Below are 288,358 nucleotides of genomic sequence, written 5' to 3' on the forward strand. Positions count from 1 at the left end.
TTCTCTTAATAAGAGTTTCTCTTCCAACTCTTTAACGGTATATTAGATGTGAAAATAAAGATCACTGTGGATTGCTGCTGTGAACTTGTCTGAGTTTTTTAGATGCACAGATAGAGGATAGTTTATGCAGAGGCTCAGAGCCACAGGAGCAACTTCAACTCACCTAAGGAAGTGCATATAACAGCTGGGTAGTGTATGTGTGGGTCACAATTCACATCAAAGGTAAGTTTATATTGACTCAGACTGTTAGACATCACTGGGTTATCTTGTTTTTAAAAAGGTTTATGTTTTATCGATGAAATGAGTTCATTTACAATGAATTTGTAGGAAGAAAACCATTAAAAATACCCACTGTCTGTTCTAAGATAAAATTTGTGTCAGCCCATAATATTCTTCTGAGATAGGTTCATGGTATGAAACATATAATCTTTCAAAATGAATATATGCCCACTTACTCTCTTTTGTGGGATTGGCATGAGAGAAAAAATAATGAACAAAAGCAGTTAGACTCATGTGGTAGCTAGATTGGCTTTCAGCACATACTTTTCTTGTGCATAGAGGTTAAAAATGGCACTGATAGACACTAGGAACCCTACTCACCGCCCTGCCTCCCCACCACCAACTTCCTCAGTCTTTCAAAGTCTCTGTATACTGTGTAAGATTAAAAAATATGGTACTGTTAGAACACAGAGTGGGTAAACAGAAGTGGAGGTTTTGGGGTGTTTTTCTTCTCTCCATTTGAAAAATGAAAGCAAGTGTATCTGCTGTCTGGATATGGTGTTATAATATGTGATATAACTTTATCCTTGAAGTCTAGCTTGAGGCTGAAGCTAAATCTGCTGATGTAGCAGGTCCTGCCAAGAGCTAAGAGTTAGGAACGAGATGCATCAGGTTGGGACAGACCATGGAAGATGTGTTCAGGAGAGACTGAGGGGTATGGTATGGGAAGAAGAAGGAAATGGAAAGAAAATTTTTGTTGTAGGTGATAATCATGAATTCTGAGCACAATCATTTCTTTCTAGTAGGGAAAGGATGTCTAGTGTTTTTTGAATATCTTTGTAACTGCTAAACGTATGCAAACTGAACTCTTGATAACTATCAACAACCTTCAGTTCTGCTGCATTTTAAGGAAATGTAAAATCTAAGCATTGCTGCATTGCTACGTAATGGCTGTAGTGTTACTTACTGTTGTAGTCTCCTTTATCATCTAAAATAGAATATACTGTAATAGATAGCTGCTTTTTAATTAAAGACAAGTGTGGCTGTAGTTTAAATTCTATTCAGCACATCAGCAGTTACCAAAAATTTGCTTATTAAAAGAAGAAATGCTGCCTTCTGACAGTGTGATTGGCTGTTTTAAAAACCTGATTAATGGTGATCCTACTGGGCTAGAGGGAGGCTGGGTTGACACTGTTCCTACTGTGCAGAAGAAAAGTGTGCTACTCTTCCTCTGCAGTCGAATAGATGCCTTCTTGCTTAACTATTGCTGCCATAAGAGTTTGCATTTGTCTTAATAAATTGGTCAATTTCATTGTTCTCATGACTCCTGGGATAGGGTATGGGTGTGTGTTGGGGGGGGGGGTAAGGGGTGTGTGTGTGTGTGTGGTAAGGGGGGTGTGTGTGTGTGTGGGTGTGTGTGTGATGTATCATTGCTCTGTGCCCAAGACTAGAGCAGTATTAATTGGTGTGGTCCTTCAGCAGGCCATTATGTTCTTTTTTTTTTTTTTTTTTTTTTTTTTTTTTTTTTTTATTTATTTTGTTTTATTAGTTGGAGGCTAATTACTTCACAACATTTCAGTGGGTTTTGTCATACATTGACATGAATCAGCCATAGAGTTACACGTATTCCCCATCCTGATCCCCCCTCCCACCTCCCTCTCCACCCGACTCCTCTGGGTCCTCCCAGTGCACCAGGCCTGAGCACTCGTCTCATGCATCTCACCTGGGCTGGTGATCTGTTTCACCATAGATAATATACATGCTGTTCTTTCAAAACATCCCACCCTCACCTTCTCAAACAGAGTTCAAAAGTCTGTTCTGTACTTCTGTGTCTCTTTTTCTGTTTTGCATATAGGGTTATCGTTACCATCTTTCTAAAGTCCATATATATGTGTTAGTATACTGTAATGTTCTTTATCTTTCTGGCTTACTTCACTCTGTATAATGGGCTCCAGTTTCATCCATCTCATTAGAACTGATTCAAATGAATTCTTTTTAACGGCTGAGTAATATTCCATGGTGTATATGTACCACAGCTTCCTTATCCATTCATCTGTTGATGGGCATCTGGGTTGCTTCCATGTCCTGGCTATTATAAACAGTGCTGCGATGAACATTGGGGTGCACGTGTCTCTTTCAGATCTGGATTCCTCAGTGTGTATGCCTAGAAGTGGTATTGCTGGGTCATATGGCAGTTCTATTTCCAGTTTTTTAAGAAATCTCCACACTGTTTTCCATAGTGGCTGTACTAGTTTGCATTCCCACCAACAGTGTAAGAGGGTTCCCTTTTCTCCACACCCTCTCCAGCATTTATTGCTTGTAGACTTTTGGATAGCAGCCATCCTGACTGGCGTGTAATGGTACCTCATTGTGGTTTTGATTTGCATTTCTCTGATGATGAGTGATGTTGAGCATCTTTTCATGTGTTTGTTAGCCATCTGTATGTCTTCTTTGGAGAAATGTCTGTTTAGTTCTTTGGCCCATTTTTTGATTGGGTCGTTTATTTTTCTGGAATTGAGCTTCAGGAGTTGCTTGTATATTTTTGAGATTAATCCTTTGTCTGTTTCCTCATTTGTTATTATTTTCTCCCAATCTGAGGGCTGTCTTTTCACCTTACTTATAGTTTCCTTTGTTGTGCAAAAGCTTTTAATTTTCATTAGGTCCCATTTGTTTATTTTTGCTTTTATTTCCAATATTCTGGGAGGTGGGTCATAGAGGATCTTGCTGTGATTTATGTCAGAGAGTGTTTTGCCTATGTTCTCCTCTAGGAGTTTTATAGTTTCTGGTCTTACATTTAGATCTTTAATCCATTTTGAGTTTATTTTTGTGTATGGTGTTAGAAAGTGTTCTAGTTTCATTCTTTTACAAGTGGTTGACCAGTTTTCCCAGCACCACTTGTTAAAGAGATTGTCTTTTTTCCATTGTATATCCTTGCCTCCTTTGTCAAAGATGAGGTGACCATAGGTTCGTGGATTTATCTCTGGGCTTTCTATTCTGTTCCATTGATCTATATTTCTGTCTTTGTGCCAGTACCATACTGTCTTGATGACTGTGGCTTTGTAGTAGAGTCTGAAGTCAGGCAGGTTGATTCCTCCAGTTCCATTCTTCTTTCTCAAGATTACTTTGGCTATTCGAGGTTTTTTGTATTTCCATACAAATTGTGAAATTATTTGTTCTAGTTCTGTGAAAAATACCGTTGGTAGCTTGATAGGGATTGCATTGAATCTATAGATTGCTTTGGGTAGAATAGCCATTTTGACAATATTGATTCTTCCAATCCATGAACACGGTATGTTTCTCCATCTGTTTGTGTCCTCTTTGATTTCTTTCATCAGTGTTTTATAGTTTTCTATGTATAGGTCTTTTGTTTCTTTAGGTAGATATACTCCTAAGTATTTTATTCTTTTTGTTGCAATGGTGAATGGTATTGTTTCCTTAATTTCTCTTTCTGTTTTTTCATTGTTAGTGTATAGGAATGCAAGGGATTTCTGTGTGTTAATTTTATATCCTGCAACTTTACTATATTCATTGATTAGCTCTAGTAATTTTCTGGAAGAGTCTTTAGGGTTTTCTATGTAGAGGATCATGTCATCTGCAAACAGCGAGAGTTTCACTTCTTCTTTTCCTATCTGGATTCCTTTTATGTCTTTTTCTGCTCTGATTGCTGTGGCCAAAACTTCCAACACTATGTTGAATAGTAGTGGTGAGAGTGGGCATCCTTGTCTTGTTCCTGATTTCAGGCCATTATGTTCTATGCACATTGTTTCGTTTGCTTCAGCTGAAGTTTTTTCATTCCCAGCAAGACCACCTCAGTGAACGAAGCAGCATGTTGGTCTCCACGGCAGGCCCGGTCCTTCCCTAGTTTTGGACTAGCACTGTGAGTAGTGCTGTTCTTGAGGCCAGGTGCGCAGCATTATTTGAGTCAAGCTGCTACGTGGCTTGGAGATAACACTTCACCTCCTCCTTTTTTTTGGTTTTTACTTCACCTCCTACATCACCCTGTTGCTGAATGTCTTTCTACCACACCATCTTTTATGGTGCTGTGCTTTGGGTCAGTACACAACTTTCCTTTACATTCTCTTGCTCAGTCTTAAAAATAGCTTTGTGAGCTTTGTGAATTGTGAATATCACTGAGTAGGCCAGCAGTCAAAATTTGAAATATGCCTAGGGGTCTCGTGTCCAGTAACAATCTGAATTTAGGTTCCAGTGTTCTGAATTTGCTGTTGCAAGGCTCACATTAGGGGTCCTTAACCATCCCGGTACCATGGATTCCTCAGGCAGCATGGTGAACATGTGAACCCCTCCTCAGAAACAAGTCTTCTAATACATCAAGGAGATATGATTACAAGGAAATAGGTTACAATGTTTTTCAGAGATGTCTGATTTCATATTTCTGCTTCAATGACGTGTTACAAAGCTGGATCTAGTAGTGGGTCACATAATGAGCATAAATAGAAGATCTGTGGCAACTGAAATGTGCAAGGAACGCATCTGACTTGTTGACAAAGTCATAGGTACTGTCAGTGCTAACATGTCACCTGTGCTCACCCGTGCTCATGCTTAAAGGAAATGCTCGATTTCAGTAGGAGGTTAGTGAAAATAGAGATAGGTTTTTCCACCAAGTTTAGAGCTGCAAAGAATTCCATCCATAAATGCCTGGTTAAGAACCCCTGACCCATAGTTTTGGCTTCTACTGTTTGACTGTGTTTAGGCAGTGGGGAAAGGTAGCTGGGTCCCTTCACCCTGCTGTCCCAACCTCAGATCAACAGTGGCAGATCAGTTGTCCTCAGCTAGAACCATTTACAATCTCAATTACCCAGGGCAATCATTCCACTGATTTCTGCTTTACTGATTATTTAAAAAATGAGAAATACACATCAATGTATGACAAAACCCACTGAAAAATAAAAAAATTAAAAAAAAATAAATAAAAGCACATACCTACCAAAAATTGCTTTAAATGTAACTGAACTAAATTTTCTAAAAAGACCCAGAGTGGCGGCTGAATGAATAAAAAAACAAGACTTAACTATATGCTGCCTATAAGAGATATTCACTTCAACTTTAAGGACAGTAGAGCTTGAAAGTGAAGAGATGGAAAAAGATATTCTATGCAAATGGAAACCAAAAGAAAGCTAAAAGAAAAAGTTCCATCGATGGTTGCACAGCACAACAATGTGAACGTACTTAATGCCACTGAGTCATATACTTAAAAACGGTAATCAATTTTGTTATGTAAATATATTTTATCACAAGTTTCTTAAAAACCAACAAAAATATTGTTATTAAAATTTTATTTGACTAAAAAAAAAATAAAAAATAAAAAAAATAAAAAATGAGAAATAGAACATGGGCAAGAAATAGCGCGGTGCTCTTGGAAGGCTATTTGAGTACTCTTGATGGGATCACCCTGGGAAATAAGATGATAAATGTGACTGGACAGGGAAGCTTATCTCCTGGATCTGGGGGTCCCAGCAATGCCCTGGCCAGTTTGTTAATGTACAGCGCATCCCTGGGGAACAACCAGTCACGTGGCGGTCATTTCGACAAGTGATTCCTTTCAGATGACATACTGGGGAGCAGGGAATGTAACAATAAATGAGTCACGGGGTCTCCTGTTTGGACAGGAGCCCTCCAACATCCAGAGGGAGGCCTGGGGGGGTTGCCCCACCTCACAGCCTAGAGATGAAGGCCCAAGATTATAAAGATGGGCAAGGGGCAGTTGTCTGTAGATGTGGGCTTTGACAATGGACTTGTGAGAGATCATTCCTGGCTCTGCCTATGAGGAAATCCTTTTCTTGTTTTGGGCTTCCCATGTGGCTCAGCTGGTAAAGAATCTGCCTGCAATGTGGGAGACCTGGGTTCAGTCCCTGGGTTGGGAAGATCCCCTGGACAAGGGAAAGGCTACCCACTTCAGTACTCTGCCCTGAAGGATTCCATGGACTATATAGTCCATGGGATCGCAAAGAGTCAAACAACTGAGTGACTCTTTTTTTCTTGTTTTAGGGCTAAAATAGTCTTACATACTGGTTGATGATTACCTGGTAACTCAGGTTCTCAGTAAGGGATTCTGACAGCCCTGAGTTCACTGCAGAGGGATGGAAATGCTCCTGGGATGATATTCCATGTGCTCTCTTTTCTAGACAAGTCCACCTTTGCCTGCTTTCAGATGTCTGAGTTCAATTTGATGCAGGAAATTACCCTTTGTCCTTCCTCTCAGCATTAAGGGGAGCTTCTGTCAACATATCCTGCGTCCACTGCATGGTCCCTTCACACTCAGTATTTCTACTTTTTTCTGCTCAGTCTTATTTAAGTCTTCATCCCTTATCTATTGTCCACGTACATTTAAATGTTTAACGTCTGAAGGGACGGTGAGTCCCGCTGGGAAAGAACACAGCTGAGCAGTGGTTTCTGACTCTGTCAGGTGAGAGCTGGAGGCGTGGAACTGAAATGCAGTGGGGACAGGGGATGCGAGGCCTTCAGCCCAAGTCCAGGTGACAGATGGCTACAGTATAAGCTCCCAAGGCCGTCACCCGGTACCTCTTGCTCAGCTTGTCTAATGCTTCGTGCATGTGGTTACAGTGCACTGTGAAGGGAGCTCTTAGAAGTGCATTTTCCCAGGGGAGCATAGAAGACGCCGTGTGAAGAAGTTGCACAGGTGGGCGTGTTCAGGAAGAGCAGCCGTGATGATAGAGGGAGAACGCTCTGCACCTTCATGCGTAGCAGGAGCCATGGCCAGTCTGCTCCGGCAGGGTGTGGTCTCAGCGTGGGTGCAGGTGCTGTGTGGGTGAAGGGTCCTTTCACCAGGGCTTGTGTCTTCGGGGTTCCTTCTTGGCGCTCCCACAGACTGAAGACAAACAGGACTCGGAAAGGCATAGGGCACTCAGACCCGGAAACCAGAACACTGCATACATAGGACCTGCGGCTTTGCTGTGAGTCTCTTATTTCCTGTCTGTCCTCCACCGTCAACTCTGTCCCTCTTGACCATCTCTACCCTTGGTGACTCCCTACCCAGCGGGTGGAATTCTTACTCCAGCCCTCCACTTTGGTCCCGGTCAGCCTATAGGGGGCTGTGGCCTGGGTTCCAGGGCCCCAGTCAGCCAGACCACTAGACTCTGATCCTGGCTGCTTATGCGTAGTTTGAATCTGAACTTTGGCTCCCACTGGATAAATCCAGAAGGGTTTGTGCCCTAAAATAATTAAGCAGAATGATAAATTATGAACTGTCAGAAAAAACTGAAAGTCACGAAGGGTATATGGAAAATAAATATTCAAGTAAGTGGAGGTCACAAATATACTAACCGATGAGGCACTTACCATAGAAAGCTGGGAGTCAGCTAGTTAAGGGAGAGGGAATGCTGGAATCGAAAAGAGCGTTTTGTAATCGTCACAGTGAAGACTGGGCTAGGCAAGAACCATCCCCCAATGTAAAGTCTGGGGGCAGATTTTGACAAGGAGCAGATTTATGTGGCTCTGTCTCCCCCAGACTGTTTATGAGTTGTGGATCAGTGTCCTGTTACCCCCTGAACAAATTACCCTGAATTTAGTTCCTTAAACTAACAAATGTATCAGATCACAAGTGTGCAAGGAGTCTTACTGGGCTCAGATCTGGGCGCTGGCAGGACTTGGTTTCCTTGGGAGGCTCCAGGGGAGAATGTTTCCTGTCTTTGCTAGTTTCTAGAGGGCACCTACATTCTTTGGCTTCTGCGCCCTTCGGTGTCAAAGTCAGAGGTATAGTGTCCTCAAATCTCTCTGCTTCCGTCGTCATGTTACCTTCTCTGACTCCTGGCCGGTTGCATCCCCGTAATAAAGCCCTATTGGGATTCCATTGGATGATCTATGAATCTCTTCCCCAGTTCAAGCTAAACCACAGCTGTGAAGTCCCTTTTGCGATATAAGGTAACATCTAAGATTCTCGGATTAGGATGTTGACATCCATAGGCAGTAATTTTTCAGCTTTACTACACATGGCCAGAGGAAACTTTTCAGTAGAGACACTGGACCCTTTGACGAGGTGATCAAAATTAACAAGGGGCAGGTGAGAAGGCTAATCAGTACCTATGCAGTATTAGGTAAGAATGCTTCTAATGCTCCTGAATCTAATCATAATGAAACATTAGCTCCCAAATGAGAAATGTTCTCTTGTCAGAAGGTCTGTATCCTTTAAAAGTATCAATGTCAAAAGAGCAAAAAGGCTGTGAAAAGGTTTCCAGATTAAAGGAGGCTAAAGAGACAAGGCAACTGAATGCAGTATTTGACCTGACGCTGGATCCTGTATTGGAGGAAAAATCATGTAGAGAACATTATTGCATCGATTGGCAAATTGGTATAGGAATGGTACTTTTGATCAAGTAGTGTTATGCCAGTATTAAATTGACAAGGTTTTTTTTTTTTTTTTTCAACTTTCCTCTATGGTTTGAAATGATTTCCAAGTAAAACATTATGTTAAATCTATGTTAAAAAAAAGGAAAATTTCGATACAGTTGGTCTCCTGCCTGCTTGAAGGACATGACAGCAAGATTTCTGGACACAGTACCAGAAACCTAAGAGGACTGAGTCTCAAGGGCCCTGCATAGCACCCAAGTAAAGCAGGCTGTTAAGATCTAGCACAGAAGACAGTAAAATGTGATGTTCGTGAGGCAGCAGAAGTGCTAGTGGCTATATTAGATCTTTCAGGCTGTCTGACGGCTACAGAAAGATGTAACTGTACCTGCCAGGGCTCCTGCAGGAGGCTGGAGGGAGAGTGGAGCTCTGGCTGGGAGGTCTGCTGCGGTGGGCTCCCCGTCTGCGCTCGGGTTCTGGTGGCTCCCGCTGGCTTACAGACAAAAGGTCCCTGGCAGAGATCTTGCTTCAAAGACCCCACTGTTTCTTTGTTAGATGTTTGTTCCTGAGCTTCTGCTAAGACATGAAGGGTCTGGAAGGCATGAAGTATTTTTTTTTTCTTTATCCATGTATGTGGCAGAAACAGGAATAGAGATTGAGAGTGGGTCTGAAGCCTTCTTTTTACTTAAGGCAAAAAGTCTGATTTTTTAAAAATTTGGAAATAGGGTCACATCAGGAAAAGCTATTCAGGGACTTCCCTTAGGACTCTCTGCTGCCACTGCAGGGGGCACGCATGTGTTCAGTCACTGATCAGGGATCTAGATCCCTCATACCACATAGTCAGACAAAAAAAAAAAAAAAAAAAAAAAAAACAGGCTCTAGTTAGTTCGTTTCATGAGAAAACTGGTTGAGGACTTTAAAAAGTTCAGCTGGAACTGTAGTTGCCTGCTATTTGCATGTGTTCGTCTTAAGTCGTTTCAGTCGTGTCCCTCTTTGTGACCCTATGGACTGTAACCCACCAGGTTCCTCTGTTCATGGACTTCTCCAGGCAAGAATACGGGAGTCGGTTGCCATGCCTTCCTCCAGGGGATCTTCCCGACCCAGGGATCAAACCTGTGTCTCCTGTGGCTCCTGCATTGCAGGCAGATTCTTTTCCTCAGAGTCCCTGGGCAAGCCCACCCTGCCATTTAGAAACAGGGATAGAAAAACGAGGGCACTGCTTAGCAAACTTGAGTGTGGATAAGTACCCAGGGATCTCCTTAAAATACAGTTTAGTTCTGGAAGTCTGGGGCAGGGTCCGGGAGCCTGCATTTCTCACAATCTAATCAGCTGATGCTGCCAATCTGTGGACCACACTGAGTGATACTGATGTCGAGAGCTGGGAAGTGGTTAATCAGCAAGGTGAGTGTCCTTGCAGAAAAACTCACAGAATGCATAAACCACTGTTGAATTGAAATATTTTATATCAACATTGTTACACGTGGCCTCCGAAGCAATAGATATTGCCATGGTAATTGCTAAGATGAATTCCTGCTTGATTTCCAAGGGTTAGGAATGTTCTCATGGGCTGTGTTAAAAAGGCAGTTGGATAAAGCATTAATCTAGGGCTCAAGTTTAACTTCCCAGTATTCCGCAAAGGGCATTTATGCCCCCCAGCATTTGAAAAGTTACAAAACTGGCAGTGAATGGAGGCCAATTAGTGGAGTTTGAAGCAATGACCAGTGCAGATATTTTCAAGTTCTCCCTGCAGTTTCCACCCCCCACAACCTGGGCTCCCCGCAGTTTTGAAGAGATGTGGAGACCCTGTTCAGCGTGCAGACATTGTCCTATCAGCTAGAAGGTTCGAAACACAAAGATAAGGGATTATACTTTCTATTCAACTAAACATGCTACTTACTGAAGCCTAGATTGTGCTCTGATTTCTTGGGCTTACTATTTCTGTGGAGAGTAAAACCAGAACAAATTTTAATTCGCACTTGGGTCTTTTGCAAGTTTCTTGAAAATAGAATGGAGAATATGGGGAAGGATGAAAGGTTCCACGATTCAGTTTTGACGTTGTACTTGAACAGCCTTCCGTGGAGGGACTCCTAGAAGGCAGTGTTTGGGATGTATATTCAGAGCAGTGTATAGAGGAAAGAACATGGGGCAGCCCCTTAGGTAGCAGAGAAAAATAAGCAGAAAACACCAGCCGAAAGCTACAGGGCACTATGAGGGCTGCTGGAAGTAGATGGATGAAGGAGTGAGTGTAAACCGAAGGCTGTGAAGAAAGCACATGTGTTCCAGGTAAGGGATGAGTAGGGATAGAGCTGATTTACTGCATGGGCTTTATAAAGTACCAAACATTTACAAAAAGACAGTGAAACAATACAGTTGACCCTTAAATAATGCAGATGTTAGGGCCATCAGGCCCTTCCTTCCAGTCTTAATTCTCCACCCCCCCCCCAAAGAAAGATACCTGGAATGGTGTTATGGCTTGAGTCATGTCTCCCCGAAAGACATGGAAGTCCTAACCTTCAGTACCTGTGAATGTGACCTTATATGGAAATAGGGTCATTGCAGAGGACCAAATTAAGATGAGATCACTAGGGTGGGCCCTTATCCTGTGACTAGTATCCTTATAAAAAGGGGAAATTTGGACCCAAAAACACATATGATGTGAAGACACAGGGAGAACACCATTCTATGGGCCTAAGGAAAAAAGCAAGTACCTACCTGATTCCCTCTCAAAGCCAACACCTTGGTTTCTTTCATTTCGAATTGAAGTATATTTACGCTACAATCCTATATGTTACAGGTGTGCAATATAGTGGTTCACAACTTTTAAAGGTTATACTCCATTTATAGTTATTATAGTAGCTCTATTCCTCATGTTGTACAACACACACACACACACACCCACATATACACCACACTTAGGTTGCTTCCATATCTTGGCAATAATAAGTAATACCACTATGAACACTGCAGTGTGTGTATTTTTGGAATCAGAGTTTTTGTTCTTTTTGGATATATACCCAGGAGTGGAATTGCTAGGTCACATGGTAGTTCTATTTTTAATTTTTTGAGGAAACTCCATACTGTTTTCCACAGTGGCTGCACAAATTTACATTCCTACCAACAGCATAAAACATTTCCCTTTTCTCCACATCCTCACCAACATTGGTTATTTCCAACATCTTGCTTTTTTAAAAAAATTTTAACTATAGTTGACTTACAATGTTGTGTTAATTCTGTACAGCAAAATGACTCATTTATACATATATATATTCTTTTCATATTCTTTTCCATTATGGTTTGTCATAGAATATTGAGTATAATTCCCTGTGTTATACAGTATGACCTTGTTTTTTCTCCATTCTATATGTAATAGTTTGCCTCTGCTAATCCCAAATCCCCATTCCTTCCCTCCCCTACCCATCCCACTTTGCAACCACAATTCAGTCGTTGCCTATCTTTAGTAGATAAGTTGCTGACATGTATCATGTTTTAGATTCCACATATAAATGATATCATATGGTATTTGTCTTTCTCTTTCTGACTTGTTTCACTTAGTGTGATAATCTCTAGGTCCACCCATGTTGCTGCAAATGGCATTATTTCATTCTTTGTGGCTGAGTAATATTCCATTGTGTGTGTGTGTGTATATATATATATATATATATATATACACACACACATATAAAATCTTCTGTATCCGTCAATGAAAATTTAGATTATTTCCATGTCTTGGCTATTGTACATACTGCTGCTATGAGAATAGGGGTGCATGTATCTTTTTGATTTATAGTTTTGTCTGAGTATATTGAGTGGGATTGTTGAATCATGTGGCAACTCTCTTTTTAGGGTTTTATTATTATAACTTCTATTCTGAACTATTTAAGGGTAACTTGCATGCATGATGTCCCTTAACTCCTAAATACTTCACTAACTATTGTGTAAGAACAAGAGCACTCACTTTCTTTTTTTTTTTCCCTGTTTTATTTATTTATTTATTTATTTTTTAATTTTTTATTTTTCAGTGGGTTTTGTCATACATTGATATGAATCAGCCATAGAGTTACACGTATTCCCCATCCTGGTCCCCCATCCGACCTCCCTCTCCACCCGATTCCTCTGGGTCTTCCCAGCCCACCAGGCCTGAGCACTTGACTCATGCATCCCACCTGGGCTGGTGGTCTGTTTCACCACAGATAATATACATGCTGTTCTTTCAAAACATCCCACCCTCACCTTCTCCCACAGAGTTCAAAAGTCTGTTCTGTACTTCTGCGTCTCTTCTTCTGCCCTGCATATAGGGCCATCGTTACCATCTTTCTAAATTCCGTATATATGAAGAGCACTCACTTTCATAACCAGGATACAATGATAAAAACCAAGAAACTTAAACTTGTTACAATCTAATGTAATGTATGGATTTATTCAAATTCTGTCAATGGTCTGTCTCAATAATGGCAGTTTTCATATTTTTTTTTCTTATTTAGTCAAGAGATGACATCCTATTAGCAAAGTCTAATAACGCAAGTCTTTGAGGCAAATAATCAAAGGCACTAACAGGTACCTCATAAGCAAAATAATGCTGTGAATTTCCCAGACACCCTACATTGGGATGAGATGTCAGAGTCTGTGGCTTCCTGGAATGAACATTGTTCTAGAAACTTAGGCAAAGTGCCATTTGGAGAACATACTCTCCTGGTAATTAGGGAGCCAGAAAACACAAGAGTGAACTCTCTTTGCTCCTTGAACATGGAAGTCAAACGTTAGAAGCATTCTTCCTTCTCTCCTTGATTTTAATTTATTATCAAGGTTGACTTGGGAAACCATACTAATTTTCCAGACATAAAGTTGGTAGTGCTTCACACCTGCTTAGTGATGTTACAGTTTACTCATCGCATCCAGGACAAGCCATGCCAACTCCTGCAAATGCTATTTACTCATGGGATGCAGGATGTAAAACTGGGCCCAGACCACTGGATTCACACCCTAGCTCTGTCATGTCTAGGCTCTGGGACCTTGGTCCTCTGTACATCTGTAAAATAGTGATAATAATGACTCTTTTGTCTTTTTCCATTTGTGCTGGTATGATAATACCATAAACTGGGTGGCATATAAACAACAGAAATTTATTTCTCACACTTCTTTTTTCCTTTCATTTTTTATTCTTTAATCCTTTTTTTTAAAGAACTTTTTATTTTGTATTGGAGTATAACTGATTAACAATGTTGTCATAGTTTCAGGAGGACAGCAAAGGGACTGTCATACATATACATGGATGAATGGATATATGTATTCATTCTCCCCGAAATCCCTCTCCCATTCAGGCTGCCACATAACATTGAGCAGAGTTCCGTGTGCTACCGTAGGCCCTGTTGGTATTTTTCACACTGCTGGAATCTGGGAAGCCTAGATGTTGTGCCAGCAGGTTTGGCATCTGGTGAAGACCCTCTTCTTTATTGACTGTCTTCATCCTGTGCCTTCATGTGGCAGATGGGTTAAGGGAACTCTCCAGAGTCTGTTTTATAAGGGCACTAATCCTATTCATGGGGGCTTTACCCTTGTGACCTAGTCACCTCCCAAGGGCCTCACCTCCTCATACCATCTCACTGAGGATTAGGATTTCAACATGGACTCGGTGGGGGGCAGGTGCATGTAAACTTTCAGTCTACAGCAACCTTTTTCTGGATCTTTAGGAGGATCAAATGAAAGAATTCATGCTCAGAGTGGTGCCTGGTACAGACTAAGTGCTCAAATGTTAGCTTTTATTATTTACTAGCAAGTATCAGGTTTCAGAAATGAATTCTGCAAAATCAGAATTTATGCTAATACAACCAAACTGCCCACTACATTAAGCTTCCGCTGCTTTTTAAAAAATCAGATGATAGAACATTCCCATGTTTGGTTCTCCAGGCTTCAACTTTATTATATGCTGCCAAACTGTGGTCCCTGTTTACACTCTCACAACCGGGCATGGGAGTTGAAGTTGCTTCATTGCCAGGACTTGGCTGTATTAGACTTTTAAGTTTTTGCCAGTCTGGAGGTGTGAACTGGTAATTTACTGTGATTTATATTTTCATTCACCTGATTAGGAATGAGGTTGGGCACATTTTTATAAGTTAATTGACCAGCCAATGTTCCCTCTTTAGAAAAATGTCTCTCTTCTGCCCATTGGCTATTGGGTTTTTATTTTCTTATTGATGTATTATGCTTACATCTTTGAGATAATAATCCTGTATTGTTTATATTATTATAAGCATCTACTGTCAGTCTGCCCTTGTCAAATCTTTTAAAGTGCCCTTTGATTTTAATTACATTTTATAATCATCAGGAGACTAGCTTTGGCTATGCTTGGTCTTTTTGTTTATTAATGGTATTTTCTGATGCACATTTTTTATTTGAGTACAGTAAAATTTGTCAGTCTGTTTCCTTTATGGTTTGTGTTTATTGTGGTTTTTAAAAGAAACCTTTCCCTAATTTGATTTTCTCGTATATATACATATTTTTTCCAGTGTTTTAAACTTTTGGTTTTCATAATTAGGTCTTTCATTCATCTGGCATTCCCCACCCCCCTTTTTTTGTAGGATGTGAGGAGGGCTTTTTGTTTTTGATTTGTGTTTTTGGTATGCTATGAATTGTGAAGCTATTTTTTTCCACTGTGGTCACCACTTGTCCCAGTACCCTTGATTAAATTGTCTATTCATTCCCCAGTGATTTGAAATGCATTAAGTTATTCATTTATTCATAAGCCTGTCTCTTGGTCGAACAGTTTTTTTGGACTTTGAGATAGTGATAGTTGGTGGGGCTATGCCAGAAATGTACTTTAAAAAGATATACAGATGGCCACAGAATGCCAGTGGGTTGTATTTCATTCTAGAATATTGCCAAAAGGAAAAATATGTTGAGCACAGTCTAGATGAATTTTTTTATGATGGCCCACTATGCAATTTATTTTTAAATGTTAAACATTTAATTGAACAGGTAAGTTATGCAGGGCTGGTTATAAGCTAAATAACTGGATTATAACAAATTACCAACGTTGCTCTGAATAAAGTATTTTATCAAATGTGATAGTTATATCTGAGATTAAGTTTGTGGAGAGAACAAACTTAATAATGAAATCCAGCAAAAAAAAAAAAAAGCTGCATCTTGGGAAGAATTCAAATGCTAGTAAATGTGTTAAGGCCTTTATTCATACTTGATAACCTCTTTATTCCCAAAAGAGATCAGAGGCTGCTGACAGTTTTAAAACGCATTCAAAAGAGGATAGCTGCGGGAATTCCCTGGCGCTCCAATGCTTAGAACTCTGCACTTCCACTGCAGGGGGCACAGGCTCCACCCTTGGTGGAGAACTAAGATCTCACAAACCAAAAGAAAAAAAAAAACAAAAGAGGATAGCTGAAAGTACTGGAGATGAAAGGCGTCAGCTGCCAGATTGCGTTGACCAGTTACTGCAATTCCACTCAGAATGATTCCCTTCTAAGCATTTGCAGGATCTAATGTATTTTCAATTTTGCCTCTGAAAAATAAGCTTGGATTAAGTGCAGTGTTCTTAAAGCATAGCCAAAGCTAGTCTCCTGATGATTATAAAATATAATTGAAACAAAGTACACTTGAAAAAGATTTCACAAGGGCATGCTGCATCAGTCTCTGTCTTTGCCACTAAGTTCTGAGAGTTATCTGTATATCATTCCCTACCTGGTGGGATTTGAATGAACTCATCCAGGATCTTATAGCGAGACTTTCTAATGTTCAAATTCTAAACTTTATAGTGGTGATGCACTGGGTTAACTCACTTCTGTGGGGAACTGATTCTGATACTTTTTATGCCAGAATAACTCTCAATACCATGTAGTTCAGGAGGGCAACAGGGTGATCGTTTATGTTTATTCAGTAACATTAGGGTACTTCCATGGATCAGGCCCTCGTGGGGTACTGAGCAAACCAAGATGATTGAAGACCCTCAAAGCTGTCTCCCAGTCTGCTTGGGGCGACTAACTCACAGACATAAAATAATGGGCTGGTGTCTCTGGACCTTGCGAGTGTCCCTTGGATTTTGAAACAATGCAAGTAACAATCTAAAATGGTCAGAAAGGGACAGAGGAAGGAGGGAGGGAGTGTTTTTTAGCACCGGAACGGAAACTCTGATGGTTAGGTGGACGATACAGTGAAGGGATAGCTGTATATTTTCCAGGTTTCTTTTTTTTTTTTCTTTTTTTATTCATCATCATTTCAGATAGAAATGTTTAAGGGAAACAGCAGGGAAGGGCTGCCAGGAACCTAGCAATTTGGTTTACCAAGATCATTATATTTAGTACTTTAATGTCTAGCTTTTGAGGTGGGGGTGAGGGGTGTTGAATTTAAGAAAAAGTAAACAGTTGTTCTTAATTATACCATACCACGGGACTTGGTGTGCTAGCGTCAAACAAAAATAATCCAGCATTTCACCATTACAGGAACATCAGTGATTAAACTGAATCGATCGTCTGACTGGTTACGATTGAGAGTTATTACAGTTAAATAATGCTAAGCCTTTGAGATGAGTAGTAAATTCCAAATGGAATTCATGGCTAATAATACCAGCAAGGCAGTCTACTGTGTAATGTCGTATTTATCACCTCCTTAGGAAGACAAATGATCTTTCCTCTTGGTATAATGTATTACACTTTTGGAATTCATACATCACCTGATGAATTTTATACAATACTGACACAATAAAATGTTCCTAGAATTTGACACGTTGAAAAACACTGTCTACTTAAACAAATGAACTTGCATACATTATTTACGAACATCTAACTGAGGTCTTTTCCTTTTGGCTTTAGCTGTCAAAGCCCTCAGTTGCAGTAGGTAGATCATCCCCAACACCTGAGGTCTATATTTCTCTTCTTTACAAAAAAACATTCTTGTAGTTTAAATCTATTGGGATAGGTTGTATGTGAAAGGATTTAAATTGTAAGCTGTGTGATAAGGGTGATGTTTTTGCCCTGAGAACTGGTAAAGAGGGGACCTGCCCTGGGTCAAGCTTTCAAGAGAGGGTTTCCCTCCGGCTCTCCTTCAGCTGTGCCCCTCGCCACCAGAGACAGGCCCAAAGTGCCAGGGCCTGCACCTCTGTTCTCTTCTAGAACACAGTTTGTATCCCTGAGACTTGAAAGCTCCTGTCCAAACTGCTCAGCATCCACTTCCAGGGCCCGTGGGAGTCTCCTCGGTTTATCATCCCAGAGCCTGATGGATAATGCAAGACTGCCTGCACTCAGGGGGCTGCTGGGCTGGGGGAAGGGAGCAGAGAAAAGCGGGAGCCAACACGGCTTTACGTGGAACATCACAGAACTTGTGGATCTTGAATTGGAACACAAAACTTGTGGATCTTGAATTGGAACATGGATTTCTAGGTCGGTAAGAGTTATATTTACAAGTTAGGAGTGTAGACAGAGGATGAGATGGTTGGATGGCATCACCGACTTGATGGACATGAGTTTGAGCAAGCTCCAGGCATTGGTGATGGACAGGGAAGCCTGGCATGCTGCAGTCCATGGGGTTGCAAAGAGTCGGACATGACTGAGCAGCTGAACTGAACTAAGAGTCCAGAATGTAAATACTAGATTCAACAGTTTGCAGCCTGGTTTCTGGCTTTAAATGACATGTGCATAGGCCTGCATTTGTGCTCTTGTCTCACAATTTAATGTAGAAACGAACTTGAGGATCTGTATTATAACTTTTTAAAAATATGGACAGTGAGTACTCATTATGTTTGGGAATAATGGCAAATATTCTGTCAGGTGAGCTCTTTTTAGAGTAAAAGACTTTCAAATGCATTACAAAGCCAGAAATCAGTTGAAATGTCAAAATCTCATCTTAGTTCCTTTTCTCCATTTGTACAGGATGTGTGCACCCAACCTTTTTTTTCCCCCCACTGAGAATTCTATTGACAGAAAGTTCTAGAGAACAGGGATATGTCTTCATCTGATAAAAAACCAGGCTTAGTGCACCCAGAGAGCAATTGACCTTAAGGAATCCAATGGTGAGTTATAGCAGAGGAGAGGTGAACAGATATGTCGGCCACTGTCTTGAAAGAAATGGTTTCCCTCTTGTCCTTGATTGTTTCTAGTAACTTCAGAGAACAGCTCTGCTATTTCTCCTCTCAAGTCCGTTTTCTTCATCCAGCTGCAAAATCATATTCTGAACCTGGTCTTTTCATGCTGACTTCTGTCATCTCATTGGGATTTCAGTTGTGTTCAACCTGCAATGTTTATTGCTTCCTCCCTCTGGTCCTGGGGTGAAAAGATGTCCAGATCATGATCTCAGCCCTCAAGCAGCTCACAGAGGAAGCAGACGGGTGTATGTTCTCACCTGGATGCTCTAACTACCAATGGGAATAGGACTGGAGGACCACCAGGGTCTGTGGTGGAGAGATGAGACCAGAGAAGAGGGACATTGTTGTGGTTTTAATTTGCATTTCCTTCAGGACTTACGAAGCTGAGCCCCTTTTCATGTATTTATCAGTTCCTTGGATAACCTCCTTTTGGGTGATCTGTCTTATTGCTTCATGCATTTTCTATATGTATTTGTATGTGAAGGACAAGTGCCATTTTGACATAGCTTCCAGGCAGAGATAAAATCATTAGCACTGCCTTTGGCAGATTTATTTGTATATCTTGTGTTGGGGAAGAGCAGGAGTTGGTGTGACTCTGAGATCATGGATGAGGAAGAGAGCCAGGCGGATGGTCTGCTGGTAAACAAATAATTCTATGCCTCTTGGGAAGTAGCTGCCACCCTGAGCCCTCACTGCCTTCCCTGCATCGGTCCTCTCCCTTTCTACCCCTCCCCTTCTCTTTCCTCCCCTCCCCACTCTGGTTCCATTCCCTTTCCTTTTCCTTCTTGTATTTTCCATTCCATTCTTTCATCCTTCCTCCTTCCCTCCTCGAACAAACCTGTTTGAATAGGCATAGATAGTCCTGAATAAGAATTGAAAAAAGAATAGGAAGCATCTACAGGTATATCTATGGGTGACAAAACATACAGAATACTGAGAAGCACAGCAATAATAATGCCTAACATTTCTTCAGACACTGTTTTTTTTTTTTCTTTTTTTTTCAGGCACTGTTTTAAGCACTTCATCTTAAAAAAACAACACAAAAAACCAAAAAACCCTATACGAGATAGACTATTATTATCTCCATTTGTCAGATGGCAAAATTGAGACCCTGAGAGATGAGGCACTTTCCTCCACTCTGGGTATTTCAAAGAGAGTGTATTTAATGCTGGGAATTGGTTCCAAAGGTATTGGAACCAACTGGCAGAAGGAGTGAAGAGGGGGTGATGCTACCCAGACTTCAGTAACTGCAGAAAGCTGCTGCTGCTGCTGCCACTAAGAGGGGAAGGAGCCAACCCTCAGCCTCGTGAGCCAACACTCACGCCGTGGTGGCTGCTACTAAGTGGAACTCCAGGATCCACAGTCCCACACTCCTGCTGCTGTCACCTCTGGCCCTGCTCCTGCTGGAGCCACGGGCAGAACCAGGGACAGCAAGCAAAAACCACATGAGGCTTCTACCTGCCTGCTGCCCGCCAATGGCCCATGGATGCCCCGGCTGGCAAGGGAGCTTGGAAAGTGAGCTGGCGGGCCTCACATTAAACATGCCAGAAGGTCTGAGTGGGGCCGAGAGTCAAAGCATATCCTCCATGCACAGTATTGCATGGTTTGTGGATATGGAGAGGAGAAAAGCTTATTTCATTGAATCTAAAATACAGTTGATTGAAGATGTACCACAATACTATGCACCATTAAGAAAGACAAACTCTGTCAACTTACAGCACACCACCAGTTGTAAGGTACACTCTACTTCTAGAGACATTAAAGCCCCTCTTAAAACTGATGTGATATGGTAAATGCCTGCATTCACAATATTGTTGTTTAGTTGCTCAGTCATGTCTGACTCTTTGTGACCACATGGACTAGAGCCCACCAGGCTCCTCTGTCCATGGAATTCCCCAGGCAAGAATACTGGAGTGAGCTGCCATTTCCTCCTCCAGGGAATCTTCCCAACCCAGGATCAAACCTGCATCTCCCACTTGGCAGGTGGATTTTTTACCACTGAGCCACCTGGGAAGCCTACCTTCACCTTACGTGTCACCTAATGTGGTGAATTCCTCTAGAGATGATTGTAATAGAATCTCAGTGATATGATAGGTTGCCTGTGACCTTGAGAGGAAGAGGGGTCTAGGAGGACTTCCCCGAGGAGGCAAAGTTTGAGCTGAGTCTTGGAAGATGAATTTGAGTTTCCTGAGGAAATGATTTTCCAGGCAAAAGGAGAAATCTTTTCTAAGACATAAAGGCTAGGTGAAGTTTGGCGTGTTTGGGAATTTGAAGAGGTTTAGAATGATTGGTGTGTAGGATGTAAAATGAGGAGCTGTCGGTCCAATGAGGATGGCATGGGTTCAATCACGTAGGGCCTCCACATGAAGTATTTTGACATTTTCCTAAAAGCCACTGGCAGCCACTGAAGGGTTTTAAGTATCATCAGAAGTCCACTTGAAATTTGACTCAGGACTGCAATTCAGTTGGTTCATAGCCTTGTGGCTGCAGCTGTTGTTAAATATTGAAGCCCCTCCTTACTTCGCTGTGGCTGGCTGCAGCTCTGGGCCCCCTGCAGCCTTGTCTACCCCACCCAGCTCCTGGGACCCTCGAGATCCAGCAACTAGATGTTGTGCCTGCTAAGCTGCTTACTCCCTGGTGTAGCTGCCTCGGCATCCATTTTGTTTGGCTAAGCGGCCTATGGGGGCCTTGAACTGAAACTCACCTCTCTTACGAGTGCATGTCTTAGATCAGGGGTCCCCCACCTCCAGGCCATGGTCCGGTACCTCCTGTCAGATCAGCGGTGGCATTAGATTAGAGCTAAAGTGCACAGTCAATGTAATGCACTTGAATCCTCACCAAACCATCCCCTCACCCCCAGTCTGTGGAAAAACTGTCTTCCACAAAATCCATCCTTGATGCCAGAAAGGTTGGGGATTGCTGTCCTAGAAAATAGCCCACAGCAGCCCTTGTGACTGTTTCCCCACCTCCCAGAGTCAGCCCTCTTGGGTGACTCTTAGGTAAGATCCCTGTGGAGCTGGCCGCAGTCCTCTTTTTGCTTTGAATTGTTCCGTCTGGCCTTACTCGAGAACCCCAAGCACTCCACCTGTGCCCCAGGTCCCGCCTCTTTTTGTCTGCACCCTGCCTTCACCGTCCAGTGTGGTGTGCCCCGTACTTCCTCTTGTGGTCTTTTGTTGAAAAAGGATCACCATCCGGTACCCTGTGCTCCACTTCACAATTGTTCATTTAATGAAATGGTAACAGCTTGCCACAGCGGGGGCCAGTGAGACTGGCCCCAGACCCTGGTCAGCGCCATGCCATACTGGTTGTTAGATATTCTGAATGTCATCCTTGGTTTCAGTACATAAGTTTAATGTTTAGTTTTGCTAGTTCTTGAGTTTACCTTACTACACTGTAGAGATTCAGTGGTTACTCTAAGCCACTGGTTCTCAAAATGTGGTCCTCAGACCAGCAGTAGTAGCATAACTTAGGAGCTTGTTCCCTGGAGGAGGGTACAGCAACCCACACCAGTATTCTTGACTTGTGAATCACATGGACAGAGGAGCCTGGTGGGCAATAGTCCATAGGGTCACAAAGAGTCAGACACGACTGAGGCAACTTAGCATGCATACACGCAGGAGCTTGTTAGAAATGCAAATTTCCAACCTACTGGATGAGATATCCTAGGGGTAGAGCCTAGCCCTCTAGAAGATTCTGGTGCCTTGCTTCTCTATATGCCTCTTGCCTTCAGAGACAGATCTGAACAGTTGGCTATATTTAAAGATGTTAATAGTCTAACTGAGGGATCCGGGTGGGCCTGATCAATTTGAGGATGTAGTAGGTAAGTACTAGTTGGATGAATAGTCACTATGTTTTAATAGAAGTTTTACGCAGTGGAGTGCTCTGGGGAAAAAAAATCTCATGGGTTTTGTAGGTATTATTCATGTTCTTTTCTATATTTCACGATTTTTGACATCTTCAGACCTTTTGGATGCAGTGGGGTGCCCTCTCGAAGGTTTAGCTAATAGTGAGTGACTTGCTTTATACCTTGCCTCTGAAATGCAAAGCAACCAATCCCAAGTCCATGCCCCCACCCGCCTCTTTTGATAAGGCTTGTGCAGTGTCCAGGACCGTATCCCCTGGACACTGATCACCCCAGGGCTAGGTACTGGGCAACTAGAGACCACTCTGGTCTGCTGAAATTATTCACATTCTAAACCTGTTCAGTTGCTTACCCAGGCTTGCCCATTTCCTCCTTTTTGCTCATACTTTCCCCTCTCCCCTCCTGCAGTTTGATCAATCCTGGTGCTTCCCCATGACCCTTTGTCAACTAAAAAAGATGCACAACTTGAGATTTGTGAGTTGTTTTATTTGGGGCAACATGAGGACCGCAGCCCGGGAGGCAGCATCTCAGATAGCTCTGAGAGACTGCTCCAAAGCAGCAATGGGAGAAGGTCAATATATAAGATTTTGATGATGGGGGAGTTCAATACCATTAAATATTTATTTTACAAAAGCTTTCTTGTTAGTCATGAGGATGTGATGTCACCATGAAGGGATTTAGTGCTTCTCTAGATGCAAGGATTGAGATAATAAAATCTGTTCCTAAAAACATCCAACTATCTAAAGACCTGTCCTACCAGATTCCCTGGAGCAGAGTGCCTCACTCCACCCTGAACTCCCTCAGGGGTTGTTGAAGGTCAACAGCTATAGCAGTTATAGCAGGGTTCAATCTTTAGAGGTAGATGGAGAATGTCTTTGTTGTTCAGTTGTTGGCAAAGCTCTTGTTAAGTGCCAATTTGTAGCTGACACCTTCCTCTCAAAAACTGTAATACTCTTCTTCTTTTGAAGCCTGTCTCTGTGTCTGTCATTTTGTCATGCCTATTTAGAATGAATCCTGGGTACCTCTCAAAACAGGAGCCACATAGATATGAGTTCCAACTGGGCCCTGTCGTTTACCCACCAAGGTGACCTTGGGAATATTACTTATCCTCTGCCAGCTTCAGTGTCCTTTTCTGTAAAACCTGGGGAAAGATTCCTATATCCTGGAACTGCTGGAAGGACCAATGATAATATGCATAAAGTGGGGGCATCCTGAAGAAATAGAAGATGTGTGGCCCAGGAGGTGAGAAAGTGAAAGTGAAGTCGCTCAGTCATGTCCCACTCTTTGGGATCCCATGGACTGCAGCCTCCCAGGTTCCTCCATCCATGGGATTTTCCAGGCAAGAGTACTGGAGTGGGTTGCCATTTCCTTCTCCAGGGTAATCTTCCCAACTCAGGGATTGAATCTGGGTCTCTTGCATTGCAGGTGGACGCTTTACCCTCTAAGCCACCAGGGAAGGGAATAAAAGCTCCCTTTAGGCTCAGAAGTAAAAAAAGTACAATTCATGGCTAGATACCTTTCAAATTTATATATCTTTCCTAATGTTCAGTTGCTAGCAGCAGGAAATCAGGGGATATTTTATGTATTGTTATTTTTGTTCCCCAACTCAAAAGCTTTTTTCCCCATGTTAAATTATGGCTGCTGTTCCTATTAAGGAAATAAAACCTCATGTCTTTTAAACAAGAGAATTAGAGGAAGCATAGTTTATGGCTTTTCCTCAGCTCAAGAGTCATTTTGACATGCTACAGCTAACTGTGCTAATTACCTGAGGTAGATGAACAAATTTATCAAGTACCATGGCACAGAGTAAAGAGGCTGGAATTTGAAACCCCTCAGGCCTAAGATAAATATCTGCTATGTGACCTTGGCAAATTACTTACTAGCTCCAAACTTCAGTTTCCTCATCTGTAAAAGGAGACAGAACACCTAGCTAAGAAAGATGTTGTAAAAGATCAGATATAATATAAGTAGAGTCTCATTAGTGGAAGGCCTGGATCTTGAACCCTCCGTAATCTGATGGACCTGCCAACAAATAACAGAGCCCTGACACAGCTCCCAGCTTCGAGTTTTGTGTTTAGTTTCTCTCTCCCTCTTTTCCCTTCACTCACTCCCTCCTGCTTCCAGGGAATGGATGAGTACATTTTTCAGAATTTGAATCATTTCCTTCCCTCTCACTGAAATTGTGGCCCACATGGGATTTTACTGCCAGAAACAGAAGACCCTGAACATCCAAGTGATGACCAGATGCACTCATGTCTAGCATAAAGACTTGCCTCCAGTTGTCTTCAGGCCACTGGGATTGGGCTGAGATTGCCAGATTCATGTCTCTGGATAGTCTCACCTGTGAGTTCTGCAGGCAGAGATGTGAATGCCCAGGCAAGTCCCCTCTTGGGGTGGGGTTTGGCCTATTTGAAAGCCTTCCTTTTTTGCCTAAGCTGTCCAGTCTTGCAGGTCCTCCTTCTGGAAGTCTTCCCAACAAATCTACTGCTCAGGGAGTTCTATCTCTCTAGATACTTGCTGGTCTGTAGTGTTCTGTAATTAAGTTGCCATGCATTTTGCGTATTTTCCTGCCCAAGCTCAGTTTCCCAGTCTGGAATCTCTGGCGTACCTTCTTTGTCTTCCCTCACAGGCCTTGCAGAGGGCCAGGCACCTGAGAAATGCTCAAGAAACTTCTGTTGATTCATTAATTGATTCCGGTTAAGGTTCCTGATAGTCTTGGAGCTTCTTCTTCTTTTTAAAAATATTTATTTGGCTACACCAGATCTTAGTTGTGTCATGCTGGATCTAGTTCCCTGACCAGCGTTTGAACATGGACCCCTGCATTGGGAGTGTAGTCTTAGCCACTGGACCACCAGGGAAGTCACTTGGAGCTTCTTAACTGAAACAACTGGGTTGGTACAGACCCAACTATTAATAGACTCATTTGCACACTGACTTTTTGCTTTACTAATTTTTACAGCTATTGAGAAATTATAAATTTTTTTTGACAAAGCCCACTTATTTTAATAGCAGAATACTGACTTTTCACCTCAAAACACACTAAACAATATGCTGCAACTTCAATATTACAATTTCAGGCACAGACACACTGGCCAATTTCCTTGACACAACAGCTTGTATTTACAGAATATCAAGTAGAACGATTTTCAGGAGTGGGTCAAGTGTGGTCAGTGACAATTTTGCTTTGTTTATGTGTGCCATGTAGGTGAGGTGAAGAGGCAGCAGTTAGTTCAGGGATTGGTAAACTTTAGAGGGTCAGAGTATTCTAAGCCTCACATACCATCTGTGTCACAAAAGTACTCAACTTTGACCTCACTGCATGAAAGCAATCGTAGATGATACCTTGACAAATGGGCATGCCCTTGTTCCAATAAAACTTTATTTACAAAAACAGGCAGTGGGCCTTGTGCCCTAGTTTGCAGATTCCTGCTTTTGTGTCCTGTGAGTACACCGTGCTTTGAATTTATTTTGCTCTAAAGGTTTTTTTCTGTACTACAACTTTAAGTGCAAAATAATCATCTCTGAAAAGGTTGAAAAATTAGTGCAGACAATGGCACAGAATGAAGAATGCACCTGATGATGAATGATTAACCTTTCTGCTACCAATCCCCACCTACTCTCGTCTTCCTTTAGTCCTTTGGTGGGTAAAATAAACCTTCATTACATTGTATGAACTATTTATTTTCGACATTTTGAACAGACCTATTTCATTGTTCAATTAATACATTTTTCTATCTGTATTTGCATATCTTCATTTGGGATGGAATGTGCCATAATTTTCCTGTTACAAGTAATGGAGCTAATTTTGGGTTTAAAGGCTTTTCACTGTGCAGTCAAGTGTTCAGGAATGAATCCATGTGGTTATGTGATGGACAGGTGTGCTTCAGACTAAGTCCCAATCACCCTCATCTTTGGGGAAACTACCAGTCCAAGGTTTCCAGTTGTCAACTCACAATCACCAGCCTGGACCTGGAAAGGCGTGAGGAGATTGGAAGGAAGGAGAAAGGGAAGGCGTGGTCCTGGTGTCATGCTTCTGGGTCTGTCCTCTTCCCTGTGCATAGGAGATGGTAGTGATCCCCTTGCTATCTTTCCACTTCCAGCTTTTCCTGTGTCACCAGAGGCCAGTCCTTGGACCTCAGCATTCTTGGGGGCAAAACAGAGAGAAAAATACCTTTGCTAGCAAGTATAAAGGTTTGTTGTTAATGTTTTGTCACTCAGTCATGTCCAACTCTTTTGCAGCCCTGTGGACTGTAGCCCACCAGGCTCCTCCGTCCATGTGATTCTGCAGGCAAGAATACTAGAATGGGTTGCCATTTCCTTCTCTAGGGGATGTTCCCAACCCAGGGATCGAACCCAGGTCTCCTGCATTGGCAGGTGGATTCTTTATTGCTGAGTCACCAGGGAAGCCCCATATATAGGTTTACCATGGGGATAAAATGTGATATGAAACTACTATACCCATGTGAAGTATTATTACCATCTGAGCATCTAGAAGGAATCAGGAGGTTGAAAGACACTAGTGTCTGGGGTTCCTGAAGCTGTTTTTTAAGAGTAAGTGGCTGGAGCTGACTGGTATAATTTTCATTGCTTGTATTTCTCCCTTCACTGTTGCAGGTCACAGACTGTGGCTGATGGGGCTGCAGCACTGAATTTGACAGATATGATCCCTGACCTCATTCATGAAGCTTGCAGTCTAAGAAGCATTATGGAGTCAAGTCCCAAAACTCTTGGGAGGATCCTATCCTAGAAGTCAAAGGCCTGCTAGGATGTGTTATTGGAACAATAACACCAAAATAAACCAGCAGTTGATGAGCACATAGTGTCCACAACATACCATGATGTCATAATTTGGATAAAAGCTTGTGTTTTTCTGGCTTGGGCGGGGGGGCAATGCAATGAGCAGAAAGTAAGGCAACAGGTGTTACAGGACTGTCTGCAGAGCTTTCGTATGAACCCCTAAGGCAGTGGGCAGAAGTTTTGTATAAGAAAAGCATTCTCCTGGTTTCCAGATGTAACTGAATTAAGTGCCACTCCCAACTGTTGTATGACCTCCAGCAAAACTTAATCAGGTGTTATAATAACATTGAAATATCAGTTGTCCTGCCCCGTGAAGAAAGCAGATTTTTATCACTTAAATTGTTAGTATAATCCAAGAAATCAAAGAACCAGTTATTAATCAGTCTTTCCAGGCAAATCAATAACCTCTGAGTTCATCCTGGGGAACCTGCTGAGACGGGGGCTTGATGAAAACACAAGAACGTACTAACCGGTGGTGGGGCTGGAGGGCAAAATGCATGGGTGTACTTTTCATCAAAACACACAAGGAAAAACCCTCTTGTCATATCTTGTGTGCTTGCTAACAAGCTTAATTTGAACACTTATTCACCTTTTTACAATTCTTAGCACCACAGAAAGGAAGTGCTTCTCCTTCTTCCTTAAAAACAAGTTCCAGTCCAAACCATCAGCCTCTGTAGGTTGTCTTAATTGCTACTTTGCACCGCACTGGGCTATGACTCTGATTTTTGGCACATGCTGTCATACACAAAGTTCCGAAAATAAAGTGCTCCAGGATATCCCCGGAACTCTTAGAAGGCTTTAAAAGGGGACTTGCACGCTGCAAGAATATCTTTGATGAAGACAATTCAGGCGAGCAGAATGCTTATGGCAAAAGAATTATATGATTCTTTGAGATCTTGAAGTGGGTCCGAAGAATCCTTGCCACCTAACTTATCATGGTTTGGGGGAGTTTGACGAGAATCCAGTTTTGATAAAGACAATTGTGTTTTCTTCCCCAAGTGACTATACATTTAAATAGCTAAAACATCTGTTCAGCAACATAGTAAAACATGTACACTCGGAACGCCTGAGAGAAGAGCCTGCCAAACGGTCGGTTGAGAGGGACTTTGCTGGGGGAGAGCACCAAGATAAAGCAACCACTGTTTGTTTTGTCTGGTCAGGGGGAAAGGCAAGGCAACCAATATTTTGGGTTTCATTTCATTTGTGAAGAATTATTTGAGAAAGGGTGGCGAGAGGACATTTCCTGACGGGATTTTTTTTTTAACCTGTCCATTAGTAGAAGAGCATGAGAACCTTGGATGTCAACGCCTAACAGACTCTTGAGACCAGCCACCAAACCACAAAAAGCGACTTTCTTCTTGACTGGCCTCTCTGTCTCTCCCGATGGAGGCAGAAACAGGGAGCAGCATGGAGATCGGAAAGACAGCCAACAGAGGCACTCGAATCGCCCTGGTCGTGTTCATTGGTGGCACCCTGGTGCTGGGCATAGTCCTCTTTCTAGGTAAGTGGGGCGCTGGAGGCCAGCGAACTGGGTGAGTGTGCAGTGGTTTCCTTGTGCTTAATTCTGGCAAACCTTGTCAGGATGCAGGTGGAAAGCTGTTTGCTGGTGTTAGTAGGTGGTGCGTCCTTAGCTTCTATTAAATATGCAAATGAAAGGAAGCTTTTTCTTTAGGAAGGTAAATAAATATGAATGCCCAACTACCAAACACATAATCCAAAATGTGAAGTAGGTATAAAGTAGTTTCGAGTGGCTGGAGGACTTGGTTGCCTCAGGCAAACATTTTATTATGCATTTACATTTAGCAAAATGAGTGTTGACGAATTCATAGTCAGATACTTTCATTTATTTTGTGAGGAAAGACTTTACATTGTGATCAAACCATGCTGGAATTTCTTTCCATTTGATTTTTGTCAATGTTTGCCTGAATGACTCATGAAATTTAACTCACAAAATACAAATCAGTCCTTAAAAATGCACCTTTAGTGGCATTCTTCAATTCCATTCCAATCTAGTAATTCTGGTGGAATAAAATTTTAACTCTTTCTATTAGATTTAAAAGTTAATATGAAGGAAAACAGAGGTTTTCCTCCCAAGATTTGAAAGGTATTGTGATTCATTGATTTTAATGACTGTTGGTGAGAATGATGTTCCCAGAGAGTATATATGATGATAAAAACATATTCTTATGAGAAAGAATGAAATATCTTAGAAAGGGGAGAGCGATGTTCTAAGATTTTAGGCATTCTGAATCTTTGACTGTTCTCCTTTGTATTTTTCTCCTGCGGCCTATACTATTTCATTAGCTTGAAAATTAGGTAGGTCCAAGCCCTTTCCTGAGGAGAGCCTAGGTGCTGTTTGAAATGTAGCAAGCCTGGAAACAGACCTTGGCATATGCAGGATGCAGGCGGCCATGTTTATCTTGGCAAGGGAAAGCCAGTAATTAAACATTAAAAAGTTAGGGTTGTGTGGTTGAAAACTGATAAAATGAGCAAACCATCTTTCCATGTTTTCTGTGGCTGAAGATTTAGGAAATTAGATGGGTTTATTGCTGAATCTCCTATTCCTGCAACTGAACTTGAGGCTTTTGAAAACTGTTGTGAGATTTCTTGGCACTTTGGGTTTAGGCAAGTGTCCTATCCTGAAATTCACAACTGGGGGAAAAATGATAATGTCAAGGACTATGCACTATGTCAGAAGTGACTACAAAGTTAGGCTCTCGGTGTTTTGCAAACACTCTCAAACTTAAAAATCCAAGTGATTATTGTTTATGTAAAGATATGTGCTCTTTTTTAATGATGTTACTGCTGCTTGAAGCCTCTTTGAAATTCCTCCCACTCTTATGGGAGTTCTGAGGCTGTAGCATATTATTAGAATATTCTTGATGGCAGCATTTTTTTTGCCACACCATTCAGGTTGTGAACTCAGGCCCTCTACCGTGTGGAGTCCTAACCATTAGAATTAGGGGATTCCAAATCTTTGTTCTTTAGGAGAAGATGATCCTTTGGGATCAGCTCTAAAGTTTTTCAAGCACAGTAAAATTCATCAAGTCAGCTGATGCTATTATGGGTAAGGAGGCCTACATAAATAGAAAAAAATAACTTTCCGATGTGTCTGATAACTTGGCTCTCTCTCACTTAGAATCTTTAAGAGAAGGTGTAATGATGTTAGAGAATAATTCTCCCTCAGCCTTCGCTACTCCTAAGTGTGGTCTGTGGACCAGCAGCATCTGCATCACTTGGGAGCCTGAGCCCCACCCAAGACCTACTGATTCAGAATCTGCATTTTTCACAAGATCCCCAGGTGATTCATTTGCAAATTGAAGTTTGAGAAGTATTGCTTCAGGTGGCCATGTCCATTTGGATGTATACATTCAGAGACATTTGCTTTTAAATAGTTGTGCGCTCTCAAATTAAAAAAGAAATGGTATTTTTGTCAAATGATATTTTTTCTTGTGGTGAGAACTTTTAAGATGTACTCTCTTATCAACTTCCAGATATATAATACAGTGTTACTAACTATGGTCACCAGGTTGTATGTTACATCCACATGACCTATTTATTTTATAACTGGAAGTTTGTATCTTGAAAGGAATAAATTTTTAACAATTATCTTTTTTCTAAAATAAAATAAGGTTAGTATCAAGAAGGTATTGTCCAGAATGATAAAATATTATTATTTGCAATAAGCTTTCTTTTTCCACATTAAAAAAAAGACATGCTCATTAAAGAACATTTGGTAAACATATAGTAATAGACTGAAGGGAAAATTTATGGTTCAATCACCAAGGCATATTGAAATGTTTCATGCTAATTGTTACGCTCCACATACATATTTTTGCTTTTTTTGCTTTCTAAAGAAATCAAAATATAACTTTAAGATACTTCTTTTCTTAAAAATAGGCCTGAGATGTTTGTTTCATAGGCAGTTTTCTTGAATGTTTAATGTAACACAGGTAAAAAGACTGGAGGATGGCAGCAGAGAAAAGAACAAAGAAAAAGCAGGCTCCTCTTGGAATGTGGGTTAATAAATAATACAAATCGCCACACTGGCAAGTGATGTGCAGAAACATAAGGATACTGTTTCTCTGCTGAGGATGCCATGAAAGGCCTTGGCCTCCGTTCACCCTCTACCTTCAATCTCCCCACGGCCACATCTCCAAATGATTCCTTATTTCTGCTCACAGAGTACAGCAATAATGAATTCCCCACAATTTCCTTGGCTACCACAAATGTTTTCAAAGTCTAAACTCATATCTGCTAACGTCTAGGTGCTACCTGAAGTTTACGAACAGGGCACCCATACATTTGCAGAAAGTTGCCAGCCAGGCAGGGAAATGAAGCCATTGGTGAAAAGCTACTTAGGTCTTGTAGGGTTTCTGTTTGGTTTGGTTTCGGTGGAAGTAGTTGGCAGCTTGGTCCCCCAAGCTGTGTCTGTGTGGTAGCTGGGCTGGGCCTGGTGGGAGGTGGGTGTGAGTACAGGACAGGCAGATAATGATTCTTTTGACAGAAAAAAAATCAGTTACTTTTCCTCCTTTTATGGGCTGTATCTGTATGAATGGTTTAGATAAGATGCAGGACTTTAAGTGCCACATATGCTAGCTTTCTCCTTCCACTCTGGATTTAGTCCAAATGACACAGTCTATAACTTTCAATTTTCTCATCACTAAAATGAGAATGCAGTTGTAAACAGAAAGTGAAATAATTAGACTTAAACCACAGATAATCGGAGATAAAAGACTTTAGGGATTATTTAACCAAATGGTTCTCAAACTTGAGTATGCATCAGAATAACATGGAGGGCTTGTTAAAATGCAAATGGGACTTCCCTGGTGGACCAGAGGTTAAGAGTCTGCCTGCCAATGCAGGGGACATGGGTTTGATCCCTGGTCCAGAAAGATCCCACATGCTGTGAGGCAACTAAGTCCCTGTGCCACAACTATTGAAGCCCACGAGCTCTGCAACAAGAGAAGCCACTGCAATGAGAAGACCATGCACCACAACTAGAGTAGCCCCCACTCACCGCAACTCTCTAGAGAAAGCCCATGCAAAGCAGTGAAGACCTGGTCAAGCCATAAACAAATAAATAAATTAAAATTAAATAAATAAAATGAGGATGGTTGGGCCCCCACCCCAGAGTTTGTGAGTCTGAAGGTCAGGGTAGGACTTGGTCATCTGCATTTCTCATTAGCTTCCAGGTGATGTTGCTGTGCTGCCTTTGCCCCTGGGCCCCCACTCTAAGAAGTGCTGGTCTAGTTGTGCCTATTTGTCTTCAAGTTCAAGCAAACCAAGTTTGGAGCAACCAAGAGTCTCACCAAGGTTGCTTAGCTAGTGACCAGATTCTGGTTCTGTGACACTGAGCCAAGTGGATTTTTGAATGTGGTGTCAATACAGGGAAGGATGAATAGATATCAAACGTCTCACAAGTGTGCCTGACAGTGGGTTACCTGTTGGTGGTCTGCTGCAAGCCAGTCATTTATTTTGGTCTGTTTTTTCAGTGAGTCAAGGTTTCTTAAGTCTCCATGCTAAACCAGAGTACTGCCTGAAGCCAGAATGCATCGAAGCTGGTAAGTCAGTTTTCCACCCTGTGTTAAGTTATATTTATGGTACCTTGGGGAGTGGAAGAGAAAACAGGTGGTATTTTTAGTATTTTGCTTGTTTGAGGTTTACCAAGTATGAAATGCAATTCTGATGAAATTTTAACTTTACTTTCAAGTCTTGGTGTGAAGTTGTGGAACATAGGTTTCCTGTTCTTTTTTTTTTTTCCTTGTAATAAAACAGCTATGCAGTATTCCAAGTCATTATAAGGAAATCAGAAAGGGGTGTGGAAGGCTGAATGGTCTTTCTTAAAACCTGAAGACAGAGGCCATCGACATTCCTATCACCTTAGCTGGATGTGTGCTGTAAAAAAAATACAGAGAATCAAGGAAATACTTAGATTTTTGGCGGTGGCATTGATTAAAGTGGAAAAGACATAGGTAAAAGGGTTTTTGAATTCTGAGGCTTTATACAAAGATACTAGGTTAGATAGTTGTCTTATTAGAGTTCTTTTTAAAAACTTTTAAAGTTGAAGTATAGTTGAATTGCAATGTGTTAACTACTGCTGTACAGCAATCTCAGTTATATTACATATACACACTATATATAGTATATATTTATACTACATTATATACACACACACACACACACACTATATATAAACATTCTTTTCCATCATAGTTTATCACAGGCTTCCCTGGTGGTTCAACTGGAAAAGAATCCTCCTGTAATGCAGGAGACCACCTGCAATGCAGGAGACCTGAGTTGGATCCTTGGGTTGGTAAGATCCCCCAGAGAAGGAAATGGCAAGCACTCTAGCATCCTTACCTAGGAAATCCCAGGGACAGAGGAGCCTGGCAGGTTACAGCCCATGGGGTCAAAGAGTCGGACACGATTTAGCAACTAAACCACCACCATCACTGAATTTAGTTCCCTGTGCTATACAGTAGGACCCTATTAACCCTCCTATATGTAAAATAGTTTACATCTGCTAATCCCACACTCCTTGACAACCACCAGTCTATGCTATTTTTGTGTGTGGGGGGGTCTCATTCTTAAATTACACACACACACACACACACACACACACACACTTTTAACCAGGCAATATGTTCAGTGACTTACATGTGTCATCTCATAAAATCTTCATAAGAACTCATGAAGTTGGTACTATCACGTGGCCCAACTGCAGATGAGGAAATGTAGGCTTCCAAAAGCTAAATAGCTTGCTAAGGGTCACAACCTGAGTCAGCGGCAGGGCTGGGCTTCAAGTTCATGTCTGGCTTCTGCCCATCTGTGCCCGTGCACCAGAGGCCATGCCAGGTAACTTTCTTGGATCCTAGTCCTGTCTTGCTCTATTTTTTCATAACATTAGACCTACTGGAGTCTAGTGACTAGACAACTGTTGCAGCTTTTTGATCTTGTCCCAGAAAGCGTGAAAAAGAAGTGCAAATTCCTAGGTCCTTTCTTGTTCCCAGCAGAACAGATGACCCAGGGTTTTCTCCAGTGGAGCGAGGGTGACCTGGAGTAGGGTGAAGGACCAGGTAGGATTATCAGAGGACAACTTCTAGACCCGAAGTCCCTTTGTGCTTTGGCTATGGAACGGTTCTCACAGATGTGTGAAATTTACATTTTTGAACTCAAACTTTTGAGTTTACTTGAGTTTTTGTATTGAGAACGACTTATTTCATGAGTTTTGTCTCTACTACGAACCACAATAATGAAAAAGTAAAGCCTGAAGAATGACACTGATCCTGTCGCTTCCTGCCAGCTTGTTTCCCTTGCTAGCTGTTTTTAGTGAAAGCCTTGCTGTGTGCGCGTGAGTGCCTGCCTCGGCGGCGCGTGCGTGACGTGCCTGCCTCGGCGCCGCGTTCGTCGCGTGCGTGCCTGCCTCGGCGGCGCGTGCGTGACGTGCCTGCCTCGGCGCCGCGTGCGTGACGTGCCTGCCTCGGCGCCGGGTTCGTCTCGTGCGTGCCTGCCTCGGCGCCGCGTGCATGATGTGCCTGCCTCGGCGCCGCGTTCGTCGCGTGCGTGCCTGCCTCGGCGCCGCGTGCGTGACGTGCCTGCCTCGGCGCCGCGTGCGTGACGTGCCTGCCTCGGCGCCGCGTTCGTCGCGTGCGTGCCTGCCTCGGCGCCGCGTGCGTGACGTGCCTGCCTCGGCGCCGCGTTCGTCGCGTGCGTGCCTGCCTCGGCGCCGCGTGCGTGATGTGCCTGCCTCGGCGCCGCGTTCGTCGCGTGCGTGCCTGCCTCGGCGCCTCGTGCGTGACGTGTCTGCCTCGGCGCCGCGTGCGTGACGTGCCTGCCTCGGCGCTGCGTTCGTCGCGTGCGTGCCTGCCTCGGCGCCGCGTGCGTGACGTGCCTGCCTCGGCGCCACGTGCGTGACGTGCTTGCCTCGGCGCTGTGTTCGTCGCGTGTGTGTCTGCCTCGGCGCCGCGTGCGTGACGTGCCTGCCTCGGCGCCGCGTTCGTCTCGTGCGTGCCTGCCTCGGCGCCGCGTGCGTGACGTGCCTGCCTCGGCGCGCGTGCGTGACGTGCCTGCCTCGGCGCCGCGTTCGTCGCGTGAGTGCCTGCCTCGGCGGCGCGTGCGTGACGTGCCTGCCTCGGCGCCGGGTTCGTCTCGTGCGTGCCTGCCTCGGCGCCGCGTGCATGATGTGCCTGCCTCGGCGCCGCGTTCGTCGCGTGCGTGCCTGCCTCGGCGCCGCGTGCGTGACGTGCCTGCCTCGGCGCCGCGTTCGTCGCGTGCGTGCCTGCCTCGGCGCCGCGTTCGTCGCGTGCATGCCTGCCTCGGCGCCGCGTTCGTCGCGTGCGTGCCTGCCTCGGCGCCGCGTGCGTGACGTGCCTGCCTCGGCGCCTCGTGCGTGACGTGCCTGCCTCGGCGCCACGTTCGTCGCCGCGTGCGTGACGTGCCTGCCTCGGCGCCGCGTTCGTCGCGTGCGTGCCTGCCTCGGCGCCGCGTTCGTCGCGTGCGTGCCTGCCTCGGCGCCGCGTGCGTGACGTGCCTGCCTCGGCGCCTCGTGCGTGACGTGCCTGCCTCGGCGCCACGTTCGTCGCCGCGTGCGTGACGTGCCTGCCTCGGCGCCGCGTTCGTCGCGTGCGTGCCTGCCTCGGCGGCGCGTGCGTGACGTGCCTGCCTCGGCGCCGGGTTCGTCTCGTGCGTGCCTGCCTCGGCGCCGCGTGCATGATGTGCCTGCCTCGGCGCCGCGTTCGTCGCGTGCGTGCCTGCCTCGGCGCCGCGTGCGTGACGTGCCTGCCTCGGCGCCGCGTTCGTCGCGTGCGTGCCTGCCTCGGCGCCGCGTTCGTCGCGTGCATGCCTGCCTCGGCGCCGCGTTCGTCACGTGCGTGCCTGCCTCGGCGCCGCGTGCGTGACGTGCCTGCCTCGGCGCCTCGTGCGTGACGTGCCTGCCTCGGCGCCACGTTCGTCGCCGCGTGCGTGACGTGCCTGCCTCGGCGCCGCGTTCGTCGCGTGCATGCCTGCCTCGGCGCCGCGTTCGTCGCGTGCGTGCCTGCCTCGGCGCCGCGTGCGTGACGTGCCTGCCTCGGCGCCTCGTGCGTGACGTGCCTGCCTCGGCGCCACGTTCGTCGCCGCGTGCGTGACGTGCCTGCCTCGGCGCCGCGTTCGTCGCGTGCGTGCCTGCCTCGGCGCCTCGTGCGTGACGTGTCTGCCTCGGCGCCGCGTTCGTTGCGTGCGTGCCTCGGCGCCTCGTGAGTGACGTGCCTGCCTCGGCGCCGCGTTCGTCGTGTGCGTGCGTGCCTGCCTCGGCGCCGCGTGCGTGACGTGCCTGCCTCGGCGCCGTGTTCGTCGCGTGCGTGCCTGCCTCGGCGCCGCGTGCGTGACGTGTGTGTCTCGGCGCCGCGTTCGTCGCGTGCGTGCCTGCCTCGGCGCCTCGTGCGTGACGTGCCTGCCTCGGCGCCGCGTTCGTCTCGTGCGTGCCTGCCTCGGCGCCGCATGCGTGACGTGCCTGCCTCGGCGCCGCGATCGTCGCGTGCGTGCCTGCCTCGGCGCCTCGTGCGTGACGTGCCTGCCTCGGCGCCGCGTTCGTCTCGTGCATGCCTGCCTCGGCGCCGCATGCGTGACGTGCCTGCCTCGGCGCCGCGTTCGTCGCGTGCGTGTCTGCCTCGGCGCCGCGTGCGTGATGTGACTGCCTCGGCGCCATGTTCGTCGCGTGCGTGTCTGCCTCGGCGCCTCGTGCGTGACGTGCCTGCCTCGGCGCCGCGTTCGTCGCGTGCGTGCCTGCCTCGGCGCCGCGTGAGTGACGTGCCTGCCTCGGCGCCGCGTTCGTCTCGTGCGTGCCTGCCTCGGCGCCTCGTGAGTGACGTGCCTGCCTGCCTCGGGGCTACATGCGTCACATGCGTGCGTGTCTCTGAACCACGTGCATCATGTGTGTGCCTGCCTCGGTGCCACGTGCTTCCCGTGCATGCCTGCCTCGGTGCCGCATGCATCATGTGCGTGTCTTTGCACCACGTGCGTTGCGTGCGTGCCTGCCTCAGTGCTGCGTGCACATCGCGTGCGTGTGTGTATGCCTTGACGCTGCGTGCACGCGTGCCTCAGTGCCACATGCGTGTCTGCATGCCTCGGCGTCACGTGCCTCGGCATCACGTGCCTCGGCATCACGTGCTTGTGTGTGTCTCGGTGCCGTGTGCGTCACGTGCGTGCGTGCCTGCTTTGGCGTGGCGTGCGTCACGTGCGTGTGTGTCTCAGCGCCACGTGCGTGCGTGCCTCAGCGCCGCATATGTCATGTGCGTGTGTGCCTCAGTGCTGCGTGCGTGCGTGTCTTTTTGCCACGTGCATCACGTGCGTGCTTGCCTTGGCACCATGTGCGTTGCGTGCGTGCATGCCTTAGCTCTGCGTGTGTGCGTGCCTCGGTGCAGTGTGCATCTCGTGCATGCCTGCCTCAGCGCCAGGTGCATTGCGTGCATGCCTGCTTCGGCACAGCATGCATCGTGTGTGTGTCTGCCTTGGCGCCGCGTGCTTGTGTTGCCTGTAGGATGATGTTTGGGAGAAGGGCATTCTGGGCATTTTGCGAGCAGGTGCCATCTTGTCTGAGGTGCCTTCTTTCCTTACTGTTCCTTTTCTTCTCTTTTCTAGGCACATCCTAATCCCTCTTTCAGGGTAACAGATGGAGAAAGAATACAAAGAAGTGAGGAGACAAGGAAAGGGCTTGTTAATGACAGTGGTGGTGATGGATAAGAGCAGGGAGGCTGACTTGAGTTTGAAAGCTGATCTGGCCACATACAGGCTGTGTGAGCTGGGCTAAATACATAAACCCACCTGTGACTCAGTTTCACAATCTGTAAAATGGGGAAGAGATTTTTTTTTTCTGCACTGGGCCTTTGTTGCTTCCCATGGACTTTCTCTAGTTGTGGAGAGCAGAGGGTACTTTCTAGTTGTGGTGAGTGAACTTACTGTGGTGGCTTCTCTTGTTACAGAGCACGGGGCTTAATTGTTGTGGTCCATAGGGCTTAATTGCTTTGCAGCATGTGAGATGTTACCGATCAGGGATTGAACCCAGTTCTCCTGCATTGTCAGGCAGAGTCTTCACTACTGAGACACCAGGGAAGAGCTTTTAATTTATCATACTGGTTATGAGAATAGAAGAAAATAATGATGGTGGTAGTACTAGAAGTTGAGGTCCATGATGTCTTATCCTTTACCCCTTACTGAGAGAGCATTGTAACTCAGTTGGCAAGACTGGACCTGGCGTCAATTCTTGTGATGGCAAAACTGTATCTTAACTCATGTGAGGCTGTTTTAGGCTTTGTTCATCCCTGTTCAGAGAATGCACTCTATTCCCTGTAGAATTATTAATGTGTTTGCTTCAGGAGTGCTACTTAAGACATTGCTGGCAGTATTATATCATCTGTGGTTTATGCATTGCATTGCTTTTCTAGACTCTTGAGCTCTGAAACATCTGGCCTCAAGAGTTTAGCATGAGTGTTTGTGAAATTGTAATAGCAAATTTGTATGTATGGTTGCCAGATTTAGCTACATGCATACATTCAGGATGCCCAGTTAAATTTGAATTGCAGATATACAATGACAACTTTTTTTTGGTACAAGTATGTCCCATGAAATATTTGGTAGTACTTGCACTATGAAAGTAGTCATTTATATGAAATGCAAATTTCAGTAGGTATTCTGTACTTTATCTGGCAACTGTATTTATTTGGCAGTCTGCCTGACACTGTTCTAAGTGCTTTACACATACTCATTTAATTCTTATGAAAATCCTATGTGGTGCTTTTATTACCCCATTTTACAGATGAGGAAACTAAAATACAGAGAGGCTAAGTAACCTACCTAAGGTTGCATAGTTATTGCATGGTGTTGTTGGCATTCAAAACCAGGTGGTCTGGGTCTGGAGTATGTGATGAGGCCACACTGCCTGAGAAGGGCTTAGCATGGTTCCTGGCGCAGAGGGAAACTGCTCAGTATTAGTGATTTTATTGTTACCACCCATCATACCCCTTTTAGCTCTGGTTAAACTTTAAAAAGTCAGGCTGGTATAAGGAATAAGGCCTCCACTTCTACTACACAAACGCTAGCTGGAGACCAAATAACAATTTGTCTTGTATGTGATGACTTGAGGGAATACAAAGCCTGGCGTTTCACAGAGTTTCTTTGTCGTCGTATTTCTTTTATTAAAACAAGACTCTTTGAGTTTTATCCATGAACTGAGTAGGGGGAAAGGAGTTTTGGTGTCTTGACAATTATGGTCCCTTGCAATTTTAAGTCACAGCTCCTCTGCAGAAAGTGCAGCCCTGTGCCCAGCTGTGAACTGTGAATGATGAATTGAGAGGCTGTAGCTGGAGTTTTTCCACTTAGTGGGCTCGGTTCCAAATTCAGTGTGAGTGATGTATTCCCCACTTTCTATCAGGACTGAGGTCAGAGCTGATCTTGCAGTTTAGATACCTGCAAGAATACTGAGGAGATGGGATACATTTGAGGGTTTGGGGCTGGGGGATTTGGGAAGGTAGCCAGAAAACAGTGTGCTTATGTGAATACAAATGTGTGTGCAAGTTCCTCTGTGTGACTCTAAATATTGTGTGGAACTGAAACTTCTATGATCCATGTCCCTGAGGTGTCACACTGCAGATTCATTCTGTGACTGCAGAGCCTGATTAACCATAAATATAAACTAAAATGAAAACTTTGTGCCCTAACATATTTGCATATTGTATATTAGTGATGAAATAGTAGCAGAAACAAAAATTGTAATTGGAGACAACCTAATTAATTTTGAAAGATAAAAATATTGTGCTCGCTTTGGCAGCACATATACTAAAATTGGAATGATACAGAGAAGATTAGCATGGCCCCTGTGCAAGGATAGCACACAGATTTGTGAAGCGTTCCATATTTTTTGGATCAGTTCTAATGAGGTGGATGAAATTGGAGCCTATTATACAGAGTGAAGTAAGTCAGAAAGAAAAACACCAATACAGTATACTAACACATATATATGGAATTTAGAAAGATGGTAATGATGACCCTTTATGTGAGACAGCAAAAGAGACACAGATGTAAAGAACAGACTTTTGGACTCTGGGAGAAGGCAAGGGTAGGATGATTTGAAAGAATAGCATTGAAATGCGTATATTACCATATGTGAAATAGATCGCCAGTTCAGGTTCGATGCATGAGACCTGGTGCACTGGGATGACCCTGAGGGGTGGGATGGGGAAGGAAGTGGGAGGGGGATTCAGGATGGGGAACACATGTACACCCATGGCTGATTCATGTCAATGTATGGTAAAAACCACTACAATATTGTGAAGTAATTAGCCTCCAACTAAAATAAGTAAATTAATTAAAAAAGAAGAAAGATTAAAATATTAAGTTAATTTAAAATTTGTCAAACTTAGATTCTAAACCATTTCTTTTTTTGCTTTTTGGGGGAGTGTGTGGAAGGATTGGAAGTGGTGGGGAATTTGAAGTTCTGTAGCGACTAGGATGCTTGTATATTATTCACTTCATCAAAGACATAAAGCTCTTTGAAATTTTCATAGAATGTCTAGGCTAAGGAAATAAGTAGCCTTACTTTTAAACCTGGAGGAACCACACATAACCAAACTGTAGTATGCATATCTACATTTATGCAGATTATACTTTTTTGGCTAGTCATTCATGTTTAGCTGAAAACTCATTGGGTTGCCATTACTTCAAACATAAATGTATTCTGGCATTAGTTAAGTATAAAAATCACCCAGGATGTAATTTTTCCAGTGTCATTAAAATATTGGCTGCCCTTAAAAAAATCATTTGGTGCATATCTTTAGGTTAGAGTAGTAGCCAGCACTTGAAAGAGAGTTGGAGTTCAGTATTAGGAATTTGGTGACCTTCTCATTTTGTAATGAAAGATTTTTTTTTAAATTCATGGATACATATTTAGGTATGCACAAACTTCCTATTGATTATCTTCCATATGTAATTGAGTGTGGCTTTAAGAAAGGAAAAAATGGCAGATCAGTCTATTGTGTTTTTCTGTTAACTTATACAGATTGCCAGTTCTGCCCCTAGACTTGGGCAAGAGAGGCATCTGCCCTGAGCTCCTCATTTGGAAAATTCCACTTTGCCCTGCTCTGACCATGCCTCTCCCCTGGACAAGGAGTCTGTGGGAATGTCAAGGGGTTCAAGAATCCATACCTGGCTCTCCAGGTCTTTATGAAAGTATTAACATGTTGTAAATAGATATTTTCAACATTTAGATATTGCATGTGGGCCTCTGTTTCAGTTAGTCTTTGTTGTGGAACAAATCACCCCAAACCTTAAAGGCCTGAAATGAGTGATTTAATATTTCTTATGATGACTTGGGTTTGGTGGGGTTCCTCTGTGGAGACTGCCTTAGGCTCGTTCATATAGCTGCATTCAGCTGGAGGCTTGCCTGGCCTGAGAGGTCCATGATAGTCTCAGGCACATGCCTGGCCTTTGGTGGTGGCTTGTTTTTTCTTCATGTGGCCTTACCTCCTCCTCTTCAGAGGGCAGTCTCAGGGCTCCATTCGAAGGGATTTAACGTGGAAGATGAAAGGCCTCTTAAGGCCTAGCTTTGAAACTCATGAAAAGTTGCTCTGCCACTTTCTTCTGGTCAAAGGAAGTTATAAGGCCAGCGCAGATTCAAGGCAGGGGAAATAGATGCTGGTGGAAAGAGTGGCAAAGTCACCTTGCAGAAGAATGAAAGGAATGGAAGGAAATATCACATGCATTCTGGCAGACAACTTACCTGTCCACCCTATTTGTATTGCTGAAACAGAAGTTAGGGGTGGTCCTGCAGAAACCAATAACAATAATACCACCAAACTTTTGTCCACTCAGTCTGATTGTAGTAGTTTAATATGATAAAGTTGATTCAGGGAGTCATTTGAGGGGAAATGTGAAAACCAAGGCTTGGTCACTGGTTGATATTAAATTGTTGTTTAATTTAGAAGAGACCAGTACACAATGTTCAGTGCTTGTCATTAATCATATGATTTTCTTTTTAAATAGCTGCTTCCATCTTAAGTAAAGTAAATCTGTCTGTGGACCCTTGTGATAATTTCTTCCGGTTTGCTTGTGATGGCTGGATACAGAGTAATCCAATTCCTGAAGATATGCCAAGCTATGGGATTTATCCTTGGCTCAGACGTAATGTCGACCTCAAGTTGAAGGGTAAGTTTCTGCTGGGTTTTGGTGATGCACTTTACAGAGAGCAGTATTTGACAAGAAAAACATAGTTTTGGATTTGAAGCATGATTGCTCACTTTTTAACTATACTAAATTCATTTCTAAGATTTTTTAAAAAGGAAGATTGGAAGGAAAGTTATAGAATTCCAGTCTCTCAGATCTCAGTGCAAGCCTGGCATAGCTCATGTACACATTTGATAGTATTAAGTTTTGCTGCTGCTGAAGGATAAATAGCATTTGATTGAGGTTGGGAGCAAAGGAATAGTTAATGAAAATCATGTTATATCAGTATACTCATTTATCTGTTATGTTCAGAGCAAACTTCATCACTTGCTCATTGTGTCCTGGATTTTCATGGTTTACAACATGTACTTAACACTTCATTGTCTTTTGACATAACTTTTGAGAACTCTGGATGACCTTGTATTTGTCATATTGTTCCTGTTAAATGCTAAGTTGGCTCTGGGGAGACTGTCCTTTCTCCCATGGCCTCTCAAACAATGACAGGCTCACACACACATACTCACATATGCCTGCACACACACATACTCTTCAAAAGTTGGAAATGTCTTTTGCTAGAGGATCTTCTGCTCACAATTGATCTCATTTTTATGCTGAGCTGTTGGAGAAAAGCATTTCAGGCTGGAAGTAGGGAGATTTTCAAGGCCAAGTGAGGTGATTGTTTTGAGAAGGCAAAAATGGTATTTTTTTCACTTTCTTATAACTCAATTATGCCATACAGCTAGCATTCAGTAGCACACCTAAAAGAATTCCTGAAAATTTTTTGAAAATAATCATTTTTATTTTTCCTCCATAACATTTTCCCCAAGATTTAAAGAATTAATTTAATCAATTTTAATAAAAAATAAGTATGTATCAATTCATGTATATAACATCCAAAGTCATTGACAGAATAATTAAATACCTATTGTCAGTTATAGAGACTTCCCTATAGCTCAGATGGTAAAGAATCTGCCTGCAATGCAGGAGACCTGGGTTCGATCCCTGGGTCAGGAAGATTCTCTGGAGAAGGAAATGGCAATCCACTCCAGTATTCTTGCCTGGAGAATCCCATGGACAGAGGAGCCTGGTGGGCTACAGTCCAGGGGGTCACAAAGAGTCAGATACAACTAAGCAACTATCACACATTGTAAATTGTAGGGAAAAATGTGCTTACATTTCACAATTAGATATAAACCATATGGACTTATATTTTATACTAGAAGGCTGAACCTTAGTCTTCATAAGTTATAAGTGCAAATTTGGAAGAATGTTAGTGTTTTCCCATAATCCAACAGGTGCTATTTCTGTGCTATGGCACTGTAAATAGGACCTTGAAGAGTGAATTTACTAAGACTTATTTCCCTGTAGGATATTAACTTGTGTTGGTCCTTTACCCACCATTCTTGCCTGTTTCCTATTTCCCTTCTTTGGCTTATTTTCTTCCTAGACAGAAAGATGTGTGCACACACACAATCCAATAAGCAGATGTATCACTGAAGGATAAGAAAAAGTATTTCCAGACAGATGATCATTTCATATTAGTTATAGACCAAAGATTTCTATCTTCAGGGCATGAAGCTGTTATAATTTAAAGAATTTCTGGGAATGTCTTACTGTAAAAACTAAAGTCAGTATCGATGAGTTTTGTTTGAGGAAGATACTGTATGTGGGCTAAAATTAATAAGAATAAGAGTAAATTGTTCAGAGCAGCACAAGTTTTTTTTTCTACTTTTAAAAATGAAAAACTGTTATTTCTAAGCTTAGTTATAAAAATAAAAAGGAGCAAAAATAACATGCAAAAAGTAAAAAGAAATCCACACTTAAATCCACTCCTAGAAATATCTGCTAATAAAGCAGTTGGTTATATATCTTCCCAGGTTTTTCCCCACGTGTGGATACATATACATAATGTCATATGCACGGCCGTATATTTAAAAAAATAAAAATAGCTGATATTATGCATGCTGCTCCGTCAGCTGCTTTAACAAATGATGTATTCCTCATAGATGTGGATTATGTCAGTAGACATCTTTCCTTATTATAAATAACACTATAATAAATACCTAAGTTTGCACATCTTTATGGCCTTATCTAAATGTATTCTTAGGATAAATTCCCAGAAGTAAAATTACTGTGTTGAAAGAGTATTCACGGTTTCATTTTTGTTGCATAAAGCAGAATGGTCCTTTAGAAAGTTGTTTCTAGGTCTTCATATATTTTCTTGCTGCTTTAAATGGCAACTTTTCTCAATCACCTGTTTTTTTGTGGTATAGAGTAGTGGTCAGCCAACTGTGGCCCGTGGGCCAAACCCACGCCACTGCCTGTTTTTGTAAATAAAGTTTCATTGAAAGACAGCCACATCGATCCATTTATGCATTATCAATGGCTGCTTTTGCATCATACCGTCAGAACTGAGTAGTTGCTGTAGAGACCATATGACCTGGAAAGCCCATATGACAGGCAAAGCTTAAAATATTTATTCTCTGACCTTCATGGAGGAAGTTTGCCAACTCCTGATGCCTATTGTAAAGCTTTGCTATATCTATATTGGATCTAATTATAGCTATTTTTATTAACTGATAGCTTTTTGGGGATTTTTTTAAAGGTAATCATGAAATTAAGAAATAATTACAATTTTTGTCTCTTCCTTTCCTTTTACTATAATTGACTAGAATCTCAGAATAATGTTGAATTATAGCAATGATAATGGGTATAATATTCTTAGCTTGAGTTGTAATGCCTCTAGCATTTACTCCCAATGCACTTTTTCTTTGTTTTTAATATTTTTTATTGTGTTCTGTTATTCCTAGTTTGCAAAAAGTATTGCTCAAGAAAAATCTCTTCACTGTTTATCAAGAGACTCACATGGAGTATCTCATTTAACTTCTCTAGATTTCCTCATGCTGAATTAACCTTATAATCTTGAAATAAATCCTGCATATGAATGGTTTATTATTTTCTTTTAAGCCATTGCTAGAATTGAGTTGTTTCTTATATTTGTGTCTGTTTTTATGATTGATGTTGGTCCATGGATTTTTGTGTGCTTGGTTTGTCAAACTCTGTTATCAAGATTGTGTTGGTCTTGTGATACAAAATGGGAGGCTCCCCGTGTATTTCTAGCCTCTGGGAAGGACACAGACAAGTAAATCTCTAGTTTGACATGCACTGTAAAGGATGAATTAAGAAATTAGTCATAGGGCTCTTGCTTCAAGTGCCAAGAAGGAGAGCAAATGGTGGAGTAGGGTCTCTTTTTAAATTAGTATCATCTTATGTCAGATGTATGTGCTTGAAATATAAAATACGTATTCTTTGAACTTTTAAATTCTGAGGTAATTCAGACTTAAAAGTTGAAACAATAGTATAAGGAACTCCTGTATACTCTCTACCCAGATTTCCTGATGCTGTTTTGCTGTATTTTCTTTATCATATTATTCTTTCATTCTCCCTGCAAATGTAGAGATATTATCTCATTCTCTGTCTATATATTTATATTTATACATATAGATAAAATATGTAAATGTTAGATGATACCAACATACAGATTTATAGATATATATCTTTCTGAACTCTGCAAATATGTTGCAGATAATTCGATTTTTTTAAAGGAAGAACTTTATTTTTGGCTCTGCTGAGTCTTCATTGCTGTGTGGGCTTTCCTCTCGTGGTGGTGAGTGGGCGTTTTTCTCTAGTTGTGGTGGGCAGGCTTCTCACTGCAGTGGCCTCTCTTGTTGCAGAGCACAAGCTCTGGGGCGCTCAGGCTTCAGGAGCTATGGCGTGTGGGCTCAGTAGGCGCAGCTCATGGGCTCTAGAGCACCGGCTCGGTAGTTATGGCACCCAGGCTTAGTTACGTTGTGCCAAATCAGGGACTGAACCGGCGTCTCCTGCATTGGCAGGCAGATTCTTTACTACTGAGCCAGCAGGGAAGCCCAGATATTCTTAAAGTATATAAACAGAACTTTTCAGATACCAGATGTGCTGGCCATCTCATTTTTTAAACACTAAATATTCTTTATTTATTTAGCATGCAAGTTGTTTATTTTGGGACGTGATCTCAGGAAATACAGGTGGGGGACTGGAAAGAGTGAAAGATGGAAGGGAGGAAAAGCCAATCCAAGAATTAAACACTTGGTCTTTAAATTCTAACTATTAATATATATTTATCCTATATCCTTTTATGTATCTGTGTATGTCTCAGTCTACTCATCCATCTAACCACCCAGGTGGTACAAGCTCATTGTAGGTCAGCTGTAAATGACTAACAAGAGGAAACATAATTCAGATCCTGATACCCAGTGATAAGTTTTTAAATGCAAATATATGTATACAATTGTATGTGTATATATATAAAAAGGATCATATATTCTATTTTTATAATATTTTTCTGTGACATATTAACATCTTTTCAGGCCATTATAAATAGCTCTATACCATCATTTGCCATGACTGTTTTGTATGGATATACTGCAATTTGTTTCATCAATTCATGTGTTGCCATTTAGGTGGTTTCCAGATTTTATCTTCATTATAAGCTTCTCAGAGCCTGAGTGTTGATGCCACAGAGTTGGATTTGAGTCCTTTCCTTTCATTTCTCCTTTGTGTTACTTTTGGTCAGTTAGCTCACCTAGCTCAGCTTTTTTATCTTTCAAATGGAAATAAGAATACCCATTTCATAGGATTTGTGAGGACTAAAGGGGATGACCTATATAAATTATCCAGTCTAGTTCCTGGCATATTGCAGGCCCTCAATATTTGTCCTTTGCTTTTCCATTTTGTCTCAAAGATAGTTCTGAGGCTCATGAAATAGTGTCTATCAAATGCTTTAAGTTTTATTCTGGTCTTATCCTCTGTAAATATCATGTGCTTTCAAAAATATTAAATACTGTCTAGATATTTTTCCTCACCCTTGATAAAAAGAATATCCAAAAATAAAACCCGATGAGACCAATCAAAAGAATACCATTTTCTTATGACTGACAGAGAACACACAGAAATGGCTGTCCAATTTGTGAAATAAAATGGGTTTGACACACCTGGCTGATGAAAAATTGCCCTCTATTGAAGTCAGCAACCTGGCTTCATGAATTTTTTCTTTAAATGGCATATAAGACTCAGATTTCTACTTGGAAAATAAAATTATTTCTTGTTCTGAGAATTAGGATTTGTTTTTTTAAAAGGTCTGAATATAGTTATGCATTTGAATGTCTTAAAATTTCCTTCCTACAAAGCCTCCCAAATTTTCATGTGACTATGAAATTGACACAGCATGCATTGCTTATGAACGAACAGATGAAAATTTTGCAAATGAGCACTTATGAAACATGAAGCAATGAGTGAACTGGAACACTTGTGTTAAACAGAAGACAGATGACTTAGGCTAGGGCCAGCTCATCTCTATTACAGAATAGTGATCTTGGCCAATGTTTTATAAAGAAAAGCAGTATATTATTATGTTCAAGCACAGACAGCACTAGCAGAACAATAAGATGAAGTGGGGTCTATGCATAATAGGCAGAGAAAGATGACTGTGATTCATAGATTGGTTATTTATTTGTAAATACCTGCTGGCTGAGATTTAAAGGATTCTCATAATTAAATAACCCTCCTATAATCTTGTTTTTCCTGTTAGTGATCCTAGCCAGATCATCTTTTGCAGATCCTAAAAAGTTGAAAACTTGCAGTTCAGCTCCTGTAAAGTCATTTGATAATTAGAAAGTTCAGATCATTGAAGACATAGTTAATTGTGTCATTTTCTTCATGCCATGACCTAGTATCATGATGTGCCAAATTGACCCTTGATGTCATTAAGCTCTTTGAAACATATTATGTCAGACTAGAAAAACAAAATGGGGACGTGACGGGGAAGTGCCAATGAGCAGCCAGTCACTGTAGTGTGCTTTTTATTCCTGGTGAAAACTCAGCCCATGTAAGTCTCATTGAATCTGCTATATAGACCAAGTGTGCCCACTCAGAGCAGATTCCTGTTTTTTCTGACTATTCTGCCTGTTTTTCATGGGGCTCCCCAGGAAGCAACAACTTGCCAAGTTATGTATACACTGTTGTGAGTCCTGTGTGCACAGAGAGATGCTGCATAAAGATCTAGGCCTGTGTCAAAGACTTAAAATGTGAAATGAAATTATTTTACCTGAAGTTTTTTGTTGGTGTGGTTTCCATTTTTCATAATTGCAATACCTCATTTGAGCTTGGGTGGGATGGGAGTGTGAGTTTCTGTAGTGTGTGGAAGGGGAAAGAAGTTGTCAAATTTTAAAAAGTTTAGCAATTTCCTGTTAGGAGACATTTACTTTGAATACAGAAATTAATTTCTTCTTGAAGACTCTGTGAAAATGTGTATTTACCTCTAGGGCATGACCTCTTTCTAAATAGCTTAAGGAAGTAAAGAGGCCCTGAGAATGGCCACCATGTGTAGGAGCCTGTGTTCTGGGAGGTGTGACAGTCAGCATTTTAGATTTTCTTCCTGTGTATCCATTTCCACCCCTAGTGCATATCCTTGTCTTACTTTTTGACTCCTACCTGTTCCAAGCTTTTTATTTTAAGATCTAATTTTTCCCCTGTGGCTTTAATGTAGCTTTTCTTTTGTAGTGGTTAATGTTGCAAACAAGTTGGTTAATGTTGCAAATAATGTTGCGAATAAGAACCACATCTATTCATAATGTTTATTCTGAGTTATATGCTCTTTGATTTGGGGGAAATGTGCTCACTTCAAATAGATTGAAATAGACAGCATTTTGATTGTATTGATTAATCTGTGAACACAGGACTATTTTCTGAGCTTTTACTTTTTTCCTGGTGCCAATTGTTTTTAATCACAAGTAACAGAAACATCAACTCAGACTGGCCTAAGGAATAAAGACAATTTGTTGGCTCATGTAACCAAAATATCTAGTAATCATGCAGACTTCAGGTAAGGGTTGATCTAGCAACTGAAACGAAGCATCACATTTCTTTCTTTGTTTCTACTCTGACATCTATTGTCTCATACTTTCTAAGTCTGCTTGGCTTAGATCGTTGCCAGTAGCAATTTAGACTGAATCCAGAATTTAGACTTCCTCATTTGCATCCAGCAAGAGATATTGTGTTAGGCATAGGAGGATGTAGAAGTTAATGAGCTGCCCCAAGACTACTGTTTAGAAATTAAAAATCTGCACATCACAAAATATTTCAGTAGATACTGTAATCAAGATTCTAGAGGGAATTTTCTGGCTGTCCAGTGGTTAGGACTTGGCATTTTCACTGCCAGGGCCTGAGTTTGCTCTCTGTTCAGGGAACTAAGATCCCACAAGCCATGCAGCATGGCCAAAAGTAATAATAAAAGACTCTAGAGCTACACTATTCAGTATGGTAGCTACTAGCCATATGTGGCTTTTGAGCACTTGAAATATGGCTAGCTGGAATTGAGATGTGCTGTAAGTGTAAAGTATACACCAAATTTCAGAGACTTCATTTAGAAAACATGTAAAAGTATCTCACCAATAAATTGATTTATTTCATAAATTAAAAATTGAAATATTTTAGATACATTGGGTTAAATAAAATATATTATTAAACATAATCTCACCGTTTTTGTTTTACTTATTCAAATATAGCAACAAGGAAATTAACAATTATTTATTTGGCTTGGATAATATTTCTCTCAGACAATGCTGCTGAATTGGCCATTAGAAAGGTGAGCTATCTGTGAATAAATTCAAATTTATTTCACTGATAGAGAAGGATCAAAGAACACCTTTAGTAAAAATAGTTCTCTACTCCCATCTACAGTCCCCCTCTATGCTGTTACTCTATAGGTGTCCTCTGTGGTTCGTATAACCTTCTGAAATTATCTTGCTTGTATACATACTTATTTGTTTTTCTCATCTATGCTTGCCCACCTGTGTAAGAGAGTCAGGTGATCACGTGGGAATGAAAACAATAGGTTAGGATATTTGTGTTTTCCCAACTTTATTGTTGGACCTTGGTCATGACCTCAAACCCTGAAAAGTCTTGGTAATCTAATTGGTCAGACGACACACTCAACGGTGTATATGAGTTTTAAGTCTCTCCTGTAGGGAAAGAGAAGAGGAAAGGGGAATTAGTGAAAGGAAAAGTGTCATCTTAGCTTGCTCTTTGTCTTCTTTGAATTCCATTGTTTTTGTTGTTTTTAGTTATACCCATTTCCATTCTCTCTTTACTTTTCCTCATCCCTTGGGGATCCTTAGTTTGGACTCATGTCACCTCAAGAGAACTGGTGATAGAATTCAGGGACTTGAATAGGAAAACAAAAAAAGCATCTTTATTTGCACTAACCTCTGATGGAACTTCAGCATTTTCTTTTAATTATGACTATAGGTTACAAACTCTGGTTTGTAAGCTGTGACTTGATTACCAATGGGAATCATCATTTTTAAAAATCTTATTACAGATGTTACAGCTATCTTGAAATAGTATCTACCTATATCACCACTTCAAAATCATAGTGGTGGCCAGACTCGATGTGATATCTTATTTAATGAATTAATGAAGTAGTGCATCTATCATGATTTTAAACAACTGTTTTGTTAACTGTGTTTTGAAATAACTGGGTTCCATTATAAACCCATGTTTCTTATGTTCTTGTAGACATTATTTTGAGAATGGCCCATAGGTTTTAAGAGTTTGCCCAGGGGATATATGGCACGAAAAAGATTAAGAACCCCTGCCTATATAAAGATTATTGGAGCATGCCTCAAAAAGGTATAGCTTTATTTTACTTTAGCTTTACAATATGTCCTAATTCAGGTGTTTTGAGTGGAGATGGCTATTACATGGCCCCATGGGTCCATTCATACCCAAATATTTGAACAGTTTGCTGTCTAGAATCCCTGGATAATGGACACATTACTGACAGTTAATAGGTGTTTATAAGGATATTAAGTGAAACCAGAGATACGTGTTTGGAGTTTGTGCCAATGCCAAGCCTTCAAGTGGTTAAGTGCAAGCTTTTATGGGCTTACCTATGCCACAGAACAAATGTATTTATAGATGAAATTACTGTCTATTGCCAAATACCTAATATGAAAGCAGAGAGTTAAAAGGCCAATGCCCAACTAGAGATGATGCAGCTTTTGCCATAGTATAGTTGAAAATATTTCTAAATAGTACAAATGATTGGAAATAGTAATACACAAAGTAGTGTCTTCATTCAGAAGTACATATTATGTGGTGTATGAAAGAGCTTGCATGTCATCTGACCATGAAGATGGGGACTCTTATTTGAATTTGGAATGGCAGGGGATGGAGGGGGGCTGTAAATCTGGAGGTGCTGGAGTGAACTTGGCTCTGTTGGAAGCAATGAGCAGGGCTGTTGGTGAGAGATCACAGGAGTGAGATGGGCAGCTGAAGGATGTCAGAATCCATTTTGAGATTTTTGACTTGGGGCAAGGAAGCTGAGGTTTCTGAAAAGTGGAATGACAGCCTAGAAATGCTCTACATGAAAAAAAGAAGTAGAAAAACCAATGAGGGGGCATGTTTGTAGTATAAATATTGCAACACATAATGAAAAGTTTCCTGCTAGTTAGCTTGAATGTTGTAGGAAGATAAAAAACATTTTACTTTAGAAGATTGCCAACTAAATTTGGGATCCTCTGACTAAATATAAGTTTTTGGCATGACTGATGACACAGGATATTCACATCCTGAGAAAGACATATATACACCTGCAATGATTCTTCCCAACCTGCCCACACCCTTTTTTGCATGGTTGGTGTGTATAATGTGTTTTACTTTGTAGTTGTTCAGAAGGGTTGCGTATTTTTGAAAAGCCACTTCCTGAAAGAAGATGACTGAAAAGGGAAGAAAAGTCCTAAAGTTTGGTGGTAACAATTCAAAGCCTACCTACGTTGAACTTTGGTGGTAACAATTCCTGAAGCTCCTCCAAGTCCCCACGTGTTCCTGCTGTTAGTTGCCAGAAGCAGGAATAACAATGTAGCTGAGAAAAATGGGATTTGGGCAGGAATGTCCAAGGGTCATCTAGATTTCACAACAGAAGCAGATGACTCAGATTTCCTGGGTCTTGAATGTCTTACAGAAGTGGGACAATCACTTACCTTTATTCTACTCCTAATTGGTCAGTGGCAAAACTCAGTCACCAGATAAATTAAAAAGTTGGTTGTGCACAAATGCATGGCCAGATGGAGTTGAACATTTCATCCTCCCATTTCCTAACTCTTTGATTGGATGATTTCAGCTGAGCTCTCATCCTCAATTCTGAGAACTTTTCAACTGCAGCTTGAAGGTGTGGCTTAATTGAGCATCTTTTAAATGTAGAAAAATCCCCATTTCTCCCGTTTTACTACTAATGTGGGTATTTTGACTCATCGCTGTGAAGTGAGCCTTTAACAGATCCCCTCACCTCCCAAATTCATGAGTACATCACACAGAGAAGGGCCTGACAGTCTAGGCACTTTATAGAGGTGATCTTACTTAATAATACACTTGCTACATTTTTTGAAGCCTCTAAACTGAACTCCTCACAAGCCTGTGAGATGGAAGGTTTATCTGCTTTTGGGGCATGAGGAAATAGAAGTAGCCAGGCAGTAAAGTCAATCACCAGCCCAAGATCACAGAGCTAAGAGGCAATGGAGGAAGGATTAGAATTCAGATGTTTGACCCTGAGCACATGGTAAAACCCCTGAAAACCAGGGAGGTGATATTATCCCATTTTACAGTTGTGAAAGTTGAGACTTAGAGTGGTTATATAAGTCTCTCATATTCACACAGCTAGTGACCTGTAAGGCATCTTCCAGAGCAGTGATGTTGAAAAGAAATGTAATGTGTGTCATAGATGCAGCTCATGTAATTTTACATTTTCTAATAGCTAAATTAAAGTAGAAAGGAATCAGGTGAAATTAATGTTTTTATCTAACACAACATATCCAAAATACTGTCATTTCATGAAATCAGTATAAAAAACTTAATGCGTGAGACATTTTACATTTTTTTCTTGCCTACTAAGTCCTTGAAATGCAGGACATGTCTTAAACTTGCAACGTGTCACCTTGTAGACACACATTTCAGGTATTCAATAGCGCCTTGCAACTGCCTGCTTCTGAATTGGACGGGGCAGTTCTAGTCAAGTGCTTCTCAACCCCAGCTGTACACTGAAATCATTTGGGAGCTTAATAGATACAGATGCCTGGGTCCCACCCTCAGAGGTTCTGATGTAGTTGGTCTGGTATGCACCCAGCATTTCCACTCTTTAAGCTATTTAATACCCTGCTTCCGCAGGTAGCTCTAACATGCAGCCAAGTTTGAGAACCTAGACAAGGGTGATGTCTAAACTAACTGAGTAGAGAACTGTAGCCACTGTCTATTGGGAGAAGGTTCTGTGAGTTTTCTGAAATGAGAACCATTCAAAATAACCCTTCCAGCAGTATGCTTTGTTAGTGCACACTAAAGAATGTCAGGCAATGACCTAAAACTAATTTTTTAATTTCTCTCAACTTATATTTCCCAACATTTTGACCAAGTCTTGGAATAATGTAAGAAAAGAGATTTCTCTTTTCCCCCTTGATCTACACCCTGGTCTGGATACATGATCAGTGTGAGTAAAGTAAGACATAAAAGTTCGATTATTTTAATTGAGGTCAAAGGTGTTGGTGTCAGTCTGGAATTCCTGAGCTGCTGGAGAAGAGGAAGTTAGGGTTTGAAAGCTGCAGGTCGCTGCCAGAATGAAACATGTCTAGTGGGGACTGCGTGGGAAGTGCTGGGTGAGGAAGGGAGGCAATTGTGGCTCTGGTTGAGGTCTGCCGGCTGCACAGCCCACGGCATGGCGGGACGCCCACGAAGCTGCTTTTGCCAGAGACCTCACGCCTGCCTTCCCAGTCAGCCAAACTTGTATTTTTGCCCCTGAGACCTAGATGTGAAACCCAATATTCAGGAATTAAAATGTCTCATCTCACCCGGAGGTTCAGTTGTCCTTAAAATGCTTTTGCAGTAATTTGGAATAGTTTTTCTCTTGCCTTCTTTTATTTAAATTAAAACACAGCTTGAATATTCTAGACACATTTATTATTTCTCAGGAGGAAAAATACTGGGTCTTCTGTAGTGGTAATGCTATAGTGACATGCAGTTTTGTTGGTTATATTTATTTGACCTAAAATTAAGCAAGAGAAGACACAAACACTGCTGGGTCTTTCATAACATTAGCTAAAATAATACCACGAATTGTTTTTGATTCATCGAATCAAAAAGACTGCCAACTGTAAGATGCACCTTTATTTCATGTATGCTAAGTAAGACTAAGCTATTACACAATGATTTCTTAGGATTGGGGATTTTTATTTTACGTTTCATCAAAAGTTCTTTTAGGCTTAGACATTAATTTTTATCACATATTTTTCTTTTACATTAATTAAAAAGGAAAATGCAAGCAAAAGAGATGGGGTAAGTTATTCCTAAAACTTCTTCACGGTCTTTTTTATTTCAAACCATCAGTACTTTTATATTCTCACAAAACATTGTCCTATTTCCATCAATAACATCAGTGATTCAGCATTTCTTTAAAATGTGCTCCCAATCATCTTAGGTATTTTCCTCCAAGGCTGTCTTTTTGGATACACAGTAAGTTTTACTTTCATAGCCAAACTCTAGTGAAATCTTTCTGAAGATGCGTTGACAGTTTCCTAGTCAGGCAACCAACCAACTCATTTGAAGTATTGATGATAAAAACTGCTAGATCAAGGTCATATACGGGCACGCAATGGCGTCTACATCGTGACTGTGTCTGGCTGACAGTTTTAAGATGGATTCCAATTTCAGAGATGATCAAATGTTTAAAAAAATGTGCTTCTTAGCTTTCATGAAATATGGTGTGTAAATTGTTTTTCTAATAATCAAGGTTTCCCAGCTGCTTGTCATATCCACCTTGTTTATGTATGTCTGAACAATTTCAGCAAGATTTGCCCTCTGTTCCCTCCTTAGCACACCTAGGCTTTAATAAACAAGAATGTATAAGCAAAACTCCCCCACTTCCTTCTTCTCCAGTTTGCAGCTACAAAACTGTACTTTGATAGCAATCTTCTCAACCTTGAATGTGTACGTGGATCATGTGGGAATCTTGTTAAAATGCAGATTCTGTTTCAGTAAATCTGAGAGGGGCCATGAGATTCTGCATTTCTGGCAAGTTCTCAGGTGATGCCCACTTTGCTGTTTCAGGGACCACATGTTGAGCAGTCAGGCTTTGCTACATCTAAAAACATGTTATGGCATTAAAGAAATTCAGTACCTCTCCAGGGTGCATGGGTGTTTTGTTTTTCCTTCATTAATATTATTATTTTGATGAAAACCTCTTTATTGCAAATGTCATTGTATTTGAGTAAGAACAAATATTTCTTAGGATGAAAAGAAAATGAATTTTATATGTCCTCTCTTATGGTACAGGGAGAGGTATTTCTTTCCCTTAATTTGTTCTATGAAGGATTTGCTCATTTTGTTTTCCCTTGCTTTTCTCCTTGAAAAACTTGGGCAGCTTGAGTTTATTAGGAAATCTGCATGTAATTGCAGATTAATAACCTACCCATTAATACCACATTAGTTCATTGTGATTAATAGCATCTGTGTGAATACTTAATGAATTAGTAATGACAGACTATTTGCTTTAAAGTGTCAAGAGAACATTCCATGTAAAAAGGCACTACCCATAACAGGAAAATTAATTAGAGACTGGTTGGATAATAACTTGTCACAAATAAGATATGTTTGTTTGGAAAGCCTCATTGGTATTGATATTTGCATAGTGAGAGATATCTTTTAAAACTTGCCTGGGCCTTTTAGTTTATAAAATGAGAGGAGAATTTTATTTTCAGCAACAATTAAGATGAGTATGGGAACTTATATTTGTGAGAGAGAGACACACACTCAAATATGTGCTAGTACACTCATGAGTTTGCCTGTGTCACTAACCAGAGCCTTCTCATAGTGACCTTTTCAATTGAGTTCCAAATTGAACTGTTTCTCCTACCTGCTATCTATTCTGAATTCATCAATTCACTTCCCCAAGGCCCAAACTTTTCTTGTTACTAATTTTATTCCTTTAGCACATCATTTGTTTTCTCTATGGCTTCTCATTCTAATTCTGTGATGTTGCCATCATTGTTTATTTCTGTCTTTGCCCTACATCCAAGGAAGCGAAGGTCAAGAAAATTATGTGACTTGCCCAAACCAATCCAGCCATATAATTTGTCCCCCACAGATTATGGGTCTAACATTTCAAATGTCTCCAATTTTAACCCAAGCGGAAAGAGCTGCATTAGCAGAGGCTCTATCCAGCTGGTGCCTTTGAGGAAACTCAAGAAGCCTGGTGTGATTGGAGCTCAGAGTTGGAAGGGAAAGGGACGTAAGACAAAACTGAAGAGAGAGGAGGGACCAGAGCATGTAAGCCTTGTAGGCCATTTAAAGGTTTTAGCTTCTGTCCTCGGGCAGTGGGAAGCCATCTGTAAATGTCATGTCAGGGTGTGCTGATGCACGATGAGTTTTGCCAGAGCATCCTGGCTGCATGGCCTGGAGGAAAGGGTTGATGTATGGAGATCAGTTCAGAAGGCCCCAGCGTGCTGTTTTGTTTTCTAGCTTGGGATCCAGAGTAAGGTAGAGTTTGTCTTCCTTGTTACAGAAAAACCTCAAGCATTATTAGGTATTCTCTTCTCTCTAACTTCAGCATGAAGAGTCATTGTCTCCTCTCTGTATCTCTCCCCCCTTTTTTGGGAAACATTTCCAGGCACCTGGAAGAATCAGCTAGGGGTGTGGGTGTGGAAGTTAACTCTGGTCCGACCAGCCCTTTTGGGTCCTCTGCTTGTGCCAAGGATGCTATTGCTTCCTTTGTTTTACAGGAGAGGATTCTGGGTAGGGAAAGGAAAGAAAGCCCAGCTCCGGATCCCTCACTGTCAGAAACCCAATTTTAGAGGGACAGCCTCCCTCGACCACACACTATGGTTTGAATAGCCATGAATAGAACCTCTGCTGCTCTCACCTCCTCATGGAAGGTGGGAGTGAAAACAGGGGTTAGTTAGGAAGTGGCTTTTTAAACCTATGTTTACAGTGTTTTGATGCTGCTGTCATAGATGAGAGAGGGCTCGTGAAGTCTGGAGCTCAGATTTTTTAGGATTTCAGGGATGCAGTATTTATCCCACTCTTCCTCTCCGTAGGGTGTGGTATAAGCAGAAGTTGAAAATAGCTGTCCTGTGTTGTCTTTTTTGTTTTGAAAGTCTTACTGGTATAGTGCTGCATTTTTTTTTTTCCCTTCTCTTAAACCAGTGAATTGACTCTTACTTCAAACCCATATTGCATTTCATCTTTAAGAAATGGACTTTTCACAGTTGGGTTTTGTGGAACTGAGGACTAACTTAGACCTAAATAGACCAATGCAAGGAGAGTGTTTCCAGGACAAAAAAAAAGTAAAGCTGTCCTTGCAGAATGTTCATGTTGAAATAAAATGGAGCTGCAGAGTGAGGAAATCAGCAAAGAAAGGGTAAAGGTCCTGATCTGACTTTGGGTGAGGTGGGGAATGGGGGAGGAGGAAATCTGGACTGGTGATGTAGGACTACTAACTGTCAATTCTACTTTAGTAAAATTGGAGAGGAGGGATGGTGAGTGCTATTGGTTGAAAGTAGCGGTTCTCGAAGTATGTTCCTCTGCCTCAGCATCAGCATTACCTAGGAATTTGTTTGAAATGAAAATTCCTGGGTCCCACCCCAGACCTATTGAATCAAACACTCTGGCAAAAGGACCCAACTCTATGTATTAACAAGCCCCTTTGAGAGACCCACAGCCAGTATACTACTGAATGGTGAAAAGCTGAAAGCCTTCTTGCTAAAATCTGGAACAAGACAAGGATGCTCACTCTCACCACTTCTATTCAACACAGTATTGAAAGTCCTAGCCACAGCAATCAGAGAAGAAAAGGAATAAAAGGTATGCAAATTGGAAGAGGTAAAATTGTCATTATATGCAGATGACATGATGTTATATGTAGAAAACTCTACAGACTCCACACAAAAACAGCTAAAACTGATAGATGAATTCAGCAAGGGAGAAGGATACAAGATTGACATACAGAAATCTGTTATCTTTTTTATACTAACAATGAAATATCAGAAAGGGAAAGTAAAAAAAAAATCCCTTTTAAAATAATATCAAAAAATAAAACAGGAATAAACCTGATCAGGGAGGTGAAAGACTTATTCTAAGAACTATAAAACATTGATAAAGAAAATTAAAGAATATTCAAAGAAATGGAAATATATCCCATGCTCTTGGATTGAAAGAAATAATATTATTAAAATGGTCATACTACCCAAAGCAATCTACACATTTAATGTTGATCCCTATCAAATTGTTGTTGTTTTGTTGCTAAGTCGTGTCCAACTCTTTGGGACCCCATGGATTGCAGCACTCCAGGCCTTCCTGTCCCTCACCATCTCCCACAGTTTGCCCTAGTTCATGTCCATTGAGTTGATGATGCCATCCAACTATCTTATCTGCTCTGTTGCCCCGTTTTTCTTTTGCTTTCAGTCTTTCCCAGCATCAGGGTCTTTTTCCAGTGAGTCAGCTGTTCACATCATGTGGCCAAAATATTGGAGTTTCAGCTTCAGCATCAGTCTTTCCAATGAATATTCAGAGTTGATTTCCTTTAGTAATGACTGGTTTGATCTTGCTGCCCAAGGGACTCTCAAGAGTCTTCTCCAGCACCACAGTTTGAAAGTATCAATTCTTCAGTGTTCAGCTTTCTTTATGATCCAACTGTCACATCCATACATGACTACTGGAAAAACGATACCTTTGACTAGGTGGACCTTTGTGTCCATCTTTGCTTTTTAATATACTGTCTAGGTTTGTCATAGTTTTCCTTCTGAGAAGCAAGCGTCTTTTAATTTCATGGCTACAGTCACCATCTGCAGTGATTTTGGAGCCCAAGAAAATAAAATTTGTCACTGCTTCCACTTTTCCCCCTTCTATTTGCCATAAAGTGATGGGACCAGATGCCATGATCTTAGTTTTTTGAATGTTGAGTTTTAAGCCAGCTTTTTCACTCTCCTCTTTCACCCTCATCAAGAAGCTCTTTAGTTCCTCTTCACTTTCTGCCATTAGAGTGGTATCATCTATATATTTGAGGTTGTTGATATTTCTCCTGGTAATCTTGACTCTAGTTTGTAACTCATCCAGCTTGGCATTTTGCACGACATACTCTGCATATAAGTTAAATAAGCAGGGTGACAATATACAGCCTTGATATACTCCTTTCTCAATTTGGCACCAGTCCGTTGTTCCATGACTGGTTCTGAATGTTGCTTCTTGACGTGCATATAGGTTTCTCAGAAGGTAGATAAGGTGGTCTGGTATTCACATCTCTTTAAGAACTTTCCACAGTTTGTTGTGATCCACACAGTCAAAGGCTTTCACATAGTCAATGAAACAGAAGTATATGTTTTTCTGGAATTCTCTTGCTTTCTCAATGCTCCAACAAGTGTTGGCAATTTGATATCTGGTTCTTCTGCCTTTTCTAAACTCAGCTTCTACATCTGGAAGTTCTCAATTCAAGTACTGCTGAAGTCTAGCTTGAAGGATTTTGAGCATAACCTTACCAGCATGGGAAATGACATTTTTCATATAACTAGACCAAATTACCCATGACATTTTTCATATAACTAGAACAGGTAATCTTAAAATATATATGGAACCATAAAAAAACCCAGATTTGCCACAGCAATCCTAAGGAAAAAGAAGAAAGCTGGAGGCATAACTTTCCCAGACTTCAGATAATACTACAAAGTAATGGTAATCAAAACTGTGATATTGACACAAACACAGATATGTGGATCAATGGGACAAACTACAGGGTCCAGAAATAAACCTATGCATTTACACTCAATCTTCGACAAAGGAGGCAAAAATGTACAATGGATAAAAGATAGTCTCTTTAGCAAGTGGTGTTGGGAAAGCTGGACAGACACATGTATACCAATAAAGTAAGAACAAAACCTCTCACCATACACAAATAAATTCAAAATGGTTTAAAAACTTAAATATAAGACATGACACCATGGAACTCCTAGAAAAGAAAATAGGCCAATGATGCTCTGACATAAATCATATTTTCTCAGATCTGTCTCCCAAGGCAACAGAAATAAAATAAAAAATAAACAAATGGAACCTAGTCAACTTAACAAGCTTTTGCATATCAAAGAAAACCATAAGCAAAACAAAAAGCAACCTACTGGGAGAAAGTATTTGCAAATGATGTGACAAACAAGGGCTTAATGCAAAATATACAAACAGCTCACACAACTCAATAACAACAACAAAAAAAAACCAATCAAAAAGTGAGAAGACCTAAATAGACATTTCTCTAAAGAAGACATGCAGATGGCGAATAGGCACATGAAAAGATGCTCACTAATTATTAGAGAAATGACATACCCACCTCACACTGTTTAGAATGGCCATGATTAAAAAGTCTACAAATAACAGATGCTGGAGAGGGTGTGGAGAAAAGGGAACCCTCTTACACTTTAATGAGAATGTAAATTGGTGCAGTCACTGTGGAAAGCAGCATGGAGACTTTCAAAAACTAAAAATAGAGTTGCCATATGATCCAGCAATCCTGCTCCTGGGCATATATACAGAGAAAAACTCTAGTTTGAATACATTCATGCACCCAGTGTTCATAGCACTATTTACAGTAGCCAAGACATGGAAATAACCTAAATGTCCATTGACGAATGAATAAAGGAGATGTGGTATATATACACAATGGAATGTACAATCAGCCATGAAAAGAATGAAATAATGTCATTTGCAGCAACATGAGGGGCTTCCCTGATAACTCAGTTGGTAAAGAATCTGCCTGCAATGCAGGAGACCCCAGTTCGATTCCTAGGTTGGGAAGATCCACTGGAGAAGGGCTAGGTTACCCACTCCAGTATTCTTGGTCTTCCCTTGTGGCTTAGTTGGTAAAGAATCCACCGGCAATGTGGGAGACCTGGGTTCAATCCCTGGGTTTGGAAGATCCCCTGGAGAAGGGAAAGGCTACCCATTCCAGTTTTCTGGCCTGGAGAAATAGACCTAGAGATTATCATACCAAGTGAAGTAAGTCAGAAAGAGAAATACAATTGCCATATAATATCACTTATATATGGAATCTAAAATATGACACAAATGAACTTACCTATGAAATAGAAATAGACTCACAGACCTAGAAAAGCATCTTATCGTTACCAAAGGGAAAGAGGTGGGAGGAGGGATAAATTAGGAGGTTAGGATTAGCAGATACAAACTACTATATATAAAATAGGGGGAGGGAGGTAGGAGGGGGGTTCAGGATGGGGAACACATGTAAATCTGTGACTGATTCATGTCAATGTATGGCAAAAACCACTACAATATTGTAAAATAATTAGCCTCCAACTAATAAAAATAAATGAAAAAAACAAACTACTATATATAAAATAGATTAACAACTAGGTGCAACTGTATAACACAAGTAACTATATTCAATATACTATAATAAAACATAAAAATAATATGAAAGAATATATATATATGTATGTGTATATATATATGTATATACATATATATATACCTGAATCACTTTGCTATAGACCATAAACTAACATAATATTGTAAATCAACTATACTCTAATAGAAACAAAAAGAAGCCCTTCTCATGATACTGATGCATGCTCAAGTTTGGAAACCACTGGTTTGTACTAGGACATAATGTGAAGTTAAGCTTTATGGATCAGCTAATTTTGTTTTAATCAAACCTCACCAGGCCTCCTACCTCTGACTAGGAGCTTCAGGAGTGTGTGTCCCTGATCTCAAATAGGGTTACAGGGCAAAGTGGGTAGGTGGCTCAGTACAGACACACTCCACTACCACAAAAACCAGTCTCAGTATAACCTGGGAAGGCATTTCTTTCAGTTATTAATGTGATGAAGAGCTCTGTCAAGAAAGTCTTATGAGGACTGCCTCTGGTTTAGCCACCTGGGGGCTTGTTCTTACATAGGAAAGAAACTTGCAGAATTTTGCTGGGCACCTGCTGGTCAAATGAGCAAAAGTCAAGGACCTGGGTCCAAATCCAAGCTCTAACTTTACCAGCTGAGTTTCCTTGGACAAGTTATTACAGTTTTCTTGCCTGTAGGCTAGGGTTAATGATTCATGCTGTTTAGGGTTGGTGGGGGATTAATTGAGGTCATGTACAATACACCTGGCACAGAGCAGGTGCTTAATAAATGAATGCTATCACCAGGGTCCTTGAATGTCTCAGGACTGCTCAGGAAGGACCACTGTGGGGGGTATGTAACCATACGTGGCCTTTTCCTTGTAATGTTAAGATGGTAAAAATAGGCAGGAAAAGTGTAATTAATACTTGTCCTATAGGAAAAACCTGAAGATGAATTTTAATGACTCTTTAAGTTCAGCACAGGCCTTACATTGAATTATCCGCTAAGATACAAATTATCTAAATAGGAAAGCTATTTTTATGAGTTAAAATATCATGTTGGCAGATTCATTGTAATGCTATGCCATCAAAGAGTGATTTTAGAATTTAATTTGAAGTATTTTGAAGTGTGACCCTGATAAGCGAAATCCTTAAAAATTCACGTACAAGTGAACATAATAAAAGAGTTACCATCTGTTAGACTTTTGTAGTGTCTGGCAGTTGTATAAAATTAATTTCATTCTGGACAAAGAGGTCCTTGATGCTAAAATGGGGGTATTTTTATGTTATTTGGTAACCCATGATTTAGATTGATGAGTTAGATGTTTATAATGCCCCTAAAATAATCTCTGTCCCTTTTTCTTAAGCTAGTGCCAACCAACAATTATCATTTATGAGACGATCATAAAAAATGAACAGAGGAAAGCCTTCTGACAGCTTCTCTTCCTATATTTGGGTGGGAGTTTTCCAGAAGAATGAGAAATATCAGCTCTTATTGTCTTTTCAGTATGTCAAACAGACTCAGTTAATCCCATGCTTGACCGGCTATGGGGCTGAGGAACTGCAAAGTCAAGTGTCACACAATTCGTGTGAAAACATGAGGGTTATGGAATCCACAGACCATGACTTAGTTAACTTGGATTTTATTTTTTTAATGAGAAAAACAACGGGCTTTGCAAGCTGATTTAGAGTCTCCACGTCTAACTGCATAAGAATTTAATATCCATGAAGTGTGAGTTAGAAAAATGAAATTTTTCAGCACGGTAAATAAACTGAGGAGCCTGGAAACCAAATTGAAGTCTGTAGCCTGGAAAATCAACAGAGACTAAAAATAGTAAGATTAGAGGTGACATTCAACCATGGACCAGCCAAAGGTGGTTTTTAAGTACCACCAAAGGAGAAACCAGACCATCATATGATAGGTTTAAAAAATAGATGTGTCTAGAGAATATTCTGTTTATTATGTAGGTGTGGAAGGGCACATTTTCCCTTAAAATGTAGATCTGGTTTTCTAAAGTTTTGAGTTTTCATGTACTTTCTCTCACTAGAATTAAGAGGACACTTCCCCTGATTTTTGAGAGAAATACTTATCTGCATGAAATTGAGAATTCAATTTGACACGGTTTTAGAATGCAGTTGCTGCTTCTATTAAGCAAATCAGGCAAAGAGCTCCAGAGAACTCTTAGCAGGTAGCCAGAGAGTCCCCTTTAGAACTGGCACACAGAAGGATTACAGGGTCTGAGAAAGAACACAGAGGAGCAAGTTTTGAAAGAATCCTTGTGCTCATTACTTCTTGGTCTTTTGGCTAAGATCAAGTGAAGAATCCCTGTGCTCTGAGAGCCATCTTCTTTAATGGCATCAGCTTAACACCAGAGTTCTTGGTAGGTGTTTGCTCACAGGCCTACAACTTTGTGCATGTGGAGTTTTTGAAAACAGTCTTAGTTGGGAAAGTCTTAAATATTGCAGAAACTCCAAATGATTGGCCTGAGCTGAATGTGATTATCCTGAGCTCCCAGCTTACCAGGGGACTGCCAAGTCCTCAGGAGTATCCCTGTTCCTTTGGAATGCTGTCTTATTCCAGAGCTCTCAGTAAAGGCCTGTCTGAGCAGGAGTAGACTGAATGAGTAGAATTGATAGTCATATCTGGCTTCTGCGCTTAAAGGAGGTGCTATGCTATGTGTCCCCCTCCCCCCTCCCTCATAGAAGAGCAGGAAAGTGGAAGTGGATGGTTTACCCACGACGGTTGGTGAAAAAAAGACTTGGGTAGCTTAAAAACCAGTATTCGCCTACCTGCCAATGCAAGGGACACAGGTTAGATCCCTCGTCAGGGAAGATTACACTTGTTGTGATGGGGCAACCAAGCCTGTGTGCTACAGCTACTGAAGCCTGCATGCTCCAGAGCCCATGCTCCACAAGAAGAGAGTAGCCCCCGCTCACTGCAGCTAGAGAAAGCCCAAGCGCAGCAACAAAGACCCAGCACAGCCATAAATAAGTAATTTTTAAAAAACAGTATTCACAAAAAGCAGATGAAATCTTGGATCTCATTGTGTGATATAGGGACTGGAATGTGAGAAAAGGAGATTATGGATGTTAGTATAATCAGGACATTCCTGATTATAAGAAGAAATAATAAGAGAAGTCCAGTTTCTCACATTTCGTTTGCACAAAAAACTCTCTCAGACTTTCCTTGAGAGGAATTTGACTCGGCAGACATTGAACACCAGCCATGCCAATTGCTAAGCTCGAGTGTTCAAAGATGAATGTTACCCAGGTTCCTGCTCCAGAGAGCACTTGATCTAGTGGAGAATAGATACTGTTAATGCCAATTTTATGTTGTGATGATATTTGAGGCCCAATGATCAAAAATACCTTCTTTATGAAAATTCACTCATGATTCATCCCCTGTGAGGCCAAGCCTGTATTACAAAGGTATGGGCAAAACCAATTTTCATATGGACTGTAGATCTAAATGTGAACCAGTAAAGATTCTAGAGGAAATCATTGGACGCTATCTTCATGATCTCAGGGTAGGCAAAGATTTCTTAAGTAAGACACAAAACGTGCTTACCAAGATGGAAAAAATGATCACTGATCACATTGGACTGCATTAATATTTCCACTCGTTACATGATACCATTAGGAAAATGAAGTCTATTAACGGAATGGAAGAAGACTGCAGTACAAATACTCAACAAAGGACTTATGTGTGTAGAATATATAAAGAACTTCTATAAATCAATAAGGAACTGGTTTATAGATTACCAATAGAAATGTGAGAAATGGAGCTGAGTAAGCACTTCAAAAAAGAAGATGTTGATTGTCTTGATTGGAGATAGTGACTGGAAGGGAGTACAACGGGCTCTTGGGGTTCTGGTCAGAATGTTGGTTATGTGGGTATTTACTCCATGAAAATCCTTCAGATTATGATTGGGGTACATTTCTGTAGGTATGTTATAATTTCACTAAAAAAGTTTACATAAAGAAAAGGCCTTGCTGTCGAGGATGAGGAATGCAGGCAGCATATTTTCAGACATCCTCTCTATTGCCTCTACTGTGGAAGCAGAGGAAATGCCGAGGGCATGGACTTTTCCTTGGTTGGTGAAAGTGAAAGTCACTCAGTCATGTCAGATTCTTTGTGACCCCTTTGGAATAGTCCATGGAATTCTCTCAGTCAGAATACTGGAGTGGGGATTCTTCTCCAGGGGATCTTCCCAACCCAGGGATCGAACCCAGGTCTCCCGCATTGCAGGCAGATTCTTTACCAGCTGAGCCACTAAGGAAGCCCTAGGGCAGACGTAGTTTGTACAAGAGTCGTATGCAAGGAGTGCCAGTGTCTTGGGTTAGCAGAAGGCCTTTGGCTACCATATCCTGAGAAGGGAGGAGGAAAAAACATTTATGGAGGAAGCACTAGAAACGAGCTTGATTACTTTACAATTCTGTGTATAGCAAACTCAGCCTGGAAGCCTGTTAAAGCCACTGTTGATTGATCACTTACCATGTGCTGTGGCATTGAGAAGGGACTTTCTGTGCCTTATAGTGTTTGATTGTCACCGCAGCTCCAGGAGATAGGCACTATTATTTGTCCAGATTTACAGATGAAGAAACTGAGGCTTGGAGAGATTAAGTACCTTGCTCAAGTTCCAGCTAAAAGAAGCAGCAAGCTGCAACTGAAACCTGCGTATTTGTGATTGAAAACCCACCCCCTTGACTGTGTCTGTTATTTTGCCTTTTGGGGGACAAAACCAATTTTATTTGACTAAGTGTATTGAGAAGAAAAAATACCCTGTGTACATGCGCACATGTGCATGCGTGCACACACACACATCAAATTTTAATCATCATAGGCACTTTGAAACTGATTTTCAAGTCTGAAGGTTGTTGCACTCTAGGTCACTATGAACAGGAGTTTTCCTTTTCTTTTGTAACATTGTTGGAAATACCTAGATGGAGGTGACAGGAGACTGAGAAATCTTCCAGGAAATAATGCAGACTATGACAGGAATACCCTTATATGGGTGAGCCATGAGTCCTCAGTTCTTTAAGGACATTTTAATAACCCAAATAATTGCCTTTTTTAGGCTTTGTTTTCTACTCGTTAATGACTCTCCAGGCTAGATTTTATACTTCTTACCACTAATTGAAATACAGAGATACATAAAATGGATGCTGCCAGCTGATTGTTCCAACACTGTCTGCATATCAACATTCTTCTGCCTGCTTAGGTTTGAAGAGAAGGGGAGGAAAAGGGAATGGTAGGACAGGAACCTACAGCAGCTGAGTTTGTTTCAAAGGCCAAATTATGGTACAGAAATGAAAATTTTGACACATAAGAATTATTGATATTTGTGCATGGTTAGTGTTTTGGTATTGCCCTACTTAGCATATATGTGTTTTCTTTTCCCCTTCTCGTGATACACAGAGTGCCCTGGGTACATACTCAGGTTGATATGTAATATTTTGAGTTCTTTTGTGTCATGGCTCTTTTTTGGTCCCCAGGGTATTCATGTTTGCAGCCTGTGGAGTGTTTATAACATCAGGATAATATTACATCTCCAAATGAAATTTGATTTGTTTATTTTCAAATATGTCTCTCCAGCAATCCAGTGACTGTGGAAGCAGTGTGGTGGAAAGGCACATGATCTGATTTGAGTGGAAATATATGTAGTTATAGTTTTAGAGATTTCTGTTTATTAAAAAAAAAGAAATCCCCTTCCTTTATCCTTGGGGCTAGTTATCCCACTTTTATTGCTGTGATAATACACAAGAAAGAAACAAGATGGAATAATTGAAAATGCCCATGTTGAACTCAGTTTATTTTATTTGAATATATCTAGTTATCTGGACTTATTTGATGTATCAGTTCAGTTCAGTCGCTCAGTCGTGTCAGACTCTGTGACCCCATGAATCGCAGCACACCAGGCCTCCCTGTCCATCACCAACTCCCAGAGTTTACTCAAACTCATGCCCATCGAGTCGGTGATGTCATCCAGCCATCTCATCCTCTGTCGTCCCCTTCTCCTCCTGCCCCCAATCCCTCCCAGCATCAGGGACTTTTCCAATGAGTCAACTCTTCTCATGAGGTGTCCGAAGTATTGGAGTTTCAGCTTCAGCATCAGTCCTTCCAATGAACACCCAGGACTGATCTCCTTTAGGATGGACTGGTTGGATCTCCTTGCTGTCCAAGGGACTCTCAAGAGTCTTCTCCAACACCACAGTTCAAAAGCATCTGTATAGATGCTTACAGAAAACTAGACAGAAGCTCTAGGTTGCATTTTTTGAAATGTAGAACTTCTAGTTTAGAAGTAGATTTCTGCTGTAGGGAATATATTATTATTTATTCATTTGATTAGCTCCGTACATTGTATCTTGAAGCTATTCAAAGTACTGTAAGAGCATCTGTTGTACCATTTGGAGGCTGCTAGGCTGTGACATAGCTCAGTGTAGGCAGTGCCATGGTGCTGTGTGGGAATTCTTTGTCTTGGCTGCTTGTTGGTAAACTGATACTCTTAAGTACAAGGTGTTATTTTGTGGGCAGGGTAGTTTTTATTGAGTCTTTAGCTTTCCTATTTCCTTATTTAGAGAAACAGTGACAGCTGTCATTTTCTACCTTCCAACAATAGCATCAGTGATTTTATAAATAGAAAATCATTTTCCAGGTGGGCTTGAGTTCATGCTGGCAACCATTTTGTATACATGGCCTCATTTTAAATAGCCAGGACTTTGAATGTGTAAATGGACAAGTTTTCAGGCAATTTGGGTAGGGGCAGTTTCCATTCTTGCTTCTCCATTTCCGTCTAAACAACATCTACCAGGTCCACAGCATGTATAGGCAACATTGAATAAAACTTCTAATGGGAAATTTCTTCCAGATGACCTCCCCGAGAGGCTGGACTGTGAAGAAATCTTAAGAAACCGACCCTGATGAAATTGCCTCTGTTGAGCATATTACTTGGTGCAGAAACAGGGAATAGAATCCAGTTATTTTTGGTTCTTGAAAAAATGAATTCTGTGTGTGTGTGTGTGTGTGTGTGTGTGTGTGTGTGTATAGGTGGCAGAAAACATTAACCACCGTAGAAGGTCAAGTCTCAGTTGGAAGTAGGAGAACCCCGGAGAAGAGAATGTTAAATATTTTTTATTTGAATCTCCAGCAACTTGGAATCGTTTCTGCTGTCTGCATATTTATAGATTTATCTTTTCTAGGGTTGTCTGTCTTTACATTTAATTTTCTGGAGCCTGGCACTGTGATTATCAAATGACCTCCAACTCAGCATCACCTGTGGGTGGATACTAATGAATCCTTTTTTAACCTTTCTAGCACTTTTGGAGAAATCAATCAGTAGAAGACGAGACACTGAAGCCATACAGAAAGCCAAAATTCTTTATTCATCTTGCATGAATGAGAGTGAGTAATAAAATAAAATAACTTAACCACCCTTATTTTCCAGAGCTCTATTAATGTTTAAAGATATTGTTTAAGGAAAAAGAGAACTACTAAGAATTCAACTAAGAATGTTGCTTAAAGAAAGGAGCTATTTTCCAAGGCTGGGTTTTGACTGCCGCTGTCTTAACGGTCTGTTGCTAGCTTATTGGATCAACTATGAAAAGTTTATTCCTGTGGATGGCTTAGATTCTTTGGGTATCAGTTAGTCTGTGAGACATGGGTACGGTCAGAAGGGCAAATTGTACTGCATGTGATACAGAAAGCCGAATCTGGAGGCTAGATCTGGTTTGAGAAGGAGCCTATGAGGGAGGGCACTTGGGAGTGTTACTGTGTCCTTTGGAACCTCCTGGGGCTTAGAGAAATCCAGATTTCCAGGTAGGCCAGGCTCCTTCTGCTTCTTCATCAGCTTGACAGGCATCTTTGTTGGGGACCTTAGGCCTGTCTCAGCATCTTGGGTCTGAATGGAATGAAAAGAGACACTGGACATTCTACTTGGTCCTCCTTCTCAAGGCTATTGCAGAAAGAGGTTTGTGCCTCAGGGAAATGTGTTAACTTGTTTAGGTTTTGGGATGTTATTTGGTGAGCTGGAAGAGGGCAGTAAAAGACAATGAAAGTGTGTGAAGCAGTAATTCATTTTTACTGAGGAATGATTAGTTTTATTGAGCAATTTCCTTTAGTTAGGGTTGTTCCTTAGTCTTGCAGAGTGTTCTCAGCTTAACACTGCTTGTTGGTTTCGGTCAATATAGTAAGCACAACTTCCATAGTTGGGAGTATCAGGCAGGTTCCCCATTAGCTCTCCTGGCAAGAACATCAGGCCTAGACAGTCACATTGAAGTGGGAGTCATAGATAGTTCTATCTCTGTGGTTATGGGCAAACCACTCTACCTCTCCCTAAAAAAATAGGTTGGGGCCCTTCTGGAATTTTCTCTTGAGAAGATACACGTGCTTCCTAGCTTGGTAATACAGTTTGCAAATCTAACTCTCCTTTCCTACTTACTCCCTTTCAGAAGCGATAGAAAAAGCAGATGCCAAGCCATTATTACATATCCTGCGGCACTCACCTTTCCGCTGGCCTGTGCTCGAATCTAATATCGGTCCCGAAGGGATTTGGTCAGAGAGAAAGTTCAGCCTTCTGCAGACCCTTGCAACGTTTCGTGGCCAATACAGCAATTCTGTGTTCATCCGTTTGTATGTGTCCTCTGATGACAAGATGTCCAACGAACACATCTTGAAGGTACAGTGAGGACTCATTCATCATGCTTGTTCGGTCCAAGATTAGCCTTTTGGGTTACCTTCCCAGGGATAAAGACTCATACCACCTTAGTGAAATGATCAAGTTGAAAATTCTGTGAAATCTTAAGATCTGGACTATTCTTTGCCAGGTTTACAGATTGTAAATCATGAACAAACTGGTTATGTCAGCTTTTCAAGAAGTCAGTGAGTGAGTTTCAAGTGATCTGTGATCTGGCCATTAAATATCTACCCTGAGCATGTGTGGGACCCCTTAATTCCAGTGGGGAGAGATGGGCTGAGACTTTCTGAACTCTGCTCTTCCCCTCCCCTCATTCCTCTGACAAAGGAGTGAACACATGCTCTGGTTCCTTATTTTCCTTTCACTAAGATCTTGTGTACATGCCCAAAATTTCATTGTCAAGTTCAGTGTTGAATCTTTTGTCCTTCCTTTCAGAGGATGAGGCAAAACTTGTTCTAAGTGCTTGGTTGCATTTTCTGTTGGGAGAGTAATCTCTTCCATAAAGGAATGGGCCACAAGGGCATACCCTGAGGTATTGAGTATGACACTGGAAAGTCATATTGGAAAGTCAGGAAATCATCAGAAAACTGCCAACACCAGAAGATTCATCAGTCAGAGAACTTGGCAAGAATGCAAACAGCACTTCTTAAAGTGTTTTGTCTTTGGATTCCATTTTTTTTTTTTCGCTTCTACAATTCCTTTAATCATGAAAATTTTGTTGAACCACCGATTTTTCTCCCCCATTCTGTTCTTTGTTAAATCAGGAAATATTAGTGATATATTGATACTTTTTATTGGAGTAGAGCTGTTTTACACTGCCGTGTCAGTTTCTGCCACACAGCAAAGTGAGTCCGTCGGATGTGTACGTATATCCCCCGTTTTCTAGATTTCCTTCCCATTTAGGTCAGCGCAGAGCCCTGAGTAGAGTTCTCTGTGCTGTACAATAGGTTCTCATTTGTTCACGCGTGCTCAGTTGTGTCCGACTCTTTGCAGCCCCATGGACTGTAAGCCAGGCTCCTCTGTCCATGGGAATTCTCTAGGCAAGAACACTAGAGTAGGTTGCCATTTCCTTCTCCAAGGTTCTCATCGGTTACCTACTTTTTACATAATTGAGGATGTATGTCAACCCCAATCTCCCAGTTCACCCCACCCTCCCTCCTTTCCTGGTTATGTTTGTTCTCTACATCTTTGTCTCTATTTCTGCTTTACAAGTAAGATTATACCACTTTTCTAGATTTCATGTATGTGCATTAATATATGATATTTGTTTTTCTGACTTCACTCTGTATAACAGTCTCTAGGTCCATTCACGTCTCTGCAAATGGCACAATTTCTTTCCGTTTTATGGTTGAGTAATATCCCATTGATATATGTACCATAACTTCATGATCCATTCCTCTATTGATGGACATTTAGGTTGCTTCCATGTCCTGGCTGTTGTAGATAGTGCTGAAATGAATGCTGGGGTGCATGTATCTTTTTGAATTACGGTTTTTTTTCTGGGTATATGCCCAGGAGTAGGATTGCTGGGTCATGTGATAGTTCAGTTTGGTATATTAAATCATATAAAAACTTTAGGATATATTATTCTCTCCTGATATAAGTTAACTTTAAAAAATCTATATGCTGGAGTTTATTTTTTTATTAATACCAAGGGACTGGCAAATGTTTTTCTGTAAAGGATCAGATAGGAAATATTTTAGGCTGTGTGGGCTATAATGATCTCTGTCTCAACTGTTCACCTCTGCTGTTATATGTGGTTAAGCAGCCATAGACAGTATGTACATAAATGAGGATGGCTGTATGGTGGGTTGGCCTGTAGACTGTAGTTTGTTCATCTCTGGTTTAGACAACGACCACCTCAATAAAAAATCTTTAGTCATTGAAAGAATTCCCATCTTCTCAAGAGGAAATTGTTAGTTACAGAGACAGCTGTATTTTCGTGTTGGGTGATGGAACAACAGCATGGCACTGAGAATGTTCTGATACTTTCAGCATAAGACGTGCTCTTCACTGCTCTATGATGATGGTGATGGCCCAACTGACCTCTGTCCCACGTTGACAGATTACTCACCTAAAACAAACAAACCAACAAACCATGTTTTAAGACTGTCATTCTTGGTAACTTCCCTGGCAGTCCAGTGGTTAAGACTCCCTGCTCCCAGTGTAGGGAGTTTGCCTGTTTACCTGGCTAGGAAACTAGGATCTTACATGCCATGTGGCCTAAAAAAAAACAAACTTTTGTTCTTAATTTCAGGATATTGTGATATCCTTTGCAAATACATTAAGTGGTGTTTTTTAAAAAATATATATATTTTTCCATTTATTTTTATTAGTTGGTAATTAGAGGATAATTACTTTACAATATCATGATGGTTTTTGCCATGTATCAACATGAATCAATATTAGGTATACATATGTCTCCTCCCTCTTGAACCTCCCTCCCACCTCCCTCCTCATCCCACCCCTCTAGGTTGTCATAGAGCACTGGCTTTGGGTTCCCTGTGTTATACATTGAACTCCCACTGGCTATCTATTTTACATATGGTGATGTATATGTTTCAATGCTATTCTCTCATATCATTCTGCCCTGTCCTTCTCCCACTATGACCAAAATGTCTGTGTCTCCAAAGCAGCAAGGGAAAAGCAACAAGTAACACACAACAGGATCCCCATAAGGCTAACAGCTGATCTTTCAAGAGAAATCTGCAGGCTAGAAGGGAATGGCAGGATATACTTATAGTGATGAGAGGGAAAAACCTACATACAACCAAGATTACTCTATCCAGCAAGGATATCATTCAGATTTGAAGGAGAAATCAAAAGCTTCATAGACACACAAAAGCACTTCCAAACCAGTTCTTCAACAAATGCTAAAGGAACTTCTCTAGACAGGAAGTACAGAAAAGGCCTAGAAAAGCAAACCCCAAATAATAAAGTAAACAGGATCATACTTATCACTAATTACCCTAAGTGGTGTTTTGAAGTAACTTAATTTTCAGTTTTGCTGATTGTCTTCTAAAAAAGTTAACAGTTGGTCTTTGATTCAGGTTCCAAATAAGAATCACATGCACATTTAGTTGATATATCTATTTTAATCTACAGCATACTAAATTTGACTGATTTCAGGGTAACCTCATACCTAATGAGAGAAAATTCTTGTTTATAGGAGAATTGCAGCTTTAAAAGGCAGGAGAAATAATAGAACTTCAAGATTCACTTCAGTTCAGTTGCTCAGTCGTGTCCAACTCTTTGTGACACCATGGACTGCAGCACGCCATGCCTCCCTGTCCATTACCAACTCCCGGAGTTTACTCAAACTCATGTTCATTGAGTCAGTGATGCCATCCAACCATCTCATCCTCTGTGGTCCCTTTCTCCTCCTGCTTTCAATCTTTCCCAGCATCAGGGTCTTTTCAAATGAGTCAGTTCTCCACATCAGTTGGCCAAAGCTTTAGAGTTTCAGCTTCAGCATCAGTCCTTCCAATGAATATTCAGGACTGATTTCATTTAGGATGGACTGATTGGATCTCCTTGCTGTCCAAGGGACTCTCAAGAGTCTTCTCCAACGCCACAGTTTAAAAGTGTCAATTCTTCAGCGCTCAGCTTTCTAGTCGAACTCTCACATCCATACATGACTACTGGAAAACCATAGCCTTGACTAGACGGACCTTTGTTGGCAAAGTAATGTCTTTGCTTTTTAATATGCTGTCCAGGTTGGTCATAACTCTTATTCCAAGGAGCAAGTGTCTTTTAATTTCATGGCTGCAGTCACCATCTGCAGTGATTTTGGAGCCCAAGAAAATAAAGTCTGTCACTGTTTCCATTGCTTCCCCATCTGTTTGCCATGAAGTGATGGGACCAGATGCCATGGTCTTAGTTTTCTGAATGTTGAGCTTTAAGCCAACTTTTTCACTCTCCTCTTTCACCTTTATCAACAGGCTCTTTAGTTTTTCACTTTCTTCCATAAGGGTGGTGTCATCTGCATATCTGAAGTTATTGATATTTCTCCCAGCAATCTTGATTCCAGCTTATGCTTCATCCAGCCCAGTGTTTCTCATGATGTACTCTGCATATAAATTAAATAAGCAGGGTGACAGTATACAGCCTTGACATACTCCTTTCCCGATTTGGAACCAGTCTGTTGTTCCATGTCCAGTTCTAACTGTTTCTTCCTGACCTGCATACAGATTTCTCAGCTTTAAAAGGCAGGAGAAATAATAGAACTTAAAGATTATCATTTTTAAAAATCCCTAATGAATAAAAGGATCAAAGCAACTGTCATCAATGGCTGCTAAAACTATTAGATGAAGGGATGATGGGAAAATTCAGGAGAGAGCAGACTGATATCAGATGAACTCAAATATCAGTGGTAGGCCATTGCTAAAAGTGGGACAACCAGATTTTGTGTGCCTTCTGATACTATGCAGTGGGAAGCATAAGCTATCACCAATGATGCCAAAAGAAAAAGAAAAAAATGAACTTGGGTCTAATCAAGCCTGTAGTTTGAATCCCAGCTTATGGGAAACATGAGTAATAGAGGATCACAATAATCAATTTTTAACAGCTTGCCTTGCTCACTTATTATTCAACTAAACTGATCCTAGAGACACTGAATTGTCAATAATAGAATACTTTCCAAATGGAAGGAGGTACTCATGTGCTTACTACAGCTCTCCTCTGCCAGGGTGGCGGCTTCTTCCAAACTGATTTGTTTGAGCATGGTCTGGTATTTGAGTGCAGTGTGTGTATACTTTAGGCATATCCCTGTTCATACCATTTTGTATGAGGGGCTATTCACACACCTGAATTAACAGGTTAGAGCTACAGTCTTTCTAACCATGACGCAGCTGCTAGAAGTTCAAGCATGTATCTAGGTATTGGTAGGAACAGCTTTCTTCTTAGATCTGCATAAAGTCCAGTGAACCTGATAACAAAAACTAGCGTATCGATGGCTGCCAATGTTGTAAAATTTGTGAGTGTTGCTTTTGTTAGAAGTGGTTAAAACTCTAAAAAAAATCTAACTGAATATTTGGAGACCACGATGCACCTTTTAAGTTTTGTGGAACGTAATTTGAAAACCACTACCATAGTGGGAAAAAGAGTAGGCTTTGGTGTTTAAAGAGATTGAGACTTGGCTTTGTGACCCACTCACTGAATGTCTTTGTGCAGGTTGTTTCACCTCTCTCAGTCTCGTTTTCCCCAGGTGTAATGAAAGGTTGATTTGAATTTACTTTTCACTGTTGCTCTGAGATTTAAATGGGATGAACTTGCTGACAATTCACAGGATAGATACTGGTGCACAGTAGCACGTGGCAAAAGGTACCTTTCTCTTAAATCATGATCAGGCAGCTTGACAGAACCATTTCGGGAATGTTTCTCTTCAATCTTTGTGCCAAACATACATCTCAGATCTCAAGTTCAGATGCACAAGAAACAGGCATTTTCTTTAGCCAGTCTCATCTCTGTCGCTGAACTCCCACCCCACCTTCTAGTTGGAAAGTGAGCCAGTCTAGACCCTTCCTCACTTGGCAGCTACTTCATTTCTCAGCCTTCTCCTAGGGCAGCGATCCCCAACCCTTTTGGCACCAGGGACCAGGTTCTTGGAAGACCGTTTTTCCATGGACCGGGCGTGGGGGATGATTCAAGTCCATTACATTTATTGTCACTTTATTTCTTTTATGATTACATTAGCTCTACCTCAGACATCAGTCATTAGATCCTGGAGGTTGGGGACCCCTGTCCTAGGGGACTGGACATCTGATCATCAGTTATCTATTTCTGAAAAGAAACCTGCCATCCCAGCCCTTGGGGTTGGGTGAACCTGAAGGGGTGCCTCTCTGCTGCTGGGGCCCTGGGCCCCCAACTCCCTCTCAAATCCTACCATTTTCTAGGGGCATTGAGTGGTCCCTCTTCTCACAAGAAACTCTGACTTCTTTAACTGCCTCAAATGTCTTCTTTCTGCTCTGGGAGAACTCTCTCTTACCTCTAAACCCTTCTCCCTCAATGCATTTAGACTTCCTTTTCCATCACATTCTATTGCTATTTTCCTCAATGTTCTAGGCTTTGCTAATCCCACAAGCCCATGGGGATAAGGGAAAAAAAAACTGGTAAGGCACATCACTGTGGGCATACTCTTAGGTGGTATCTTTGGGTGAAGAAAAAAGACACTCTTCCAATGGATATTCCCATCCTGAGGACATGTGGTTTGGCAAGCTGGGGCTGCTCAAAGCTACACGATGGTGGCACGATGACACAGAATTTGCCACAGGCTTAAATGGGAGAAAGGAAAAACAAAAATACACGAGATGGCAGATTAATGCCTCAGAGCATATCTTGCTACATGTGTTTGGCTTCATTTTGTGTAAGGAGATAGCAAGAAGGAGGATTTAAAGGACAATGAAAGACTTTGGAATGTCTGTGGTCCTGAGAGAGTGTTTGGAAGGTCAAGGTTGTGTCAGTATGTGTTACCAGAACAGTGACTTGAAGTGACCATCACCCAGTGGCCTGCATTTGTGCGACTCTTAGTAAAATCTGTAAGAATGATAAGGACAGACTTTCCTGGAGATAAAGTTTTTGTTTTTTGTCCTATAACTACAGCATAATGTGTGAGATGTTTCTTCTTGTATTACTGTTTTCTTTCCTAACCTGTGTGTTGTTTCAGTCAGAGAAAAAAATTTATATTTTAGTTCAGGGTATCAGATTTCCTAAACATGTATTTTGTTTTCTACTTGCAATATTAAGATCAGTTACAAATGCATGGATTAAAAAACCTAAAATAACATAGTATCCTAATATTGGCCTCTTGAGAAAGTCTTTTGCCTCAAGCCTTTGTTTCTAATTTCAGCTGACTAACCTTATTCAATCAGTTTCATATATTTAAGAGGTTCCCTCAGAACTGTAGCAATCTGAAGATTTAAAACAGGTCCGGTAACTTCACTTGAATCGTCTAAACTTTTACAATAAATAAATTTAACTTCATTTCATCAGAGGGAAGCTTTGGCTTTCTTGATATTGTCTACACAGTTTCCTTTCCTTTGAGACTAAAGCTCAAAAAATTCTCCAAGTGGTTCAACTCTAATTGAAAGCCAAATCATCTTAATCATAATATTGTGTTTCATGTTTCTGGCTTACTTAATTTTTGGAAGAAAGGGTGGTGTATTGGGAATTGGAGTATGATGAAGCCAGGCTGGCTTGTGACTTGGTTGTTTGGGGCCAATTAGAGAAGAAGATTGAACACAATAATTTGAGGTTTTTAGCAATACACCCAGGCAAGGTTGATGTTATGAAAACATCTTTTCCCCCCAATTAGCTTAACTTTTTAAATGTGTGGATAAGATTTAAGGTAGAAAATTTGATGTTGGGTTCAGTTTTATTCAGTCTTTGGGCAGTTGTTTATACTCAAGAAAGAACAGCCAGAAATTTAGAGGAAGTTCTAGAACTTTAAAATTTTTATGTATTTAAAATTTTACTTACAGTTAAATTCACTTTTTGTGAAGCTCAAGTCTGTAAGTTTTTACAAATGCATGGAGTCACAGAATCACCACCATAATCAAGACAGACAATAGTCCGTCCCGTCACTTCCCCCAAATTTACCTTGTGTTGCCCTTTTGTAATCATCCACTCTCCCCATCCCCTGTTCTCCATCCCTGTAGTTTTGCCTTTTTGGGGGATGTGATTAAAATATGCCCATATTGTTGCATGTATCAGTAGTTAATTCCTTTTTATGGGTGAGTATCACAGTTTATCCATTTGACAGTTGAAGGACATTTGGGTTGTTTCAGAATTTTGGCAATAATGAATAAAGTTACATGTGGGTTTCTGTGTGAGTATAAGTTTTCATTTATCTTTGGTAAGTGGCTGGGAAATGATATTGCTGGGTCATATGTACATTCAGTTTTGTAAGAAACTATCAGACTGATTTCCAACATGACTCGGTCATGTTGCATTCCCACCAACAGCGTATGAGTGAACTAGTTTTCCCACATCCTCACCAGTACTTGGCATTATCAGTGTTTTGTTTTTTTGGCCATGCCATGAGTCATGTGGGAACTTAGTTACCCAACCAGAGATTGAACCTATACCCCTTGTAGTGGAAGTGAGACATCTTAACCACTGAACTGCCAGAGAAGTCCCTGACATTGTCAGTATTTTTGTTTTTTGTTTTTGCCATCCTAGTAGATGTATAGTGGTATTTTACTGTGGGTATCATATACATTTTCTAATGACTAGTGATTTTAAGCATGCTTTCATAAATTTATTTTCCATTTGAATATTTTCTTGGGTGAAATGTCTGTTCAGATCTTTTGTCCAGTTTTAAATTGGGCAGTTTGTTTTTTTATTGAGTTATGAGGGTTCTTTATATATTCTGGATGCAAGTCCTTTGTCATATATGTGATTTTCAGATATTTTCTTCCTATCTGTAGCTTATCCTTTTTATTCTCTTAACAATGTCTTTCACAGAGCAAAAATGTTTAATGATGATGAGGTCCAATTTATTTTTTCTCTTATGAATCTGATTTTGGTGTCATATCTAAGAACTCTTTGTGTAACCCCAGGTCAAAGATTTTCCCATATGTTTTTTTACTGCAAGTTTTATTTGTTGTTGTTGTTCAGTCTCTAAGTCATGTGCGACTCTTTGCGACCCCATGGACTGCAGCACTCCAGGCTTCCCTGTCTTTGACTATCTCCCAATGTGCTCAAATTCATGTCCATTGAGTCGGTGATGCCATCCAAACATCTCAACCTCTGTCCCCCCTTCTCCTTTTGCCTTTCATCTTTCCCAGCATCAGGGTCTTTTCCAATGAGTCATCTCTTCGTGTCAGGTGGCCAAAGTAATGGAGCTTCAGCTTCAGCATCAGTCCTTCCAGTGAATATTCAGGGTTGATTTCCTTTAGGATTGACTGGTTTGATCTCCTTGCAGTCCAAGGGACTCTCAAGAGTCTTCTCCAGCACCACAATTTAGAAGCATCAGTTCTTTGGCACTCAGCCTTCTTTATGGTCCAACTCTCACATCCATACATGACTACTGGAAAAACCATAGCTTTGACTATACAGACCTTTGTTGGCAAAGTAATGTCTCTGCTTTTTAATATGTCTAAGTTTGTCAAAGCTTTTCTTCCAAGGAGCAAGCTTCTTTTAATTTCATGAGTGCAGTCACCAATCCATAGTGATTTTGGAAGTTTTATATTGTTAGGTTTTCTATGTAGTTCTAGATCCATATCATATTAATTTTTGTGCAGGTTGTGATGTCTAGTTTGAGATTCATTTTTTTTTGGCAAATGGATATCTGATTATTCTAGCACACTTTTGTGGAAAGATTATAATCTTCTCTTTGATTACCTTTAAGGTGCTGAAAGTTTTAATTCAAGAAATTTTGCTATAGTTTTCTCTAATAATAATTATACATATTTAGTTGTCTGCTTATTATTTGTGTTTTCATCACCTATTTCAAATTTTCCAGAGAGGGTTCTAAAGTTTGCAAAGATTTCTCAAAGCAAAATCACCTCTCTGGATTTTGTTTCTCTACCCATCAAATGGGGGGGGAGGTGGGAATCAGATAATCCTATTTCAAAGTCATCTAGCTTTGACACTATTTAGTATTGTTAGAAACTCAAAAGGTTAGAAACCATGAATCAGGGAATCAGGGGCAGGTCTCTGATACTTGATAACTGTCATTGATTGCTGCGGCACCTGTTTGCTTTGAATTGTTTTAGTAATGGTGACACATGCTCAAAATATGGCAGGGATCCTGATTTCATGACTCATTAACATGGTACAGAAGAATTTTCAGTGCCAGCAGAATGCTTTGTTTTTTGTTTCAACAGCTGGACCAAGCGGCGCTCTCCCTAGCCGTGAGGGAAGACTACCTTGATAACAGCACAGAAGCCAAGTCTGTAAGTTTTCCTCAATCAACTCTGCATCTTGTCAGACATTGTGAGGTTCATAAGTTGTTCTAAAATCCCTAACTCTTTACTCGAATGGAGCAGTGTGGGTGTTTGACAACCATATTCCCGATGTAGGAAGCAAAGGCCTTTTCTTTGGGCAGATAAATGGCCCTCCCTGTTTTCTGGAAGTCTGGAAATGAAGGCTGAGCACTCTCTGTGCTCAGTGTCCTTACACGTGAGCGGGGAAGACAGCACACCAAATGTGGTACCCAAAGGAGTGGTCTTGCAGCCAGCCCTCAGAAGTATGGACAGCTCTTAGTATATTGCAGAAGTGTGGGAATGGACACCCAGTTGACCAGCGGGTCCCAAATTGTATTGCTTAAGAATCACCTCAGAAGCTTCTATTATGTTGATTCTTGGGCCTCAGCCATGGAAAGTCAGATTTAGTAGACTTGAAGTGGGGCCTAGGAATCTGTTTTTTTTCAATTGGTGCCCCAGGTTAACATAAGGTTAATGAGAACCAGATGGGATCAATCCGCTCAAACTTCTTGCTTTGGCTTGGAAACCTAGTCATTTCCTGGAGATTGGATTAGAGCTGGTTTATTCCTGACACTTTGAATTCATTTTGGAACCTTTGTTGAACTTCCAAGGGAGCCTCAGGCCTGGGGGACCCTTGACCAGGGAGGCTCGGGTTTCTGGCCTGGCCTGAGAATGCAGGGACTTTGATGGGGGAAGTGCTGGTTCTCATGGAGTCCCTGCTCCTTTGCTGATAGGAAAGCCTGTATTTAGAAGGCTCTGCAGGGCAGGAACCTCAGCGACTTTCTGGCTGAGGACACTCATCAAAAAAGGTTGGCAAGTTTTCCTTCTTGAAATTGGACAGAATGAACTTTTACCAGTCTGGAGGCACTTCTGTTTCTACTTGGGTCACCATCTGATATGCAGCCATGCTTGAAATGTTGTCCCCGCCCTGTAACCAATCAGTCTTGTAGACTCTGCCTTCAAAATATCTCTTCCCCACTGGTGCTTCCTTTGTCTCTCTGCTGCCCTAGGGCAGGTCTTTGTTGAGTCTCCTTTTAACTATTCCCTCCTCCCCTTCATTCCATTAGCTCCTTAGCACCACTTGGCAAGCTCTCAAAGTACATCTCCCAGTGTGCTTTTGCTCACAAGTTAGACTCTGTATTCCTTAGAGGGTGTTCAAGGCCTCTTTACAACCAAGTCCCAAACCACCTTTGCTGTCTCACCTATCTTTATTCTTCCCCCAACAAAGGCAGCTCGCACACCTCTCAGAAGTATGCCCCTGCTCCTGAGTCTGTCCCCTTTAAAAAACTCTTTCCCTGTTTTCTTGAGGCTAGAATTCTCTCGTTCTTGAGTTTCCAAGCACTTAGCTTTATTAAAGACTTTATTTTGGTGTTACTAGTGTTATAGTTAGTAATGACGTGTTTATCTCCCTCACAGGATCACACACTGGGAACTAGACTTAAGCATTATTTAATTTTTCATCTGTACTTCCCCCGTGTGCACAGAAGGCCTAGCAAGACATCTTGCATATGTGTTGGTCGAATAAATATTTTTGGAATTTAACTGCAAATTGCAAAACTTTTCTAATTATGACTATCTGTGAGGCTTGCTTACTGATTCAACAAATATTTATTAAGGGCCTGCTATATGCCAAGGTCTTGGAGTCATAAGCATTATAAGAATAGCTTTGCAGAATCAAGGTGTATATTAGGGAATCTTATTCCCATAGCAAAACTATGAAACAGTTTAATACCTGGTGTATTGAGTTCTTAAAATGTACCTGAAAGGAGAAGGGACCTACCCCAACCCCCTGACACACACACACATGATTCCTCAACTCCCACAAAGTAAGGTCTTCTTCTCCAATAGTGTGTGAATAGTCTGAAAATGGGTTCCTGAACATGCAGCAAGGAACTTCTGCATTTTCTCGGTTTCTCTTCATCATTCTTCTCATCTTTCCTTTCCTTTCTCCCTGAGCTAGTGAGAAGAACGTGGTAAAAACACTGCAAAATGGAAAAAAAAAAAAAAAAACATTCAATTGCTGGTCTTTTTAGTGTGGAGATGGGTAAATTGAGCTGGAAGAAAATAAATCACAGTTCCCGCTAGTCTTCATGGATCATGCCTCCTGCTCTTAGCAACCAGTTCTTTCCCATTATTTTATTAATATTAAAGCCTCACTTGCCTGGAAAGAGGAGTCTGGACTCACTTGTAGATGTTTCATATATCCTTAATATTACTGGTTGCCAGAAAACAAATTCTCTTGATTCTTGGTGGCCGGACATTTCTATCTGTCATGGAAACAGTACCCAAGTAGCCGTCATTCTTCTTTGTCCCAAAATGGTAGATGAGTGGTTGGTATTGCATAATGTTCATACCATACTTTGAGTACAGAGTGAAAATGATGGGCATATATTTCCACCTGCTGTTTCTGCTCCTCTGTGTTCCTCAAACATACTTCCCTAATAGACTCTTGTCATGGTCCCTTGCTTCTTTATCTCTTACAGTATCGGGATGCTCTTTACAAGTTCATGGTGGATACTGCTGTGCTTTTGGGAGCTAATAGCTCCCGAGCAGAGCATGACATGAAGTCGGTGCTTAGGTTGGAAATTAAGATAGCTGAGGTAAGTCTTCATCTAAAATCTTTTTTCTTTTCCTTCTCCTTATTTTAAAGGTGATATATCTTGCATGAGAATATATATAAAAATAAAAATCATTCTGTAGCATTGTCCTTTGGGTCCAAGATAGAACTCATAGCACCCTGCTCTGGGAAGTAGCAGAAAGAAAAACTGTAACAGATAGAAGAGCTCTTCTTCCGCCTCTGCTTGAAGCCCAGTCAGCATCTACATGCTCCTCAGCGGTGGACAAAGAAAGCAGCAGGGAGAGGCTCTCTCTGTTTTCCCAGGGAAATGCCTATTTGGCCTCAAATGAAGAATATGCATTTGATAAATCCGTATGAAATTGGCTTAAGTGGAAGGTTATTTTTAATCTAGTTTACTCTTGACACCATTCCGATGCAGAATCAGTCTCATCTAAGATTGAGACTTTGGGAAGTCTAGCCACATAATTTGATGTAGAAAGTGTATAGGGCAAGCTGGTAAGCATGTATTAGTTCTTAGACCCAACCCTGGCTTTCATACTTTTCTTGCCCCACTTTCATGAATGTCATTGTGTCATATGCTGTGTTCTGTGTAAGTCCCCTTTTAAATTCTTTCAGGCTCATGGTGGAGACAAAAAGACCTCAGAACAAACTTGAGGGAGACTAATGAGAAATCCTACATGGTTAGCTTTGTTCAAAGAATTAACTTTTCTAGAAGAACCAAAGTATAAAATCTTTATACGTCCTCAGGACCGGACGGAACAGATATGATGAAATCTGCTTGGGGAGATACACTGTAGTGAAAAAAAAAATACTTTTATTAAGAAGAGATTGTGTATTTGTTGGTGAAGTGAAGTGAAGTGAACTGAAGTCACTCAGTCGTGTCCTACTCTTTGTGACCCCATGGGCTGTAGCCTACCAGGATCCTCAGTCCATGGGATTTTCCAGTCAAGAATACTGGAGTGGGTTGCCATTTCCTTCTCCAGGGAATCTTCCCAACCCAGGGATCGAACCCAGGTCTCTCGCATTGTAGGCAGACGCTTTACTGTCTGAGCTACCAGGGAATCCCTGTATTTGTTGGTAGTCTTTTATAATAGAAGTTGGTAAAAATCTTGAAGTGCTTAGGAGTCCAAGCACTGTTTGGTTTTGTGTTTGGCGAGATGTGGTGGGGTGGCAAGGTGGGAGCAGGCTGATGGATAGGGTCTGGAGGAGTCAGACTCTTGGCTGGCGAGGTGTACATGTGTGTCTTTCTCCAGACCCCCTAGTCGCAGCACATACAGTTCCTTCCTCTGTGTCACCTTTGAAGACAGCAAAGACTGCTGCAGATGTTCTGGAGTCAGACTGGGCCTCCCCGCCGTGTCTAGAGGCCATCTGGTGCCGGGGTCCAGCCTCGGCAGGATCCAGGGGGTACCCTCAGGATGAACGGCGTCGGCGAGAGAGAGAGACGTGAGACTAGCCTTGATAGGGCCAAGTCTGCGAGGGAGAGAGAGAGAGAGAGGGAATGACCAGATGGGGGTGCAGAGGGTCTGGGAGAGTCTGGCAATGCTTTATTTTTTACCGTGGCTTTTATACCCTACATTAGTACATTTCTAAGGGGAAGATAGTTTAACATTACATCAGCTTGTTCTTCACAAAACCAGGGTGTTTTCTGCATACTTCTTTGTTTATGAGGGTCTTGTACATTATCTTTTGGCCTTGGGGCTTATCAACAGTTTTGCAGGTCAGGTGATTGTAAACCTATTTTCTGTTTCTATGGTGACCTTAACTGAAAGGTAGCAGTCTCATAGGGCAATAGTACAGAGTAGAATTATATTCTTGTTAATACAAAAATTAATCTTTCTGCAAAAGTTGTCAGTTGCGTTTATCTAAGAAGTTTACCCCATACAGACTCTGCGGCTTCAGTTAGGCAACTTCTAACTAGCACTCCTGGCTGACCATTAACAACCATTTCATTGTTACCACACTAGGGCTAAGTTCTTATTTCCCTAGATCTTTAACTATATTAACAATGGTCTCCACAACACAACCTTAGCACATTAAAGGCAAAAATACAGCAAGTAAAACACAGCAAGTAAAACATAGCAAGCAAATCACAACCCAATAACCACCTATAGAATAATTTTCTTATGTTTTCCAATAGGACTCCTTTACCCCTTAAAAGGGCTCTATATCTATTAGGGCTTTTATATAATCAGGTTCTTTATGTTATTTTATGATTAGGATATTATAAGCAATCATGTATATTAGTACCAAGCGCATAAATGCATTTGGCTAACAAAACTACCAGCAAAGGAGTTTGAATTAAAACACTCCTTTCACCCTAAATAATTTCATAAAATACCACCACCTGGGAAACTTATTGATTAAAATTCTAAATTGATTCTTATTTGGGAAGAGATCGGGGAAGGCCTTCCTGCCTGTGTCAGAGAAATTAGGGAGTAGTCCATTGAGGCAGGCATCAGAAAGACAGATATCATCTTTAAGGTGAGAGCCGGGGGCAGCTTTCCGAAATCCCGGAAAACCTGATCTGCCTTGTCTATCAGGCTTTCTCCTCATGACCTTGTCATGGGTGGGATCTCGTGACCTGGTCTTTTCAAAAAACCCCTGATAACCTGATTCGCCTTGCCTGTAAGGTTTTCGCCTTGCCCGTAAGGTTTTTCTCCCCTATGGCCTTTCCAAGGGCGGGGTCCCGTGTGTTGGCTCCCTGCAATCTGGATTCTCTTCCCAGGCAAATCGGAGACCCAGAGACCTCATTTGGACTGAAGCTCCGATACAGCGGGAAAGGCCTTGCCCTAAGCCAGGGATCTGAACCAAAAAGGGAACTCAAAACAGCTGGGCCGAGGCAAGACTGGGAATAGTCAAGAGGCTAAATGAAGTGACAAATCCGTGGGGTGGAGGAAGGAGCTGGCAGAGAGCTGAAAACAGCTCTAAGGCCAAAGGGCTCCAACCTGGGCCCATGAGTCTGAGTAGAGCGAGGAAGACTGTGGACATTCTCTGAAGCAGTGATTGAAATGGAGGCAGGAGGTTGCCTGTGAGCTACAGAAAGTCTCTCCCATGGATGATGAGGAGGGAGAAGCTGAGGGCACTGAAGAGAAGAGGAGGCAGATGTCTGCCACTCAGCCTTCTGTGATTTTAGCTTGACAAATCCATGGCGCTTGGGTTTTTTTGCCAGCTGATAATACTTGTCTCTGTATCTTACATCCCAGGTCACTAGGGACCTTCAGAATTAGTGGGGTACATTATCCCAGGCAGACATCTAAAGCTGGGGAGACAGGACAACTTCACTAACCCCCCCAGAAGTCCTTGTAAACACAGCCATAGAAGTGTGCATTCAGCTAATCACAACTAGAGAGATGTATGCCTAAGGGGAGGTCTTGTTGATGGCATGGCCCTTGGGATTGGAGCCAAGTGGAGTTTAATTGGAAAGACTTGCAACAGAAAATGGATCACAAGCAAAAAGTCTTGACTTATGGCTCAAACCATGAGGGTAGTGATGGTGGACAGGAGTGCAAGGGTAGGAGAGTCCTGTGTGAGTTGGAAGGTGACAAGTTTAATGCAGGGGAATCAGATGATGGAGGACCTTAAGGCAAAATCATGATGTGTTGAGCAGTATGAGGAGCTACTGCCTGTCTGCAGAAGTGATTAAGATGGCCCTTGAGGAAGATGATCATTGCTGCTCCTCTCAGATTAAATATGGCAGCGCCTAGAACCTTCGATTTGACGTTGCCATAACTGCCAGGAGCACAAGTGTTGGGAATGGAAGGAGTGTGAAGGGTCAGGGCTGGAGAAGCAGGTGTGGAAATATGTCTGGGTGGTAACTGATCCCATATGCCTAGCAGTGGGGCCAGGGAAATCTTCAGGCCAGAGAAACCAGAGGGGAGAAGGGAAGTGAGGGATGGAACTGTTGACAGAACGATCACTGGTGGCAGTGCTGTTCAGATAGTCTAGTGCTGTTAGTGAGAACATTCCCCTGGGAATGACGGGGTGGTCTGTAGTTTATGAACTGTAGAAGTTCTTACCTGGATACTACAGGTGGACTGGATGTTTGTCTCAAATCGCCCAATCTTAGCATGGCTATCTACCCCAAGCCAGTAGTAGATTTCGTCCATCCACATGAAAGGTTAGGGAGGGATTCGAGTAGTTATTTTTGTACCAAGTCCAGTGTTTCACACTGAACAGGAAAGGAAAGTTTCTTTTTATTTTCTTAATCCTGCCTAAAGTGATTTTTTTTTCCCTCCCCTCTCTCAGGTTCGGCACCACACCAAAATCTTGAAAAAGTTTATGATACTATACAGATGTTTTGGCACATGTAGGAGGTAGTTATGCAGAAGTTATGTAGAAATGGTTTGTTTGAAAAAAATAACCAAAGTCTCTTTCCACCAGATAATGATTCCGCATGAAAACCGAACCAGTGAGGCCATGTACAACAAAATGAACATCTCCCAGCTGAGTGCTATGATTCCCCAGGTTAGTGAAAGCAACCCAGGAAATTGTATCTCAAGTGGTCATTTGATGAGCAATTCTATCTCACCTGTGTGTAAAATTTTGCCTCATAAAAGCTACCATTGATCTTCTTGCTCATCGCCATCTCTGTCAGTCATCACATAAAATATCCCTTGTCTATGCATTGGGATGCTGTCTGCTCTGTGGAACAGAAAACTTTTCCAAGAGTGGCCTAAAAACTTAAAGCCTATTTCCTTATATAGACAAAAGTCTAGACATAGGTTGCTGTTGCTGTTGGTTTAGCTGTTGCCCAACGTTGTCAAAGATCCAAGTTCTTTCTTTCCACTCCACTCTTTATAGTGTGTTGGCTTTTTGACTGCATATTTGATGACTCAGGGTTGTAAGGTGGCTGCCGTAGCTGCATATGTCACATCTGTCCTCAGAGCAGGAAGAAGGGGCAAGCCCCAGTGTGGGCCATGTTTAACCCTTCTACCAGGAAAAACCAAAGCCTTTCCATGTGTCATCGCTTTATTTCTTACTGAGTAAAACTGGGGCATGCGGGACTCCCTTCTTACAGGGTAGGCTGGGCAAGTGAGTGACTGGCTTCCCATTTCACTAGTGGAGGCAGGCAGGGGAGCAAGGAAAAGGAAAAACCTGGAAAGGACTTTCCAGGTAGCCAGTTCAAGACGCCAAGACAGTGATGCTACGAAGGGGAGACACGTGTTACTCTGTGCTGTTGTTTGTTTCCCTCTGTGTAAGAAAGGCTGTGCCAGAGGGAGAACCGGAAATGTCGCGGGGCATCTATGTCTATGGGGACAGGAGAGTGAATGAGCACGGAATGGGGCCGAGTGCAGGGAGAAGGGAGGTGAGTGCTACTGCAAGAGGGATGGAGAGAGAGAGAGAGCAGGAGCGAAGGTGGGAGGAGGAGAGGGGAGGATGAGAGTGCAGGAAGGGCTAGGGACGTGAGTGCGTGTGCAGCTGGGTGAGTATGTGCGCACATGTGTGGTCCATACAGAGGTGGCACAGAACACATGTTCCATTTATGATTCAGCCAGCAAGTCTGGTCTGGGTGGCAGTGATCAGGCATTTATCTTCTAGATTTGAGCAGTTGCATATTTATTTGGTCTGAGATCACAAGCCATGGATTACATTCTACTGACTCTGGTTGCCTTTTTCCTTGATTGTTCCCCAGCAAAGGTTCTCTCACTGTTTTTTGTTTGTTTTTTTTTTTTTTTTGTCTTTCTCTCCTCAGTTTGACTGGCTGAGCTACATCAAGAAGGTCATCGATGTCAGACTCTACCCTGAACTGAAAGACATTGGCCCCTCAGAGAACGTGGTGGTCCGTGTCCCTCAATACTTTAAGGATTTGTTTAGGATATTAGGCTCTGAGAGGAAGAAGTAAGAGCTTTCTTGTGCATTTTACTGTGACTTTTATTTTTCCTTTGACATTATAAGATAATCCCGCTCGTGTCCTTTGAAAACTGTTTTTTAGAGAAAGTTACATCAAAAAAGTCTTGGGAACATCTTTAAATCTTATCAAATTCAATATGAGTAAAATTGGATTTCATCCTTTCTCCTCAAAACTGTAACTTTCAACAAGTAAATATCAGGAGTTGTTTTATAGCTAATGACTTGATATCTTAAAATCCTAGAACCACCACTGTAGCAAAAGATGGAAAAAATATAAAATATACTGAGTTTTGACATTAAAAAAAAAAGTCTTGGGGAAACGTGTGGTGTCCTTTGTGACAAACGAACCGAGACCATCATCTGGTGTAGTTTATTTACTACAATGACAACAAATATGCAATTATTTTGCCCCTGATTTCCGATCTTTCTCCATATTCCCTCTGATAACCTGAATTGTTTATTAGTTTTGGAAACTAGTTATATAGTGATGTTATTTTTTGAGACTTCTATATGAACATCTTTGTTTTCTCCTAGTTCATTCTTGATCTTTGGCTGTTTTTCCTTCCTTCTTCTCTTAAGCCAATAAGTCACTTTCTGTCAATAAACCAAAGTACCAATACTGAAAAGACTTAAGACCACTCAGAAAGCTGTAGAAAAATTAGACTGGTGAAAGAATGTCAGGGACTGTCGGGTTTTTCTTTTTTTAAACAATATTTTGGAATTTGTTGCTTTGTTCCTTTGGCACTACAAAGCAAGGAAATTCTAAAAATATCCAGGAAAGATAATTTTTTAATTGACATATAGTTGATTTACACTGTTGTGTTAATTGCAGCTGTATACCAAAGTGATTCCGTTCTATCTATATGTACATTTTTTTTAATATTCTTTTTCACTGTTGTTCATCATAGGATATGGACTATAGTTCTCTGTGCTGTATGTAGGACCTTGTTGTTTCTCCATTCCATATATAAAAGCTTACATCTGCTCACTGCAACCTCCGACTCCATCTCTCCCCCAACCCCTTCCCCCTTGACAAACATTAGGCTGTTCTCTATGTCCGTGATTCTATTTTTATTTCATGGATAGCTTCATTTGTGTCATATTTTAGATCAGGAAAGAGAATTTTGCATCCTCATGAAGCCATTCAGATTTGACTACAGAAAATGAAGCACAGGAAGGTCAAATAGTTCACAGTCACAGTTTAATAGGTTAATTGCTGGACCATGATTAAAAATCATATTTTCTTTTAAAAAATATTTGTTTGACTGTGTCAGTTGACTGTGTCAACTGTGTCAGTTTGACTGTGTTAGTTGTAGCATGTGGGATCTAGTTTCCTGACCAGAGATCAAACCCAGACCCCCAACATTCAGAGCATGGCGTCTTAGCCATTGGACCACCAGGGAAGTCCCCCAAATCACACTTACTTATTTGGACTTAGACAAGGTTATGTTGCCAGGAATTATGTGAAAAAAAAGAGGCACCTGGAGAAGTCCTGGGAATAAAATTTATCATCCATCGCTACCTATGAAAACATTTAGACACTTTTGAAGAGCTCTTCTCTTTAAGGTGCTATTTTCTTATAATAAAAACAATGTGTTGTTCATTGAAGAAAGCATACAGAAAAGTAAGCATACAGAAAAGGGAGAGTAGAAATAATAAATTCATTTCAGATTCTGTGTGGGGTGAAACCTTGATATCCCAAGTGTAATCTGTGGATCAATAATACCAACAGCATCACCTTGGGCCTCTGGTAAAAATACAGATTCCAGCAGTCCTCTTCTATAGATCTGGAGCGAGGCCTATAAATCTGTATTTTAACAAGCACCCTAGGAATCTTATGATTAGTTTTTTTGGGAGATTCACTGCTTTAGAAACTTTTTCATGTGTACTTCCTAGCTCTGAAATTTTGTAAAATATGACCCAAATGATTTTGTACTCCTATGCCATTGAGTTACTCAACACTTTTTAAACTGTGGAGGTAATTTCTGTTGAAAGATGGAGTTTCCATGCTATGTATACATTCTCCAGAACTTAGTGAGTTGGTTTTTTCCAGTGTCTTGTGTTATCTTCAGTTGTAAATTAGTAGGTAATTTTTGAAAATTTACTAATTTTATTTCCACAAAAGCCTAATTGACAACCAGGGAATAATAGATTGGGCCTTGGTGTACTGTATTAGATAATCTCTCTGGTGGTGATTATGCTTTAGAAATGCAGGATCTGACATGACAAAAGGAGCCAAGAAAGACCATGACTGAAGGGAGAGTTTAATCTGGTTCTTATCAAAATGATAGCTTAGATGTAAGCATAGTGAACCACAGTGGAAGAAATGTAAACAGAAAAATTAACTGCAGATATTATGTCCATAATAAGATGATCTGCAGATATTTTGAAACTTCCAAATCTCTGTCACATCGTTTACTCTTTAGCAACCGATTCATCAAAAACAACTTGTATGTATGTTTATGAGATTTCAAAACACTGTATGCTTCTTGAGAATTTTGATAACACTTTATTTGCATAGCACAGTAAGTTTTTTTAAAGACCACTTTTATTTATTTTTAAAGTACTTTATTTATCTATTATTTATTTATTTTTGCCTGCGTTAGGGTCTTCATTGTTTTGGATGGGGTTTATTTGCAGCAAGCAGGGGCTACCCTTCGTTGTATTGTGTGATCTTGTTGTGGTGTCTTCTCTTGTTGTGGAGAACTGGCTCTAGAGTGCACGGGCTTCAGTAGTTGTGGCACATGGGCTTAGTTGTTCCACAGCATGTGGGATTTTCCCAGACCAGAGATTGAACCCATGTCCCCTTGTCCCCTGCATTGGCAGGCAGATTCTTATCCACTTCACCACCAGGGAAATCCCCACAGTAAGTTTTTTAGATTGCTAATCATCTTTGATCCTCTCCTTGGGTTGTAGCACAAGAGTGCTCAAGGAAATGTGCCCCTGGGTCCCCATAGTTACTTTATTAGTCAGGACATACCATCACTGTAATAAGCATCTCTGCACTTATTGGTTTGTACCATGATAATTGTACCCTGCGCTCCTGGAATGTCCAACTTGGCTGTCCCTGTCAGGCAGCTTTCCTCCAAGTAGGGACTTGGGAACTCAGACTTCTTCCATCTTGTGGTTCTGCCTTCATCTGGCTTTTTGGAATCTTCTCCGTTCAGCTGATGGATGGGGAAAGAGAGTAGAGGATTGCATAGGCAGTTTTATGGGAAGGCCTTGAGGTGGTATGTGTCCATTCTGTTGACCAGAACTCAGTCACATGACCAATTTAACTGCAAGAGAAGCTGGGAAATATAGTCTAGCATTGTGCCCAAGACCGAAATATCAAAGAAATTATCTAATTTTCTAGTTTGCTCCTCTCCCTCACCCCCATGAAACAGTGAGCATTTGATGGTGGACACTCCTGTAATTGTTTTTATAACATCATGGCCTAGTATGGTACTTCTCACATAGAAGATTCTTCCTAAAAATTTCTAGAAGTTAGCCAGATGGCCCCATGACCACTATCTGGGAGGTGACATAGAAGCAGGACTCCAAAGGATAAGGAGGAGTTTTCCAGGTAGGGCAGAGTGGAAAAGGAGGATGTTGAGCATGTTGGGTGATGGGACTAACATTAACCTGGACGTTGTCTTTGAGGGGTTTCTGGACCTTCCTAGCAGTCCAGTGGTTAAGACTCTGCTCTTCCACTGCAGAAGGCGTGGGCATGATCCCAGGTCAGGGAACTAAGGCTCCACATGCTGTGCAGCATGGCCAAAGAGAGAGAGAGAGAGAAAGAGAGAGAGAGAGAGAGAGAGAGAGAGAGAGAGAGAGAAAAGAGAGGCAACGGTTTCTGATTCAGTAGATCTTGGGGAAGGCCAAGGAATTCTCAGGTGATGCTGATGCTGCATACCTCTGGGCAGCCTCTAGGGTTTAGGAAGATCTCTTCAGCTTTGAGAACCTTTGAGAGGTACCTGTTTGGCTTACCTCAGGTGGTTTGGCTCAGAGAAGCAAATGCAAGCTGTGGACTCTGAAGATCCAAATGTTAGTCCTAGATTTGACACATGCTTAGAAGTCCTTTGACCTTGGATCTTTATTTGTCTGAAAATTGGAATAATAATAACCACCCCATAGCATTGTCATGAGGCTCAGAGAAGATCTTTGTGATCTCTTAAATGCAATACAGTACAAATGTAAGCTGTCACTAATTGACAACAAGGGTCAGAAAAATCTTAAAAAAAAAAAAATCTTCCTCGCCAGAGGCTTTGGGAAGTGATTTCACGTTGCTCTCTTTGTGGTGGATTCTTTCTCTCTCGAGGCTCTGTTTTCCTCTACTTTATTGATTGCCATTTTGGGGAAATTACCACACTGCTGAAAATGCGTTTTGAAAAGAGAAAGATATTATGTGTTATTTTTAAGGACTATTGCTGAATCTTCTTTTTGTTTGGTTTTTTGAGCGTTAAGTGGCAGTCATTCAGTCATTCTGGTCAGATCTGTTCCTGGCGTGGTAATATTAGCACTCCAGAGCGGTGCTCCCCAGTGTTCTGTCAGCTTATTTATAATGCTGGAGCGGCTCATCAGTGCCATTGTCTCCCTGTGCATGCTTCCCTGCTTCTGGCTTCTAGCTGTCAGACGTCTTGTGCTGTGTGGACTTATAATGCCTTGCCTGGAGGCCTCACACACTGTTCTTTCTTCATACCCACAGATTTTTGCAAAGTGCCTTTGTTGGAGGGTTTTGACTGGTCAGGAAATCTTTGTGGAACAAGAGGGGTTAATCTGTCCGTGTGTGGCATGGGGAAAAGCAGAGGCTTTCGAGTCAGACATATCTTAGGCTTGTCTAGCCTTCTTTGCATTCCTCGTGGCATCTGGGAGGATACTTGGCCAACAGTAAGTGCTCAGTGAGCTCTTGGTGTCTTGCTCAGCTTTAGGAATGTGAACTCAAAAGATCCAAAGGAATGACCTGAAACTACATGCTTATTACACCTGTTCTCCAACTTGGTTACACCCTGGACTTAGCTGGGGTGATTTAAAAATAATATTTGTCCTGGGTCTCAACCTAGAGACACTAATTGAATTGGTCTGGAGTGGCCTGGGCATCTGGCGATTCTAAGTTGGAGACTGACTGAGTATGAAAAGATCCTGAGGCATTACTTCATGGTTCTAGGCCTCAAGTTTCTTGTCATGTAAAATGCATATGAGGACATCTCTCCTGTAGCGGTGCTGTGGGAGTTAGAGGTAATACGAGATGCCTTAAGCAGTATGATTTCAAGGGAGCAGAAAAGGCGGAAAAGTCTAATACCCCAACATATTTGCATCATGCTGTGTCTTTTACTGCCACCATCAGGCCCCATCCTAACAGCTTCCCCAGTTAATCTGGTGCATCACAACCACCTTGAGGGAATAACTTTTGAATTCATGTAAGCATATCTGCTCACCACGGATCTCCTTTGAATCTGTACATAGGGATCCAGCACAGCTCTCACACCCCAGAAGCAGTGTTTTAAGGTTGAAGAGCCTACAGACCTTGCATTAGGGCTGGTCTCTGCCCGTTTGATTTTCTAGATATTGGACTCTAGTTGCTGCCTGCATCTTCCCAGCTGTAGCTGGCCTTTCTACCCAGCTCTGTGAGTGATGAACTGGCTCATCATCCCCACCCACACATAAGCTATTCCTCCATTATTTAGCCTCAGAGAGGCTAAATTCTTGCTCCAGAATTTATATTCCCACCCCATACCCTGAAGCCTTCAGGCCCGGGGCCTGTCCCTCTCCTGAGGCCTACTCTCAGCCCTCAGTTTGAGGCAGGCACTCTCCCAGCCAACTCTCTGGCATGCAGTTGTGGGTGCTAGGGTCTGCCACATCATTGCTATGTGCTTGCCTGTTTCCCCTGCTCAGCTGAAAGCTCCAGGAGATGAGGGACTATAGCTTCCTCACCTTTCCATCTGCCAGCACCTAGAACTCTTTGTATGTATTAGGTGTGAGCGAATGAAGGAAGGGTCCCTTATGTACTTACCATGTATCCCATTCAATGGAAAAACCCATTTCTATGAGCAAGCTGAAATCTGAAGTCCCATATCCCCCAGTTAAACTTTTAAATTCTCTGAATGTAGGCGTGAGTTCCTATTTCTTTGCATTCCTCGTGGCATCTGCGAGGATACTTGGGCAACAATAAGGGCTCAGTGAGCACTTGTCTCGCTCAGGATTAGGGAGGTAAGATCTAAAGAAATGACCTGAAACTACATGCTTATTATAGTGCCTCAGAAGAGCAAGGACAAAGGCTAGACCTTGCTGATGAGAGTGGCGGTCTCTGAGGGCAAGTGTGCATATACTTCAACAAGATCCACGGGGTCTGAGAAGAAATGTTTTTTGAATTTTTTGAAAAAAGTTTATTGGTTCTGCTGGCTCTTCATGACTGGACGGGCTTTTCTCTAGTTGCAGCAAGTGAGGGCTACTCTCTAGTTGTGGTGCGCAGTCTTTTCTTTGTGGTGGCTTCTCTTATGGTGGAGCACAGGCTCCAGGGCACACGGGCTTCAGTCGTTGTGGCTCCTGGGCTCTAGAGCATAGGCTCAATGCTTGTGGCACAAGGCGTGGTTGCCCCATGGCATGTGAGATCTTCCCAGATCAGGGATCAAACCTGTGTCTCGTGCATTGGCAGGCAGATTCTTTACCACCGAGCTACTGGGGAACCCCAAGGAGAGAATTTTAGAACTTCTATGTATCATTCTTTCTATTGAAAAAATAACTAGGCTCTACTAGTTTTGCTGTATAGATAGCTATGAACCCTTCATTTGATCTATATGCCACATACAAGAGTGGGCGGTGTTACCTTCACTGATTAGTTTTTATTCCATATATTGAAAATAATCTCAAATCATTTACATATACCTATATATTTATGAATTTTACTATTGGTGTAACCCTCACAAAATGAGCAACTGATTTAAAAAATTCTTGTAGAGAAACCGGAATTGAAACTATTATTAATAATATAAGCACAAAGTGAATGGGAAGAAAATGTCAGAAGTGGCCCTTCTCCCACTCTAGTTATGCCATCTTGGTTGGCCAGATGACAAGATAAAAACAGTGGTGTTCTAACAAGATCTGGGAAGGATATGGTCGCAATATTTTGAAATAGTCAAGATGACTATATGGGATGCTGATTTACATTGACTGTTGCTGTATTAACCTAATCCTATATGGAGAATGTATATTGAAGAATTAACTAAAGGTGTTTGAAGGATTAATTAAGGACTTTGGAAAACATCTTTATTTCATTTTCTCTTTCAAAATTTCTATTTCTATATTTGTTAAAGACATTCCTGATATGTTAGTCCATTAGTATATCTCTATATAAATTAAAATAGCTATACATATGTTGGGTGTATACACTGAAATAGATTTAGTTGCTAAGAGTGAATGTCCACTGAGTTAGGATGCCATGCAAATGAGAGTGTGGGTTATTCTTGATTGGCCAGTTACCATCATCATGTCACATTGCTGTCACATGGCTGGCTGACCCCAAGGGCCATCTCAAGAATGTGTGTTATTAGTCACCATGGTAATGGCACAGCTGGGAAGGGATGGGTCATTAAAAATTCATCATCACTATTGAGTTGGAAATTAACTCAGATCACACATACTTTTGAGGTCAAGGTGCCTTTTGCTTACAGAAAAAGGCAGCAATTAAGGAAATGCAATGGATTTTTTAAAACGTGTATTGTGGATATTATGAGTGTATGGGGTTGTTTATGTGTTTGGAAGTGAACAACAATAAGAAAACCTGAAATTTACTCTGTCAAACATTTTGTTAGTTATTTTAACTTGACAATAACCCTGTAAGGTAGAGGTCATCCTCATTATATGACAAAGAAAGATGAACTTATATTATATTATATGAACATATATATTATATGACAAAGAAAGATGAACTTGACAATAACCCTGTAAGGTAGAGGTCATCCTCATTATATGACAAAGAAAAATGAACTTAAGTGACTTGCCCAAACTCCCACTCTAGTAGGTATCCAACCAGGGTGCATATCTAGATAATTGGCATTAGCCAGTATATTGCATTTTGTTTCCAAAAGGTAAGAATCCATCTGCATTTTGTCAAGTCACCTAATAATTGGAAGGTATTGACAATTTCTAGGCATGAAAGCATGGATAACAGTGGACTCCATATTGTGAGTAGGAAAGCAAAATGTTCATGCTGAGACCTGGGGCGAGAATTTTCATATCATCTGTCTGCGTTAGGTGGTGAAAAGCGAGCTATTTTTGGTTGAGCTTATTGACATTGTATCATCTGATGTCATTTCTCAAGTGAAAGTTCCGCAGTTTTGTATGAGCTAAAGGTCCCTCCATGGAGCTTTGCCAGCAGATTTTCCCAAGGTGTTCTGCAGAGCATCAGATATCAAGCTTAGTACAATAAATGCATTCTCTTTCTGTTAACAGGACCATTGCCAACTATTTGGTGTGGAGGATGGTTTATTCCAGAATTCCAAACTTAAGCAGGCGCTTTCAGTATAGGTGGCTGGAGTTCTCACGGGTAAGTTTTAAGAAGATTGCAGTGTTACATCACTGGATAACTTTACATGCCAGAACAGTCTGTATATTAACTAATCCAATAAAAATCATCTTTAGGGATTGGGCAGAGAGAATTTTACAGCTTAAGTTCTACTTTTTTGGGGCTTTATTTCTTTTTATTGAGGTAAACCTTACATACAGTAAAGTATATTCAAGCTCTTCTTTGATGAAGGTGTGTAAAAATATTTAGGGCAATACTTGAGACCATCACATTTTCACCCTCCCCTTCTTACCAATTTATTCCCTTTTCCCCCAGTGTTTTTAAGTGGGACACTATAATTATAATTTTAGTATTTCTTAGTGATATATTTGTAACTATCTTTCATTTTCAGTATTCTCAGTATTCAAAATATGCATGGTATATGTATTAGATGGTAAAGTTTCATCTTTAATTTAGGGATAGTGTTTTGTCTCTAGTTTGATCTTCAGTCTTTTTTTGCCTTTTATTTCTTTTTCATTAGTGTTAGTCTTCTTAATTCAATCTAATTTATCCTAATTCTACTAGGCCAAAGAGGCCTAAATTTAGTCTCCTCTGAGTTGTGGTTCAACTGCCTAAAACGCTTTTCTTTTCCCCCTCCTCATCCAGCCCTGTGATCTCTGCTCCTCTCCCACACTTGTTCTCTTTAACTTACATAAGTGTCACTCTTAGTTTCAGAGGCTTTTCTGAGTAATTCTCTTACCAATACAGACTTAAGGGTTTTGTGGCTCTTTTTTTTTTTTAACATTTTAGGAATTTTGGGACCTTAACAAATATTTTAACTTAATTTTCTCTTAATTTATAGTTAAGTAATGGAATATTTTGTAAGCTCTAATTTCATTTAATAGGCATTTTAATTATTAGGGAAAAGTGGAGAAGCTCTTGAGTAGTAGCACAATTATTTTGGATACATTTTGGCCCTTGAAGTCACTAGGGTACTGAACCTGATAGAAAATATCATAAAACAACTATATATATTGAGGTCATATCAAAGGGTTAAGCTGTAAAACTAGTAGATTATATATATGTGTGTGTGTATTTTTAACTTCCATGGATCACATAAAAGATGGTCCCCAGCTGCTTTCTACCCCCACTGTGAAGAAAATAAGAGAGAGAGGTGTAAGAAGTAGTGTGTAAAAATTTGAGGTTAGGTATGAAGGGATGTTTCTTAAGCATAAAGTGCTAAATATAATACTGAATTGCCAAAGAAAGTTGTAGGATCTCTTTCTCTAGAAGTTTTAAAAATAGATTCATTCCTTACCTCAGAGAATGGTTATGTTATCAGAAAGTAGAGGAAGAATAGATAAACTTCAGTGTTAATCACATTTGCTCTGTACCTACAACCAGGGTCTAATATCATTCACTGGATGCCTCCAGTCACTGTTCTCAGAGCCTCCCCTTGCTGTCTACCTTTACTTTGCATTTTGAGCACTCCAAACTCCCAACCCACAGGGGCAGCTTAAATGATATTTATTTCTTTGTCTTCAACCCCGAAGAGTAAGCCTTTGAGCCTTCCAAGTCCTGCTTTCGACCTTCCTTACTTGTTTGTAAATGTTTTCTTATAATGGTTTAATTGGGACAGATGAGAAAAACACATCTATTTTTTACTTGGTTACCAGTGTGTTCTGTTACGACACAATGTAAATATGCCTCTTGGGTTGTTCATGGTGGGCATATTTTCCTGGTCTGTCATGTGAGTGTACTTTCCAGAGCAAGGAAGCCTTTGCTGGGAGTGGGGGGACTTTGATCACCCATTGATTTGAAACCTTTCTTGGTAGGACTTTAGTTCTCAGAATGTATTAACTACCATCTGGATACTTGGACAGTATCCTTTCACGTCCCTGCCAACTGCAGAGAAGCTATGCTATTGTCCACATCCTTTGTTCAGTGGAAAAATTGGAAGGAAAGGAGGGATACATTATTATACTCTCTTAAAATATTTTCTCTTAGTTTTATATATAATGAGACAAGCAGAATATTTTTCTTCATTCGATTTTACCTTTGGTTTATTATCTGACACATGTATATGGGTTGCGGCATGTAGTGTTTTGTAGACTGTATCCTTCAGGTTGTTTGACCATTTTTTCAGCCATTGGTTTTATCCAAGTGAAGCTCAATCTGGTTCGATTATCTCCCACAGGTAATCCAGGGAACCACAACTTTGTTGCCTCAGTGGGACAAATGTGTGAACTTTATTGAAAGTACCCTCCCTTATGTTGTTGGAAAAATGTTTGTGGATGTACACTTCCAGGAAGACAAGAAGGAAATGGTAAGTGCTATCCCTCAGCTGATGAAAACAATGGCAATTAACCAGATCTGAGATAGATAATATGGTCAGTAGGCCAATATCAGCCTTCTAGCTCTTAAAGTGATGAATCTAGATAACAGTTTTGCTTCAAAGAGGAATTCTTGCAGTACCATATTAATTCAAAACTCAAATGTAGAATGTTATCATGAAAATTTACAAATGAGAAAACAGCATGAAATCATGCCACATAGAGTCAGAATTTCTCCTGTAGAAATTAAATGTGTTCAGTCAATGCTTAGGAAAAAAGAGGGCCTGGATAATTTTGGGATTAGATATTTGAACCATTGTAATTACAAAAGATAGAGATATTCCATCAGATTTCTTTGTTTTCAAGGTTAGGAAGCTGGAGACCCAGTGATGAAATGATTTGTAATACATTTAACAGCTTTCCTTTTTTGCCAGATATACTTACTTATTTTCTTCAAAATAAACAACTTAAAAAAATTGAAGTATAGTTGATTTACAGTGTTGTGTTACTTTGTGGTATATAGCAAAATGACTTAGTTATGTTTCTAATAGTTGTATATATATTATAATGTAACAATTAGCAATGTCAAGCATCTTTTCATGTGCTTATTGGTCATCTGTGGAGAAATGCATATTTAGGTCTTCTGCCCATTTTTTGATTGGGTTGAAAAGAAACAATTTTTAAAAATCGATTTGTTTTTAATTGAAGGATAATTGCTTTACAGTATTGCATTGGTTTCTACCAAACATCAACATGAATCAGCCATAGGTTTTATCCATGTCCCCTCCCACTTGAACATCCCTCCCCCATCCCTCCCCAACCCACCCCTCTAAACAAACAATTGAAGTAATAGTTGCTTTACAAAGTTGTGTTAGTTTCAGATATACAGCAAAGTGATTGTTATACATACAAATATATCTATTCTTTTTCAGATTCTTTTCCATCACATGTTATTGTAAGATAGTGAGTATAATTCCCTGTGCTATACAGTAAGACCTTGTTGTTTATCTATTTTATATATATAGTAGTATGTGCTTGTTAATCCCAAACTTCTAATTTATCCCTCCCCTCTTCCCCTTTTGGCAAATGTAAGTTTGTTTTCTATGTCTGTGAGTCTATTTCTGTTTTATAAAATAAGTTCATTTGCATCCTTTTTTTTGAGATTCTACGTTTAAGTGATATTGTATGGTATTTGTTTTTCTCTGTCTGACTTACTTCACTTAGTATGATAATCTCTAGGTCCTGTCCATGTTGCTGCAAATGGAATCATTTCACTCATTTTTATGCTTGAGTAATATTCCATTCTGTGTGTCTGTGTGTATGTAATATGTATATATATCACACCTTCTTTATCCATTCATCTGTTGATGGACAGTAAGGTTGCTTCCATGTCTTGGCTATTGTAAATAATGCTGCTGTGAACAATGGGGTGCATGCATGTTTTTGAATTAGAGTTTTTTTTGGATAAATGCCCAGGAGTAGGATTGCTGGATCATATGATAGTTCTATTTTAGTTTTTTAAGAAGCCTCCCTAATGTTTTCCATAGTGGCTGTACTATTTTTTTCCATTCCCACCAACAGTGTAAGAGGGTTCTCTTCTTCACACTCTCTCATGTTTAGCAATTAGTAAGTGGCTTAGAAATAGAAATACAATGCAGGGACTACCCCCCCCACCCCCGCTTTTCCTTTCACTATCATCTAAAAACTAAAGAGATGTGACATTTGTTTCACAGAAAACACTGTCAGGTTTTTTTCATAAGCTTAAAAAGAAATCTTTTTATTTTGTGAATTTCTAAACATATGTGCAAAGAACATTGTAATCAACTTCCACATACCCATGATCTGTGGCTATTTGTTGTAGTGGTGTTAATGACCCATCCAGATGAATCCACTAATAAAGGCTGAGGTTTAATTTCACTCATTTACTGAACAAATATTTGTTGAATATCTGTTATATACCAGGCGTTGTTATAGGCACTTTTTGAGGCAGCAGAGAACAAAGATCCTTGACCTCACTGAGATGACAAAAAAAAAAAAATCAAAACAGTTGTATTCATTATGATAAAGACTCTGGAAAAGAGAAAAATGAGATCTGGGTAAAGACAAATCAGGAGTGCTAGAAGGTGTGAGTGTGTGGGGAGGGTTGTAGGATTAAATGAGATGGTCAAAGAAAGCCTCACTGTGAAGATGACATTTGGTAAAGATTTGAAGGAGGTGAGAGAATCAGATACGGCAGTTATCTGGAGGAAGAGTATTCTAAGCAGATGGAACAACTAGTGCAAAATCCCTTAGGCAGAGATGTGCCTGGAGTGCTCAAGGGAGAGCAGGGAGGTCCCTGTGGCTGGAGCAGGGTGAGTGGGGGTGAGAGAAGCAGATGCTACGGTCAGAGCAATAGCAGGGCTGACGTGGTTTTGGAAGACTTGTAGGACACTGTAAGAGTGTTGGCTTTGATGCTGAGTGGAGTGGGGAGCTATTGCAGGCTTTTTAGCAGAGGCCTGTTGTGACTTGACTTATGTTGAGAGGCTCACCCTGGCGGCTGTGCTGTGAAGAGATTGTAGCAGGTCAAGAATAGAAGCAGGGAGGCCAATTAGGAGACTGTCAGAGGGACCTGGCCAGAGGTGATGGTGGCTTGGACCAGGAGGTAGTCGTGGACATTGTGAGAAGGCATGGTATTCTGAATACATTCTGAAGGGTAGAACCAACACAATTTGCTGATAGATTTATTGAGGGATCTGAGAGCCGGAGCTCTGAGTCTGATTAAGTGGCAATACAGAGTTGCTGTTAACTGAGAAGAGGAGTGCTGGGGGGAAGATCGAGTTTAGAAGGGACGATCAGGGGTTCAGTTTGGGCCCTGTTGAATTTGAGATGTTATCAGACTTCCCGGTAGAGATGTCAGAGGGGCAGTGGAGGAAGTACAATGGAGTTTAGGACAGAGGTTGAGGTGGGAGATTGGAGGAGGGGGAAGGTATGAAATCGTTGTCCAGGGGAGTGGAGCACTGAGTAAACTGAGGAAATGTAGTCCAGGTGCCTGGAGGCTGTAATGGTTTGGGTGAGGTTGGAGGTCATGAATTTTATTTTTATTTTTCGCCATGCCACAAGGCTTGTGGGATCTTTTATCCCTAACCAGGGATCAAACCCAGGTCCTTGGCAGTGAAAATGCAGAGTACTAACAACTGGACCACCAGAGAATTCCCTGGAGGTCATAAATTTTAAAAAGTCTACTCATTTTGGCTGTATGTTTTCCATCGTTTCAACAGCATTGGAGGAGAAGGTCCATTTTGAATTAGAAATGGAAATTTATCTAGTTTTTTTTTTTTTGGTGTGCATTCTCTTTATGAAGAATTATATTTTACAAATGGCATGAAGCAGATTGTCTAGGAATGATTAACTAGGTAGGGGAAGACAAATAACGTTTTCTCTACTCTTCTAGGTTCTTGGCTGAGACTCTCCTGTAATACAAGATTAATAGGAGAAAAACTAACAAGTTTAATAACATGTGTATTTCCTATACTCAGGACAACTGAGTAACTTCCAGAAATGGCTGAAGCTACCACCTTAAATTCCCAGTCGAGCTAAAGATGAAATAAGATGTTGAGCAAAGGGAGAAGCCAATTATAGGTTACCAGACAAAATGCAGTAATTAAGGATGGTTGTTACACAGATTTAAGTCCTTAACTTCTCCATTGGTAAGAGTTTCTAGAGATTTAGTCACCCTCCGTACAGAAACGGAGGCCCCTTTACAATGGTGATTACCCTTATAAAGGTTAACTTCTCTCACAAAAGAGTGACTTCTCTGCTTTCAGGAAAATTCCTGTGTCTGCAGCCTCTCAAAAAATAATCAGCCCCAAATAATCAATATGCCAAAGGGGCATATTTTCTCTCTGTATGCTCAGTCATGTCTGACTCTTTGCAACCCCATGGACTGTAGCCTGCCAAGCTCCTCTGTCCATAGAATTTTCCAGGCAAGAATACTGGAGTGGTTTGCCATTTCCTTTTCCAGGGATCTTCCCGACCCAGGGGTCGAACCCATGTCTTATGCATTAGCAGGCGAATTCTTTACCACTGCGTCACCTGGGAAGCATTTTTGGGATGGTATATTTTGCTCTCCCTCACTAATAACAATTTGTTATGGTCAATCAGATTTGAATATAAGCACCTTGAATGCAAGTGGTCATTAAACACTGGATTTAAAGGCAAAGAAAGTTAAAACTCTTGATAAGTCATGATAATTCAACTAGTTGGTATTACGTGTCGATGTGTATTACAACTCTGTATTATGTGCTGAAGTTTGCTTTGGAATGCCATACATCTAAGTACATTTACTTAGGGTTTTTTTTTTCCTGTCTTTCATACTTGGGAGAATTTAATGCCAAGTTTGAGACTTTATATTTGAACCTGAAAGTACTCTTCTTGCAAATAATTCCACTGAAGAATTAATGTCATTTCAAAATATTCAATATTTCCATTGTGTTTTCTTTCACTCCTTGGTAAGAGTAAATGGATTGAGAATTTATCAGATAATCACAGTGGTAACATTATAAGCCCTGGAAAGGATATAAAAACAATTAAGGGTAGTGGAGGTGTTTTTATATAATAGGATTTTTTTTTTGGCAGTAGAAGAATTTTAAGTAATATGAAAAGTATGTGGATTAATTTGTTTTTCTCAGTTTTGGTGTGAAAGTCCCTTTTCTTGTCAGCATGTGACCTTTTAAAATAAAGTTGATTTTGGCACTCCCCCCGATGTTGTGGTGTACGTGGGATGAGGAGGTAGTGTGATCGTTACACAGATACTCATCTATTTTACATAAAATTATTTGCTGCTCGTAAGCAGAAGCTGTTTGCTTCAGGGAATATTTAAGTTCGGAACTTATAAGAGAAATATCTGGCTCTTTATAGCCATGTTGCAGGGCTCTCATCCAAGAACCACCTGGAACCATTGATTTACTTGAAAAACATTCTTTATTATTAGCTACAGTGCAAAGAGAAAAACAGAAAGATCCCCATTGGGACAAATTCCAGAGACACTAACTCAGAGGGAGGGCTGCCATTGTTTTTTTTTTTTCCCCCAAAAACAATTGTTAAGCAAATGAATGCAGTCAGAAGGGTAAACTTAAGGTGCTTCTCAAACTTTAATGTGTACCAGAATCACTGGAGGATCTTGTGGGTTAAATGCAAAATCTCACTGCATTTTAACTGGGTCTGGGGTAGGATCCAAAAATTTGCATAACCAGCTCCCCAGTGATGTCGATACTGCTGGTCCCGGGGACCACACTTAGAGTAGCAAGGCTTTTGCATTATTTATTTGTTTGCAGACAGCACCAAAAAGCAGCCCTGGTGATTCATGTGAGCAGGGCAGGCATTTGACTCAGGACAGCAGTACATTGGTTACTAAAGCCTGTTACGCTAGCACAAGTAACCACTTTGATTTCAGATCATGGAAAATTTCATTGATTTAAATTGGTTTAAATAGACTGTGCCAAACCCTGTGTGTGGGCCTCCAGGCTGCTTTTTACTTCTGCTTTTGTGGTGGTGGTGGTTGTTTTCCTCTGAGCTGTTTCAGTTTTTATTTGAAAACTGGTACCTGGGTTTCTCTAAGAGACTGTGTGCTTCTCCGCAGTATCTCTGTCTCTACAGCCTCTTAATGGCAGGTTGGCCCAACTGCCATTGGCCCAACTGGTTGGCACACTTTGTTCTAGAGAGGGTGGGAGGAGTAGTTCACTTTGAGGTTTCTTTTGTGGAGGAGAAAGCATCCTTTATCCCTCCCCCAACCCACCTCTCTTCCTTTTAATTGGGGAGAACACACAATTTTATGTTACTGTTTCCTTGTGACTTCCCATATGCATGTACACACAGCCACACACATATAGCGCATATTCATTCACTCACACCTAACTATGGGAGTTTTCAAAATTTAATTAGAAAGGGGAAGGATGGGATGTAGAAAAAGGAGAATCCTTTCACAGAAAGCCTCTTAAAGAGGCCACATGAAACAATCAGATACTATCTGAAAGAGCCTTTCAGATAATGAGACAGGGCCTTAATCCATGTGGGACTGGCTGCAAACGTTACTTAGACCACAGGGACAGGCCAGTGGCGCGAGAGTAGGGAGTTGTGGAACTCTTTGGACAGCGGCTGACTTTGTTACCTAAAGTAGCACTGTCCAATCGAACTTGATATGAGCCACATATGTCATTTTGTATTTTCTACTAGCCTTATTTAAAAAGTAAAAGGAAACAGATGAAATGAATTTTAATAGTATATTTTGTTTAATCAAATATATCCAAAATATTATCATTTCAGCTAGTCATTAATAGAAAATTATTGATAGAGTAGTTTTTATGCTTTATTTTATATTAGGTCTTTGAAACTGCATGCATGCTTCATATTTATAGCACATCTCAATTTGGACTATCCCTGTTTCAAGTGTTCACTTGCTGTATGTGGCTACCACCTTGGACTGTCCTTGTCTGAAGAAATGAAGAGGGATACTTTGAGATCAGCATGGCAGAGCTGAGTCCCTGGGTGAGTGGGTGCTGGTAGCCAGGACTGGGAAGGTAGAGTTGTCAGTGTCTGACCAACTGGGTTTCTCAGAGGGCTCTAATGTTATGAGAGGGGAAGGACTCAAGCAGTCCCCACAAGGGATTCATGGTCTGGGAGTTGAAGTTAGGCTGCTACTTGCTGAGGCTGTTTCAGGTTCTCTGGGATACCAGCAAACAATCAACAAATTCCAAATTCTGCTCTGAAGTAAGCACCTTGGAGGCTTGGTTCTCATTGGCTCAGGGACCAGGTGGTGTCAAGTCTGCAAGTTAAAGGTGTTCAGTGCCCGAAAGTTGTAAAAGACTCAGTCAAGGCAAAAGTCAGGAGTTCCAAGCTCAAATCCCCTCAGAGCCAGTGAGGAACATTAAATAACGTACAGAACTAAAGCTGGCTGAGTGTCAGCAAAGGCTGGCAAGTGCAGTGCGGAGTGGCAATTGCCCCAGGTGAATCTGAGACACAGTACTGACGATCTGCAATGGCTGTGATAGTCAGGATTCACTTCAGGCTCTTTTCATGCAGGATGCCTGCTGAGGGTTGCTCGGCTTCTGGTTTTCTGAGAGAAGTCAGAAATATGGAGTTTTATGTGAAATATCCCACATTTTAAATCTTGGCAATACTTTGGAGGCCAAACTGAATCTGTCCTTGGGATACCATCTTGTGCCTTGTACACTAACAGTTTTTCTCCAGTTTTCAGATCCCAAAGTCATGACCTTGTCTGTCAGAGAACTTCTTTAATTTTTTCATGTTATTTAGAAGAAGATCATGCATAATTTAAAAATACAGCATATTAGCTATACATTTAACAAGTTGCTTTTGTGGAAAGTTATATGCAGAGTATGAAAGTGAAACTCTCTCAGAGAACCCATGATGTATTGTCACTGTCAATAGAGATGATGCTCCTATCTTACCGTGACAAACCCTGATCCGTAGGCTCATGACCTGAGTGACAGGAGAGAAGATTTAGAGGTATGTGTTTTTGTGGGAGGGTGGTCTAAAGTTGTTTGTTGTCTTCCATTTTTTTTTATTATTAATGATAACTTATTTCTATTATGTATGTGTAAATGCCCCAGATAGATATTGAAGCCCATGGCAGGCACACGAAGATCCCAGAGATGGCTATATAATGTTTTAAAAATCTGGTGATGATAAGAAAGTAGCTAACTTTTAACTGAGATGTGGTTGGATATCTAGTATGTGTTCTAAGAGCTTTTGGTGTGTTAACTCATTTAGACCTCACAATAGTCCTATAATTGCTTTTACTGTCCTCATTTTCCAGATTAGGACACCGAAGCTCTGAGTTTAAGTGAATTCCCCAAGGTCATATAGCCTGAAAATGGTTAGGTGGAATTCAAGTTCAAACAATCTAGTTTGAAGTGGGTGTTCTGTTCCCTTGCTTCTCTCTGAAAAACACTTGAATCTTCACCATTTTAATGACTGGAATGAGGAGACCTGTCATAATGAAGAGACTTCTTAGTGGCTTGTCCTATAATTCATTCACTCTTTGTTGTTGTTCAGTTGTTCAGTCGTGTCCGACTCTGTGACCCCATGGACTGCAGCACGCCAGGCTTCCCTGTCCATCACCAACTCCCGGAGCTTGCTCAAAGTCATGTCCATTGAGTCAGTAATGCCATCCAACCATCTCATCCTCTGTCATCCCCTTCTCCTCCTGTCTTCAATCTTTCCCAGCATCAGGGTCTTTTCTAAATGAGTCAACTCTTCGCATCAGGTGGCCAAAGTATTAGAGCTTCAGCTTCAGCATTAGTCCTTCCAATGAATATTCAGGATTGATTTCCTTTAGGACTGACTCTTATCAGGAAATTATTTATTCATATATTAAGATCTTATACAAATAAAAGAGATGTAATTCCTATTTCTTAGCATTTTAGAAGTGGGAATCAGTTGAAGTAAATTTTGCTTCTAGTATTTCAATATTTTAAAGACAAAGAGTGTGAAAGCACTATCAATTCAAATCTAACCAGTTGACATTGCATTTTTTCACATTCATATAATTTTCAGAAGAAAGAGGGACACAGTAAGAAACAAGCTGATTATCAGAGATTTCATCTAAGAGCAACATTTGAGATATCTTTGGCTCAGTGCACATACTGAGCTCAATTTCTGGGATTTTCTACATATATCATTCTGAGGAGTGATCCCTGATGTTTAGAATGATGACCTAAGGCTCTGTAAGATTTCTCATCAAAACAATCTTTAAAGTGTTTACCATTTTTTTTTTGGTTACAAAGGCAGAAATGTAAATATATACCTCAAAGAACAATTTTCTATCATGTTGCTGCAAAGGGAAAAAATAGATCTTTCTACTTTGTGCTTTAAATTATAGTTTCTAAAGAATTCAAGGAAATTGGAGTTTTCATTTGAACATTTTGGCTGAACTAAGTTATTAAACTACCTAATTTTATTTCATTATAGACACTGTGTCCTCAAATTACTTTATTCATGTAACTCAGCTCTGCCAATAGGCATTTTATTGCTGTTCTCTCAAATTTTCTGTTTTTTGTTATAAGGTAAACCCCATTAAAGAAAATTATTCTGATACTTGTTAAAATTTTATAGAGGATTTTATTCAGGACTGTTGCAAAGGGTGTCAAGATTTTCAAAGTAAGAGAGAGAAAGATCAGGCTCAACTCTGAATATAGCTGAGACAGCTGAGAATTTATGGCCAAAGAGTAGGTTGAGGAGTCAGTGAATGGAAAATTACTAAGAGGAAACATTCAAAGGTCAAGGGACATTTTTTCTTCTTCTGTTTTTCGGTTGTGCCATGTATCATGTGGGATCTTCGTTCCTCAACCAGGGATTGAACCCATGTTCCCTGCAGTGGAAGTGTGGTGTTCTAACCATTGTACTGCCAAGGAAGTCCTGGTCAGGGGACTTTTGCTGAAGGCAGGCTAGGTGCTCAGATAGCAAGAGTGGAGGGGATTCTCTCTCAACTGGCTCATCAGGATTCTTGGTAAAACTGGGCTGTGCAGGCCAGGCAAGGACAGGATGGAACCATCATTGAGACCTAGTCAAGAAGAGGGTGTAGAGGAGCCTGGCTAAAATTTGATCAAGGAGAGAGACTTTGTCAACAGTGAAATAAAAGATAAAGTAACTGGTCTCTTCTTGTATATTGACAGTCTGTATACAGAAGGCTAATTTAGTTGAAGAAGAACACATCTTTTATTATACTTTCGATTGAGACTTTATTAGATGCATAATTAAAACTTTACTTACTGTGTCAAACAATTCACTGATTCCTCCTGTATTCCTCCTGTAGCTTATTCCTTTTTCTCTTTAAGGTAAGGACATCATTCATGTCCCCAAGTAATGCCATAGATGACCTACAGTATCTTCCAATTTTCTGAGTGCTCTGCATGAGCAATTCTGGTAGTAATTCTTCTCCCAAGAACAGGTTTCCCCTCCCTCCCCATACTGCTGCAGCTGGTCCTGAAGACTTAAGTACCCACATGGGTCCAATCGCAGTGGTGGAGTTTGAACTTGCAACCTCCATATACTAGGAATTCACCTCATTAGTTAGCCAATAAAATTGAATTGATGAACTGCCATTAATATTCAAGTTCTCTAATTCCCCTGCTCACTGTTTTTCTCAGTGGTTGAGTAAATGAGATGTAACTCTAACGTTAGTGGCAGAAGTCACATGAAAGTCAATGTCATGCACTATAGCAATGCCCTTATATCGAGGGATTCTTCATTCCTTACAGGTGCTACTCCTCAAAAGAGTTGATCTCAGTATAGCCACTGTACTGATAGAGATCAAGCTGCCTTCAACACAGCTCATGCAAAGAAAGGATATTCTATCTGGCTATCAAGTGTCCCTGTTTCTTTTTGCCTAGTCAATGGTATCAGCTATAATATCAGCCAGTCTCTCTGGGTCTTTGCAGAATTAAGTTTTGCAGTTTCTCTGGGTCTGTCTGAATTAAGGCACACCAAAGTGATTTGAGTTTTAAAGGACTTCTAAATATAGTTACAAAACATTGACCTTATAAAGAAGTTACATCTGGTTTTCTGAAAACTGGCATATATATAAATCTCATAGCCCAGTTCTACTCTTATCATTTTGGGCAAATTAACCTCTTCATTTCTCTGTTTTCCTGTTTATGAATGGTACCCAAGTTTTGCTGCTATAGCAATGCTCTGTAACACTCAACTGCCAAACGTCAGTGGCCTAATGTTGATGCATCTGGAGTTAGCTGGTGATCCCCCAGGCAGCTCTGCTTATTTTGGCTTGGTTTGTCAAATGTCTGGGGGCCAGCTGGTCGAGGCTGGCTTCGGCAGAGGTGATCAGGATGACTTGGTTCTACTCCAAGTATTTTCCTTCTGTCACCCAGCCAGCCTGGGCATGCTGTCCTAGTGATGGCAGAGGTGCAAGTGAGAAAGCAGAGACCATGAGGCTTCCTGAGGCCCAGGCTCAGGACTGGCATAATGTCCTGTCTGCATTCTGTTCACCTAAGCCAGCAACGAGGCCAGTCCAGTTTGGCAGAATGGGGCAATGGAATGCATTTTTCATGAAAGGTCCCATAGCAAAAGGCATGGATAGAAGTCTGGAGGTATAGAGTTAAAAGCCATCGTTGCAGTGAATCAGACATAGGGATACAAACAGTACCTACCTCGCTGGTTTGTGATGAGGACTGTGAGATAATCCACATAGAAGGCTTAGCATGATGCCTAGTGCATAGCGAGTGCCCTTGAATGTCAGTTACTGTTATTACTGTGTGTCATGCCTGAGGGTAATCATGAAGAGCAAATGCATGCCATCAAAGAACGATGGCAACCCTCCTGCACTGACAGCTCTTCTTCCTAATTTCTCTTCAACAGAGTGAGTGTGAGTGAGGTACCTGGGCTTTTGCTCTACCTAGTTCTCCATACGTGCCCGGCGTAGTAGCTTTCAGTTGGGTTAAAGATCCTTTTAAGGCCTGTGCCCTGGCCACCTTCCAGAGCCTGCCCTACCGTTTAATGCTAACTCTGGCTCCTAGGAGAGTCTCATGCAACTACTCAAGGAGCCAAATGTAATTTCTATAGCAGATCCAGGTTTCACAACTCTCTGCGGGCTAAATCTTATTACAACAAATGTCATCAGACCCCAATCATGACAACTCTTTTTAAGCAAGCTTGGTAAAATGACATCCAGCAAAACAAGTAATTTAGAAAGCTCATTGGGAATTCTTTGGAAATAAGTGTGGACACTGCTCTTGCCCTCTTGTCCTCGAGTGTGCTGCCACGGTAATGACACATTTGGCCCACCTTGCTTGTTTGTTGATTCTGTCTCTGGATAACATTGGACACTATTGTCTTTGCCACTTATGATTGGCCACAGTCTCATCAAGCAGATCTGATCAGACCTGTGGGCTGCAAAGATCCTGTACTAGAAATTCATTCACTCAAAGAAAGCATTAGGCCCTCCAACAGAGCTGGGTTTTGGAAGTGACCTGGCAGAATTCCTTGCTGGAGGAAGTTTACCCACAGCCAAAGGCTAGACCGTTGTGAGACTGGTGACTTCTAAATATTATTCTGGTTTCTGATCTGTTCTCTCAAAGAGTAGTAAAGTGGAAAACAGGAAAAGATGAGTTAGAAAATTAGAACACAAGTCTATTTATAGTCAGTAAATATGATCCTAGCCTTATGCTTTTTGATGAGAACATGCTGAACTGTTGCACCACCAGACTAACATGCTTTATAGTATATCTGGGACCTAAATAACTTGGTATTTTTTTCTTTCACTACCATTTTGAATAGCTCTACCAAGTTTGTTAATCCTGACAAACTGATATGATTTGTTTTATTAGCTTGCTTGGCTGCCAGAAACAGCGTCTTCTAACTATCTAGCCTTAGTTTTTTTTGCTTTGCTGCTTCTCGCTTAATATAGGTCTCTTCTTTACTTCTTATTTCAATGCCATTATTGTACTTCTATCAGGAGCCAATTCAAAATTGTTTTCATAAATATAGTATAAATAATGAGTCAGTGGATAGTTAACATTTATTAGTGCATTGATTTATTTAATGTCTGTGTTTCTTTCTAGTGAAGTGACGGTTGTCAGAAAGAAACGTTTCAGGAACTTCCCTTACATTACAGCCTATTTTTTCTGTGTTAACTACATGAATTATTGACAATAATTTTTGTTCTTCGCATTCACTAGTCAAGTGGCTACAACTTAAGGAACCATGTCCTGCTCTAGATCAATGGGGAAACTGGAGACTTTTTGATCTTATGTTTTATTAATATATTACTTATAATTTCTGAATATATGAAAAATGAAAATCTCAACATTATGCTTTTGTTTTAAGAACTGCATTATTTTAGGATTAATGAATATAGTCAACCTTGAAGATTCTTTTCTTTAAGAACTCTATCAGCCTATAGCTGTTTGTATCAGATATATAATATATATGTATGTAAACATATATATATATATATATATATATATATAACCATTCTTAGCCATCTGTTCTATACCCCATTGGCATCATCAGCCTCAGAATGGACTGGACTAACTGAGTCATTTGAGTCCTACTAAAGTTTATATTTCAAATAACAGCTGGAATAACTATTACACATTAGCATGTATAAAAGATATTTGATTAAATTTCACTTCTTTGCTAGATACCCACTGGAGTTTAAAAACGTAAATCAACTTCTATTTATTGAACATCTGCTTTATGTATCTAATGAGATGTGAAATTATATCGTGAGAAATCATATCATGTAAGATATGAAATCATAAAACTAAGAAGTTTAAATTTGCAGAACACTGTAGGGGAAGAAAAGAATTTTTTCCCTTTATCCCCCTAGGTTCTTGGCCAAGACCCCTCTGTAATAAAAAGACAGATTAACAAGAGAAAAACAGAAGTTTAACAACATGTGTCCCTTCTGTTTGGAGCTTCCCTGGTAGCTCAGCAGTAAAGGATCCACCTGTAATGCAGGAGATGCAGGTTCAACCCCTGGGTTGGGAAAATACCCTGGAGGAGGGCATGGTAACCCACTCTAGTATTCTTGTCTGGGAGCTCCCATGGACAGAGGAGCCTGGTGGGCTACAGTCCATGGGGTCGCAGAGAGTCACACACGACTTAGTGGCAGACTTGAGACCTTTTAGACTTGGATGCCTCCCGTATGTATGAGCAAGACGCGCGAAAACCGAGTAGCTCCCTGTGCTGTATGCTCAGTTGCTTCATTCGTGTCCAGCTCTGTGCGGCCTTATGGACTGTAGCCCGCCGGGCTCTTCTGTCCGTGGGATTCTCCAGGCAAGAATATTTGAGGGGGTTGCCATGCCCTGCCCGGGGGGGTCTTCCCCAGACAGGAATTGAACCCACGTCTCCTGCACCTCCTGCCTACAGTGGCCCAGTTCATCACCTTAAATACCATTTCCAGTTAAGTCAAAAGATGTTTTGTAAGGGAGGGAAGCCAGTTACGGGAGATTACCAGGCAGAGCACGGTAAAAAAGGGTAAGGTTGTTATATAGGTTTTTGCTTCTCCATTGGTAAGACTTTCTAGAGATTTCAACATGACATCTTCTTGGTACAGAGAGAGAAACACCCTTTCAAATGCAGATTTCTCTTATAAATGTAAATATCCCTTACAAAAGGGTAACTTCTCTGTTTTTTCTCATCTGCTATTTCTTAAAAATAATTAGGCTAAAATGTAAAATAATCCTCATGCCAAAGAGGTAAGTTTTGGGGTGGGAAATTCTGCTCCTCTTCCACACTTTTTCGTTGGCTTACACATCCATGGTCTCAATTGATCTAAATCATGATTCTTGTTTTCAAAGCTTATGGATTTGTTGAGGAAATCAAATAAATATAGGCTGTTAAACCCACAACTACATTGTTCTGATTATAAACCTAATAGGAACTCAGAGAAGGATCTGAAAGTGTGGGTTTAAATGTTTGGGATTCATTGGTATGAGGTGGGATCTGTGTTGGCCGTGTAGGATGTCTTTGTCACCAGAGACAAAGTCTTGAAGGAAACTACAACTGACAGTGGGCTGACTGACCTCTTCTGTTACTGAGCTGAACTCAATGTGCAATCAAGTCAATCTCCAGACACTGAGTTGTGGCGAAGGGAAGTATAGCATTATTTGCAAAGCCAAGCAAGGGGAATGGGCAGCTAATAGTCAGAAGACCTGAACTCCTTGATGGCTTTTGGGCAAGGGTTTTTAAATGCAACATTAGGGGTGAGGATTGCAAGGCGCAAGGTCAGCTTGCAGACATTCTTCTGATTGGTTGTTGGTGAGGTGGCAAGGTGATGTTTTGAGAGTCTTAAGCATCAGTCTTCTGGTTCCTGCCAGTCTGGGGGTTACATGCTTGTGTTTGGCACTTGCCATCTGGTGGGTCCTGTTTCTGTAAACCAGCTCAAAGATATGCACCAGATTGTTATCTATATCCCTTGAGGAGAAACTAGGAGTCTGATTCGGTTTTATGGCTAAACTGTTGTATAAGTGATTATTACTTTTTGCTTGATTGCTTTGCCTTTGTTTCTGCATTCTCTCACTTCTCTTACTATTTAACTGATCAAATCTGCTACTCAGGAAAGGCTGGCAAGACTGAAGTTTTTTTTCCAAATAAGAAGTAGGGGACACAGAGGGATCTGTCACCAGGAAGGCCCTGCAGGGTCTTGCTTGATTTCACCTCTTCTCAAAGCAGTGCTAGCATATAGTTGCAGCATGTGGGGTCTTTTGTTGTGGTCAGTGGACTCTCTCCTTGTGGCTCAGTAGTTGTGGCACATGGGCTCCAGATCACAGGAACTCAGTAGTTGTAGCGTGTGAGCTTAGTTGCTCTGTGGCATGTGGGATCTTAGTTCCCATGTGGGATCTTAGTTCCCTACCCAGAGATTGAACCCATGTCCTCTGCATTACAAGGCAGATTCTCAGCCACTGGACCACCAGGGAAGTCCCTGAGACAATTTTAATGCACTAAGATAGGAGAATCTCATTTTCAAAAACCTTTGCTGGCAGGGTAACAGGTGTATATATATGCATATGGGACGCCCCAGTGTCTGGTGTCTGACGTAAAACACTATGGGAAAAATCTTGGAGTGTACAGAATGAAAAGGGGATCCCACTTTTAAATAACATTGTTTGAGGGAAGGAACTAAAAACTGCTTGGTATACTGACCAAGTAAACTGTATTTTCTCAGTGTGAGTCCATAAAATCTGAAATAAGCAGATGCTTAACAAAATGCTGCTTTCCCGGGAGGGCTCTTATGCTGAATGTAGCCAATTTTAACATGGTAACATTTAATTTTTATATGTTATATTTTGATTTTTAACTCTAATATTTTCTATGGATAAGTTCACCTTATGACTTCTACTTTAAGTGATTACTATTAATGTTATATGCTGGCTGGTTGGGGCATTAGGTCAAGGTTTGGTGAAGAAATACTATTCCTGTCTTTTTTTTCTTATTTAAAAATTACATCAGACGCACATGACTTGACTGAAGGCAATGTTATTATGTGATGCTGTAGAGTAGTCTAAAGTTAAAAATCAGAAGTGTTCAGTGATTTATCTTCCTAGTTCCAGCATACTAAAATCATTATTTTTCTTATTTGCATTGATGTGCCAACCAATGACATTAATAACCTTCAAAGATTTCCCTTGTTCTTAAAGTCTGCTGGGGCAGTTCAGCACCATTTCTTAGAAAACATTGTACAATACATCTGTAGAGTGTGAAAAAGAAAGAATTGCAAACCTATGATGAGACGTCTCAAGACTAGGACAGAGGACAACTGAGGCTTACAGGGAAAGACAAGAGGAAATTGATTACAGTTTCTCTCGGTCTCCACAGGGATTAGTTCCAGGACTCTGGGCAGATACCAAAACCTGTGATGCTCAAGTCCCTTACAGAAAATGGTGTAGTATTTGCATATAACCTATGCATACCCTCCCAGATACTTTAAATCATCTCTAGGTTACTTATAATGCCTAGTACAATATAAATGCTATATAAATAGTTGTTGGCAGGCTGCAGATTCAAGTTTTGCTTCTTGGAACTTTGTGGAATGTTTTTTTCCCCAAATATTTTCAATCTGAGCTTGGTTGAATCCATGGATACAGAACTTGCAGATATAGAGGGCCGACTGTACTTGGGTTTTTACATCTGTAAGAGGACCACAGAAAGATTGAGTCATCAAAGCATGGCTTTAGGGAAGACAGAGGTGGTAAGGGGAGTGGAGGGATACGAGAAGGAAAGGAAGAGGAAGAAGGAAGATGCATAGGTGTCAACTATTTGTCATTCTTCATCCCAGCAATACCTGATATCTTTTTACCACTTTATTTCCATTTGGGATGCCAATCAGCAAGGTACAGAGCTTTGAAAACCTATGCAAAATTCTTAAAATGTTAATGAATATGAAACCTATGTTTAACACCCAGGAATGGCCAGGGAGGGTCCTAAGAAACCAAGGTGGTTAAAGAGAAGTATTTGAAAGCACTCAGCATATTTTAATAATTTGTACATGTTTCATAAAAATGCTCCAAGAAGAAGACAGGCAAAATGACTTTAAGATTCACCAAGGAAATCCTCAATGGAAATCCCCTAATTCAATTACATACACACACATATATGTGTGTGTGTGTGTGTGTGTGTGTATATATATATATATATATATATATATATATATATATATACACGGAGAAGGCAATGGCACCCCACTCCAGTACTCTTGCCTGGAAAATCCTATGGACGGAGGAGCCTGGTAGGCTGCAGTCCATGGGGTCGCTAAGAGTCAGACATGCCTGAGCGACTTCACTTTCACTTTTCACTTTTTGCATTGGAGAAGGAAATGGCAACCCGCTCCAGTGTTCTTGCCTGGAGAATCCCAGGGATGGGGTCGCACAGAGTCGGACACGACTGAAGTGACTTAGCAGTAGCATGCCAAGATGTCTTGACCTGGATCATGCTTGTTTTGTTTTATTTGATTAACTAATTTTCAACTGTAATGGAAGCAGATTAGCTTTTGCACTCCTTACTCCAAATTAGGATATACTCAGCTTTTAATTCTTTAGGAGCTTTCTACTATGGCTGCATGTTGGACAGTGTATTGAGAGGAAATCTTTCATTGCCCTCTTGTCCTTATCTGTGAATATCCCTCTTCCTACCAGTGTGTTCATGCTGCCAGGATGCATATAGCCCTGTGTGAAAAAAAACAAGCTTTTTAGAGAACTTCCCTTTTTGCAGAAGATCTTGTTCCTATTTCATGGAGAAAAGACATGCCATTCTACTAGGACTCTTGACCTTCCATCATCTCATCTATACATTCTTCTGCATTCCTGTCTATCATTTTATCCTTCTTGCCTCTCATAATCCTGTCTCATGTCTAAGGTGAATCCTTCCATATATTCTCCAGATCCCATCCCTTTTTGCCTTCTCAGGGACCATACATGTCGTTTTTTCTCTCCCATATTTTCAACCTTTTCCTCTTCACTGAATCCTTTCCACTGTGTGTGTATGTGTGTACTTTGAATTTTTTAAAGGACTTAGTTTTTTAGAGCAGTTTTAAGTTTATAGCTTGGGGAGGAAATTTCCCCCCCCCTCTATCCTTCTAGGTTCTTGGCTGAGACCTCCCTATCATAAAAAGACAGACTAATAGGAGAAAAATAGAAGTTTGACAACCTGTATATCTCCTGCATACATGAAAGAGAGCCAGGGAAACAGTAACTCTCCGAAATGGCCCAAACCATCACCTTAAGTACGATTTCCAGCTGAAGACTAAAGAAGATGTTTGGGAGTGGGGTAGGGGGTGGGGGACAGTTAAGGACATTTATTGGGAAAAGCACTGTAAGCAAAGGTATGGTTGTTATGCAGGCTTAATAACTTCATGTCTTCTCCATTGATATGAGTTTCTAGAGATTTGGTCAATTTGCTCTTCCTGATTAAGGGCGTGTGTGTGGTGTGTGTTAGTCTCTCAGTCGTGTCTGACTCTTTGCGACCCCATGGACTGAAGCCCACCAGGCTTCTCTGTGCGTGAGATTTTCCAGACAAAGATACTGGAGTGGGTTGCCATTTCCTCTTCAGGGGATCTTCCCGATCCAGGGATCGAACCCGGGTCTCCTGCACTGCAGGCAGATTCTTTACCAGCTGAGCTACAAGGGAAGCCCTAAGGGAGACACCCTTACAAATGCCAGTTGCCCTAATAAATGCAAATGTTTCTTCCTAGAGGGTAACCTCTTATTTTTTGCAGCTTATTTTGTGTGTGGTTTCTTAAAAGTAATCAATTCAAGATAATCCTTAAGCCAAAGAGACGTATTTTGGGATGGCATAGTCTCTCCATCAACAATGAAATTGAGAGGAAAGTGTGGAGATTTTGCTGAACGGTGATTTCCTTGGGAGAACTTTCAGTCAAGAGGCATTGAGTAGTTTTAAGTAGTAAGAGTGTTATTAGGCAGACACTTATCCATAAGCACTGAAGCAAAACCCATGGGGGGCGGGGCAAAAACTGCAGCGCTAATTTTTTATGAGTATGACATAATGAGCCCTGGGTTACTGTGAGTCACCTTTTAGGTCTTGGTGCACCTGCACCAACCTCTGCTGGCGGTTTTGTCTTGCTTGGTGCTGATATGGCTGGAAACCTAGTGATGGTCCTTGGCCTCAAAAGGGAGGCTCTCTGAACGTGCTCTGACCACCAGTGTTCAGGTGGTGAAGGGAAAGACGAACCATCCAGGATGGGGTGGGACCTGCTCATGTCTGACCAGCTACCAAACACTCCTGCCTCCCTTCATATGCAGTTTCTGCCATTAACATCAATCAGTTTTTCCTAAACCAAAGGTGAACTTACACTGACACATCACCCAAGGTATATAGTTTACCTTAGAGTTCACTCTTGGTGTTAAACATTCTGTGGGTTTGAACAAATGTATTTTGACATGAGTCTATCATTCTAATACCATATGGTTTTTTCACTGCCCTAAAAATTCTCTGTTCTGTGCCTCTCTATCTCTCCCTACACCTACTCTGATTTTTTTTTTTTTTTTTTGCCTCCATAGTTTTGCCTTTTCTGGAATGTGATATCATTGAAATCATACAGTATGTAGCTTTTTCAGATTGGTTTCTTTCATTTAGTAATATGCATTTAAGGTTCACTTAGTAATATGTACTTAGGGTTCCTCAATGCCTTCTCATGGATTGATAGCTCATTTCTTTTTAGCAATGAAAAATGTTCCATATTCTAGATGTAGCACAGTTTGTTTATCCAGTCACCTACTGAAGGACACCGTGTTGTTGTTGTTTAGTTGCTAAGTCATGTCTGACTCTTGGCAACCCGAAGAACTGCAGCACACCAGGCTTCCCTGTCCTTCACTATCTCCTGGAGTTTGCTCCAACCCACTGAGTCAGTGATGCTATCTAACCATCTCATACTTTGCCGACCACTTCTCTTCTTGCCCTCAATCTTTCACAGCATCCAGGTATTTTCCAATGAGTTGGCTCTTCACATCAGGTGGCCAAAGTATTGGAGCTTCAGGCATCAGTCCTTCCAATGAATATTCAGGGTTGATTTCCTTCAGGCATGACTGGTTTAATCTTGCTGTCCAAGGGACTCTCAAAAGTCTTCTCCAGCACCACAGTTCAAAAGCATCAGTTCTTTAGTGCTCAGCCTTCTTTATGGTCCAACTCTGACATCTGTATAATGACTATTGGAAAAACCATAGCTTTGATTAGACAGATCTTTGTTGGCAAAGTGATGTCTCTGCTTTTTAACACACTGCCTAGGTTTGTCATAGCTTTTCTTCCAAGGAGCAAGTGTCTTTTAATTTCATGACTGCATTCACCATCCATAGTGATTTTAGAGCCCAAGAAAATAAAGTCTGTCACCTTTTCCTTTTAATCCATTTATTTGCCATGAAGTGATGGGACCAGATGCCATGATTTTAGTTTTCTGAATGTTGAGTTTTAAGCCAACTTTTTCACTCTCCTCTTTCACTTTCATCAGGAGGCTCTTTCATTCCTCTTTGCTTTCTGCCATAAGGGTGGTGTCATCTGCATATCTGAGGTTGTTGATATTTCTCCCAGCAATCATGAGTCCAGCTTGTGCTTCATGCAGCCCGGCATTTCGCATGATGTACTCTACATATAAGTTAAATAAACACGGTGACAATATACAGCCTTGACCTACTTCTTTCCCAATTTGGAACCAGTCCATTGTTCCATGTCTGGCTCTAACTGTTGCTTCTTGACCTACATATAGGTTTCTCAGGAGATATGTAAGGGGGTCTGGTATTCCCAACTCTAAGAATTTTCCACAAAGTGTTGTGATCCACACAGTCAAAGGCTTTAGTGTAGTCAATGAAACAGTAGTAGATGTTTTTCTGGAATTCCCTTGCTTTTCGATGATCCTATAAATGTTGGCAATTTGATCTCTGGTTTCTCTGCCTTCTCTAAACCCAGCTTGTACATCTGAAAGTTCTCGATTCACTTACTGTAGAAGCCTAACTTGAAGAATTTTGAGTGGTACCTTGCTAGCATGTGAAATGAGCGCAATTGTGTGGTAGTTTGAACATTCTTTGGCATTGCCTTTCTTTGGGATTGGAATGAAAACTGACCTTTTCCAGTCCTGTGGCCACTGCTGAGTTTTCCAAATTTACTGGCATATATTGAGTGCAGCACTTTCACAGCATCGTCTTTTAGGGTTTGAAATAACTCAGTTGGAATTCCATCACCTCCACTAGCTTTGTTCATAGCAGTGCTTCCTAAGGCCCACTTGACTTCACATTCCAGGATGTCTGGTTCTAGGTGAGTGATCACACCATCGTGGTTATCTGGGTCATTAAGATCTTTTTTGTATAGTTCTTCTGTGTATTCTTGCCACCTCCTATTAACATCTTCTGCTTCTGTTAGGTCCATACCATTTCTGTCCTTTATTGAGCCCATCTTTGTATGAAATTTTCCCTTGGTATCTCTAATTTTCTTGAAGAGAGCTCCAGTCTTTCCCATTCTGTTGTTTTCCTCCATTTCTTTGCACTGTTCACTTAAGAAGGCTTTCTTATCTCTCCTTGCTATTCTTTGGAACTCTGCATTCAGATTGGCATCTTTCCTTTTCTCCTTTGCTTTTTACTTCTTTTCTCAGCTATTTGTAAGGCCTCCTCAGACAACCATTTTGCCTTTTTACATTTCTTTTTCTTGGAGATGCTTTTGATCACCACCTCCTGTACAGTGTTATGAACCTCCATCCATAGTTCTTCAGGCACTCTATCAGATCTAATTCCTTGAATCTATTTCTCACTTCCACTGTATAATCATAAGGGATTAGGTTATACCTGAATGGCCTAGTGCTTTTCCCTACTTTCTTCAATTTAAGTCTGAATTTTGCAATAAGCAGTTCATTATCTGAGCCAGAGTCAGCTCCTGGTCTTGGCTTTGCTGACTGTATAGAGCTTCTCCACCTTCGGATGCAAAGAATATAATCAGTGTGATTTCGGTATTGACCATCTGGTGATGTTCATGTGTAGAGTCTTCTCTTGTGTTGTTGGAAGAGGGTATTTGCTATGACCACTGAGTTCTCTTGGCAAAACTCTATTAGCCTTTGCCCTGCTTCATTTTGTACTCCAAGGCCAAACTTACCTCCAGGTATCTCTTGACTTCCTACTTTTGCATTCCAGTCCCCTATGATGTAAGAGAGAGTAACAGTATAAAATGAAACAAAGTTAAATAATGTGTATACATGGGAATTTAAAGTCACTCAGTGGTGTCCGACTCTTTGCGACCCCATGGACTATACAGTTCATGGAATTCTCTAGGCCAGAATACTGGAGTGGGTAGCCTTTCTCTTCTCCAGGGGATCTTCCCAACCCAGGGATCGAACCCAGGTCTCCTGCATCGCAGACAGATTCTTACTGCTGAGCCACAAAGGGAAGCAACATGGGAGAGAACTGGGAAAACTGAGCAACTTGCCAGAATGGCCATAGCCTTACCTTAAATACCATCTTCAGGGACAGACAAGATGTTGGGATTGAGCATCCTAAGTTATGGGACGGCACTGGGAAAAGTGCTGTAAAGGAGGGTGATTGTGATGCAGATTTAAGCCGATGACTTCTCCATTGATAAGACCTTCTGGAGATTCAGTCATCCTCATCTGTCAGGTACAGAGAGGGAGATACCCTTACAAATGGAGATTTCCCTTACAAATGAATAGATGTTTCTTCAAAAGTGCAACTGCTATTTGGTTTTCAAGTCCCTTCTGTCTTCTGTTCCTCCAAAAATAACCAGCTTAAAACAATTGATATGGGAAAGAGACATATTTTAGGGGGCAAATTTTGCTCCCCTGCAGTGATGTCATAAAGACTTAGGGGTGCTGGTGACTGCAGAGGCAAAAGATCTAGTCCCTGAAGATTTCCTTGTTTCAGCATCCTCCTTCTGTGGATTTTCGGTTTGAAATGGTCCCTGCTGCATGTCTCTTGGTTTTCTTCTACCTTTCTGACATTTTCCTCTGATTTATGAGGAACATTTCCTCTGATTTATGAGTTTCTGGCCTCAGTACTGTCTTTACCTCTGAGGTCAGGTCCTGGCTCTGACCCTTCCTAGCTGAAGAGCTGGGTGGAAGAGATCATGGACTCTTTTGACTCCTAACTTGCTCATCTGTAGCATAAGTGGCTTCTTCTACACCAGTGAGTCTTCATCCTGGTTACACATTAGAATCACCTGGGTGGGGGGGGGCGGGTGTTGAACCTCCCAGTGCTCAGGCCTCACCCTGCAACAATGACATCAGCATTGTTTAAATCCCTCCTAGTCCACCTTCTCTCCCCAAGATCCCAGTGTACAGACAACAGTGAGAACCAGTGACTTAATGATTTTAAAGGACCTTTGCTCTTCTGTCATTTCATGTCTTCACTGTGCCGCAGTCTCAAGTTGAGATTTCTTTTCTTTTAGTGTTTTTACTAAGTTGGGAAGAAATAGCTGTGAAGTACCCCCTCCATCTGCTGTTTGTTCTTATTTACATATGGTGGAACCCAGCCCATTGATTTCCAGCTCTTATTCCCTTACAACTGTTATTGAACTGAAAACATAGCTGAAAACTTATTAAACAGAAAAAAATTATTTTCAGCTCAATGCTGACAATTCATTATAGAACCAAGGAAACATCTAAACTTCTTTCTAGAATTAATTCTAAAAATGGATTTACAACTCCATAGTCTCAAATGAAAATTTTCATTCTGGTGCCGAACCTAGTATTTTATTCTTTCTTGAGTATCCTATTAGGAAAACTGAAGCATCTTTGTAGGAAAGTGGAATTTCGATTGATTTGTACCCATAGACAGGCAGGGCCTCCCCGGATTGCTCCATGTGGGCTGCTGAAGTTAAATGTTAGCATCTCTCCCCCAGTCTTCTCTGTTGACCCACAAATGCTGGAGGAAAAGCCAGGGCAAACACATCATCGATGTGGGTGTGGTCAAACCCTTGGAACACTTTGCAACAGGTCTTTCAGAAGACAGAATTCCTATAGCAGCCCCCTTTATACCTACCATTTTAGACTTGAAATAACAGAAGGCTTTTCAGAGCTGTCAGAGAGGAGAAGGGGAGTAGAGGACAGAGAACAGCCAAGCATTTGGTTTAACCCCTGGCACTAATGTGGAGAGAGCTGGGGTCCTGACGTAAGTCTGCTTTATGTTGAGAAATATCCTTTAGTGTGCTGGCTCTCCTGCGTATTTCTCTGTTAACAGTATCTCTTTCAATGGTTCACTCACTTTCTTCTGCAATACCTGTCTGAAATATGGAGCCCATGCTTGTTCCCCTAAAATTCTTATTAGCTTACTGAAATTAGTTGCATCCTTGATAAGGGTGGACTCCTTTAGTAGCTACAGGTAAGTTATTAATCACAACCTATGGTGAATTCCTCTTCCCATATAATCCTTTTATGACTGGGCCATCACATTGTTCTTAAGGGAAGAAATGGTTAGTTTTCTTCTAGCAGTGTGGGAAAAAGGCATTTCCCTAAAAGAAGAAATTCTGCCAGAGCATGTAGTGAATCTGAAGGGAGCTTCTTTTCCACTGTGTTTAGCATTGGACTATTTATCGTGGCCCAGAAAACCTTGTCTGAAGCTTCTTGGTTTTGACCTGCTTCTTTGGGTATTTTCTTATAGATGGAGGAATTGATTGAGGGTGTTCGATGGGCCTTTATTGACATGCTGGAGAAAGAAAATGAGTGGATGGATGCAGGGACAAAAAGGAAAGCCAAAGAAAAGGTAAGGATTCCTTTGGATAAAAAAAAAAATATGACTTTTGGTTTAATGGATTTTCATGCTTCCCATCAACTGTGTGGTGGGTTTTTATATTGACTGAGCCATTGACTCCCAATGACCCCAGAGTTAGGTATCTGTTTAGCAATGAATATGGAGATTTTATTCCCAGGAGGTAAGAGAAAATAAGATCTGACTTACTCGAACTGCATTTTCAAACACCTTGTAATTCAACCTTTCCTTCTCTCCTAATTGCCGGCTGTAAGAGCCACATGGCTTGCTGCCCAGCGAATTTTGCCATTGAACCATCATTGGCTATGGCAGAATGCAGAGCAGTGGGGAGCCAGGGGGAGCAGCTGGCAGAAGAGCCCTCAAGGCACAAGGAAGAAAAACCCATATTGGCCGTGTGTCCTGCTCCATGCGCCATGTGCGCTCGTGTCCTCAGGCAGATACTTCACTGTAACCAAGCAGATCTACTTCCTGACCCATCATTTTGTGCAAATGATCCCAATAGCATGCTTATAAATGGTAGACCATTGTGTAGGAATACAAACATGTTTCCTAATAGAAGCAGACACTTGCTTGCCCTTGTAAAACTTTCTGGTACCATGCAGCAAGATAAAGGAATAAGTGAGAAAAGTAGCAGCAGCCTGGCTGTTTGAAAATAAAGAATGGGGCCCATCTTGAATTCTAGGTATTCTGATGGAGCTGGAGCTCACATGGATAGGAAATGCCTGCAACATTCTTAACAGAGGCTGCTCTTCTGCTTGGAGACTGCACTTAGGAGCATTTCTTCTTTAGGTCCATGGACCAGCTATAACTTTCCAGGACCCTTTCTAGCAAGGTCTGATGCAGTGGATTGAAGGTGCAGTCTGAACATTTGTGATTGTAACCAGTCTCCCTGGTGATTCTTATCCTTTGGCAGGCCTCAGGAACACTGCTTAGAGTCATACTGATTCAGGCTGAGCAAAACATTTTTTTGCGTTATGGTCAAGGGACAAAGGGGGAAAGGGTTTTCAGAGCAGGGAAACGACTCTGTGTGATACCATAATGGTAGTTACATATCAGTGTACATCTGTCCAAACCATAATGTAAACTGTGAACTCTGGGTGATAGCAATGTATCAATGCCGGTTCATTGATTGCGATGTATGTCCTACTCTGGTGGGGGATATTGATAAAGGGGGAGGTTGTGCATATGTGCTGGCTGGCCGCTATGTAGGACCTCTGTACTTTCTGCTCAATTTTGTTATGACCCTAAAACTATTCCTTGGACTTCAAGGAGATCAAACCAGTCCCTCCTAAAGGAAATCAGTCCTGAATATTCATTGGAAGGACTGATGCTGAAGCTGAAGCTCCAGTACTTTGGCCACCTGATATGAAGAACTGACTCCTTAGAAAAGACCCTGATGCTAGAAAAGATTGAAGGCAGCAGGAGAAGGGGATGACAGAGGATGAGATGTTGAATGGCATCACCGACTCGATGGATATGAGTTTGAGCAAGCTCCGGGAGTTGGTGAAGGACAGGGAAGCCTGGCATGCTGCAGTCCATGGGGTTGCAAAGAGTCGGACACAACTGAATGACTGAACTGAACTAAAACTACTCTACATAATAAAGTCTATTTAACAAAAAAAAAGAGGGTACCATTCTGGGAATGGTTAGCCTGGTTGAAATGAGAATGTGCCGAGGTTTAGCACAGATATTTTCTAGAGCTTTAATACTCCTAAGATGAATAAACACTGCCATAGATATTTTTGTCAATAGACATGAAAAGCCTGTTTAGTGTTTATAGAGAAGAAAGAACTTGCTGGGGGAAGGAGGGGGCAGTGGTGTTGGAGGAAGACAGAGGGTGAGTTTGATTGTTTTTTCCCGTTTGAGAATCTGTCACATCTGTCTGAAGTCAGGTTAGGCACATGCTGATGAAGGCAGGAGGAGCACACGGGCTGTGATGAGAAGCTCTCCAGATGGTTGATGAAACATTTTGCACCAGCATGTCATTGTTGTTTGAAGGCTTCATTTAGTTCCTGGGCTAGCTTATGATATCTGAAACAGAGCATGTGTTACACTGGGCAGTTGAGAGCACAGCACAGTGGGAGCTCTTGATCCTAGCCTGAACCATTGTGGACTGAGAGTCACTGGTGTGGAGGGTGGGCTGGAGTGGGGTGTGTGGGTTATGAATGGCTAGATACCAAGGAAATGCTCTGGGGACTGCAGTCAGTTCTTTGAGAAGTATGGCTGGTGATTTCCTTATGGGTTGTCTTTGGGGTTATGTAAGGGAGTGGTTGCCTTATAGTTGGGCCCTCTGGGCGAGTAGTCATGGGTCTTTCTTGAAGGAGGATTATTCTCAGTCCTTCTAATATTAGACACATCCTTGTTCACCCTCTTAGTTGCTCTCCAGTCTTATATTTTATTTCAAGGAGAACCCTCACCTTTTCTTCTGAAAGTACTCTTTGAACACTCTGCTGTCTTTGAGCTGAGTTCAGCCTGGCAGGAACTCACACTAGTTCCTCAACAGGTGCAAATATCAAAGGTAGTTGTCCTGTTGGATGACACCAGGTTCCTGGAGCATATCTTGAATTTCAGAGCTCAGAGCAGTTCCTTTAATTAAAGGCAAGAAAGAAGGAACTTTGTCTAAGAATTTCCAGCAGTTTTCCAAGGCAGGTCTGGCTCTGGACCCCAGAAGATGAGATTTTCTTTTCTAAATTAAGTGAACCTGCAGATCTGGCAACGACCTCTGGGTGGAGCTCGTAGAACTCATAAAGACAACATTTAGGAAGCTGAAGGCTTTTATGCAGCTTTCTGCTTTGGGGTTGTTTTTGAAAAATTATTCTTTTTCTTGTCTTTTTGCTATGCTGTCCTCAATTTGATTGCCTTTTAATAGTCAACAAGAAAGAAGAGGCTATACCTAATCATGCCTTGAATCTTAGTTGGAAATCTCTGACGATCTTAGGGGCTTTGTCTTTCTCATACTGAGTAACCCCTGCATTAAGACAGGATTTGCCTGCATCTGAAGTGGAGGTGAATAATTCGCCTGCTCTTCCTGGTATGACTTGGCACTGTTCTTTGGGCATGTGTTGTATGCAGTATATCACCCAGGCGGAAGATTTCTCATCAATAATAGTGCCCACACTGGGCCAATGCTGAGTCACTTGGCAACCCATTGGGAAAGCTGGAAAAATGTTCTGATTTGTGATGGGGAGAAGCTTTTCTTTCCTTCACAATCAGGCTCTGGGCTGCAGCTAATTACAGTGCCTCCTAAGGGATGTAGACCTCAGCATTCCCCAGTGACCTGCCTCCTGAGCGGGGAGGGTCCAGACGCCTAACACCTTGGCTCTTGTGGTGGTTACTCCAGTCTCAGAACAGAAGTGTGGGGCTGTGACTTTGTGTGCTCTTTGCTAAGGGTGATCACTGTAAAATATAAACAAGGCAACCTCTGCTTCCATGAGTGAAGGATGGGTTTGTTATCTCAGTCACCCTGCCTTTCCACTCAGGAGGTCACGAGTGGTTTTGTGTTGTGAAACCAATAGTGTAGGTTTCAAACTGGGAATTTAATCTGGTCAAATAAGTACCAATTTTTGTTTAGGATTCTATGTTCCCTGCAAGCATATGTTCTTATTATAAACAAGCAGCAAAGGACTGGAGGCCTGCTAATTTTTTCCGGCTGTCATAGCTGTTGAATGAGTGTAAGATGAAACAAATTACTTCGGGGGCGTCTTCTAGAAGATTTGCCTTTTCCAGAACAGAGTAGGAGAATCACAAGGTCACCCCACTACATAATGTTTGTGAGGCCTGCAGGAAGGGATGTAGCACTGCCTTTGGCTGCTCTGGAGGTGGGAGCCAGGCTTGTGCAGGTGAGCCCTGTGTCAGAGCAGGAGGAACTTGGCTGACCTCCAGCTGGATTCAGTTCTGCAGCCAAAAGCTGGATTCTTTGTAAATATTTGTTTGTGCTCTTTACAACTTTTGCTTGCCAGACCACCACCCTTGGAGAAAAAGACCCTGAGGGAACTCCTAGGACCGCAGCATCCTCAGGAGGCTATGAGTGGCTTTAATTTTAGCCATAGCAGATACAGAGGGTTCCCAGGAAATCTGTCTCATGGTCCCATTGATATGAGCATATGACTCCAAGGCACATGCTCTGGGCACGGTGGGAAGAGTTTTCCTACAGAGAGCCAGATAGAAGTTGAGCTCACGTCTTTGGCTTTGTCTGTGTTGGGGAGGGAAAATAACCTTTCCTTCCATCCTTCTAAGTTCTTAACTGGGGTCCATATAACAACAACAACAAAATAGATTAACACAAGAAAAACAAACAGAAGTTCACTAACATGTATATCTCATACACATGTGAGAGAAACTCAGAAAAATGAGTAACTCAGAGAAGTGGCTTAGAACTCTGGCTTGTGTGTCACCTAAAATGAAGAACAATACATTTGTAGAGAAATAGGAAGAAAAATAGGTGAAGGACTGGGAAGCGTGGCATACTGCAGTCCATGGGATTGTAAAGTGTTGGACATGACTGAGCGACTGAACAACAAGAGAAGGAAAAAGGGAAAGTAGTTTTAGGCTTCCAAAAGTGGCAGATGGTGGGAATGTAAATACATGCGAAAATTAATGATAGATACAGGCTAGTTAGTAGACTGTTATATGGAGTCTTCTGCTGCTGTCTTCAGGCCTACAGTGTCTCAAGTTGTCTCTTGTCCTCCCTGGTAGAGATGGGAGGAAGAACATCTTTAGAAAAGTTGTGTCCTTTTAGGCAAATTGGGAGAGGCCAGGAACTTTTCTTATATCTGTTGCTTCTCAATTGCCTAGTTGCCTTCAGTTCAAAATAATTTTTATGTCAAAGAGGCATATTTTGGGGTGTAAATCTGGTTTCCTTTATCTTTAGTCTCTGCCCAAATCTATTTATTGGAATTACCCCAGGTACATCCAGTCTTTTGGGTCTTCCCAGGTGGCTTAGCAATAAAGAATCCGTCTGCTAAACAGGAGATGTGGGTTCGATCCCTGGGTTGGAAAGATCTGGAGAAAGAAATGGCAACCCACTCCAGTATTCTTTCCTGGAGAATCCCCATGGACAGAGGAGCCTAGCGGGATACAGTCCATGGGGTTGCAGAGAGTCAGACATGACTTAGTGACTAAAGAGCAACAACAACAAATAGTCTTTACCACCCATGCGGGTGTCCTGCCCACATCCAAGCCCAGTGATTCCCAGGGTGTGCTTCTAGACCACCAGCAGCAGCCTCACTGAGGACTCAGACATGTGGATTTTCAGGACCACCCCAGACCTGGTGAGCTAGGGGAGGGGAACCCTCTGCCCTTGCCATTACCATTTCACTGCTCATCTCTCTGACTTCAGCTGCCAGCATCTGTATTTCCCGGACAACTTTGTCTTCCCACTGGAGTGTGCTAGGTCACTCCTGCAGAGGGCTCAGCGGACTGGGGAACTGATGATTGATGTGATTGCCCCCTTCCTCCCTTGAGTGTGCTCTGCGCTCGTTCTCGCTGGCTCCATGAGATAGGCTTAGTGGAGTGTGCGTCTTTCTTCATGGACTTCACCAGTCATCTCGTAGTGTTTGGTGTCTCTTTCATGTCCCAGATGAACTGCTTGCAGTTTAGTCCTTGTCTTGGGATCTACACCTGGGGGCTTCCCACCTAGGAGACAGCCTCTGGGGTGTAACTTTTCCCGTCTTCCCTCTCCTTAAGTTGACAGCACATGTCGCTGCATCTGGATGCTAGCACCGCTTCAGTACATTCAGTCCTGCAGGTGTATCCGGAACCGACAGTGGGCCAGGTACTGGACTCGGAGCTGCAGAATCGGAGCTGAGCTGTTGTTTGCACCCTTCTAGGAGAGCACAGCAGTGATAGGGATTCCGAGACGCGGGGAAAAGTGTTCATGTGATGGAGACACAAAGCGATCCTGCAGATCTAGAGGAGGAATCTCTGAGCCCACACAGCCTGAGTGAGGGCGCGGACATGGGGAGTGCCCATGCTTCCACCTTTGTCCCCTGTCACAGCCCTCGTTCCTGCCGCCGGGGAGCATGGCTGCCTTGGCTCTTCTTTCCTTATCAACCTCAACAACTTTGCCTCCAGCTGTCAACTTTCCTTTGCTACCTTCACTCCTGCCTCATCTCACATATTCCTTTTAAATTGCTTTGTGGAAGAAAAGGAAGGGAAGGGCTTTTGTCAAACTGTCTCCTGCTCTTGCCTGTGACAGATTCAAGCCTGTGTGCATAGGTGCTTAAGATTGCCATCACGCTGGTTTGTGCATCCACTCCGGTACTCGCCCAGGAACACGCAGGGACTGAAAAAATGGCAGGTGAACCATCTTTTGGTCTCCCCCCACCTCCCCTGGATCACGGGCTCACACTGGCTACCACCTTGAGCTTGCTGACACTCTCTGGCTCTGTGTCTCACTGACTCTGTCACGTGCACAGTCAGGTCAAGTAGTGGCCTTCCCACTTATCCCTTCTCTGCCTCACTGGCCCCAACAGAAAGTACAGTACAGACGCCTTCAGACTCTGGAGAAAGACTGCTGTGGCTCAGAGCCCATGCCTACCACTTATTAGCTGTGGGATGACTTAACCTTGCCAACCCTCAGTTTTCACATCTGTAAAATGGTGAGTTGAGTACCTACCTCAGAGATTTGTCATGAGGAGTTAATATACCTAAAGTATTTAGAAGAGTGCCTGGAGTGTGAAAAAGACTCTCCAAGTGTGCTCAGCTGTGTCTTCCAAACTGCTGTCCTGAGCAGGAGGGGAGACTTTGGCCGCACTGGCTGCTGAGAGGTGGGAAATCGGGTTCTGTGTGTTTGGGCTGTTGTGTTTCCCTCTGAGGGCCCTCCTAACCTTTAGATGCTTTAATGCTTTTTTTCCAGAACGCTGTCCTCTGTAGTCCCTTCAGGGCGCTTAATAGTGAGCAGCCCCTCCTGAGAGGGTGATGCTTTTTCTCTGTAGATTTTAGATTTTCTTGTTTTGAACAAGTTCAGTGTTTGTGATACACCTTTTAGATACAAAAGCAAATATTTGGTGTCAGTAGTAGTTTGCTGCAAGGGCTTCCCAGGTGGCTTGGTGGTAAAGAATCCACCTGCCAAGTAGGAGATGTGGGTTCGATCCCTGAGTCGGGAAGATTCCCTGGAGAAGGGCATGGCTACCCTCTCCATGGACAGAGGAACCTGGCGGGCTATAGTCCAGGGGGTCACAAAGAGTTAGGCATGACTGAGCGACTAAACAGCAGCAGCAGTAGTTTGCTGCACATGGTTACCAGAGGCATATTATACCTGATACCTTGTTGGAGTGAGGTTACTTTAATTGAGTTTTGGTGTTCTACATAGAGCCTTGTGGAAATGTTGTTTTGGACAGTGTTAGATGCCATTGGTTTCCATACTTGAGTTGCAGTGGCAACCCCTGGAGGGCTTGTTAAAACCCAGATGGCCAAGACTCACCCCCAGAGGTTTTAGTAGCTCTGCCCTGAGTGAGTACTGGGACACTCAGAACCCACCCAGGCCACCCGCTCCACTGTTGCTCCAGCTTCTAAAATAGTCCTTCCTGTTATGGATACGAAGGTTCCTTCTTGGGCACTTCCACCCCTAGACTTCACATCTGTCCCCAGGAGCTCTGCAGAATATACTTTCCACATGAAAGCCCTTCCAGTGTTTGAAGATGTTTAAATGTTTTCCTGTATCAGACAGAATGTCTCTCATGTTCCTCATTAAATTAATAAGCCTAATATACCAGGTAGATGTTGTAAATGCTTCACAAATATTAACTACATCAAAACCATGATGCCTGTATGAGATTGCTCAGGTTGTTTCATTTTACAGGTGAGAAAACTGTGGCACAGAGAAGGCAAGCAAGCTTGCTCAAGGTCACACAGCCAGTAGGTGGAAGAGCTGGAGCTCAATCCCTGGCTGTCTGGTTTCAGAGTCTGTGCTTTTATCCACAGGGCCAGTGGGTCTCTAAGTATGGTCCCCAGGCCGGCAGCATGGACATCACTTAGGAACTAGCTGAAGATGCAGATTCTTGGCCCCACCCCAGATCTATAGAATCAGAAACTCTGGGAAGAGACCTAAGAACCTGCGTTTTAGTAAGCCCTCTGGGTGATTCCGAAGCTGCTGGAAGTGTGGGATTCACTGCTCTCTGCTGTGGTTCTGATGCCTCATCCTGCTGGCTGTGCTCCAGCTTTTCAACATCTTTTTTGAAAGCTCAAGTTCAAAGCTGAACACAATATTCTAGATATGGTCCAACTCGCACGCACGGCACAATGGGAATATTATTACTGCCTTTGTTTTGCATACAAATTATATTGGAAATCGGAAGTTTATATTATGGCTATCTTTTCCCCTCAGTCATGTCACTGTTGGCTCATAACGAATTTACAGTCAGTTAATTTCTAGGTCTTTTTTTTTATAATCCCACAAGAAGTGTCGTTAAGCCCTGTTGCTCCCGTCATAAGCTTGGCATTTTGTTTAAACCCTCATCCCAGAACTTTACATTAATTTATATTAAAAATCCATTTAGCTTTGGTCATGGCTCTGGTTTTTAAAAAGTGTAGGTTTCTGGATCTCCTGTATGTTTATTATTTTTGCTGCAAAAATCTATGCTTGTTAAGGAAAATCTTGAAGGTAGAGTATAACAGTAGAAAGAAAATCATTGCTAGTGCCATCACATGAACATAACCACTGCTAACATTTTGATATATCACTTTGTATTTTTTCCCTATGCATAGGCTTGAAAAATGCTGTTTATATAAATTTGATTCTTTCTTTTTTCTCTCTTATATTTTAAGCATTTCTTTTGTTACTGCATAGTCTTTATAAAAGAATTTTCACTGTTATTGCATAGTCTTCCAGTGGTTATACAGGAGATCACTTAAATATTTCTCCATAGTTGGGTATTTAGGTTGTACTATTATTGATATTACTATGATAAACATCTTGTGCATAATGCTTTCCCCCCAAATTTAGGATAAATTCAATAGAATGGCATCTCGAAAGACCTTTACAAATCTCAAATTTGTTATTCAGTGTCTCTACCTTTTTATCATTCATAATTTAGTAAGTCCACTTTTTTTTTCGTCTGCACTATGCATACAGCTTGTGGGATCTTAGTTCCTTAACCAGGGATTGAACCTGGGATCATGCCATGAGAGTGCCAAGTCCTAACCACTGAACAACCAGAGAAGTCCCAGATAAATCCACTTTTTAGTTTGATTGTTTTTCTGGGTTATTAATGAGCATTCTCACACAATAGGACTGGAATCTCCCTACTCATTCATCCTTTGGAGTCTTTCTATTTATCTATTGAGCAGATTCATAGAGAACCTGCTCTGTGGCAGGTCTTTTGTTAAGATGCCTATCAGTTGACTTACCAATGAATTTTTAGTCCAGTTATTCTGCTTTGAACAGTTTCATGGAACTGTCATCTGATTTGTCCATTTTGCCTGCAAGGAGATCAAAAGACATTTTAGCAATGCCTTGATATGATCCAATTACACTATATTTAGGGTGTTCCGTGATTTTCTGCTTTATTGTTCTGTTAAAAAAGTGGGAACTTGAGGAAATTGAACATTCATTGGGCTCCCATTCCTTTTTCAGTCCTGTGTTATCCTCAGTGGAGATTAAATCAGTCTGTGGGTTACAGCCAGCTCTTCAGACTCCCAAATGAGAAATCTCCATTTTACTTCCCAGCCAAATAACTGGAAGCACTCAAATCCTGTTGAGTCTGTCCTCCAAACAGCCTTCAAATCTTGACCATTTCTGTCCCATAGTTCTTTTCTCCCCTAGCTTTGCCTCCTTTTTCCCTTTTTTAATTGAGGTAAAATTCACATAACATAAAATTAAGCATTTTAATGTGTACAACTCAGTGGCATTGAGTACGTTCACAATTTTGTGCAACCACCACCTCTGTCTAGTTCTAAAATGTTGTCATCATCCTCTTAAAACTTTTAAGGAGGGAAGTCATGTTGGGTTCTGAACACACAGGAATGAACCAGTGACCACAGTTCTTCCCTTCCAGGGGTCAGTTAAGTTCAGTTTCAGTCACTCAGTTGTGTCTGACTCTTTGCAACCCCATGGACTGCAGCACGCCAGGCTTCCCTGTCTATTACCAAGTCCTGGAGTTTACTCAAACTCATGTCCAACGAGTCGGTGATGTCATCCAACCATCTCATCCTCTGTCATCCCCTTCTCCCGCCTTCAATCTTTCCCAGCATCAAGGTTTTTTCAAATGAGTCAGTTATTCACATCAGGTGGCCAAAGTATTGGAGTTTCGGCTTCAGCATCAGTCTTTCCAATGAATATTCAGGACTGATTTCCAGGGGTCACTTCAATGCAATAATCTGTATTTGGCTGGTAGAGTTTTTCCGTTATAAACAAACACTTTGATGTTAAGAGAGGACAGGAAAGACCTATCAGAAATGCTAAAATGGTTTGTTTTTCTCCTTCTGAGGCTATAAGTGGGGGAATGGACTAAAAAGGATGAGATGATGTATATCTGTTTTTAAGGCTTTAAAAGTTTTAAAAGCTTCCCTGCCTTTTTTTTTTTTTTTTTTCTTGGCCACGCTATGCGACATTTGGGATCTTAGTTCCCCAACCAGGGATCAAACCCATGCCCCCTGCATTGTGAGTGTGGGGTCTTAACCACTGGACCACTGGGGAGGTCCTAACGTCCCTTCACTTTTATCCATGAAATTGATTTATTGAAGAAATCGTGCTATTTGTCTGGAAGAATTTTCAGCACTGTTGGCTGATGATATACTACTCTTATTTTTTAACATGTTCTTCTGTCCCTCACATTTCCTGTAAATTGGGGGTTTAATCTAGAGGTTTGATTAGATATAGGTTCAATTTTCTTTTGGCACAAGACTTCATGAGCAGTGTTGTGTGCCTCCTATGCAGCCCACCAAGAGGCACATGGTGCTGTTTTGTCCCACTTCCAAGGAAAAGGTTGATTAGTGGGTTCAAGAATTGTCAGATCAATCCTTCATTTTTAACTTACCAATCAACCTTTCATGATAGGCAGTGGTCCTCTTTCGTGACTGTACCTTCACATCACTCTTGTGGAGCTTAAAAAATCCAAATGCTCAGGCCACCCCCCAGACCAATGAGCTCAGACTCTCTGAGGGTGGGACCCAGGCATCAGTACTTAAAGTTCCCCAGGAGGTACAAATATGCAGCCAGGGTGGAAAATTGCTCTTTAAGTCATTTAAGTGATCGTTGGTACAGTGCATAGATACATGAGTTCAGTAGGAATTGCAGTGTGTGACTTTCCAGTTCTGTCATTCTTTCTGCATTTATTAGCTGAAATATTTCTATAAAAAAGATTTTCTCTCATAAACCACTTGATTACACTGACATACAGCTTATACTGATATAAACAGCCAAAAGGCAGCATACATGTCTTTTTATTTATGGATTTTCACGATGAGTTAGTGCCTTACTATTTCCAAAGGTACCAAAGGAGTTTCGTTTTTAAATATCATGATAAACTCAGGGAAAGTGAAAGTGTTAGTCACTCAGTTGTGTCTGGCTCTTTGCGATCCCATGGACTATAGCCCACTAGGCTCCTCTGTCCATGGACTTTTGTAGGCAGGAATACTGGAGTGGGGTGCCATTTCCTCCCCCAGGGGATCATCCCAACCTAGGGAATGAACCCGGGTCTCCTGAATTGCAGGCAGATTCTTTACCATCTGAGTCACCAGGGAAGCCCAGACTCAGGGAATTTTATGTATTTGGTCCATTTAGATTCATTACAATCATTATTTTTTAGCTCAAACTGTCCCATTTTGGCCAACCTGAATCTTTTACTTTAGAGACTTTTGACATGACTCCAGTTGTTTCTCCATGTCCATCTATTCCCCTGCCATCTTGTCTTTGACTCTAGTTGTTTCTGATAGCATCTTTGTTCCCTGACATAAGGTATCCTCTTTAATGTTTGATTTCTATTTAATCACAGACTGTTTTGAACAATTTATAAATCATTGCCTTAATTAGTTCTACCAATGAGCAATATATTAATTTTTTGTTATTTTCATTGTTATGGGAGAGGGGAGAGACTCATTACCAAATTGAAATACAGAGTTTCAGTAACAAGCAGATTTGCAGAAGTTTGAGTGAGAAGTTTATGTGAATTATCATTTGTAAGTGGATATACATGTAATATATTCTATGATGTTTGAAAATTTTTGCAGTGTTGTATTCTCATCAAGAATATAAAGAAGTATATAACTAGTGCATGACCCTGCCATACATTAAAAAAAATTAATGCGAGTATCAAGAAATAGAACTTTTAACAATGGAACTATGTTAACAGATGAAACTTGCAATAGTAAATATTCAAAAAATCTTAATATGAACAAACAGTAATAGTTTAAATGTTTACTGTAACAGTGTTTAATGTTTAAGTGTAATATTAAGGGTTATTTTGGTTTGTGGGATTTATTGGTTGTAGGACTTTGAAAGAAATTGGAACATACTGTGATAGCCTCAGACTGAAATTCCAGAGGCCCAGGGGAGAGAGCTGCTTTTTAAAAATTATGAAGACTATTTATTACTTTTATTCATGGGATGGAGCGGGGGAGAGGTTTAATGCCTGTCTTTATTCCTTTTTGGTCCAAATGCAAATTGGGTATGTTAGGAATTCACTAATAATTACATGTTTAGTTTGGTTTGATAAGAAGAATCAGTTTTGATATATTGGTTTTTAATTTCATGGGAAAACAGTTCGTTAGAGATGTTTGAGTTCTCTGTGTTTATTTTGTGATGCTTCTTCTCTTTGGCCTAAGATGAAACTAATAGCCACGATGTGTCTATTTATCTGCTATGTCTGGGACTGTGTCTGCTGCTGTCAGCGGCTCCCCTCTTATCTGGCTGCTGGCCCTGCTCCGTCAGTTGTACGGGAATGGCAGTTCCATTAATAACCCGAGGGCCGGACAGGCAGATAGTGGAAAACGGGTGAAGAGAGAGAGATTGTATTTAACCTGATGTTCTGAGTTGTCATTTTCTAGACCCTAGCACAGCTGGGTAAAGGCGGGCTTGAGGGCGTGATAGCAAATCCACTTCTGACAGAATCTCACTGATGAGCTGGAGAAACAACCTGATACCAAGAGAAGAAAGAGTAAAAGAAACTGGGAAAAAGGTAAAGATTTGGGGTTGGAAAAGTTGGAGGAAGCAGTAGTAGGAAGAAATGGCATGACCAAAGTATTCTGATAGAGGTGCTGACAGCTATGCAAAATCAATTTCATTTTGATTAAAAAGTTTTTTAATTAATTTATTCTGTATTATTTTCCACTTTTAATTAATTAGTTAATTTTTTGGCTGTGCCACACAGCTTGCAAGATCTTAGTTCCCCCACCAGGGACTGAACCCAGGTCATAACAGTGGAAGTGCTAAGCCGTAAACCAATGGAGCACCAGGGAATTCCCTCATTTTGATTTGAAATATTTATCATTCTTGACATTTCAAATGAGCAAAATTGCTTACTGGAAAAAAAAAGGGATTTTATGGGAGGATTGGTTCCTCATAGAGAATTTTGGGGTTTTGTTCTGTTTTGATTCTGGATCTGTCAATTGGCCAGAGGGAAGAGAGCAGGTTTTAGTTTTCTTTGGGTGGGGAGAATGACTCCCCTACTGCAGTGGTCTATGTTTGGGTTATCTACTGCTGTGTGACAAACCACCTCAAAACCTGCTGGCTTCAAGCACCAAGTATTTTATTATCTCTCCTGGTTCTCTGGGTTGACCGGGGCTCAGATAGGTGGCTCTGGCTGGTCTCATCTGGAGTGTGTCAGGGAGATGCAGTTAGACGGTGGCTATGGCTGAACACCTGAGGTGGCTTCTTTATTCATGTCTAATGCCTCAGTGCTCCTTATGGGGCGTCTTTCTCCAGAAAGGGCAGTGTGGTGCTTAGTCTCCAAGAGGCAGGAAGCAGAAACTGACAGTCTTCTTAAGTTCTGGTCTTAGAAATCCCAGAATGTTTCTTGTGTTACATTCTTTTGGTCAAAGTCAGGGACACAGCCAGTTCATATTTGAGGGCAGGAGAAAGACTCCATCTCTTGATATGAGGACCAGTGTGCGCACACAGCGAGGGAAGGCATGGTTGGCAGCCATCTTTGGCCACTGCCTACCTACAATCTATATCCTTTGCCTCTCTCATCTGTGTTCAGTTTTTCATTGCTTACAATAGAGAATTTTGAACTACCTTTACCTGCTCTTTAACACCTGACCCCTAACTATCATTAAACTTTCCCCGTTTTCCTGTTAGATTGGTTAACTTGTTTCGTATTACTGACTTATTCTTTTCCTAGTTCAAAACCAGCATATATTAACATAGTGACTTAGAGAACTGTTTGAGTAAACCTAATTATTGTCGAACTGTGATACAGAAAGGATTCAGCCTCAGTCTGTGAAACCTTCCTGCATAGGTATAAGAAATACCTGCTACATGTTAGGGCCCAGAACTGGACTAAGTCTGAAGGGACCCAACCCCATCCTAGTAGACAAATCATTTTTCCCAGTTTTGCATTTGAGTTTCTTAGTAAATAAACTTAGTTTTCAGTATAGACACTCTTGACACTGACTCCCTGTATTTTATTTTATTTTTGGTTGCCCTGGAACTTTCTCTAGTTGTGGTGAGTGGGGGCTACTCTTCATTGTGGTGTGTGGGCTTCTCTTTGTGATGGCTTCTCTTGTCATAGAGCATGGGCTCCAGAGCACATGGGCCTAGTTGCCCTGTGGCATGTGGGATCTTCCCAGACCAGGGATGGAACCCATGTCCCATGCATTGGCAGGCAGGTTCTTAACTGCTGGACCACAGGGAAGTCCTGTACTTTTTTTTTTAAATTGAAGTGTGGTTGATTTATAATATTCTGTTAGTTTCAGGCATATAGAAAAATGATTCAGTTACACATATTTTTCCAGATTCTTTTCCATTATAGGTTATTTTAAGACACTGATTATAGTTCCCTGTGCTGTACAGTAAATCCTTTTTGTTTATCTATTTTGGGGTTCCCTGGTGGCTCAGACAGTAAAGAATCTGCCTGCAATGCAGGAGACCCAGATTTGATCCCTGGGTCAGAAAGATCTCCCTGGAGAAAGAAGTGGCAGCCCATTCCAGTATATTTGCCTGGAGAATTCCATGTACAGAGGGGCTTGGCAGGCTGTAGTCCATGGGGTCGCAAAGAGTTGGACACGACTGAGTGACTAACACTATTATCTATTTTATATATAGTAGTATGTATCTGTTAATCTCCTATTCCTAATTCATCCCACTTCTTTTACCTTTCCCTTTTGGTGACCACAGGTTTGAATCTGTTTTGTAAATAAATTCATTTGTATTATTTTTTAGAATCCATTCCATGTATAAGTGATATCATATTTGTCTTTCTCTGGCTTACTTCACTTAGTATGATATTCTCTAGGTCCGTCCATGTTACTGCATGCAAATGGCAATATTTCATTCTTTTTTTAATGACTGAGTAATGTTGAATTGTATCTATATACCACATCTTTTTAATCTGAATTTTTTATTGAGATAATTTTAGATTCGTTAGCAGTTGTAAAAAATAAAGAGAGATTCCATGTACATTTTACCCAGTTACCTTCAGTGGCAACATTTTGAAAAACTACAATATAAGTCATAACCAGGAAATTGACATTAATATAATTCACAGACCTTCACATTTCCCCAGTTTTACTCTGTGTGCATTAGACAGTTTTATTACATGCAGGTTTATGTACCCACCACCACAGTCAAGACACTAAACAGTTCCAGCACCTTGTGCTAGCATTTTATCATATACCCACCTCCCATCCCTACCCCTGAATCACCAAGCAGTTCTCCATTTCTAAAGTTTAACATTTCAAAATACTGCATAAAGGAATCATACTCTCTTTACCCTTTTGAGATAAGCTTTTCCCCACCTCGGTATAGTTTTCTGTAGATCTGTTCCCAGCTTGTGGTATATATTAATAATTTGTTCCTTTTTATTGTTGAGTGGTATCCCATGATACAGATGCATGACTGTTTATTTAAACCATTCAACTGTTGAAGGACATCTGAGCAGTTTCCAGTTTGGGGCTGTTACAAGAAAAACTGCTATGAACATTTATGTGTGTGTGTGTGTGTGTGTGTGTGTGTGTGTGTGTATTCCTTTTCAGATTCTCTTCCATTATATGTTATTACAAAATATTGAATATAGTTCCCTGCAATATGTAGTAGATCCTTGTTGTTTATCTACTTTATATATAGTAGTGTGTATCTATTCGTCTCAAGCTCCTAATTTATTCCCCTTCCCTTTCCCCCTTGGTAACTATAAGTTTGTTTGGTATGTCTATATTTCTGTTTTGTAAGTAGGTTCATTTATATCATTTTTTGATTCCACACATAAGTGATACCATGTTATTTCCCTTTGTCTGTCTCATTTACTTCGCTTAGTATTATAATCTCTCCTCATGTTGCCGCAAATGGCATTATTTCATTCTTTTTTTATGGCTGATTAATATTCCATTGTATATACATTCTATACCCTCTTTATCCATTCATTTGTCAGTGGATATTTAGGTTGCTTCCATATCTTGACTATTGTAAATAGTGCTGCTATGAACATTGGGTGCATGGATCTTTTCAAATTAGAGTTTTCTCCAGATATATGTCCAGGAGTGGGATTGGTAGATCATATGGTAACTCTATTTTTATTTTTTTAAGGAACTTCCATACTGTTCTCCATACTGGCTGCACCAGTTTATATTCCCACCAACAGTGTAGGAGGGTTCCCTTTTCTCCACACGCTCTCCAGGATTTGACTGGTGATAGGTGATACTTCATTGTACTTTTGATTTGCATTTCTCTCATAATTAGCAATATTGAGCATCTTTGCATGTACCTAATGGCCATCTGTATGTCTTCTATAGAGAAATGTCTTCTGCCCAGGTTTTGATTGCATTGTTTGTTTTTTTGATACTGAGTTGTATGAGCTATTTGTGTATTTTGGAGATTAATCCCTTATTGGTTGCATTGTTTGCAAATATTTTCTCCCATTCTGTACATTGTCCTTTTGTTTTGTTGATAGCTTCCTGTGCAGAAGCTTTTCAGTTTGATTAGGTCCAAATTGTGTATTTTTGCTTTTATTTCTTTTGCCTTGGGAGACTGCCCTAGGAAACCATTGCTGTGATTTATGTCAGGGAATATTTGCCTATGTTCTCTTCTAGGAGTTTTATGGTGTCATGTCTTGTATTTAGATCTTTAAACCACTTAGAGTTTATTTTTATGTAAGATGAGAGGGAGTGTTTTAAATTCACTGATGAACGTAGGGTTCTGACTTCCTGTACTTTATAACTGAAGACCCTTGGCATTGGATAAGGCTATGCTTTGTTCTGTGTCCTTGCTGACCAAACGTAAAGGGGACAGATCTGCTGCTTTTGGTATATTCTGGCGTTGCCAGTGCTGAAATCACTGTGCAGGTTAACAAGAGTCTCCTTGCAGGGGTTTGTAAGGATTAAATAGTGAGCTGAATGGACCTGTCCCAAAGCAGAGCAGAGTCAAGGACAGTGCTGAGGCTGTGTCCTTCAGGGCTGCAAAAAGAGCATTTGCTTAATTCTCATGTTAAGTTATAAAATGAATTTACAGGACAGGTGTATGGAATAGTTCTTTTTATTCTTTCAGGCTTTTGAAAATGAAGAGTAAGATTTGGCAAAGTGGTTTGTATAGATTTGTAAAAAGTCATATTCTAAAGAGGGCCTATGAGTTGTCCTAAGTAATTTCTGATTTCCATTAAAAATTGTTTACAAAAAAGGAGCTTGTCAGAGAGAGGGAATTCTTGAAATGAGAAAACTTGATGGAGTAGAAGAGGAAGGAGAGCATCCTTTCCCTCCGATCTTCTCTCCTCACTTGCCAAACCCTACCTAATCATTGGGTGCTTATTTGAGAGTCCTCTGTCAGCATCTGATGAGAATGAAAGCTGTGTAGGGTGCCATATGACCTTGTGAGGAAGAGCTGGAAGCTCTTGCAAACTTTTCAGCCTAGTGTTACCTTAGACCAAGGCTATGGGTATTTTAAGAAACAAAATAAAACTCCTCAGGCAATTCCAACAAGCAGCCAATTTTGAGAAGCAGAGCCTTATTAGATCACTGCTGCTCAAACTTGAATGTGTACAACACTTTCCCAGGGGTCTTGTGAAAATGCAGATTCTTAATAAGTTTGGAGGAGGGCCTGAGATTTTGCATTTCTTGTGAGTTTTCAGATGAGGCTGATGCCCGTGGCCCATGGACCACAGATTGACTAGTGAGAGTGGAGAGCAGGAGTTGGCAAACCTCTCACTTAAAGGACCAGATAGTAAATATTATGGGCTTCGCAGGCCATATGGTCTCTGCCACACTATTCAAACCTACTGTTGTCACATGAATGCAGCTCTAGACATTATGTGAACAAATGGATGTGAGTGTGTGTCAGTTAAAGTTTATTTGCAAAATCAGGCAACAATTTGAATTTGGCTTGCAGGCTGTAGCTTACCAATGTGGTCTACAGTCTTCCTACTCAGTGCTTTGACCAACACCTTGCTGCTTTCTTCTCTTGTTGGGCTAAAGTTTGAGTAAGAATTAAGTGATATTGGATGTGCACATGCTAAATTGCTTTAGCTGTGTTCAACTCTTTGTGACCCTATGAACTGTAGTCTGTCAGGCTCACCTGTCCATGGGATTCTCCAGGCAAGAATACTGAGGTGGGTTGCCATGCCCTCCTCCAGGGGATCTTCCTGACCCAGGGATTGAACCTTCATCTCCTGTGGCTCCTGCATTGTCAGGCTGATTCCTTACCACTGAGCCACTGGGGAAGTCCACGTGGTTTTGTGTAGTGGTTACGTATTGACTTTGTTGAATGCTGAATAATTGATGATGACGTTTATTCTGCTGGTTACAAACAGCCCACGCTGTCCCTGGGCTGTGGCATATTGCTTTGTCTTCAGTATAGGGGGCCTTTCTGATTTCCTTCCCTAGACTGCCTTTTAAGAATTAGAGCAAAGAAAAAGCTAAAATTTGTTTCCAGATTGTACCCCATGGGCATCCCAGAATAAATGACCACGTCTGAACTGTGAAGGCAGAGGATGGCTTTGGGTTGCATTTCCTTTTATCTGTCTCTCGCCACTCACCTGATAGTGCTGTAGTAAAATAAATTTGAATCTGATGAGGAAGTAAAGCACTTAGCCCAGTACCTGATCCATAGTTAAAATTCAACAAAGACATTAGTTTTGTTATTATTAAAATATGTTATTTCTATTGTTACTGATTGTGTCTAGCAATGAAATCTCCTTTTTGAAGATGTCCTTTCCACAAGGTCCTTCCCTTTTTCCCATCCTATCTGAATCCATCCCATCCCATCCTATCCTCTGCATTCTTCTAGTTTTTTGTTTTGTTTTTGCCTTCCATTCTCCATGTGTCTGATTGTGAACTCCTTGAATACAGGAACGCAGTATATAAACTATAATATCTCAACTCCTGCTACACAAAACACAGATGAATTTCACAGATGTGATGTTGAGATGAAAGAAGCCAGACACAGAAGAGTACATACTTTTTTTTGAAGTTCAAGAACTGGCAAAGCTAACCTATGGAGATAGGTCAGAATAGTGGTTATCTTTAGGGTGCATGGCATATTAACTGGAAAGGCACCCACGGGAGCCTTTTGTGTGCTATGAATATTTTAAATCTTGTTTCAGAGTCGCTTGCACAGGTTCATGTGTGTGTATGTGTGTATTTAAAAGCAAATCTTTGATTCGTATACTTATTGTGTACTTTGTTAGAACTCAAAAAAATTTTAAAAGATGTTTTCAAGTCTGTGGTGCTTATTTGGCAGTTAGTAATCATTTAGTTAATGATTGAATATTCAACAGATATTATGATGCAGAAAGTGGTCAACATAATTACCATGTGACTAAAGCCAAATTTTGAAGACGTAGCATTCATTTGAAAAGTATGGTGGACATAGTTCATGATCAGAGTTCACACTATTGTGCACAACACCTCTTGAATCTTCACTTGGCTGTTTCAGAAAATACTGTAAATGGGGAGGACAGGACTTGTTATTTAGGACTGTTTGTGCAGGTGACATGGCAGGGAATGAGATAGAGAAAAGGACACAGTTCCATCACCTTGGTGGAAACCTCATTATTAAATTGAGTCTCTACTGCTTCTACCTCCCTCCTTCCCCCTCTCCCCTTGTCTTTTTGTCATTTCCACTTTGAAATGAAATCTGCAGCTCTAATAGATGCTACTGAAACTTGTATGGCATTTTTACCAGACGGTGTTTGAATCTTGGGTGTTGTGTTAAAAATGAAAAGACCAAACACATGCACAAATAAATGAAGGTTGAGTTAATCTTTATAATTAAATGCAGTATTACCCTGCTTTGACTGATTTTAGCTTTCAAGTGGATTGCATGCTAATTTTTCAGTGAACTGTAATTGTATTAACGTGGCTTTTTAGTTGCCTCAAAGTACTTAAAAATAGATTTTACCAAGCTACTCAGATAAAAGTTATCAGAACTTTGAATGTTCTAAGATCTTGATCTCTGAGATTTTGGGGTGTATTTCTATCATGACTTACAGTCACAGAGCACTTTCCAGTTGTTAATTCTTCGCCTCTGTCATCCTGAGATTTAGGTAACATTGACCAGACATCAGGATGAACTGCGATTGCCTGAGGCACATTAAAAAATTGATGGGAGACAAAAGATTATGGTGTTTTCTCCATAAAGTGCTCTTAATGGCGTAATAGTGATGACCATGAATAAAGTGCCTAAGGAATACTGAGGAGCCTTGGGGTCCTGGACCCCCCAGCTGCTGCCCCTCCCGAGTGCTCAGTGGCCACTGTGGTGGCTGCCAGAGCATCTGAGCCTTTGCGGGAAGGGGTGTGCCGGCTCTGCGGTGGGGCCTAGCACCGCTCTGTGTAAGCATGAAGGTGGCTCAATGGGTAAAGAATCCTCCTGCAATTCAGGAGATGCGGGAGACACAGATTTGATTCTAGGGTTGGGAAGATCCCCCAGAAAAGGAAATGGCAACCCTCTGCAGTAGTTTGCCTGGAGAATCCCATGGACAGAGGAGCCTGGCCGACTACAGTCCATGGGGTCACAAAGAGTTGGACATGACTGAAGCGACTGAGCTAGCAAGCAAGCAAGGACTACTGAAGGAATGGATGAACTCCCTTCTTGTGAATGGGTAATATGATATCAGGAGTTCTCTCAAGTGGGTCCAGATGCCTGGATAGGTACCACAGTCTAGATCAGGTTGTGTCTCATATCTGAGCTTGTATGAGAATCACCTATAGCAATGATTCTTAACCCAAGGTGCTCTTGTACCCCCAAGGGATATTTGGCAAGATCTGGAGACGTTTTTGGTCACAAATGGTAAGGGGGAAGAGTCAACTGGCATCCAGTGGATAGAGGTCAAGGATGTTGCTGAACATCCCACAATGCACAGGATAGACCCCCACAAATGAGACTCAACTCAGTTCAGTCTCTCAGTTGTGTCCAACTCTTTGTGACCCTATGGACTGCAGCACCAGGCTTCTCTGTCCATCACAAACTCCCAGAGCTTATTCAAACTCATGTCCAGTGAGTTGGTGATGCCATCCAACCATCTCATCCTCTGTCATCCCCTTCTCCTCCTGCCTTCAATTTTCCCCAGCATTTGGATCTTTTCAAATGAGTCACTTCTTCACATCAGATGACCAAAGTATTGGAGTTTCAGCTTCAGCATCAGGCCTTCCAATGAATATTCAGCACTGATTTCCTTTAGGAAGGACTGGTTGGATCTCCTTGCAGTCCAAGTGACTCTCAAGAGTCTTCTCCAACATCACAGTTCAAAAGCACCCATTTTGGGGGCTCAGCTTTCTTTATAGTCCAACTCGCACATCCATACATGACTACTGGAAAAACCATAACTTTGACTAGACAGACCTTTGTTGGCAAAGTAGTGTCTCTGCTTTTTAATATGCTGTCTAGATTGGTCATAACTTTTCTTCCAAAGAGTAAGCGTTTTTTAATTTCATGGCTACAGTCACCATCTGCAGTGATTTTGGAGTCCCCCCAAAATAAAGTTTGCCACTGTTTCCATTGTTGCCCCATCTATTTGCCATGAAGTGATGGGACCAGATGCCATGATCTTTGTTTTCTGAATGTTGAGTTTTAAGCCAGCTTTTTCCCTCTCCTTTTTTACTTTCATCAAGAGGCTCTTTAGTTCTTCCTCAGTTTCTGCCATAAGGGTGGTGTTATCTGCATATCTGAGATTATTGATATTTCTCCTGGCAATCTTGATTCCAGCTTGTGCTTCATCCAGCCCAGAGTTTCTCATGATGTACTCTGCATACAGGTTAAATAAGCAGGGTGACAATATACAGCCTTGACGTACTCCTTTCCCTATTTGGAACCAGTCTGTTGTTCCATGTCTAGTTCTAACTGTTGCTTCTTGACTTGCATACAGATTTCTCAGGAGGCTGGTCAGGTGGTCTGGTATTCCCATCTCTTTAAGAATTTTCCATGGTGTGTTGTGATCCACACAAAGGCTTTGGCGTAGTCAATAAAGCAAAAGTAGATGTTTTTCTGGGACTCTCTTGCTTTTTCGATGATCCAACAGATGTTGGCAATTTGATCTCTGGTTCCTCTGCCTTTTCTAAATCCAGCTTGAGCATCTGGAAGTTCATGGTTCACTGTTCTGTTCACATGGTTCACATGATACTGTTGAAGCCTGGCTTGGAGAATTTTGAGCATTACTTTGCTAGCGTGTGAGATGAGTGCAATTGTGTGGTAGTTTGAACATTCTTTGGCATTTCCTTTCCTTGGGATTGGAGTGAAAACTGACCTTTTCCAGTCCTGTGGCCACTGCTGAGTTTTCCAAATTTGCTGGCACATTGAGTGCAGCACTTTCACAGCATCATCTTTTAGGATTTGAAATAGCTCAACTGGAATTCCATCAGCTCCAATAGCTTTGTTCGTAGTGATGCTTCCTAGGGCCCACTTGACTTCACATTCCAGGATGTCTGGCTCTAGATGAGTGATCACACCATTGTGGTTATCTGGGTCATGAAGATCTTTTTTGTACAGTTCTTCTGTGTATTCTTGCCACCTCTTCTTAATATCTTCTGCTTCTGTTAGATCCATACCATTTCTGTCCTTTTTTTGTGCCCATCTTTGCATGTGATGTTTCCTTGGTTCCCAAATGAGACTAATCTCATTAATTCCCAAATGAGACTAATCTGGCCAAAATTCATTAGTGCCAAGGTTGAGAAACTCTGCCTCAAGGTAAGGTTTGTTACAGTGCATGTTCTTGGGTTGCAACCCAGAGACATTCTGACTTAGTAGGCCCAAAGTGGGTCCACAAATTTGCATTTTAGCAAGCTCCCAAGTGATGCTGATTTTTCAAGGATGGAGGTTTGAGAAGCTCTGAACCACAGGACTCTAGAGTCAAAGGAACAAGCATTATGTATGGACATTGACTCTATGTCATCCATCTTAAAGAAAAACTGTATGACAGTGTATATTTACCTAATTTAATAATTCAGCAAGTATCTTATTATCTCTCCCCTGAGTTATGAGGGAGGTAGTTTGAAGTTTTTTCAGGCTAGTAAAGAATTGTTCACATCAGATGTAAACCTCAGTAGAAAAAATGAGGACAATTCCCGGTCAGTTGGATTGTTGATGAGAGAATAGAGTATGTTATTTAAGCTAATCTCCAACTTGCCTCTGGTTTAAGTAATTTAACAATTGGAGGAGGATTAAGTAGCTGATTAAATTTATCTGAGAAACATTAGGTGTTAGGGACTAGGTATTCAATGTGCATTTCTGAACACTTTGAATCTTGACATTTGAAAATGGTTTTTAGGAATTTATGTACATTTTTTCTTTTCCTCAAAAAGTACATTGATTTTTCCATTGTATTCCCACTTCTGGTTAATATTTGTATGCTGACTCTCTTTTAGAATTCAGGTATTTACCTCAAGAAAGCATGAAGCATTATTATAAGTTCAATCACATTTATATCTTGATGAAACTGTCAGAGAAGATTTACCTTTGTCCCTGTTTTTCCCTTGCTATCTTTACTGTTAGTTTTGAAAAATTTGGAAATTTCTTATGTAAAAGAGGTGTTGGCATAATTTTTCTGCACAGAGCCAGATAGTAAATATTTTAGGCTTTGGGGGCCTTATGGTCTCTTTTGCAACAACTCAGCTCTGCAGCCTGAGCATGAAAGTGGGCAGAGACAATCCATAAACAAATGAGTGTGGCTGTTGTTGGAGAGGAAAAACTACTATCCTTTGAGATTCCTTTGGGGGTCTGTGAATTAAACTGACAAAAGATGGACTAGCAGGAGAAAAGACAAAATTTATTCCTGTAGGTAGCTGGGAGCTCACAGAACATGTAGCTCACAGAAGCAGTGAGAATTTAGGCCTTATATATCATCTATTAAAAAAAACTTTATTATATTTTTTATTGAAGTACAGTTGATTTCATAATTTTATATAACTTTCTATACTCCATTCATAGTTATTATAAAATATTGATTATATTCTCTGTGCTCTACAGCATATCCTTGTAGCATATTTATTTTATACATAGCCCTTATATACCATCTTAAAAGGGGAGGGAGTTAGGATTTCAAGGAACAATAAATGGTGAGAAATGAGTGAGGAATATATGGGAGAAACTAGTGGAAGGTAAGGTTTGATTTAGTAAGGTCTGTTTATGTAATTTCTTATCCTGGCGCTGACTTCTCATCTCTGGTGATAGGAGTCACTCTTTCCCCCTGGTATGAGAAGCCTCCCTTATCAGGGATTTATGACAGTGGAATTCTTTCAGAAGGTCTGCTTTTAGGCAGATGAGGGATATGCAGAGAAGCCTCTTTCTGTATCTGTTGATTCTCAGATGCCTTCAGCTCACAGTAATTTTGATACTGCAATGGTGTATTCTGGATTCCTTCACCAGTTCCAAAATGCAGTATTTTTTTTCTTTTTTTTTTTTTTACAAAAATAGGTGATGGGCTTGTTTTGGCCTGTTGGCTCTTGTTTGCTGACCCATGACTTAGAGCTCTTTTCATGTGGGGCAGAGAAAAGTACCATTTACTTTGGCCCATATAAAAACCTAACTATAATATAGGATTGTTCGGGCCCTCAGGCTTTTATCATCTCGGCTATGTCTGGATGAACGGATTTGCTTAATTGAAGCTTAGACTATTCATTTGAACAGGTCTAGCAGCTGTTCTATTTGTGAAAACTTTGTAAGCAGTTTACCACATGTAATTGAAGGTAATAAAAAGACATTGATTTTTTAAAAATTCTATGATCTGGCCACTCTCCTGTTCAGCTTTAAAAGGAATACGTGAGAGTTGCCACTACTTTGGGCTTCCCTGGTGGCTCAAATGGTAAAGAATCCTCCTGCAATGCAGGAGACCCAGATTCAATCTCTAGGTCAGGAAGATCCCCTGGAGAAGGGAATGGCAACCTACTCTAGTATTCTTGCCTGAAGAATTCCATGGACAGAGGATCCTGGCAAGCTAGAGTCCATGGAGTTGCAGAGTCGGACACGACTGGGCGACTTGCACACTTTGCCACTATTTTAAGGTATATGGTGGCCCCTACCATCAGGGGGATGTGCTGTTTTATGGATTAATCATAGGATGGTTTTGGGTTTGTAACTCAGTTGCTACTCCCTGCTCCATCTATTTACAAAGAAAATCCAAATGTTTTTTTGTTTGTTTTAAATCTCTGTTGGGTGCAGGGCTCCCCCCAGGGAGAGGGCTGTCACCATGATACCAGGAAACAGTTGAGTGCCAGTGTGGCTAAATGACCATTTACCTGTACCAGAGTAGTTTCCTGTTTTGGAATGGAAAAACTGCCCACTTTCAAGACACATGGAATAGGCATTTTCAAGGGAGAAGATGGATGGGTGGATGGAGCTGCTTTGTAATTGGGAACATGCCTTCTTAGAATGTTGTCCATATCGGAGAGAAGTGGGGATTGTCTACTACATCCTAAGTCGCTAAGTTGTGTCTGACTCATTGCTACTGTCCTGTGGACAGTAGCCCGCCAGGCTCCTCTGTCCATGGAATTCTCCAGGCAAGAATATTGGAGTGGTTGCCATTTCTTCCCCCAGGGGATTTTCACAACCCAGGGATTGAAAAGCCCATTGTCCACTATACTGGGACATGATTTAGGCAGAGTTAAGGGTGGAAGACCCGAGATCTGAGCATTCCTGTCTTCCAGCTCTTGCACAATCAGCACTGTGACTTGAGCTTAAAAAGCCGTATGATTCATGGTGGCGCTTATCTGTCGTCCCCTCCGTGTGATGCATGAACCTTGGAACCCCACCCGAAAGCAATTTGCAGGATTAAAGTTTTTGAAGACTCATAATAAATCATTGCCATTCTTATCAAGAAGATAAAATTTGATTTGTCAGATAGCTGAGTTGTTATTATTTGTGGAATCCAGAAAGCCCCAAAGGATATTAAAACCTGTTCCCCAGGCTAATTTTCATCAATACCGTTAGCTCTGCTTAGGATCATATCTTCAGCCAAGACATCTACGCTAGTCAGCCATTTGTTTGGCATTATGGAAATAGCTATTGTTTTGAAGGATAGTGTAATTCATGTACAATCTCCTAAACTTCCGGTGCTTAAAGCTCAGAATTGTGATTGATGTTTAATAGTTATTATAGAACTCAATCAGGGAAAAGGAGACCTTGGCATGGTTAAGCCCAACTGAAGCTTTCAAAGCTGCTGCAGGCGTAAGAAAGTTGTGCTATAAATTGTTTGTAAAAGGGCCATTGATCATCAATTGTTCCATTTTTCCCCTTAAGTTAGTCAAATTAATAAAAAGGAAAAAATATGCTAATGCTAAGTGACTTAACTACAGAGGAAACACAAAACTGTTGCATTAAGTGATTAAAACGATTCCTTTGATGTAGTACATGCAAGATGTTTGAGAATTTTCCTGACTCTCCTAAATAGCCAAGTCAGCGGGGATTAAAACAAATGAGCTTTCTGTCTTGATTCTGCCGATCAGCTTAATACTAAGTGGCTTTGAAAATTCAGGATAAAGCAGTCAAGTGACCGGTCTTTAAATCAGTTTGGTCATCTGTGTAAAAATTACATATTGTTTCAGAGCTCACAGTCAAAGTAGGATTGTTTGGTTCTGTTCTTCCCAGCAGCACTGTCAAGCTGTTGTATAAAATTCTGGGAAGAAGGGGTGACTTGAGAGTTTAAGTCATGTTGTGTTTTAAGCTTTCAGTTCCTTGTAGTTTTTTTTTCTTCCTGGGTTCGTTTATGATAGCTTCTCTCTCTCTCTCAAAGTAATAATCTTCATGAACTGTCTGTTGTCTCACGGAAATTAATTGTGATTTTTAAAGTTCTAGTTCTAAGAATTTTAGGCCACAGAATAAACTCCCAAGCAACTAAGATTTGTTGCATGTACATGCTAGTAATAGCAAAGGACAAAATAAAAACAAATAAAAAACTTAATAGCTAAGCCATGCCCACATATCCACACCCCCCACTCTGTTCAGCATGGATCACTTTCGCAAGTGATGTTGAGCACTTACTGTGTACTAGGCTCCATGCCATTAATTGAGGAAACTCAGTGAACAGTCTACCTTCATTGAATTATCTGTGTCAGCCCAGCAAACTATGGCTTTTGAGCTATGTTCAGCATGCTGCCTGTTTTTATATGATCCCCAAGCTAAGAAAGGATTTTACATTTTAAAATGGTTTTTAAGAAGTCAGCCTATTATACAGAGTAAAGTAAGTCAGAAAGAGAAACACCAGTACTGTATATTAACGCTTATATATGGAATCTAGAAAGATGGTAATGGCGATCATATATGCAAAGCAGCAAAAGAGACACAGATGTAAAGAGCAGACTTTGGACTCTGTGGGAGAAGGTGAGGGTGGGATGATTTGAGAGAATAGCATTCAAACATGTATATTACCATATGTAAAACAGATGACCAGTGCAAGTTCAATGCATGAAGCAGGGCACTTAAAGCTGGTGCTTTGGGACAACCCAGAGGGACGGAGTGGGGAGGGAGGTGGGTGGGGGGTTCAGGATGGAGGGACACATGTGCACTTGTGACTGATTCATATCTATGTATGGCAAAACCATCACAATATTATAAAGTAATTATCCTCCAATTAAAATAATTAATTAAAGTAAAAAGAAAAGCATATATCATGTTATATAAAAGTGATGTGGAATTCAAATTTCAGTAGTGTCTATAAATAAAGTTTTATTGGCACACAGCTATAGCCATTCATTTGTGTGGTGTCCATGGCTGCTCTCCCAGGTATAATGCAGAGTTGAATAGTTGTGACAGAGAGCATATGGCCTGAAAAACTGAAAATATTTACCATCTGGCCCTTTACAGGAAAAGGTTATTAACCCCTGATCTAGGTAATCCAAAATTATCCTTTCCCAATTCCTTTGTTATCCAAATACTTCTTTCAACTCTCTATTTCTCTACCCTGGTATTAGAAGTACTTTTATCTGCATTTTACAGATGAGGAAACTGAGAAACAGAGAGATTCAGATAATTAAGCTACTGCTCATTTTTCATAGTAGCGATTATGGAAAGTTGTCATAGAATGTTCCTCTTCCATCTTTTAATACAAATATGGTGAGACCATAGCTCATCTTATATATTTTTATATTCCTTTAGACCTGAGGGGAGGCCTGAGCCTCAAGGGCGTTATCAATAAATATTTGTTGTTTGAAATAGCTTATGTTGAAAAAAATACACTTTTGGTTCCCATCAAGAGTTAGTCCCAGGGATTTTTAACATTGCTCCATTTTCCAGACAGTTTCCTAGGTTCTCAGAAAGTCTCTTTCTTTTTTTCCCCTCATTTTTCATCTCTTTTGGTAAGATCTCATTATATGGAAATATATGCCTTAATGGGAGCAGCATTGAATGATGTTTTTGTTCATATGTTAAACTATAACCTTTTATATTTTCTGATACTATTTCTGCCATTGATCAGAATGGGTTTATCAACTAAATTGCGCATTATAAAAATCAGTATTTATTGAGCATTGATCACTTGCTGTATGCCCAGCACTGTGTTCCATGTGGAGAACACAAGGAGGATTAAATGGAATAGCCCTTTAGCCTGATTTGAGTAGTATCAGAAAGAAGGTTCTCTCAGCTACAGAAACCTCCCTTATAATTTGATTTCTCACTCTGATTAATGAACTACTCTTTTAAATACAGATGTTTCTCTAGAGTTAATACATTAGATTGCTGTTAGTCACTCACATTTTATTACAAATTAGAGGCCCAATGACAGCTGTCTTGAGGGAATAACAGTTTTGATGGATGAGGTGGGAAAGGGGAGATGACTTTGGAGCATAGAATATTGCTATGAAAGGCCAGTGTTGGGTATGATCAGAGAGCAGAAGGTATGAACACCCAGGGCCTGGGTACTGAGATGAATGGATACAGGAAAGAGAAGGGATGGGAAAACAGAACCCAAGATGGTGAACACTAAAGGCAACTTTTTCTTTGATCTTTGCTAAGATTAACATTCATAATGTTTCTTAGGTCCATTTTGTGAGGTGTGCATATAGTGGCCCTCAGAAGAGTCCTTAGAGTTTGGGGGGAATGCGAACAGCCTGAATTCTCCTGGCTCATGCGTAGAGTCTGGCTTTGCTCAAGAAATCTTCCACTGTGCTCCAAGAATCTCATGGGCCCATCTGTCTCTCCATTAATTGCAGGGTTGCTTCAACAGCCTTTCTCTCCTACTCTGTTGTGTGCGTCCCTAAAACTTGACCTACAACTAAAAAGAGTGACATTATTCCCCCTGGGAATCAAGGTATTTAGTTAAGGATGTAACCTGGCCTGGGTTCTCTTGAAAGACCCTCCAGACAGGTACATAACAGCATTACTCCAAATCCTTAGAAGACGTTATGTATCTACTTTCTCTGTATAAACTACAGCCAAAATTTATTCATCATGTACTCTGGACCAAGGTATAAAAATGTGTTTTGTATGCAGTGTCATCGTGAATCCTTGCAGATAACCCAATGAAGTATAGGTGCTATTTTTTTCCTCAGGCTATGTCTCATGAAAAGGACACCATGTTAGTATTACACTGAGCTACAACCAATATAAAACATGATATATAATGCCTCAAATAACTAGGAGTTTATTTTCCTCATGTCATAGTGGGGAAAGGGAGGCAGTTCATATCTGATATGGTGGACTCCAGATGGCACTAACTCTTCATTCCACCATTGTTAGCATGTAGACTTATTCTTCATGTTTGTTGCCCTGTGATTACAAGATGACTGCTTTATCTCTGCCATTGCATCAGCATTGTGGAAAGGAAGAAGAGATATGGCTAACTTACCAGTGGGCAGTTTTGCCCCTAGGGGACATCTGACAATGTCTGAAAACATTTTTGGTTGTCATGACTTGCGAGGCATGTTGCTATCAGCATCTAGTATGTAGAAGCCAAAGATGCTTCTAAACATCCTACAACCCACAGGACAGCTCACCAGAAAAATAATCTGGCCTGAAATGTCAATAGCGCTAAGGTTGAAAAACCCTGGACTGTAGGCAAAGAGCACAAGCCAGCTGAGTCTTCATCTTTTAAAACAAATTCCTGGCGGTGCAACAAGGACCTTTAGTTATATGTCATTGGCCAAAATCTCATCCTGTAGCCACCTTTAACTGCAAAGGAAGTTGGATGATGCAGCTATTTTTTGTTGGGTCCATTGTCAACCCTGAGAAGAAGGAATGTGGATATTGGATAGCTAATAGGTGGTGGTTGCTTCAGAAAAGTTAAATAGTTTGCTCAGTGTCACACACGTAGTGAAGAGCATTTGAGTTTCCTTTATTAAGGACGGCAGTCCAATTGTCATGTGAAGCGCTTTCTAGAGGTCGGTGTGAATAAGGGATAGGAATGCATGGACCACAGCCTTGTCTAACTCAATGATAACTATGAGCCATGCCGTGTAGGGTCACACAAGACGGACGGGTCATGGTGGAGAGTTCTGACAAAATATGGTCCACTGGAGAAGGGAATGGCAAACCACTTCAGTATTCTTGCGTTGAGAACACCATGAACAGTATGAAAAAGCAAAAAGATAGGACACTGACAGATGAGCTCCCCAGGTCAGTAGGTGCCCAATATGCTACTGGAGATCAGTGGAGAAATAACTCCAGAAAGACTAAAGAGACAGAGTCAAAGCAAAAACAACTTCCAGTTGTGGATGTGACTGGTGATGGAAGTAAAGTCTGATGCCATAAAGAGCAATATTGCATAGGAACCTGGAAAGTTAGGTTCATGAATCAAGGCAAATTGGAAGGGGTCAAACAGGAGATGGCATCGACATTTTAGGAATCAGCGAAATAAAATGGACTGGAATATGTGAATTTAACTCAGATGGCCATTATATCTACTACTGTGGGCAAGAATCCCTTAGAGGAAATGTAGTAGCCATCATAGTCAACAAAAGAGTCTGAAATGCAATACTTGGATGCAATCTCGAAAATGACAGAATGATCTCTGTTCGTTTCCAAGGCAAACCAGTCAATATCATGGTAATCCAAGTCTATTCACCAACCAGTAATGCTGAAGAAGCTGACATTGAACAGTTCTATGAATACCTACAAGACCTTCTATAACACCGCAAAAAGATGTCCTTTTCATTATAGGGGACTGGAATGCAAAAGTAGGAAGTCAAGAAACACCTGGAGTAACAGGCAAATTTGGCCTTGGAATACAGAATGAAGCAGGGCAAAGACTAATAGAGTTTTGCTAAGAGAACACAATGGTCATACTAAACACTCTCTTCCAACAACACAAGAAAAAACTCTACACATGGGCATCAGATGGTCAACACCGAAATCAGATTGATTATGTTCTTTGCAGCCAAAGATGGAGAAGCTCTATACAGTCAGCAAAAACAAAACTGGGAACTGACTGTGGCCCAGATCATGAACTCCTTATTGCCAAATTCAGACTTAAATTGAAGAAAGTAGGGAAAACCACTAGGCCATTCAGGTATGACCTAAATCAAATCCCTAACGATTATACGGTGGAAGTGAGAAATAGATTTAAGGAACTAGATCTGATAGAGTGCCTGATGAACTATGGATAGAGGTTTGTGACATTGTACAGGAGACAGGGAGCAAGACCATCCCCAAGAAAAAGAAATGCAAAACAGCAAAATGGCTGTCTGAGGAGGCCTTACTAATAGCTGTGAAAAGAAGAGAAGCAAAAAGCAAAGGAGAAAAGGAAAGATATACCCATTTGAATGCAGAGTTCCAAAGAATAGCAAGGAGAAATAAGAAAGCCTTCCTCAGTGGTCAGTGCAAAGAAATAGAGGAAAACAATAGAATAGGAAAGACTAGAAATCTCTTCAAGAAACTTAGAGATACCAAGGGAATATTTTATGCAAAGATGGGCTCAATAAAGGACAGAAATGGTATGGACCTAACAGAAGCAAAAGATATTAAGAAGAGGTGGCAAGAATACACAGAAGAACTGTACAAAAAAGATCTTCATGACCCAGATAATCATGATGGTGTGATCACTTACCTAGAGCCAGACATCCTGGAATGTGAAGTCAAGTGGGCCCTAGGAAGCATCACTACGAACAAAGCTATTGGAGCTGATGGAATTCCAGTTGAGCTATTTCAAATCCTAAAAGATGATGCTGTGAAAATGCTGCACTCAATGTGCCAGCAAATTTGGAAAACTCAGCAGTGGCCACAGGACTGGAAAAGGTCAGTTTTCATTCCAATTCCAAGGAAAGGCAATGCCAAAAAATGCTCAAACTACCCCACAATTGCACTCATCTCACACGCTAGCAAAGTAATGCTCAAAATTCTCAAGCCAGGCTTCATCAATACATGAAGCGTGAACTTCCAGATGTTCAAACTGGATTTAGAAAAGGCAGAGGAACCAGAGATCAAATTGCCAGCATCTGTTGGATCATCAAAAAAGCAAGAGAGTTCCAGAAAAAACATCTATTTCTGCTTTATTGACTATGCCAAAGCCTTTGACTGTGTGGATCACAATAAACTGTGGAAAATTCTGAAAGAGATGGGAATACCAGACCACATGAACTGCCGCTTGAGAAATCTGTATGCAGGTCAGGAAGCAAGAGTTAGAAAAGGACATGGAACAACAGACTGGTTCCAAATAGGGAAAGGAGTACATCAAGGCTGTATGTTGTCACCGTGTTTATTTAACTTATATGCAGGGCACATCATGAGAATCGCTGGGCTGGATGAAGCACAAGCTGGAATCAAGATTGCTGGGAGAAATATCAATAACCTCAGATATGCAGATGACACCACCCTTATGGAAGAAAATGAAGAAGAACTAAAGAGCCTGTTGATGAAATTGAAAGAGGAGAGTGAAAAAGGTGGCTTATAGCTCAACATTCAGAAGACTAAGATCGTGGCATCTGGTCCCATCACTTAATGGCAAATAGATGGGGAAACAGTGGCAGACTTTATTTTTGGGGGCTCCAAAATCACTGCAGATGGTGACTCTAGCCGTGAAATTAAAAGATGCTTACTCCTCAGAAGAAAAGTTATGACCAACCTAGACAGCATATTAAAAAGCAGAGACATAACTTTGCCAACAAAGGTCCATCTAGTCAAAGCTATAGTTGTTCCAGTTGTCATGTATGGATGTGAGAGTTGGACTATAAAGAATGCTGAGCACTAAAGAATGGATGCTTTTGAACTGTGGTGTTGGAGAAGACTCTTGAGAGTCCCTTGGACTGCAAGGAGATCCAACCAGTCCATCCTAAAAGAAATTAGTCCTGAATATTCATTGGAAGGACTGATACTGAAGCTGAAACTCCAGTACTTTGGCCACCTGATGCGAAGAGCTGACTCATTTGTAAAGACCCTGATTCTGGTAAAGATTGAAGGCAGGAGAAGGGGATGCAATGGTTGGACGACATTACCAACTCAATGGGCATGAATTCAAGTAAACTCCAGGAGTTGGTGATGGACAGGGAGGCCTGGCATGCTACAGTCCATGGGGTCGCAAAGAGTCGGACACAACTGAGCGACTGAAGTGAACTGAATGCACGTACTGGTTATGGAAGACTCTGGAGTTTTTGATCAGCCACAAGTAGCCTGGGAAATGTTTCTTGTAGGATATAATGTGCAGTCTGTTATCCATTTATCCCCCCATTCTCTCAGTATTTGCTGTGGCCCTTGCCTTTCCTTCTTTTCCATATAACCCATGGAGTAATTGATTTCAGGCCTGCCTCACTAATCCTTTGCCATCAAGCTGTTGGTGCCTCGTTTCTTCCATTCTTGGAACATAACAAAGTGGTGTGATCAGTTATTTGCTTTATAGGGTCTCTCAGAGTTTATTTGGAGAGTGGGCGCCTTTCTAAGTGTGTCAAGCAGTAAGGTGTATAATACAGGGATTTGGCTTATGCAGTCATCAGGAAGGCTGGGCTGTGAAGCGTAGAGCCTTGCCCATGGTCTCTGCTGCCCACACACATAGGGGTCTTCCGCAGAGAGCGTGTGGGAGCTGCTGGCCAAGTGTTCTATCTGCTACCTGCAGTTCTGCCATGCCTGCCCAGAGCTATTGGCTGTGAGTGAATAACTGGTGTCTCCTCCTCTACTCCTGTCTCCTGTGAATGCTTCTCATTCACAATGTGTGACCTGGAGCCAGGTCCCATGGGGTCTGGGGAGATGGGGTTTTGAGGCTTCTCAGGGGAGAGTAGCATGGGGTGGGGTGGGAAGATGTGGAAGTGACAACCGGCTGACTGGCAGGGATGACTTGAGTTTGAATAGAGGCATAAGAACACAGCACAGTTTGGGGGAAGAAGTCTTCTTTTCCAGTGTTGGCAGTGTTGGTATTAGTATTATTACTTTATCTCTGTGTTCTTAGCAGATGAATAGAGATTCTTTATACCTGTATTCTGGCTCTCTTCAAAAAATGGTATTGCTAAATAATAAAAAAGGATTCCATGACCTGCATATACAGTGCAGAAAGTAATATATTCTGTGAAGCTCTATAGTGCAGTGGGAGACCCAGAGCGTGAGATTTGAAAAACAATGCATAATTCACCAGCATGCTCTGGAAAGACCAGTGTTCAGAAAACAATTGTGGATGACTCAGCTTGTATATTCCTTTATTTTTTTTGAAGCTATCTGGAGCTCTTTATTTGTTATAGTTATATATATGACTTGTGGTGAGCTGATAAAACACAGTGAGGAATTAAGCACAATGAGGGAAATATTGAGTCTCAGAAGAAGGTAACTTAGAGACATAGGATGTATTGTTTGGTGTTAGGGGAGAGCTGTAACCTCTAGTTACCTGCTGTCTGGGTCACATCAGGGTTTCAGTGTAACTCACAGGGCTTTGAAGACAAAATTTGATCTGTGCTGTATTTGAGTCTGGAATAGCAAAACCCATTATGAGTGTGTCCTATGGCAGTTGTAAAATCTTCTCTGAATCTGGAGTTTCAAGTTTCTGCTGACATTTAATATTTGAATTATCTCAAGGAAGATAAAGAAAATGTACTATCTTATTCTATTTCTTTCTTGAGTGAGGAAAATTGAAAGGGTTGAAGGAAAAAAGACTCATTACTAAGAGCAGTGTGCAAAGGGCAATGGTTTTAGCTTTGCTGGAATAAAATCAGTATGTTTGGGATTGCCTGGTGTCTTACATTGGGTCTTCTCGAGGCAGAGTTGGAGATGAGGATTCACATTCAAGTGATTTATAATTTATTCAGCAAGGGCTCCCAGGAGAAGACAGCAGGGGATGAGGGAAGCCAGACTGGGAAGGGTAAGAGATGGACTGGGGTCCATTTCAGGGGAAGTCTCAGATAGTCTGATCCTGCACAGAACTTTGACATACAAATTGTACCTTATACTCAGTCCTGAACTGTAGCAAAGGAGCTGGACTTTCACATTCCTGCTATAGTTAGTTGTTGGCTGAGGGCTGCTTGGCCGCCAGTGGAAGCTGGGGGCCCAAGGCAGATAACCTCCCGGGAAGGAGCTGTTTTGAGTATCCTAGTAGCCCTTGGGCAGGCCTTCAAAGTCTCAGGTGCTTGCCTTTAGAAAGAAAGAAGAACATGCATCCTGGGGAGGGATGTGCTGAAGTGATAAAAGGGATCTGGCCAGAGCCCTGCCACTGTGCTTACTCTTTGAGTAAGCTGTTCTTTTGTTTTGGTGAAACCCTGAGTTGGGGGGTTGGGAGGAGACAGTTTCTTGAGGGCATGGGTTGGCAAACCTTTTCTTTAAAATAAAGGGCTAGAGAGTAAATATTTGAGACTTTGTGGACCACAGGGTTTCTCTCCCAACTCTTCAACTCTGCCGTTGTAGTGTAAAAGCAGCCATGTAAATGAGTCATGCAAATGAGTGGGCGTGGCTGTGTTCCAGTAAAACTTGATTTATAGAAACAGATGGAGGGTTAGGGAGGCAGAGAAATTTGGCCCAGAGGCCACAGTTTGCCTGTCCCTGCTGTGGAGGCTCCTTGTATGTACCAGAGATGGCTTTTTCCTTTATCCATTTCCTGTATCCTGCAAAACAGGGAATAAGTGGTATGTCTATCAAAAGGATGGTTATGATGCATCTTCAGTTAGTCTGGACCCCCTCCCTCCAATTTTTCTGGCATCCTAGCCATCATTCTCAGGGTTGCACGGATAATCTCACTGAAGAGTGACTCATTTTATTGCTGCTAAAAATACTTTGTTCTCTCTTGTCTGTAAAATCAAACACAGATTTCTCAGCGTGGCATTCGGGAAACACTGTGAACAGGCCAAAGTTGATTTTCCTGCATTTTTTTCTGCTGTCCACCCTTTGTGCTTTCTAGTCCAGCTCCATGCAACTATTTACCATCTCTCTGGCATACTCTTTGTTTTTCATCTCCCTGACTTTGCCCCTGCTGTTTTCTTTCCTGGAATTCCTTCCTCTTAGCTCTACATTTTGAAATCCCAACCATTCTCTGAGACTCAGTTTGGTCCCCTTCTCCATTAAGCATTTTCCCCATGAGGAAATAGTATCTGCTCTGGACTTCAATAACAATATTGTCTGTAAATACAGTTATCTATTTATAGACAATATTGTCTATATCTAAACCTTTATGTTGAATTATATAGTTCTTTGCTACATTCACTATACTTTTAACATATCGAGGGAAGGCACTTAGATTTATTTTTTTATTTTTTGTCCTTCACAGTTGATTACATATAGTAGATATTCAGTAAATAGAGTTTTCAGATGAAAGTTGCATTCTTACATCCTATGATTATTAATGAGTTAAGTGCTGAAATTCTGATATCATTTTTCTTTTTCCTTTTTATAGGCAAGAGCTGTTTTGGCAAAAGTTGGCTATCCTGAGTTTATAATGAATGATACTTATATTAATGAAGACCTCAAGTCAGTAAGTGCTAAATTTACTATAATTTCTTTTTTTTTCCTGGCAAGTTGTACTGGCCTCATGCCTTTCTACAAACCCAAGTCTAGGCAATTAAATCTGGTTGTGCCATAAAGCACCAACTTTTGAGTCATTCCTTGGCTAGATATGAGCCTCATTATGCAGACATATCATAAGATTTACAGCAGTTTCACAATAAAGCAAGTGTCAGAAAGAATGTGTACCTGAGTGGGTACCATAAAGCAAATGGGTTTGGATTTGGTCTACTTTGATCATACAGGAAAGAGTTAAGAAAACTGAGTATTTTACAATTAGTGGACACGTTCTAATGGTGAATCTATGATATTTGTTGTTAAATAGTCTTTATGTGCTTCATTCATAATAAATGACTAGTAATAAATCTTGCCTGTTGTGAGTTAACTTCATTAAGCTTTATGAGTGTTTTGGCAAGCTAAGTGCATATACATGTGATTCTATAATTTATTGTGAATTGAACTGTATATTTATAGTAAGTTTCTGATGGAGAAATAATAATTTTTTATTCTAATATTATGGGACATATATTTTCCAGTAGATACATTCATTGCAGGCCTTTCTAATCATAACCACTGTCATTTGCTTTCCTACAGATAGTTCTGGTAAACAACTTTTCTTCACCACAAAACTCCCTCTTTTTACCATTCACTAGATTTTCTTGAAAAAGTAGTTTTAAAAAATTAATTAAATAACTGTGATTCTGTAGTGTAGCTCTTTCCTGAGATTGTGGTCTAACAAGCAATCCTAGCTTTGTACATGAACATTGGAATTTTATAAGATCATTCAAAAGTGAGTGAAAACTTTAATTTGAAAATTTCTCCATTGGGCTCCAAGATATAGCCTTCCAAAATATTGATCTAGTTGCTGTAGAGGAAAATAATTGTGCTTCACAGTATCCCAAAGCTCTGACAGCCCATCTTATTACACATTGTTTTGATCCTGAAAAATCTCACTATTAGTATGATGATGAAAGATACTGACACATTTGCCAAATTCATGTACATTATTTTTTAAACACCACACTGAACCTGTGAAATAAATGGTATTTATCTGAGTATTGCAGAAAAGGACATAGAGACTCAAAGTAGTTAAGTGATTTCCTCAGTGCCCTGCCTAGCATCAGAGCCAGGACTGAAATCTGGGTCCAACAAACTCTGCTTGTAATCAGAGAAGGGGTTTTGCAGGGTTCTTGTCAGGCACCCCTGCTGGAGGAGCAGAGGAGTGAGTTGAAGAGTAGGTGGGAACTGCTTTCCCAGAGCTGGTTGGGTTGAGACGAGTGAAGGGATGGAGGTCATACTGTTAAATGGGTAAGAGCACAGGCTTTGGATTGATTCTGGCTCTTCCACTTACTAGTTGTTTGAGCTTGTGCAAGTTTTTAAATTTCAGTTGGCTTCCCTTTGGTTATCTGAAGACTGAAAATAATAATAGCCAAGTCTTAGTATTGCTGAAAAGATTAAGTGAGATTCAGTTCATTTGCTCAGTCATGTCCGACTCTTTGCGACCCCATGGACTGCAGCACACCACGCCTCCCATCCATCATCAACTCCTGGAGTTTACTCAAACTCATGTCCATTGAGTTGGTGATGCCATCCAACCATCTTATCCTGTGTCGTCCCCTTCTCCTCCTGCAATCCATCTTTCCCAAGATCAGGGTCTTTTCAAATGAGTCAGTTCTTCACATCAGGTGGCCAAAGTATTAGAGTTTCAGCTTCAGCATCAGTCCTTCCAATGAATATTCAGGACTGATTTCCTTTAGGATGCACTGGTTGGATCTTCTTGCAGTCCAAGGGACTCTCTCAAGAGTCTTCTCCAACACTGCAGTTCAAAAGCATCAGTTCTTCAGTGCTCAGCTTTCTTTATGGTCCAACTCTCACATCCTTACATGACTACTGGAAAAACCATAGCTTTGATTAGATGGACCTTTGTCGGCAAAGTAATGTCTCTGCTTTCTGATATGCTGTCTAGGATTGTCATAGCTTTTCTCCCAAGGAGCAAGCATCTTTTAAGTGAGATTAAATACGTGTAAAAGCACCTAGCATAATGTCTGGCACATAAGTCATCTCCCCATAAATGATAGCTATAACTTAGCAGCAATGAGAACTATTGTTGCTAAGTAGAGCATCACCAGGTCACAAAGTACCTCAGCGGGAGAATCTGGAGAGTTAAATGTGATTGGCAAACATCTCAAGTCAAGACTGCAGAGGAGGGGACTGCCCTGGTGGTCTAGTGGTTAAGAATCCGTCTTCCAATACTGGGGATGTGGATTCGATCCCTGGTTGGGGAACTAAGATCCCACATGCCATGGAGCAACTAAGCCTGTGCACCACAGCCACTGAGCCTGCACATTGGAACTGCCGAGGCCGTGTGCTGTGTGTGCCACAACTGGAGAGAAGGGAAGGACCTGTGCACTGCGACTAAGGCTCATCACAGCCAACAAGAAAGATTTTTTTATAAAAAGAATGCAGATGAGATTTGAGAGGAAGCAGATTGTAGTGGTTATGAACATGGATCCTGGGATCAAAGTGTCCGGAGTGAAGTCCCTGTTCTTCTGTTTTCTAGCTGTATGACCTGAGGTAGGTTATACTACCTCTCTGTGCCTCAGTTTCTTCATCTCACTTTCCTCATATCAAAATGGAGGTAGTCATAATCCTTGCCTTCAGTTCAGTTCAGTGCAGTTCAGTTGCTTGGTCATGTCTGACTCTCTGTGACCCAGTGGACCGCGGCACACCAGGCTTCCCTGTCCATCAGCAACTCTGTCCATCACCAATCCCTGCCTCCAGGGCTGCTATGAGGCTCAGATAAGTGAACATACTTAAAGTATATAGAACTGGTCCTGGCACATAGGAAGCACACTAGAAGTGTTAGTTATAGCTTCTTCAATTTTCACTTCTGATAGTAAATTATTTTGGTTTGGAGAAGTCATTACAAATTAACACATATAATATCCATGTGCCCGAAATTGATTTAAGAGGCTGCACAGATGGAACAGTCTCAAGCCTTAATCCAATAAGATAGCATTCAGGGTTCATTCACAGTGTTCACTTGATCAAGTTTTGTTGGCAGCCTGCTGCTGTTTAAAGTGAATGCCCCAAATTTAAGAGTTCAATAAATGTAGTACCTTTTGTGAAAAGAGACAAGACGCCAGACAGGATGCAGTGTTAGGTGTGTTTCCTCGTGTCTCCACAGCCTGAACTGAAGACATTATATACCAAGATTTTAAAGTACTTTTGTGAAGAAATGGCTTTCATCTGACTCATTACTGAGGTAGACACAATTACACCGCAGAATTTCTAACAGCTTAAAAAAGACAGTGAAAAAAATATAAATGCAAGAAGCAAAAAATCCATTTCTGTTCAGAAACTGATAAAGAAAAACTGAAAATAGGTGAAGGATGCTTGGTGTGATAGATAGTAACAGTGTCCCCAAGGTTAATAGCAAAAGGACTAAAGTATTGCTGATACACAATGGGACTGTGTTTTCAGTTTTGAGAAATATGTAGATAAGGACTACTATAGGGCCTCTGAGAAATTTCTGGTAATACAAACTCTGAACAGGAAAGGCTTTTGCAAATGAAAAGCAGCTTACTTTATTTATTGCAAGTAAAGATGTGATTCATCAGGCACAAACACAAAAAGAAAGATAGGGACTGGGGAATGGATTAGATAAAAGTCAAGGAGAAATTGATCATTGGAACATAGAGAAAGCAAGGAGATTCCAGAAAAACATCTACTTCTGTTTCATTGATAAAGCCTTTGATTGTGTGGATCACAGCACTTTGTGGAAAATTCTGAAAGATATGGGAATACAAGATCACCTTACCTGCCTCCTGAGAAACCTGTATGTGGATCAAGAAGCAATAGTTGGAATGTTATATGGAACAACTGATTGGTTAAAAATTGGGAAAGGAGTATGCCAAGGCTATATATTGTTACCCTACTTACTTAACTTATGTGCAGAGTACATCATGTGAAATACCAGGCTAGGTGAATCACAGGCTGGAATCAAAATTGCTGGGAGAAATATCAGCAACCTCAGATATGCAGATGATACGACTCTAATGGCAGAGAGTGAAGAGGAACTAAAGAACCTCTTGATGAGGGTGAAAGAGGCGAGTGAAAAAGCTGGCCTTAAAACTCAACATTCAAAAAACTAAGATCATGGCATCTGGTCCCATCACTTCATGGCAAATAGAAGCAAAAAAAGTGAAAGCAGTGACAGATTTCATTTTCTTGGACTCCAAAATCAGTGTGGATGGTGACTGCAGCCATGAAATTAAAAGATGCTTGCTCCATGGAAGGAAAGCTATGACAAACCTAGACAGTGTATTAAAAAGCAAAGGCTTCACTTTGCTGACAAAGGTCTGTCTAGTCAAAGCTATGCCTTTTCCAGTAGTTATGCATGGATGTGAGCGTTGGACCATAAAGAAGGCTGAGCACCAAAGAATTGATGCCTTTGAATTGTGGTGCTGAAGAAGACTGCAGGGAGATCAAACCAGTCAATCTTAAATGAAATCAACCCTGAATATTCATTGGAAGGATTGATGACCACCTGATGCAAAGAGCTGACTCATTGGAAAAGACCCTGATGCTGGGAAAGATTGAAGGCAACAGGAGAATAAGGCAGCACAGGATAAGATGGTTAGATAGCATCATGAACTCAGTGGACATGAATTTGAGCAAACTTTGGGAATTAGTGGAAGACAGAGAAGCCTGGCATGCTGTAGTCTGGGGGTTCGTAAAGAGTTGTACCCAATTGAGTGACTGAGCAACAACAACAACAAGGAGAAAGACTGAAAACTGAAGTTGGGGTCATGTGGAGATAAGAGCAAATGGAAAAGAACTTACAGGAAAATGTAAAGAATTAGAAAAAAATGTTTCTTCTGGGCATGACAGGGTAAACTAAGATAGTCAGCAAAGTATTTCTGAACAGCAGTCTTTTTGTAGTCTTTTAAAAGAGCAAGAAGAAAGGCAATGCCCTTTATGTGAACCTCCAGTAGTGTACAGGCTTTCCTGGTGGCTCAGACGCTAAAGAATCTGCCTGCAATGCAGGAGACATAGGTTCAATCCCTGGGTCAGGAAGATCCCCTGGAGAAGGGAATGGCTACTCACTCTAGTATTCTTGCCTGGAGAATCCCATGGACAGAAGAGCCTGGTGGGCTACAGTCCATAGGATTGCAAAGAGTCAGACACGACTGAGTGACTAACACACACACCAGTAGTGTACAGGAAAGCCTGCTACTCAGTCTAAAAAGAAAGACATCAGTCTATGTTTAAATAAACCTTATAAAGTGTACCTTCACTGCTCCTTAATGGAGAGAGACACAAGAATGAGTTTTTACCAATTTGGGGGAGATTTCTATATCAGCCAGGGAAGCCAAACCACACTAGGTATTTCAGAGAGGAGATTTAATACAGGAAATAGGTTGGAAGGTGTGGTAAACCAGAGATTAATAACTTTTTCAGGAAGCAGTGATCTCCCTTGTGTCTAGGGATGCAAAAGGGAGGAGGTGGTGGTACCATCGAGAGCAGAGGAGGAACTGCCACTCCAGATCATTGTTGGAAGAAAGGAGAAAGAGGAACCGAAGAGAACAAGCACAGCATCCTTTCCCCTCCTGCCACCTGATTTCCCTCAGTGCCTCCTATTGGCAGGAAGCCCACTGGCAACGGTGCCTGGGAAGCATGGTTTTCAGATTCACAGCCCAGCATTACGGACTCGAGTAAAAGGGTGTGCGTGTATCTGAGAGACAATAGGTAAATAATCGAGCCCATTAGGCACATCACCCACTGTTGTGAAAGCCAGTGGAGAATTACAGTAGGAGCTCAAGTCAGAATCATAGCCGGCATCCATTTACTTAGGAGAATAGGATGTGGGTAATTTTTCAGAGATAGTGTTTCTGGTGAGTGATACACACATACATTTGATACATAGACATAAACACGTGAATAGAGATGTCTAGGTAATATGTGAACCCACATAATATTCTCTGGGACAGGCCTTGGTCTACTGTTAGCAGTGGAATGCTTGTGTGTTTATGTGTGCATGTTTTATGTGTGCATAAATGACAGAGAGTGCTGTTGCCACTATGCAAGAGTGAGGTGATACTTAGGTGGAGTGCTCTAGAAAAGCAGGTTGTTGAGACCATTCTGTACTCCTTGGTAAAAACACAAAATGAACCATTGTGGCCAACTTTCTCAAGTGATCTCTGGCCCTCATGACCCTGGAAGGGCAAGAGTGGGCCCTGGAGGGAGGCGCGCTGGTGCCCACCAGCCTTGTAGCCCGCCCCCCGTCCCTCCTGCACGGCGGCCTCCATCTTCAGTGCTCCGCTGGCTGCAGCAGACCAAGACTTCCCTTTATCCCCAGTGGTGGCAGCAGGCCAGCTGGTCTCATCTGGTTCCTGGTTGATGTGGTAGTTGACGCTCCCTCAGAGTCACCCTTGCATGGCTGCTTGTGGGAATTCTATCTTCCGCAGTGTTCTGTATATGTAGGTTGTTAAACAGTGTGAACACCATCCCTGTATGTAGGTGTGTATATATGTATACGCACATAACCACTTACAGCAAAGCCATCTAAACACAGCAATCTTGCATATTACTTTGCTATTTAAATAAGGGAAAACATAATTCTAAAATCTGGATTCCATTGAAGTTTTCACAGTTCTTTGCTGCCTAAAATAAAATCTTTCCTAGATGTGTCTAGTTATATCATTGAGTATGTTTGAATGGGTTAACTTAAAAAGTAGTCTAGAATCTGTACTCCTGTTGACTCATGTAGTGTCTTGAAAGTGAAAGTAAGTAAATAGCGTGTCTGACTCTTTGCGACCCCATGGACTGTAGCCTCCAGGCTCCTCCATCCATGGGATTTTCCAGGCAAGAGTACTGGAGTGGGTTGCCATCTCCTTCTCCAAATGTCTTATCAACTTGTATTTACTGATCCTACAGAGAAGCTGAATATATTGCCTTGTTTTGCCCTTCTTATGTGTTCCACACCTTTGAGAAGGGTAATAGCTTTATTCTTCTATTTAGTCTGTTGCATTTGGTGCTAGACATCCAGGATAGGGTGTCTACCAAGAGAAAGTTAGATTCCCCTAGATTTTATCTTCTGGACAGCTATTCTTAGAAAATGACATGAGAGCCCCAATTAATCCCCCAAAGGTCACTCAGTTGAAAAGTCAGGAGATACAGTTGATTGGAAGTCATTATCAACTTGACCTAGATTGTCACCAGTAACTGAAAGGACCAGAGACTTTTGAGCCAATTATTGTCACTTTCAGAGTTAAAATATTTTTGGGGAAGATTGCAAGTGGTTCTAAAATATTCATGCACATTCATTCTTATTGCTGTCTCTACAATAAGCAGAACTTTCCCAGTGGTTGCTAGGTTTCAAAGTTTTTTCTCCTTCAAGGTCCTGTTGAAATACTTGAAATTATCACAGTATTATCACATGATGGAAATTTTGAGAAATAGAGAAAAGGAATGAAAAAAACCCTGAATGTTGGTATTCAAACCTAATAATACATACTTCAGTTTTACTGTGTTATTTTGTCTTTCCATTTTTGTATAGCTGTAATTGATGCTTATATATAATTTTGTACACTGACCTTTACAGTTGATAGATTGTTTTGTCCTTGTCTTCCATAGCCTTCATTACCATTATTTTAACAGCTGTCTGATAGTAAGTAAACTCTACCCTGATTTATTTAATCACAGCTTCTCCTCCTCCTTCCCTGTACTCTTTCTGTTGAATCATCGGTTTTCTTATTAGGGCCAGTGAAAATAACATTGAAGTAGGAGCCTAATGATGTGGACTGGATGACTTAGCCAGGTTCCCTAATCTCTCCATCTCTGTTTCCCATATGGCCCTTTCCTATCCCCACTCAACCTGTCTTACAGGGAAAGTTAAAAATTGTCCCCAATTACCTGTGATTTCCATTGAATAAATAGAATAGATCAACCAAACTAGGCTAAGAAATAGAAGCTATGCTCAGTTTAATAATTAAAGCAATTTAAAATGTATCCTCTGAACATAAGTAAGCTGTTGGCAAATTGTCATTATTTGCCTCCAAGTTTTGTTCTTCATGATCATTTCCATGGCTATGGTAGGACCATATTTATTTAAAGTATCTTTAGACTTGGAATTCCTTTTTTTTTTTTAAAGAAAATTTTGCATTTAATATCTGTAGAACAACCTGAATGTCAAGGTTTTTTTTTTCCCTTTCCTCCAAATGGAACAGAAAAGTACCATTAGCAAACTCTTCTAAAAGTAACAAGTGATCCCATTGATAGTACAAAAAAAAGGTAGTATTTTTGAAGGAAATTCCTTTGGGAACATTTTCCAGAACATGCTCTGAACCCAAGAACATATCTGAATTTTCTATCAGTTGCAATCATATTCTAAAAATTCTGACAGAGCTGTGTTGGGAACGAAAGCTAAAAAATGATTAAACAGTGGACACATCTTTTAACTGTGTGATCTGGGAATGTATTAGGATTGCTAGTTAAGGTCATTTATTTGAACAAGGAATTTACTCTGTTTCATCTGAGGCTGAGTATAAACATCTACCTAAAATACAATTGATTTTTAAGATTCCTCTTTACTATAAAGCATTTCAAACATCAGAAAAGCATATAAAATCATACTTTGAACACCTCAAGCTTTAACATATATCAAACATATTTGCCATATTTGGCATCATACATATGTATACATGTATACATGCATACATACATTTTAAATGAATAAAGCAGATACATTGGAAATTCTTTGTGTAATTCTCCTTGACCTAATGTCCTTTTTCCCTGCCCATCTCCTTCCCCCCGGCTGTCTCCTTCCCTAGAAATCCTCTCTTGAATTCAGTGTTTCTCATTCTCATGCATTTCTTCATGCTTCTGCTACACAAGTATGTTCCCATAAACAACATATAGTATTATTTAATTAGTTGTAAATTTTAAAATTCTCTAATGCATACAACTAGTCTAATGTTCTCAGCATTGCCTTTGAAATTATTTCATGTTCACACATAGAGACCATTTGTTTAGACTTCTGTGTGGTTTTCCATTAGGTGACTATACCTCGGTTTATTTATCAGCCACCACCCCTAAGAGGATTGAGGGAGGGACAATTTGAAGTCTTATTTCTATAACTTGTTGGCCAGCTGGATTGCCAAAGATGCCAGGATTTGATCCTTTCATTCCTGCCTTTCTCATTCTCTGTGGCTTTAGTTATTTTATTCTTTTCTGTATATATTGGCATGGTCCCCTGGAAGGATTGCTAAATTGAATAATTAACAAAAGTTACTCTGCAGACAAAATGAATATCCATGATATGTTAGGGAAAAGAGAAACCTGAGCCAGACATTGGCCAATAAACAGGCTGTTGTCAAGTTTATAACTGTCAAGTTGTATATATTCATTTGTATCTATGATGTTATGCCTCTGGGTCTCATATACCTTCATTTGCTGTATTTTAGTTTTTGCTTTTAAGAATGTCATGGCTTAAATTTACAAAAATATTATAGCTAATAAAATATGATTACTCTTGATTATTTGCTTCTTCAAATGTGTATTATTCTTATTTTATTTGCCACATTTTAATATATTTAAAACCAAAGTGTCAGGGAGCACTACGAACCACTGCTTTTACTGTTACACAGATACTGTTTACAATATTTAAGTACTGCTGGTTTTATAGATCGTGCCTATAGAATTAAAACTGTCTGCCATTCTTCTTCCAAAAAAAGGAACTCAAGAATCAATTATGTCTTTTTCCCTGTTTTAATAGACAGCATTGTTGTAAGCTACCAGCTTCCTGTTTTTCCATGCGAGCTATATATATTTGGTTTCTGTCATTTCATGAATTTTTAGTGACCAGATCATTTTTGAGTTTTGATAGATAATTTCAGTTAATAATTAAATTATTCTAATGACTCTTAGGGTAGAAAATCAGTTTGAATCACTTTCATTTTTTTCCCTTCATGAACAAATACTGATTACAATAAATTGAATTTTGCCATTTGGCCAAATCATCATCTATGAACTAAATGAGGTTTCAGCTGACTAAACTGAGTGTTATTAGAAGAACCTATATGATAGATAAATAAAGTACACATTTTTAGAAAAGATCAAGAAGTTTCAAACCTAATATGTTCTATAAAGGTTAAAGTAGATTTTTCAATTATAAAGCAAATGAAATGCATTGTAAATTAGTGCAGCTTCTCTTATTTTTTTTTAAATTGTAATCCAGAATTGACCGTATTGATTTTTGAGCTTTTTATTTTAAAAGAAAAATCACTGAGGTGAAATTTCATGGTTTTGTGAATACTGGGTTAACCGGTGATGGCTGAGAGATAATGCGAGGAGTGCAGTGTCTCTGCTGGCCACTCTTTTTGTGTGCTGAATTCTTTTTTTTTCAGAGCCATCTCTTATCTACACTTAGAACAGTGATGGTTGTGGTTTGTTTTATTCAGATCAAGTTTTCAGAATCTGACTACTTTGGCAACGTCCTGCAAACCCGCAAGTATTTAGCACAGACTGATTTCTTCTGGCTGAGAAAAGCTGTTCCCAAAACAGAGTGAGTAAAAAAAAAGAAAAAAAAAGACATTAAAAGTGAAATAGATAAATATGTTGATGGGTAAGGGAGTCTCTTTAGATCAAACTTTGTAATTCCCCTCAAGTCAGAGTAGCCGGCTTGCCAATTATTTTGGTTTGGCAAAATCTGTGTTATCTTTTAGCAACTCTTATTTCTGATGTTGTATAAATCAATTGTTCAATCTAGTCATGACTTCCCCACTCCTAGCATCAATACATATCAAAAGAAGGCTAATTAAGATACAAATGTTCAAATCCTTTCCATATCTCGTTGTGAGTGTGTGTGTGTATATATTTATAACAAACAAATTGCTCTAGAATTTCACACTCAGGCAGAAATTTTTGAAGATCTTAAAACAAATATCTAAGAAATACAGTATGATTACAAATGTAGAAATAATTTTATACAGACACACCTCATTTTATTACACTTGGCTTTATCAAACTTTGCAGACAGTGCATTTTTTTTTTTACAAATTGAAGGTTTGTGGCAACCCTCTGTTGTCAGATGAAGTTTAGCATTTTTTAATGGTAAAATATTTTTAAATTAAGGTGTATATATATTTAGATATAATGCCATTGCACACTTCGTAGACTACAGTATAGTATAAATGTAACTTTTATATGCACTGGAAAACCAAAAAAAATTTTGTGATGTTTGCTTTATTATGGCGATCTATCACTGCACTCACAATCTCCGAGGTATGCCTGTGATTATGGAATAATAACTGTAGGATATTTGTTAAGCTAATGCATATCAAAGAACTAATAGCTCTGATTATTGTTCTTCATAGCAGTTGTGATTTATACCGCTTTTCCCAGCTACTGGTAGAAACTTTTCCTACAGGTGGGGAGGTTTCACTAGGAACTTTTGGGGTCAGGGCCAGTTGTGATTCTCTATGATCATGATGATGACAGGAACTAAAAATTAATATGTGTTTATAATGTTCTGGGAAGTGACTTATATATTTTAATTCATATTTATCCTCTAGTCAATTCTGTGAGGTGTTGGTTCTATTTATTATCCCCATTTTATAAAATGAACAAGAGGCTTACAACTGAGAAATTCTTCAGCTCAGGTTTACATTAATTTCTGTTCTGCCTGTTGATATTTGTACTCTGTTCCACTATGACCCAGTTCTCCAAGGTTGTTTTCTCTGTCTTCTCCAGATTGGGTAATTTCTTTTGCACTATCTTCAAATTTACCAGTTCCTTCTTCTGCATTCTCAAATTTGCTTTTGACTCATTAACACATTTTCGTTTTGATTTTTGTACTTTTCAACTCCAAAAGTTCCATTTGCTTTTTTAAAAAATAGATCTTGTTTGTTTATGATTCTTTGTTGTCATTTGTCATCACATTAATTGTTTGAATAAAGTTTATTTTAATTCTTTGAACTAATTTACAATGATTGCTTTCAAGTCTTTGCTAAATCTAACATCTGGGCTCACTCAGAGTCAGTTTTTATTGATTGCTTTTTTTCCTTTTGTCCAGTTTTTCTTCTAGCATTATTTTTTGTCCTTGTTGAAAATGACCTTTTTGATAATGTATTGTAGCAACTGTGGATTCTGATTTATTTTTCTGAGGCTTTTTTAAAAGTAACTTTCCTGGGCTTACTCTATAGAATCTGTCTTGGCTACAGTATGTGACCATGGATGTCTCTACTCAGTTTTTAAATTCTTATTTTTGTTTTTTAGCCTCACTTCATGAATGCTGCCCCTGTGTCTTCATAGCTCAGTCCTCTGCCAGTTGATCTGTGTCGGAGTTCGGAGTGCATTCCAAGTCACAAGCCGTTCTCAATCACCCTTGCAGTTTACTTTCCACTGGGCTCTCTGGGGTCTCCCCTGTACACATGCCTAATTTCCCACTCAGCCAGGGATGTGTGGAAAGCTTTTCTCCACGCTTCTATGACTCTTTCAGTTATGCTATCTCCCTTTTACATTTCTGGCTGCTCTATCACTTTTCCCAATGGGAACTGTAACTTCAGGGGAACAAAGGTGTGGGTTTTCTTCATTTATTTTCTACCAAGTTCTTCACTTCTAGCTGACAGAGCTGCAACTTTCTACCATGACCGCGAGTGAGCTCACCCCCTGTGGCAGCAAAGCTGCTGATTTTCCAGCCAGTCCTATCGTAGTCAAAAATGTTCTCTCTGATCAAACTGGGAGGGATGGGAGCAGTCCCAGGCAAGAAGACTACAGACTCCGGTTCTACTTCTTCAGTTCTGGCCGTTTTCCAAAATTAAATGTTTTTCAATGTGTTGTTTGCCTTCAGTCAGTCTCCAGGGCCCTAAAATGGTTGCTTGTTGACAATTTTGTCCATTTTTTATACCTGATTTTGGTGGAAAGGATTTGTTGACCTTTTCATGTGTCATAGCTGGAAGCCTGACTTCTATGGCCCCAATTTTTTTTTTCATGGCCCATGTGTTAACCTTGGCTGATAATTCTGGTCTTCAGATTTTTTGCTGGCTTTTTTATGCTTTCTGGGTCTCTCATTACTCTCTCTTCCAACTCCCCCCTCTGTTCTGGCCTCTAGGAAAAACTCTAGGCCCTTGACCATCCCTTGGCTTAAGGCTATGATTACCACCTCTCCCTCTTAGCCAGGGCTCCCATCTAGCCCTCCTGCCCTCTGCCCTTCAAATCTTCTTACAGCATCCATCTGCAAAGTAAAAGTGTTTAAGGAGTAGGCCTGAAGCTGAACTCTTCCCCTTATCTATCCCTGACTCCACTCAGAAGCCCAAAGAAAGGAAGAGAAGGCTTTGGAACTTCTTTGGAAATGACGCATAGCTGATGTGTAGCCATCTGCCCCACTGTCCTTCATTTTCTCTACTCATCACAATATCTTTCAGGCCATCCTGCTTGTTTCATTCCCAACCTGAACTGTTCAACAGAAATTTTAGATTTAGGATTCTTAAACCAGCTTCTCAAATCTCACAGCTTCACATAGTAATAGTTTCCAGTATCTCAATGAGCAGCTGCATATAATAAGTAAAGTGTTCTGCCCCTTCAGGTCTACTTCAGATGAGTTCAAACTCTTGTTTTTGCAACTTATGAAAAATTCAAGCTTCTCACCAGTATTTTTGTGAACTCTCAGGGTCTTCTCAGAGTTTCTTCTATATTGGAGATGCTGCCAAGTTAATTTTTTTAATTTCAAAATGTCATTATTCATTTGGATGTGTAGCAAGGCCTGGCTTGCTAATTTAAAAACTCCTAAATGTGCTATTTTTAACATCATCCTGAAATGCCGATGGGCTGTAAGACTTTAATGGCCTTGACTATTTTTAATATTTATGCCTCGGAAAAGTGCTGACTGACTGTGGGCTTAAGCAAACTGTGTGATTTGTGTCTTTTCCTTCTCTGTCAATGAAAACAAATACCTCTTTCACAAGAACATTAAATTGGTTAATGTTTCTGGAAAAGTTCTGCTGGAATGAAAATCAGTGCAGTGCTAGTCATTCTTCAGACCATATGTCTTATTTCAGGGAAAACAACATTAAGAAATTTAAGATTCTCTTTGCACAGTACAGTGGTATGATAGACATTTTTTTTAAAAGAAATTTCGGGTGGGTCATTTTCAGGCATTGTGGCGAATTTTAGCTTCATGATATCTGGTAACTGTAATTGACATCTTTTTAAGTCTGCAAATTCAGGAGTTAATTGAGTGAGGATGATTCTGGAGTAGCTCCACTACACTGGTTTTCTTTGAACAGCACATTGTGGTTATATTTCCACAAAGCCCTGAAATAAATGTTTTGCTTCTTTGTGGGTATAGGAGATAAACACCCTTTATCTTTCATTCTCATGGAATCCATTTTAGCTGCACTAATGTGCATTAAGAAGTTTCTAACATGATGGGGAATGTCAGCAAGAATGAAATTAATTGGGTGGTCATCCCTGAAGGTACATATTTAGGGGTTGGTTCTCAGAATTGTCACTTCATCAGCTTGCTTAAAAATAGAGGATTTACTTCACTGCTCAGCTTGAGTCAAAAGTAATTTCTTTCCCTCAGGATCCTCTTTCTTTGACAGAAGTGATTTTAAGCCAGCCTCCCTATTAACTCACTCTCATTCTACTGTGACTAGACATGTCTGGGTTTTTTTTTCCTCTAGCTTCTGAAAAATATGTAAAAATACATCAAATGTCTCTACAGATTATGGTCCTGCCCAGAATTACCCACAGCATGGAATGGGATGGATGCAATCTGCAGGATATGAGAAATAAAGCAGTAAATACTCTATGGTTTTCCCATTCCACATTCCTATAGACTATCTTTGAGAGTTAATAGGTAAAATGCAAAACTTTAGCCTGACATATATCTATTTTATATTGTTCAAAGAGATCCAGAATATCAGTGTCTTTTCCTTTAGAATTTTGCATTTCATCATCCTATTCCTTTCACATATCCCATTGTCCAGTACAATTTCATCTCCATATATTTTTAAAATTTATACGAGACCTTTTTCATACCTCATCTGCCAAATCCTTCCCCAAACACAGACTGCAGGAACACTGTAAAGACATAACAAAAAGAATTCAAAGCACTTGAATGACACCCTTTGTTTATTTAAGTAGATGTATACATAGCGATGGGCTTCCCTGGTGGCTCAGTGGTAAAGACTCCACCTGCACTACAGAAGATGCAGGAGACGTGGGTTCGATCCCTGGGTTGGGAAGATCCCCTGGAGGAGGGCATGGCAACCCACTCCAGTATTCTTGCCTGGGGAATCCCATGGACAGAGGAGCCTGGCGGGCTACAGTCCGTAGGGTCACAAAGAGTCAGACACAACTAAGGCGACTGAGCATGCATGCATGCATGCATACATAGCAATACAATGATTTAAATAGATTTTAATGAATTTTTGCTCAGCATATACCACTTAGGCAATAGTCTTAGTCCAAGAGGAACTTAAAATCTTGTTGGGAGGTAAGTTGTGCAAACTCATATGCCTTCAGGGCCCAATTAGTTAACACATGTTGACCTGGACATGGTAGGAAGTGACAGAGACCATGGAGAACTAGTGATTGATTGTGTGCCTCATTTGAAGGAATTCTGGTTCGGTACTTCTAAAACCTCTGTGTTGGGCAAATAAAACATTTTTTTTTTTCCTGGAGAAAGTCAGTCCATTGGCTAGGACTTTATCTGTGGACAGGCAGCTTTTCAGTGTTTCAGTTATCTTTTGCTGTGTAATAAATCACCCCCAAAATTAGAGGAGTAAAGCAGCAATAATTATTCATTTTTCTCTAGCATGACTCTGGTGGTCACTGGGCCCTGCTGGCTGCTTCTTGCTCATGGTGTTGCATGCAGTTGCAGTCAGACAGTGGCAGGGGCTGGAGTCACATGGGAGGTTTCCTCTCCAAGTCTAGAATGATTGATGCTGGCTGTGATCTGGAAGGCCTGCGATGGCCTCTCCATGTGTACTGGGCTTCTTTGTGGTGTGCTGATTGAGCAAGAAATTTTGAAAAAGTTTCCCGAAAAAGAAAGAATAAGAGTGCACATGTGTTTACCAGGGAGAGCTTGTATCACCTTTAATTGCCTAGGATTGGAAACCATGTGGTATTTTTTAAAATTAATTAATTTATTTTAATTGGAGGCTAATTACTTTACAATACTGAAGTGTTTTTTGCCATACATTGACATGAATCAGCCATGGGTATACCTGTGTTCCCCATCCTGAACCTCCCACCCTTCCATCCCCATCCCATCCCTCAGGGTCATCCCAGTGCACCAGCCTTAAGCACCCTGTCTCATGCATCAAACTTGGACTGGCGATCTATTTCACATATGATAATATACATGTTTCAATGCTATTCTCTCAAATCATCCCACCCTCACCTTCTCCCACAGAGTCCAAAAGTCTGTTCTTTACATCTGTGTCTCTTTTGCTGTCTCGCATATAGAGTCATCATTAGAACCTTTCTAAATTCCATATATATGCATTAGTATACTGTATTGGTATTTTTCTTTCTGACTTACTTCACTCTGTATAATGGGCTCCAGTTTCATCCATCTCATTAGGACTGATTCAAATGAATTCTTTTTAATGGCTGAGTAATATTCCATTGTGTATATGTACCACAGCTTCCGTATCCATTTGTCTGCTGATGGACATCTAGGTTGCTTCCATGTCCTGGCTATTGTAAACAGTGCTGCGATGAACATTGGGGTGCACGTGTCTCTTTCAGATCTGGTTTCCTCAGTGTGTATGTCCAGGAGTGGGATTGCTGGGTCATATGGCAGTTCTACTTCCAGTTTTTTAAGGAATTTCCACACTGTTCTCCATAGTGGCTGTACTAGTTTGCATTCCCACCAACAGTGTAAGAGGGTTCCCTTTTCTCCACACCCTCTCCAGCATTTATTGCTTGTAGACTTTTGGATAGCAGCCATTCTGACTGGCATGAGATGGTACCTCATTGTGGTTTTCATTTGCATTTTTCTGATAATGAGTGATGTTGAGCATCGTTTCATGTGTTTGTTAGCCATCTATATGTCTTCTTTGGAGGAATGTCTGTTTAATTCTTTGGCCTATTTTGTGATTGGGTCATTTATTTTTCTGGAATTGAGCTGCAGGAACCGCTTGTATATTTTTGAGATTAATTCTTTGTCAGTTGCTTTGTTTGCTATTATTTTCTCCCATTCTGAAGGCTTTCTTTTCACCTTGCTTCTAGTTTCCTTCATTGTGCAAAAGCTTTTAAGTTTAATTAGGTCCCACTTGTTTAGTTTTGCTTTTATTTCCATTACTCTCGGAGGCGGGTCATAGAGGATCCTGCTGTGATTTATGTCAGAGAATATTTTGCCTATGTTTTCCTCTAGGAGTTTTATAGTTTCTGGTATTTATATCTTTAATCCATTTTGAGTTTATTTTTGTGTATGGTGTTAGAAAGTGTTCTAGTTTCATTCTTTTACAAGTGGTTGGCCAGTTTTCCCAGCACCACTTATTAAAGAGATTGTCTTTTCTCCATTGCATATTCTTGCCTCCTTTGTCAAAGATAAGGTGTCCATAGGTGCGTGGATTTATCTCTGGGCTTTCTACTTTGTTTCATTGATCTATATGTCTGTCTTTGTGCCAGTACCATACTGTCTTGATGACTGTAGCTTTGTAGTATAGTCTGAAGTCAGGCAGGTTGATTCCTCCAGTTCCATTCTTCTTTCTCGAGGTCGCTTTGACTATTCGAGGTTTTTTGTATTTCCATACAAATTGTGAAATTATTTGTTCTAGCTCTCTGAAAAATACCGTTGGTAGCTTGATAGGGATTGCTTTGAATCTACAGATTGCTTTTGGGTAGTATACTCATTTTCACTGTATTGTTTCTTCTGATCCAAGAACACGGTATATTTCTCCATCTATTTGTGTCATCTTTGATTTCTTTCATCAGTGTTTTATAGTTTTCTATATGTAGGCCTTTTGTTTCTTTAGGTAGATTTATTCATAAGTATTTTATTCTTTTCTTTGCAATGGTGAATGGAATTGTTTCCTTAATTTCTCTATTTTCTCATTGTTAGTGTATAGGAATGCAAGGGATTTCTGTGTTAATTTTATATCCTACAACTTTACTATATTCATTGATTAGCTCTAGTAATTTTCTGGTTGTATCTTTAGGATTTTCTATGTAGAGGATCATGTCATCTGCAAACAGAGTTTTACTTCTTCTTTTCCAATTTGGATTCCTTTTATTTCTTTTTCTTCTCTGATTACTGGAAGTCATGTGGTATTATTTCCACTGCATTTTATGCTTTAGAAGTGAGTCACCAAGGCTAGCCTATAATCAAGAGGAGAAAACTTGAGTCCACTTCTTGAGAAGAATATAAAAAAATTACAAACAGGTATTAAAACCAACATAGGTCACGTTATACTGGAGAATAGTACAACTAAATATATGATATATTCAGATACAATCAGGGAGATATACAAAATATCTAAAGACTGATTTGGTGTGGGTACTATCCCAGGAGAAGAAATAATAGCATCCACAACTGGTAGGCTCTGTTAGTACAGCTGCTTAATATCTCCAAGGCTCCAAATACATCCTAGAGTCAGGGAGCTCTGGGAAATCAAGAAAGGTTTGATCATGCGTCTCGTATAAGATGTTTTAGTAATTCTTACTGAAGTTTCAGAGACCCCATCAGGCTCCATCTGGTGGTTTGATTTTTTTGTTTTGTCTGCCTTTGTCCTCTAGAAGTTAAAAATTATCTCTACATGGCTCTTACCCTAATATTTTGAGTTTATTCTTTGCTAAAGGGAGGGGAGTTGGGAGGAATGGGCAGAGAAGAGATGAGTTCAAGGAATATATTTCATCTTTGGTACATACTGTGGTTCAGCCCAATGTGATTTAGAAGCCAAGTTGAGAGGCACCTGGATTCTTCCCTCTTGACTCAAAGAGCAGATGTAAAAATGCTGGATTCTTTGTGTAATAGTTTCCCATTGCTGCTGTAATGAATTATCACAACCTTATCAGCAAGTCAGAACAACACAAATGTGGTCCCTCACAGTTCTGTAGGTCAGAAATGTGGGGTGGCTTGGCTGATTTCTCAGCTCCCATTTTCATAAGGCTGAAATCAGGATGTCAGTTGACTTGGCTCTTAGCGGGAGCCCCTGGGAAGAACCCTCTTCTAGTCTCATTCAAGCATTGGCAGATCCAGTTCCTTGTGGTTGTAGGACTGAGGTTCTTACTTCTTCACTGGTTGTCAGCCGGTGGCCACTCTTAACTCCTAGAGGACTCTGTCTGCTCTTTGCTGTGGCCCCTACATCTCACAGCCAGCCACAGCATGTCAAATCCTCCTTGCCCTTGAAATTTCTCTAACTTTTTGTTCTGCAACATCTCTTCTTACTTTCTTCCCTGTTGCATATCTAGGGTTCAAGTCAGAGAAGGTTCCACATTTTTAAGGATGTGTGTGATTAGATTAGGCTAGCCTGGGATAGTCAGAATAATTGCCCTGTTTTAAGCTCCTTGACCTTAATTACAGCTACAGAGTTCTTTTTGCCATGCAATGTAGCATATCCACAAGATCCAGAGATGAAGGCATGGACATCTTTGGGAGGATGCTTAATTATACTGAACTACACGTAGTGACATTAGGTCAGTAAATATGCTTTCTCCTGTGCTTTCTTCCTTACAAAGGTAAGCCAGCCAGTAAATTTGTGTTAAACATTAGGGTTTATTGAAACACGAATACTAAAATTTGAAGGCAAAGAATATATATATTTTATGGAAATGAGTATAGGTTTCAGCTTTGACAAGAGGCATTCTTTCTTGATTTCCAGTGTTGTCTCCAGTATAATGCTGAAGAAAACTGGTTTGAAGTCAGACAGACTAGACTTTGTGCGAGTATATAGTGTTTGTCAGTCTCATTGTCCTTTCCTGTGAAATAGGTTTTCCCCCATAGAAACTATAGGAATTATTAACCTGTGGCTAGAAAGTGCATAGGGCATAATAAGTGCTCAGTGAGTGTTAGCTGCTGCTGCTGCTGCTACTAATGATAATAACAAGATGACTGTCATGGGCTTTTTATAAGAGGAGAAGGTATGGGTGGATCAAGTAGAATGAGCACTTGGATTTCCTACCAGTTTCATGTTAGTCTGACATAAATTATTAGTCTGACATGATTACTCTTTTAGACATAAATTGGTAAAATGATTGTTCTGAAAAGGGATTTATATGTTTATTTTGAGTACTTTAGCTTAAGACAAAGGCTTGGTTTTAATCATAAAGGGCAGTGCCTGAAACTCACAGGCATAAAGTCAGCAGGGGTCAGCAAACTATGGCTTGAGGGCTAAATCTTGCCCGATGCATGGTTTTGTATAGCCCAGAAGCTAAGAATGGTGTTTAGAGATAAATGTTCATGGTCAGTTTGATGGTAGGAAGCACTAACTTTGAACCTCAAAGCGTAATGTTCTGCCACTGAAGAATTTCGTTCCTCTCATTAATAGGCCCATATTACTAAAAATTGTACTCGATTATTATATTTTGACTTTCATCAATAAAACTTGATAGAAAATTTTCTCTCACTATAAAAGTACCTACATAATATCCTTGATTTTGCCTCTTGGTCCAGGAAATGCCTAAATGTTTATAATCTGTTTACAGAGAAAATTTGCTGAGTCCAATCTAAGTAACCTCCTGTGCATTTAAAATGCAGTATAGACTCTTCATAGCTGGAGGGCACTCCCAAGATCTCTTAGTGCAGTACCTTAGTGTTATAGAGAAACTGAACCAGGAAGATAGGCAACTTGTGCACCACAGCCTGGCTAATTAGTGACAGAGCGCAGATGAGCCATTAGAACCTTTGGTGCTTAAATCAGTAAATGTTCTATGGGAGCTGGCAGACCTTCTGGGTAGCATGGTTTTGCTTTATTATCTCTTTTTACATGGACTTCTATGTTGTCACCCGTCTCAAACCTTTAATGGACAAGTCAACCTACAAAACTCAGCTGTCCCGTGGCCCCATTGAACAGGGCCTGCTGAACATCAGTGTGTTGCTCTGTTTCCATCTGTGGGTAGATCCCTTTAGATTTGAGAAATTTTTCATTAAAGTTGTTTCAGAAGCCTTGGTACCCTTTTCCATTTTCAGTAATGTTGAATAACCAGATATGTTCGGTTTAGGATGAGATTGTTCATAGAGCAGAGCAATAGCCCTTAACTAAGGTGATAATTTCCCCACATGTCCCACTTCCCCATCGTTCCCGGGTTATTTGCTAATAAATTGTGCCACCTTGTATGTGTTTCAGTGCACTCCTGCCTGGATAATGGTGATCACTTGGTGGTGTTTCTTTCCCTTTCTACAGGTGGTTTACAAATCCAACGACTGTCAATGCCTTCTACAGTGCATCCACCAACCAGATCCGTGAGTACTGGCTCCTTGTCTTCTTAATGTGTTCCAGAATGGGCAGAACTGTGATTTAAGAGTAGGGCATTCTTTATTTCCCCCTACAAGTGACCAGGTATGTTGGTGAAGAAAGTTTGTTTCCCTGACTATATGTCCAGCTTTCTTCATTTTCTTTACCTTATAAGTTTTTTTGAAAGTTTTATATAAGAAAGTGTTAGTTCCTCAGTCGTGTCCAACTCTTTGTGATACCATGGACTGTAGCCCACCAGGCTCCTCTGTCCATGGAATTCTCCAGGCAAGAATACTGGAGTGAGTTGCCATGCCCTCCTCCAGGGGATCTTCCTGACCTAAGGATCCAACTCAGGTCTCCAGCATTGCAGGCAGGTTCTTTACCATCTGAGCCACCAGGGAAGCCCAAGCTTTATATAACCATTAATTTTAAAAAAAAGGAAAACAACTGCAGTATATAAAACTGCAGTGACGTTGGCCATGAAAGAGGAACAAGCTTCCACTTTTCTGTCATGGTGGTCTTACTAATGTTTGTTTTATTTCTAGGATTGATGGGAAAAACAAGTAGGTAACTGGGCAGATTTTAGAAGCTGTTAAGAAAAGCTTTGAAATGCTCTAAATAATCCTGGGATGTAAAGTCTTGAGTTTCTTTTATTTACATGTACTAGTACGTGGGCTTCGCAGGTATCCCAGTGGTAAATAATCCACCTGCCAATGTAGATGTGGGTTTGATCCCTGGGCTGGGAAGATCCCCTGGAGAAGGAAATGGCAACCCACTCCAGTATTCCTGTCTGGGAAATCCTATGGAAAGAGGAGCCTAGCAGGCTACAGTACATGGAGTCCCAAAGAGTCACGCACAACTGAGTGACTAAACAACAGCAACAAATTAAGTACATAATTATAAATACCATAAGTTAAAAGCATTATTAAGGATCATATTGCCACAAATAAAAAAATCTGACAGCACCAAGTGTTGACGACAGAGATGTGTAGTGCTAGTGGAAATGTAAATTGGTTCACCCACCTTGCTGCACAATTGGGCACACCTGGAAAAGTCAAAGATGGATGTATATGTCCATAAATGTCATTTTAGCTCTTGACATGTGCCCAAATGCTATCACTCAAAGTGTGGTCCAGTGACTATCAGTAACAGAGCCCCAGGGGAACTTGTTAGAAATGCAAATTCTCGGGCCCCACTTTAGACCTATTGTTCATAAACCCTGGATATGGGGCCCAGAAATCTGTTTTATTAAGCCCTCCAGGTGAGGCTAACATACTTGGGGAAGCAGTGCCCTAGAGAAGTCTCACATGGGGAGGCCCACTTGAGAATGCTTATAGCCGTGTTCTTTATAACAGCAGCAAAAGGGGAATAACTTACCTGGCGCACCAAAAGAAAATGAATGAAATGTGTCATGTTCACACAAGGGCGTGCTTTGCAGCAGTGCACAATGAGTGGCCAGAGTGACATGGATGAAGTTCACAAATAATAGGTTGTGTGTATGTGTGAAAAAAACAACTTGGGAGAGTACATGGAAGAAGACATCATAAAAAAAGAGTTGAAAAGCATGCAGAACAGTTCTATATATTGTCCACAGGTCCATCCATGTGTAGTAAAAATATGAAGACATTGACAAAAATGACAGACACTGAGTGCAGGTTGGCAGTGAGCTGTTGTGGGAGGGCAGGCTAGTCCCGCTGATGCCCTTGCTGGTTTTTCACCTCCCCTTGCACCTCTTCTGGTCTCCACACACCCTCGCTTGTATGGTGTGTACATCTAATTCCATGATTTTAAGTGCACATCTAATCCCATGGTTTTAAGCCTGTCTCTTTGCTGTTTGGTGAATGCAGGTGATGGAATTTATGAGGACTTGCTACCCTTGGCCTGCCCCTACTGTTTCCCCTAGGATCCCTCTAATACCCTCCTCACTTGCCTCCCTGCTTCTGAACTCATCCCCCTTTGATCTAGTCTAAATATAACATTGTAGCCATTTTAATGCTTTTTACAGTTGTCTCATGTCCCTCCTTTGCTCAAAACCCATTATTAGCATCCCATCTCACACAGAATACAAGCCACATTACTTGAAGTGGCCCTGAGGCCTGTTATCATGCTGCCTTTGTCCCCCCTCTGTTTCAGCCACACTGGCCTCCTTCCTGTTCCTGGACCACAAAATATTCTTCCTTCCAGGCATTTCTTCCTCAGGGTTCTCTTTGCCTTGGAAAATCTCACCAAGTGATCTGCATGGTTTGTGCAGATCAAATCTTCCTTCAAATCCTTGCTTGAATACCACCTTCTCATTGAGGCCTTCTGTCTGCCCACTCGTGGCAGGTCCTCCGGCAGGATTTCCTGACCAGGGAGAATAGCCCACTCCCAGCAGGCACACCTTTTTGGCGTCGCCCTCATGTGGCCACTTTGAGGAATGACAGTGTCTACAGAACTGGAACTGGTATGGGCTAGTACTTAACAGTATGTTAGCTGGTGGTGTATTATTATTATGAAAATGCCATTGCTTTCTTCCCCCACCACCAGCTTTATTGAGGTATAATTGACAAATAAAAATTGTATCTATTTAAAATATACAACACAACGCTTTGCTATAGCTCCGAGTTGAGCGCTAAGCTGCATGTGTTACATGGGCACTTACATTTTAGATAGTAATTATAGCTACTATTTATAATAATATGGGTTTTGTTTATATAATATGAATTATATCATTTGGAATAACTTATTGAGTGATAGAAAATTATTTGAATTATCTATTTTTAAAGAAAATGTTTTACTAGGTACATGGAAAAGAATATATGTAACATGCTAGAACACAGAAAGTTAGAAAGTATATAAGAAAACATATAATAAAATAAATAATGTTTATGAACCCACCACACATCCAAGAACCGGAACATTCCTGATGTCATTGCATCTGTCTGTGTTCCTCTCCATCCCTTTCTTATTCCCCACCATTGCCCAGTTCTGATTTTTGTGTTTATCATTTCTCTTTTTAAAGAAATTTGAAGACATTTACATATCCCTAAGCAATATATTGCTCATTTTTCGATATTTTTAGCATAATAAAATGGAATTATATTGCATGCAATCTTAAGCAACTGTGATTTTTTTTTCAGCATTTTTTTAAGATTCATCCAGGTAGCATGTGGCAGTAGGACTTTCATTTTCACTGCTGTGTAACATTCCATTGTGTGACTGTACCCTAGATTACTTATCTGTTCTACAGAGCTATGAGTTTCCCTTTTCTTAGGGTTTCACTGTTCTAAACAGTGTTGCTCTGAATATTCTCATATGTGTCCCCTGAAACAAGTGTTTCAGGTATATACTATGAGTGGAATTACTGTGCAAATACTCAACTTTACTAGGTAACACCCAGTGTTTTCCACAGTGAGTGTTCCAAAGTACAGAGTGTTTTCACCAGTTCTCATTTTCATCACTTCTTGGCATTGGTAGACAGAATTTTCACCATTCTAGTGAATGTAATAGATCAGTTCTTATGCCAGAAAAAGCATTGAGATAGATTCTTCACCAATATTTCCACATTCACTTTCCAATGTCAGTGAATGCTTACTGCTCTTTGGGGGATTTAAGTATGCCTAATAATATTTTTGCCTCCAGAATTCATCCCTGTCCAACCTTTTTTTTTTTTTTTTTTTTTTTTAATCTGAGGAGAGCTGATTATATCAGAGGTTTACTGAAGAAGCAGCCATTTCGGGGTAACCGAGTGGTTTCACAAAGCTCAGGAGCAGAGGGGAATGGACAATTTGAAGCAGTATTTTAATTAAGAGATTCAAGCTGTTTCTATTTTCCTAATGACCAGTGCTTGCTCTCATTGTAAATTACATTCTCAGGCAAGATGACAAGGAGTCCTATGGGTAACTTTTTTTCTCTCTCCTCTTTCTTATTTTCTGGACTACAAATTAAGACAGGTGGAGTTCCTTCTTATACATTTCCCCACTGGGTTTCCTGGCCCCCCCCCCCCCAACCCCCAACTGCCTTCTTTTTGCTCCACTGAAGAAGTGGGAAATTGAGGTGATTTTCTAAAATGAACATCTTTATTGATTAGGGGGTGATTCTGACAGCATGTGGCCATCTGTTTAATTGGGTTTCACATCTAAGTTGTAGCTATACTTAGTAACGTGATTTATGAGAATTTCACTCAGTTCCCATTATCATTTTCTGATTTATGCCATTTAAGTCAACTTCTGCATGCAGTTGAGACTTGAGTAGAAAATAGAAAACCTGTAGGGTTTTTGTTTATTTGTTTGTTTGTTTTTACAAATCCATACCTGTATGTGAAATCCTATGATTTGTGGTCATCTTTGACTGTTAGATTTTTACAGGGTGTTTCTAGCTTCTTATTTTTCTACACTTGTCAAGCTAGATAGCAGTGTCTTCAGACACAGAGTATAGTGTGAAATAGTAATGGCTTAAGTCTGCTGTATGGGAAGTTATACTCAGGAGCTATTGCATAATTTAATTATATTTAAACTGATAAGGTGGTTAAACAGGAAGATAAGGAGCTGAGGTTGTTAGTGCCTAAACTTGTGCTTCCCTAACTCTGTGATAAATGTAGATCTGGTCTTCCTGCTTTTAGTAAGGAAACCAAACTTTGATGGGAGACCTTGTATGCCACTGATCCAGTTGCATGACCTTGGTCAAGGTGTTTCTCCTTCCTGAGCCCTCTTGTCCTCATCTGCCATATGTTGAGGTTAGAGTTTTTGATAGGATTTAACAAGATCAATTTGAAAAGTGCCAGCATATTGTCAAGGTCATGGTTTTGTATATCAAAACCCGGCATGCCCACAAGTAATGCCTGGGATAGCCAGTTAGACACAGGATGCACAGCATAATATGAAGCTTGGGGGAAGAGATATTTTGAACTTTTGTCCTCAGAAGATTTTATACATTAAACCAATATTTTGGCAAACTTCCCTGGTGGTCCAGTGGTTAAGACTCTGAACTTCTACTGCAGGGGGCTCAGGTTCGATCCCTGGTTAGGGAACTAAGATCCCACATCCCACATGGAGTAACCAAATAAATGTTCATAGCAGCTTTATTCATAATAGCAAAATTCCAGAAAGAACCTAATTTCCATCAACAGAAGAGTAGTTGAAGGAACTGTGGTATATTCATACAACTGAATATTGCACAGCAATGAAAAAGAACGAAGTGCTCCATTCTACAGCATGTGAAAATGCTGCTAACTTATAATGCCCAGTGAAACAATGCATGGTTACATTTATATGAAGTCCAGGAATAGAGAAGCAAATTTGTGGTCGAAGTGATAGCAGTTAAAATAATGATGCCCTTTGTTTGGGGGGATATTGACTGAGATGGGGGCTTGGAAGCATCATCTTGATCTGGGAAGTGGTTACACAGGTAATACTTTGGTAAAAACTCACTGTGTTCTAATTTTTTTATATACCATAAAATTTTGCCTTTACTTTATGTATATAATACCTCAACAGAAAGAGTAATACCTCCGTTCTCCATTTAAAATGGTTAGAATAGCATATAGCATACACATACATGTGGGCTGATGACAGGTGACCTCAGACCAAGCTGCTAGAATGTAGATGAGGAATTGCAAACATTTTCTGTAAAGGGCCAGATAGTAAATACTTTTGGCTTTGGAAGCCATATGATTTCTGTTGCAAATTCTCAACTTTGCCGTTGCAGCCACGGACAATTCATAAACAAATGAGCATGGCTGCGCTCCAGTGGAACTCTTTAGAGTGCTGCAGTTTGCCAGTCGGGGGCAGAGAGCACTGGGAGAGGACGGGATCCAGGGAACCTTGTAGCGTGTTGCTGTCCCAGCTTCGAAAGTAAAATACTTCGGGTCCAGTCAGGCAGTGGTCCTGAGCTCTGGTGGGGAGCCACTCACATTTGGTTCTCATCTCCACTGATGTGGACTGGTGTTTAGCAGAAGGTTTACTTCATGTATTCAGTATCAAAGTGTATCTGGATAGTGCCTCATTTCAGTATAAGTTTTTTATTTTCATAGGTCTCAAATCATATTAAGCATATATTTTAAGCAAATAAAACCTTGGCTTGAAAATAAGCAAGGCCAAAGGGCTAAAACCAATGATTTTATTATCTTATACGCAAGGGATTTAGTTGCCTCAGTTTAATCACAGATACTCTGCTAAAGAAGATAAGCCTTTGTCCAGAGGCTGGGCTTATGCTGGCATCAAACTATAGAATTAATCCCAAAATCAAACATAGACTTGTTTTGCTGTTAAGGAAATAACTGTGTTTCAGACTGGTAGAATTTCTCATGCTTTGCTGACTGCCTGAAACCATAAAGTGGAAGCCAAGTTAGCAAATACTCACCTGCGGCCTCTACTGGACTTTAATGAAATTAAATCCCTGAATCCACTTGATGGTGTATTTGAGGAGAATTTGAAAATAATCTGCCATAGTTTGGGAGCTCGAAGAAAGGAAACTCAAGTGGCCACCCAATCCAAACTTCTTCTTATCTAGAAGAGATCCTGACAGAGCAATTCTTAGTAATTTTTCTACTGATTAATGTCATATTTATAGCACACCCCCACCAATAATTCTTACTTTCTGGTAGTCACAGTCCTGTGTAGTCTATCCAACACCAGATGAGGCTGACCTCTGTAACTAATAGGATACTGTGGAAATGGCAGAGTGTGACTTCTGAGGCTAGGTCATAACAGACATATGACTTTTGCCTTGCTCTCTTGGATTGATCACCCGGGGGGAAGCCAGCAGCCATGTCATGAGGGCCATCAGGAAGCTGGAGGAGAGGTCCACGTGTAAAGGACTCAGGGCCTCCTGCCCGTGACAGCACCCTGTGCACCCACCATCTTGGAAGCTTGTCCTCTAGTCCAGCCAAGCCTTCAGATGATGGCGGCCCGCATTGGTATCCTGACAGCAGCCTCACGAGAGACCCTGAGACAGACCATCCAAATAAGCTGTGTCTGAATTCCTGACCCAGAGAAACTGTGAGACAGTAAATGTTTATTGTTTTGAGCCACTATTTGGGGGGAATACTTTGTTATATAGCAAAAGATAACTGATACAGACATTACAACTCCCCAGGTACTGAGGTCAGTGCTAGGTCTATATAATATTGTATGATGTAGTGGTTAAGAGTGTGGGCTTTGATTCTGAATCCTGACTTGGCCACTGATAACTCGTGACCTTGGACAGGTTACTTAACATCTTTAGGCATCAGTTTAATTACCTATAAAATGGAGATAATAGTAGTGGCTATCTTGTAGGGTGGTGAAGATTAAAGGTGGTAATATATATAAAATGCTTGGAAGAGAAACTGGTTTGTAGTAGGTAGTCAATAAATCTTAGCTGTTAAAGCATTCTTGCTTTTGAGGCATCGGGAGAGAGAGACTTGTAATCAGTCATTTATAGGAGATCATAGGAAGGGTGTGCAGTGCATCCTGGTAGCCTCAGAGCAGTGGTAATTACCTAGGGGAGTGAAGGTTGGCTTCACAGTGAAAATGGCATTTGAGTGGACTTTGAAAGGAAAAGAAATCTGTAGGCAAAGAAGGTAGGTTGGGACATGCAGAAGTACTGGCTGGTACAAAGGCAATACATGCGGAGGATGGCAAGGTGATCACAAGTGCTGGGGGACAGACTGCATGAGTTAGATGTGAGGAGGAAGGCATGATGGGAGATGAAATGTAGAAGAAGTAAACGAGGACCTTGTAAGCCACATTGAGGAGCGCGCCATAGGGATCTGGTATAGTTTTCTTTCTGGAGAAGAAAATGGCACCCCACTGCAGTATTCTTGCCTGGAGAATTCCATGGAGAGGAGCCTGGCGGGCTACAGTCCGTGGAGTTGCAAAGAGTCAGACACGACTGAAGTGACTTAGCACAGCACAGCACATAGTTTTCTTTGGGAGGAGAGAAGCTTCAGTTTCAATTCCTTGGTCTTAATCTCAAAGATCATGGCTTGAAGAGGGAAAAGACTGAGGCTCCTGAGGCCACCGAGGCCAGCTAGGGGTTGGGAAAGTGGTTCAAGAGAAGATTGGGGAGGGTGTAAACCTAGGTGGTGGCAGTGGTGAGAAGAATTAGGGAGTGGATAAGTTAAATCCCAAGATTGTTCTCAAATAACGGTGTAATGATAATACAGGTAGTTTCACAACTTTTCCACTGATGCTTTGACGGACTCCCATAAAATGGAGAGGATGATTATTCTTCGCAGCTGCCCTTCACTGAAAACCGCTAACGTGCCAAGCATCGTGCTGGATGCTTTACCATGTGTCAGCTCTAGTCTTCACGGAAGATCTCTAAGCTGGGCACTGTGGGCCATTTTACAGAAGAAGAAACCGAAGCTCAGGGAGGCCAGATCACATGTGAAAGGGCACATAGCTAGCACAGCTGGGAGTATAATGCAGCTTCTGTCATTACAGACTTAATCTTCACCCTACACTGCTCAATGCTGGATAAGAAATATGAGGATCACATGAAATGGTACCTGTGAACACACTCAGACAAAGTTGCAAGCATGATATAATTGTATGTTAGAGTAATCACGCTATTCTGCCCTTCCCCATGTGGTGGGGGTTTGTTTCTGTTTGATATGGAAGCAAGATATTGTTGGATGTGGAGACAGCCAGGAGGTGAAGATTGGAAGGTCAGGTGGTTGTGCTAATATCGTGTCTTCAAGGGTGGGGCCTGGAGCAGCCACTGATGAGTGCCGCCTGTGAGAGCGAGCTGTTTGGTTATACCCCTGATCTTCCAACCATCGGATTCTGGTAGAGTGGGGGAGGGGGGTTATGGGTTATATATTTTGCTCTATTTCCCCAAAATGTTTTTCTTCACAAAATTTACTGTGAAATTCAAAAACTTTTGTTAAGTGCGTTGAAGTTAAGTCATGAGCAAACTGCAAATAGTTTGCAAAATGGTGTACATGATGCATTTAGCAAGGTCATGGGACACCTGCTATGATTATTTTAAGACATTCTTGTCCTGGTCTAGTCCAAGACTCTGGAGGTCCTAATATAGTCTCCTGTCTTGGGGCCTGACCAAGGAGGCAGCTGAGAATGACATTCTGGGCAGTGCCACCGAGGGACAAGGTGCCTTTGCGTGGGGAGCCCTATAGTCTCGTGGCATCCCTGGAAATTGTGAGTACCAGGACCCGTGCCCAGAGGGACACGTTTACCACCTGCCATGCACTTCCGAACATGCATGCATGGGGCAGGACACATGCTTTTTCTAGGCAGAAGACTGGCAGCTTTGCTGCAGGGCCACTAGCAGAAAGCACAGAACAGTTTTAAAGGTCAGTAGGGCTTCCCTGGTGGCTCAGCTGGTAAAGAATCCTCCAGCAATGCAGGAGACCTGGGTTCGATCCCTGGGTTGGGAAGATCTCCTGGAGAAGGGAAAGGCTGCCCATTCCAGTATTCTTGCCTGGAGAATTCCATGAACTGTATAGTCCATGGGGTCACAAAGAGTCAGACACAACTGAGTGACTCTCACTTTCTGACTCAAGAGGCAGGCTGTGAGTGGAACATGCTCTAGGAGTGACATGGATGTGAGTCAGGCTGTGGAAAGCATCAGAAAGCTGGGAAAGAGCCATGATGAGAGGAAACAGGAGTCAGAAATCTCACTCATCTATCATGATGGTCACAATCTCACTTGTCCTCCCTTAAGAAAAATTAGTTGTTTTGAACCCTTATTACAAAAGTATTTTATCTTTATTGTGCCAAATCTTGAAAAATTTAGATAAGCTAAAAATCTTTTTAAAGTGAATCATAATTTAAAATAGCTACATTTAATACTTTTGTTGAATGTCAATATGTTTATCTACCATATTTAAAAATTGAAGTTAAACATGAGCTCATCCAACTATACTGTTTTTTCCCCACTGAAATTTGTAACAAATATTTTTAAAAATTTATTACAAATTCTTCTAAGTCACCATGCCTAATATTCCACCAAATAAATGCACCTTAATTTCTCTAATTTTCTACTGATAGACATTTAGGCTGTTCTATTGCAAACAAAAACAGCAGCAACGAAAACTACTGAGATGCATTTTGTGCCTAAGTCTTTGTCAAGTATGAGTTTGTTCTTTAGGGTAAATTCCCAGATATGGAGAGATTGCAGAGTCAACCGGTATGCTCAGTTTATGAAGTTTTAAAATACATGTTATCCTACTTCTCTTGAGAAGAGTGGTACCAATTTATATCTTCACTAACAATAGATGAGATGGTTTTCTTTTACTGAGTTAGGCATTGTGAAGATACTGCTGGAGGAGATGAATAAAGAGACTCAGTGTTTTTTTGTTTGTTTGTTTGTTTTGTTTTGTCTAGTTGATAAGGGGAAAATGTTAGTCACACCCAGATATGGCTCATTGACACCACACAGGCATTTGTTGAGGCATCTGCTGTTCTCCCAGTCCTGGACTGAACATCACTACCCATAGTGTCAGTTTTGAATGCCTAGGATAGCAATTGTGTGTGTGAAATGACCTGGTGGAGCATGAGTAGAATCCGAGATACTGAGCTGCATCGTGGGAGGAAATTTGTGTTTTCTCTGCCAGATGTTGAACTCGAGCAGTGGTTCTCAAAGCGTGGCCCCTGGATCAGCAGCATCAGTGTCACTTGTAATAAATGGATGTTACCTGGTCCCATCCCTGACCTCCCAAATAAGAAACTCTGGCAATGGGCCCAGCAATATATGTTTTAAGAAGATTTTAACTATCAAACCTCTGCTACATGCTGAAGTTTGAGAACTGCTGAGCTATAAAAATGGAGCAAATGCAAAAGAGGTCAGACTTGGGTGGGTAAATGTAAGGAGGCTAACTTGTCCTGGTTTGCCTGGGACTGTCCCAATGTTATCACTGAAAACTCACATCCTAGGAGCTCCTTCAAGCCTGGGCCAACAGGGACGGTTGGTCACCCTGGTAAATAAGAAGAGGATCTGTTTGTTGCAGCCTGTAGGTAATTATGGCACAAAAAGAATAGAAAGGCCAGAAGAGAAGGTTTCAAGATGGAGGGCAGATTTTGGAAGCTACTTTCTGCTTGTCAGTTCTAGGCTGATGGATATGGTGGCAGGAGGTTACCTGCGGGAAGCCAGCAGATGGCCAAGGCATCTTGCTGAATCCCTTGACGTGAGTCACAGCTGTTAGAACTTGATATTTTCTGGAAAGGGGATGGTTGGCATTCACCAAACTACTGCAAGATGCCAAATTGAAAAAAAGATCCACTATTAATCTTAGCAGTGATGACAATGAAATCCCTTTACAGCAAAAAATATAACCAAAAGTGCTTTGTAATTGCAGCAATTTCCATGTTCCTACTGATGGCCCCCTAGCTTCTAGAAGAATGGTATCTGGCTTATCTGATTATGAGAACTAATCCTGAATAAGATGTAACAGTCATTCTCTCTTAGAGTGAGAATTCAGCCTGGATTTTCCAAAGCAGTTGCAATTAAAACTATTTTTGTCCTTTTGTAAAATCATAATTTATAAGCCATGTAAAGTTTCAGTTTTGAAAGAATAGTCTGTGAAATTATAATACAAATATCTAATCATATGTTACAAGCACTGTGTTGAGGAGCAGTAAAGAGAGGAGAATGAGACAAGAGGGCTGACTTATATACATCAGTTAAGTTAAATATAAGCAGCTCCTTATTTTTCCTAAACTGAGATTTCTGTACTTATTTGCATATTAGAATTACCCGGGGAGCTTTTATAAGCTCAGTATACATAAGCATACTGACGTTCAGGGCTCCATCCCAGATACTGTGACCTGATGTGTCTGAGGCAGGGACATGGGTTTATTTTATAAAGCCTCCCCAAGGGATTCTAATGTCCAGTTGGGGTTGAGAATCCAGGGGGTCACAACTTGGATGCACCAAAATAACCGGGGACCTATTGAAAACTCTGATCCCCACTGATCTCACAAATCTTTTACCCATTAGCCCACACATGTGTATAGGTAACCCCTTTTCACCACACACGTATGTATCTACTTCCATGTATCCAGTATTTCTCCACTGAGTTTAAAGAATATTTCAATTAAACATACACTTTAGAGAGCTTTGGTATCAGTTCACCTTCCTCTTTAGACTTTACAAAATGGAATTTTTTTCTAGTTATATCCTTTTCCCTTTCCCTGGGTTGTTGTTTCTTTGAGGACATTTGTAGGTTTTGGCTTTCTTCACTTAGTTTGATGATCCCTAGTTTTATCTATGTTCTTTTGTGTGTGTGTGGATTTCCCAGTTGCGCTGTGGTAAAGAATCTGCCTGCCAATGCAGGAGGTGCAAGAGACATGGATTTCATCTCTGGATCAGGAAGATCCCCTGGAGGAGGAAATGGCACCCCACCTCAGTTTTCTTGCCTGGGAAATCCCATGGACAGAGAAGCCTAGTGGGCTATAGTCCATGGGGTCATAAAGAGTCATTCACATGCATACTGAAAATTGGAGGCCTCCCATCTTGTTAAATCTGACCAAACGTGGAAACAATAGGAAATGATGTGCCAGTCTGACTATAGTTATTTTTAAAATAGTCACCATTTGTAAATGTTCATATATTAAAAAAACTTCACACCTAAAAATAACCAAACTTTGGAGGATAATGCTTTTAAAATACTTGCCACATGTTAACCTTTCTGAGCCATACACTTACAGATATTAGATATGGAACTTAAAATTAATGTGGCAATTACATGAAAACATACAAAGAATGTAGAGAAAAGAGATTAAGTTTGTTCAATATTGTTAGGACCAAAGGACTCTGATCTATATCAGTATTTTGTCTGATTTTTTCATTGTAGCCTATGCCCTAACCACAAAAGGGAAAATATCCTACTTTTATTCTTTGGTGGTAGGGGGGGCTGAGAGGACATGGGATGATGGAATTGGCACAGAGGTGGGCAGTTCTTTTTATCTTGTCAATATTTACTTTCTGATTGAGAGTTTATTGGAAAAAAATATGCAAACCTCAAAACTACGCTAGTTTGGCTATGAATATAAGGGAATAGAACCAACAGAGTCCCTAATCTAGAAGGTAAACAAAAACCAGAGTTTGAACAATGGAACGTATCTCTATTCTGGTGTTGAATGTGGAAACTTCAAGAAGTAGCACAACGATAGTGTTAATAATATTGTGTAATGTTTTAGACTTTGGCTAACCCCCACTTATAGGTAATATTTAATCCCCATCACCCTTTAGAGTTTCACAAAGTGCTGATTCCATTTACTCAACAAATATTTATTGAGTGCTTACCACCTGCCAGGCATTGTTCCAGCTCTGAAGATATTGCAGTGAAAGAATGGTAAAAGTAATAAAAGTCCTTTTGTTACGGAGCTTGCATACCAATTGGGGAAAGACAGCCAATACTTTATAGACAATAAGTAAAATGTAGATACCATAGATGGTGGTATTATGATGAGATATAAACCAATTGGAGGGGGGAGAGGATAATACCTGGCTCCTTTAAAAAAGCACTAGGGAAAATCTTAATGAGAAAGGGACATTTGAGTAAATATCCGAAGCTAGTTTTAAACATAGTAGTGGGAAGTTCTGGGTTGGGGGGAGAGAAAAAAGAGAAATTACTAATTTTTATTTTGATCTATCCACATAATAGATTGGCCAAAAAGTCCATTTGGGTTTTTGCATAAAGCTCAATAGTTTGAATTTGCTATGCCTGAGGACATATGTTTATTTTCTAGGGTGTAAACTTTAGGATAACGGGCTAATTTTTTCTCTATATTTACCTGTAATAAAAAAAACCTAATTAATATGATTTTATACTAATAAAATGAATACTGGAACCCAGAGGCATTGAGGTGTTTGCCTTTTCCTGGAAAGGTGTAGCTAGAGTTAGGATATAACTGTGACTTTAAAGGCCAACTAGTTGAACCTGACCCAGTGAATGTGATCAGTTCTTTCGCAGTTGTGTCCTAAACAAAAGTACTCTATGCCTTTTACTGTTACCATTTTGCTAAGACTGCAACTAGATTAGTCAATATTCATCAATAGAGTTATGAGAAACTGCAATGAAAATGGAAGGCTGACCAAGTAGAAAGTCTGAAGCAGGCCTTACGATTTTCCTACCTGTAGATTTGAGAAAGAGAATTTTTTGCTACCAAATAATGAGGTTATTATAGCATGTATGTTTGTGCATAGCCGTGTCCGACTCTTTGTGGCCCCATGGACTGTAGCCCGCCAGGCTCCTCTGCTGATGGAATTTTCCAGGCAAGAATACTGGAATGGGTTGTCATTCCCTTCTCCAGGGGATCTTCCTGACCCAGGGATCAAACCCATGTCTCTTGTATCTCCTGTATTGGCAGGAGGATTCTTTACCACTAGCGCCACCTGGGAAGCCCATATAAATGCCAGTATTTTTTTTTTTTTTTTTTTTTGGTCCAAATTTTAGTGTTTGAAATTATTTTGCTACAAGCTGTATTTTTACTTGAAATAGAAATTTGCTGGTATTTACAAATGTATGAGTGAAATGCTGCCATGTAAGCTGAGTAAACTATACACTGTTTTTGGATAATCTTTGGAAGAATTTTCTATAACACACATACATTTATTTCTCTTTTAAAAAATTTGTTTATTTATTTTTGGCTGTGTTAGGTCTTCTTTGCTGCATGGGCTTTTCTCTAGTTGTGGTGAGTGGGGGCTACTCTCTAGTTGGGATGCATGGGTCCTCGTATTGTGGAGCACAGGCTCCAGGACACGTGGGCTTCAGTAGTTGTGGCTCCTGGGCTCCACAGCACAGGCTCAATAGTTGTGGCACATAGGCCTAGTTGCTCCGTGGAATCTTCCCGGATCAGGAATTGAACCTGTGTCTCTTGCGTTGGTAGGTGAATTCTTCACCACTGAGCCACGAGGGAAGCCCCACACATGGTTATTTCTAAAAGAGTTTATTTTAATTACAGATGACTACCTTTGATTAATCAGTATTTAAAACATTACATTTATATCCAAAGCCCCATTAACCACCCACCACCCGAAATCCCAATGATCTCTAAGATATAAATGACTACTGTGACCACTTTGATATGTATTTTATAGACTTTTTCTGTGAATTTTCATACATACACACACACTGATGAGGGTTATTTTAAATATAGAAATGGCATTTCTATGTCTATATCTACGCCCTGCTTTATGCCAATAGCATTTCTTAGACTGTTTCCCATGCTCGAAGATGGAGAGCTACCTCTTGACTCTTCCTTTGCTGCACAGCAGTCCATAAAATAGTTATATCATCAAGTCATTCCCCTCCTGTTGGACATCTACATTGTTGCACGCTTTTCTCAGTTACAGCAATGCAGCAATAAATGTATTTAGTCATGACTCTACAGTGCATGTGAGCCAGCGATTGGGCAGTGGTTCTTGAAGTGTGGTTGCCCAAGCATCAGCCTCACAGGGGAACTTGTTAGAGGTGCAAATTCCTAACCACCTCTCTGGACCTACTGACTCAGAAAGGGTGGGGCCCAGTAATCTGTATTTCAATAAGCCCTCCAGGTGATTCTGATGCATGGCAAAATTGGAGAACCACTGGCATTTAAAGGTTTAAGAGATGACTAAATTGCTTTCCAAAATGCTCGCAACAATTTATACTCCCACTAACATGCTTCCTACACCCTGGCCAATATTACCTGTTATTAAATTGATTAATTTTTGCCAGCCTAATAGTTATATTTCTCTTTCCTCCCTCTCCCTCCCTCTCTCCTCTCATGTTCATATATGTATGTGTATGTATGTGTACATACATATGCACACATACGAATTTACCTTGTAAGGGATGTCTCCCATAAATATACAGATGGAAAAAGAATCTTGAAAAGTGTGAAATATGTGGCAAGGCAGTGCTGAAATGTGAAGAAGAGGAGCTAAAATGAATATGCAAGAAAAGATAAGAAAAGCCTATTAAAAAGGGAGAGAAAAAGAAAAAGAATCCCATTTCCATTTATTTATTTTTCCCTTCTCCCTTTGCTCAATAGAACTCACTCACTTTATGAGATAAGATACTTTTGGCCTTGTTGAAATTTGATCTGTCACTCTTGCCAGCTGACATCTCCAAAAATGCAGCTTAAACTGTTAATCCATTCACTTCAGCTAAACGGTCCTAAGGGCATCAGATTCTTGTGTTGATCAGTGTTGGGTTCCCTGGCCCTGACAAGCTGTGAAGATCCAGATGATCAGGGGAGCATGATGGCTGTGGCTGGCGAGTCTGGGGCCCCTAACAGCGACGGCGGCAGAAAGGAGGCTCAGGCAGGTGTCGGATGCTTTCCTGAAAAGGGGTTGGCAGTGGACATAAATGCTGCCAGCTGGGCACATTACCAAGCAAGAAAGCCATAATGATTTAATAATTAAATCCCATTGGTCTATGATCATTGTTCTCGTTAGCAAAGATCATTGCTTTTTGATGATATATATTATATGAGACAGAATTTTCATACAAACACTGTGATTTGCATAAATATGTGGTATATATTTGCATATATATATATATATATATCTCCAAGTCAGAATGACTTACTAAAAGTAATCACCAAAAAGAGGATAGAATTTTGATGTAAAGATGCCAAGGATATTTAAGAAAATGTGGAAATTATGAAGATTAATTTGACATCACCCCTCTCGAGTCAGATGCAGTTTCCATTATGTGAAAGCAGCAGGAAGAGAGAGGACTCCGGGCTGGATCCATCTCTGTTGTACAATAAGGTTTTTGCACCTTGATATTGCAAACTATGATGTTATTAAGAAAATATCAATAATATATATATATGAATTGCACAGATTAATATTTCATTTCTAAATAAAGAACCTGTTTTCCTGCCCTCGTGACTCATAATGTCCTATCTTGGAGGGGAGATAGACAGGTTGTTGAGAGGAAAAGAAGGGAGAGAAAGCCTTTGAACTCATAAAAGAGCTTTCAATCACTAGGAGCCTTGAGCAGTAGCCATGTGACAGGCAGGGATGTTGCAGAAAGTATCTTTTTCTAATTTTTTTTTGTTACTATTCATTGCAATTCCCAGTTGTAATGACTTGTAAGTGCAGCTCCTAGGATCCACTCCAGGGTATAAAATTTAATGGTGAGTTGCAGTGGCAAAGCAAAGCAAGGCATTTCTCCCATTCGTCTGCACCCCGGGCCAGCTACATCATTTGTGGGGCTCGGTACCAAATGAAGAAATGGGGACCTCCTCTTCAGAAAGCAGGAAAAAGTGCTGTCAAGGGGCTGCAATAGAAAGCTTTGGCCTTCCTTCCATGGTCTCTCATTCTGTAGACTGGTCACAGTATTTTTTATCTGCTATTTAGTACTGTGAGTTGTAAGGAAAATTAAAAATTTAAATCATCAGCATTATTTTACCATTCATCTTTATATTGTACAATGCCAAAACAAATACAGATATAAGAACTTTTACTTGAGCTATGAAATCACCAAAATTATAGTTTGTATTCTCTAGCTTATACATGAGTATGTATTTTCTTCTTGTCAGGATGGTGGAAACACTGCATAAAACTAATTCAACAGGTTTTACTTCATTTCTTATTACATGTGCATTCTATCAACAATCTCTACCTTTGGTATACTGATGAATAAGGAAGGGCTGAAAGGGAAAAAGACCGGGGTAGTCCTATCTTTCCCGTTCCTTTTATGTCATCGTTTTGGTATATGTGGTTGCCTAATGCAGTGAAGTAACAGGAGTGAGATAGAATTCTTATCTAATAAGATAGAATTCTTATTCACGTTCTTAGAATGCCACTGCTGCCTTTTGGTGGTCAAAGCAAATTCTGGTTCCAGTTGAAAGAGCCCTCTTGTGGCTGTCAGAACCCCCACCTATTCGGTCCTAGATGTAGCATACTTAACTTGTGCTTGCTTTGAATTTTGCAGAACTCTACCAGAGTTCTGTGCTTCCAGGGAGCATCTGGTATGCTGTGTGCAAATAGAGCATAATAGAAACTGTGGACAGAAATGTCGTGCATGGCTCCTTTACTCACAAACATGCTTTATTGTCCCCTTGGTCTCCACTTCCAAAATCACATTCAAACATAAAATTGTTAAGCCTTTCAGACAGTGACAACAGAGCGTTAAGTCCAGTGTGAGGTTCTTTTGCACGGGGCCCTGTGTGACTGCACTGGTTGTGCACCCATGAAGCCATCTCTTTCTGTGTCAGGGGAAGCTGCAGGACAGCTGGAAGCCTCTTTCATGCGTTGTGTCTGAAGGAACCCCTCTCACAGCAGCCTGCACTGCTGCCCATAGTGTATCCACACAAAATGGTTTCCTTGAAACTGATGGAATGCACTGATTTCAGACTCAGTTGAATAAATATCTTAGAGGCAGTTGGATCTATTTGAGGGCTCCCAGCTCCATGAGGAGTACCTTTCTGATGAGCCTTTGAAACTCCAAGGCTAAAGCTACAGTCAGGTACTTATCATCAAATCAATCTCTATATCCTTTACAGTCATGTTTGTTTGTCTTTCTCCTAGGATTTCCAGCAGGAGAACTCCAGAAGCCTTTCTTTTGGGGAACAGAATATCCTCGGTAAGTAAACTAATAAGAGAGAACAGTTACTGACAGGGAAGGAAGAACATGATGTTTGGCAGAGCACAAAATATAAAGTTAAAAAGCAAAACCAAACAAAAGAAGGCATGGAACCCAGCATGGGTAGTCCCCATTCTCATCATGTTAGTTGTTTCCTGATGCTTGTTACCAGGTTGTATGATTGGATAAGAAAGCTAACCTGTACACAGGGAGCTTTCATTTGTTATGCATTTGTTTACTTATGTATTGATGCATACTGGAAATTCGTGAACCTTAAATGACTGTTGGGATTTGAGTTTCTGGTGATGGATTTAAACCCATTCCAAATGGAAGAAATGATGTGAAAAAAGGGAGGAAAATTGCTTTTAGAATAGCAAAGAGTCTAGTTTGGCGAGTCCAAGTGTTGTTTGAAGGGAAATGTAAAAAAGAAGTCTGGAAAAGGAGGTTGATGTTTGATATTGGAGTGCTCTGAATTCCAGTAAGGAGCCTGGACATTAGGCAATAGAAGATACTGATGTTTTTGAGCAAGTAGAGATAGTTAAGTTTGTCTTTAGAAGCATAATCTGGGTTGCTATACAACAGGTCAGAAATGAACAGTGTATGGAGTTAGGGATTTCACTTTAGAGGCTGTCAATACCAACTGACTGTAGACTCATGTAATTCAGAATTTCCAGACATAGTGGGAATTCTAATAATCATTGTCAGTTATATCACCACTTTTACTATGTGCCTTTGCTTGCTCTGATGCATTAATGCACGAAAAATGTGGTCTTGATTTTAGTAGTCACTTATATTTTGGTGACAATTTGAATATGATTCTGCAGGTTAAAAAGATATAGGATCACATACATATATAAATAAGAGAAATACAGTGGCAATGTTGTTATTTGGGCTTTCCCAGAAGCAGATTCTGTAACAAGGATTCAAGTGCAAGGAGTTCTTCTCAGAGGTGACACCAGGAAATACCACCAGGTCAGTGAGGAGTGGGACAGGGAAGGAAGGAAACCTACTAAGTGTGTCAGATGACTTTTCTATGATGGTCATAATGAGTTATCACAAATGAAGTGGCTTAAAACAATGTAAATGGATTAGCTTACAGTTCTGTAGGTCAGAACTCCAACCTGGATCTCTCTGTGCTAAACACAAGATGTTGTTAGGGCAGCATTTCTTTCTGGAAGCTATAGGGAGGAGTCTGTTTCCTTGCCTTTTCTAGCTTCTGGAGGTGGCCCACATTCCTTGGCTCATGGCGCTCTTCCTCCATCTTCCAAACTAGCAAAGTTGCGTTACTCTGACCATTCATTCATAACCACATCTCATTCTGGCTCTCCTTATCTGCCTTCTCCTCCACTTAAAAAATTATTTATTTTTGGCTACTCTGGCTCCTCGTTGCTTCAGGAGGGCTTTCTCTAGTGGCAGACACCAGGAGATACTCTCTAGTTGTGGTGCACAGGCTTCTCATTGTGGTGGCTTCTCTTGTTGCGGAGAATTTGGCTCTAGGCGCACAGGCTTCAGTAGTTGTGTCACATGGGCTTAGTTGCTCTGAAGCATGTGCGATCTTCCTTGATCAGGGATCAAACCTATGTGCCCTGCATTGGCAGGTGGATTCTTAACCAATGGGCCACCAGGGAACTTCTCCTTCACTTTTTTTTTAAGCCAATTATTACAGTGGGCAACTTGAATTCATTTCTACTGGAAAACTGTAGAATAAGCTTCAGCACAATTTCATCTCAGGGGCAAGGGAACTGGGGTATTTGTCTTCCAACTCACTTTCCACAACTGATTGAAGGCTGCCACTGGGTGTTTTAACTCACTGGCTTTGCCCTGCATGTGCCTAGAGGGCTCTGGTGGCCAGAGAAAGCCCTCAGGCAACTAGTGTCAGGTGCTGGCAGTTAGAAGCTGTCAGATTGGTGTGCTTAAAAATAGAGAGTGCTCAGGGACAGGATCAGGCATCGATAAAGCCTCCCATAGGGAAGCACTGTCATTAGCATACATAAAATTGACCAGTTTGTATGGACAAAACCCATTCATGTCATCCCAGGTTTCAGCTGTATAGTTTTCAGCAGTTTAGTTCAGTCGTTCAGTCGTGTCCAACTCTTTGTGACCCCACTTCCCTGTCCATCACCAACTCCCGGAGCTTGCTCAAACTCATGTCCATCGAGTCAATGATGCCATTGAACCATCTTGTCCTCTGTCATCCCCTTCTCCTCCCGCCTTCAATCTTTTCCAACATCAGGGTCTTTTCCATTGAGTCAGTTCTTTGCATCAGGTGGCCAAAGTATTGGAGCTTCAGCTTCAGCATCAGTCCTTCCAATGAATATTCCAGACTGATTTCCTTTAGGATTGACTGGTTTGATCTCCTTGCAGTTCAAAAGACTCTCAATAGTCTTCGCCAACACTACAGTTCAAGAGCATCAATTCTTCTGCACTCAGCTTTCTTTATGGTCCAACTCTCACATCCATACATGACTACTGGAAAAACCATGTTTTGACTAGACAGACCTTTGTCGGCAGTTTTCATCAGTGTTCAGAGAGTTTTAATCAGTGTTCAAATATTTGTAATCAATTTTTGTATTGTTAAGATTAGAAATTTATATATATTTCCATAAAGTTAAAGACAGACTAAATATTCGCTGAGCTTGCTTCAAACTAGAGAGGGTCCTAGAATTTTTTGATGTTGCTGCTTATCATTAGCAGTTAAACTGATCTGTTATTGTGGTTATATGCCTGGACACTTGGACATAGTCAGGTTGGAGTTTGAATTTATTGATCAGTGGATTTGTTTATCATGTCCATGAGATGATTTTCTGATATAAAAGTCAAAATCATAGAAACTTAGGAAATGTTGATGGTCACCTTTATGCTGAGCGAGAGGGAAATTTTAATTTTTTCCTAGGGGTTCTATGTTTTGCACTGGAGTCATCCATCCTCTGTTAAGATATCCATTCAATAATTATTAAGCATCTTTTGGACACTCAGCATTGGAAATATGGTGATGCTGTTGAGATGGGAATCACAGTGTAGTGAGATGGGTTCCCATATATCCATCTCTTCTAGATGGATCTCCTCCAGATCCAATGAGTGTGTATTCTTTCTCCTCACACTGGTCAGCTTAGCCCCCTCATGAGTGTTGTGTCTAATTGTGGTGATATCAACAAGCTGAATTGTTTCCAGAGAAAAAAATCAGGATTTTAAATGGCCTAGGACAGCATATTCCAAAGTGTGTGTCCCATGAAATAGTAATGGAGGTGAATCATCCTTCCCTTCCCTTTCTTTTGGAGAATCACAGTACTTAGCAGCGTAGAAATTCCCAAGAAGTTCTTCAAGAAAAATCTATCTAAATGTGTTTAATTTTTCCTCCCTTTTCCCTGTGTTTTGGAAATTGCTGGCCTCGAATTCATGACTGATGAGAAAGAGTTGAAAGAACTTGAGAAGAGAGTACTTGTGGGATAACCTCATAAGCATCTTCATGTTTTTGAAAGAAAGTTAAGGTGGCAAAATTATTTAGTAAATTTGGGGAGGTCAGAGGGTATTCATCTAGAACACCTTGTACCACACCAGGCCAATAGGAGAGAGATTCCAGGTCAGCACTAGGGAGCGCTGTTTTATATAGAACTACTCAAAGCTCCTGGTTATTGGGCATGCCTAGGAAGAGAACTCTTAGGACCATTTGAATAGGTTTTTGTAGAGGGGACCTATGCCTCTGCTAAGGAATTGAACTAGATGACCTTAAAGCTGCTTGTAACGCTGAGATTTTTATGAATTTCCACGTCAGGCATAGAGTAGCCTTTGCTTGATGACAGAGTGAGATCACAATTGCTTTGTTGTTGACAGCAAATCCTGTGCATATGTGAAACCCACTGGGTGGTAAGAACAAAAGAGAAACTGAGTAGGTGGAAAAATTGTCATCTTTTCCATTTTATTTTTGGAAGACTAGATTTTCTCTGCAGGAGTCTTCTTGTTTCTGGCCAGTCAGTCACATTTTAAAAGGCATATGAATTTATTTATTTATTTTTATGACATGCTAATTTAAATAATGTCCATTGATAAAATGAAAGATGCAAATTTAGTGTTATGAAACATTATCATTGTCAGGCTTAGTCATCTAAAATTACTTTTACTTTTTGTCTCTTGTCCAAAGGATTGTGATTATGTAACTGAGAACTGAAACTTACAATGATTCAATCATTCTCTGAATTCTCTATTACCCTTTGTGAATAGGAAGCTCATTGGAGCAGTCCCTCTTAAGGGACATTTATTGCAGAGCAGTTGCTATAAGCCCCCATGGTTCATCCCTTAAATTCATCCAGTCAACAGCATTGACCGAGGCTTGTAGAGGACTGAGTACTATTCTTGGAGCTAAGAGTCCTGGAAAAACGAAATGTTACAGGCTGCATAGTGAGAACTACTGCTGCAAAAATTAGCTCTATATAGAATTACAAGTTTGTCCCACCCTGCTCTCATAGCTCTATGATTGAAATGCATCATTTTACTCTTACTTCTTTAATGAAGGTTTGCAATGATGGAAAAACAGTAGGAAAGCATTTTTTTCAAATGCAAATTACCTTGCAGGAAAGAAATAACAAAGGAAGGAATTGCCACCAAGGGGAAAAATTAAATCTTGCAGCACTTCCTTGGGTATAGTTGTGACAAGCAATTAGCATGTTAAGGATCATTATGTCCTGTAATAACATGTTGCTTCAAATTTCTTGTTCCTTCCACTTATAGGTCCTATCTGGTGCTGGGTGATTTTGATGTTGCATGTCAGGAACCAACTGTGAAATATTTTTGTATAATTACAAATCTCAGGAAGAATCCTTATAACAAGGATTTAAAGTTGTCTATAATCCTCATGCACACATTGAATGACTAAAATAAGTAACATATTGATCTGTTACTTGCAAGAAATGGTCAAGTTAATCAGTTAGTTAAATCATTGTTACTCATTTACCGTGTCCTAGATCCAGAGAATTTAGCAGCAATCAAGTAGATAAGGGTTTTGTCTTCAGGGAACTTTTAGTTGAAAGAGAAGATCCCAGACATATACATAGAGAACCCCCTTACTGATTTCCTGATATATCATTTATATATTCTCTTTCAGTTACCTATTGCTATGTAACAAAGTGCCACCACTGTTAGCTCATGATTCTGCAGTTTGGGCAGTACTTCAGTCAAGACAGCTTATTTCTGCTCCATGTAGTATTGACTGAGCAGCTCGATTGGGGCCATGGGATCTAAGATGACTTCACTCACATGTCTGGTGCCTTGGTTGGGCTGGCTCGAATGGCTGGACTTCTCTCATCCTTTAGATGTCTCTCAATGTTTGGCATCTCTCACTTGCTTCACTTGGCATCTCCAGCTCATTACTCCAACTTCTTTACATTGCAACTGACTTCCAAGAGGGCATACAAATGGATGCTGTAAGGCCTCAGCCCAGAAGTCACACCTGGCCCCTTGCATTGCATTCTGGTGGTCGCAGCAAGTCCCGAGGCCCGACCAGTTTCAAGGGGAAGGAAATAGATCACCTCTTGGTGGGAGGCGGGGCACACGCATTCAGGGTGTGTGGAACGGTCAGCGGTCGCCTTTGTAGGTGAACAGAAATACTCTAACACCTTTTCCAAATCTGGTTCAGGCTTCATAGTCTTTGCTGTCCGCCTGTGAATTTGTCTGTCACAGAAGCAGAGGAATGTGACTACCTTTGAAAGCAGGGTGATCCCTTTTAATCTCTGCTCTATTCCTGTTTTATGTCTACATTTGGAAAACAATTTAACTTCTAAGTCTATAGTGATTTTTCAACAGATGAAAAATAAACAGTATGTTTACTGACAGGATCTTCTCAAAACCTGCTACTGCTTTGGGTGTTTATAAATATAAACTGCAGCTAGAGTGGGTATATATACCCACAGAAGCCTCAGGGCTGAAAGGGACTTTAGAAACCATCCCTTTCATATCCCTGATTTCACTGGGTAGAAACTAAGGCTTATATATGCTCATAGTGACACCATTAGAAATGATAGTTTCTTTGTCTATTTCAATGACAAGGATGTGTTTACTTTTTTTTCTTATTACAATTTTGTGGATGTGGTTAGTAGAAAACAGATTGTCTTGGCTTTTCATTGAAAAAAAAAAGAATTATGCTCTGACATTCATGCTTATAATTTTAACTCAGTTATATATTTATGCCATAGATCTCTGAGTTATGGTGCTATAGGAGTAATTGTTGGACATGAATTTACACATGGATTTGATAATAATGGTAAGTACCGATTCAGTGTATGAGCTGATGCTCTTATGGTCATGTTGATGATATGGATGTTAATTGTTGCTATTATTTTTGGAGAGTGGCATCGTCTTAGACTGAAGATTATCCAAAGTAGTATAATTGCTGATTGAAAACTTCCCCCCGTGTCTTGTTGTATTAGCTTGCAATAAATAAATAATTGTTCCTGTTGGAGATGGGGTAGAATTAAAACAGACCTTGTAATTTCAATGAAATTAGTTTTGCATTTAGATCTGAATTGCTGTAGCTGCCACAGTAGTTATAGGAATGACTTTATAGCTTCTCTTCCTTTCTTTATTCACCATTTTGAGATACTCTCCCCGGAGGTGTGAGCTCTGCTCTGAAGATGAGTATATATCCTGCCAAGTTAGGACTCAGGCAGTTAGGACTCTGAAACTTGGCTAACTGATTCCTTTACACTATTTCAAGGCTTATGCAATGTTTAATCTCTGTTTTCCTCTCTGCTGTCATGTATTCAGAATTTCTTTTAGAAAGTCTATGTTTTCCTGATAATGCATAATATAGAGTATGGTATGTATCTTGATGACATAAAAGCTAAAAGAGCAGAGTATTGCACAAACTAAAGAAATGATTGCCCTTTGAAAGTCATCATTTTTAATCAGAACTCCTTTCTCATTTGGGCTTACCAGGTGGCTCAGTGTTAAAGAATCCACCTGCCAAGCAGATGTGGGTTCGATCCCTGGGTTGGGAAGATCGCCTGGAGAAGGAAATGGCAACCCACTCCAGTATTCTTGCCGGGAGAATTCCGTGGACAGAGCGAGCCTGGCACACAGTGGTATACAGGGCAGACTCAGGAACTGCCTAGCCCAAGGCAACACTGTTTAGAGGGACCTCTTTCTTCCATATCTGTGAGATCTCCAACATCCTTTCCTGGATGTCTACCCCAGGGCCAGAGACCCTTTTGGTTCCTCTCCTTCTGGATAATTCTTTACTCCCAGCAACTTTCCTTAATCACCAGAGTTTTTTTGCTCCCCTTGCCACCCCTCCCTGTTGAAATGTAGCTGCCTGGGAGTCACCTGAATCCCCTGAGCTATATTTGGGTTATCTGAGAGGAGAGTCTTAGCTAAGAAACAAAAGCCAGTAGTGGTCTCTTGGTTCTAGGCTTTTTTTTTTTCCTACTGGGAAACTTCAGCATAGTTCTCCCTCAGAATCTTCTGGCAGCCTTTTGGACAGAATCTAAAGATGGCATTTCATTCCATAACCAGTACTTAGAAGAGTGCATTGCACAGTATTTAATGATCACTTGGCTAGCGGATCAAGGACAGTGACTCGGAGCTCTCCAGGGGTGGGGGGATTGGGGTGGTAGTGGCTTGCAGCCTTGCTGAAGAGCTCTGGGTCATTTTCCTTAACACCTTTGCTTTGGGGACTTTCTTCTAAGCTCACTGAAGAGTTCTCTGTGTAATTAAATTTAAACCAATAACAACCTTGAGTATAGGAGATAGTCCAGATATACCTAGAGGTTTTTTTTTTTTTTTGAGAGATGCAAGGAAAATGAACAATGAACCTGTAGCAAAAAAGCATGTATAACTCATCTTTATTTCCATTGTGTTTTGGAGATTTCCATTCTTGTTCCAAGTTCTCTTTTTAGAGCAACCTTCCTTGTCAGATCAGGACAGATGGGCCTTCCATCTACACTGATGGCTGTGGAATGATTCATAAGAGAGGTTTTATATGTCTCTTGGCTGCTGGCAACTTGGAGGAAACACGATCCTTTTAGCGCTGAGTCAGGGGCTGTGGTCGTAGGGTGTGAGTGACTCACCGAGGCTGTTCCTATGGATCATTTGGAATTTCACAGGCAGCGGTGTTTTGACTCCTTCCATGGGCTTTCTGAAGGCAGCCATTTCATTTCATAATTTCGAGAATATTTGGGGTCAGAGTGGGTAGAAACAATCTGAGATTGGTCAAGAATGGTACATGCCATAAGTTGATAAACCTTAAAGTATTCTTGGTTGCTTAGAAGTAAAGAACTTCCTCAGACCTTTTTCGCCTTTCCTCACTTTTTACCATTAATTAACCTGTGACACTGGAGAGAAAGCAGGAAGTGCTTCGAGGAGTGGTCCCTGATGCTGAGACTGTGTTTTCACGGCTTATAGAAGTAAAGGAAAGGGAAGATGAAGAAAGTTATTTGTTTCCATAAATAATGCAAATATATTTTAACTTTCTTTTTGGCCAGGTCGAAAATATGATAAAAATGGAAACCTGGATCCTTGGTGGTCTATGGATTCAGAAGAAAAGTTTAAAGAAAAAACAAAGTGCATGATTAACCAGTATAGCAACTATTATTGGAAGAAAGCTGGCCTAAATGTGAGTACAACTGCAGTGAAGGGGACATGTTGAGAGTCATTTTTCCTCATGTAGACACTAGCTTGCTTTCAACCATTGGTAGTCAAAATGTATTTCCCAGGCCAACAGTGTCAAACTCCCTGGGGAACTTGTCAGGAATACAAATTCTTTAGTCTTAATTCAGACCTACTGACTCAGAATCTTGGAGTTGGGGAGTGGGGGTGTAGGGGTGGGTAGGAGGGTGAGGCCTGGTAGTCAAGCGTTTTGTCTTTTCATAAGCCCTCTGTTGATTCTGATAGAAGCTAAAGTTTGAGAATTATAGGCCTAAACATTAGTCTGTTCTCCTAGATTCAGATTAGTATAGAAAACTGTGTAGCGAAGATAAACAATAAAATTCTCAAAAATCTAAACTCTGTGTCATTAAAAAGATTTCTTTCCAAACTACTGCTTAGCTTTAATTCATTGAAAAAGAAATCACCAATTTAAAGAGGGAATAGCAACCCACTCCAGTATTCTTGCCTGGAGAATTCCATGCACAGAGGAGCCTGGTGGGCTACAGTCCATGGAGTCTCAACGAGTTCGACTCGACTGAGCACACATGCCACAATTTTAAAAAATTTTAGAATTTGTTTATTTTTTAATTGAAGGATAATTGCTTTACAGAATTTTGCTGTTTTCTGTGAAACTTCAGCATGAATCAGCCATAGGTGTACATATGTCCCCTCCCTTTTGAACCTCCCTCCCATCTCCCTCCCCACCCCAGCCCTCTAGGTTGATACAGAGCCCCTGTTTGAGTTTCCTGAGCCATACAGCAAATTCCCGTTGACATGCCACAATTTGAATTAATAACTCTGAATTGGTTAAGAGTTCTTAGATAAAGAAGTTTGGGCAAAAATATAACTTTTAAAATGTTGATTTTCTCTTACATATACTTATATGCATTCTTATAAGGACACATGATTTTATACATGCTTTTTCTGTGTGAAATATTGTTCCTTTCCCTTTTTGTCTTCACTTCTACCTCCTTCCCCTTTCCCTCCCATCACTTTTATCTTCCCCACCTATAATCCATCTCAATAACCCTGATACACTTTTTCCCCATGCTCACATAGAGATACACACACACATACGCATACACATGTGTTTACACCACGCACCTGCCTTTACTTCATTGTTTTCAATGGCTGCCTAAAAGTCCATGGTGTGAATGTACTCTTAACACAGTGGTACCCAACTATTTTGGCATGAGGGACCAATTTCAAGGTAGACAGTTTTTCCATGGATGGGGTGGGGGACGTGGTTTTGGGGTGATTCATGTGTGTTACATTTATTGTGTACTTTGTTTCTATTATTATTATATCAGCTTCACCTCAGATCATCAGGCATTAGATCCCAGAGGTCGGGGACCCCTCATCTAACACAGCTGACTAATGTCTTGTTGAGGGGTTATACTGTGCCTCCAATTATTCCTCCATAATAAATGCTGCTGCACTAAATGCTCTTATTATGTGTATATATATATATTTTTACCCTATAGGATAATTTCCTACTGTTCCTAAGATGTTATAATATTTCATATTTGTACCAGTGATGTGTGGAAAAACATTTATGTATTATTTTCTTGTCGATTTATGAGAACTTTAAAAAATATTATAGATGTTAAAATTTTATCTGTCATTCATATTATAGTATTTCCCCCTCAGTATATTTCTCATCCATTGTACTTTGTATATGGTATTTTTTGACAAACAACAAACAAAATTTAAATATTTCCATAGAGTCAAAAGATACCTCTTTTAAAAAACAGTTTATGCATTTCTATTCTATATCATATATGAAGTCTCCTAGCTTTTCTGGGAAGGATTTTTTTTTAATTGTTTTGTCATTTTGCATTTAAATATTCATGCATGTGAAACTTATTTTGCTATGGAGTTTAATATGAAAGTTCACTTTTATCTTCTTCCAAAAGGATAAATTGATCCAGTATCAATTATTAAATATTAATAATTGATTAAAATATATTTTTTTCTTACTGAATTGAATATTCGTGAAATATTAGAATCTCATATATACTGAGATAAATTTCTGGTTTATATATTCTAGTCCACTGATCTACTTGTTGATTTCTGTACCAGTGCATTTTTACTGTGTCTCTCATGGTATGGATTTTTCTGGTATCTGCCAATATAAGCTCTCCCTTACTGTTCTTTTATATGGTTGGCCATTCTCAGGCAAATATACCTCTGTATAAATTCCAAGATCCTTTTACCCACTCCCCAAGAAAACCCATTATGATTCTAAGTTGTGTGCGTGTGTGCTAAGTTGCTTCAGTTGTGTGTCCGACTCTTTGTGACCCTATGAACTGTAGCCTGCCAGTCTCCTCTGTCCATGGGATTCTCCAGACAAAAATACTGGAGTGGGTTGCCATGCCTTCCTCCCAGAGGATCTTCCTGACCCAAGGATCAAACCCACGTTTCTTGTGTCTTCTCCATTGGCATATGGCTTCTTTACCACTAGCACCACCTGGGAAGCCCAAGATTCTAAGTTAAATCACATTAAATGTATGTAATTGGCATTTCTGTCATAGTCCTGTTGTTCAAGTATGTGGTATATCTTTCCATCTGTTTGGTTTTTGTTTCAGGCTTTCAAATACAATTTTACAGTTTTATCTGTGTAGTTTATCTCATATACGTTGTTTATTACTTCTTTTTCCTTTTCTTATTTTGCTGGTTTGATCAGGTTAGCTTTCATTCCCTTCCCCCACTATTAGTTTTTTTTTTTCTTGTAGTTTTCCAGTTGCATTTTCTGTCCCTGCTTTCATAATTATAAGACACAGATTTCTCTCATGGTATTTGACAATGAGACCAATAATGAAGAATTGTTGGTAGATTATGGGTCTGCATGAAGATCTTCCTCTAAAACACTGTGAAAACTCTGTGCTCCTAATTTGTCTAGTCAAGGGCACAGCACCTAAGAAAAGCAGGAGACCCCACAAAACTGGGGTAGATGGATGTATGTACACGTGGTTTCCCTAGAGTCTCTTGGCCCATCATCAGTCAAGCATGTCCTCTACCCAATAACTTCCTGGGGCTGGGAAAGCACCTGAAACCTCACTATGCCTCAAGTCTAGTCTACTGAGCTATATTTCACCACTCCAGAAGAATTCAGGTAAAAAAATCCATGCACTTTTAAAGGGAATGTTTATAAACACTGAGTTGGTTCTGCTGGTTATTGATCTATGTACAGCACAAGGGAGACCACTCCTTATCTGGGACGTGAAAGGAGAGTCTGTATTCTCGAGTCTATATCTCTAGCTCCTTCATCAGTGCCCTGGAAAGTCATTTTTCTGCCCATGTATTTTTAAAATGTCTACAACAATGTCATGGGAAGACCTAAAACAGATACTTTTGTGTTTCTGTTTTCAATTCAGGGGTTATCGCATTGTGAAAATCCATCTAGAAAACTAGCAAAGTATTCTCTAAATTAAAAAAAAAAAATGAAAAGAATAGGGGAAGGATTCTAGAGTCAGACACAGGTCCATATTTTTGGTTCAACCAATTGCAGGTTGTAAGTTTTTTTGAACTTAGGCAAGTTATTTAACATTCTGGTGTCTCGGAGACTTCATCTGTGAAACGGGTTACTATTTTTTTAACTCTTTATTATTTTGTCATAAGAATTAAATAACTGAGATAACATAAAGCACTGGTACAATGCCTGCTATGCAATAAGTACTCAATGAATTATGCTTAATATTCCTAATACTTTGTGACATACTCGTAGGTACACCATCCCAGGGGAGAACAAACAACAGCGGCTAAAAAAACCCCAACAAAACCAAAAAAAACAATAGAAGAGTAATTTTCTTGGAGGAAGGGAAAGCATATTTCCTGGTGATTATTATATACAGGCATGGAGATTAGACTTTACACTTGAAACAAATTTCATCCTCATAATGGTTTGAGAGGTGTTCATATTACTAGGTATATTACATGTATGTAAAATATACATATGAGGAAACTGAGGCTCAAAGAGATTAAAATCCGTGATACATTAGAGCTTACATTGGTATGACTCCAAAACCCCTACTCTTCTTCCCATATCATTCTCTTATTTTACATCATTTGAAACCTGGGTGATGCGTTGGGCGGGGACTGTTCTACAACATCCATTTTGGCCAAAGTGTCAGATACCGAAACTGAATTCTGACAAATGTGTACCTTTGCAACAAGGATGCTAGGAAGGGCATGCCCATCTCAGCATAAATCCATTCAATCGTCAGAAAACAGCTTCGGTCTCATTCCCTGAGAAGAAGGAATGGCTTCCTTTGTGGATATAAAGGGCCATGCTCTATTTTTCTAGCTTCGTCTGTGAAGGCAAGTCCTCTGTGCCTGAGTTATTCTTTGCTGTGGACTGGGGAGGAGCGGGGAGCTCCAGTGGAGCATCAGAGAAACAGGCCCTTAGCAGTCGATGAGTCCTGAGAGGCAAAATTGAAGTCTACTGAGTTGGTCAAGAGTAGGAGGAGCCTGAGGGGTAAAACTACTCCTCAGACTTCTAAAAGAAAAGCTTAGAGGAACAAGGAAGGAGATTCAATTTGAGCTTGAGTGGTCAGAAACAGAAGCAGTAGAGTCAAAAGGAGTTAAGACTTGAGAAGGTAACATATTATGGAGCAAAGGCTCTGGGCAGAGATTACTTGAGTTCGAATCCCTGTGAAATGTGAGTTCACTGCATCCCTCTTAGGTCAGGTCCATTAGAACAGAGCCTGAGAAGGGGTTTCTTAGATAAAGGAGTCAGCCACAGAAGGAGTTTCAGGAGAAACCTATAAGGTGACGAGGAAAACATGCTGGTTTCAGAAGTTTAGCCTCAGTCTCATCCCTTAGAGGATTCTGGAGCATGAGTTGCATCGCAGAAATTGTTCAGCCTGGGATGAGGGGCTGGACTGTTCTAACTGCACGCTGAGAGGTAACTGGTATCATCTCCCAGCAAGCTCCAGGGGAGTGGATTCCCCTAAGCTAAGCTTAATCTTCCTCAGCCTGTAGCAGTTGCCGGGATGGGCTCACAGTCCTGGTGGGACAGGGTATCTGTTGCAGCACCAGGTGACACCTGTGACACTCTCAGCCTAGAGTCCTCATTTGTCAAGCAAAGGGGTGATAGTGGCACTTGCCTCATAGGACTGTAGTAAAAGAAAGATGCTAGGTAAAGCAGGAGTGCCAACTTTTGGGGACTGAAGCTAGGAGGATCCTGGGTGATTACAGAGATGAGTATTTTCTGAAGATTTGTTTTTATTCATGGGTATTGCCTGAACCCCAGGTGTTTGGGCTATCTTAAAAATAAGGAGTTGGTAGGATCTGTAGCTTGAAAATTTGGAACTATGTGTATTAGTCTCCTATTGCTGCTATAACAAACACCACAAACTTAGCGACTTGAAGCAGCACAAATATATTATTTTGCAGTTCTGTATTTCTGACTCAGGTCTCAGTGGGCTCAAGTCAAGGTGTCCGCAGGGCTGCTTTCCTTTCTAGCTGCTTTAGGAGAGAATTTTTTGCTTGCCTTTTCTAGCTTTTAGAGGCTGTCCACATTCTTTGGCTCCTGCTCCCTTTCTTCCTCAAAGCCACCAATGACTGGTCAGGTCTCGTCACAAGGCATCACTCTGACACACTCCCTCTCTTAACTTCCTTTTCCTCCACTTATATAGACCCTTGTAATTAATTATACTGGACTCTCCTGGATAATGTAGACTAATGTCTCCATCTCAAGATCCTTAATGTAATCATATTTTAAATGTGCCTTTTGCTGCAGAAAGTCATCTTTTCACAGGTTCTAGGGATTAGAACATAGACCTCTTTATTATTATAGGGCATTGATTTGTCTCTGATACAGGAATTGGCAAACTCTTTCTGTCAAAGGCCAGACAGTAAATAACTTTGGTTTTGTGAGTTGAAAGGTCTCTGTTGCAACTACTCAGCTCTGCCACCATAGGAAGCAAACAACCGCAGACAATATGTACTTGAATGAATCTGCCTGTGTTCCCGTAGAAGTTGAGCTATAGACACTGAAATTTGAACTTTGTATAATTTTCACATGCCACGAGACATTATCCTTCTTTCTATTTTCTTGCAAACCACTGAAAAATGTAAAACCCAGGCTTTCCCTGCAGCCTGTACAAAAACAAGCTGGAGGTTGGATTTTGACTTGTGGCCGTCTTGGTTTATAATACTTTTTGTCCTAGCCTATTTAAGGGTTTAAGAAATAATCTTCAAGTGTTTGGAAGAATTTCTTCACTGTGCTTGGCTGGTTGTCATACATATTGCAAACCTTGACCTTGTGGTCTGCACTTCTTCTATTGGATTTTTGTTCCCCATGAGAACTATCCTCTTCTTAATTTTTCATGAAAATTGCTGAAGGTAAAATGGTAGTGGTTGGTCTTAAAACCTTATTCCTGTATGGATGGTAGATTTTTGGAAACAGAAGCTCACTAAAAAGAATATTCAAGTTATGTGAGTTAATCAGAGAAAATAATCTGTATTTTGACATTTCTATTTTTTCCCATTAAACCAGAGTCACTCATAATATGTTAACATTTTGTTGGAGCTGGCTAAATTGGTGAGAATAGAGAGATGGGTGAGAAAGAAATGTGTAGCATAATAAAATAGAAATTAGATTCAGGAGTACCTTGCTGGGGTTCGTTTGCCATCTCACAATATGTTATGACTACCTCTGATGTATTGAATGCAATTTTCTCCTTAATATATGGCACTGTTTTCTAGCTATCATATTTATGCCTCTTGCTGAATGATGGTTGGCTGTGAAACTCTTATTTTTTCTTTTTCTTTTTGTTAGGTGAAGGGGAAGAGGACGCTGGGAGAAAATATTGCTGATAATGGAGGGCTGCGACAAGCTTTTAGGGTATGCACTGCAATGTTTGCTGTGTGTGATTTTACAAATTAAGCTATAAAATGCCATTTGGGTGCACCTCAGTTTACACTACAGAAATTTTCTTGAGGAGTTAGCTTTCTATAAATTCTGTGAATTTCCGTAAATTGAATTATATTTCCCCATTGACTGTTATATTCTATTATATGAGTAGAGCTGCATTTCTTTCCTTTTTCTTTTTGGAGAATAAAGCCACCCTAACAGTAATGTTGGTTATTAAGAATCATGTAGTTAAAAGATACTTTTCAGAGGATACTTTTAGTGTAGTCTTAAAACATGCTACAGAAATCTTCTTGTGGCTAGGTTTGTAGGTGTTTTCTTTGAGTATACTCTATGCAACCCTCCTTACAATTTTCTCTTAAAATACTAAGCTTCTAAATTACAGTCAGAGGCTAGTGTTTCACATATAGTGGGCCAAGTAGGAGTCCATAATAATGTTTTCATTATCCCCTGGTCCACGGTTAAGCAAAACACATAAGGATGATGTAGAAAGATATTCATAAAGCTATATGTATTCAGTGTCAAGAGCAAGCTATTATTCTGAGGTTATATTCTTCCTCTAATTCTAGTTAAAATATATTTTAGTTTATAAAATGATGCTGATTGAAGATTATAGTTTTCTCGCTTACCTGGCAAAATAAAAAAAATTTGCTAATAGATTGGTCCCAAGATTTATTTCCATAGGGCTTGCCATTGTGTTAGATTTGTTTGTTTCCTGGTAGGAATAGAAAGAATAGCTTTTTTGGGGGGAGGAAAGAATGTTACTTAACACGTGCCTACTTTGGCCCAGCTGCTTTGGTATCTGTTGAGTGAAAGGTCTTTTTGCAGATGAACCTGTCTCACTGTTAAGCAACACACCATTGACTTGCATTTCCAGGTGTTTGTTTTCTTAAAGGAAAGCTTGACAGGATACATTTTGCACATGGGGGAGGATATAGTTAATATCTGTACTGGAGGAGAAAAGAGAAAAGCCATTATTGCAGAGGGTCATCTTCTCTACTTCTCTCCCCAGGCTTACAGGAAATGGATAAACGACAAGAGGCAGGGAGTTGAGGAGTCTCTCCTACCAGGCATTGAATTCACCAACAACCAACTTTTCTTCCTGAGTTATGCTCACGTGAGTAAGACTGAGGAAGGGGCCTCAGAGATAAAATGTGGGACTTTGGCTTGCTTCCTGGGTCAAAGGTCTGGAACAAAAGTTTAATGACATAACTTTTGATTTTAGCTGAAATTGTATCTTGCTGCTTATTGTCTGAATAAATTTCACGTTCTTCATGTTCTGTGTGATATAATTAATTAACTGATTGAATCAAGGCTTATTGGTATTTTTTATCAAGTGAGTTACCAGCCCTGTGGTGACTCACTTGATATTTCTTTAGTATAGCCTGACTTCTTAATGTATTTGATACTATCTGTAATCATTTCTAGTGACTCATTCTCTAGAGTCTTTCTTGGCTCTGTCGTTTCCTGCATTTCTCCTCCTTCACCTCATTTGCTGACTTGATCCCACCACTGTCAACCTGGGGGCCCCTCAAGTCTATGTTCCCAACTGCCAAATGAACACGTGAAGAGTACTAGAGCTGAAAACAACAGCAGCAAAGGTGAGAGGCATAGCTCCCTTTTGCGAGTTTAATGGTCTTTCTGAGCAGAAACTGAAAGAAGATGTGCCCTAAATAAGGCACAATTCTGAGTTCGAGTATCTGGCCAATGATGCAAGTGCCAGTTCTCCTTTGTTATTGCCCTAGTTTATGTCACAAATATGTGACATTTTCAAACAAGCTCTGGGGTGGGTAGATGAAGTTCCTGATGCATGGCCTCACAGTGGGCAAATCTGTATCTGTATGCTCAAAACTAGGCAGAGGTTTTCATCAATACAATCTTTTGTTCCTAAGTCTTTTCTCAGTAAGCTCATTAATTTCCATGTCTTCTTCAGTTGACTCCGGTTAAAGGATTCTCGTCTGCCTGGGGTCTGTTATCTCTTAAAGTTGACATGGCAGCACCAAATAAACGATCGTTTATCAACCTGACCTCAGCAAAAGTGTAATCAACAACAAAGTGACTCTCCTTTCTAGTTCTCCTACTTCTATCAGCATACCCTCACCATCAGCCTTTGGGTCTTCCTGGTTAGAAAACCTGGACTCTTAGGTCTTATTTGATCTCTCTATCCTCATTTATATGACATGTGTCTCAAAAGTTGATGTTTCATCCCATTCACTGTTCTTCAGATTCAGCCTCTTTCTCCCTATTACCCTGTCTTGTGATCTGTAGACTAAGCCACTGTCTCTTCTGCTTTGAATTATCCCAACAGCCTTTTGGCTGAAATACCATTTTTATTTCATAGCTGACCTGCTGAAAGAACTGCAGTGACTCCCAGGTGCCTACCACATTGAGACCAAATGCCTTTCAAAGTTCTCCATCTTTTTTTTTTTTTTTCTCCTCAGTCTTATACGACTCTACCCAACCAGCTCTAAATCCTCGTAGCTCCACCAGACTCACCCTTAGCTGGGCAGGTGTCCTCACTTCCACTCCACAATGTCATGCTCATCATTGTCTCTGGTTTTGCTTTAGATTTGCCTTCTGCAAAGTGACCCTCTTTGTACTTCTCCCTCAGATTATTCAATTCCATCTTTCCCATTTAGGATCTATGTCAAGTTTTACCTCTTCCACAGACTCCCCTATGGATTCCAGTTCTCATTAAAAAAAAAATCTCCAACTCCTTTGCACTTATCTTCTTTACTATGCAGTTACCTTGTTATCAAAATGTTGAAGATTTTTATCTTCATAGCTCGTGAAGAGGTGAATACACCTCTTATTTATCTCGATAGCATCCAACAAAGAAGCTGGGTATATTGAAGACACTTGACATTTTTAGACATATTGCTTGAAAAGGATGAGATTAACACAGTTCAATTAAGGAGACTTTCTTTTTGTTCAGTACTGGGTCAGATATCCAAAATAAGCATACAAATATAGATAGAACTTTCTGGAGCAGGGATTGTCAAACTAGGACCCATGAACCATATGTTGCCTGCTGTATATTTTGTATTGGAAAACAGCCACGGTCTTTACATTTTGTTTATAGCTGTTTTTGTGCTACAGTGCCAGAGTTGAGTACTTAGAATAGAGACTTACAGTCTGCAAAGCCTAAAATATTTATTATCTGTCCCTTTACATAAAATGTTTGCTGTCCCATGCTCTAGAGGACAAAGTACAAGGTCTGTCAGTTCTTATTTAGGTTTTTACTTACTTACTTAAGGTCCATCTGAGTAGATGAAGTAAACTAACTGATATTAACATTACAGTCAGTTTTGAAATGTCTCCAAATAAAATTCCAAACTATATATGACTTACTTTAAAGAGATTAAGAAGAAAAATGGCAAGTGATTTTATATTGCTAATGAGAAATTTCTCTTGGACCTTTTCCCTACTGACAGAATGAGATTTTCAACCTTTTGTACACTGAAATAAGTCTGCTCATAAGAAGGAAAATTATTTTGTCTCCTGAGAAGGTACTAGGATAATGATAAGAACAAAAATGTGTTTTTAGAAATCTCTTAAATGATATATGAAGCAAAGACAGTACTATATAATAATGCAAGAGGAAATAACATTAGAAAAAGTGACGTGGAATTGATTGTGAGAAACAACTTCACCTTAGCTAGCTTCTGAGGAAGTTAAGGACTCCCATTACAGAAACATCTTTAGAGTCAAATTCAGAACCACTGTGATGGATGGTTTATCTACTCCAAAAGCAGTAGCATCATATCACCTTTGCTGCTGCCTCTATCCCTGTAGTTTCTGTCAATTTTTCCTTATTCTTATCCTTCTTCTTTCTTCTCATTGCTCCTCATTCAATAGACATTCATGGAGATCCTTCCTGGGGCCCATAAATAATCTTCGAACTAGTCTCTCATTTCCTCCTACTCCTATGCCTCTGCCAGATAAATTTTTTGAAAATATATTTTTAATCACCTTCATGCTCATTAACAATGTTTAAGTATTGTTAAATAAGATTAGTAATACGTTAACCTAAATATGTTAGCCCCTTGCTCAGGACTTGCCCAGATCAAAAATCTGGCCCCATCCTCGCTCTTCCCTGGTCTCCCATTGCTGCCCACTATGCACCACACAGTCCAGCCAAGCTGAATGTCTTGTTTTTTTTTCTCTCAAATATGTCTTTGTTTCCATTTTCTCCTCCTCTTGGAATTCCCCCCATCATATTCATGTGTCCTAGTTCTATTCATACTTCAAGCTATATCATATTTCAAGATACACTTCAAATCAGGATTAAGTAGGTTATGGTACATGAATAAACAGTGCAAGGAAAAGTTTTCCTCTTGTTCATATTCCATGTGTAACATGGGTCAGCAGTGGGCCTCTGCTCATAGTTACTACTCAGGACCTGGGTTTTGGAATCTTTATCTTGTAGGTGCTTCCATGGTCACTACAGGAGTAGGGAAGGAGTAGGGAGGAAATGTGCACTGCCCCTTAATATAGCATCCTAAGTTGTTTTTAATACTCTTAAAAGTTCTGCCAGATTTTTAAAGCTTCCCCAAGGAAGTGACATATGTTACTTCTGCTGACATTTCATTGGTGAGAGCAAGTGACCATATAGCCATGCCTAACTTCAAAGGGGATGGAACAATGTCCTCCTATCCAAGGCTTAACTAAGATGAAGCAAACAAGGCATCCAGCGTGCAGAATCCTTCCTGCTTATGACCATACTCAATAATGGATGAATGATTCATTTTACTGATTCAAATGAAATATGGTTAAATTTGATAATGGCTATTCCAAACATTATGTTAATTGAATGAATATGTTGGTTGATTCCTGGACACATATGCTATTCTCTTCATTTAAAGCATTTGTCTGGAAACCTGTCTTAATTTACTCAAATAGTGAAAGTATTCACAGTGATAAAACCTTCTACTCTGAGGATTGGAATAATAGATGTTACTACTGATGAAGGTTTATCTGATCTACTAAAATAGCTTGTCATCTATTGAGTCTTAAATTACTCTTTGTGTCATTTGAAGCAGTTAAGGCAGTAGACAATGTATGATTGAAATGGAAGCATAATAATCATTGGGATGTTTTTTCTTCTAGGTGAGGTGCAATTCCTACAGACCAGAAGCTGCTCGAGAACAAATCCAAGTTGGTGCTCACAGCCCCCCTCAGTTTAGGTAAATAGGCATATGGGTGACATGAGTTTTTAACTGTGCATCTCCACTTCCTCTCCTCCCCAGCCATCCCAGGGGTCTACAAATAGGTGATCTGAAAAAAAGCCTGCATTGTGAACAGTGATAGCTTCATTTCACAGACCAAAAAAAAAAAAAAATCTGGCCATGCAGAAACTAAGCATCTTTTCTTTAATTAGTAGGAAGCTGGTTTAGCCAGTATTCTCTCACCTAAATTTTTATAGCAGGCTTTTGTACACACCTCTAGTATCAAGAGATCTATGAGATTGTACAAGACTCCAAAGGTAATTTAGAATCCAAATTGTAGCTTTAGTATTAATTCCCACTTACTATCTTCCAGTTTTTGAAAGGCAGCAATCCATGGGTGCCGTGAGTGCACCATGGGTGCTCCATAAACTGGCATGTTTGATTTACCCAACCACCTACTTTTTAAAAATATTGACCAAAAAAGTCTTTTTTTAGATACAAATGAGCTCTTATGTACTGTGCCTTAAAACACCTAGAGCTCTGGTTTAATTTGTGTTGTAGAATATCCTATTTAATGCCTCTTGTTCTTTCATGGAGCCAGCCAACAGACATGAATGAGTGCCCGCTTACAGAATAGCTCTGAACACAAAGGAGGATGTATGGTGGCATTTAGCTATTGTAATTCATATCTAGAGGCAAAAGCTTTATGCTTTAGCTTTTAGTTTGAGTCTTATTTTGAAACAGTTGCTTATATATGAAGGGAAATGAATTACCATCTTAATTGTCAGAATGTATAAAATATTAAGTAAAAATAAAATTAAGATTACTATTACCTACCCCATATTAAGTTTCTAGCATAGTTTGAGGGAAATTTTCTGTACTCAGGGACAGAGTTATAATAGTAAATCCAAGAAACACAGTAATTTGTATTTATTTGTTCTTTGCTTAGAACATATTATTTCTTGATATCTTTATATATAATGTTTACATGAATCCATTAGCATATTGTAGGAAAGTCATCTAAAAGTTCAATATGTTGAAATGTTATTCCCAAAACCTTGCCTTAGAAATTCTTAAGAAATTGACTCTAAATTACCCCATAGCATAAAAATCTAATCACTATGTTAGAAATTCTCCCCCACTGAACTAAACTGTCAAGAATGCTGACAGTCTCTAATAGACTAAACTGTGCTTCCACTGACAAATGATGCAGATGAAATCACACTGTAGATTAATGACTCAACAGATAAGTTCTTAGAAACTAAGTTTCTCTCACTAACTTGTTGCCTATAATGTTGGATTTTAACTGATAGTTTTCAGAGTACTCTTACCTGTCAGCTAAATTTGATCCTTAACACTTGCCCAGGGTGAATCATTCTGTGTGTGAAAACTGCATCCCCCCCTGTGTGTGTGTGTGTGTGTGTGTGTGCATGTGCACTCAATTGCTTAGTCGTATCCCGACTCTTTCATCCCAGCTGACACACAAGAGGTTATGGGGCTTTCAGACTACAAGCCAATATATTCATTCAAATGCCCACAGGAAACAAAATCATTAGGGAAGAAAGAGTCATTGACCAAGAATGCTGTCTCTAGTCAGCCTTTTGAACATACAGTTGAGTAAGAAATAGATGACGGGGGTGGTTTTTTGCTAGCTTGTTAGTGATGTCTGCACTAACTGTAGATTTTGAGTGTAGCAGAAGTCACACAATGGAAATACCACTTTCAAAAGGCAGGTACAATCAAAGTGCTGAGTAGGAATCTGTAGTCTTTACTGCGGTCAGGCAGGGAACTTGCAAGAACACCAGAGTTTGGAGCTAACTCCAGTAAAGCGTTACTCATCAGTAGCAACTAGACACCGTTCATTAGTTTACTGTTGCATGAACCAAATTCTAGGTAAATATGAGCCTGCAAGCGTAATAGGAATTTATAGAAAGTGTTTCTGTGGATTGAATGAGTTCTTTAAAGATAATTTAGAGATAGCAACAACATGAATGACTCACAGACATAATACTGAGTGAAAGAAATCAGAGACAAAAGAGTGCATACAGTATCATCCACTGATGTGAAGTTAAAAAACCGGTAGAATTGATCTATGGCCACTGAGGTCAGACTAGTAGTTATGCTTGGAGGTACTACTGTTAGGGCATACATGGGAGCCTTCTAGATGCTGAAAATATCCCATGTCTTGATCTGGGTGGTAATAACATGGGTGTATACATGTGAACTCAATGAACTTTATATTTTAAATGTGTATATGCTACGTCAGTTATATGTTCCATAAAAAGTTAAATTAAAAAATAGAAAAGCTAAGTGTTGGTAAATTGTATAGTTTGTAGGAATTTGTAAATTTATAGCAATGTACCAGCATATATACAATTTATAGGAATTGTAAACCCTACAGTTTATAGGAATTTAAAGATATTTGGAAGATTAATAGCATTTGTCCGGTTCTAGTCTCAGCTCTGTTAATTTTCTTGGAAATCTACTTAACCATTTTGGACTTCAGTTATCTCCTTGTAAATAGACTAAATGAATGGACTATTTTATCAAGCCATAGTTTGCTAGAGTTTTGCTCAGAACCTGTTGATTTGTAAGAATTAAATGACATGGACTATGACATATCTTTTTCAGGGTCAATGGTGCAGTTAGCAACTTTGAAGAATTCCAGAAGGCTTTTAATTGTCCATCCAATTCCACAATGAACAGAGGTGCAGAGTCCTGCCGACTCTGGTAGTAGGACTGTTGGTTCCTGCCCTCCTGAGAGAGCTTCGCGGTGCTCATCACCTACTGCTTTAGGCCTATGTTCCCCTGAAGATGTTTATTTTGACACATCTTTGGTATTTGGGTATTGCTTAGATCTAAACATTATTCAAAGTTGTAAGACTTAAAAAAATGGAATACAAAAAATCGAATCACATATGTTTCTTTAGAAAGCCAATTAAGTCCCCAGGCTGCTTTTGTTAAAATGTTGTTTGCTGAATTGTTGCTATTGTCCATTTTAGTGTATAAGTTGCAGCTAAGTAGTATGTACCATTTTAATCTACAGCTTTGCAGGGGCCCTAGGTAGAATATAGCCAGAAAAAAAAAGTCAGCCTATCACACTAGCAACCCTCAGTGGTGTGGACATGTGTGAGGCTTCCTGGGAGATCTTCCTGTGCTGTTAGATTTCCTACACCATCCTTTCATAGCATTGATTAACTCTAAGGTGCTTAAGTCAGAAATACGTTGAATCCTCATTTGACAGTATTTGATGAAGTTCTGGCCTTCAGTTTTGGAGTCTCTTGGGATGAAAACACACCTCATAGCTGGTATCTGATGTAGCCCACTGCCCTGTTCAAGTCAGAATGAACAAAGCTGGCAAAAAAAGACTGCTTGGTGAAGGCTTGAGTTTATCAAATAGTAAGACAAGGCTGTATCTGTAAGTCCCAGAAGAAGTCAAAACTCCTAGTCATGCAACCACAGGCACAGTAGGAAACAAAATCTCCAAAATTTCATCTATTCTGCTCAAACCTTGGCAATTATGTCATCTGCTAGATGCTTCTCTTCAGTCTCATTTCTGGTTGTCTTGTTATCCTCATATATGTGCATTCTCCTGTTTCTGAAATGAATAGGCATAAAAAAATGATTTTCTAATTCCCCATTAAGAGCGTATGGCTTTCTTTCCCTTGAGTGCAAAGAGACAAACCCCACGTTGAGGCTCAGTTACCTCTTTTAAAAATCCTCTTTGAAAAATTTCTTGCTTAAAGACATGTTAGAATATTGATTGAATTTAAAATTCCCTGCATAGTCCAAAGAGACATAATGTTTACTCTTCAGGACATCTTCTAAAGAGTTTATAAGAAAGAGCATTACTATGTTTTCAATCCTCAGAACTCTGTCCTTTCAAGGGAACTATTCCATGTCTTATTAGAGAATGTGTGTGCAGGATAAAATTGTAACAGCCTTAAAGTGCTTACCTGGCATTTTTGCTTTTTAAAATAGCCATCCCCCCTTCCCATTATTCCTTGTACATGTGGTTCTAGGTTAAGCTGGTCAATAGGAAAATCTCAAAAGCATAATGACAAATTCAGGCTAACCATAGGAAGCCATTTTACATCCCTGGGATTTGTCACTAAAAAATGTGTGTGTGTGTGTGTGTGCACACCATGTCCTTTTGTAACCATGGGAACATAGGGGAGAAAAATGCAGGGGCACCATCATGAAGAAAACAGTTTCAGTGCATTAGTCAGTGGAGAGTGATTTTCCCCTTGACTTCCTCCTCTCTGAATCAATAAACTCCTGAAGGGCAGCTACCTTTTCCTCTTTAACCATGACTTGATATCATCTTAGTTTGCATTTTCAAAAAAGCAGTTAAGGGTGCTGGAAACCTCCATGTCTTTTCTCTAGAGGAATCATTCTGATTTGGTTTAGACTTAGCAGATTCTCCTTGTTTCATTCCTATATCTGGACATTTAAAATCAGCTTAAGTTTTTAAGGCTTATATAAACAGCATATTCCTTCTAGATTTCTCCTTTTAAACTCCAAATAAACACATTCCTGCCGGTCAGAGAAAGTGTTTGATAAAAGTGTAGAATTATGACTTTGGAAATGGGACTTGTTCAATCACTTAATGGTTTAGGAAAACTGGTTGGTGAACAGTTGGGGCCTGCACAGTTTCTAAGTGATATGGCTACTTGTCTTGACCAACTTTACTTGATGTAACTCAATTATACTGAAAGCTGTCGATAGGATGGCCATTGTTAAAATAGACTCAGAGTAGCCCAAATCACCACGACTCACTGGGACAATATTCTAGATTGAATTTCCAAATTCATGTTCCTGTTCAGATTTTCAGAGTACATTCTTATTGTCCCTTCTCTTCAATACAGGCTAATAGAAAAGAGTCAGACACCAATTAAGTGGTGTAAGGAAGAAGGTAAAATGCGACTGGAAGTCGGGGGAGGGGAAAGGAGAATCTGGCCTAGGAATATGACTCTGCAGAGAATCCAGGATTTTGACAGTTCTTGCTAAGCACATCCATTGGAGAAGAGCCATAAAATTTAACAAAAATAATTATGCTAAATTAAAAGGAAATTAGATATTGGATCTCAGACTATGACTGCCATAGCACACTTCTCTGATTCATATACCAGGTATTCTGCCAGTGAACTATCGCCTGGGAAATGGAAGGCGTTAGGTTTTTGTGAAATTCTCCTGGTTTAGTCAAGGTTCTTATCTGTATAAAATGGTCTTGTTTGGCTTATCATCATTACCCAAAGTTTGTTGAGCTTTTTACCAACCACACAGCACTGGCCTCCTATTTCCATTTTTTCCTTTTATGAGATGGAGTTGGAAGCGACTACTGCAAGCTCAGGATTCATAAATTATCCTTAAGTTTATTCAGTGCCTTTCCTCAATGGAGCTTAAAGCATAGCACATAAATTTTATCTTATTTAGCCCTAGAGCATCACTAAGAAGCAACTAGGAACTGTAGCTTGCCACATAGGTTATGCTTGCACCAGATCAGCGGAGAGGTTTGAGAATGCTTCTCAAGTACCCCAGAGTCAGGAGAGTTAGAGCCTTTGTTCTTTGGGCTGCTTGCCTTTGCATTAACCTTCATCCCTTAGGTCACCCCGTTTCTGAATACATTTGTTCCAGCAGTATTTCTATAATTACTTAGCATTTGATAGACTTCGTCCTTGATATTTTTAACAGTATGTCTCAGTTGCATATTAAATTATGGAAGAATATATGATTATTTCAAGCAACAACATTCTCATTGCCAGTGGTAGTGCCCCACTGGTTTGAAGAAAGGTGTTCTTGGATTATGCATTTCGTATCTAAATGGTCTTTGTATTTTCTTCCCTTACTTGTGAAACAATGTGAATGATCATTTTAAGGATAATAAAAAGTTGAAGATATTCTGTTTCTTTTCTTTTTAAAAATAATATTAAAATTGATTACATCCATTAACATACTCAGTTCTGTTTTAGACAATATTTGCCTAAAAAGTACACAAACCACTGTAGTGGACTAGGTTTCTTGGTTTAGGAAAGTGAGATTTGAATGTAATAACTTTCTCTGTAGACAATGAGAGATTTGAGAGTTGGTCATTATATTTTCTTCCAGGATATAAGCAGATATGGTTTATTGCTTATGCAGTTATATTCCTAATGAGGAAAATAGAGGCTTCTGAGGAAATTATCAACCATGGTATGGCTGGCCTTGCAAAAGTGACAAGGAACATTACAGTTACTGTCAAACCAAAGAATCTCTATTTTGCTGTCACCTTTCTTTAACCATCAAGTCAGATTATGGTCACTCATTCAGTACATAGTAACTGACTACCATTTGATTTAAGTCACTGAACTAGCTGTATTTAGGCAGATCATGTGCAGTTTCATCTTCAGTGAACAGTCTGCTCTAACATGGTAAATAGACATGTAAATTGCTACATTCATGCTGTATCATGGCAAGTGTGATGAAATTCAAGGTCACTGGGCTGTGGTTTGGTGCACAGAGAAAGATTTATTCAATTCTCCTCAAGTGGATGCTATCAGAGTTCTCTCTACCCAGATCCCAGCCCTTTTACTGGGGACCCTAATCTCACCTTCTGTGTGCTTTTTTTCCCCACATTGGCTGTAGATCTCTAGATGGCTGCCCTCATGCTACTGGAGCCTCTGTGCCCCATGTACTTCCAGAGAGCTGGAAGTGTCTGCCGTTTTCATCCCCGGTGACCTTTGGACAATGAGTGAGTGGTGCGGGACAATGAAAGCCTGCTTGCCTTGCCTCAGTCCAGACAGATCCAGAAGCATACCATAGAAATACTAACTTCCATCAGGGGACATTTTGGTATTAGACCGGCAGTGGTCTAATACATCTTTCTGATATATTCAGAGATGTGAAAACTACTGGTTTATAGTAGGTGTACCACAGTGTCCATGTACAAGAGATAAACATCAGACAGACTGTAGAGCTGGTAGATAATAAGTGTCTTAGTATGACCCGTTTGTGCCCCTCTGAGAGAGTCTACTCTAGGTTCTGAGCTGATCCTTGAAAAAAGAATTTTTGCCTGTAGGGTAGTGGCAAAAGGCAGGATATATAGAAATGATTGAGTTTATGAGTGATCTCTGGGGCCTGGACAGAAAGGACAGGCTTTGGGGAAAGGAGGCAAGAAGTCTAGAATCTCTCTTGCTAGGGTCAATTTGATAGATTTTATGAGATATTCAGTCTACTTCAATTTTTAGATGTATACCTTAGTGGACCTGATCAAAATTTGGAGGCTGATGTTTCCAATTATGCTTAAGGTATTTACATGTCTCTCAAGTCCAATTGCTTTCTTTGTTAATTAAGATCACACTACATGTTGAAAGAGATCCTCTCAATGGTTTAACCCAGTTTGAGTTAATGTCTTGTTTTCATGACATACAAAATGGTTATTAACCATCAATGAGCTTCTCTCCTACAGTTGTTGATATCGAGACCAACGTTCCTTCCATATGATTCTGCCATTTTCAATCCTATTGAATGTATGCTCATCCACACAAAGCTGGTGGAGGGGAAGAGGCTATTGAAGATACCTAATGGAAGGTTTGATCTAATCCAGTAAGTTATCTATGTTACTTCTGCCCATATTCCGTTGACTAGCGCTCAGTCATATGGCCAAACCTAACTGCAGGGGAGGCTGGGATATATATAGTCTAGCTGTGGCCCCAGAGAGAAGAGGAAATGGGTTTGTCTATTATGTAGTGATATCAGCCATACCTTCTAAAATGAAATACTGTCTAGTAACATGGGGCTCTTCTGAATTCAGGAAATTGCTTTTGAGCATAGCACAATGAAAAATCTTAAATGCCATTGGTAGCCTGCATTTTATTCTGTAGGAGTCTTTTTAATTAACAGTTTAATTGGATAATTTAATCCCCTTTAGAATTGGAGATAAGAAAATGAGAATGAGATAGTCCCTGTGATCTGACAATACTGTGCTTTAATAAACACTCTAAAGTGAGCCCGAAAATGAGCGCCACAAAAGCATTACCATAATTTGTGATCAGTGAATGAAAACCCGATCTATAATTTTAGTTATTTATAAATGGTTTAGCTACATGTTTCATTTGAATGTGTATTTTGTTTTGTTAATTGTCTCAATTAGGAAGATAACTGAGTATAAGATTCTGTGGCTATGCTATGGATTTACAGTATGGTCTAAGCTTTTAAAATATATCCCATTGAGACAGTAAATAAAATATGAAATAATATGTGCTCTGTCTTCTAGGATTTTTAGAGAATTTTATGAAAATTATTTTTACTTCTGCCTTCATTATGAAAGGTTGATGCTGAGTCATGAAAGACGCCAGGATTCTTGGCCTCCAGAAGAGAGGAATTCAATCCGGGGCCAGTGATGAGGCTTGATTGCTGAGAGCTTTTGTATAACACAATTTTATTAAAGTATAAAAGAGAAAGAGAAAGCTTCTGACATAGACACTAGAAGGGGGCAGAAAGAGTGCCCCCCTGCTAGTCTAGCAGGAAGCTATATACCTACTAGCAGGCTGCTAATTAAAGAAAGGAAATGTCTCAAAACTCAGAGAGTGACACCAGGCCCCTCACCCACAACATGCATTTTGAGATAACATTGGCACAAGGTGAGTCATCCTGGGCCATAAAACTATTAACACGGATCTTAAAGAAAGGTGGGTTTCCAAGCAAAGACCTAGTCTCATTAACATAGCTTAAGAGAACATTTCCATGAGTAAAACATACTTGTTTATTGAGTAAAACATACTGGTTTGTCAAGTGGGTTCTGAATCTTAGGCAAACCAACTTGAAGAAAGACAGAGTCTGAGGTAAATACATAGTTCATTAGCATAGCTTAAGAATAACATTTCCATAAGATAAACACATTGGTTAGCTCAAGGTCTAAAAAAGTTAAATTCAGGTGGAACCAGGGGTCCTCATGGCAACACAGAATTTTTAAAGAAACCTCCTTTTAATTTTGTATAGAGAAGGGAAAAAAATCTGACACTTAACAGTTTGTTTCCTCCTGCCACTTAAGAGAGAGATAAAAATCATCTCACACTTGCAGACTATTTCCTCCATTTGGGGGCCTCTAGCCTTCCTGCCTATTACTCTCTCAATGAGAGCTGAAAAATGCCCTTCTTCATATTCATGTTTTATGCTTTCTCCATTTAAAAGATAAAAATTTTTTTTAGGCTCAGAGTCCAAGAAACAAAGATGAGTGTCCACGTACAAGCCACAAAAGTACCATTCAAATTAGTTCTGGCTTGAGATGTAACTTCACAGAGACAGAAAGAAGCACTAAATGATTAAGTTAAAATCCGCAATGTAAAAGTTACCAAAAATATTAGGTAGCATTTATGCTGGCAGTTAGGCTGAAATGTCTGCATATGTCTTAAGCAAAAAGAACAGTACAGTTTATCATTTAGAAGTGAACTCTGTCAATTTCCAAACTGATTTAGAAGTCAATGGAATCCGTTCCCTGGTAATAGCCATGCTACCCTCCCACCCCAGTGACATTTGATGAATGAATAAAATAATCCAGGACAAATTTTTTCAAAGATTGACCAGGCATTTGTAAATGATTTTTTTTTTGCCTAAAAAATTACCATGATGAAAACAGCTAACATTTTTTGATACCTGTCATGTCCTAGGTACTCCATTAGGAGTACCTTGGATTTATAGCCAATCCTCACAACAGTCTTGCAAATACAGGTTACTGTTTCCAGTTAAGCTGAGGAATACTTGTGTGACTTGCCAAGACCACCTTAGTAACTGGAGGAACAAAGGATAAATTTGTTTTTGTCTGATTTCAGAGCTCATTCTCTAATGCTCTACCAGGCAATTGCAATGGTGTTCCAAACCTGCTTTGACCTGTGAATTACTGAAGATTTCAGTCTGTGTTTCATAGTCACCTGTTAGAAAAAAAGTGAAGGAGACGTGAATTTACAAGTATTTGTACCTGATGACCGTTCCATCTTTAGTCCCTCAGAAAGCTCTCCAGAAGCTGCTCTTCACAGATAATGCTACCTACCATATAGTGAGCATGTACCATCTGCCTGACATCCACTAAATGCTTTGTGTGTCTTATCTGATTTCATCATTAAGGTAAATCAGACACCTATTATCCCCATTTTATAGGTAAGGGAACCAAGGGTTGGGGAGGTGAATAACTTGCCTATGATTATTTAGCTCACAAGCAACAGGGCCAGATTTGAATCCAGTCTTATCCACTTGCTCCGTTTGGCAAACATATAGCTGTGGTGACCTCAAGTCCTAGATTTCTAGGTTGGGATATCCCAGTTTAGTTATTAGACTCCTCCACAGTTTACCTGTGTTCAGCCCTGTGTGTGCCTGTGAGTACTTGAGGGCCTGTGCAAGTTTAAGACTTTCCAGCGACCACCCTGCTTGTCACCTCATCATACACACTGACATTCACTGTTGCCTCCAGCTTCCAAGGCCGGAAACCTTCTGGTAGTCTGCAGGCCACTTCAGCTTGCTTCTAGGAGGGAGTCTGTTATTTTTGCTCATGTGGCCTTTTTATACTTTTAGTATCTTTTTTTGTGTGTGTGAGGAGGAAAGTAGATCCATGTCTGAGTTACTAGAAGTCTCCATTTTGTATTTCAATGGGAAAATATAACAAAAATGTATTTGGAAAGAAATGCTGCTGTAGATACAGTTCTACTGAACCATTGCCTTCACCCAGCAATATCTGTAACTAAAGAGCCTAAAGCTTCCTTTAAACTGCTGGATACTGGGAGGTTTTATTTTACGCAGAAGCCAATCTTATTTTTTCTTAGTTATGTTAATAAAATTAGCATGCACGAGCATTTGGTATTTTCCACTTCTCCTAAAACCATATAACAGTCTTTGGAGAATTCATTTGAGATGAAAGGAATATGTCTCTGTCCACCTTCCAGAGTTGCTGGGGAGCACGTCTAGGAGAATGCTAGGGTGGATTTGTCACAAAAGCTCTGGAGGAAATTTTTACTTATCAACAAGGGCCAAGCACAGTCCTTGGAGATTCACATTTCAACTCTCATTTGCACACACACAACAGGCTCTGGCGCAGATTGAGTTTGAGTTAGTGAACATAGGTTGTTGGGAGGAAATCAATCAAAAGCCTTTTTAAGCATAAATGGTTTTTTAGGAACTGAAAGCTGAGTGCCTCAATTTTATGGTAAGCATTGAATAAAACCATTTTAAAGCATTCAGCATATTAAAATTACTCTACAAACACGAGTAATAATGAAGGGACCTCCTCACCCAGGTCCATTGGTGATTTTTTGAACTAATAATTACTATAGAATAAGAAAAAAAAATCAGCTGGCATTTAAGATCTGCTTACAACACATGAGGTAGAGTGCTAGCTGTCATACTGGGTTTTGATTAATCCAAGACTGGTGACTTTAGCCCCAGGGTTCACAGACAATAGTATGATAACAGCATTGTCATTTCTCTTGTTTTAAAACCCTTCAGTGATCTTTCCATTGCATTTACAATAAATCCCAACAACTTACCCTGACCTAAAGACCCTGCATGACCAAGCTCTCCACTTTTCCATTGCTATTTCTCCATTGCTTTTTTCCTAGTTACACTGGTCTTCTTTTTGTCTCTCCAATTTCCTAAGCTTTTTCCTACCTTCTCAGTCTCAGAGACTTTACTGTTTTGCCTGAAATAGTTTTGCATGTCTTTCATGTAAGCCTGTTGATGTTAGGGCCCTTCACTCTAGAATTCGTCCCCTCACCTAACTTACACCTCCTTAGATGTAACCACAGTTACCAGTGTTCTTTTCCTTCCCCTCCTCATCTTTCTTTGGTCCCTGTTGTTAAGTAAAAATTTCTTCTGGACCATATATGACAAATCCACCCTAGCCTTCTCTAGTTAACTCTGGAAGGTGCACAGAGATAGATTCCTTTCATCTCAAATGAATTCTCCAAAGACTAAATTTATATGGCTTTAGGAGAAATGGAAAATACCAAATGCTCATGCATACTTGTGATAATAAAATAGCTAAGAAAAATAGGATTGGCTTTGACGTAAAATAAAACTTTCCCATATTCAGGTTGGAGTATCCCTAGGATGTTGAGGAAGAGCAAGGAGGCTAGTGTGGCTGGAACAGAATGAGACAAGGAAGAGCAAGGCACAAGATGACGTCAGAATGCAAACTACCATTCAGATGGTTGATGGTCACATAGACCATTGTAAGAACTTGTTTTCACTCTGTGTGAGATGGGAAGACATTGGAAGCTTTTGAGTGGAAAAGTGACAAGATCTAACTGGTGATTTCCAGGATGATTCTGGCTGCATTGAGCCTAGACTGTGGATGAACAAAGGAGGAAGTAGGAAGACCAGTTGGAGGCTGTGACATTCATTCTTGTGAGAGATCCTGGTGGCTGTGTCTAGGAGAGTAGCTGGGGAGGTAATGAATGAATGCATGGTAACAGCATTTAAGAAACTCTTTTTATCCCGGAACCTTAAAATTTCCAATTATTTCTTTTTGATTTGTCGTTTTCTATGTTGCTCCCTGGATCCATGCACCATTATATGTATAATCTTAGAGCATAATAAGGTTTTGCATGATTTTTTTCATTTAATAGTATTGGGATGCATCCATGGTGTTTAATAATCTTCCATTTTAATGGCAGCATAATTTTTAGAGTTCCTGTGACAATTTATTCAATCATTTCTTTTTTGTTAGAAATTTATTATTGATTTGATTTGGGCCCATTGTAAACAACAGAGAGATAAATAGCTTAATGTATAGAGTTTTTTCCTGTCCTCTTGTTTCTGTTAGAAAAAATACAAGTGAGGGGGAGGAGCCAAGATGGCGGAGGAGTAGGACGGGGGAAACCACTTTCTCTCCTAGAAATTCATCAAAAGAATAACTGAACGCAGAGCAAACTTCACAAAACAACTTCTGATCACTAGCTGAGGTCATCAGGCGCCCAGAAAAGCAGCCCATTGTCTTCGAAAGGAGGTAGGACAAAATATAAAAGATAAACAGTGAGACAAAAGAGCTAAGGACGGAGATCCGTCCCGGGAAGGGTCTTAATAGAGGACGTTCCCAGACACCGGGAAGCCCTCGCACTGGCGGGCCTGGGGGAAGTGTTTGAATCTCGGAGTTTGAATCTGACTGGGAGGGAAACAATAAATAAAACCCGCAGATAACGAGCCTAAAAGCAACTCCCAGCAGAAAAGTACCCCAGACGCCCGCATCCGCAACCAGCAAGTGGGGGCGGAACGGAGAGGAGCCGGCGGCATTGCTTGGGGCAGGGTCCGGGCCTGAGTGCCCTGAGGACAATCGGAGGGAGCTTTTGTGAGTTCCCAGCTTGAACTGTGGGAGAGCAAAAGAGAGAAAATTAACCGGCCCGAACACACTGCCGGCCGTTCGCAGAACAAAGGGACCGAGAAAGTCCTGAGAAGAGCTCGCAGGCTGCGGACAGGCCCAGCCCCGCCGGAGGCAGGAGGCAGGGGGGAGAGGAAGGGGCAGGCTCAGCCCCAAGGATCACATCCCCTACCACACTGCAAACAGGCCTTCACCTTCTAATAAAAGGCCTCCCGAGATTCTGGATGGTCGACATCCGCCGGGAGGGCCGCGGCTAGAAACATGGCACACGCACCCGACCGGTGCGGACGGGGATTGGGGCTGGGGACGTGGAGGGCAGAGGGCGCACGCACCCGACTGTCATGGCCAGAAACTGAGGCTGGGATCGCGCAGGGCAGAAGACGCGCCGCACTCGGGGAGAGAGCACCCATCAAGCGCCTGGCTGCCGGAGCCACTCGGGCGGCGTAGGGACAAAACACAGGCACAGCTTTGTGTTCCGCGCTTTTGTGGATCGCTGGAGGGTTGGAGCCGCGCACAGTGTGGGGCGCGCTCCATACAGAGCAGCCGGGAGCCTGAGCATCGCAGAGGGAGAAAATAGCGCCCGCCCCTCCCCGCGGCGCCCGCCCCTCCCCGCAGTGCGACGGAACTAGCTACCTGAATAAGAGTCCACCTCCGCCCCCTGTGTCAGGGTGGAAATTAGGCGGGGAAGAGACCGGCAACAGAACCCAAATAAACAAAGGGAACCGCTTCAGAAGGGACCGGTGCAACAGATTAAAATTCCTGAAGAAAACACCGACTGCACCGGAAGGGCCTGTAGATATTGAGAAGTGTAAGCTGGAACGAGGAGCTATCTGAAACTGAGCCGAACCCACCCTGACCGCAACAGCTCCAGAGAACTTCCTAGATATATTTTTTCTTTTTCTTTTTCTTTTTTTTTTTAAAGTAAGACTCCCCCACTACTCCCCCATTACTATTACTCCCCCATTACTCCTTAACTTTCATTTTCATAGATTTTTACGATTTTTTTAAATTAGGAAAAACAATTTTTTTCTTTCTTTCTTTTTTCTTTCTCTTCTTTTTTTTCTTTTCTTTTTTCTCCTTCTCTTCTATTTTCTATTTTTCTTTTTCTCCTATTTCTTTTAAAGTCCTCTAGTACTCCTCTTACTACTCCTTAATTTTCATTTTCAATACACTATAACCTTGCAGAAGAAAAAAAAAGACAAGAAGCCCTATTTTTAAACCGAACTTCATATATATTTCTAAAATTTTTTTTGTGTGTTTTGGTTTTCATTTTTAATATAGTATTTTTAAGAGTCTAACCTCTACTCTAGATTTTTAATTTTTGTTTTTCAGTATATGATATAAATTGTGAACATTTAAGAATCCAATATTCAGCTCCCATTTTTATTCAGGAGTGTGTTGATTATTCTTTCCCAATCTTGACTCTCTGTTTTCTACCTCAGAACACCTCTATTTCCTCCTTTCCCCTTCTCTTCCCAATCCAATTCTGTGAATCTTTGTGGGTGTCTGGGCTACGGAGAACACTCTGGGATCAGACAACTTCGTAGATCTGTTTCTCTCCTCCTGAGTCCCCCTTTTACTCCTCCCGCTCATCTCTATCTCCCTCCTCCCTCTCCTCTTCTTCATGTAACTCTGTGAACCACTCTGGGTGTCCCTAACAGGGGAGAAACTTTTCACCATTAACCTAGAAGTTTTATTATCAGTGCTGTGTAGTTGGAGAAGTCCTGAGACTACAGGAAGAATAAAACTGAAATCCAGAGGCAGGAGACTTAAGCCCAAAACCTGAGAACACCAGAAAACTCCTGACTACATGGATCTTTAAGTAATAAGTGACTGTCCAAAAGCCTCCATACCTACACTGAAACCAACCACCACCCAAGAGCCAATGAGTTTTAGAGCACAACATACCACGCAAATTCTCCAGCAACGCAGGAACATAGCCCTGAACGTCAACATACAGGCTGCCCAAGGTCACACCTAACACATAGACCCATCTCAAAACTCAATACTGGGCACTCCATTGCTATACAAAGAGAAGAAATCAAGATCCGCACACCAGAACACTGACGCAAACTTCGCTAACCAGGAAACCTCGACAAGCCAATCGTCTAACCCCACCCACTGGGTAAAACCTCCACAATAAAAAGGAACCACAGACCTCCAGAATACAGAAAGCCCACTCCAGACACAGCAATCTAAACAAGATGAAAAGGCAGAGAAATACCCCACAGGTAAAAGAACATGAAAAAAGCCCACCAAGTCAAACAAAAGAGGAGGAGATAGGGAATCTACCTGAAAAAGAATTTAGAATAATGATAATAAAAATGATCCAAAATCTTGAAAGGAAAATGGAGTTACAGATAAATAGCCTGGAGACAAAGATTGAAAAGATGCAAGAAATGTTTAATAAAGACCTAGAAGAAATAAAAAAGAGTCAATTAAAAATGAATAATGCAATGAATGAGATCAAAAACACTCTGGAAAGAACCAAGAGTAGAATAACAGAGACAGAAGATAGGATAAGTGAGGTAGAAGATAAAATGGTGGAAATAAATGAAGCAGAGAGGAAAAAAGAAAAAAGGATCAAAAGAAATGAGGACAACCTCAGGGACCTCTGGGACAATGTGAAATGCCCCAACATTCGAATCATAGGAGTCCCAGAAGAAGAAGACAAAAAGAAAGGCCATGAGAAAATACTCGAGGAGATAATAGCTGAAAACTTCCCTAAAATGGGGAAGGAAATAGCCACCCAAGTCCAAGAAACCCAGAGAGTCCCAAACAGGATAAACCCAAGGCAAAACACCCCAAGACACATATTAATCAAATTAACAAAGATCAAACACAAAGAACAAATACTAAAAGCAGCAAGGAAGAAACAACAAATAACACACAAAGGGATTCCTATAAGGATAACAGTTGATCTATCAATAGAAACCCTCCAGGCCAGAAGGGAATGGCAGGACATACTTAAAGTAATGAAAGAAAATAACCTACAACCTAGATTACTGTACCCAGGAAGGATCTCATTCAGATATGAAGGAGAATTCAAAAGCTTTACAGACAAGCAAAAGCTGAGAGAATTCAGCACCACCAAACCAGCTCTCCAACAAATGTTAAAGGATCTTCTCTAGACAGGAAACGCAGAAAGGTTGTATAAACGTGAACCCAAAACAACAAAGTAAATGGCAACGGGACCACACCTATCAATAATTACCTTAAATGTAAATGGGTTGAATGCCCCAACCAAAAGACAAAGATTGGCTGAATGGATACAAAAACAAGACCCCTATATATGCTGTCTACAAGAGACCCACCTCAAAACAAGAGACACATACAGACTAAAAGTGAAGGGCTGGAAAAAAATATTTCACGCAAACGGAGACCAAAAGAAAGCAGGAGTCGCAATACTCATATCAGGTAAAATAGACTTTCAAATAAAGGATGTGAAAAGAGACAAAGAAGGACACTACATAATGATCAAAGGATCAATCCAAGAAGAAGATATAACAATTATAAATACATATGCACCCAACATAGGAGCACCGCAATATGTACAGCAAACGCTAACGAGTATGAAAGAGGAAATTAATAGTAACACAATAATAGTGGGAGACTTTAATACCCCACTCACACCTATGGACAGATCAACTAAACAGAAAATTAACAAGGAAACACAAACCTTAAATGACACAATGGACCAGCTAGACCTAATTGATATCTATAGGACATTTCACCCCAAAACAATCAGCTTCACCTTTTTCTCAAGTGCACACGGAACCTTCTCCAGAATAGATCACATCCTGGGCCATAAATCTGGTCTTGGAAAATTCAAAAAAATTGAAATCATTCCAGTCATCTTTTCTGACCACAGTGCAGTAAGATTAGATCTCAATTACAGGAAAAAAATTGTTAAAAATTCCAACATATGGAGGCTAAATAACACGCTTCTGAATAACCAACAAATCATAGAAGAAATCAAAAAAGAAATCAAAATATGTATAGAAACGAATGAAAATGAAAACACAACAACCCACAACCTATGGGACACTGTAAAAGCAGTGCTAAGGGGAAGGTTCATAGCATTACAGGCTTACATCAAGAAACAAGAAAAAAGCCAAATAAATAACCTAACTCTACACCTAAAGCAATTAGAGAAGGAAGAAATGAAGGACCCCAGGGTTAGCAGAAGGAAAGAAATCTTAAAAATTAGGGCAGAAATAAATGCAAAAGAAACTAAAGAGACCATAGAAAAATCAACAAAGCTAAAAGCTGGTTTTTTGAAAAAATAAACAAAATTGACAAACCATTAGCAAGACTCATTAAGAAACAAAGAGAGAAGGACCAAATTAACAAAATTAGAAATGAAAATGGAGAGATCACAACAGACAACACTGAAATACAAAGGATCATAAGAGACTACTACCAGCAGCTCTATGCCAATAAAATGGACAACTTGGATGAAATGGACAAATTCTTAGAAAAGTATAACTTTCCAAAACTGAACCAGGAAGAAATAGAAGATCTTAACAGAACCATCACAAGCAAGGAAATCGAAACTGTAATAAAAAATCTTCCAGCAAACAAAAGCCCAGGACCAGATGGCTTCACAGCTGAATTCTACCAAAAATTTAGAGACGAGCTAACACCTATCTTACTCAAACTCTTCCAGAAAATTGCAGAAGAAGGTAAACTTCCAAACTCATTCTATGAGGCCACCATCACCCTAATTCCAAAACCAAAGATGCCACAAAAAAAGAAAACTACAGGCCAATATCACTGATGAACATAGATGCAAAAATCCTTAACAAAATTCTAGCAAACAGAATCCAACAACATATTAAAAAAATCATACACCATGACCAAGTGGGCTTTATCCCAGGAATGCAAGGATTCTTTAATATCCGCAAATAAATCAACGTAATAAACCACATTAACAAATTGGAAGATAAAAACCATATGATTATCTCAATAGATGCAGAGAAAGCCTTTGACAAAATTCAACACTCATTTATGATTAAAACTCTCCAGAAAGCAGGAATAGAAGGAACATACCTCAACCTAATAAAAGCTATATATGACAAACCCACAGCAAGCATCACCCTCAATGGTGAAAAATTGAAAGCATTTCCTCTGAAATCAGGAACAAGACAAGGATGCCTGCTCTCACCACTACTATTCAAAATAGTGTTGGAAGTTTTGGCCACAGCAATCAGAGCAGAAAAAGATGTAAAAGGAATCCAGATAGGAAAAGAAGAAGTGAAACTCTCACTGTTTGCAGATGACATGATCCTCTACATAGAAAACCCTAAAGACTCTTCCAGAAAATTACTAGAGCTAGTCAATGAATATAGTAAAGTTGCAGGATATAAAATTAACACACAGAAATCCCTTGCATTCCTATATACTAACAACGAAAAAACAGAAAGAGAAATTAAGGAAACAATACCATTCACCATTGCAACAAAAAGAATAAAATACTTAGAAGTATATCTACCTAAAGAAATGAAAGACCTATATATAGAAAACTATAAAACACTGATGAAAGAAATCAAAGAGGACACAAACAGATGGAGAAACATACCGTGTTCATGGATTGGAAGAATCAATACTGTCAAAATGGCTATTCTACCCAAAGCAATCTATGGATTCAATGCAATCCCTATCAAGCTACCAACGGTATTTTTCACAGAACTAGAACAAATAACTTCACAATTTGTATGGAAATACAAAAAACCTCGAATAGCCAAAGTAATCTTGAGAAAGAAGAATGGAACTGGAGGAGTCAACCTGCCTGACTTCAGACTCTACTACAAAGCCACAGTCATCAAGACAGTATGGTACTGGCACAAAGACAGAAATATAGATCAATGGAACAGAATAGAAAGCCCAGAGATAAATCCACGAACCTATGGACACCTCATCTTTGACAAAGGAGGCAAGGATATACAATGGAAAAAAGACAATCTCTTTAACAAGTGGTGCTGGGAAAACTGGTCAACCACGTGTAAAAGAATGAAACTAGAACACTTTCTAACACCATACACAAAAATAAACTCAAAATGGATTAAAGATCTAAATGTAAGACCAGAAACTATAAAACTCTTAGAGGAGAACATAGGCAAAACACTCTCTGACATAAATCACAGCAAGATCTTCTATGACCCACCTCCCAGAATATTGGAAATAAAAGCAAAAATAAACAAATGGGACCTAATTAAACTTAAAAGCTTTTGCACAATGAAGGAAACTAGAAGCAAGGTGAAAAGAAAGCCTTCAGAATGGGAGAAAATAATAGCAAAAAAAGCAACTGACAAAGAATTAATCTCAAAAATATACAAGTGGTTCCTGCAGCTCAGTTCCAGAAAAATAAATGACCCAATCAAAAAATGGGCCAAAGAACTAAACAGACATTTCTCCAAAGAAGACAAACAGATGGCTAACAAACACATGAAAAGATGCTCAACATCACTCATTATCAGAGAAATGCAAATCAAAACCACAATGAGGTACCATTACACGCCAGTCAGGATGGCTGCTATCCAAAAGTCTACAAGCAATAAATGCTGGAGAGGGTGTGGAGAAAAGGGAACCCTCTTACACTGTTGGTGGGAATGCAAACTAGTACAGCCATTATGGAAAACAGTGTGGAGATTTCTTAAAAAACTGGAAATAGAACTCCCATATGACCCAGCAATACCACTTCTGGGCATACACACTGAGGAATCCAGATCCAAAAGAGACACGTGCACCCCAATGTTCATCGCAGCACTGTTTATAATAGCCAGCACATGGAAGCAACCTAGATGTCCATCAGCAGATGAATGGATAAGGAAGCTGTGGTACATATACACCAAGGAATATTACTCAGCCATTAAAAAGAATTCATTTGAATCAGTTCTAATGAGATGGATGAAACTGGAGCCCATTATACAGAGTGAAGTAAGCCAGAAAGATAAAGAACATTACAGCATACTAACACATATATATGGGATTTAGAAAGATAATCGATAACCCTATATGCAAAACAGAAAAAGAGACACAGAAGTACAGAACAGACTTTTGGACTCTGTGGGAGAAGGTGAGGGTGGGATGTTTCGAAAGAACAGCATGTATATTATCTATGGTGAAACAGATCACCAGCCCAGGTGGGATGCATAAGTGAAGTGCTCGGGCCTGGTGGGCTGGGAGGACCCAGAGGAATTGGGTGGAGAGGGAGGTGGGATGGGGGACCGGGATGGTGAATACGTGTAACTCTATGGCTGATTCATATCAATGTATGACAAAACCCACTGAAAAATAAAAAAGAAAAAATACAAGTGAATTTATTGACCAAAGGGGGCATGTATAAAGTTTTGAAATATACTGACAAATTACTTTTTAGCAAGGTTGTCTGTATGAGGGTACATACATCATTTTATAACAGAACTGGATCAGGAAAGGGTCCTGTTCATGAGAAAGTTATGGTTTACTGGGGAAAGTGGATGTGTGAGTCAACAACTATTATAGCAAGCATAATGAAGAATGTAAGAAGGTGCCACATTTTGTAAAACCTGATAAGTTCTAGGTGTCATTAATTTCAACTTTACTAATACTTTATTAAATATAGTAAGTATGGCCAGTTGTTTAATTTTACTAATTAGCTGTTCGGTTTTTTACTTCTCTTGATGTAAATTACCTGCCCATCAATGCCTTTTCCCTTTTAAGTTATTAAGATCTTGATTTTTTTTTCAATTATATGAGATTTTTATTGCTTATTATTTGTAGTCATTAATTTAACTAGAAAAGTGCTATTGGTTTGCTCTGATCATTGTCTTTGTGCTTTTGCAACTAGTGGTATTCTTTTGTAAAGTGGTAGAGAAAGGGCAGAGTGCTGTATTTCACATAGCTTTCCTTGCTGGAGTAAACTTAGACAAAGGAGTATAAAGATAGTTAATAAAAATTTATGAAGAATACCATGTTAAATGCATATCAGTTAATTGAAGAAATATTTATTGAACTGCTTGCTAGATATTATTCTAGGGGTGGGAATACAATGATGAATAAGAACTCTAACTCCCAATTATTTGGCAATTTAAAACTTACTTAACATTTCATAAGGAAAAGTAGATAAGTAAATAACAGTTTCAACAGTGTAGTATATTGTAGTACAGAGGTGAACATAAGATTCTTTGGGCATAGAACTGGATAAGAACATTTCTAGAGCTGAGCAATGAAAGAATTACAATGCCGTCAGCTGTGAAATCTAAATAATAATAGATTAATAAGGCAGACAGCTCAACAGAAAATTGGGTAGATGACTTGAACTTGTTCACAGGAGAGGATATCTGAACTGCCAACAAATATATGAAAAGGTGCTTAACTTCAATAGCCGTTGAAACCACAATGTGATTCATTTGTATACCCCTCCCTTCAGAATGTCTGAAATGAAAGTGGATGTAGACAAACAGAACTCTTATATACTGCTGATGAGATTATGAATTGGTATGGTCACTGCAGGAAATGATTAGGCTGGTATCTTGTATAGCGAAACATGCGTGTAACCTATGACTCACCAATTCCTCTTCTAGGTAGTGATAAGTTGCCATCTTAATAGGTCAAAATGGTTAAATACTGGCAATTTCATATTGTTCAACCTAATGTTTACCCAACAGAAATGCACACATATGTTACCCAGAAGACATTATAGAAGATGTTCAGAGGAGCGCTTTTGTAATAGTTCATAAATGGAAGCTGCCCAGATGCCCATCAGCAGTAGAGTAAGTAAATACTTGAATATTACTCCACAATAACAATGAAGAAACTACAGATACATACATTATGAGTGTTTATCGCAAGCATTATATTGAATGAAAGAAGCTGAATTTTATGATTCTATTTATATAAAACATAAAGATACACAAGACTAATCTATGCTATTAGAAGTCAGGAATGGTTGCCATCTGAGTGACTGGAAGGTCCCACAAGGGAGCTTTTGAGCTACTGGTAATATTAGGTTTCTTGATCTGGAAGCTATTTATATTAACAATTTGTACACTTTTATATATGTGTATTTCACTATAAAGTTTTAAAAATAACAGTAAAATAAATAGAAGAAAGTTCACAGTAGTTCAGATTTCTCCCCATGATAACTACTTTGATGCTTTTTTTTTGATCAATATCAGATTCTTTCAAAATTCTTTGCTTATTATTTTTAAATATTATTGACTTATTTTTGGCCATGGTGGGTCTTCATTTCTGCATAGGCTTATCTCTAGTTGCGGAGAGCCAGGGCTACTCCCTAGTTGTGATGCACAGGCTTCTCATTGCAGTGGCTTCTCTTGTTGTGAAGCACAGACTCTAGAGCACGTGGGCTTCAGTAGTTGTGGCTCCTATGCTCTCGAGCACAGGGTCAGTAGTTTTGGTGGATGGGTTAAGTTGCCCCATGGCATGTGGTGTTTTCTCAGGTCAAGGATCAAACCTGTGTATTCTGTACTGGCAGGTGATTTCTTTACCACTGAGCCACCAGGGAAGCCCTCTCTGCTTGTTTTTTGAGTTCTTTCTTTTCTGTTACTCTTGGGCAATCCTGCAGTTGTCATAAGAATGTATGTAAGAGACGAGACTGGGCATAGAGTCTCTTGGAAGAGATGAAGCCAAACCTGAGTTTTATAGCGTCAATTGGAGACAACCAGGGGAGCAAGCAGAGAAGAGAGAGCTCCAGGCAGAAAGTCCAGGCTGCTGGAAAACATGAAGATTTTGGCAGGGGGCTGGGGCGGGGTGGGTGGGAAACCTGTTGGGTTAGGCTGGAAATTATTTGCTAGAGCTGGAGCTTGAAGAGTAGCTGAGGAGGGGTTAGTGTCAGGCAAGATAGTTTGGCAGAGGCCAGATGGAGAAGCGCCTTAAAGGATTATGCTTCTGAGTCTGGACTTGATCCTCTAGGCATCTGGGAACCACTGAACAATTTAAATCAGACCATTGACACAATTTGATTTCTGCTTAATGAAGAGTAAACTGGTGGTGGTGTGGAGAACACTTGGAGAAGAATAATACTGAAGCCTGGGGGACTAATTAAGAGGCCATTACAGTAATCCAAGGGAGAGGTGGTATGGGATGAAGAGATGGGGATAGATATGAAAGCTCTTGAGACAGAATTGTTCCGATGGGACTTGGTAAATTGATGGGTTTGGCGTTAATATGGAGGCATAGTGCTACATACATAAAAAACCTTTAATTCAATAAATGATGAAACACATACAGCTTTCTTCTTGCTTTTCTTTCCCCTTTCAACACCTCTCTACAGTTACATAGGTCAAAGGATGTTGCCACAACAAACAGGGGAAAGCTTACCAGTTACTTATCATTGCTTCTTAGAATGAAGACTCAGTGAAACATTTCATATTTTTTCAGTGGAGAATCAGGTAGGTTGTCTTGTGAACTAGCAGGCAAACTTCTTGATTTTGCTAAGTCAGTCAGTTGAGAAGGAAATGGTTATTTATCTGAGGAGCTTTGTGTTAATACCATTCTGGAAATAGAAAAAAAAGTGGTACCTATATAGGTTGGTACCACAAAAATTGTGGTACCTACATTGTCATATACTATTGTAAACAAAAAGCAATCTGTACATGTGTTTATTTGATTATACAGGTACAAAACCAGGTATACACTTGTGAATAAACATGCACATGTACATAAAAATATATACACTAGGAACTTGTGTAACTATGTAATACCCTTGACATGTTAAACACATAGATTATCAAGGTATATAAAAAGTAACAAAGTTTTATTTAATTTTCCCTGTCTTTTAAAGCATTATATTTGGGTGGGAGGCGATCTGGAGGATATTTTCCTTACTTTAATTACCTCATTGCAATTCCTTCCTTTCAATTTTGTTTTTTTTAATAAATGGGAACACTGTATTAATCCATTCTAATTAAAAATCAGCCATGCAACCCTTTAGTTAAAGAAACAATTTTTAGTCTGCCTATGATATCATTTAGTCAGAAATTGCCTGTATGGCTTTTGGACTTATCACCACTACAGTGCTCTGGTGACCACTGAGGCAATAGCTTTACTTGCTGATTGTTTTCTAAAAATATAAGGGATTGACCAAGAGCCTTTGCTTTGGAGAAAGGTTCACAGCTCTTCTTTGGGTGCCTGTCAGAGTGCAGAATCTCTTTTCCTACAGTAAAAGGAGAGGGAGAGTTATGGAAGGGGTGGTAAGAAGAGACCCAGGTTCACCTTCCGCTTGTCCACATCCACCTCTTCACCTTCTGGCTACCAGAGGAGCTATGCTATTTTTAGCCATCTCCTGAGAAAGTAATTACACAAAACCCCTCTGAAACCCATTTTCGTATTTGTCCAAGAAATTCTTTTATCTTCTATAAATCCCTTGTGCTGTAGCTAAGCCCTTGGTCTGTCCTTGGCTAGATGGGAGGACAGCCAGGTTTCCTTTCTCCAACAGAGTCCTTTCTGTACCTGAGGACAATTATCTCATCATTATGCCACCCTCCCTCCCCTTCTCCAGGCTGAAACTGTTCATCTTTAGTTTTTTCCTTGTCCTTCTCCTTATTTCTACAATCCATTTCTTTTTCACTATTGCCAAGCACTCTTCAGAACTGAACCTACTGCTATGCAAAAAGCCCAGTTGATCTTGCTCTCCAGCTGATGGGGAAAAAGTAGAGTTAAAGAGGGCCTGTGGGAGCAACAGAGGAAGTTGAGGCAGGCGCCTCTTACCCATAGCTGTGGAGTAAAATTGTGGAGTACAGTTGAGTCATGGATCAGAAAGCCCAGATGTCAGTACAAAATCAAGGCCCCCAATCCAAGGTAGCATCCTCAAGAAGCCAGGCCAAGTCCAAAGGCATTGCTGGTTCAAAAACCCAGGGAAAGTCCAGCAGAACTGCTCAGTAAGGGGAGTAGCCTGGACGTGGGCTGAGGTAGTGAGTGGGCAGCTGCAGCCTTAAAATTCGAGTCTTACTGTCCCAGGGTGGGGAGGGGCAGGTGTCTCCCAAAAGGCTGAAGAATTGATTAGTAATGAGCTCAGGATACTGTTCTGATTACCTTTGCAGATGAAGACAAAACTCCCCCATGTCATTAAACACAGGCCTCAGCCCCTCTGGTGGACCTGGGCCAAACATATCAGGATGTTGAAGAAGCCAATGTGCCCCAGGCCAAGTGGTTCCTTCCTAATTGGATCACATGATAGTCTTTAGGGCTTGAAAACCTGAGGACGTCTCCCTTCCCCTCCTTCTTCGCCTACTCCCATTAAGTTAGCCACCAAACTCTGGTCTTTCAGGGTCTCCCACATGCTCGGCACTCAGACTTGAATGATCTCAGTTCTGAACTGTGAATTGCTTCCTCATAGAACTGTCTGATTCTTGTCCCATTTTGCCAATCTATACTACACTTTGCTCCCTTTCTTTTTTATCTTTATTTGATGGTTTTGAGTGGCCTAGAGGGATAAGTTTATACTCCTCATTAACCCATCCAGACCCTTCAACATCTGGTCCTAAACTACTTTTCCCAACTGTATATGAGCCTTTATATGAGTTTCCTTATATGAACCTTTGATTGCTTCAACTATATTGCCCTTGAGCACACCTGCTTTCTACATCTGTCTTTGTCCATGTGGTTCCCTAGTCAGTCTTCTATGCCCATTTAAATTCTGTCCTTAAAGATACAGATCTAGCCTTAGTTCATCCAAAATCATCTTGGCCGGAAGTTCTCTATGTCTTCAGAATTCTTACAGCACGTTGTATCTATTTCCCTCATCCAACTCTCTACTCTACTGGGCTAATAGTTGGCCTTTCATATGTGTGTACTGACTTCCCTGTCTAGAGGTTTAAATACTTTGATGGCAAAAGTGGGCTTTTTAGTGGTAAGGCTATCACTCTAAACAGTGTAGCATTGTCCTGAAAGTTGTGGTTTTGCTGTGGATTCAGTGTAGTTATAATGCTACAATGCAGTGATTCTCAATGTTTTTCAAAGGCAGGGATTGCTTTGTTCCCTTTTCATTGTCAGAAGCTTTTTTCTCTCTCACATTTGTGTTATGATTCATTGAAATTTTTAAAAAAGCAATGGTCAAAACTTTCATGAATTTGATAATGCTTTACAATGAAGTTCTAGGTATAGCAACACCCACATTTATTTGAAATTTACTGTGGTATTTGTAAAATGTTTTTATTTATTTTGTCTATAGATAATTCTTAGTGAGCATGTGGTTTTGCTGACCCTCACAATAACATCGATTCCCCTTATGTCCCATTGCCCCACTATTTGGTCATATCATTATCATTATCTTACAGGGCTGTTGTGAAAATTAAATAAGATACCGTGTATTAGGTTCATGGCACAATGCTTAGCATTTAAGTGATTTTGATCTTTCTTTCCCTTCTTCTTGTCACCATCAGGTAACTTTGAAAATGAAATTCTGGAACCTTCTGAGCAGTTTGATTTGGATGGGATTGAGTTTAGGGGCATGAATGTGGGGAAGACAGTGTCTCTGAGAGGGAAGGTAAAAGAGCATTAAAGATCACCTAGAGTATCAGTTATTAAACATTTTATTTTCCAGACTCCCCTACTCTCTTAGATATCATTCAGGACCCTAAAGAGCTTTTGTTTATGTGAAATATCAAGAAGCATAAAATATTATTTCATTAAAAAAATAATGATGAGCCATTACACACTAATGTAAATTATACATTTTTATGAAAAATATATTTACCAAAAGAAAAAAAAGGTAGATGAGTGGCATTGTTTTAAATTTTTGCAAATCTCTTTAATATCTAATTTAATAGAAGCAGCTGTATTCTCATATCTTTTTCTGAGTTCAGTATTTTGTGATGTTTGGTTTTGGTGAAATTTAAGAAGAAAATCTAGGTTCATACAGATGTATTGTTGGAAAAGGGAGAAGTATTAGAATAGCCTTTCAGATAATTGTGAATATTCTTTAAAACAAAACCAAACTCAACAAATGGTAGTTTCTTAAAGGTTAGTTGCAATAGGAAATCTGAAACAGCAATGAAGTTTTCATACTCTGTTATACTCATATTCACTGCTGTTTTGATTTTAAGTGGGTCTTTTAATTATGTATGATTTTGTAATATCAACCATTGGTCATTTGGAAAATATTGGTTCACTGAGTTATGCATAACTTCCAAGTGTTGACACATTTCATTATACAGTTTCAAAAATTACATTCATTATTAATTACCACTGATCTCATCAGATAAATCTTTAGTACTGGGAAGCTGCCAGGATCATGGAGGCAGATACAGAATTTTCAAAATTCTAATTTTTATTCAAAAGTTTGAATTTTCTAATTGGCATCAAATAATGTCAGTTGTTTTTCTTGAAGTGACAGGCTAACTTTGTTCATTTTTGAGAAAATGTCTGCCAAATACCCAAGTTTGAAGTCATAGTTTGTCAGTTCTTTCAAGTGAAAATAATGTTTCTCCAAAAAAAAGGCAGATAGTTCACCTTCCAACTCAAATGATGGCATGAATGTTTTCCCTTGAGACAGCCACTGTACTTTATATGCCCTCTAAGTAACTTTATGTGTACTTACTTTCCATTTTGTTGCACAAAATGGGAAAAAGATGTGGATTCAAGGGTTGAGATTTAGTAAAATCAGTATTTTTAGAGTTTCATCAAGTACATTCTTGGGCTTCCCTGGTAGCTCAGCTGGTAAAGAATCCACTTGCGATGCAGGAGACCCCGGTTCTGTCCCTGGGTCGGAAAGTTTGCCCTGGAGAAGGGATCGGTTACCTACTTCAGTATTCTGGAGCTTCCCTGGTGGTTCAGGCAGCAGAGAATCTGCCTTCAATGTGAGAGACCTGGGTTCGATCCCTGGGTTGAGAAGATCCCTTGGAGGAGGGCATGGCAACCCACTCCAGTAGTCTTGCCTGGAGAATCCCCTTGCACAGAGGGGCCTGGCGGGCTATAGTCCACGGGGTTACAAAGTGTCGGACACGATGCACAGCAAGTACATTCTTAAGAGAAACGAGCATTTTCTTTTTACATGGCAATAAAAAATACAGTGACTACTCGTATAGTTTAATGTCACTTCCTTGGTTTGTGCTAAGAAGCCAGCAGTTTTATCCCGCATTACTTTTGCACCATCATCACAAATGTCAAATGGTGGAAAAGGCAAATAACATCTTAGTATTATTATGGAAATAATCTTGACCTCCAGTACCCTCATAAATAGCCTTGGGAATCCCTAGGGGTCTGCGGACCACATTTTGAGAAATACTGCTCTAAACTTTTGCAAATGGCCAGCCCTGTGAAATATAGCTACTGGCACACGTAGGAGAGAATGGAAGTCTTTTTTACTGGGGCAATTTGGCTTACTTTTTGGAACCTGAGATGGACTTTTTATTTCTTTGTAGAACTGAAGGCATCTGGCTTGGGAACATGATTATTCTCCACTCACCTTTAAATTGCCTCAGCTCTTACTAAGTCTTTGGCAGTGATATGTTGATTATGTGAATTTAAGGCCCACAGGAGCCAGAGGAATGACAGATCAGATTCCCTTACACGAGAAATAAAATCCAGGAGCCCGGCAGCGAGACTTAGGGTGCCTGCTCCTGCCGACCTTTGGTGTCATTCTGGTTAGAATGGCTGCTTCTGGGCCAGATGGCAGGTGGCCTGAGCTGAGATGTCTCAACCTGTTTCCTAGCATTAATTGTGCGCATTGATGCTTCTTCATTGTGCAGTCCATAATTCTTCATTGTCAACCTCATTTAGATTTTTTTGGAGGCAGCCGAATTGTAACAAACCTCCCTGAATCCAAGTGATTTCAAAAGGTCCAATTTCTCTTAAATCTCCAAACTCAACCCTTTATATATCCAATCACTGTTACAGGCAGACAGACACTAAATCTCACTTTTGTCAACTGAATTTAAGTCTAGCAACTTTTAAGAGCAGTGAGATTGAAGGACACTCTCTAATGCCCTGAAGGAGGTGGCTGGAATGAAGCCCATTTAACTTTTTGTTTAAAGGCACTAAATAAGGATATGTTTGTGAAGGCAGCTTTTCTAGATAGCTTCTTAAATAAGACGTGGATAAATGGAGGGTCAGTACCCTTTATCTTATCCACAATTTCACCAAAAAAAAAAAAAAAAAAAAGAATTTATTAAAGGCTTTCGAGTCAGGCTTCTCCAAGTGCTGAACCAGAGCAGCTCCCGGGTGGGGATTGTTTGGAAGTTATCACTGCTTGTCTATTGTGAAACATGCTCTCCTGACTCAAAGGCCGAACTTAGAATTTATTTCCAAAATAATTTGAAGTTGACCCGATGAGCAACGAAAGCAAATTTAGCCAACTAGGAAAGAGAGCTGGCTTTTTAAACTCAGGGTCACATGTAAAGACAACATTCTGCCATATGAGAAATGTCACAGTTTAGACAGGAAAACACTAGTTCCAGGAAAGAAGAGAAAATAAGTTATGGATATTTTATTCAACAGACTTTTCCCCCTTTACAGTCATTGTTTGTGAATTATATTGTTGTTGTTGTGCACTTGCTCAGTCATGTCTGGCTCTTTGCAACCCCATGGACTGCAGCACGCCTGGCTTCCCTGTCCTTCACTATCTCTCAAAGTTTGCCCAAGTTTTGAATTATATGTATATCACATAAAAAACCCCCACACAAAACGGAATCTTCTTAAATAGCCTGGAAACAAGCCATTGTAATTGTAAAACAGGAATATTTGCACATGCCTTAATACTCTTAAGTTTTAGGTTTTACTTAGAACTCTGGTGTATTTTTTATAATAGGGCAGAACATCCATGGCTTAGTAAATAAGAACCACTTTGATTTATTTAAAGAAATGCTGCTTTTTTTTTAAGCCAACAAAATTTCAAATTGTCTGTAATTTAAATCAACATGCTTGATTTGAGAGGATAAAATGTGTTGTCCTTAGAGTTTAGGCAGGTTAGATGTGTTGGGAGACTCCAGGAGATGAGCCCATAAATTTATTTGCATGAGGAATGAAGTTGCCTCCTGGGAGTGAATGAATCCTAAGAGAAGACAGCATTGCTAGAATACTAAAAAGTTTTCAGAACTAGGAGAGAATGTCAGAGGTGTGTGGCATTGTATATTCAGATTTAAACCAGCCACCATGAGCTTGCACTGCCTCAGTCTTTGCCAGGGGAACAATAGTTAAGAGCAAGCAAAAAACTAAAGGAGCAATTCAGAAAAATCTCTCTAACACATTGGCAAGCATTAATCTGAAGTGCTTTGTAGCCCATGTAATAGAGTGAAAGAAAAGAGGCAAGGAAGTCCATGTTTCTTCCTGAACGTCACAGCACCTTCAATAAATATTGGTTCCTTTGGGCATTAGTGAGCACTGGTACCTTTGATGGGTATCTGGGCATGGTTGTGTTTTCACCATTGATGTAACAACACCCTAACAAGCCAGAGAAAAGGAAACCAGCATAATTCCTCATCACCCTGTAAAACAACAATTGAACTGGGCATAGTTTTCTGTTCTTATGTTAAAAACTTCTGAGAGGACTCCCCTGATAGTCCAGTGGCTAAGACTCCACACTTCCACTGCAGGAGGCTGAGTTCAATCCCTGGTCGGGGAAACTAAGATCCTGCATGCTGTGCTGTGGCCAAAAAGAAAAAAAAAAATCCAAAAAACTTCTGAGAAGAAGCAAACTTAGCTACTTGTTCCAGGAAGCACATTTTCCTGAAAGATAAAATTGTGAGTCAAGCAAAAGAATTTACTTAACAAGAATAACATATTGCCCATTAATACTCAGGTCAATATTCTCAGTTCCCTGTGCCTGCCTATCTTTAGCTGTCATGTTATAAAATCTTCCCAATTCTCCTTGCAAGACCTGCCCTAAAATCACCCAGCCCAACCCTTAATACCCTATCCTGCCATCCCTCTTCTGAGACACTAGACTTTAAGGTAGTGGTCTCCTATGTTGCAGTGAGTCTAAATAACTTTGATTGATCAGTGTTTTTTTGGGAGACTTGACAGTTAGCCAAAAGGAGAGACCACCCCCTAAGGTACAGAGAAGTCAAAATTATGGGTGGGGTGGAGTCAAATAAATACAGTTTGTTGCTGTTTTTGTGGTACAGTTTCTACTTGCCAGAAGGTGAGATCTGGGGAAATTTGACTTAAATACCCATAATCATTCTTTAAGCCTGAACAGCAAATGTCTAGCAATGTCAAATTACCATGTTTACTACTTTTTATATGATTCTTCCTTGATGAGGTAAATACAGTGCTCCCTACCTCTGAAGGTTATCCTATATTCATTATGTTATTACAAAATCTTAGAGGTGTGTGTATGCCAGAATGCATATATATGTATAGACAGACACACACCCTGACACACACCATGAGGGATATAAGGCAGTTACAGAAATGCAACAGGACAATAATAAACAAAGCAGCCTCAGAAGGCAGTGCTCTAATGAGTGGAGAACTTATTCTTTTGGCAGCTTCTGTACTCCTCTCCCCCATCTCCATCATTCTTTTTGCAGTTAAAGGCCACTTTCCTGGCACATGAAGAGCAGCCTTGGAAAACCCAACAGTGAAGCTCTTTTCCTGCTTGTCCAAACTATGTCTAACTCCCTTCCAGAGTAGTGAGATGGGGCAGGGGAAAGGAGAGGAAACCCCTCGGAAGGAAGTCAAAGGTACAGAGCCGGGGGCGGGACCTGATCTGATCTGGTCTAACTCCTGCCTCCCGGGCTCCAGGGGACGCTCTTGCTGCCCTTGCGGGATCTGACTCCCATTCCCAGGGGCCAACTTAGCCAAACACCAAACGTGGATCCCGCTGACGCTGACAATAATCTGCCATGTACTCAGAGTTCTGGATTGTCTGGTGGCCTTGAGGTTCCAAGACGAATTCTTTCAAAGCTCATTTCCAAGCAGGTGAGCAATAGTAATCCGTGTCTCAAACCCCAAGGACTATGAATTGGTCACCTGCTGGTGAGAAAGAATTTGAATGTAATGGCAGAGGGTGGTATGATGGTAAAGGGGATGAACTGTTGGGAAGAAAGAAAACATTTCCTGAATGCATTCGGGAGGACATTAAGATAAACATGATAGGTGAAAAGGATGATTTACCAGTTCATTTATGTGACAAGTGTGATTTGCCTATTAAAATCTTTGTTGTTGTTCAGTCACTCAGTCATCTTCGACACTTTGCAACCCCATGGATTGCGGAAAACCAGGCTTCCCTGTCCAACACCGTCTCCCGGAGCTTGTTCAAATTCATGTACATAGTCGGTGGTGCCATCCAAACTTCTCATCCTATTGTCCCCTTCTCCTCCTGCCTCCAATCTTTCCTTGCATTGGGGTCTTTTCCAATGAGTCAGCTCTTCATATCAGGTGGCCAAAGTATTGGAGCTTCAGCTTCAGCATCAGTCCTTCCAGTGAATATGCAGGGTTGATTTCCTTTAGGATTGACTGGTTTGATCTCCTTGGAGTCCAAAGCACTCTCAAGAGTTTTCTTCAACACCACAATTTGAAAGCATCAATTCTTTGACACTCAGCCTTCTTTATAGCCCAACCCTCACATCCATACATGACTACTGGTAAAACCACAGCTTTGACTAGACAGACCTTTGTTGGCAAAGGGATATCTCTGCTTTTTAATAAGCTGTCTAGGTTGGTCATAGCTTTTCTTCCAAGGAGCAAACATCTTTTAATTTCTTGGCTGCAGTCACCATCTGCAGTGATTTTGGAGACCAAGAAAATAAAGTCTGTCACTGTTTCCATTGTTTCCCCATCTATTTGCCATAAAGTGATAGGACCAGATGCTACGATCTTAGTTTTTTGAATGTTGAGTTTTAAGTCAGCTTTTTCACTCTCCTCTTTCACTTTCATCAAAAGGCTCTTTAGTTCTTTGCTTTCTGCCATAAGGGTGGTATCATCTGCATAACCGAGGTTATTGATATTTCTCCTGACAATCTTGAGTCCAGCTTGTGCTTTACCCAGCCTGGCATTTCAGATGATGTACTCTGCATATAAGTTAAATATGCAAAGTGACAATATACAGACTTGAAGTACTCCTTTCCCAATTTTGAACCAGTCTGTTGTTCCATGTCCGGTTCTAACTGTTGCTTCTTGACCTGCATACAAATTTCTCAGGAGGCAGGTCAGGTGGTCTGGTATTCCCATCTGTTTCAGAATATTCCGCAGTTTGTTGTGATCCACACAGTCAAAAGCTTTGTTGTAGTCAATGAAGCAGAAGTAGGTGTTTTTCTGCAATTCTCTTACTTTTTCCATGAACCAACAGATGTTGGCAATTTGGTCTCTGGCTCCTCTGCCTTTTCTAAATCTAGCTTGAACATCTGGAAATTTTTGGTTTACATACTGTTGAAGCCTAGCTTGGAGAATTTTGAGCGTTACTTTGCTGGCATGTGAAATGAGTACAATTGTGCAGTAATTTGAACATTCTTTGGCATTGCCTTTCTTTGGGATTGGAATGAAAACTGACCTTTTCTAGTCCTGTGGCCACTGCTGAGTTTTCCAAATTTGCTGTCATATTGGGTGCAGCACTTTCACGGCATCATCTTTTAGGCTTTGAAATAGCTCAGCTGGAATTCCATCAGCTCCACTGGCTTTGTTTATAGTGATGCTTCCTAAGACCCACTTGACTTTGCACTCCAGGATATCTGGCTGTAGGTGAGTGATCACACCATCATGGTTATCTGGGTCATTAAGGTCTATATGTATAGTTCTTCTTTGTACTTTTGCCACCTCTTCTTAATATCTTCTGCTTCTGTTAGGTCCATACAATTTCTGTCCTTTATTGAGCCCATCTTTGCATGAAATGTTCCCTTGGTACCTAATTTTCTTGAGGAGATCTCTAGTCTTTCCCATTCTACCGTCTTTCTCTATTTCTTTGCATTGATCACTGAGGAAGGCTTTCTTATCTCTCCTTGCTATTTTTTGGAACTCTGCATTCAGATGGGTATATGCTTCTTTTTCTCCTTTGCCTTTCACTTCTCTTCTTTTCTCAGCTATTTGTAAGGTCTCTTGAGACAACCATTTTGTCTTTTTACATTCGTGCAAGCATGCTTTTTACTATTACTGTGCTAATTTATATGAAAGAGACAGAGATATGTCTGGGCTATAGTATTCCTGTGCTGCAAATTGAGGAGCATACACAAGGTTCTATCTTCCTATGTAGCTTTGGGCAAGAGTACAGGAAAACTTACTTGTCTCAAAGAGAGTTAGAAGCTCATATCAAGTACCACAATTAGAGAGCTAAAAAATTTGTTACCTGTGCTCCACTAAAAAAAGTTCACCCTTGTATTGCTTCACCAACAACTGAAATCCCTGAAATGCTGCTAGGCAAGGACCACAGGAACCATATTCCACCAGAGTTGTGCACCAATATGTCACCACCTCCTGTGCAATGTGTATCACACAAGCTCAGTAACCAGCCACATGAAGATCTTCATGCTCCTCCCGCAGAATTGGCGCCACCTTCACCCCCTTTGGTCCATCAGGAAATCGTTAGTATTTCAGCAAGGGGACACAGCAATTTATGAATCACCCCTATTCAGGCTGACTCAAATTCTGCTGCTGAAGAACTCTCACTTCCTGCCCAGCACCTGCTCACCAGCATCCTGACTGTCAAAGTCAACCAGAGGTACTGCCCTCTTAGATGGTGCATCCAGAGCAACATGCACTACCCGCATCTCCTCTACCACCAGTAAGCCATCCAGTGTCACATTCTCACCAGGATTCAGATCCTCCTCAGTTGGTTCATAGTCAAGCGTCACCTCCACCCATGACCTCTGATCCATCACCAGTAACTTCTTCCCCTGGATGCATTTCTGCCCTGGTGCCACCTTCTTTGTATCCTCCTCCTCCTCCTCCAGGATCTCCTCTATCTTAAAATGGTGGTCCACCTGTAAATGAATCTCCTCCTAACCATCACAGTCTTAACTCTTTACCCCAATTCACTGAAGAGCAAGAAACGCTGAACCTTCCATTTGCACAACAGAATGGAACAAATCCTGGTGTGTGCCCTCTATCAAAAGGACTTTCACCTCCTCTACCAACACAAGGTCCAGCTTCCCCAATCCCACTTTCTGGATCACAGCACTCAGATTAGACAACATGTTAGCATTGATCGTAGTGTTTTGAACTGAAGAGCTGATGAGGAAAAAAAACAAAAAAACCTTAAATCGAATCAACTTTTCAATTAACCTTTGTTTGGGGAAGGAAAAGCACCTCTCACAGAGATAGCAATAAAACACTTAGGATCTTGTCTCTTAAAGTGATTTTAAACCTTGGCTTTAGGATTTATTTCCAGTTTTATACTATAGTGTGTTTAAATGGCTCAGGGTAGCATAGCTATATTTTTACAACTCTTTTCCTTTAGCATGGCGAATTGACCTGGAGGTGACCTTCTATCATTTGAGTTACCAAAATAAACTTGCATTGTTCCGCTTTCAAAAGTTTTGTTGTTTAGGTTTTTTTCTGTGACATATTTTGTTAACCTGTGTAAAAGGATTAAATTTCAATATGGTTGTAAAAATGCTATTTTTCTGTGAATTTAAGCACATTCAGAGTTTTTTCCCTTCTAGTTTTATTGAGATATAATTGATATACAGCACTGTATATATTTAAGGTGTACAGTGTAATGATTTGACATCCTGTTTTTTAAAACTATGTTTTACCTCCACTTTCCCAAAGTACAATAAAAATCTTGGAAGTAAAAACCTAGAATATAGTGTAAGGCAGACAGGTAAATGGTAGAGAGTGATTTCACATTTTAGGTACTGAAATGTTGTGGAATAATAAATATATAATGAATCTTGCTTGGATGCCTTATTATTTTTAGGCAGCCCCAGAAGCACCAAAATACATCAAAATTCTAGTTCTGTGATGGATTTCTGTTTGTAATGTTGAAAGGCATTACTGAATCATTTGCAAAGATATGACTGAAGTAATTGATTCTGTAGGCTCCAAGCTGGTGGGGATGCTGTTACTTGTTAATCCTGTTTTTGAGAATGTTGGAGTCATAATGCTCCACACTGGTTTGTCTTAAGTAATATTACATTATAACACAGTTTAAATGGTGTCATTTAGATGAAGTGTGTGCTACTCTGCCCATTGTCTTAAACTAAATATTTAGGGTTGAATAGACTTTGTTATAATTCCTTGTTTCATGGTAGTTTGCTCCTGTTCTTATGGTTTCTTGTTTATTGGGTTTTAAACTGCAGCCTAAGTGCCATGGAGGAATTTGAGTAATATATTAATGATAAGCATTCGTATACTCACCAACTCTCATTTGCCTGGGTTTTATAATTGTGTAATGTGCTTTCCCTCTAACCTGAAATTTAAAAAAAGCTTATTTCTTGTTTATTTCTTTCATTAGTAAAGATTCTAAATTTGGAACATTTTAGCATGAAGTTAAATGAAAACTGCCAGATGACTTTGTATTAGAGAGGAGAAAGGTAAATTATACGAATGAATATGACTAAGTTATGTTAATTTCATCACTTTATAAGGTGCCTTTAAAATTAATTTTTGCATTATAGGGACTTGTTATGTTTCTGTTAAGGTGACGACTTACACTTTGTACAGAGTTCATATATATAAATTGATGTTCTTGGGGTATTATCATGTGTGATTTGAATAAACTCTCATGAAGTTCTTCCCCCATTAATGGGGTGTGTGTGTGTGTGTGTGTGTTAGTTGCTCAGTCGTGTCCGACTGTTTGTGATCCTGTGGACTGTAGCCTGGCAGGTTCCTCTGTCCATGGGATTTCCCAGGCAAGAATACTGCAGTGGGTAGCCATTTCCTTCTCCAGATTTATTATATAGTTTATATAAATTTGAAACATAGTTCTTTTTGGCAAAGGATGGACTTATTGCTAATTTATCATTTTATTCTGTTGGATACAGGCAAAACAAATTCTCATTTTGACTGAACAGATGCCAACACATCTCTGAGCTTAAAGCTGAAATTAGAAATAATATAAATGACCATTTTAACCTTGACTAGCCTGAAATAACTAACACTTTCTTTTTAAAGTAAGTGATATTTTTACACCTGGCAATTTGAGAGTCCAGTGTTAATACAATACTTCTAGTGAGAAAGCTTTGCTATTAGGAGACTGAGGTAGTGTGAAATAGTGATGGTAAATGCTTCTGTCATAGTATTGTAGGTACTTGAACTGGTATAAACTTGATTCCCTTTTTTTGCCCAAGTTTAGAAAGTGTTAAAATATTTCTCTTAAGATACAATAGCATTCTTTGTTTCCTGTAGTAAGAAAACAGTCAAATTCACTAAAGTCTTCTCAACTATCTATGAGGAGCTCTCCTGCTTTTATTGAAATTCACAATGGTTGAATATGGTATGAAACCACCTAATGTATTGAACAAAAAAAGAAAAAAAATCAGTTTCATGATAAAATGTCCACATGTTGAAAATTATTTTTTGTTAGGGTTAGAAGTATATGTTATGCAGCAAAGCAGATCAGGTGAATGTGTTGTAGGAGACAAAAATTTCAAATGGCATCAGCTATGAACTTAACCAGTTGTTTGAAGTGGGTAGAAAGATAAAATTAATGTGTATTCTCTATGGAAAAAAATAATATGAATCCCACTTTATATCAGAGAAAACTTTGAAGCTGGAATAGGCATATGTCTAAATTATATGTATGTACAATGCATTCTATTACTCTGAAGATGCTGAAATGGCAATTTAATTCTTAAAAACAATAAAATGGATGCATAAATAGTAAAAAATCATATCTATAAAAAGTAAATATCAGTAAAAGGGAAAATGAAGTTCAAATAAATAGTAAAATAAAGCCCTAGTTAAAGTTGGAACCCTCCAAAATTGAACGGGAAAATCCTGCACAATGGTTAATGATGGATGAAACATATTTAAAGCAAAGAGACGAGATAAAAACATGGACATTTCAGAGAGTCTAAGTTGAATGCTGAGCAAAAATTCTGTGAGTTCTCATAAAATGGCCACCCCCTAATGTAGGGTAGTGATTCCTGATTCTGACAGCTGGAGAGAATCTCCTAGAGAATCAGCTAAAAATAGCAGCCTTTACCTTACTCCCACGGGATTCTGGTTCAATATGTTCAGGGCATGGATGGGGCTTAGTAATATGTTCTTTCAGTAAGTATCCTAGGTGATTTGGAAGCTGCTGCCTGGCAGATGTAGTCACTGGTCACTAGTCTCTGTTCTCTCGGCAGCCAGAGCAACCATTGGAGGATGGGCTCAGCCCTCAGAGGCTTTCACACTGCACTTCAGGGCCAATGCCTTTTTCATGACAGCATACGACTGGACTCCTGGTGGATCCCCAAACTCATGGCCTAGCCTTCTTGCTTCATTCCCTCTGTTGTAGCCACACAGGCTTTTCGTTGATTCTCAGACCCCCAAGCTGATTCCTGCCTCTGCAGTTTGCACTCATGGTTTTTTTCTGCCAAGACCATCTTCAGATGGCTGACTTTCTCACTCATGTTCCTGTTGAAATGCCTTCATTGCTACTCCCCGAAAAACAGCACCCCTCCTCCCCCAGCTCTCTCTCCATACCTCCTCACCCCACTTTGTTTTTCTTCATGGCACTATCAGTAATTATTATCTAATTAACTGTTTTCTTATTTTAGTTTCCTCCATGAGAATATCATCTTCCAGACAGGTGGGTCTTTGTCCTGGTCCATCAGAGAAAGACAGAGTGATATATAATTGTAAAACAATTTAATTTTTGTTTCCTGCTTTTTTACATTTTATTTTGTCCCAGGTGAAAATTGGGGCCATCTCATGACTTTTCTCTGTGCTCTTAGGTGATAGAAAGCCCTATGGTCAGTAAGTAAAATGTCCAGTCTAATGTGATGATCAGACTTTGGAACTGATTTAAGAGTCAGGCCTTTCCCCACTGCGGCTGGTGGAAAACTAACAGTTGGGGGAGAAAGTTATGGTCAACTTCTTACCTTATCCACATTTGTTTTCACTTCTTCTCCCCTATTTCACTAAGTAGAGGTCTTGATCCTCCCCAGTTGAAGTACAAATGGATTGTCAAAGCACAGGTGAGGGAAGTAAAAAAAAAAAAAACTCTTATTTGATTGGTACTTACTTGACTGGTATTGAACCTGAGTTAGTGCTTTATGGGTGTGACTACAGGTTTTAAGAATTGATTCTTTCTTTCACAGGCACTTTGATAAGAATGGCTCATGTTGCTCCGGATCTCTCGCTGTAGTTCCCTTGATGAAGATGAGTGCATCTCTTTTCCAGTTAATTCTTATTTCTTCAGCCCCTGAGAATTCCTACAGCTTCTCTCCTGTGTTCATCCCTCCAGGTAGTCCCCCAGGACAGGACAGAAGTGCACCTCAGCACTAGCTGCCCCCTAGCCAGGGGCAATGTCTGGCCCATGAGAGGTACTTTCTCTTTCCTAAGAAACTTGGGCAGTGCTGGCCAGTCCCAGTCTTGCCAGCTCCCTCTTCCTCAGCTGTCAGAGAAGTTAGTCAGCCTGTCTTCTGCAGCTTAGATTTTCCAGACAACAGTTTAGAGTGTCCTTAATGCTTCAGAGAACACATATGTTGCTATCCCAAGGGTGCCATTAAAGTGTCTCTCTCCTGGGAGGTGATGTAGGAGGCATCTTTCATCCCTCCTTGCAAGCGGAGAGGAGGGGGTGGGACTCACAGCAGAGCAAAAGCCTGTGCCAAACTATGTTCTGATTGGTCAGTGCCCAGGCCATAGTGTTTGTTAAATATTTTATTATTATTATTACTCTGGATCCAGATATTCTTGATTTTCAAATGACTTAGGAACCATAGCTTGGAAAAGGCAGCATGTTGTATTGTGTCTACAAAACTAAGGAAGGTGAAGAAGTAGGTAATTAATTGGACAATTTAGGAAAAAAATGCCTCAGGAATTGGAATTTTCCTGGCATAGTTTTTTTCTGAGTCATTCTGAAAAGTGCCAGGTTTTGGCACATCTCATAATTCCAACAGCATTATGTTGAATAAAATAATACATTTTTTTCTTTAAAACATAGTCAACGGATATATTTCATTTCCAAGAGGAAGAACTCAATTATGTTTTAAGCATCTTTCAAGGTCAGACCCAATAAAAATGTGATATAAATGGACTTCCTATTTGGCAGGAAAAGTGGAGATACAGAACCCTTTTTCAAACTCTGATGAGTGAAACTCTTTTTTCATCATGTCAACATGTCATCATGGAAAGAGATGGATTGCTTAATTCATTGACCATCACTTGTTGTGTTTTAACTTTTCCCCCTAATATTCGACTTGGATTTTATGTTTGGTTTATGCATGCTGTAGATTGATTGCAAAACTGGCTTCACTTCTACACTGCTTTCTACACATACATCCTTTCCATGTTTCCTCACAGTTCATCTCATCAAGAGATTGAGTTAATTTTCTCGTCTCCTTGATTATGGGATGGCCTTGTGTTTACTCTGGCCAGCAGAATATGGTAGAAGTGGCAGTTCTGCTCCTAGAGACCTTGTGTCCTTCTACTGTCTCTCAGATCTCTGTCACCATGAGAACAAACTTGGCTTACCTTGCTGGAAGAGGAGAGAACATGTTAAGAACTGATTTTTCCCATTCAAAGTCATGGTAGACCATCCTAAAGTCAGCCAGACTCAAAACATGTGAGTGTGTCACCCAGATTAGCAGAGCTACCAACCCAGCCCACACTTGACTGCAGACCCATTCAGGAGCTCATCTGAGAGCAGAGGAACCACCCAGATTACCTGCAGTTTTGTGAGCAATAATATAAATGGCTATTGTTTTAAGTCTCGGAGTTTGGGGATGCTTTGTTGCACAGTGATAGCTAACTGGCCATTTTTGCCCTCACTTTCCCACTGTGGTCAGAGAATTACTGTCCAGTTTTACAAGTAAAATTTGCTCTCATGTAAGGTATTTTTGCTTCCCTGGTGTCTCAGTGGTAGAGTCTGCCTGCCAATGCAGGAGACACAGGAGATGTGGGTTCAATCCCTGGGTCAGGAAGATCCCTTGGAGGAGGAAATGGCAACCACTCCAATATTCTTGCCTGGGAAATCCCATGGACAGAGGAGCCTGGTGGCTACATTCCATGGGGTCACAAAAGAGTCAGACATGACTTAGTGACTAAACAACAGTAGAGGTATTTTTAAAAACATGAATTACAAATATCTGATGTTAAGAGAGAGTTCACTTTTGGAAGGGTTTAATATGCTAAATTCTTTCTTCAGGTTTTGTCATCTTCACAATTCATTTCCTAGTTTTCTCATTAATATCCAAGTTATAAGGATGATTAACCTTCAATAAGCTGTGCGGTAACTGAACAAATTGTGGAGGATTTAGCTTAAGCAGATATTACATATACTGCTGGTGTGACTAAGGACTGTATGCCAAGTCTTGTGCTTGTCAGCATGAATCTTGATTCCAGATTTTCTCTTCTGAATTGGTGCCTTGGGGTCTTCTGTCATGGGAGCTGTGTGTGCAACAGCTGAGCCATGGTGGCTGCTCTTGCCTTGATGATTTTGCCCTGCTTTATGGCCAAAAGCTCTGTTTTCAGGGAATATAGAGCGTCTTAGTCACCAGGGTGCATATCCTTTATCTTTACATCTCAGGAGGCTCAAGTTAGCATGGGCTTCCTCAGAGAGAACTCCTTTTAACCCCATCCTTTCATGGTTCCCAACAATCTGAAGTGGTTTTTTATTTATTTCTATGATTTTACTGTTTAAAAAGTTTTTTTTTGCTTTTCTGGGTCTTTGTTGGTACGTCAGGGCATTTCTTTAGTTGTGACAAGTGGGGGCTGCTCTCCAGTTGCGGTTCTCAGACTTCTCATTGCAGTGGCTTCTCTTGTTACAGAACATGGGCTCTAGAGCATGAGCTTAATATTTGTGGCTCCCAGTGTTAGTTGCTCTGCAGCATGTGGGATCCTCTCAGATCAGGGATCGAACTCGTGTCTCCTGCATTGACAGACGGATTCTTTATCACAGAGTCACCAGGGAAGCCTGGCTTTTTATTTCTATTTTTAAATTTTCCTATATTATGTTTTTAGACTTTTATTTTCATGTGGACCATTTGTTTTTTTAGTCTTTATCGAATTTATTACAGTATTGCTACTGTTTTATGTTTTGGTGTTTTGGCCATGAGGCATGTAGAATCTTAGTTCCCCGATCAGGGATCAAACCCACAACTCCTGTACTGGAAGGTGAAGTCTTTACCACTGAACCTCCAGGGAAGTCTCTGAAGTGGCTTTTAAAATTGATGTCCTAAAACTTTCTTTTCCCTGTTTAGTCCAGATTATCTGGCCCCCCCTACTGCCGTAAGTTGCAGTCACATGAGAGCAAGCTATTAGCCCTCAGCTATGCATAAGCCCTGATGTCTTTCACCAAGATTGACATCACTTTGGATACCACTTGGCTGCATTTTAGACAGCGAGAGGCACTTGAACAAACATCTGTTTTAGGCACAGATGTCTGCATAATCTTGGGTTTTCAGTTTCGAATATACTTAAAAATGTATTTTTTAAATACATTTATTTTTTTTATTAGGGAGAAAGAAAACATTAGTCACTCAGTTGTGTCTGCCTCTTTGCAACCCTATGGAGTGTAACCCATCAGGCTCCTCTGTCCATGGGATTCTCCAGGTAAGAGTACTGGAGTGGGTTTCCATTTCCTTCTCCAGGGGATCTTCCCAACCCAGGGATTGAACCCAGTCTCCCACATTACAGGCAGATTCTTTACCATCTGAGCCATGAGGGAAGGATAGTTAGCCTTATTTTTTTTTTAATGGTTTAACTTAAAAAGTGATACATGCTCATTATTTAATAGTTATACAATATAGGAAAGGATAAATAAAAATAAAAATTATCTGTAATTCTATAAGTAATTTTGTATGTATTCCATATGTATTTATATGGTATTTTGTTAAAAAAGTTTTAAGTTTCCACTTTTTCTCTCTTCTATTAATGGTTCACATTAAATTTGTTAGCATCAACTTTGTTTTATCTTTTAAAACCACATGAGTTATTTGCATTTTAACATATCATAATTTGATATGTTTTAGTTAGTGCTTAATATACATACATTACTTAGGTTCTTAATGTAATATATATGTATGGTTGCTTAAAACTGAAAACATTAACTCTTGTTTACTCCACACTTTGCCTATGTTTTATTGATGTCACCAAATCAAGTTCTCTCTTGAAGGTAAAGACAGAATGTATATACCAGTCCACATATATTTGTAGAGGAGAAAGGAGCAGAGTAGCAGTCTACTCCAGAACAGGTGCTTTGAGAAAGAGCACCTACTTCAGTCAATATAATGATCATTAGGTGTATTTTATCACAAGTAAATGACTTTAACTTGGTATCCATTCCTATTCTCTTTTTCTTTCCCAGCGCTGTTGACTCTGAGAGGGGCTGACGATGCACTAGGCCAAGAAGGAGTGAGAGGGTGCCACATACTGTTCTATGAAAAGTAGCTGATGAAAATAAAGCTACATTTGCTACTTTTAAAAAGTCTGTAAGTCTATAATTTCATATAAGTAAGCGTTTTGATTTACTTTGACTGTTAAGTTTCACTTTGTGCTTTGAAATATTAGCAGCTCATAGCTGTTCACAACTGTTATCTGGCTTACTTCCCTTGGGTATAATCCAGGCACCTCAGCCCCCCAGGCATCCATCCCTGCATGGTCACCTCCACTCAGCAGACTCCTTGTGGAGTGTTTCCTCTCTTGATGAATCGTTCCCTTAGCCAACTCAGCATATAGCCTGGAATGCTAATGATCATCCTCTAGTCCTCCACGGCTCCTCTCTCACTTGCTCGTATTCCATTGGTAACCATGGTCTGTAGATGCTACTTTTACGCTTCTCTTGCAGCTATGCCATCAGATCCATCGCCTGTACCATAGTGCATGCATTCGTTGCTTCTCTGAGGACTGCCGGAAGTGCCTTCTTAATGCTTCCCCTGTTTCTGATCTCACCATGCCTCGCTCATCCAGAACAGCTGCCAAGGAAGCCCTCTAACATGTAAATCTGTTTATGGACACTAACATACAGCTCTAGAATTTGGGATAAAGTCAAATTCCTTTGCTTAGCGCAGAAAGGCCTTTGTATCTGCCTTGTCTGCTTTTCTGATCTCATTTCCCACCACTTACCCATGGTTTTCCCTTTCTCCAGTTGTAAAAAAAAAAAGTTCCCTCCTCCATGTCTTCTTATACACATTCGTCTCTGCCAGATATTTCTTTACTTGTTTTCTCCCCATCCACTTTTCCTTGTCTTTTCTGTTTTAAATTACATTCTTCAAGCTTCAACAGAAACATTGCTTCTTTCTAAAACCTTTCTCCAACCAAGTGCATGATTTTGATGTTTCTACACTGTGATTACTATACCTTTTGTATGATTACATCATCTTATCACACTGTATTTTAATTGTTTGTTTACATGCATTTCTAGTCCACTAGACTAGTGGGTCTCAAAGTGTGATCCTCTGACCAGTAACATCAGCTTTGCTTTGGAGTTTGTTAGAAATGCAAATTTTCAGTCATCACACCAGATCAGAAACTCCAGGGTTGAGCCCAGCAATCTGTGTTGGGGGAAAATCATTTAATATCTTATGATAGGGGAAGACTGGCTGGCCATAGTAGCATACTGAGAAACATGGAAATTATTTAGAAGATGCATGACTACTGACAAATACTGTCTTCCATGCCAACTTTTCTTAAAGTGACTGGCAACCTCAAGGAAGTCCAAAGTGCCACAAAGCATCTCAACACTTGTTTTAATTTGCAGCTATAACAAACTACCACAAATTTTCTGGCTTTAAACAACAAAGTCTGAATTCCTGCTGGAGGCACCAGGGGAGAATCCATTTCCTCAGTTTTTCTAGATTTCAAAGCTACATACATTCCTTGGCTTGTAACCTCTTCCTCCATCTTCAAAGCTAGAAATGGCTAACTGAATCTTCTCGATGATGCCATCTCTCTGCTTCTAATCTTCTGCCTTCCACTTTTCTTTTTTTTTAATTGTATTTTTTTTACTTAATACATTCAGAGACTTATATAAATTAGCTATTTATTAAAAATGTTACTCTCAACTGTGTTAAGTGTTTCAAGAGAATTCTGTATATACACAACCTGATTTGCTATAACAGAATTTTCAGAAGCTATACAAATCTTTAGTAACAAATCAACTTAAACTTTTTTGGAAATAATTTCTACTAAAGATTCATAATTAGCACAGTCCTTCAATGACTGTACAAGTTCATCCAGTAGGTACTCTCCTTGCATAAAAGTTTCAAGATCATGAAGTGACTTGTTTATTCTGTGATCTGTGACCCGGTTCTGTGGAAAATTATATGTTCTTATTTTCTCTGACCTTCCTTTTGTGCCATTCTGAATCCTCCTAGCATTGTATCGTTTACTTGTTTCTTCTTCTAGCTGCAGGCTGTACAGTTTTGCACATAACTGTCTCATAGCCATCTCTTTATTTTTCAGTTGAGATCTTTCTTGTTGGCATTTGGAAACAATACCCGTTGGGAGATGAATGATCTGGACAGCACTGTCCATGGTGTTCACTGCTGCCCCCCGGCTCCACTGGCTCACTTAGTATCAATCCTCAGATCCTTAGGATTAATCACCAGGTTAGTCTCGGTGGGCTGGGGTAAGATGGCTACAGTCATGGTGCTGGTGTGGATGCGGCCTTCTTCTCTGCCCTGGGCCGTCTCTGGACTCTGTGCACACCTCCTACAAACTTCATGTGCTTATAGGCTCCTGAACCCGCAATGCTGGCGGACGCATGTCTAAGGCCACCTATGTCACTTGGAAAATATTCCAGGGTTTCAAAATGCCATCTTTTAAATGCAGCATACTGCTGATACATATCAAATATCTCTGAGGGAAACAACATTGCCTCCTGATCCCCAACTCCTGCAGTTACTTCCAGGATCAAATCATTTTTATCTGTTTCTTCTGAGGGAACCAAAAGTAAGATAATCTGATGCTTTAATTGAGCTATTTCTTTTTCACATGAAGTTATTTCATTTTCGGCAAGTTTCCTTAAGTCCCCATTTTCATCTTACAAAATATACCTCCTCTTTCCTCTATCTGATGGACAACATGCAGCTTGGCGCTTGAGGAAGGTCGGCAGGGGCCCGCCGCAGGCAAACAGCTCCTCCAGGGGCAGGTTACCGCAGCTTAGGTGTCCGCGGGCCGGGACAACATCCTGGCGGGCCCAAAAGCCCCGAAAAACATTCCAAAGTAACGGGGAGCGCATAACTACAGCCAGTCCACCATGGCAGACAAGATCCGGAAGTTGCCACTTTTCTATTTAAGGACCTGTGTGATTATGTTGGGCTCAGCTGCATAATTCAAGCTGATCTCCTTGTTTTTGGGTCAGCTGATTAGCAACCTTAATTCCATCTTGCTGTGTAACATAACATGTTCAGAGATTCTAGGGGTCAGGAAATAGACATTTTGGTGGCAGAGGCATTATTCTGCCTAACGTGATATTTGTGCTTGACTTTTCTAGATTTAAGTAAAATCAGTATTGCCTTCTACCTTAATGTGGGCTCTTTGGAGGAATCTAGGATGTCCTTTTTTCACTGTCATTTCTTGTAAAGAAAGTGGTTTTGAACATTCTGTGATGTTTTAGAATATTTTATGACGAGAACCCCCTCCCCACCATGATTTAAAGTTGTAAAATATGAACTTCACTCAAGATTAACTAGAAAAACATGCCCCAGATGGCAACTACAGACCATGCGATCTATGAACATCAGTATATCAATATGTTAAAAAATAAATCAGATTCAAATATTTTAAAAAGAAGAGTAATGGGTTACAAAATAATCTATCTTTGAAGAAGGGGCAGGCAAATGCTTTTTAACATTTTTCTCAAGAGCCTGCTTTTAGCTCAAATTTGCCAAGTCTTTTTCTTTTCCCATCTGAAGATAGATAGGTCCACAGAACCCCTGCAGACACATTGTAGGCGGCTCTGTCTTCCAGGGACTTGGCAGAAGGTATGATAGGACTCATTTATACTGCAGGATAGTTATAACCTTCATGACTTTCACTTGGACAGATCTTTGCACTAGTAAATAGTGATAGAAATGGGGCACTGGAAATGCATGTGATGGAGGGTGTGAACTTTCAATATTGAACTTTGATAAGTTACCATTTGGAAACTGAGACTACTTTTCAAATATATCACCTCTGACATAAGGGCGGGGCCAGTTCGGCATGGGCCAGTTTGGACCAGCATCGGGCAGTACAGCAATATATTTGTGGACGGTGCTCCAGTAACATGATGAGAGAGGACTGTATTGCAGAAGCAAATGGGAAGTGTTTTCATCAATTTCCTAGTGAGAAAGGATTGGCAGTTAAAGCAGAATCCCTTTGAACCTCTGTGTGACTATTCACATCCAATAGTTATAGTTGCTTATTTATATAATATGATTAACTATTAACCAAGCTAAGTTTATCCTGTACTGTGAGTTCAATACTTAATTTTTAACTTAATCTTAGCTTATCTTAACTTAATCTTAGCAAATCCTGAATTGAAACCTCCTCCCCAAAACTGTTACAAGAACAATGTGTACTAGGTAGGACCCACCTGATGTTTCTAGTCACCACCCTACATGAAAATGGAAAGGCCTGAGAAACAGCACTGTAAGCCATTGAAATCATCCAGAACGAAATTTCCTTCAGTTTAAGTATGGTGGACATACCAAGGGTTGTAATTCTTTAATCAACAGAAGAGAAGTTGTGAGAAAATTACCTGTGTAATCTAAGTATAAAGCCACCAGTTTTTTGCTCATATGTCTTTTATTTTAGGACAGTATGTTGTTTTGTTCTGATCTTGGATAACATTTTGGCTTTGCTTTGCTTGTATTGTTAGAACCATATGCAATCAGCCAGACCATTAGAATTGCAAACATTTAGGAGCCACAGTTATGGATTGACTCCAGAAGTGGACTGCATCTATAGTAACGTACCCAAAACTACCTGACTACCTAAGAGGTGCTGCCTGGAGTTGTACCCTCGGGACACATGGACCAGGGGAGTGGCAGAGGAGGACACTGATATTCCACATTCCTGTTGTCCTTTTATCAAGGAGATTTGTAGGATGTGTTGTCTTTCAACAGTCTGGCTTTCCTCCCCTTTTTTTCATGACTCTGCCTTAGAGAAGTTCACACTTTTAAGAAATGACTTTGTTCCCTCCCAGGCTCCAAATGGAAACTTTTCAAGGCCATATTTACTATGAGGATATTTATCATGGAAGTTAAGTAACTTACACTTTAATTCAAGTGTCCTCTCAGCATTGAGAATAGGTTATTTTCTCTAGGAGGCCTGGGCAGTTTCCTGTTTTAAAGAAATTGAAAAGAAATATATTGCTTTTAGCCGCCCCAAAATCAATAGAGTTTCAAATATAGATGGGACCAAGTTTCTTGTGCTTCTTAGGAGGGCTGAAGGATGGTGCTGACCCAAAGCCCTGAGTGATCATAATACTTAGACGGAAGCCATTGTGCTGTGGAGTATGAATGGTTGTGGCACATGTCTCGCCGTTCCAGACTCAGGTGATCAACCCTCGTACACACCACAATAATGATGGCCTCCCATCCAACCATCTTTAGAAACTTCCTTACAGGATATATTTAGGATCAGACCATTTAAACATTAAGCTATATTCCTTTTTCTTTACCTTAGGGAAAAAAATAGAGCCTCAGGGCATTGCCAGTCAGTGCTGTTTTGAATGGAATAACATGTATGATAACAAAATCTAGCCATAAGTTATTAAGTCCTTGATAGCAGGGTACCATTGTTTTTTTTAGTCTTCCTGTCTCCCTCAGCATCTAGTGGTGGCTTATACAGAAAGCTAGCTCAGTATATGCCTGTTAAATAAGTGAATCAAAAATTTTATATACCAGTGCTACAAAGAATGTCGACTTGTTTTTGGACTTAACATGTAGATGTTTCATGCTGGGAGAAGACCTTTGTTCTTTTGTATAGTTTCTTTTTCTCTGCTGCAATTGCTTTCTATGTTGTTAAATTCTCTGAGCATATTTATTTGCAGTGTTTGTCTGGGAACTCTAACATCCTCCCTTGTTATTCTCTTTCTATTTATTTTTTCCCGCTGCTTTTAATTCATGTTGTCTTGTCTCTGGCCTATCTACTTTTGTTTGCATTTTAAACATTGTATTTGAAAAATTGTTTGTAGAAATAATTTGATGCCCAAGATGATGCTATTTTCCTCCAGAGAAGATTCCTACTTGTTTCTGCCAGATGCTCAGAAGCACTAGCAGTTTTGATCACCTCTGTCCAATTTCAGGGCTTGAGGGGATTAGAAGATGACCTGCAGTTCCCAATGTAGTCCATGTACTTTCAGATCACACCAATTTTAGGGTGCAGACCTTTGAAGATCCAACCCTAAGTGAGGAAGAATGACTAATTCCCCCCTGCCTGCCCTGACTTTCTTGGTGGGTCCCAGATACCAGCGTCTGTTCCTTTGGTTCCACCAGGTTGACTGAATTCTTACTTAGCTCTCAGCCCCCACTTGTCCCCTCCAGGACCATCAAACATTCCCAGGAATATAGACTCTACCCACAGGCTTCATTTCTCAGGGTATCCATTCTCCCCTGGATCCTGTCCAGGTAATACTTCTCTACTTTGTGAACATTATGAGGCCTTTGGGCAGACTGAAAAAATCTTTTGTTATATTTTTCTAGTGGTTCTTAGTGGGAGAGTGTATCCAGATTACCTGATCTGTTATCAGAAGCAGAAGTCCATCCGTTTTATTTTTGCTTATTTTTATGTCTTTAAAAAATCCTTTACTTTTTGGTAATTTTATTTCTTGTTTTTTTTTTGGTGACTATTCTGATAATTAGAAATGAAATGTTTATATATTTGTTTCAGTGGCTAGCTTTTTTTTTTTTAATTTGTTTCTTTATTTATTTTTGGCTATGCTGGGTCTTTGTTGCTGTGCACAGGCTTTCTCTAGTTGCAGCAAACAGGAGCTACTCTCTAGTTATGGGGCACAGGCTTCTCATTGCAGTGGCTTCTTTTGTCGTGGAGCATGGGCTCTAGAGCATGTGGACTTCAGTAGTTGCAGGACAAGGGCTCAGTAGTCATGACTTTCAGGCTCTAGAGCACAGGCTCAATACTTGTGGCATATGGCTTAGTTGCCCTGCAGCAAGTAGGGAAGATGGGGTCTTCCCAGACCAAGGATCCAACCCGTATCTCCTGCATTGGCAAATGGATTCTTTACCACTGGACAAACAGGGAAGCCCTGGCGGCTAACTTTATAATGTCACTAATGCTTTTACTCCTCTCTTTTTTTAGAAACTATCTATTAATCTTTTAAACTATCTATGAATAATAGATAATAGTAATAGATAATAATAATCTATTAAACTATCTATTAATCTTTGAGAAATGATACAACTAGTATACTTCCTTCTCACCTCACTCTACAACTTGATTTGAGTTGATTGTTCTCATACTTAATTAGTATTTATCATCATACTGTTAAATGTATTTCTGTTATTTAATTTTTCAGTTTAAAACCGTAGTGTTTGGTATACAACTCTTAAAAAGGTCAAAATAGGGAAATCTCTGGTGACCCCATGGTTAGGGCTCTATGCCTCCACTGCAGAGATACAGGTTTGATCCCTGATTGGGAAACTAAGATCTCAAAGGTAGCACAGCACAGCCAAAAAAAAAAAAAAAAAAAAAGGGAGATGGCAGAATATAAGTAATATGTATATAGAATGAAAGAAAAAGAATAGATTGGGAAAATGCTTTAAAGTAAAATATTACTTAAATGGTCAGATACATTTAATTCTCATAATATGATAATGGATCTATCTACTTCTGCTTTTAGTTCTATCAATTTTTAGCTGACATATTTTGAAGCTATGTTATTGGGTTCATATGGCTATAGACTTTTAATATCTTCCTGGTTCATTAAACCCTTTCTTCCTTTATTGTAAAAAATATCTTTCTTAATCTCAAATATTGCTTTTTGCTTTAAAATCTATCTTTCTGATATTAGTATGGCAGAACTAACTTTCTTTTGGTTATTGTGTGCATAGTATATCTTTTTTAAAATAATTATAATTTCAAACTTTATGTATCCTTATATTCAGGATGTTTCTCTTATAGGTATGTACTTGATATTTGATATTTTAATCCTCTAAGACCAATTACATTGAATACAATTGCTGAAATGTTTGAGTTTATATTCTCCCATATTACTATATGGTTTCTAATGATCTATCTGTTCTATGATCCTTTGTCTCTCCTTTCTTAACTTCCTTCAGGCAATCAGTATTTTTCTATCATTCAGTTTCTCCCCTTGATTATCTTGTTAGTTGCATATCTTTTTGCTATTCTTGTAATGGTTTCTCTAGAGACTATGGCATGCTTTGATTTATTAGTTTAACATAAGTTTTTACTTCGACTTCTCTGACAATGCTCGATGTTAGAGGAGTGGAACTTTATCTCTCCCTTTTCTGCCTTTTGAGATATTACTGTCATGTAATTTAATCATACATTTTAAACTCCACAAGAAAATCTTTCTGTCATTTTATATATTTAGTACTCATTTATTTGCCTTCATATTTACCTCTTTGTTGTTCTTCATTCCTTTCTGTGTTTCCATGTTTCTCTCTGAGGTTATTTTCCTTCTTTCAGAGAAAGTATTTTTAGTATTCTCGTACTGCAGGTCTGCTAGTGATGAATTCTCTCAGTGTTTGCTCTAAGACATCTTTATTTCACTTACATTTTTTGAGGAATATTTTACTGCATATAGAGTTCTGGGTTGGCAGTTATTTCCTTTTGGTACTTTAAAAATGTCACTTCCATTGCCTTCTGGGTTCCATCACTTCTTTGGAGAAGCTGGCTATAGATCTTAATGTTTTACCTTAACCTCTGAATTTAAGGTTTTCTCTTTATTTTTGATTTTTACAAGTTTTTCTATTATGTGCCTAGCTTTGTTTTTCTTAGTGTTTCTCTTCTCTGGGGTATATGAAGTTTCTTGAATCTGTGGGTTGGTGCTTTTCACTAATTGGGAAAATTCTTAGACATTACCTTTTCAAATATTGTTTCTGCCCCATTCTGTCTTTCCTTTTCTCTGCAACTGTGTGTTAGCTATTTTACTTTTTCCATACATGTCTTATATTCCTTTTAGTGTTTTCTGTTCTTTTCTTCTTTCTGTGCTTCAGTTTATATATTTTCTATTGACCTGTCCTCTGATTTATGAATCCTCTATTTTTCTAACTTTTTTGCTCAACTCTTGCTAAATGCAGTTATTTAGTTCTTAATTTCAAATAATGTATTTTTAAGTTTTAGGATTTCCATTTGATTCCTTTTTAGAGGTGCCATTTCTTTGATGATATTTTCCATCTTTTCATCTATTCTGTCTCTTTTCTGCTTTTTTTCTGAAAGATACTAATCTTTAGATGTGTCAAAGTTCTTGCTTGAGAATTCTAAAATCTGGATAATCTGTGGGTATCAATGAATATTATCCATTTCCCTCTTGATTTGGGGTGTCTTCTAATAGTGTTTAATTAAATGTCAGATATTGTATGACAAGTTTTAGAGGGACTAGATGATGTCATTTTTCCCCAGAGAGGTTTTATCTTTTTCTCTTCTAGGCAGATGGGAGTGGGCTGGGGTGGAAACTGATTCTCTTAATTTAATCAGATAAAAAGATCCAAGATTGGGTTGCCTTTTGTCAAGTGCCTACCAGTTGTTTGCTTCATGTCCCTCCAGTATAGTCCCCCCAAGGGTTCTGAGAACCAGAAGTATTCTTTATGGCACCTCTTCTATTGTTGATACCAAGCTCTTAGTCTCCTCCTCATAAAAAAACTGTGAAGTACAGTTGCTTTTTAGAGGCTTTTTGCTCGACTTCTTGACTCCTGTCTTGGGCGGCTTCAAAATTCAGCAGATATTTTGAGGGGAAAATTGGGAAAGTGTGCGACTCAGCTCTCTGTTCCTTCCTTCTCATTGGGATCCTAGACCATCAAAACTCTGATTGTTTCTCTGCCCTTTAGTAGAAGTCGTTTCTCTGGGAAAAGCCTATATTTTCAGACTATTATCCCTTGGCTAGAATTTCCCAGTTGCCCTCAAAATCAGCAGATGCAGAATACCAGCTCAGTTCTCTGCAGCTTCCCCTTTTTAGAATTTTGTTTACCTTAGCATCTCTGATGCTTTCAAACAGACCTTCCCCTTCCTTCCTCCCTTCATTCCTTTCTCTTTCCTTCCTTCCTTTCGTTTCTTTCTCTTAAAAAACTTATATATTCATTTTTCCAACAAATATTTGATGAGACATTAGTACAATACACAACAGAGACAAAGATGAAAAACATAAAATCCTTGCTCTCTCAAAGTTCAGTCCTTTGCTCACACTCCTTATATGTGTATTTTTTTTTTTTTCAAAATTCTAGGCTTCTAAGCCTCATTGGAGATAACTGCAAGTCTACCTAGTTGTGACATTGTGACACATTATGCTTGTCAGTCTCAGCTAGGTCCTTCTTACTCTAACCATTCTTTGCTTTCCACTGTGCACTCACTTTCCCATCTCACTGCTGTGAGTTTCTAAACATTTGTTTCTCTCCTTGAATCATCTGGCCAACTCTGCCACTCACAATTTTAGCAGATAACCTCAGCTTCTATGCCCTGAGGGGGAAAAATCAGAACTGAGCTTTCTAAACTTCTTTTCCTCTTCCAGAAAACTTACTGGTAGTGTATTTGATATTCAGGGAGAGCCTTGGCTAAATAAGTGCTAAAGGTAGGGTTGCCAGATTTAACAAAATAACAAGAGTGTCCAGTTAAATTTGAATACCAGATAAACAATGAATAATTTTTTAGTATGAGTGTGTCTCATGCAGTACTGCAAATTATTCATTGTTTATCCATAATTAAAAATGTTACTGGTCATCCTGAACTTTTATATGGCAACCCTATGAAGGAACTATGGTGATAAACCATGCACATATCTGGAGGAAGAGGTTTCAGGCAGAGAGAATGTCTTTGGGATATTAATTTGACGTCTGTAATTGTCTTGGGCGCTGGAAATACAAAAAAATCATTAAGACAGTGTTTTGCCTCTGAACCCGTCTAGCTGTGTCACTCCTCTCTCCCCTCTAGTCTGTTCTCCATAAGGCAGCCAGAGTGAGCCTTTTAAAACACAAATCATGTTCTTTGTCTGCTCAAAACCCCCCAGTGGCTTTCCTTCTCAGAGTAAAATCCAGGGTTTGTAAAATGGCCTTCAAAGACCTAGGTCAGTGGTTCTCTTTTGCTATACATCAGTCACCTGGGAATCTGGTATCTGGGTTCTCTGCCCTCAGGTTCAGATTAAACTTGTTTGCAATGCAGCCTGGACTCCATGAGTTTTCAAAGCACCCCTTGCAGTTGTTTTGTGCACTGGACTTTGAGATCCTCTCCCACCCCACTTCCTCCCCAACCCCCAGCCCTGTGTTTAAGTGACCTCACCCTCCTGCTCCCTCTTGGACCTCAGCTCAGACAGCTCCCCCTTGCTCTCTGCAGTCCAGCCCCACTGGCCACCCTAGTGGCCTCCACTCTTGTCCTCAGACTCTTCAGTGCTGCTTCCTGGCTTTTATTTTGCTTTTCCCTCTATCTAAAATGCTCCTTCCAGGATATCCACATCACCCCTTCCTCCATTTTCATCAGGTTTCTGCTCAAATGTCAGATTATCAGCAAAGCCTTCCCTGATCATCCTCCCCCTCCACTCTGCTGCCATAATCCTCTTTTTTCCTGCTCTCATGGCTGCCTTTCCTCTTATGTATGTCTTTACTTATGCCTGTCTTCCCCCTACTCCATCGTAAGCTCTGTGAGGACACTTGGTTCACTGCTTCAGCACCTAGAACAGTGTCTGACACATAGGTTGAACTGAACAAGTATAGGTTCATGGAGGACTTGAGTCTGATGAAGGAATATAGACCCATAAACAGTTTTTTTTTTTTTCTGTATGGCACAGCATGTTGGATCTGTTCCCCAACCAGGAATTGAACCTGGACCCAAGCAGTGAAAGTGCCTAGTCTGAATCACTGAACCACTAGGGAATTCCCATAAACAGCTAATTATAATACAATAGAATAAATCATTATTAGAGAGTTTTAAACAGAACTCCCTGGTGAATGTAATGCTTTTGATTTATGACTTCATCCCCTTTCTCTCCCTCTTGGTTGTAATTTTCCAACTTTTTTAAACATCTCACTTTCCATCGTCTTCATACCTTTAGTCTACAAACCCACTGAAGCCCTTTTCTTCCCCCAACTCCCCATTCAATGATGACTTAGGGTGTGCTAGGCATTATAAGCATGTTATAAAGATCATCTCATTTAACTCTCACAGCCATCCCAGTGTAGGAATTATTTTACAGAAGAGGAAAACTGAAGCACAGAGAAGTTAGGAGAATGGCTGAAAGTGCCTAGGAGTTCATGCATGGGAGTGACCCTCAACCATGACAGCATAGGGTTAGGGGGATAACCTTGCTGTCATTCACACGATTCTGAATTGTGTTCCATACTATTCGAGAGAGTTTCAGTGGGATTGTGCCCCAATTTCCCATAGCATTGACTAGTCCATTAGTCTCTTGCTGGCTTCTTTCCCTTTTCTGCCTTCCTGGGATCCTCTCCCAAATAAACTGCTGCTGCTGCTGCTAAGTCGCTTCAGTCGTGTCCGACTCTGCATGACCCCATAGACGGCAACCCACCAGGCTCCCCCGTTCCTGGAATTCTCCAGGTAAGAACACTAGAGTGGGTTGCCATTTCCTTCTCCCCCAAATAAACTACTCATACCCAAATCCTTGACTCAGGATCTGCTTTGGGGAGATCCCAAATGGATAGAACATCATACATTTTCGTATAAGGAACCGAATAAAGTCCCCAGACAACCACTAGCACCTTCTTGGTTGCACTTGAATCGGAGAAAGTCAGTTGGCCTGTGGAGATCTTCTCAGTAAGCCTTGACAACTGTGTAAGCACCTCGTTGCACACGTCAACCTTCCTTTTGAGCACTGAGATTCTAGCTATTTTTTACCAGTTTCGTTTTATAACTATTTGAAAGTCACTTTGGGTATATTTGATCATATTAACCCCTCCATTTGATTCACAGAGATGGATGGAAATTTTGGCTTGACCAATCTGTGATCCAGGAATATTGTTGCCTAGGCAACAAACCATGTGGGCATGGAATTAAGGATAATAGGCCATTTCTACATATGAAAAGAGAACAGACTGCCTGGCAAAAGGAGGTGCATTAGACATCTCAAGCAACTTGAGATGCCATTTTGTTCACTGGAAGGGGCCATTTTCTAGGCAGTTAGAGGAGTGAATGACTCAGTAAGAGATGCTGTGTGACAGTAGGGATTTCTGTAAGGGGATTTTCCGTCACCTTTCCAACTTCTTTCAGTTCAGTGTAGTCATGAGGGAAGCTATAGTGTATCTATACACATATATAGGGAAAATACAAATATCTGAGAAAGAAAGAGAAATATACCAGGCCCCACTTGTGTAGGTCATTCCTTCATGCCCCATTGGATGGAAAGGATTTCTGTACAAAGGCAAATAGATGAAATCTTAATTCTGTCTCTCTGCCCAAGGATAGCAGTTGAATCAATATTCTGCACCTCTAGGAGGAAATAAAGAGCATTTATACTGTGTACTCAGCTAAATGTGAATATATATTGGGATTTGTTGAGTTTCCCAGCCCTGGTGGCACAAGACAAGCACCACGTGGCCTAGTGCTTCTCAGCCAGCTTGGAGTGTGAAGGAAGGAGGTTTGTTCAGCCAAGTTCCACACCCCAGAACTCTGCTGGCTGTTTCATTTGCTCACCTACCTTTAAAGGTGCTGGTATAACAGCAAGCATCCCACATGGGGATTCTTCACACAGAAACAGCATGGAACTGGGGATTTTGTAGAAGATTGCTATCTTCCAGAGACCTTTAAGCATCCTCTGAGAACCTAGGTATTGGTGCTGCAGTCTCAAGAATTCACAAGCAAATAGGTGCAGGGATTTAAATTTCAGAGATAGCATCTCTTTAGATTTGATAAGGATTTTGATTATGATCTCAGAGCTTTGATAATGTTCTCAGCACTTCAGGGCTTTTGTATCTAAAATGATAATGTCTTTCCAACTGCAGATGTTCTCCCTTCTCCTGTCTCATCATTTCTGACCTTCCTAATCACATGCAGCCTCTCCATTAACCTTGCCTAGAGAGCATACCCTAAAACCTATTTCTGTATCTTTTCCGACTGTCTTAATTTGCATGCTTTTGCTGCAAGTTCTTCCTATGGTGCATTGCAAAAAATGTGCTGACATTTTAAGGAAATGACATGGTCCAGTGAAAGAAATTTTCCACTTAGAGAAAGATTGTATGCATGTCAACATTTTATGTTAATTGTTTGATGGAAATTTTTAATAAAGCATTTCTGTCCTTTTTTATTTCTTTACTCAAGAATTCTGAACATGGTTCAAATGTTTTGAATGAGTTAGGATCATCATGACTAGCCATGGTAGTGCTGAGTCTTCAGGCCCTACTGATGGAATCAAAGGGCTTCCATCCCTTAAATGGCCTGCCATTACTGTATCTTTTGATTACTACCTTGGATTTCCCTCTTTAAGTTGCTGTGTCTTTTCTCTCCTTGTTATCCCAGTCAGTATGTCTCTTTCGACCAGTCTCCCCTCCAAACTTACAGCCGTTCTTCTCTCTCTCTCTTTTTGTAATGTGACAACCAGGTAACTAAGTTTGTTGGAACAGTGGTGTCAAGTTAGAATACATAGATTTTGAATGAGGACCTGAATGAGGCTCTTTTCTATGAGTAAAATGTATGAGCTTTATGCATGTATTTGGCAGAATCTATTTTGGTTGCTCAGGGTCTGTTTTTTTTTTTCTTCTTTGTAATTTCCATTTTTGGTGTAGCTGAATTAGCTACATGCTAATTGCAAGAGATAAGAGAATATTCTGTGTGTGTTGTGTGTGTGTGTGTGTGTGCACCTCCTTTAAAATTATTTACTCTGAATTTAGTGACTACAGCACTATTTCTTTCTGGTGCTTCAGTCATTGGCTCTCCATTACATTTCTCTTTCTCTCAAGCATTAATGCTTGCCAAGCCCTCCATGTCTAGCTCACTAGGTGGGTTTAGCTTCTATGTTTCTGACTGAAATTTTATTTTTTAATTTTTTTATTGGAGTATAGTTGCTTTACAGTGTTGTTGTTGCTATACAGCAAAGTGAATCAGCCATATGTATTTATATATGTATAGATATATCTCTCTTCTTTTGGGATTCCTTTCCCATTCAGGTCACCACAAAGTACTGAGTAGAGTTTCCTGTGTTATACAGTACGTTCTCAGTAGTTACTTGTTTTAAACATGGTAGTGTATATATGTTAATTGACAATCTTCCAATTCATCCCATCCTCCTTATCCCCACTTGATGTCCATGTGTTTGTTTTATACATCTGTACCTCTATTTCTATTTTGCAAATGAGACCATCTATACCTTTTTTTTTTTTTGGTATTCCACGTATCTACATTAATATACATTTGTTTTTCTCTTTCTGATTTGCTTTGCTCTGTATGACAGTCTCTCAGTCCATCCATGTCTCTGCAAGTGACATAATTTCTTTCCTTTTTATGGATAAGTAATATTCCATTGCATATGTGTCCCACATCTTTATCCATTCCTCAGTTGATGGACATTTAGGTTACTTCCTTGTCCTGGCTATTGTAAATAGTGCTGCAGTCAACATTGGGGTGAATGTATCTTTTTGAATTATGATTTTCTCAGGGTATATGCCTAGGAGTTGGGATTGCAGGATCATATGGTAATTCTGTTTTTAGTTTTTTTAAGGAATCTCTGTACTGTTCTCCCTAGTGACTGCATCAATTTAGCCACTACCAGTATAAGAGGGTTCCCTTTTCTCCACACCCTCCAGCATTTATTGTTTGTAGATTTTTTGATGATGGCTATTCTGACCGGTGTGAGATGATACCTCATTGTAGTTTTGATTTGCATTTCTCTAATAATTTGTGATGTTGAGAACTTTTGCATATGTGTGTTGGTCATTTGTATGTCTTTGAAGAAATGTCTATTTAAGTCTTCTGCCCATTTTTTGATTGGATTTTTTTTATATTGAGCTGCATGAGCTGTTTATTTTGGAGATTAATCCTTTGTCAGCTGGTTTGTTTGCAAATGTATTCTCCCATTCTGAGCATTGTCTTTTCATCTTGTTCATGATTTCCTTTGCTGTGAAAAAGCATTTAGGTTTAATAAGGTCCCATTTGCTTATTTTTATTTTCATTACCTTATGAGGTGGGTCAAAAAAGATCCTGCTGCGATTTATGTCAAAGAGTGTTCTGCCTATGTTTTCCTCTAAGAATTTTATAGTATCTGGCATTACATTTAGGTCTTTAGTCTATTTTTATTTTATTTTGTGTATGGTATTAAGTAATGTTTTAATTTCATTCTTTTATATGTAACTGTCCAGTTTTCCCAGCACCACTTATTGAAGTGACTATCTTTTCTTCATTGTATATGCTTGCTTCCTTTGTCATAGATTAGCTGACCATAGGCAGGTGGGTTTACCGCTGGACTTTCTGTCCTGTTCTGTTGATTTATATTTTTGTTTTGTTCCAATACCATACTGTCTTGATTACTGCAGTTTTGTAGTATAGTCTGAAGTCAGGGAGCCTGATTTCTCCACTTCTGTTTTTCTCTCTCAAGATTGCTTTGGCTTGACTGAAATTTTAAAGGGTGTAGCCGATAGAGTATTGTATGCTAGGACTGGCTCACATTTTTAAAAAATTGATGTATAGTTGATTTGCAATGTTGTGTTAGCTTCTGGTGTAAAGCAAAATGATTCAGTTATGCATATATATACATAGATATTCTTTTCCTTTATTGCTTACTACAGGATATTGAATATAACTTCTATGCTGTATAATAGAAGCTAGTCGTTTATCTATTTTGTATATAGTAGTTTTTCTCTATTAACCCCAAACTCCTAATTTATCCCCCCCCACCTCCTTTCCTCTTTGGTAACCATAAGTCTGTTTTCTCTGTCTGTGAGTCTATTTCTGTTTTGTAAATAAGTTCATTTGTGTCATATTTTAGATTCCACATATAAGTGATGTCATATGATATTTGTCTTTCTGAGTCTGATTTCACTTATTATGATCATCCCTGGGTCCACTTATGTCAATGCAAATGTCATTATTTCATTCTTTTTATGGCTGAGTAATATTCCATTGTCTGTATGTATCACATCTTCTTTATGCATTCATCTGTTGATGGACAGTTAGGTTGCTTCCATGCCTTGGCTATTGAAAATAATTAGGCTAACATTTTGCAAATGTTCATTATCACATTGGCAGACTCTCCTAAGAGTAGGATATGAATGTAATGGGCTTTCTGGTTGGATTTTAGAGTCCTATTTGTCTCCAGGGTCCAAGTAATTTGAGGGATTTCTCTTGGGAAAGAAACTCCCCAAAAAAGGTTGAGCCCTGGAGGCAAACATAGCCCTAAAACCCAACTAAAGAGTCCATTATAGTCACTTATATTTGTTCTTATGTATATATTTCTATTTTTCAGCTTCTTCGTTGGCTTAAGTCAAGTCTGTGTCTTTAGAGCAGTGCAGTTTTATATAAAAAGCTTCAGAGTTCTCCAGTGGGCATTGTACACATGGTGACACAGGAGCTCTGAGATTAATGATCCAATAAAGTTCTCACCCCTCCTTAGTAGTGACGGTGATGTGACAGAACTGAGTCCCCAGGTTAGTTTTGTTATCTAGTGTTTTTAGTACTTCAATCACACTGGCTCGTCATTGTGAGCTTTAGATGTTGTGGAGTCAGAAACACTCTTGGAAAGTGCAGGATGGCTTTATTGTAGTGAGTTCCTTCTCAGCTCTGGAATGGTGGAAAGCCTTGCACTCACTACACTGTAAATTCCTGATTTATTTCATCAAGGATGGGAACTTCACAGCAGAGAGAGGACTGATGTGTAGAAAGGAGGCTCCAGCAGAGCATCCGACTTTTGATCCTGAGAGAAGTTTTGGTCTTGCTGGCTTGGGAGAGCTTCATTTTGTGTTATGACTGCATATGTTATCATTGGCTAATGTGAACCTTGAGGAAGAAGTTCCACAGGCAGTGATACCATTAACAGGAAATACTGACAAGAATCTGGGACCCTCCTGAGTCTTGAATCAAATTCAGGGTCAGCAAGCTGCATCCTCACTGTGAGGAAAAGAGGATTCCAGGTCCTGGCAATATGCCAAGTGGTTAAACACCCACACTCAAGATCTTAACTCTGATTTTTGGGCTCTTGGTTGTCATTCAGATGTTGAACAACCTCAAAAAAGTTATTTTTAACCTCTCAGCACCTCAGTTTCCCCACCTATAAAATGAAACCAACAATAAAACCTCTCAGCACCTCAGTTTCCCCACCTATAAAATGAAACCAATAATAATACCTACTTAGAGGATAGGAACAATGGAATCAGTGACAGACTTTATTTTCTTGGACTCCAAAATCACTGCAGATGGTGACTGCAGCCATGAAATTAAAAGACACTTACTCCTTGGAAGAAAAACTTTGACAAACCTAGAAAGCATAGTAAAAAGCAGAGACATTGCTTTGCCAACAAAGCTCCATCTAGTCAAAGCTATGGTTTTTCCAGTAGTCATGTATGGATGTGAGAGTTGGACCATGAAGAAGGCTGAGCGCCAAAGAATTGATGCTTTTGAACTGTGGTGTTGGAGAAGACTCTTGAGAGTCTCTTAGACTGCAAGGAGATCCAACCAGTCCATCCTAAAGGAAATCAACCCTGACTATTCATTGGTAGGGCTGATGCTGAAGCTGAAGCTCCGATACTTTGGCCACCTGATGTGAAGAGCTGACTCATTAGAAAAGACCCTGATGCTGGGATAGATTGAAGGCAGGAGGAGAAGGGGATGACAGAGGACAAGATGGTTGGATGGCATCACCGACTCAATGGACATGAGTTTGAGCAAACTCAGGGAGATGGTGAAGGACAGGGAATCCAGGTGTGTTACAGTCCATGGGGTCACGAAGAGTCAGACACGACTGAGAGACTAAACACCAACAACTCAGAGGGTTGTTAGGAGGACAAAATGCATTGTTCTACATAAAGCACTTAGAACAGTGCGGAGCAGGAACTTGGAATAATGTAAGGACAATATTGTTAGTTGTTATTATCGTGTTTTCGTTTTTTCTCATTTCCCTACAGGTTGTACTTGGGGGAGATGCTTATATTTAAATAAATCATTAGCTTTGGGAATGGATATGTAAATAAAAGTACAAGTTATGAATTTGACAAATGTTTTCTTCTATTCTGGACACATCTCCAAGTTTGTTATGAACAAATGTATAAATTAAAATACAATAAATTTGTATTTCTCTGGAATGGTTATTGAAAGGGTTATGCTGATAAAATTTTATATTCTATGTAGGCTTTAGTGCATAAAAAACCAAAACTGAACAATTTTATAGAGTTTAGAATTTCCAAAGTACTCTTGCATATATTATCTCAATTGATTTATGATACTTTGCTAGTATTACTAGCTCCATTTTACTGGTGAGGACTTTTGAAGCTGAGAAAGTTTAAATGAATTATGCCAAAGTGAACTGTGAGTGAGTCTGGTCTTGAACCCAGGTTTTCAAACCCTGAAGCCCATGGAAAATCCCTCTCATTCATCTACAGACAAGCAGTTTTCAAAGTTCCTTAATATATTTCTTTGCAACCAGAAAACTGTCCTGTCATAATTCAGAAACTGCTTGGGGATATGTAACACTTCAGCCACCACTGTGAGCTTTTGTTATTGTGGAACATTACTGCAGAACAGTTCTGGCCACTAGAATTTCCTGGTGATGTGCAGGCTGAATAAATGGAAGCTTGACCAGGCTAAACAATAATTTGTGGTGAGAGACTAGAAACAAAGCTGATTTTATTACTTAACCAGCCTAGTATATTATGAGGGAGAAATGTTTTTGTAATGTGCTGTCTGTGTGTGTGGTTCTGTTGTGAACTTGCTTTTAGAACTGATACAGGAGATGAACAGTAGGAAAGGGTCAGAGAAGGAGAGTGGGTGTCTGTTTAATGGAAAACTTCAAAGTCTGTAAATCTTGTTTTCGTTTCAGAAATTGTCACGAGAACTCAGTTGCTGACCCAGATGTATAAACAGTCTGCATGCAGTGGCTGCAAGCTGATGCTTTCAGAATTCCTCTTCATAAGATTACCAGATAAACATAATATGATTTTTGGTTCTAATACAAGATAATTTCAGCCATCCTCTTCCTCCCTGATTGCAATAAGGGAGCTTATTTTATCTTATTTGGGGCTCTTAGAAATGCTTCCCATACCTGTATCACTTCATATATTATTCTGGAGAGAGATAAATTTAATTTTTATTAGCTGAGCTCTATGAGTCATTCAGCTAACTGGCACCACCAACCACTTCCCCACCAGACTGGCCTTTGCTGAGGGCTCTAAATTTAGAAACGGAATGAGATTGCCTCCGGGTTACATAAGGAGGCAAGGCAGTTATTTTTAGCACACCGTGATACCTAGGGAGCCCTGGGCTGCCATCTGATTTGTTAACCACAGGCTGCGGGAAAACGTGATTACCGATTCTCTCCACGTGCGGGCGGGGTGCGGCACCCCTCAGGACCGAATGACATTTGCAGTTTTGTTTACTTGCAGTTCCTCATGTTTATTTCTTCTGTTTTATAAACACATTGGAAATCCACTGCGTTCAAACACAATGGTGATATTTTTTGCTACCTCATTTCTTTGAGGAAGCCTCCACAATATGCATTATAATTGTATCTTCCCCCCTCCTCCACACCCTCGTTCTTTCTCTCTCTCTGAGAATGGAAAGAGACCATTCTAGCTCCTCCTTTTCTAAGGCTGCTGTCAGAGCTGATGACGGCACATGTCTATCTAGACCAAGGAAGCATTCTTTGTGTTTTCCTAATCAGGCACTTGTTCTTACTTTCTTTGCAAGAGGATTGCTCCAGCTGATTGGGAAAAATAAAGGTGGCAAAGCAGACATTAGGAGGCATGCTGTCATCGTGGCAGAAAATGAATGGATGCAGTAGTGGCTGGAGAGAGACTGTGGACAGAGGCAGTGTTTTGCTCCTCAGTTTATCCCCATTGTTTTTCAGCTGATTTTGAAAGTCAGCATTAACCCATTCTGATTCTCCTAGGTTGTGTTTTCACAATGCAGTACCTCTACTGTGGAATTTTTGTGCAAGGATAGTTAATTTCTCTTATTTATTTATTTGTGTTTGTTGTTTCTGAAGGGATTGGATGCTCATATGACTAGTTTCTTAGGAAATCTGTCTACTTAAGAGTCACATTCTTTTCTCTAATCTGTGTAGGTAGTTGAGGTTTTTAGCTGGTGTTTATGTGCAGAGTAAGGAAAATGTTGTAAGAAAAAGAAGTGAATGGTGCACATGAATGTGAGGGTGTTTCTAGCAATGAATTAGAACTGCTAGCTGAAGTAGTTCACCAAGACTTTGCTAAGGCATGAGTATTTTGCAGTGGTTTCTGCAAAGTATTTTGGTAGAAGCTGGATGGTACAACAGGGACCCAGGTGGCTGACTCTGGGTGTCCTGGGCAGTGAGCTAACTGGACTGGGGTCCTCTTTTTCCCAGCAGGAGTGTCTGGGTACCTAATATTTACTGATAATACTTTTTCTAGCCTTGTTCATAAAATTATTTTCTAAAAGATAAGTCTGATCTTGTCATCTCATCTGTTAAAAAGCAAATGGTTATAATAGTCCCTAAATAAAGACAACTAAGCGGCAACTAAATAAAAAGCAACTTACCAGTTTCTTCTTAATAGAAGTTACATAAATATGGAAACATGCTGTATAATTTGTGAAATGAGTCATTATATTCCTCAGAAATGGAGAGAGAGCGAGGGAACATTCTGACGATATTACATTTCTATATATAATAGTCGATTTAGCCTTAGTCAGTGCCATTTCTCCCAGTGGGATTGCTGCTCCCGAGCTCAGCTTCTCATGAAACTAGAGGTTCCCAAACCTGGACAGAGGCGACCTTAGCCTCCCATGGGCCCCCTGAGGCTCCATATACCTGCCAGTCGGTGGCTCCAGGAAACTCCTGCAAATAACTGGGACCCAAGTCTAGATAACTTGGTGCTCAGGAGTGCGTTTGTACTCTCTCTGTCAGGACCACTTGCTCTCATATTTACTCTAAGATTGGGAGTGAAGGGGTGAGAGTCTTTTTCCTGGAATGGACACCCCTGCCCTGTCCCTGGGCTACCTCTCCAGGCAGGTTATGGGAGGGAGGACACTTCTGCCCTGTTTTCTCTTAATGACCCTGGCCTACTGAGTCTCCACTTTCTCTCTCAGGGGTGACAGTGTGGAGTTTGTTCTGAGTCTTTTAGCATGATGGGTGATAACCAGAAACGGATCCGCGTTGCACAGCAGGTGAGGAGAATCTCTGTTGTCCAGCAGAGAAGGGTCCACTGGGCCACCCTGGAAG

The 288,358-nt window shown here is 40.4% G+C and overlaps 1 protein-coding gene, 2 non-coding genes and 1 pseudogene across 4 annotated transcripts; 3 read left to right on the forward strand and 1 right to left on the reverse strand.

Annotated features, from left to right (window-relative positions):
- Positions 1-28,667: 28,667 nt before the first annotated feature.
- PHEX (phosphate regulating endopeptidase X-linked) lies at positions 28,668-225,318 on the forward strand. 2 transcript variants are annotated; one of them, XM_065915712.1, is made up of 22 exons: positions 28,668-28,785; positions 32,780-32,848; positions 42,300-42,461; positions 69,263-69,349; positions 70,396-70,622; positions 80,468-80,536; positions 83,050-83,166; positions 87,525-87,608; positions 88,837-88,982; positions 97,425-97,518; positions 99,674-99,802; positions 124,427-124,528; positions 161,827-161,904; positions 172,397-172,500; positions 183,293-183,351; positions 201,794-201,848; positions 208,034-208,101; positions 210,320-210,450; positions 217,267-217,332; positions 218,372-218,476; positions 222,469-222,545; positions 225,159-225,318. In XM_065915712.1, exons 1-22 carry the CDS (start codon positions 28,668-28,670, stop codon positions 225,259-225,261), a joined length of 2,250 nt encoding a protein of 749 aa, XP_065771784.1. In that variant the 3' UTR covers positions 225,262-225,318. The 2 variants fall into 2 exon arrangements, with proteins under 2 accessions (XP_065771784.1, XP_065771785.1); XM_065915713.1 differs by lacking the exon at positions 222,469-222,545 and having other exon boundaries at positions 225,159-225,176.
- LOC136154865 (U6 spliceosomal RNA) lies at positions 40,074-40,180 on the forward strand. Its single transcript, XR_010660571.1, has one exon. It is a non-coding gene; the product is annotated as a U6 spliceosomal RNA (small nuclear RNA).
- Positions 188,279-188,351, forward strand: TRNAR-UCU (transfer RNA arginine (anticodon UCU)). The gene has a single exon. It is a non-coding gene; the product is annotated as a tRNA-Arg (tRNA).
- Positions 225,319-267,914: 42,596 nt separating the features above from the next.
- On the reverse strand, positions 267,915-269,077 carry LOC136154099 (peptide chain release factor 1-like, mitochondrial; annotated as a pseudogene).
- Positions 269,078-288,358: the final 19,281 nt, after the last annotated feature.

This window comes from Muntiacus reevesi, chromosome X (assembly GCF_963930625.1).
Source record: "Muntiacus reevesi chromosome X, mMunRee1.1, whole genome shotgun sequence".
Classification (NCBI taxonomy): domain Eukaryota; kingdom Metazoa; phylum Chordata; class Mammalia; order Artiodactyla; family Cervidae; genus Muntiacus; species Muntiacus reevesi.

Coding starts and splice junctions, on each gene's coding strand:
- PHEX (XM_065915712.1), top strand. CDS start 28,668: ATGGAGGCAGAAACAGGGAGCAGCATGGAGATCGGAAAGACAGCCAAC. Junction 201,849..208,033: donor TGGGGAACAGAATATCCTCG/GTAAGTAAACTA, acceptor TTTATGCCATAG/ATCTCTGAGTTATGGTGCTA. Junction 210,451..217,266: donor GGAAGAAAGCTGGCCTAAAT/GTGAGTACAACT, acceptor TCTTTTTGTTAG/GTGAAGGGGAAGAGGACGCT.